General features: G+C 36.6%; 8 protein-coding genes, 2 long non-coding RNA genes, 1 other non-coding gene and 3 pseudogenes across 15 annotated transcripts; 8 read left to right on the top strand and 6 right to left on the bottom strand.

The window, feature by feature from the left end:
* The first annotated feature begins 4,426 nt into the window (after window positions 1-4,426).
* Window positions 4,427-8,301, top strand: LOC109089261 (protein TMED8-like). The gene is made up of 7 exons (XM_042774394.1): window positions 4,427-4,572; window positions 4,796-4,847; window positions 4,922-5,033; window positions 5,109-5,199; window positions 5,291-5,369; window positions 6,761-7,051; window positions 7,927-8,301. Exons 3-7 carry the CDS (start codon window positions 4,924-4,926, stop codon window positions 8,142-8,144), a joined length of 789 nt encoding a protein of 262 aa, XP_042630328.1. The 5' UTR covers window positions 4,427-4,572; window positions 4,796-4,847; window positions 4,922-4,923; the 3' UTR covers window positions 8,145-8,301.
* Window positions 8,302-16,891: 8,590 nt separating this feature from the next.
* LOC109089267 lies at window positions 16,892-17,775 on the top strand. Its single transcript, XR_002017682.2, has 3 exons — window positions 16,892-17,115; window positions 17,210-17,263; window positions 17,382-17,775. It is a non-coding gene; the product is annotated as an uncharacterized LOC109089267 (long non-coding RNA).
* Window positions 17,776-17,909: 134 nt separating this feature from the next.
* LOC109089262 (maleylacetoacetate isomerase-like) lies at window positions 17,910-20,560 on the bottom strand. Of its 2 annotated transcripts, none has more exons than XM_019103389.2 (9): window positions 20,278-20,560; window positions 19,907-19,958; window positions 19,739-19,806; window positions 19,553-19,633; window positions 19,349-19,474; window positions 19,053-19,128; window positions 18,814-18,866; window positions 18,162-18,211; window positions 17,910-18,077 (listed from the first exon to the last, which is right to left on the bottom strand). In XM_019103389.2, exons 1-9 carry the CDS (start codon window positions 20,305-20,307, stop codon window positions 17,951-17,953), a joined length of 663 nt encoding a protein of 220 aa, XP_018958934.1. In that variant the 5' UTR covers window positions 20,308-20,560; the 3' UTR covers window positions 17,910-17,950. The 2 variants fall into 2 exon arrangements, with proteins under 2 accessions (XP_018958934.1, XP_018958935.1); XM_019103390.2 differs by lacking the exon at window positions 20,278-20,560 and adding an exon at window positions 20,038-20,205.
* Window positions 20,561-21,164: 604 nt separating this feature from the next.
* On the top strand, window positions 21,165-33,057 carry LOC109089249 (methylmalonate-semialdehyde dehydrogenase [acylating], mitochondrial-like). The gene is made up of 12 exons (XM_042774393.1): window positions 21,165-21,301; window positions 21,814-21,855; window positions 22,388-22,462; window positions 23,166-23,327; window positions 24,173-24,251; window positions 24,652-24,954; window positions 25,061-25,182; window positions 26,468-26,657; window positions 28,101-28,282; window positions 28,625-28,804; window positions 31,467-31,565; window positions 32,476-33,057. Exons 1-12 carry the CDS (start codon window positions 21,263-21,265, stop codon window positions 32,578-32,580), a joined length of 1,578 nt encoding a protein of 525 aa, XP_042630327.1. The 5' UTR covers window positions 21,165-21,262; the 3' UTR covers window positions 32,581-33,057.
* Window positions 33,058-49,642: 16,585 nt separating this feature from the next.
* On the top strand, window positions 49,643-54,942 carry LOC122148236 (annotated as a pseudogene).
* A 7,943-nt stretch (window positions 54,943-62,885) lies between these two features.
* On the bottom strand, window positions 62,886-70,759 carry LOC109108223 (annotated as a pseudogene).
* Window positions 70,760-73,567: 2,808 nt separating this feature from the next.
* On the top strand, window positions 73,568-74,978 carry LOC109108505 (protein FAM161B-like). 3 transcript variants are annotated; one of them, XR_006162184.1, is made up of 3 exons: window positions 73,568-73,730; window positions 74,403-74,742; window positions 74,816-74,978. XR_006162184.1 is itself a non-coding variant. In XM_042774392.1 (3 exons), exons 1-3 carry the CDS (start codon window positions 73,624-73,626, stop codon window positions 74,649-74,651), a joined length of 246 nt encoding a protein of 81 aa, XP_042630326.1. In that variant the 5' UTR covers window positions 73,568-73,623; the 3' UTR covers window positions 74,652-74,742. The 3 variants fall into 3 exon arrangements, 2 of the variants coding, with proteins under 2 accessions (XP_042630326.1, XP_042630325.1); XM_042774392.1 differs by lacking the exon at window positions 74,816-74,978 and having other exon boundaries at window positions 74,403-74,532; window positions 74,643-74,742; XM_042774391.1 differs by lacking the exon at window positions 74,816-74,978.
* Window positions 74,979-79,325: 4,347 nt separating this feature from the next.
* LOC109089265 (neuroglobin) lies at window positions 79,326-82,576 on the top strand. Its single transcript, XM_042774389.1, has 5 exons — window positions 79,326-79,493; window positions 79,725-79,959; window positions 80,678-80,786; window positions 82,025-82,144; window positions 82,316-82,576. The coding sequence occupies exons 2-5, from the start codon at window positions 79,862-79,864 to the stop codon at window positions 82,466-82,468; spliced, it is 480 nt and encodes a 159-aa protein (XP_042630323.1). The 5' UTR covers window positions 79,326-79,493; window positions 79,725-79,861; the 3' UTR covers window positions 82,469-82,576.
* A 7,918-nt stretch (window positions 82,577-90,494) lies between these two features.
* Window positions 90,495-144,705, bottom strand: LOC109089244 (calcium permeable stress-gated cation channel 1-like). Its single transcript, XM_042774388.1, has 23 exons — window positions 144,608-144,705; window positions 118,259-118,539; window positions 116,315-116,394; window positions 113,015-113,102; window positions 112,368-112,405; window positions 110,777-110,919; window positions 109,215-109,266; window positions 108,992-109,100; window positions 108,128-108,201; window positions 107,898-107,978; window positions 107,681-107,801; window positions 107,345-107,478; window positions 106,211-106,333; window positions 105,055-105,208; window positions 104,803-104,909; window positions 102,896-102,982; window positions 101,228-101,293; window positions 100,970-101,132; window positions 99,947-100,052; window positions 99,090-99,257; window positions 96,627-96,742; window positions 95,563-95,637; window positions 90,495-95,339 (listed from the first exon to the last, which is right to left on the bottom strand). Exons 2-23 carry the CDS (start codon window positions 118,490-118,492, stop codon window positions 95,115-95,117), a joined length of 2,544 nt encoding a protein of 847 aa, XP_042630322.1. The 5' UTR covers window positions 118,493-118,539; window positions 144,608-144,705; the 3' UTR covers window positions 90,495-95,114.
* LOC122148201 lies at window positions 134,241-135,786 on the top strand. Its single transcript, XR_006162183.1, has 3 exons — window positions 134,241-134,374; window positions 134,608-134,645; window positions 135,469-135,786. It is a non-coding gene; the product is annotated as an uncharacterized LOC122148201 (long non-coding RNA).
* A 625-nt stretch (window positions 144,706-145,330) lies between the features above and the next one.
* LOC109108118 (palmitoyltransferase ZDHHC22-like) lies at window positions 145,331-166,932 on the top strand. Of its 2 annotated transcripts, none has more exons than XM_042774386.1 (2): window positions 145,331-145,356; window positions 164,384-166,932. In XM_042774386.1, the coding sequence occupies exon 2, from the start codon at window positions 164,386-164,388 to the stop codon at window positions 165,307-165,309; it is 924 nt and encodes a 307-aa protein (XP_042630320.1). In that variant the 5' UTR covers window positions 145,331-145,356; window positions 164,384-164,385; the 3' UTR covers window positions 165,310-166,932. The 2 variants fall into 2 exon arrangements, with proteins under 2 accessions (XP_042630320.1, XP_042630321.1); XM_042774387.1 differs by lacking the exon at window positions 145,331-145,356 and having other exon boundaries at window positions 163,952-164,941; window positions 165,023-166,932.
* On the bottom strand, window positions 163,131-163,253 carry LOC122148471. The gene has a single exon (XR_006162400.1). It is a non-coding gene; the product is annotated as a U6atac minor spliceosomal RNA (small nuclear RNA).
* A 1,355-nt stretch (window positions 166,933-168,287) lies between the features above and the next one.
* Window positions 168,288-171,788, bottom strand: LOC109108117 (annotated as a pseudogene).
* A 2,172-nt stretch (window positions 171,789-173,960) lies between these two features.
* On the bottom strand, window positions 173,961-195,279 carry LOC109108119 (placenta growth factor-like). The gene is made up of 7 exons (XM_042774385.1): window positions 194,747-195,279; window positions 178,285-178,321; window positions 176,815-177,011; window positions 176,532-176,611; window positions 176,322-176,351; window positions 176,189-176,251; window positions 173,961-174,185 (listed from the first exon to the last, which is right to left on the bottom strand). Exons 1-7 carry the CDS (start codon window positions 194,858-194,860, stop codon window positions 174,164-174,166), a joined length of 543 nt encoding a protein of 180 aa, XP_042630319.1. The 5' UTR covers window positions 194,861-195,279; the 3' UTR covers window positions 173,961-174,163.
* Window positions 195,280-258,343: the final 63,064 nt, after the last annotated feature.

The following is a 258,343-nucleotide window of genomic DNA, read 5'->3' as shown; positions in this document are numbered from 1 at the left end:
CAGTTCAAAAGTCTCTTATGCTCACTGCATTTATTTGATCATACATACAGTAAAACAGTAAAATCACAGCAATCGGTTGTGATGGTGCTCAAATCCCTGTGTCAGGCTGGACATATTTGTGAGCTTGTGGATCCTTGGAGGCCGTTTACTATAGAAACGTGTGAGGGTCCACGTGACCGCTGGCACCCTCTTGTCATGCCGTCAAGAGCAGTTTCCACTCTAATGCTTTACATATCATAAAGAGTCTGGTGCCATTCAGATTAAAACCAGGCAGTTACAGTGTACAACTTATATCCCATAACAGATAAATCGGGATTTTCATAAGGCCTAATCTCTTTTCTTTCATTGACCCATAGGGAAATATTCAAACATGGGTGTTAAGATTAAGATGAACGTACTTAAAGGGATAGTTCACCCAAAAATGAAAATTAGTAGGAATAGTAGGAAAATAAATATTATGGAAGTCAATGGGAACCACCAACTGTTTGATTACCAGCAATCTTCAAAATGTCTTCTTTTATGTTCAATATAAGAAAGCGACTCATACAGGTTTCGAACGACATGTGGGTGAGTAAATGATGACAGAATTTTCATTTTTGGGTGAACTATCTCTTTAAGATTATTAGCCTTAGTTTTGCATTCCCACTTTTATTTATTATGGAATTAGGAAAATGACCTGTGCTTTGTGATCTGTGATCTAATTATTATTATTTTTCACTACCATTCAAAAATTTGGGGTCAGTAATAAAAAAAAAAAAAGAAATTAATACTTTTATTCTTCAAGGATGCACTAAATTGATCAAAAGTGACAGTCAAGAAAAAAATTGAATTAAAATAAATGGTGTTCTTTTGAACTTTCTAATTATCAAAAAGAATGATTGAAATGAAATATTGAGCAGCATAACTGTTTTCAACATTGACAATAATAAGATATGTTTCCATAGCAGCAAATCAGCATATTAGAATGATTTCTGAATGATCATGTGACACTTAAGACTGGAGTAATGATGCTGAAAATTCAGCTTTGCATCACCAGAATAAATAAAACTTTTAAATATATTAAAATAGAAAACAGTTATTTTAAATTGCAATAATATTTCACAATATTACTGTTTTTACTGTATTTTTATTCAATAAAAATAGCATGAGACTTAGTTCCACAAAATTTAATAAATCTTATCAATCAATTTTTTTTTTTTTTTTTTTTTACTATACAAATGCATCTAAGCCATATGTTTTGTTTCCTATAATTTTTTTTATTATTTTGGCAACTTTATGACTAGCTGCTTAAACACACAATAAGCATTTTATTTCCCTTCCAAATATGTCTATATCCACCTGTCATGTGAAGTCAATATGATTTTCATACGGTGAGCTATTAGACTCCATTATGTAACTTGCACTGTTTGCTGAAGGTGGCCTCTTCCTGCTGTGCTCTACAGTCTCCTCAACATGTGCATGACAGAGAAGCTGGGCTCTGGAAAAACTGTTTGACACAAAGACAGTCACTTATCACAGTTTTGTAAATTCACCCAGTGCATCTGATCTCTATCACCCTGACAAGTGAGGTTAAAGCATTTTATCATAATTGTTCAGAATGAATTATGACTATTATTCAGCCTTGTTTTATGATAACATATAAAATATCCTCTCTCTTTTTTTACACACCCTTTTCCGTGGATCAGTTTGGTTGATGCACAAACTCAAGACTGATTTGGTGTCAGGAGATAAAGATTTGCAAGTTTGCATTTCAGTCATGTACTGCAATGTATTTTCAAACTTAGCAGAAGCATAGGACATCATTTTGTTCAGTTAGTTCAATGAGACAGCAATTAAATCATGCAACATATACGTTTTAGTGTGTACATATTTGTTTTCATTTTCAATCTATTTAACTTTAACCAGTTGTTTTGTGCAGGTTTGTACAGTGAAGTCTAAAATAGGTGTTAATTAAACTCAGGGGAAGAGTTAGCATGTCAGCTGGATCCCTTTGAGCTGCCCGAGTGCTATATTTGTGTTTTATCCTCTGCAGATTTTTTTCACACCTGGCCAAATGACTTTGAAATGTTTCCCAGTACATTTGAATGTGCCAAGCCATTTACATACACAGGATATATGCTGCTAATAAACAAAACGATATTGTAATGCCACCAATACAAAATACTTAATGTAAGAAAAATAAATGTATGATAAAGGAATATATTTTTTGCTATTTATTTTATTTTAAGAGAATTCATTTATGTGTGAATAAATACTAAAGTGACCGTAAAGGATGACAGATGAATACTATTAATGAATATTTTTTTTTATAATGTAACATACAGAAAGGTACTGTAGAACTATATGTATATATTTATTTATATAATCAAAATACAGTAAAAATAGCAATATTGTGAATATTATTAGAATTTAATCCTAGTTTAATGTGTAATTTCTTTTACTATATATTTTTAAACTAGTACTATATGTATATATTTATTTATTTAATCAAAAAATACAGTAAAAAAATATTATTTTGAATATTATTAGAATTTAATCCTAGTTTAATGTGTAATTTCTTTTACTATATATTTTAAAACTAGTATTATATGTATATATTTATTTATTTAATCAAAAAATACAGTAAAAAATAGCAATATTGTGAATATTATTAGAATTTAATCCTAATTTAATGTATAATTTCTTTTATATATATTTTAAAACTAGTACTATATGTATATATTTATTTATTTAATCAAAAAATACAGTAAAAAAAAGCAATATTTGTGAATATTATTAGAATTTAATTCCCAGTTTAATGTGTAATTTCTTTTACTATATATTTAAATACTTCGTGTAGTACTATATGTATATATTTGTTTATTTTAATCAGAAATACAGTAAAAAATAGCAATATTGTGACTATTATTAGAATTTAATCCTAGTTTAATGTGTAATTTCTTTTGCTATATATTTTAAACTAGTACTATATGTATATATTTATTTATTTAATCAAAAATACAGTAAAAATAGGCGATACTGTGAATATTAGAATTTAATCCTAGTTAATGTGTAATTTTCTTTTTACTATATATTTTTAAACTAGTACTATTTGTATATATTTATTTAATCAAAAAATACAGTAAAAATAGCAATACTGTGAATATTATTAGAATGTATTCCTAGTTTAATGTGTAATTTCTTGTACTATATATTTTAAACTAGTACTATATGTATATATTTAATTTATTTAATCAAAAATACAGTAAAAATAGCAATATTGTGAATATTATTAGAATTTAATCCTAGTGTAATGTGTAATTTCTTTTACTATATATTTTTAAACTAGTACTATATGTATATATTTATTTATTTAATCAAAAATATACAGTAAAAATAGCAATATTGTGAATATTATTAGAATTTAATCCTAGTGTAATGTGTAATTTATTTTACTATATATTTTTAAACTAGTACTATATGTATATATTTATTTATTTAATCAAAAATACAGTAAAAATAGCAATATTGTGAATATTATTAGAATTTAATCCTAGTGTAATGTGTAATTTATTTTACTATATATTTTTAAACTAGTACTATATGTATATATTTATTTATTTAAAAATACAGTAAAAATAGCAATATTGTGAATATTATTAGAATTTAATCCCAGTTTAATGTGTAATTCTTTTACTATATATTTTAAACTAGTACTATATGTATATATTTATTTATTTCATCAAAATACAGTAAAAAATAGCAATATTGTGAATATTATTAGAATTTAATCCCAGTTTAATTTGTAATTCTTTTACTATATATTTTTAAACTAGTACTATATGTATATATTTATTTATTTAATCAAAAATACAGTAAAAAAATACAGTAATATGTGGAATATTATTAGAATTTAATCCTAGTTTAATGTGTAATTTCTTTTACTATATATTTTTAAACTAGTACTATATGTATATATTTATTTATTTAATCAAAAATACAGTAAAATAGCAATATTGTGAAATTTATTACAATTTAATCCTATTTTAATGTGCAAATTCTTTTACTATTTTAATATATTTTAAAATGTAATCTATACATGTGATGCAAAACTGAAATTTCAGGATTATTAGCTCAAGTAAACACTTCCACTAATTATTATTATTATTATTATTATTATTAATGTTAAAAACAAACCCTTATATATATATATATATAAACCCATGTTAAAAACAAAAAACTAATATATATATACAGTATATATATATATATAGATATATATATATATATATATATATATAACACCACTAGCCACACACACACAACACACACCACACACATAGGCTACATATAATATATATATATTATTTTAAACGAAGTACCTTCCTTAAAACAGAACTAGCTTCTTTCCAAACTGCTTTGATTGGGCTTATTTCTCGGGACTTTTATTATGTAGTCGTATGTGTCTGGCAGCCATTCAGAAAAGACTTTACTCTTCAGAAGACGTATTTACAAGTTAGCGGACTTCCTGGGCGTCAAACGTTATCTGTCAGGCAACACTGTTGCATCTACAGCATCACACGGCCGCCGCAGGTACGCGTATGTACAGTTTATTATGAAACAATACAGTACGTGTGGGTTTAATACATATGGCGGGTTTGGTTTGAATGCAGATGTGTTTTTTGCTCTGCTGAGATTGATGGTTTTATGGTGAATCTCACTTTAGTTACTCGACGTGTCAAAACTGATTCGTACGAGCTTCACCTGTCAGTTAACATCCAACTGCCTTATTTATATTTAATATGTCTTCTTGCAGAATTTGTGTTTCAGTTTTTACCGAGGTTCATTGAAAGACACCTCCGAGTCAGGTAAGAGTTTTCAGATGCTGAACTGAATCTGATGAATGAGATGGTTTATAGATCTCGTGTGTTTGCTGCTGTAGAGATGGAGAAACTAGAGACTACATCAGAGCTTCAGTCCAGACTGTCATCCCTGTCTGTTTCTTCTTTCCCTGGTATAACGTCAAAGAACTGTGAAGCAAACCCTTTGAACAGGTTTGTGCAGGTTTATCGCAGGTTATTTTAGATTTCAAAGGCATGTAAACCTCATCCTTCTCATTTTCATTTTGAACTTCAAAGCACAGATCTTTCCCGGACAGTAATCCAACCGGACCCCCAAACTAAGATGGATGATAACAGCGAATCTGCTCAGTCTACTGAGGTACGGTGAACTCAGGCCGGTCAGAAATATGTGAATAAGTGAGCTGTAGTTCTGTGCTGTCTGTCTGTATGTGTTGTGATGTTGTTAACAGGAGCCCAGCGCGTCTCTCGGGAAGGCAGAGGCGGGCGACTCACAGGAGAGCAGTACTTCACACCCTGGGGAGAAAAAAGGTTAGTAAACCCCTTATTAGAGAGGTGAAGCTCATCACAACACACTCACAACACCCCCCCTAGAAAACAGATCTCACAAAAAAAAAAAAATATCTCTGCTATATAAAATATGGGAATCTTTCTATATATAACTTGTTTTAGCAGAATAAGCTTGTGCGTTTTCAAAAACGGCATGCAGTGTACATTATACAGGCCGAGCTCTGTAGTATGCAGTTCAAAAGTTGTTTTATATAGCAGATATTTAGGCTCTGGTTGCATAAAACATGATGAAAGCTGCTGTAAAAGTTATTGATATGCAATGCAAACTCATGACTGCTTATCAGTTTATTTCATTATTAATGTGCCAGGTCCGCATATCACCAAAAAAGCTCAAGTTATGCTAATAATTATTTTTATTTTTTTTTGGTGAAAGAGTATGTATTTATTATTATTATTATTATTATTATTATTATTATTATTATTATTATTATTATTATTAATAGCAACACCAACGTCATGGGGTTGATTCCCATGGAATGCATGAACTAATAAAATATATACCTTGAATGCAATGTATTTGGCTTTGGATATAATCATTAATGGCATTATTATTATTATTATTATTATTATTATTATTATTATTATTATTATTATTATGCATTTGGCAGAAGACACATAATCTAAAGTGACAGGAAAAAAAAAGGTCATTAAGATATATTTAATACTTCTTGAGTAACAGGCATGCAGATCTTAGAGAAAAACTTGAAGAGTGCTTTTTCCTCATTTTTCAATGGTCACCATTGGCACATAAAATGTAACAAAGGTCGCTAAAGTCAACAGATTTTACTAACAGACCTACCAATCTCTGTGTAAAAATAACATGATGCTGCCGTCTTTCTCAAGTCATTTGTACCGCCGTGTAATTTGGCTCCGAATCTCAGGTGAAAATTGTCATTTTGACCCCCCCTCTACAAAATAGTGGATTACTCTGTAAATATACATCTGTGGCATTTAATATTTTGGCTTTCATCACTATACATGTTTATCTTTCTTCCGAAAAAATATTGACATAATCAAAAAATTTGAGCTGAGGAAATTTCTGATATTGAAATTGAAGTTGTTTTGACACGGACCCTGTTGTTGTTTTTATTAAACTCCGTTGTCCTTGTAAATGTAGTGGTTTTTTGTTGTAGTTTTTTTTTGCCGCTTGAGCCCATGTGTAATTATGCAGCAACATTATGTGCATCTTGCCTGATTCTACTATACATACAGTGTATTTATAATTTATAAATTAAGTATATGTTTGTAAATATGTATTTTTATTTTATGTTAAAAAAAAATTAAAATTGAAATTATTTAATATATGAATATATTTAAGAATATCAATCTAGCAGTCACTTATCTCTTTGCAGCTCTTCCTCCGATGAAACCAGCGTCCACATGGACCTCCGCGGCTCTGAAGGAGCTGAAGACGAGGCTGCGTCAGGAGAAGGACAGCGTGGTGACGGTATATCGTGGAGACATAATGACCGTCCACGTGCCCACTGTTCCTGAGGCCAAGCGCGTGTGCTGGGAGTTCGCCACAGATGGCTATGACATTGGGTTTGGGGTTTACTTCGACTGGTCACCAGTCACTAGCCGAGCCATTACTGTCCACATTAGTGAATCCAGTGACGATGAGGATGAAGATGATGACCTGGAAGGTGAGGGAGTACTTCCTGTTGTGTTTCCTGCTTTTGTTCAGACATGCTGGTAGGAGTTCCACACAGTTGCCCTCAGTTGTAATTAACAAATTAGTTAACCGGGTGACTCTCAAGAAACCTGTCAAGATTTTGTCCCGGTCATGTTTTACCTCAAATCCAAGTAATGAAATTAAAATGTTACATTTTCATAGAAGAAAAAGCCTATTTTAAGGTGATGTTTTTGCAGTATGATATAATTATAATACCACACCAGCATCCTCTCCCCAATTTTCATTACCAAAATGAAAAAGACTCATTATTTGATAATATTATTATTATTATTATTATTATGAGAAAATTGTATATATTTATAAATTATATACACTAATTTTCAAACGTTTAGTCAGATCTTTTTTAATTTTATGATTTTTTTTTATTTTATTTTTTTTCAACAAGGATGCCTTGATCAAGTCACAGTAAAGACTTTTACATTGTTACAGAAAAAGTTCTGCATTTCAAATAGGCCTAAGTGCTGTTTTTTAACTTCATCACAATTTCAAAACTTTTTTCAACGTTTATAATATTTTGTGTGTGTGTGTTGATAGATAGATAGATAGATAGATAGATAATAAAAACACAATTTCCAGGCAATGAGAGATAGATAGATAGATAGATAGATAGATAGATAGATAGATAATAAAAACACAATTTCCAGGCAATGAGAATTTGGGAGGCATGGGGAAATGTGCTTATTTGTAACAAAAATAATATTTGTAATGGTTCAATGTCATATTAAATGTTGTGAAACTTTTTTTTTTTTTGTACAAAGCTTATAATAAGGAGATGCATATACAGAATACTTTCAGTGATATTTGGACAACTGCTTTGTCAAACAGTCCCTGCGGTTCCTGGAGATGTTGAGAAGGGCTCTAAATCAGTTGCCGACTCGAACTTGGGAGAAATCCTGCCTGTGTACCGTCAGGACAGTCATCTGGCGGTTCAGAGCGGGAGCCACGAGTTTCCAGGAGAAGGTACATACCAGCTGAAGTTTGACAACTCATACTCACTGTGGCGGAACAAGACTCTGTACTACAGAGTGTACTACAGTGCCTGAGGAATCAAGCGCATATTTAAAACAAAGCTTTCAGTGATACTGTTTTTGATCATATGTATTAAATTACTGTATAATTCTTGCTTTTGTTGATTTGTGCTTTTTGTTTTATCCAAGCCCTCTCATAGATCAAAAAATTACATATATATATATATATATATATATATATATATAGATATTCTATCTATATGCTTTTTTTTAAGTGAATGGAATCATGAGGTTCATGATACGTGCAATGTGTTTTATGTGGCTTAAGATGTTATGTGCAAGATGATATGTTTCATATAAAAGATCCATGTTTTATAAGTGTATTGTCTGACACCACAACAGAACTGTGGCATCACATATCAGGGACTACAGAGTAATCAGGGAAAGTATATGGGTGGTGAACCGGGTCAAATAGTTTTACACAATTCAGAAGCAAACGAGGAAAGCAACGAATCAATGTAGAAGCCACTGTTGATTCAGGTCATTGATATATGAGTGTTTTCTGTTTGTTTGGTTGTTGTTTTACCGCATTGAGCAGTGCACGCACACTATTTCTCACATACTGCTAATACTGGGTTTGTTTTCTCAGCCACAAAGACACTGGAAGCCACAGCTAGTAAGGATATGTTTTTATGGCAGTTGTATACTGTACTGAGATGGCCGTCACTTCAGACACCAAGGCTACTACTCATGGAAATGGTCAACTTTAAACCATTTCCTGCCACAAAAGCTAATTTGCTGCATACCTGGTTCAATATTTGCATGTCCCAGGCTCTTGTTTGGCATGATTTAGGGTTGTTTGGCATCAGTTCGGTCTGTATAGACATAATGCTGATGGCTTATTGAAGAGGTTTTATTTACATTTTTGTTCTTTGCTGATGCTTCTTTACCAAATTAACTTACAAAACTACATATAGCGAAGGTTTTATGATTTGTTTTGCTTATATCACGTGCAATATACCACACTAAGTGCTGCCAGCAGGGGTTTTAGTATAGTATTTTGTTTCCTTCAAATACTCTCCTTGATTATATGAATACCAAATCACACTGCAAATGTGCAGCGTGTGAGTTTCTTTCCGTACCTTAATTATTTGCATGTCTTGAGAGACTGTTGCATTGTGCTGCTGAGGTACACCGCTCTGCCAGTGTGTTTTTCTGCTTGTCCTCCTTCTCTGTATCTTGTTTGTATATGCATAGGATATATGTTTGTCATCCTTTTCTTGTTTTTCGTTTGTTGTTTCTTTTACACAATAAACACTGACAGTGAAATCAGTGTGCAGTTGCTGTCTGTTTCATATCCAGCTTTATGGTTCCTTCTTTCCTTTAAAATGCGGTCTGCACTTCCTTCTGAGAATAACCATAAAAAGTGCTTTCTCAGCATTAAAATCTGGTTTTCATTGGATGACCACAAGCATCATTTCCCTTAAAACTGAGGTCAATGTATTGAGTAACAGATTTAGAAGTGTCATTGTTTATTATTTTCGATAGAGGGCGCTGTTAGACTGAAAAAAGACCACATTATACATTATATAGGTACATATATAGGCTTATTTATAAGATGTTTGATAATGATTGATGCGTATGATATATTAATATTATATTCAGCTGTTTATACTATGAGAGTTTAATTAATTATAAAAGCACAAATGTAATGATCGTATGTTAGGTTGCTTTATTAACAACATGGTCATCCATTTATTATGCTCAGTCCTATAAAATAGTATACATGTTTTTTTCATCGAAATTAGTTTTAGTTTAATGTCTAATTGCTATGAATAGATGAAACGGTTATTAGCAAAAAAATTAATTCAGGATTACATTGTGTGATATTCACCTTTGAATTACAATTGCCATGGGGTTATTTTTTCTCCCTCTTCTTCTTTTTTTTATATGTATCAAAAATTTTACAAAATTTTGTATGATTTTTTTTTTTTTCTGAACTTATATTTATTTCACTATTCATGATTATTCCATTTTTATTTAAATTAATTTATTTACATACTATAATCAATCAAAATACCAATCATAAAAAAAAAAAAATCATAATATAAGATATTTTTCACATTGTTACACTATATTATAAAAATAAAATAAAATATAAAACTAACCAAAAAACATTTATGTATTTGTGTACTACAATTACAAAAAAACAAAACAAATAAAAATAAATTAAAACTATATATATATAACTTAAATAAAAATAATATGATATATTATATATAATGATATATATATAAACAAAATATTACATAATAATAAAATAAAACAACATTTAAGGATGCCCTACATGTCTTTTAAGTTGTAATTCAAAATATATTGGATTATAAAACTGTTTAATTACTCTTTTAATATATTTATATATATATATATATATATATATATATATATATATATATATATATATATATAGTATAAATTTATTTCTATTTTTCACAGAAAGGTAGTAGCCTACCTACTGAAGGCCTACTGAATATTTTTCTAAAAAAAGTTGAATCATTCCGTTATTCATTATTTATTTATTTACATATTTTAATGTATTTATTTGCTTGTTCATATTGGATGTTTCCAGGATTGTCATTGTGGGATGTTATTTGGTCGTGGCAGACTGTGACACACAGGCTGCGGTCTCGCGGGATTGGCGATACCATTTATTTTGTTTTCTGATACGACACCGATACTTTTAATGGTGATATCGATACCGATACAATGCTTCTAAACTGAACTTTTAAATTATGAAATGTATGAAATTATAAAATTACTAAGAGTACAATGGGTAATAATACCTACTTAACTTTATATTTGAAATGCATTTTAACATCCGATATGCCTTTATTGCAACTTATCAGGTTATATTTTGTTTTACACATGGTTAAAATATGTAACCTGTATTGGAAATCTACAAATACTACAGTTAAACTATGGTCAATTTAGGAAAACCATGGTTCATTGTCATAAGGGACTGCCAGTAATAGGCTGTAGCATGCATAAAATGCAGCCTTTTTATTCAGAGAGTGTATGATCTATACAGAATAGAACGAGCAATATGAACTTTTAACATTAAAATTTAAATAAATGTGCCACACAAACTAGGGTACAATTTCAATATGTTTATTTGTTAAATAACATGTGTTGGTTCAGATGAGCATTGTGCAGGAAAATCCCTCCCACACAATTATTTGCTAACATAGGTTATTCATCCAATTTTATGCATATTGTACGCATTATTTTTTGTTAAATAAAATCACTGGTAAATAAAAACACCTTCACCCATCCCTATTTTGCAGGCTGCACGCCGAGGCCGCGAGCGAGATTCTTAGAAATAAGGAATATGAAATAACAAAGGTTGTTATACGTTTTTTACTCCACACTGGTCTTTATTTGAGAATTTAATTTATGAGATGGAGTTCTTCAGATGAACTGAGGAGGGCAGCAATTTTTTGGTCACACTTTTACAGGAATGAGTATTTTTCAGGGTAAAAATTATATTGGCTACGGAAGTAGCTGAGCATTTCCGTCCTTATTGCCCAGGAAAAACATGTTGATTAATGACATTGATTTGAGGAGAATATGTGCTTTTTTATTTTGAGATGTGAAATCCTAATGTTAAAAAAGGTCAAAACAGAGCATCTAAAATGTAGTATACACTGTAAAAAATGGCCAACTGAAATTTTAACTCATGAATTATATGACGTGGGCATGTGTGTTTAGAGCATAGACCTGAAAATGACATTTCCAGCTTAAATGTATTATGCTATAAATTTTGAATGCTTTGGACCACAGACTTACGGTTGGTCTCTTTTTAAAGAAGATACTTGGCAGATTATTGTAGAAGTGAAAAGTTATAAAGATTATATAACAAAAAAGTTATGGAAGTTTATGAAAATATAAAATGTAGTCATTTAAATATTTGATATAAAATATATATTTTACAAAACATGTTTTACTCTACAACTGCTAGAAAATCAAAACCAAAATTCTGAACAAGTTATGTTCCAAACATATCAAAAGATGAGCTAAAAATGAGATTTCACTTAGATTTAGTACCAATATATTACAAAAAATTACCACAAAACCAACTAGAAACCCCATAAATAACCCCTCAAAAACCATACTCCATTTAAATATGGTTTAAGTGATCTGAAACATGTTTTTCCATATGTTTCTCAATATTTATGAAGTAGACATCATATTCAGAAGTTTTAAGGGCAGTATGGCAATATTTGATTTCAATTTAACCTCAAAAAGACATGCTACGAGAACCCTGGACTTCTATTGTTTTTTCTATATATTCAAAACACCTTTAGACCTTTTTTTCTCAAAAAAAGAAAAAAAAGAATGGATGTTATCTTTTGAACACTTTCCATGAAAATGAATAAAGATTTTTCATGGTTTCATATGTGCATCACATTAATAAATTACAATTTCTCTGCAAAAATCAGTCACTAAATATCAAAACTAGAGTCTTTAAGCTTTCAAACGATATTTAGTTTGTCAAGATTACTTTAGGTTTAGACTAAGATATTACTGTTTAAAACATGTAATGGCAAGTGGGCCCACCGGTGACAGTTAACAGGTTAACATGGCTTCAAATATTACAGTTGTAGATCTAGTCCTGGTGACCACTTCCCTGTGTGACAACCTTTTTTTGTTTCCTCTAATTTACCTCATTTAGAAATGTCAACCGTACGATGTACCAGGTTCAGATGCCGTTACCTTTATCGAAGCAGCTGATAGTGTTTGGTTTAGAGGAATGGTCGTCCTTCTCCAGTGATACTGAGATATCTGTGGAGGTTCTGCTGGGTGCAGAGGTCAAGTCACAGGTCATCGGGACTCCTTCACCTCACTCCAGGCAAGTGCACTGAATCTTATGATTACAGCACTGCCCTGCAGTAAACCAATTGGTCTAAATTCACCCAGTTAACTAAAATGATTAGTTTACAACATAAAAAAAAAAGACTCTGATATTCCCTAGATTTCATGTTAGCTTGGGAGAGCACTCTGCTTCAGGGTATGTGTCCAATGGTAAGGAGTCATCCACAAACTAGTTCTTCAGCAGGTAGATTGATTGATCTCCAGGCATTGAGAGCATTTCAGATTTTAAACTGTACTATCTCTGTTGTGTGGTTTTTGAAGGACAAAACTCCAAGACGAGAATACTTTTTGTAAGCGAAGAAAACAAAAATAATGACTTTATTCAATAATTCCTTTGTCAACAGTCTCCTCTGTGTCTCTCCATATCACCGTATGTTGTGTATGCCCTCTGTATCATCCGTGCCACAAGGATGTGCTGTTTTATTTCAAATCAAAGCTAAATACATGTAGAAACAGCGCATCCTTCCAAAGACGAATTAAGCTTTTATGGGTTTGGAACGACATGGGAGTAAGTGATTAATGACAAAATTTTCATTTTGCGTTGGAGTATCCCTTTAAAGTTATCTCTTATTAAAACCATTGTCATAGTTGCAGAATTAGTTCTTGATATACCTGTGGAAATACTGATTTATTTATATATTAAACTATAAATTCTTTTGTATCAAAATGTTTGAACCCAAATGTAATATTTCAATGTAACAATAACATACATTTTGAAAAGAAAATGTGACATATATATATAATTTTTAATTTTTTCAAATCAAGTTCCTATTCTCAGACTGTCCATCAATGCGCTGGAGCCACGCCATGTGTTTGAGTGATCCTGAAATGGCCATTCTGATTGGTGGGGAGGCTGATGACCAGGCCAGTTGTAAAGATTCTATATGGAAACTGGAGAATGGTGCATGTCATTTTAAAATTCAGTATGAAAAGTTAAAGACTGTTATTTGCAAAATGCAAAATGCAGAAAAAAGCTAGAATTTAAGAAGTGCTGCATGAATGCAGAACTATGACTGTATGATCATATTCAAGCAAATGTACATTATATAGTTATTGTTGGATTCATTTAATTCTTCTTATTATATAGAATTATTTATGCATTAATTCAAAATTAAGATTATTTACTGTGTTATATTTCTAGAAGTTTCTTACCACAAAGTGGGGCATTTTAAAATTTCCCTTTACATATGTATGTTTCACATTTAATATATATATTCGATATTTTGATATAATTGGTATTATTATATATACAGGTGGATCTCAATAAATTAGAATGTCGTGGAAAAGTTAATTTATTTCAGTAATTCAACTCAAATTGTGAAACTCGTGTATTAAATAAATTCAATGCACACAGACTGAAGTAGTTTAAGTCTTTGGTTCTTTAAATTGTGATAATTTTGGCTCACATTTAACAAAATCCCACCAATTCACTATCTTAACAAATTAGAATACTATATAAGACCAACTTTTTTTTTTTTTTTTTTTTTTTTTTTTTAAACATTTTTAGTGAACTTCTGGAAAGTATGTTCATTTACTGTTCATGTACTCAATACTTGGTAGGGGCTCCTTTTGCTTTAATTACTGCGTCAATTCGGCGTGGCATGGAGGTGATCAGTTTGTGGCACTGCTGAGGTGGTATGGAAGCCCAGGTTTCTTTGACAGTGGCCTTCAGTTCATCTGCATTTTTTGGTCTCTTGTTTCTCATTTTCCTCTTGACAAGACCCCACAGATTCTCTCTGGGGTTCAGGTCTGGTGAGTTTGCTGGCCAGTCAAGCACACCAACACCATGGTCATTTAACCAACTTTAGGTGCTTTTGGCAGTGTGGACAGGTGCCAAATCCTGCTGGAAAATGAAATCAGCATCTTCAAAAAGCTGGTCAGCAGAAGGACAGCATGAAGTGTTCCAAATTTCTTGGTAAACGGGTTCAGTGACTTTGGTTTTCAAAAAACACAATGGACCAACACCAGCAGATTACATTGCACCCCAAATCATCACAGACCGTGGAAACTTAACACTGGACTTCAAGCAACTTGTGTTATGTGCTTTTCCACCCTTCCTCCAGACTCTAGACATTGGTTTCCAAATGAAATACAAAACTTGCTCTCATCTGAAAAGAGGACTTTGGACCACTGGGCAACAGTCCAGTTCTTCTTCTCCTTAGCCCAGGTAAGACGACTCTGACGTTGTCTGTGGTTCAGGAGTGGCTTAACAAGAGGAATACAACAACTGTAGCCGAATTTCTTGACACGTCTGTGTGTGGTGGCTCTTGATGCCTTGAACCCAGCCTCAGTTCATTCCTTGTGAAGTTCACTCAAATTCTTGAATCGATTTTGCTTGACAATCCTCATAAGGCTGCGGTTCTCTCGGTTGGTTGTGCATCTTTTTCTTCCAAACCTTTTTCTTCCACTCAACTTTCTGTTAACATGCTTGGATACAGCACTCTGTGAACAGACAGCTTCTTTGGCAATGAATGTTTGTGGCTTACCCTCCATGTGAAGGGTGTCAATGATTGTCTTCTGGACAACTGTCAGATCAGCAGTCTTCCCCATGATTGTGTAGCCCAGTGAACCAAACTGAGAGACCCATTTTGAAGGCTCAGGAAACCTTTGCAGGTGTTTTGAGTTGATTAGCTGATTGGCATGTCACCATATTGTAATTTGTTGAGATAGTGAATTGGTGGGTTTTTGTTAAATGTGAGCCAAAATAATCACAATTAAAAGAACCAAATACTTAAACTACTTCAGTCTGTGTGGATTGAATTTATTTAATACACAAGTTTCACAATTTGAGTTGAATTACTGATATAAATGAACTTTTCCACGACATTCTAATTTATTGAGATGAGCCTGTATATTTATAAAACTGATAGTTCTGGCCCTTGATTCTGATTGGTTGAGCCAAGTTCGAAGCTGTTGTAAATTACAAACATACATCTTTGTTTACTTCTGTGTGTTGCTCGGCAACCACTTTGTTGGAACCACCGTTTCTGAGGAACTACATTGTTACATTGTCATCGTTTACTCATTCTCATGTCATTCAAAACCCTTTTTTTTATTCTTCCACCTTTATATCATAAAAGTAGTCCATACAACTTTCATTGACTTGGGTACCAGATCGGTCTGATTTATCCAACTTTATCTTAATAAACCCTTTAAGCATATTTTAAAGGGGTCCTATTATGCTCTTTTACAAGGTCTTGATTTTGTTTTGGGGGTGTACTAGAACAGGCTCTCATCCTAGGTTGTTCAAAAATTTATTTTTCTCATATTTTACATTACAACACCTCTCTCCCCAGTCTGGGATGAACGACTGGAATAGTTACTGCATCAAATGAAGGCCCGCCTTCTGAAATACGAAATGCGCTGTGATTTGTTAGCTGGGCCAGTGTGTGTTGTGATTGGTTAGCTGGGCCAGTGTGTGTTGTGATTGGTTAGCTGGGCCAGTGTGTGTTGTGATTGGTTAGCTGGGCCAGTGTGTGTTGTGATTGGTTAGCTGGGCCAGTGTGTGTTGTGATTGACAGCACTCGGCGCCTGGTCGGGAAATGTCATGCCCCTTACCATAGCCGCCTGCTGTGAGCATCAGTGTAAATACTGAGTCAAAATCAAATCAATTTGAGCGTGATTTAAACCCAGATGATTGTAACCACTCTAAGCTCGTCTGCCTTGGGAAAGCTAGTTTGTCTCCGACATTGTGATAACACTCATTGCCTTCTCTAGTGCAGCTCAACCAGGTCTCGTCCCATTCGTCGATCTTTGTGATATCACAAATCCCGGAAATTATGCATTGTAGTCCAAATGAGTCGTTTGTGGTAGTTTTTGAAAAATATCTCCTTTTGAATTGGACTTTGAGCTTTGTAACTTTGCAGATCTTTTTATGCTCAAACAGCAATATTACAGACTAACTAAAGTTGAAACACTGAAAAAGCATGATAGCACCCCTTTAAGGTTTTTTTTTAGCCTGAGATTTTTTGTCCTTCTTTTGTAACCATATAATTTGTCCTTTCTGGTGATATTTATAATAGGCACTCCACCACGCTGCTGTCGAACAAGATGATCATTTTTGGTGGGAGAAAAACTGCCATCTACCTCAATGATCTTCTCATCCTGGATCTTGGTAATGATGCGGAGCGTCTGAAAGTATTCTCTGTCTGCTGTGTTGATCATATTATCACTGTCTTGTATACTAAGTCTTGTTTCTTGTGGAAAAGGCTTCATGGAATACACTGCGGTAAAATACAAGAACATGCCACCACTGCCCGTGGGTGAGACTTCAAAATATAAACTTATTTTTAAAGAAAACTTTAGAATAAGCTGACAATGAAGAATTTGTAAATACAGTTACAGTTCAATTTACTTGTATTTTTGGTCATTCTGCTGCAGGTTTCACGCTGCTGGGTCCGTGTCTGACAACAGGTTACATGCACGGTTGAACTCCCTGTTTAGGATCAGGGACTACAGGGTTTTTTCTTAGAAATGAATGTATGGTACTTACAAAAAATTGGAACTTGAAGCACTTTTAGCGTTCGTTTTTTAACAGTGCATTGTTGCAGTTTTAGCGTGAACAGCTGTTTTACAGCTACCGTTTTTATAATGATTTCCTTAAAAGCAAGCAAAGCCTTTACTCTCTCTCACATGTAGTTCAGATTTGTTATTTAGTACATTCAGAGAATGCATTTTTGTGCAATAAATGTTTTCTCTTATTTTGCATGCACATGTTTTCACAATTGTATTTTTGTCCACTTTTTGTGTTTCACTCACACATTTTCCTTGAAGTCCGTATATCACTTGTTCATAATGTCTTAAAGTTGCAAAAAGCAACTGCAGTATTTTCACCAAAGCAATAAATGTAGTACTTTGCTAAAAAGAAACTGAACTGTCTTAACTTATTAACAAAGAGTCTCACATAACTGATTATCAAAGTGTTTTATTGATTGTTTTAAGTATTCAGATTATGCCTGCAAATCATCAGGAGTATCAGGCTGACATGATGGATGACTGATTTTGAAAGCATCAATCTCAGTTAAGGTCTGGTTTAACCTTCTGATAGTAGGGAACTGGGACATATCCACCTTGAACCTTTGGTAAAGGACAGTAGAGTGTACATTATAGCATTCTGCATTGAATAAACATTAATTTCAGCTTTAAAGAGACATGTCATACCTTTCAGCGTTGTAGACTTGAGGCACAAGACAAATATCTGCCATGGATATCTAGAAGCGTAGCAATGTTTCAACGCATGTTAAAACTGAATTTAGAATTCTTAAACACTACTGTTCAAAACCTTTTAATAAATTAATATTTTATTCAGCAAGGATGCATTAAATTAAATTGATCAAAAATGACAGTAAAGGCATTTAAATGTTACAAAATATTTCTGTTTTAAAAAAAATAATTTCCTATTCATCAAAGAATCCTAAAAATGGTTTCCACAAAAATATTAAGCAGCACAACAGTTTTCAACATTGATAATAACGAGAAATGTTTCTTGAGCAGCAAATCAGCATATTAGAATGATTTCTGAAGAATCGTGTGACACTGAAGACTCTAGTAACGATGCTGAAAATTCAGCTTTGCAAAACGAATAAATTATATTTTAATATATATTAAAATGGAAAACTTAATTGAAGTCGTAATAATATTTCACAATATTAGTAATTTTACTCTATTTTTCTACTCTTTATATAGTGAGCATGAGAGACTTCTTTCATAAGCATTAAACAAAGCAATGTTTTGAACAGTAGTGTATATCATATACTGCTATTTATATTCATAATATATGATATATATTGATAAAGTACATCACGGCTATTACCTCATCGCCAACACAGTATTTCCCTGCCGTCTGCTTCAGAATAGGCTCTAAGGCCAAATAACACATACAATAAAAGTCAATTACACAATTAAAGCAATCAGCTGTGAAGTATTTATGTACAATACTTGCATGAAAACGTATTTAGACAGTTATTGCATCAAAGATAAAAATGAAACTGATGGTTTATATGACCGCGAGATGTAACTAAATTTGAAAATAACTTAATGGGAAAAACTCACCCTCGAATCCTTGGTTGATGAAATGCTGAGCCCACTGTACCTTCTCTGCTCCAATTTTCTGAAGCACATACAGGTTCTGAAATACAGCATTAACGTCATGCTTGATTGATATTCCTTAAATAAAGCACTGATGCTAAATTCTTGCTTGTAGAGGACAAGTGTTTAAGTTGCAGATGAAAACCTGATACTTATGGAAACATTATAGAGTCTAGAGACCCACCTAAAACCATTCAAACGACGTCTTTATAGTTGAACTTGTTACTTTGTGCACTTATAAACACAATGCCATGTCAAACCTGGAGGGGCTGGATCCCAGACGCGATGATGTCACAGATGATGCGGACCTGCCCCCTCTGCTTTGGGTCTGCAGGCAGGAGGCGGGGCTCTGGACGAGTTTCCTCAATGTACTGGATGATGGCCAACTGTGGTAAATAACAAAACAATGTAAACGTAAAATAATTTAATTTCTGTGGGCCACAAAGCAGAATGCATGTTCTTACCGACTGAGACAAGGTGATGCCATCAATGGTGACTGCAGGCACTTGCTGCATTGGGTTTATTGCCTTAAATTGATCTGTTAGCTTGTGAAAAAAGATCATTATTTGAGTTAACATGGAATGTTATAGACATGGCTAGATGAATATTAACAATCTAGCGCAGAGATTTCTGCATCTATATGTATATACCTGCTGCCCACCATCCTTGATGAGATTTACTGGCTTTTGCTCATATTCAATCCCTTTCAATGCAAACGCTGCAAAACACGTTTAAATTACATTAGGAAAAAAAATGAACTTTGACATGCTTGAGACAGATGATGGTAAATACAATCAACTGATGTATTCAAGACTCACCTATCCGGACTCTCCAAGAGCATGAACTTCTAAAATATCCGTAAAGAACAGGCTAGAACATGACAATATAACAGTCAAATAATGCATTACAAACAATAACTTCATTTAAGACAAGAAACAACATATTAAACCTTCGCTTGTGTCGCCATAGCATGCATATAGCAGTCCAGTTACTACAAGAAAAACCCACTACTTAGTCAACCAATGAGATGTACCACCGAAAATCCTCCTCCTGGCTGAGTTTCTCGTGACTAAGCAACTTTAATGGACTTCGGAAGACACATCGGGAAATGATTTCGTTTGTGTGTGCGTTTAGATGTGTATAATCTCTCTACTGCAGTGTGTGGGATGTGCAGGGTTTATGCATTTACCTTGATTAAACGTGCAGCTGATGCACTCATATTAGACTGTTGGTCCCCGAGAAGAATGGATTTCGTTTGAGATGGACTTATTCACTACATACGTTGCAGTAATGCTCGGTTTACTAGAGAGAACTTCTTATGAACCGACTCTCGCTGAGGATTCAGTCGAACCGATTCGCGAGCCGGTTGAGATGTGTTTGTGTCGGAATAAAAAATTGTCGGAACAATACTGTTTGTTACAATATTGGGTATTACTAATGTTAATATATTTTAAAATTACATTATTATGCATTCTATCGTAAGTAATAAAATTCTTATGTGTGTTGTCATCCAAGAAATGTTTGAATAAACAAACAAAACACGTGACACAATCTAATATAATCGAAAACAAATAAACAACCGTTTTACAACAACAACAACAACAAAAAAATCAACTAAAAGTGTTGCGTCGCATGACTCAAATGAATCCATTTTTATATAGAATCGAGCCGTTCCAACGAATCGATTCGCTAAAATGATTCACTAAGATAAGCATTGACTTTTCTTGATTTTGTATCAGAGCCGGAAAGATTTCACCGAGCTAAAGGAAAATGGCGAAAAATAAATACTAATAAAAAGCTTATCTAAAGGTTTTTCCTTTTCGTATAGCATACATTTGTCACGTCTTCTAATTAATAATTGACAGGTTTAATACCCTATCACTTCCTAAGCAACATCTCTCGCTTATGATGTGTGTGCCTGTGTCATCAAAGAAACGCCTTTCAAGAAACGCGCACTGCCATTGGTCCAACATTTGACAGGTCTAACCAATAGATTTCCTGCATTTGGGGGAGTCTTTGGCTTTAGCACACGATTGGCTGTTGGAACACGATGTCCCGCCCATTCTTAAAGTCACAGAAGGGTCGTCTGCAGGGCGCGGGTCTCGGCGCTCTCCTCTTGCGGGGGTTGGACGTACATTAGGGGGCGAATACAACATAAACCTACGAATTCCATCATGGCAGCGACATTAATTCGTTCCCTTGTAAAGAAGAGGGTAAGAAACACAAAAGCATTGCATTTTACAGTCATGCACGTAGTTACGTCATGTTGTCAAAGTATCAACTTCACGGACAAGCACCACGAGCAGATACTTTGTTGCACGAGCCACCATGAAAGCAACTCTCTATATAATACACTATAAAAATAGTATGTAAGATGTTGTAGCCTAATCACCACAACTGTAGTACCTTTGTTCTTATATCCTTTTGCAACAGTTTTTGTCAAGTTTTGTCAGTCTTCGAAAGCATTCAGCTTCATGCACGAATACATTTTTGCAACAAATGAGTCCTGTATGCAATCAGAAAAGCAGTTTCTCTTTATTTAACGATTTTTTTTTCATATGTACCTTGATCAAAGCTATATAACCCATTAATTCCCTCTCTATGCTGATTACGAACCAAGTTAAATGTAAGTGCACAGCAGTTTTGCATGAGGTTTAATCTACTGACTGACATCTATTGAAATTATCTGGCCAATTTAATATTGTACCTGTGACCTGTTCTGCAGGTTCCTCTTCAGATGGGACGCATGTGCTACTCCTCCTCTGTGGTAAGTTCATCAGGTTTTGGAGAACAAGTGTTGTGCTTATTTGTTTGAATCTGAAAGAAACATAAGTGGGTTAATATAATGTTGATCTAATATGTCAAAAAAAAAGTACTCTTAAAAGCACTTTTAAGTGATTATGAGAATCAAGCAGATAATGATCTTTGTATAAATATTGCTTGTACAGTATATCCAACATTGCACTAGACTATATGACTCAGATCTGGCAGTGACCAGATAAATCACTTTCATTCTAGACTTTTAGCTCAGTCTCACAAGAGGAATAACACTAATGTTGTCTTTGTAAAGACTTTAATACACTACACGACAGCTTTTAAAACACTTGCAGACTTTGACTCATGCAGACTGCAAATCAGGTTAAAAATCTGGAGAAAAGTTAGGTATCCTAGTCTTAAAATGCAAACTATCATCTCATCAGTCACTTGAAAAAGTTTTTTTTGTTTATAATTGTTAATGAGTTACATTTTATGTTTGCTGTTTACGTTCATGTTACACAATTTTCTCTGTCCTTTCTCAGTCCACCACCAAGTTGTTCATTGATGGAAAGTTTGTAGAATCCAAGAGTCCAGAATGGTTGGACATTCACAATCCTGTAAGTTCATTCTGTACTAACACACAGCAGTTTAAAAGATTACATTAACTGACCACACATACTGTAGGCCAAGTTAAACCGATTAGATTAATGTGGTTTAAGCACATGTGATTTGTGCTGATGAACCTGACTAGAAAACACACAACTCCTGCATTACTTTTCCTTAGTTAAACCATCACTCAGTATATACAACAGCTTCACTTATATTGTTGGTTCTTTAAAAACGATTGCTTATTGATTATTTAGTTAACAATGTGCAAATAGAGCAATTAAGAAAGCATTCAGATTTACCAGTTTCTAGAGCTTTGCTGTAATCTGCTCTGCACAGTAGATGCCGTAATAATTGCTCGTTTGTTTCTTTGCTCTATTCGCTTTCTATATTTCAGGAAGTCTGGTTAATATTGTTAATATTAGAGTAATTTAAAAGCATTATGTGTTTTCTGTACAGAAAAGGTGGACATTTTTGAAATTGCTTTGGCGTACATTTTTAGAACGAATTTTTGTGTTTTGGTTGTTATAAGTAAGTGAATTGTTTGTGCTGTGTTTTTATGTTTAGTTAATGTTAACAGCAAGTAAGCATAACCATTGTCAGCAATCAGATTTTTTTTTTTTACAAATGATCTACTGTATCAGTTCTTTGCAGATTTGCGACTACAGACCATTAGCATGTATGTAATGCATATAATGCATGTGCTGTCCCCAGGCCACCAATGAGGTCATTGGTCGGGTGCCAAAGGCCACACACGAGGAGATGTTGGCTGCTGTGGACTCGTGCTCAAGGGCGTACCACACCTGGTCCGAAACGTCCATCCTGGCCCGCCAGCAGATCTTCCTTCGCTATCAGCAGCTCATTAAAGACAATATAGTAAGTTACTGCTGCACATCCTAAACTCATTTGTTTTGTTTTTTTGGTTCATCTTCCAATCAGCACCAGACTTTATGGTTGAAATTAGCATAATTTAGGTCTCATTTTACTAGATCCTATTCTACGCACTTCTTGTGCTTGTTAAATATGGATACTAACTGTAACACAGTGGTAGATCTTCAGTTTTCACTGGGATTTCATGGCAACCCTGTATTCAGTAACTGCATTACAGTTTAATAGAATTATACAAACGGTTACTGATAGTGTTGATCAACAGTCCTTTTATTGATTTGTAATGTGAATAGTTGAATGGTAGCGCTAGGGCTTCTTAGGCTTTGTACATTTTTTTTTTTCGATCAGAAATGCATTTTTTAAATTATTGTTTTGTAAAATAATACATTTATTTATTTTTTATTATTATGATTATTATAAATATTACTGTGTAATTGTGATGATTATATTTAAATATAATAAAATAAAAATATTTTAGTTGTAATAATACTATTTCACTGTCAAATAATAAAACCAAGCATTTAAGAAAGGCAACAACAATAATAGTATTTTTAAAATACAGCTGTAAAATTACAATATATTTCTTTAAGCTTCTCAGGTTTGTAAATGCTTATAACACGTGCAACCCAAACTCAGAGCAGATGCAGTGATGGAGATCATGTCGAGCAGCATTTACTGCTAACTAAGCCACTTAGTGCAGAGCATATTTATTTTATTAAATTCCAACGATTTTGATGAATGCACTATGCCATACTGCGATTATGGTTTTATTTTGATTAATCGTTCTGCCCTACTCCCTGCTAATTATATATGTGATTTGATTTGTGTTTCAGAAAGAGCTGGCAAAGCTGATAACCCTGGAGCAGGGAAAAACCCTGGCTGATGCTGAGGGCGACGTGTTCAGAGGACTGCGTGAGTCTCTCGCTCTTGAGACCGTTCTGTAGTAATACTGAGGGACAGTTAGTACCATGTTAGTTAATTACTGAATGTACCGTAGTAGTTAATTAATACTTTATTTTTGGATTCACAATTGGTCTTTTTTTAAAGTGCCCCTATTATGGCATTTAAAATATGGCCTTTCATGCAGTGTGTAATGTAGCTGCTATGTGAATGTAAACGATCTGCAAAGTTGTTAAGCCGAAAGTTCGCGATAAATAAACACTGTAGCTTGTTCGTGTGGTTAACGTGATGTCGAGAAGACGCTGTTCTATGCTGTGAAAGTAAATTCATTTTATTTTCACTTCTGAAAGATTAGTTTATTTGGACCAGCTGGCTCCACATTATTTACTCCAGTTGTTTGTTGGTCTTGCAGAGGTGGTGGAGCACACCTGTAGTATCACATCCCTTATGCTGGGCGAGACCCTCCCCTCTATCACTAAAGACATGGACACGTACACATTCCGGATGCCCATTGGTGTATGTGCCGGTATTGCCCCCTTCAATTTCCCTGCCATGATTCCACTGTGGATGTTCCCAATGGGCATGGTGTGCGGGAACACCTATTTATTGAAGCCCTCGGAGAGAGTGCCTGGCTGCGCCATGATGCTGGCCAAACTTCTGCAGGACGCCGGAGCTCCGGATGGAACATTAAACATAATCCACGGACAGCATGATGGTATAGAAAATTATGGAAGCAGAAGGGATATAAATATTTTAACCACATAACGTTCAAGATTCTGTGTGCAGATAACAATATGATTTTTCCCCATGTGCTGTTATAGCTGTGAACTTCATCTGTGACCATCCTGCCATCAAAGCCATCAGTTTCGTAGGCTCCAACCAGGCTGGCGAGTATATCTATGAGAGAGGCTCCAAAAATGGCAAAAGAGTGCAGAGCAACATGGTTGGTTCTGAAGAAGTTGATGCATTTCACAGAAAACCGTATTGCATGTGAAATTCTGCTCAGTTGTGAGCAACAAAAAGTTCACCATAAAAATGAAATTTTTTGTTCCAAACCCATAAAATTCTGGTTAAGCTTCAAGAGGTTTCTGTCGCTTCATTGAAACTCCAGGTAACCAGAACTTATATCCAAAAAGGTCTTAAGCTTTCATTCTCTGGGTTTGGAAATTTTCATTTTTGGGTGATCTATCCCTTTATGATGTCTAAACTTCTTTAAATTAGTAGTTTTCATATTATTTACTTAATTCCATGGAACACGAAAGGTGAGTTTTGAAGAACATCCTGGCCACACTTTTCAACATAAAAGGTACTGAAAGGTACTGAACAAATCTTTTCAACAACAACAAGTTTATACTGCAAAGGTGGCACAGAAACACTTCTGAAGTGGCATTTATTATATACAAATATACTATTTAATACTACTCACAGATGTCATTAATAGCAGGCTTAAGCAAATGCACCTTTATCAGTTGAAGAGCTTTCACTGAAGCAGAAACCATCATCAGTTAATAACTGCACTGCATTAACTAAATAGGCCTAATGCACTTTCATTATATAGGAAAGGTTGGTCAAGATGTTCTTTAAAAAAATCATAGGAGGGGACTAATTAGCTAAAAGCTGTGATGCTACATTTTAAGTAGCATGACAGTAACTCTGCTGTTTTCAGCAGTGCATCTTTTCCAGTTGCACTCAACTTTTTCCCAACTATGTAGCCCCCCTACCACTGCTCAGTAGTATCTGTTTCTCAGCACAACTGCAGCGGGCCAGATGGTGGCAGCATTTGGTTACAAATGAATCTGTGTCATTCTGGTTCATTCTTAACCTCCATAATGAGGCTGCAATTTTAGACTCAAGATTTAGGAAATTGGAGATTACCCCTGTCCATTCTTTATTGCTTTGAGTGTTAGCATGACAGACTTAAAGATGATGAACAGCAGTTGAAGTTAAACTGTGGAAAAATATGCACTATCATTATTCATATGCCTTGTATTTAATACAGCGTATCCCACCTCCTTTGCTCCCACTGCAGATAAACTCCATTTTCTGAAACCCCACAGCAGCTGGATCTTATGCCAGTCTATTATAAATGTTTTCAAGATGGTAAACTGGGGTTCATCACATTTTCTTCCCCCGCTTTTAGTTTGCCTATTTTAACTCATTGTGTTAGAGTTTGTCATTTGGTGAAAACGTGGAGCGGCTTCCTTACAATCTAATTTTCTGTCCACCAGGGGGCGAAGAATCACGGTGTGGTGATGCCTGATGCTAACAAGGAGAACACACTAAACCAGTTGGTTGGTGCTGCTTTTGGAGCAGCAGGTCAGAGATGTATGGCACTTTCCACGGCTGTCCTCGTAGGAGAAGCACGAAACTGGTTGCCTGAACTGGTTGAGCGTGCAAAGGGTCTCCGTGTTAACGCAGGTACTCAAGCTTTATTATATTTATCAGTTCTGATTCTAAAGTACCCCAGTACTGCACATGTTATGTGTATCACAAATCTGATCCAGTTTGGGCTCGGAGCACTGTGTTCAACACGATAAAGGCCAAAATATGTCCACATGAGTTATCGAATATTGGTTAGGTCTGCACTTGCAAAGGTTGGCACGCTCAACTGTTTGTTAGATAGAGCAAAATACAAAAAAAAAGTTAGAGCGATAATCTTAGTTAGTCATGACGGAAGGCATGCAACAAAATTTTAAAACCAATGAGATTTTACAAAACATTGAATATGCCAATTGGCTGTGGTTCTGTTGGGTCCCATATAATATTTAGCTCTCAGTAAAAAATAAGAAGTGTTTGTTTTGGGGTTTTCTTTTTTAGTTTTTGTGCCAGTTAGGACACAGTGACACAATATTGACCGGTTCCCTTATTTGCGTTTCTGGGGCTACCAAGACTAAGATGCACTATGCTATACCAGGAAAACCTATACCATAAATATCACTTAAGACTATTTTTCCATGACATTCATTGAATAAAATCTTTTTTTTCCACAGTTCCTTTCTATGTAGAGTTTCTCCAAATTCATGCCATATCTTTTATCCCTCTTCTTTGGCCTTTTCGTAGACCACCCATGCCTTCATGACCACACCTCTCCCAGAGCAACTTTAAGCATGTTCAGCTCACCCAGAGGATAGACGCACTATTTGTCTTGGTCTTGCCACAAAGCAGAAGCACATTTTGTGGTATAAAGGGGACCAGAAATTAGTATGGGCCGATCAAATGTTTGAAAAAAATCAAATCTGCTGAAGAAAATTGTAATTGTATTCAGAGAAGCTAAACCGCAGCTGCTATTCTGAAACGCTGTAACAGCCCTCAAAGACATACTGCCACAGGGTATCTAAAATTGTGTGTTTGTGGATGCGTGTTTGTTCATATGTGTGTGTTTACATATGTCAGAACCAATCCTTTTGGTTACAACCCAGTTAAAAGGGGTAAATTAAAGGAAAGTCGTTCCCTCTATTCAGCAAAAATCAACAAAACAAATGATACAGAAAGCATTTCTCCAGATTTTAGGATGTCTAAACTTCTGGTTAACCAACTAAACTGTTGTTTGGAAGAGAAACCGCTACATTTTCTGCCAACCTTCCACCTAACTCATCTACAGTACAGTAATAATTCAGCTAATTGGTGCATCTAGGTTGTGTTCTGAATTACTAACATATTTAATAAATAGCATGTTCTTTCAGAAATTGTAACATAGCGCCACATGTGATGAAAATTAAGGATTTCAGAATGAGTTTCCATTCTGACGGTTCAGACTAAAACATGTTGTCAGATTGTAATTGCTTTGGTTTGAGTAAGTTTTTTTAAAACCTTCATAGCTTCTTAATCATGTCTTTATCTTTCTGTTATTTCTTCTGTAAGGTGACCAGCCTGGAGCTGATGTGGGACCTCTTATCTCACCTCAGGCCAAAGAGCGAGTGAACAGCCTTATTCAGAGTGGTGTGGATGAGGGTGCCAAGGTGCTGCTTGATGGCAGGAATGTGAAGGTCAAGGGTTACGAAAACGGGAACTTCGTAGGACCAACCATCGTTAGCAATGTCACGGTGAGAGCTACGATACCTACAATTCCACTTACTCAGCCTTATGTCGTTCCAAACCTGTCTGACTGACTTCTGTGAAACACAAAAGAAGATACTTTAAAGAATGCATCTCATTTTTTTAAATCCATACAGTGAAAGCCAGTGGGGTTGTTTTGGATCCAAATGACTTGAACTAAAACAGTTTTTCGTAAAATCTTATTTTGCATTCCATAAACTAAAAAAAGCCATAAGTTTGCAACATGGTAGTGAGTAAATCTCTTTAATTGCTGTAAGTTTGAACATGTCAGTATCATGCAAAGGCCATGTAATGTTCTACACTTGTTGTTTGTCCTAATTTAATTTCAGCCGGACATGAAGTGCTATAAGGAGGAGATATTTGGACCTGTGTTGGTGGTCCTGGAGGCCGACAGCTTGGATGATGCCATCAAAATAGTCAATAAGAACCCGTACGGCAACGGTACTGCCATCTTCACCACCAACGGTGCCGCGGCTCGTAAATACACCCATGAAGTTGATGTTGGACAGGTGAGGTTTTTTTTTTTTTCTTCTCACTTTCAATCTTTTTATACATGAACAGAGCTGGGTTTATAACACAAATTTCCAATGCATCAAATTTTTATACCTGGACTAACTTATGCACACAGCGTGTAAAAGTTGAAATTAGTTTAACTTGACGTAGCATCTTAAAAACGCAGCTCTCATGTGTGAGAGCAAAGGTTATACAAATCCATCTAACACATGTACATAGAAAAACAATGGAAAAGTAGTACATTGGAATGGAAAATGGCCCCTAACAGTGTTGAAACAGTATCTGTGTGACTTGAGATGGGTACATGCAAGAGTCAGACCTTTGAGAGACCTCGGTCAGTCTACGACTGTGAAAAACTCCCTCCTTATAGACGGTGTTGATGTTCACTTATGTCATATTAGGCACCTCCACATGTCATGTAGGCTCTTGACAAGACCATTGAAGGTAAAGAGTTCTAGACACACCTCTAGAGTAAATATTAGAACGTGATGTAAATGAAATGTGTAAAATTCCCTTGGCGCCACTCCCCGACCCAAAGCCAGTGTTGATGCAAGTGTTGCTTCTTTGGCGCCCATACACTACTACACTAATGATAGCACAAGCCTTCCTTTAAAATGTATGTAAAAACAATATTTTTTTCCCCATTTGGGCTTACCTTGTTTGCCACAGCTTTGAAAATGTACAGCTGTGACCAGAAAACATGAGCACTACAAATAGTTCATAGCAAATATGTGCTTTTTAATCAAAACAGCACTATGCCAAAATATTTAGCTGGTAAAGCCCGAAGTCTTAAATTAAACTCAAAAGGAATCCCTCGTAACCTGTTGATCTGGTGGTTATGCAAAAGCGGCCCCCTTTTTACCCGGTTTGTTTGCCCGTGGCGAGCAGCTCTGCGATTCACGTGCTGGAGTACACGGCACGAGTCATGTGCTGAGCTGGCCTCCGAAGCCCCGCACACAAGAACCTCCTTTGGCTGTTTTTTTTTTTTTTCCTCTGTCCGCTCCCTCACGAGTCACCTTCGGCCAGAAGGCTCAAATTTTGCAACCGCATTTAAAAAAAAAAACCTTTCAATAAACTCTGCCAGTTTCCAGCCTCACCCCACCCCAAAAAAAAAAAAATGTTTTGTTTAGTTATTCTCTGCATGCATTGCTTTTCTCGGCTGGTACACAAACAAATGATTGCGGCTTTCAGTTGTGTGTCGACTGCTTCGTCAACACATTCAATAGAATGAGCTGATTGTTTCACACTCTCCATACACCACTGAAGCCCAACAGCAGCTTGTTCTCCAAGCAAAGATGTGCAAGTTTCTTCAACTGCAGACACGTTTATATTTCAGGCTTTTATTTTTATTAGAACAAATTTAAACAGAGATGTTATTGTGTTACCGTTGTCACATACCCAAATTTTGAAACTTTAAAGTAGGCATAAAAATGAAAATTCTATATTCTAAATGCATAATAATTGATTATATTGTGAACGATTCACTTAAATGTATGTTTAATTTTTTTAACTATGTAAAAATGTTATCATTAGACTTCTCCAATCACTTCGTCCGCATTAAAACCTTGTCCTTTTCATACAATCAAGCTCGCATTCGGATCTGCCTCCATCCAATAAACAACTAATAAATAGAACAACCAATCTACTTTTTTTTTTTTATTTAATTTTTTTTTGTGTAATTTATTTCACTCACGTGTGACATTATGAAAGAAAGATCTGTTGCTTCTTCAGGTTTATCACTATTTAAAAATATGAATATCCATCAGAAAAATATGAATTTTAAATATTAAATCTTACGATCTAAAGAATATAATAATCTTGTATCATTCTGATACTTATTGTGTGAAAAACATTACTATCACTTCGGTGTGTCTTCCCCCAATGTAATTTGAAATGTGATAAAAAAAATCATATTATTGTGCGTCATTTCAGGTTAAGCTGTAACTGTCAGTTTATGCAAAAATATAATGTAATTGCATGCATGATTACAGAAAAGAGAAGAAATCTGTCGTTTTGTTTCAGAAATGTCAGTTTAGTCAGAATGCTATTAAACATTAAACATAACGTGGTGGAAGTAAGACTCTGGAGGGAATTTTCTTTATTTTCAGGAAAATGTGACAATTGTCACAAATGTGTTTTTTTGTTTGTTTGTTTGTTTGTTTTTTTAATAGAGTTTCTTTTTTAAAGTCCATAGGGCACATAGTTGAAGAAACCCGTCTCAGAAAAAAAGAAACCAAATCTTCTGGGATCATTCGCCTTGCTATTTAGTAAAGGTTAACACAAATTTTAAATTGTAGTTTTGTTAAACTTATAACAAACTCAATTCTTATTTTGGGACTTTAATTGCTACATTGACATTGAAGCGCAGAGGGCATGCTCTTCAATACACACTGGAAAGGTTGGAAAAAGTTTACATTGAGCAGGGAGACTAACGTGAAGCGGTGATGTCTCTCCCACATGGTGTCTAGTGACGTGAGGAAAGCATACAGCTTTCTGCGGCAGACAAAAATGCATTTGCGTCTGACAGGTACACGGTTGTCTTAACTGTCATCAGGGTGTGAGAGTGTCAGATATGTGAGATGCAGAGAACATGACTGCTCAAGAGGCCAAACGCAGCTGACCTCTGAGATGCCTGTTAATGCACTGCTTTTTTTATAGATTGGAGTCAATGTACCAATCCCAGTCCCACTGCCCATGTTTTCATTCACCGGTTCCAGAGCCTCCTTCAGGGGTGACACCAATTTCTATGGAAAGCAAGTAAGTATTTGCCACTGGGTAATTTTTTGCTTTGATGAATAGGTTTATATTAGACACTGAAAACACTATAGTCTTGTAACTCTTTCCCTGCCAGCATTTAAAAAAAATAAATAAAAAATAAAAGTTGCCAGCCACCATCAGCATTTGTCACAAAATCTTCATGGTCCCCAGAATAGTTTGTTGTATGAATATCTGAACATGCAATATGTCAAAAGAGCCTCTCCTTTAATGGCAAGGAAGCATTGTCTCATGAATGATGGAAAATTCTGTCAGTGACGGGGAAAGTGTTAATAATTTGGACATTGTAAATGAGGACTATAGGACTATTAAAATTGTAAACAATGAATTTTGTTAGCAGTTAGTGACCACTTTAAATGAGCAAAAACAATTTTACAAATTACTTATTTGGAAGGAATTTGTTTGAAACATTGCAGAGGGAATTCAGATTCATTGTAGATTTAGGCTTTAAATTGAACCCGTATTAAACCAGAGGTTGCTAAATGCTTTGAAAAGTAGAACACTTGGCAGGAATAAAGTTAATACATTTTAAAACTTGGTCTTTTAATTCTACCAAGGAGCAAAAAAATGTAATGCCTTCCCCAAATGAACCAGCTAGAGTTTAAAATCAGGTCACAGGCATGGTCCATTTGGTTTACCATTTGAATGTTTCGTCTCAGGAGTATGGCTGTAAAATTTGTTTCGGTATAAAATTTTCATCAGCTGTAGTTTGTCATAGAACAGTGACTGACATGTTTTGAAGCATGTGGTTTATTGCTCCCGCCAGCTTAAGTTTGCCAGCCACCTGCCATTTCTCATGTGATGTCATTGTCATTTTGAGAGGGTATTAAAAAGATGACTAATCTTGAGTCATTGTTTAGTCTGAAGTATTTTGCTATTCTTTCCATCACAGGGCATTCAGTTCTACACACAGATCAAAACGGTTACCTCGCAGTGGAAGGCAGAAGATGCTTCGCTGAAGTCCCCTGCCGTTACCATGCCAACAATGGGACGTTAAGAATTAATTAAATTTCTCCCCCAAAAACTTCAACAAAACTTTTTACTACTGTACAGATTGATCTTTTCGAACATACTGTCATATGTAGTTAAGTAATTCCAAAAATGTGATTTTTTTTTTTTTTCTTCCACTGTTCAATAAGTTGTAGCATGTGTTGCTTTAGACCACTGTATGACATGTTTGTCAAATGGTTTGCCGTTCTTACCCTGGTCTAGCCAAAGTTTGTGTTTCAGAAGATAATGACTCCACATTCAACACCTAAATTTACTTTGTGTTGACGAGCTGTATTAAGTCTGTAAAAAGGTTGAGTGCTACAACTTCTACTATCTATAGCTTGCTGGCTCTTCTGAACTGTTCAACTAGCAAAATGTCTTGTTAAATATGGATGTCTATATAAATATGCAACATTTGTGAACTGTTGCTGAATAGAAGACTGTTTTGGGCTGTTTACCTCAATAAACAAGACTATGAATTTGTTCTTCTTAATGTTATCTATTTTAGGGTACATTAACACGACAACGATGTCGTAAAAGTTTCCTTCTGCATTTTTCATGTACAGACAACACTGTCAAAACAATTTACAAAAATGACTTAATGCTGTAGTATGTCAGGCCAGTAGTTGACAATGTCACTTTGTAAAGAAACACTTTGTGAACGTGTAATATGAATGCGAATGATGTCACCGTCTTCGCAAATTTCATTTGGTAGTTTACATGGAGGCGATATCTGTGTGATTTGAATCATGACGGGTCGTGATTCTTGGGTTATAAAGATCTTATGATGTGATTCCTTAGCAATCCTGTTTGGGAGACAGCACTCTGTAGTATGCCATTAATTATGGTGAACCAGCACAGAGAAGATGTAAAGCTGAGATAAATTACTCTGGATCTTCAGCTTACAGCTTGACTGCTCTGTCTGCTAAACAAGCAACCTCAGATGGAGTAAATCTTGGAAACACTTTGTAATTTGCATGGCGTCCTCTGGCATGCTAGTGTCTAACCCTGAATGGCTGGCACCCTTGGAAAAAGCTGACAAAGCCAAGAGATGGGCTGGTTTCTTATGTGGGCAAAGAAAAATGCAGAGACAACATAAAACGGTTTTTTTTTAACTGTGGGGAGGATATACATTACCTGTTATTTCAAACTGTTGAATCCAATATCCTAATAACTAAAGCATCAGTGACATATGTTCAGTTACCAAAGTCTAGCACGACAAAAATAACATTTCTTTTGTAATTTACTCTACCCTCATTTCATTCCAAACTTCCAGACTTGACATAAGTCAATAGGGTCCATTAGTGTTTTGGACCTTACTGACTTTCTTCAAAAAAAAAAAAAAAAAGATTTGAAATGACAAGAGGGTGAATAAATAATAACAGTTTTAAATAAACTATCACTCTGTTAGTAAAACTAAAACTACGTATAGAAGGATTCCACAGGGGTGTGACATACTGTAATCTGTCAATTATGTTTCTGCAAACTCATCCCACAGGATTTACATGGATAAACCCAGAAGGTAGTTTTACCTCAACAACTTGACATTTATAAAATAATTCATGTATATGTTCTTTAAAAAAAAAAACAAGCTTCTCATTTCTGCTTCTAAATGCTTTGACCTACTGACCTGCTAAGCTTCCACTGCTACAAAGTGCTGTTTGACCATAAATGTGTTTTTCCATTCCTTTTTACAAACTGAAGGATGAGTCAAAATTCTTTTTCTTTAGTAATCAACCACCACTGAATAACCAAGATCTAGCATGATCTAATTATGTGATCCTGCTTCCTCTAGACATCTACCAATAATTTAAAAGTACAAAATGTGCGTGTGAAGATAAGTGGCATGTTCAAACTCTGCATGCAGATGTTTATTGCGCTGGGTATGTCAAAGCCCGCGCAGCCCTATTTTTAACCTCAATTCCTGGTTTTGACCAAATCCTCTACCTCTATTCAGCTAAATGCGCTGTCAAAAACCAACTTTGCTTCATGTCACCCTTACATTTACCCTTAAAAGAGAGGGTTACTTAAAGAGACCCCAGAATGAAGTGGGAACAGCAGTACATTAACTAGGATTGAAACTGAAAAAGTCTGATGCATCTCTTTTCTTTTTAAAGAGATGCATCAGACTTTTCCAGTTTCAATCCTAGTTAATGTACTGCTGTTCCCACTTCATTCTGGGGTCTCTTTAAGTAACCCTCTCTTTTAAAAAGTCTGATGCATCTCTTTAAAAAGAACATGGTTCTTCTGACGCAGAAGAGCGTACGCTTCTTTCGTTGAGCAGTTGGTTCTCATAAATGGTGATGCGGAGACGAATTGTGGAATAAAGTCATTATTTTTGTTTTCTTCACGTAAAGTGCAGTTTGGAGTGGTTGTGTGCGTGTGAGTGAGTGTGTCACAGGTATAAGTGAAGGGGGTTCACTTATATACGTGTATACTGTGTGTATGTGTGTATAGGGGGTATACTTATACAGTTTGCTGTGTAGGCCGATTGTGCCCTTTTGTCCTGCTGTCAAGCCTCGGTTCTTGTACCTTGATCCTTGGATGTCCTTGACGACCCAGGTTGCCCATTGTTGTATTTTTTTGAAGTGCGTAACTGAGTTTGTTATATGTGAACTGTTGCATTTGCAGCGACTGCTCTTCTACCTCCCTCTGTTTTGGTAATGTAATAAAACCCTTTTTTACTGAAATAAAAACTATTTTGTATATTTACGTCCCCTGCCAATTAATCGTGAGCTGATCTGTGTTGCCTAAAAAAAAAAAAAAAAATGTATTTAATAAATGTCCCTGGGCTAGACCCAGGGTGGCGTAGTCGTGCTAAATCTTTAATCCTTTACCACTTTGCCACATTTGGCCTAGTCGTCAGGGTCTCACGGTGATTGGGTGGAGAAGTGGTTATCTAGACCTTGTTTTCTTATGACTGTCGGCTTCTGTTTGTTCGTCAGTGTAATTTTGTTTTTTTAGTGTAAGCAACAGCGTCAACCTGGATTGAGGAGAGCAGTTTCCCCTTGGATTCTTTTCTGTGGTTTTCATCTGTGGTGGTAAGTGCTGGGTTAATAATGGAGGATGAATTTAGGGAACTTAGAGAAACTTGTGGTGGACAACGAAAGGCTGCGCCAAGAGCATGCCCTTGCTTTGCCCGTTCCTGTTGTGCAGCAGGTCCTGATGAGTGCCCGAGGCTGTCCCTGTTACACAGACCGTCATCCAAGTCAATGCGGGTGCTAGCCACAACATAAGAGATTTGTGTTTGTGCCTAGGGGTCCGTAAATGACCCAAGTTCAAAGGCAAGTCAGTTATTGGCCTTAACGAATGGACTGAGTAGGCACAGGCCTGTATTCGGGCTCGTCATTTGTCCATATCTCACCAGGCTTTCCTTCTAATTGACCATTTAGAGGGGGATTCTCCTTTGCTCTAATGCACCTCATGGAGAAAGTTAAAAACAGCAGTTTCCCGGGGCTGGTCTGCTAAATGCTCACACGTTTATTGCGATTGCGTGACCAGTTTGTCCGAACATGTGGCAGATAAGGCCCTCCGGAAGTGAGCTCAAACAGTTAGTCCGCCGTGAACCAAAATTCCACACTGTTAGAAGTGCGTAGTGAGGCAATAAAGGTGGAACAGGGAAGTATTGCCGCCGGGAGGTGCACATGCTCGAGGGGAGTCATCAGTGGGGAAGATATCCCGTGTGGTGCCCCCACAGGTCAGAGTTAGGTGAAATAAGGGAGAGGATATTAAAGGGAATCAACCAGCAAATCAATTGAATCAACTGGCACAAAGTTTCGCTCAGTTTCGAGTAGTGCGCATGGCACAAAAGCTTGTTTCTCCCTCCCCAGTTAATGGGCCGCTTATCTGTAGGCGGTGCCACAAACCTGGCCATTTTGCCAGGGACTGTAAGGTACAATTTGTGGGCCTTTACCCTGTGGTTTCTACTACCTTATCACTGCCTGCGGAGGGGCGGCCTCCGGTTGTGGCATAGCTCTCCTTATTGTAATCCATCGTCCCCCTGCCAATTATTCATGAGCTGACCTGTGTTGTGCCTAATAAAATATATATATATTTATTTAATAAATGTTGGTACAGTAGTCACATGACCAGTGACAACATGACAAATGTATTGTAGTAACCCCCGGGTTACATTAAGATATATAGAACATATGTTCACCATTTACCAGCAATGTACTATTACTAGGGTCTGAGTTCTGTAGTATTCTTGCATTCCTTAGTTTATATTCACACAGAAGAATTTCCAGCAATTCGCATGAAAAATTCCGGGAAGAAAACCCTGTGTGAATGCAGTCATCTAGTTTTTCCTCCTTTACATATAGCAAAATGCTCACACTCTGGTAAAAGATTTGGACTAGGAATGTTGTCAGTGGTTCTGAAAAATTGTGATGGGTAAATAATTGAAACGTAAGACGAAAAAAGATTGACTAGGACACACATGGATTATATTTAAAACTAACCTTAAGCAAGCTGTTTGTGAATAAAATTTCACCCTCTAAAAAAGATTTTCCACCAGGCTGCAGACCGCTCAGACATTTGAGATGAGGTGCTATGACTGCCAGTAAATTTTTGAAGAACTCCTTTTAACCTCCTATTGACACAAAAGTGTCTAAATTTTATGACAGTAATCTCTGAAACCTCAGAACTCTAGGTCTGATCATTTAAAAACATAATGCACACCTCTCTGATAACCTTAAAGGTGCAGTATGTAATGCTGACAGCTACTGTAGCAGTTGAAATAGGAACTGCAATCCAACGTTCCATATAGGAGGGGAGTTGTTTCTCCCGCCCGTCCTTTCAGAATCAGTCCTCACATGGGTTGCCAGATTGAGAACTCATAACAGGAACAAGCACAATTGACAATGGAAGGTGACGAGCCTTATACTGCAAGTTGTTGAGATGTATGCCCAGGCTTTTTAGCTCGGGTAGAATCTGCGAGATCTCTGACCCCAGTTTGTTTGCTGGCTTCTGTGGGGTACAATACGCTGTGTTTTCCTCCACCTGCCAAACCTGGGGCATTAAAATAATTTGGGTCAACTGGCAGTGGGCAGGATCAAACAGACCAAAAAAAAAATCATACATTCCGACATGAAGCACCATTTCTAAGTAGATATAACTGGCTGTATTGTTTTTTTGGAGAAACAACAGTGTGTGAACTTAGCATGTTTCCTAAATATCTGCAAACATTTTATTTTTTATATGCTTTTTTGTACAGTCTAAAAAAATTACATACAGGACCTTTAAACATTTGCAGTAGTAAAAGTGATGCTTGCCTTAGCAAGCAAACGATATTACATAACACTGGACGCAATGTAAGCTGGATGTCTAGGCTCTGTAAGTTCTGGGAACAAGTTTATATATATCTTTGGCTTAAAATGTAAGGGTATTCAGAATCGAAGAATTGTGTTCGGTGCAGTGTCCCACAATTATAGTCTCCAGCATTTGCATTTCCCAGCAATGGGCCAAGGGCAACAAAGGGATTACAAAAACTTCTGGTGTTGGGAAAGCAAGAGCTTCGGAAAGAGTGCCAAGCTCCAGGCCACAGAAACAGAAGGACCTGATCTTTTTTCCTCCGATGTGGAGGTGAAGGGAAAAAAGCTACCACAAGCAAACACAAATACACACGACGGTGCAAATAAATAACCTTGGGAGGGAATACCATACCTGCTGTGCCCGGCAGAAATCAGGACCACCCTGAATAAGACAGGGATATCTAGGTAGGTTTGTTGTAGCTTCATCAGGTTTATTTTTTTGGTACCAAGATGAACTTCCTGTTGTGTGGTTGAGCTTTTAAATGGACATGTTTCATTCCATTTACCTTCTTGCAACATCAGGAAGGTGTCCTGGTCAAATAAACCCCATATTAGAAAATGAGAGGAATGTGGTTTGGAGTTGAAGCTTGAACACCGAGCTCATGGAAAGAACTAATCTGTTATAGGACAACAGCGGGGGCTTTCAGGCAGTCGTCCGTTTTTATTTTGATTAATGGAACACTTAAATATTTGCTAAAGTTTATTCCAAATCTTCATTTCAGCATATGCTTGCCTCGACCAATCCTATACTTTTTATGTGATAGATTCTTTCAATCCTTTGCAACACAAACAACCCCAAGGTGCCCTTAACATTAACGTGACCAAGTAAAAGTTTCTGACTTTTGTTTGGCGGTGAAACAGAATATTCAATGAGGTAATAACATGTAGTGTGGACAAGTGCACGTTTAATGGGATCAGACTCTATGATTCCACCCAGTGGAAATTTAGCAGGGGGGAAAAATATTGTTAAAACATTTTGTGAATAAAGTAGTGTGTTCATCCTTGTTTGTTTCCAGGGGGAAAAAACATAACCTTTTGGAAACAAATGCTTGTATTAATGCTATATATAATCTATATATAGATATATATATATATATCTATATTAATATCTATATATATATATATCTATCATATATGTAGTATATAATAGATATATATATATATATGTAATGTATATATATAGATATATATATATATATATATATCTATCTATATGTATGTATATATCATATATGTAATATATAATATATATATGTGTATATATATATATATATATATATATGTCTATATATATATAGATTTATATATATATATATATATATGTATCCCTATCAGTATATAGTATATATATATCATATAGTATTATATATATCTATAGTATATATATATATATATCGTACATACATACATATATATACATACATACATACATATATATACATATATATGTCTATGTATTTATGTATATATGGCTGTATGGTATGGTATATATGCAGGTATGTATGTATATATGTATATATCTAGATATATATATATATATATATATATATATATATCTATATATTATATATAGCATTGTATTCATGAATATATTTTTTGATTATCCCTTTTCAGTATTTATAGGCATTTGCGGACATTTTATTCTCATCTTGGTCTTGTAAATCAGCATGTTATCCCACAAAAATAAAAATAAAACTGTGGATGGAAACCCAAATTCATACTTTTTTTCCTTCCTCTGGATGGAATAAAAACCATTGGTGAATTTATGCTAACTAAACAGAAATACATATTAAGAAAAGAAATAGGGTGTCATTTTTGATTTAATGTTTACTAATGTCCAGGAGCCACTGAGCCAGTAAAAGACCTCGTCAAATGCAAATCAGTCATCTTAATTACTTGGTCACCTGCGAAATGTTGTCAAAGGCCGAAACCAGATGATGCAAAAATTGGCATGGAACTCCCATAATATGCCTTTACATCCCACAACGTTACAAATCTGGGTTCATTGGGCTGGTCCTTAGCTCTGCTTAACTCTGACTCATCTAATTGGAATTAGGCTAACCTCAATGCTAGGTGTGGCGGGAAGCAGGTGAAGGACTGCCCCGTGGGACATACCTTCAATCGTCCATGGCAGGAGGCTTCCACCCAGTTCCACATAAATGGAACTAGATACTAGGTGTTTTTGCTGCCATGAGGGCTTAGCTCAAAACTAATTCATGTTTTAAACTAAACATGGATCTTAGTGGCTATGAAAAAATAAACACAATGACCATATGCTAACACAATTCAAGCGTATGGCAGTGCTTCCACACTGTGTTTGGAGAAACAGTCCGCATCAGGTGAAGGTAATGATTGGTTTAGGTGATATTACACTGTCTCCAAGAGGGAAAATATAGACATTGTCAAAATAATAATCCTTTTTTTTTAAAAACAAAGGTTATTTATTTTCATTTACTGGGCATGACAGTTGCATGTTTGGAAGTGTTTAAATTTGCCATAATAATGGAAAGAGGTAGAATAGTGGGAATGGACTGTAAAAAGTGGCTAGCTGGGCAATCTTTGCTGCTTCCTTCTGGAGAGGCAAATTTCCTATACAAAGACATGCACTTTTGCAGTTTTTTTTTTCCCTCCAAAAAACCCACTCTTTTTGTGAGCTGCACTAGAGTGTCTCTCCCAAATTTCTTATCAAGAAGGTGTTCTATCACATATTAAATGAAGGCTGAGGGTAAAGGACCAAAAAAATGTTACTACTAATGACATTTATATGGCTAGTTAAAAAGTAGTTAGTTTCAAATGTTGTTTTTTGTTCCTTGAGCCCCTCCTACATGTTGTGCATAATAGAAAATTAAAGTCTAAACTGTCACAATAAAGGTCTAAATAAAATCCTCTAACAGTTAGACTTTTACAGCAACAATATTAGTGCTCTTGTCCTGATCCAGAACCTGTTGAAAGAAAATGTTGCAGTGTAATTCTGCAAAGGCCAGCGCTGCAACCTAAGAGTTACTGGGAAAAGCAACAAGTCCTTTTCTTGTGATTCCGGTCAGAGAATACAACAGATTCTATGATTTGAGACCTTTAATGTGCTTTATATTTTATTTCACATTTCATAAATATCATTTAAAATTTCAACATATAAAAAATACCATATAAAAATTTAATTTCAGAAAACTTCATCAAGTAAATTTAGTTTCTGCTTACTGGATCATCAGTTTAATTACAAATATTGTGATATATATAATGTTTTTTCATGAGTGTCATAATTTTAAGAAATTTTCTTTGTAATTTTCTTTTGGTTGTACGCAAAATATGGATCCCAGCTAAATAAAAACTGGTAGGGTAAACACTTTTTAAATTGATACAGGCAGAATTACACATTAGAGAACAGATGCAAGGGCCTAATAGACTGTGAGCCCTAGCATACACCCGGCGCAAGGGCACGGCACAAGTGTGTGGCTCACACAGCCCACGCCGTTTCTCAGTTGTCCCCGTCCTGTGCGGCGTCTGTTTAAATAGCAAACATGCATGTGGGCACCCATTTGTGCGCCTGTTGGAGTGCTGGTCTAAAAAAAGAGGTCTGTTAAGGGCGCTAGTGTTTGGCACATTGCGATTTTGAGGAACGGAAACTAGAACTGCACCATAGACCAACCTCAAAGACCAGGTCTAAAAGCTGGTGCAATATTTTTTTTCTTTGTTATTTAAGAGATGTGCGTTAGTAATATGCGCCTATAGGGCGGGTTCACAATGCGCAGGCACTCTTGCTTATTACACACACAGGGACGCGCAGCCGCCCACACATTTTTAAACAAATGAACAATTTACATCCCGCCATGTAAAATATGCGAACCCCGGCCATGGCTGTGAGCGCAAATGGCTTTTTAACGGAGGATGGGAGATGAGATTCTGATTGTTTCTAATTTGCATTTTACACCCCAAAAAACACCATTACTCACTAAGAGAATAGGGACAACCCATTTAGACCATGCGCTTAGACTTAGATCGAAAAATAGGGGATCTATAGTTGAATAAATTCTCTGTTTTTGTGTGTCTACGTGTGTGTGTTTTGGAATGAATGCTAACACAAATTTAATCATAGACTGCCATTGTCTAAAGGTTTTTGGACCATACTGTCAAAATGACTTAGGGGAATGAATCTACGCTGCATGGTTTCACGCGCTGTGTGGTATTTCATGCCTTTTCTCTCTTCCTTTTTCTGATTTTCTAATTGCTGTCAAAAATGGCTGGGGTCACAAGGCAAACAGCTGGAAAAGCCTTGATGAAATAACAGTTTGGCTGACTGAAATTTCCACCTCACCTGTTTTTATGTTACATGGTCAGACCACTTCACTATTAAAAAAAAAAGAGCAAAGAAACAAAGGCCATACACTCAACTTTCTCTCATTTTTGTTCCGATTAGCCTACGCCCTCTCTCAAGTGTTGTTATTACCATAATGTGAAGGCCAAGGGGGTTGGCCTGGAAATGGCATCTGAGTCCCACACCACAATACATTATGCAAGGATGTTGCTCCATTGTGCACATGTGAAATTTCCATGAGTGTCTAAAAAGGGATGTTTCAAGGTTGTCCAGAATCAGTTTTTGTTTTTCTCTCTGTTGCCACATCACTGAGACCCCCATTTTTACCAGTATGAAAGTACATGGATGGTAAAGGAAAACAGCGGTGACCATGTTCAAACTTTGAAACAACAAGGCAAGTGTACTGTTCTATTAGGATTCATGAAATTAATCATTTGCAATACATTCTGATCGAAAATACAGGTTTCTAAAATGTGTACATCACATAATAAATTAAGGTTTTCAAGTTTCTTTGGATGGTTTTCTTTTTAATTCACCTGCCCATTGAACACTAATCGCGTGAGGACTAAAAGCTTACACTTTAAATTAGAACATCACACATGATGTGACATTCTGAAATTCATGGTTCATAACGTAATCCACCTACTGTGCCACGGGAAGCAGGAGCGACTGAACATTCCATGCTGGAACTTTGCGATTGGCATAAAAAATACGGTAAATTAGTAGGCTATAGATAAAGATGAAGTAAACTGAACAGGAGTCACCAGTAAACACACCTAGGGACTCCCTGTTCTAGGAATGTAAAATCTGTATTTTTATATCTAATACATACCCATCTGTTTTCATTTGGAAAACAAAAAAAAATTACATGAGAGACAATCTGCTGGTTTCATCTTGCAGTGCAACTTTTAAGGAAAGTTTATACTTTATTCTTTATATATAACATTTATAGCTCTACTATCTGGCTAGTTAAGACCAGATCAGTGGTATTATTGAAATCACAAAGCAATTAAAGATGAATATATGTTTAAAACATAGAGTGGCTGCATTAATTTAAGCATTTTTCAAGGGAACATTTTCGCTGTAACTGGACATTGCGTGTACACGCAACTCTATAAAACCTCCCTATATCCTTTCAATGCAGGTGATAGTGAGGACACCCGCAATTTTGTAATTATGGCCTGTGGTTCTACAAGAGCTTTGGTCCATTATTTTTTAGATGGAGTATGAGATTTTTTCTAAAACAAGAAAAACTTAACATAGACCAATATGACATAAAAAACAAATATATTCTGCAAGTGGGAGTTAAACAGGCATAATTTGCACTTTAATCTATAGAAAAAAATTGCACTTCCCAGCAATGACATCTTCATATGAATGGCTAAAATGCCTTAACCATCACTTACTAGACAAAAAAAAATTTCAGCTCGAATAAAAGCTAAATGTCACATTAGGTACCTTGTTGGGTTACTTCATATTTGGAATGATTTTGAATGTAGGGTTTATTCGGAGCATACAAAGAAGGTCATTTGAGCTCATGAATGTGTTGACTTTTGCACCTTGACAAGCAGTTTTAAAACATTCATATGTTGTCGTCAATTTGATTTATTTCTTTGGCATGGCCGCAATGCTTAGTCTTTAATGAATTTTATTTTGATATTCATGGCTTGTGATTAAAACGAGATCCGGCTGCCATCAACCCTATGATTTCCTATGAAAAACTGTTCCCTCCTGTGGGGACTCGTGGTATAAAAGGGGGGCACGTAAGTGGCCGGTACTCTCTGTTGTTTGCAACACCCGGGTGTAGCCGTTCAGAAACCAAAGAAAATTGTGGGGTGAGCAGTAGCCGAGGCTGTGCCATAAGGTTGTATATAAGCACAAGGGGTTCCCTTCACCAGTTCTTCTAGAGGGAAGTAATTTCACAGCAAGTGATTGACATGCGTCATTGCAGTTACCAAACCAATTTGAGCTATAGCCCAGTATTACATACTGATGTTTGGATCGGTAAGAGAGCCCCGCAACAGCTTAAACCAAATTTGTAGTTGACTTAGCAGATTCCAGGGGCCAAGCTTTTGCTGAAAAACATTGTAACACGTTGCTCAGAATAATTTCGAAAACCATCCAGCAAGCACCACCCTATCGCATTGCATGCCTTTGATACTTCAAGTTATAGTATGCTGGCCATATCCAGCCGGTCAATATTCTGTTTTGCTCGCCTTTTTGATGAAGCTGCTGCGTGTCTCCATAAAGAACTATTCACAAGTCAACAAGCAGAAAAAAGCAAAAAGAACAGCTATCACAGATTATATTTCGGGGTGTTTCTAACTGTACCATCCTTAGGGCCGGTCTTAGGCTTTAAGTTCCTATTGTTTGTTGGGCAACAACTAAATTTAATAGAGCTAATTGCTATGACAGAGACACCTGAGGGGAGATATGGGAGAGGGCGGTCGGGCGGGCACCCCGGTCGCGGCGACCGCGGCTCATATACAAATATCAGGTTCATCTACATCTGTAATTACAAGGTTCCACGAAATGCTTGTGCATGATATTCTGCGGCACATTATTTAATGTATTTGATAAGATTATTTAACAAAAGCACAGGTCACATAAGTAATCCCCCTTGTTCGTTAAATGCAGCCGATGATAGTGTAAATGGTTGTTATACAACATTCTGCTCGTTATCTGCTCCTTGTAAAGTTTAAGCATCCCAACCAACAAACCAATACATGGCTTGATGGCTGTAAAGCAAGACTGCATGAGATTGGGCATGGGATGTCCAAACAATCTACAATAATGGGGTTAGTGTTTGGAGTCGGTTTATTCGTCTGACACAAACTTTAGGTGCTTTAATATGTGGTAAACGTGATTCAGTCTGTTGCTGGTATGTAAAATTAACCGCAACATTCAGTATGCGGGACTCATTTTCTGTTGCTGTAGAAGGATGAACAGTGTTGAGGGTGAGCACATGATAACCATTTTCATTTTTGGGTGAACTATCCCCGTTAAAAAGCAATGCATGTTACATAATGAATTAATCTACATTCAGTTTCGAATATTGCATATGGTCAAACCTCACAATTTAGCTTAGTCATATTTTTGTTTTATTGCACTATAAAAGTCTTAGTTCTTGCTTTGTTTGTAGCCGTATATTTTTCATTGTAATGTAATTAAAGGATGCAATTGTGCATTGGGCTGGCAACAAATTGTTCCAAAATTCTTATGTGATTTATCGTTGATGGCAAAACATGTTATCGTCACATCATGCGCCCAAATGGTTTTGAACTGGTGTCAACTGCGTTTGGTGGTTCATCCCGGTTTTATTTTTTATCGCATCGCATCAGTTAAACACGTGTACTGTCATTCCCTGCTCGCTAATTAATGCCATAAATAACTGTTTATGGTTTATTGTGATAATTCCATGGATGTAACAGACTGCCTTGTCAGTAATTGTCTCAGTTATGTGTGAACATATTAACTCATTTAGGACACAAAAGGTACATTAACTACTGCCCTGTAACTGTCACTATATGTGCAGGTGCCATATAAGGTTGTCTAGCTTGGAAGCTAACGCAAACAATAATAAGCAGAAACCTCATGAATCATGCAGCCTCAATATAAGAGCTTTGCAGGAGAGTGAGTAATTTCATGACACTTAAGTAGCCAGTCACATATTTAAATTAGCTCTATAACTGTTTGCTATTAGCATGGTGGAAAGTGTTCGCTTAACTTGTCAGAATCAATACGAGGGCCTGCACATGCATGCTTGGCACGGAAGAAAATACCACAAATTGGGTACCGCACTTGAAAAAAAAGAAAAGAGGAAAGAAAGTGTATTTTTTAGTTCCAATTACAACGTTAGCATTGTTGCTTTGCTCAGCCGACTGTCCGGGGGACTGGAATGGCATGATGGGAGCAAAGGCACTGCCAAACCCCCACCCAGTTCCCCTCCTCCTGCTCTCTGCTCTCTGCCCTCCTCTGTCCTTCCCTCCGTTAAACCCCTCTCAGCACTAAAATCTCAGACCGGGCCCTCCACCGCCCCTTATTTCTGCTTTTCCCTCATGCCCTCAGCCGGACTTCACCGGCAGTGGCAGTGGAGAGCCATATTCTTAACTCGCTGCTGTGCGGTGAACCACTTTTCATTAGTTTGCAAGTGAAAGAGAAAAAGATATGTCATTCATAATGCAACCCCCTACCGTCAGGCCTGAATTTTTTGACGTAGCACACAACCAATTCAGCTATGCAGCCTCCTTGATATGAGACCAAGGTTCACAGAGTTAAGAAATCCCTCTGTAAACCTGCTATTCGCTCATATGAGGTTTCAACGGGGTCTGCTCCTGCTGCAGGATCTAAACCACCTATTTTTTGTTTTTTTCAAACCAAAAAAGAACCGCTGAAGAAGGTCAATAAAAGCTTTTTGAATTCGTGCTTAGGCACGACTATCCACCTACAAAATCTCATACGGTACATTTTCTCTCTGTATAATCCTTACAATAGATTTCTGGCCTAACTTAAGGTTTTTGTAAGGTGATATATTTTCCTATATTTTAGAGGAATATATTATATATTGGTCAATTATAGTCATCTAACTTGAAAAACTGTGAAGTGTTTTGATTCTAAAGTTTTGACCCTAAATGTACTGGGTACAGGATTTTTTTCCACTACTCTTGTGGGCACTGAAGGTACCACAGACATTTGAAGTTTACCAACTGCTGTGCCAGAATACCTGGCACCTGATGTGAAAACACCAAGACATATTTTTGTCTACCCTGTTTTTGAGCTCGGAAGTTTTTAATTAATAATCCATTTTATACCCTTTCCCAAACTCCTACAATAAATTATAATGTCTACATAGCTTACACCTCCTTTTTAAGTGAAAAGGAGGGAAAAGCCCTTTAGAGGTTATGAGGCAAATAATTTTTAACCAGATGTTAACACAGAAGCTCAGATCCCCAGTTTAAAAGACCATTTACGATTCTTAGTGGAGCCAGTTTTCATGATATAACTACTTTTACGAATGGAAGGTAGGTTGGTGAATGCTTGTTAGCAAAAAGAAAAAGTTTTGAAGTAACAAGACCTGGCTGTAAGTAGAGAAGTAAAGCTGTAAGTTTTAATTAAAATACACCCATAAAAATGTATTTTTAAACCAATGCATTTACTCCTACAATCCCGCTGGTTTTGAAGTCTTACTATATACTTTCTTTTGTTCTTCTGGAAGACATTTTAGCTGCCATCTAACCACTTCAGATGATGAGGAGGGTAATGAAGAGGGTATTGCCAATTTAAACGCCTTACATATAATTGATGAGGAAGAAACAGCACTCTTTAGCAGGTATTTCATGTCCAGTTTTATAAGGGGAGGGGATGGTGGAGGATGGCTTTCAGAAGGCTTGCGTATGACGAGGCTTCAGGATTGGGTGGATGCGGTTGTTTGGCCATGGCCCCCTGCCCAGCACTTATGTCCTTTTATATAGCTGGGGTACACAGATGACCGACCAGTCCCGAGTGTGTCCTCTGTGTTCAACCTCTCCTTCTGGCTCTCTCCCATCTTCCTCTTTCTTTATCTTCTTCATCTTTTCTGTAGACCTTTGCTGCATCTGTACAAACACCTCAAGAGCTTTCAACAAGACCGGGCAAAAACACAAACACTATTTCTCTCCTCTAAAATTCTTGAGTCACTTTTTTGGCAGAACCGCCGGTCAAGCCGTCAGCTGTTTGCAGTAAACCGCGTGGGAGAAGAACCTGTCTCAGCAATGTTTGCTCTTGATGGGGGTGTCCATGTGCTTTTTTGCCGGGGAATTCCTGGCAGAGGCAACATATTTCCAACCAACAGATGCCAAACCCCGAGACCGTGCATTTAATCCCATGCCAAATGGAACATCAGCTTCCCTCCAAGGTACCTTGTTGCGGGAAGCATGGCCCCGCCGTCCAGTCAACTTCAGTCGCACCTTGTATGGATCATGTTTGATGCTTGGCATCCCTGGCAAACCCCGTTCCATATTACAAGTTCATTCAAAAAGCCCAGGTTCAGCTTTCCATGCCTTTCCGCCATATTGCCTTTTTTTTTGCACACTAAATTTGCTCTGCAGTTCCCCCAGTAATTACTTGCTCCTCTTGAAGCTAGAATTTAAATATTTTCCTCTCCAGATGTGTTGCTCTGATGATCCTGACGCACAATCCATGCTTCAGTGTAGCTTACACCATGAACTCAGAATTATCTTGAAGAGTCCCGCCTTTCAGACTCTGGTGACGGCTACCCTCTCCATCTCTTCTCTCTCCCTCTCTCCCGAAATTGCTTTTTTTCACTGCATCCCTCTCAGGAGCCTGTGGGTCATAGCATCGTCTGCTTACTGTGTCTGTGTTTGCCCTTGTTCATTCGCAGTCATGGTGTGAAGGCAACGAAACAGATTGATGGAAAGGAAAGAGGATGGAAAGTTGGGAATAACGCATCTGCAGTTTCATTTAATAATTGCAAACCCTGATGCAAAATGTTTAAAGACTAGGGTTTAAGCTGATAATGCCCCCCAAAAATTCGGTTCCCACCAATACCCACAAATGGAGACATGGGCATCACTCCTGAATGAGGTAACTCTGATCCTTGAGCAACTCTTATTTGCCCTTCTGGAAAAATCTTGGTGGCACCATTTGTGGTAACATACAATAACCAAATGTTTCTGTTCATTGCACAATAACCTTAGGAGATGTAGTTAGTTGCCCACATCCATTGCTAATGTGCACCTTCTAATAGCATTTGTCTTCAATTGTCCCCTGTGACATTTCCTGTTCTTGATACGTCATGCTTGTACACCAACAGTTTGAGCTTCCAGTGCTTGACAGGGAGATGTACAATGCCTGTGCAGCCCTGTACTGTCACGCGTATGCGGATATGCCCGCACTGTTACCGCCACTACCTTTCTTTAACAACATCAGGAACATGTTTATTCTCTCATGATGTGCTAACTGCTTTGACCTTTTTCCAGTCTCATCTGTGCAGTGCATTTTTTTTTTTACATTTCCACCTGACTCCACCATCAAAAACACCCGAAATTCTGTTCTTCAGCAGTATTGGCATTTTGACATTATTGACTATGCAATTATTCTTTAGTTTGTGTACATTTTGCAGATATTCTAGTAACAACAATTTGCTTTAGTTGCAGTATTCTCCTGGTGTGTTATTTTCCTGTCCCACCAACTATGTAACCACAAGCCCACTCCCCTGAAACCCCCTGCCTCATTCATTTTCACTCTTGACAACACCTTTATTGCTTGATAGACAAAAAGAGTTGTCAAATTACCTGATTATAGATCATGTTATTTAGCTCACTTTGCGGAATTGTGGAATATTTTGCAATAAAATGTACTTTTTTTTTTTTTTCATTTTCTTAGGGTGGACAGAAAAACCATCGTCAGCTGTTGAAGGTCGCGAAAAAGACTATTCCCAAAGCGCAATGGATACAGAACCTGTGGGTTCTAGACCGCCCTGCCCGGCTTGCGCCTGCTGCCCTCAGAAAAAGCCAAAGCCCTTTTAAATGAGCGCCCTAAGTGACATCACTTCTTTCTCCTTCACAGACCAGTTTGTAGAGAGACCAAACCTCCCAAAGGGATTACAACCACGGTTGTGTACAGAGAAGAAAGAAAGGAAAGAAAGAAAGCAGGAAAAAGTTAGAGAGGAAGAGACAACCAATACTGTGCCAAAGCAGCTGTCCTGAGGCTGTCTGGAGTTGAAAGGGACCCAAAGCCTTTTTTGAATATCGTATTCAACGCACCAAAACCAGCCCACACTTGTGGTTTCCTCGCTTGCCCAGTTTCAGACAAATTTGCCCAAGATTTGATTCAGTGAACTTCCCGTCGACTTCCATATAAAAAAACCTGCTTGAAATTTTAATGTTGTAAACCAAATGGTGGCTTTTCCTTTTTTATAGTGGACATTATCAGAGGAACACATGAGTCATGAACTCCTTCGATTTCTTACATTGTAAGCTGAAATTTCATCAACACAAGAATTATACATGTATCCGTTTTCCAAGGTCAAAGCAATTTTTGATGACTCTCCTTTGCTATTGTTGCCAGAAACCAGTGTCCACCATCATGAATGTCATCCAATGAAGGTACTATAAAAAACTTCTCTGTTTAACATCTCTAAGCTGAAGCACAAATGTAAATTAAACTCATAATGTAATGCACAGACTTTGAAACATCCTTTTTACACCAGCTTTCCCTGTGTCTGTCCTGTGAAAATAGTAACCTGAGTTGTTTAATATAGCTGTCCCTGGATTAAACTTTGTCCTGGAGCCTCCTACGGCTCAATATAAATAATCCTCCACATTTTTTAATTTAAGTTGACATTTCGGTTTTATGCAAAAATCAGACATTCATGGGCTTGTCCCTGTGGTTTTATGAGTTGTGACTTAATTTCCACCATCTCAGACAAGATTAATTACCTGGGCTGCGTCCCGTGGATGGCCCCATTATAAGATGATACTACTTTCTATGGAGGGACTTGGTCCTACAATCTTAATGCCAGTACTATTGAATATAGCAACAAAAAAACCCCACTTGTTAGAGTGCAAATGTTTCAGATGTCAAATAATGTCTGCAAATAGTGATTGGTGTTTACCATGTTATTTAAGGAGTTGAGAGACCCAAATCTGCTGCATCTCAACTGCATGGATGTCTTTCTCTTACAGGGGTTCACTTGGCATGGGTTACAGTGTAAAACTTCCTCACAGGTACAGTCATTATTTGAGTTTTTAAAGTATTTGGGTTGACCATAAGAGTAGGCCATGACCATCTAATATATTTTTACATGCTTTTCATGGATTTGGAATAAGCTGATTATTAAACAAGTTTTATTATACTTTTTGCACTGCAGGTCATCGTTATAACTTAAAACAAGAAAAAACTGTTGGGATCCTGGCATTTGGGTGGGGGTGTCAAACTCAGAGTTACTTTCCTTCATAGGTTTAAAGGTATAATGATTAGACAAATTCCACAGTTGACATATACTTGACTAGAATTTTTCCTGAAGTTTTTTTTTTCCATTGACCACGTTCTCTTCTCTTTCACAGAAAAACTGTGCTGTACTGCTCCTGCCATGACTATAATTGCCAAAATCAATATGTTCCACAGCACTTTTAAGCTTATACTCACAGGTCAGATAAATTGACAATACAACATCCTTTCAAGACAAAGACCAACAATATCGTCCATCAGTGGAAAAAAATAATTTTATTTCTTTTTCCCCCCTTTGCAGTTATCTTGGAAATGTGACTAATTGCTGCATGCGCTGCACACTGGCAACTCTTGGCGCATCTTGGTGCTGATGGTAATTACTAAGTCAAAATGTTTTAAATATCTTCTAACTTATTTTATAATGGATGATTATTAATGTTTCTCACAATGTTTCGACCTTCAGTGTCTTGATTGGAAAGTTTTCAGAAGTTCTTGTTTTACCCCAAAAAATTCAGAGAAGACTGGAGTTTTCGGTGGACTCACCTACAAAAGTCAGTGGAATCCCAGATGGTGATGTGACCACAGACTCAGAATCGAAACAGAGACTTACTTTTCCACCATTCAGGTTCTGATCCTCTCAATGGATAAAATATAGTTTACTACATTTTTTGTTTTGTTTCATATACTGTTTCAGCAAAAACAATGTCTTGGACTTGTCCAGCTTCCATTTATACTTCAGCAATAAAACTGACTAAAAAATATTTGATGTTGCTTCAGGTTAAACTTCATCAGGGTCTGGCTATTTTTTGGCTCCATACCGAAATCTACAACATATAAACATTGTATTTAAAAACAGAGAGAAAAAAAAGTCAGTTTTACTCCGTTTTCACTCAATCAAATATTCACAACTCCTGTAACCACAGACATGTAAGAAAAAAAAAAATCACATGCCGTGGCATTTGCCTAGGCTTTTTCTCCCTTCAGCAATGTTGTGGTGCAGAAATCACCAGCTATGGATGGCCGGTGTTAAGCGGTCCATATGGTTTACCAAACTGGTTGACCTGACCAGCCAGTTAGCTCCAGGTCATATGAAAGTGCCATATTTGGTGCTTCCTCAGTGATGGAAACCTCTCCCTGAAGGATGTTTAGTGGCCAAACCCTTTAAACTCACCTAATTAATGTTGTAAGGAGGCCACTCTCCTGAAATGCACACTTTCTATTGAAAGAGACCACAGATATACAAGTGTTCAGGTTAGATTATTCTCTACCTCAAAAACCATAGGACCCGCCCAGAGCTCTTAATGTCCTGTTTATACATAGATTCTGGGTGTCCAACTTGAGTTTTACACACATGGTACTGGGTATATATGGGGACCAACCACTGTGCTGAGCAAAATATCCCGCCAGAGCATAAAATACAAACTTGTTGCTTCACATGTCTGTCAGACTGACCTGCTTCTTTGTCTAAACAGGAAATTTCTTTAAAGTGGACGCACAACGACTTTATTACTGATGAAATTACTGAAATAAAAAAAAAAAAAATACTTAAAAATAGATATATATAACATTTTTCATCTGCTGGCGCCTGTTATTTCCAGGTTTTGCAGGGTATACGTTGTGCTAACCCAGAGAATAATTGCAGGTGGTGAAAGGGATTGTTGCATACACGCCCTTTGAAGTCAAGGGAAGCAGCATCTTCATGTCTCCTTCTCCTGATTACTATGACAGAGAGCTGTGGAGTTTGGTCTCATTGGTAAGGACTAAATTAGGGAGGGGGCGGTGGCGGGTCAGTGCTACGGAAATGTCTACAAATGAATATCCATCATTAAATCGTTATGGACTAACCAAACTGTATGTCCTCAATCTTTGAGATGGATCCCGTGGTGTCGTACTACGGTGGAAGTCAGGGATTTTAAAAAAGAGAGCCAAAGAAGGTTAAGACTTTGGACATTCTCTCCATTCTCCCAAAGAATCAGCTCCGGGCAAAGTCCCTGCTTGCACACATTGCACTTACTTAACCCTCAATGCTTAATTGCATTTTGAGGCTCTCGACAATCACAATGGCCCTTCACAAAAATGATAGCTCTGCCACCACATAACATTGGTTGCACGTCTCCCACACAAATACTTCTTGCTTGTGTGTGTTCACCTTTTTTGTACCTCTCTGAGCCGGCTATCTTCAGCTTTTCCATGCCCTTAAAGGATTATGTTAGGAATTCTTGTACAGAATGTGATGCATATGTCAGTTAGGGCCTGAAACTGATTCATTGGAATGTGGCTCACTTGGTAGATTGTGTCCCAACAGTAAAATGTCCGCAGAGATGTTTTAATCGCTAGGGGGAATGAGTTGGCATCTTATGTAAGACTATTATTTGTACGCTGACACTGTCGCATGGTCTCGATGAAGCACAATTGGCACATTGGTTATCCCAGTGGCAGCAGCCCTGTGGATACCCCCCTCTTCCCTGACCATGAGACAACACCTAATGCCCAATATCAAACTGTGGAGGCAGGCAGGACTTAATGTCCACCCCTTGTTGGGAACACTCGGTATCCCTTGTGATTTGGAGCACAGTAAGCACTTGTGTACGAAAATTATTCATTCCCACCTTCCCTCCTCATCCCAACTTTCACAAATCACTTTGTCAGCGGAGGAAAAACAAAAACATTGGGAAGACCCCTGTTTCACAAAGACGTGCCAGGGACAGTTGTAGCAAACACAGTACCTGGTGCCTCAATGTCTTACCTAAATTTTCCCCAGACTCTGACAACACCGCAGCATGGGACAATCAACAGTCCCTGGGACTCACTGTACAGTACACTAGGCTTATCATTTCTTGTGAAACATAGGAATCTTTTAGTGTTTTAATTTGTCTTGGATTTTTATTATCCAATTCGGTACGCAAGAGTTTACAAAATATTTACATTTCTGAAGAAGACAGTGACTGGTGCTTGCCCATGCAAAACTCATCGCCATGAGCATTGCAAAACTTTACAAAGGTAGTTCTTAGTGCTTTTTTCGGGTGTTCTGGGTGTTGCTACTCTAGGTAGTTTCCACCACTTTCCTCAACAAGCAACCTAGTTTGAGGTATAACTCATGTCTGTAGCACAGACTATGTGGGATCAGAAATGCGTCAAGGTTTAATACTAAGGCTAAAGGGTTGTTCAAATCACTTTAAGTATGAGCAATAGTAACAACTTCCCTTTGCAAGCACACCTAATTATTGTTCTTTTCTTTTTCTTAAACAAGTGTGCAACAAGATGACTAAATACCGTCCAATCAGCCCCTTTTTGTGCATGGACATGACCTCTATATACACTGCCTGTTGAAAAGAGGGATTCGGGTTCAAGGACAGCACTGTTTCTGAAGGTGAGTGAGGAAAATATTAAAATATCATAATTTAAAAATGTGTAAACTGAAAATTTATAGGAAAGACACTATTTGGATGATCTAAAATTGGTCTCAAAACTGTCTACTAGCTCAGTGTTTGTACATATTTGAGCATAATGAATTAAATTGCCAAAAGCCTATGGTAAAAGTTCCTTGGCAGACGAAGAGTAACACAAATTAAGCAGCATAATGGATCAATGATCTTCTTCTTTTAACAGGCTTACTAAAAAGGTGAATAATGTGGAGACAAGCTGGGCACTAGGCGCTATCTTCGAGTCATTTCCACAATCTTCAACATTCATTAAAGCCAGCAGTCTTGCAATGGACACCAGCATGAGGGGGAGCACAGGAGTTCAAGCAGGGGCAAAACTCACTGATCAAGTAGCCCCTCGTCCTCCTCCATAACTCTTAAGTGAGTTAAGACCGCCCTGCACTGCAGCCCTGTATCACAAGCGCCTTTCCCCCTCACCAGCTTAACACTTACAGAACTGTTCACAAAGAAATCACTTATATTTTTGTAAAGATGGCCAGGCCAGCCTGCAATTTCTACTGTATGTTTAAATTTTTTCAGTTGTCGTCTCACCTGAGGACACTGTTGTCTGTCTGTCTGTCTGTCTGTCTAACTTGGCAGTTTTTCAAAGTTTTTCAGTGTTTAACTCCCCCATTTAAAGCTCTTGATTCTTGTTGTTGTGCAGGATATTGTGCAGTGGGACACATGTAAAAACATTGTGTTTATTATTGAAGCTTCTGTAGCCTTTTCTGCAGTAATCTGTTAGTGGTAGTGCTTGCACAGTAGTGTAGTGCTGTTATAGGTTAAATTATAAATTAAGTTATCCATTTAGTGTCCCTATCTAGCACTTAACACTTTAACGTAGCTGGTTCAGGTACAGTACAGCCATCTGTTTTGGAAAGTTGTTTGGGATCAGCAGCTTAACCTGAGGTTGATTGGGCAGGTAGGGATAAGGACAAATCATACATGTACAGTCACTTTACTTTGGGTACATGAGTGCTGTTATACATATTAATGAATAATTCAAGTATTTATGCTTATCTGTTTGTATATTAAGAAAGTTAGCATAGCAGAGTTGGAGAGCTGAGTTGGAAAATTTTCAGAAGCATATCACATTTGGTGAAATTCTATAGTGTTTTTTTTTTTTTTTTAGCCAAGGTCTAACCAGCCATGGCTTTTAACACTGAATGGCATGCAGTTAAATACACTTGCACTGCAGCCATTCATCAAATTATAAAAAGTATATAAATGCTTACATGGCGAAATCCTATATACTTTGATAAAATATAACTCAAATGACTAGGGGTCAGAAGTTATTAAAGTAGGACATTATGTGTTACTGTATTCTATTCAAATGGAGTTATTTTTATACCAACAAACAGAGTTTAGAGTACTCTGGACCTCACTTATATCTTTAAACTTGGGTTGGTTATTGTGGATGGCTGTAAGTCATTTTAGGGGGTCATTGTGTACAACAGTGTTGAAACGTTACTGCTTTATGTATGCAGAGATGCTCAGGTGTATTGGGCACAACTTTGTTAGATTTTGTGACAGGTGCATGATGCTGACCGACTTGGCAGTATCATGTTAAGTGCGTTTTGTGAATTATTGTACAAATATTTATTACATGAATACTTGCTAAATATGCAGTGTGCCATTGTTGCACCTCTAATCCATCTGCTTCTTTAAAGCCGCTACAGTAGGCTATAGCTTTTTATGTATGACTATGTTTGTATATACACATCAGTAATGTACTTGTTACCAGTTGTCATAATTCAATGGCATGAAATTATCAGTTATTCTTGACAGCAAATGCTATAAATATGCTTTCTAATTCAATGTTGTGTATGACGTGATATTGTACATGAAAGAAAATATAAATAAAAATCTGTTGAATTGCTTAACTAATGGGATTTTAAAGATAAATACATTTAGCCTACAAACTTCTCTTGATCCATCAAGCAGATAAACCTAACTTGAGGTATTCTTGAAAGTTAGATATTTATTTTGCTCTGAAAGAGTGTTAGAATAATGTTGACATATTTGCAATAATAGTAGAATAACTAAAACTTGATGTTCGTGTGTTTCAGAAACTAGGCCTGACCACGAAATACATAAACATAAGACAATTAATGGTGCTGCTTACCTCAGAATGAAATGAATCGCTGTTCTACTGTCAAGTCCCATCCATGATCTACACTGGGCTTTTTAAATTCGCGCCAAATATGAAAATATACTGCATGCCAATAATCGCGGGTTTGAATTCTCGCGAGATAAAAGGTAAGAGTAATTTGGTTAAACGGCGAACTGAAACGTGGACTTTATTCGTCTTTTATTAGAAGATTATGACTTAGGTCATTGGAATTCTATTCAAAAGGTAAATTCATACGAGATACATTTTGCAACACTTACAAATACTTTATGCCCAATGCAGTTCAATTGTACACCTTTGCCTTATACTGGCAGTAGCTCGGTGAAAGCAAACTTTAGGAGACATTTTTGCTTTTTAAAACTTGGGAGGGAAAAAAAGCATACCATCAGATAATACAATTCCAGCATAATTACAGGTGCTGGTCATATAATTAGATATCATCAAAAAGTTGATTTTATTTCACTAATTCCATTCAAAAAGTGAAACTTGTATATTATATTCATTCCTTACACACAGACTGATATTATTTCAAATGTTTATTTCTTTTAATTTTGATGATTATAACTGAAAACTAAGGAAAATCCCAAATTCAGTATCTCAAAATTTAGAATATTGTGGTAAAAGGTTCAATATTGAAGACACCTGGTGCCACACTCTAATCAGGTTAATTAACTCAAAACACCTGCAAATAACTGTAAATGGTCGCTCCGTATAGTTTCTGTAGGCTACACACAACTCATGGGGAAAGACTGCTGACTTGACAGTTGTCCAAAATACGACCCATTACAGCACCTTGGACAAGGAGGGGTAAGACACAAAAGGTCCATTGCAAAAGAGAGGCTGGCTGTTCACAGAGCTCTGTGTCCAAGCACATTAATAGAGAGGCGAAGGGAAGGGAAAAAGATGTGATAGAAAAAAGTGTACAAGCAATAGGGATAACCACACCCTGGAGAGGATTGTGAAACAAAAACCCATTCAAAAATGTGGGGGGAAATTCACAAAGAGTAGACTGCAGCTGGAGTCAAGAACCACTACCCACAGACGTATTCAAGACATGGGTTTCAGCTGTCGTATTCCTTGTCAAGCCACTCTTGAACAACAGACAGCGTCAGAAGTGTCTCGCTTCAAAAAGGACTGGACTGCTGCTGAGTAGTCCAATTCTCTGGTTCTTCTGATGGAAGTAAATTTTGCATTTCCTTTGGAAATCAGGGGGTCCCAGAGTGTCTGGAGGAAGAGAGGAGAGGCACACAATCCACGTTGCTTGAGGTCCAGTGTAAAGTTTCCACAGTCAGTGATGGTTTGGGGTGCCAGGGTCATTGCTGGTGTTTGTCCACTGTGTTTTCTGAGGTCCAAGGTCAACACAGCCGTATAGTCAGGAAGGTTTAGAGCACGCTTCCTGCTGCTGACCAACTTTATGGAAGATGCAGATTTCATTTTCCAACAGGACTTGGCACCTGCACACAGTGCCAAAGTACCAGTACCTGGTTTAAGGACCATGTTATCCCTGTTATTAATTGGCCAGCAAACTCGCCTGACCTTAACCCCATAGATTTTCTATGGGGTATTGTGAAGAGGAAGATGCGATATGCCAGACCCAACAATGCAGAAGAGCTGAAGGCCACTATCAGAGCAACCTGGGCTCTCATAACACCTGAGTAGTGCCACAGACTGATCGACTCCAGGCAAAAGGAGCCCCAACTAAGTATTGAGTGCTGTACATGCTCATGCTTTTCAGTTGGCCAAGATTTCTAAAAATCCTTTCTTTGTATTAGTCTTAAGTAATATTCAAATTTTCTGAGATACTGAATTTGGGATTTTCCTTAGTTGTCCAGTTTATTATCATCAAAATTAAAAGAACCAAACATTTAAAATATATCATTCGGTGTGTAATGAATGAATATAATATACAAGTTTCACTTTTTTGAATGGAATCTAGTGAAATTAAAATCAACTTTTTGATGATATTTAATTATATGACCAGACCCTGTATGTGCTTAAAGCTGTGCATCAAGCATCATTTAGTTTTTGACATCTGCTCCACAACTTTCAAGAAAATTTCTACAGAGGAATTCCGTCCCTATACAAAACTGAATAATTTATTTTATATAACATTTTCATATGGGGGATTGGAAAAGATGGCATAAAAATGTTTACCCACACAGACAGAGGAATAAAATATAATTTATTCATTTACACATACATTCCATGAACAAAATCTTCTAACATTAGAGATCCAGCAAACAATCCAGTTTGCAGCTAGTGTTTTACGGCTTGCATAGGCCATGATCTGCTCCTGTGGGTACAAGAAAAACAAAATATAACCTTCAGGTAAGCAAGGGTTTTTTTTTGAGAAATGCACATCTTCCCACTTTTGATCATAAAGGGTGACACAAGTCCTCCTTCATTACATTTGAGGGACATACACAGGCTGTAACATCTATAATAGAAACACAAATGTGGGAGATATCCCTCAAGGCTTAAAACAGTTATGGGCCCTTTGGTTGGAATCGCTTAGCTAAAGGAAATGAAGTCCCCTTCATTTCAAGAATGGCCTGTAATAAAAAGGAGTTGTGAAAACACAAGCCAACACCACCATGCACCCAGCCCTGCAACTTCCACCCACACATCTTCTCCGGTAACAGTAAGATTTAGGGCGCTAAACATAACATATTAGTAGTTTCTGACCAGTGTTACCCTTCTAATTTTTTTCCTTGCTGAGCAAAACTTTTCTCTATGGGGCGGACATTTCGGCCACCTGTGCAAAAAAACATTCTTTATACCAGACATGTACAGCGCGCACAAAAAAAAGTGTGTAACTTTTAACTTTAATGTGCTATTTGTATTTAATTTGACCCGTGACTAAAAGATGTACATTTTAGATTACTGAGAAAACTTTATATTATATATATATATATATATGTACACCAGTATAATACACTGCCATTCAAAAGTTTGGGATCAATAAGTTTATTAAATAAGTTTCTTATGCTCATCAAGGCTGTATCTATTTGATTAAAAATATTGAATATTTTTTCACAAAATAATATTGTGAAATATTATTGCAATTTAAAATAAAAGTTTTCTATTTTAATATACTTTAAAAATACAATTTATTCCTATGAAGCAAAGCAATTTTCAGCATCATTTCTCCAGTCTTCGGTGTCACATGATCCTTCACTAATCATTCTAATATGCTGACTTATAATCAATGTTGGAAAGGACAGTTGTGCTGCATAATATTTTTTTTGGGACTTGTGATATTTTTCGGGATTCTTTGATAAATAAAAAGTTAAAAAGGACAGTGTTTATTCAAAATAGAAATTTTGTGTTACAATATACACTACTAAAATGTTTGTGGTCAATATTTTTTTTCTTTTTTAAAAGAAATTAATACGTTTATTCAGCAAGAATGTGTTAAATGGATAAAAAGTGATAATATAGACATATTTTTAGAAAATATTTCTATTTTGAATAAATGCTGTTCTTTTTAACTTTTTTATTAATCTAAGAATCAAAGAAAAAAGTAAAACGTTCAAAAAAAAAATAAAAAAAAAAAAAAAGAGTAAAAATATTAAGCAGCACAACAGATTCATTACTGATAATAATCAGCATATTAGAATGATTTCTGAAGGATAATATAACACTGAAGGCTGGAGTAATGATGCTGAAAATTCAGCTTTGCTCCACGGGAATAAATTATATTTTTAAAGTATATTAAAAACAGGAAACCAATATTAGAAATTGCAATAATGTTTCACAATATTACTGTTTTTTCTTCTGTATTTTCGATAAAATATAAATACATCCTTGATGAGCAGAGACTCCATTAAAAAACAAGGTCAATTATTTATTAGGTTAATAATGTAGGCCTAACATATAATAATATCAAAACAAACTGAAGCATTTAAAAACTGATAGAATAGAAGAGAATAGAATAGAATAGAAACTGAAGCATTTAAACTGAGATCTGTAAGTTAAAATCTAAAAAAAAAAAAAAAAAACGTGAACGTCAGTTCTTCTATAGCTATCTAAACATCCCTATGATGTACAGTTTGCACACTACACCTGTGTGACTGTAAATGTCTCTGAGTTTTGTTACTGTTCTGTGCCCATCAACTCCGCTGTTTCCAGCACTTAATCAAGCCACTCTTCTTTAATACATGATGACGTTTTATTTCACATGTCATTGCGTTTGCGTCGGCTCTCGAGTTGAGCTATTTCGTAGGCTACGCAACCATTAAAATATTCGGTTTCAACAGCGACTCATTTGGCGCACATCATTCCCTTTCTATGAAACTGTAAACCGCATTCACCGGTTCTAACTCTATCGTGATATCAACTCTATAGCGGTTTACCCGAGCATTGCAATTCATTCGCTTTCGCAAATAGCTTTCCCAACTCATTTATGCGTGTGCGCGGCACATTATTTCTTCTGCGCGGCAGCGGTGGAAGAAGTGCGCGGCCGCGCGCGCGCGCAGCTTAGAGGGAACATTGTTTCTGACCATGTAAATTACAGGCATGGATAAGAGTAGAAAGGCATGTAATCAGAGGACAAGATGGGGGGATGGGGTTAGAGAGGGGAAGAAGTCAGAGGAAGAGTGAAAGGGGCAGCAAAAGTTGGAGAGGGTGAAAGAAGACTGAAGCTGGAAGGCGAAAAAGAAGAGGAACATATGAAAGAAATGAATGAGTACACGAGCGGATTGCCACAGAGCTGAAGAAAAGAACAAGAACCAAATTAATGGAATACGATGGAGGAATGAAAGATTGTTCAATAATTTCAGAGCAGAAAATGAAAATAAAAATAAAACTGACATTTTGAAGGAATTGTGGGTCAAGAGTAAGAGATGTGAGCATACTTTAAGTGGAGGCAGTGCGTTGGTAGCCTGCAGGCCGAAGGTCCTCAGTAAAACCACAGGTGCGGCGTTTAGTGGAATACAATCTCTTCATGAGGTCAACGGCTGCCATCATAGGAAGATTGTGTCGCTGACGTTCAGTCTCAAACTCCAACAAGTGCTGCATGGGCTCCTAGAGTTCAAAGGCTCAACAGTTAAACAGTAAAGCATGTGAAGTACTCTTTTTTTTTTTTTCTTCTTCTTCTTCAAAAGTTGTCCATTTGGTGCTTGTTGTCTGCTCATAATTTACACCTGCAGAAATCTCCACAGCATAAAAATTCAGGTGACTCTCCTCCCTAAATCAGCATGTTTAAAATCAAATATTTTGTAGCAATAGCCAAAAAAAACATTATACGTTACAAAATTAAATCATACATATGTGACCCTGGACCACAAAACCAGTCTTAATTTGCTGGGGTATATTTTTAGCAATAGCCAAAAAAAACACTGTATGGGTCAAAATTATAGAGTTTTTATGCCAGAAATCATATATTAAATAAAGATCATGTCCCATTAAGATATTTTGTAAATTTCCTACCATAAATATATCAAAACTTAATTTGGAATTAGCAATATGCTTTGCTAAGAACTTCCTCTGGACAACTTTAAAGGCGATTTTCTCAGTATTTATTTATTTATTTAATTTTTTTTTTTGCTTACTCAGATTCCAGATTTTCAGCCAAATATTGTCCTATCCCAACAAACCATACATCAATGAAAAGCTTATTTATTCAGCTTTCAGATGATGTGTAAATCCCAATTTAAAAAAAAAATAAAAAATGTACCCATATGGCTAGTTTTGTGATTCAGGGTCACATATATGAATTTCTAAGAAACTGATGTCAACAATTCCAATAACATGATTTCCATTTGTGGCTGCAAAAAAAATTATGAGCAGTTCTTGGCAGGAGTGAGAAGTAAAAACACTGTATACTGGTCCAGGACAACCAGTTCTTTTCACTAAAGATCACCCTCAATATAAGGAAATGGAAAAGAGCTTATAAAAAACCACAGATAGCTCCACTGGGCTCTTCTGAACCAAAAGTATGCTACTTCAGGTATGAATTACTCTATGATGTGAATATACAGCAGAAATTTCCAATCCAAACATTTCTTGTCATGTTTCTTCAACGAGAGGCAGTTCTTCACAATATAGCTTAAAGTGTCTGAGTTTCTTATTAGATAAGCTCATACATGACTTCATGTAATGCTTATTAAATGAAATATTTGATGTATATATTTGAAAACTGCCCTACAAGTACAAATCCAGTGAACACATACAGTACATTCGGCTTTAACTGCTGCTGATGCTGAAACACTTACCAAGGTCTTTTCCATTAAATGCTGCTTGGCTGAGAACTTTTGTGAGATAGGCCACATCGCCAAAGCCTAGATTGGCACCTTGGCCTGCTAAAGGATGGACTCTGTGTGCAGCATCTCTGAAATTAGAAAGATCAGAAAATATAGAGAGAGGAAACCTTGAGTCAGGAGCCATATTTAGCTTGACCGGTCAAACCTAATATTGAGATATTTCTCCTTTGTATATACATGTGATTCTCGTCTTGTGGAAAAACACTCTTAAAATTCTTAACAACTAATACTCAACACCAAAAATCATTTCATGCATTAACTTTGCAAACATACCCAATGATGGCCACTGATGGCCCACGAACTCTGTGGCGGATGTATTCTGTGGCATGGCCCATACCTAGTGGGAACATGACCCGGCTCTTTGGGCCAATACCTGCAACACTAGGTGGAAGCTGACGTGCAGAGCCGCTGTCAGGCATTAGGACAGAAAGAGCCGTCCGGAACAGAGAGCCGGCAGTCTCCACCAACTCAGAATGGTTCGTCATTACTCCACTGAAGAGAGTGAACACAGAGAAGTGAACAACAGTGGAAAAAGCACCAGAAGAATGAGGTGTGCAAGCATCTTTATTTCTTTTTAGAGTTAAGCTTAAACTTGATGGAAGATGAGTGGAGAGAAGTGAAGAGCCAGATAAAAAAACATATCACTGACTACTGCTAATGTCATTCCAAATCCACTCGATTTTCTTTCTTTTATGTAATAAGTAAAAGAATGAAATGAATGATTCTCAGTTCATTTTTTGATTTTTATTATTTTCTGTCCAACTGAAATCTCAAGTTCTCTCATCATTGACAGGCTGCAGTAAAAGGCAGAAAAAAGTGTTTTCTACTGTTCACTTTCTGGCTTAAAAATGATACAAAATCTTTAATGGAACCAGAAATCAATCTGGAACCAAAATGCAGTGCAGAGGGGAAGCTTTCCACATGATTAACTAAAATTCTTATAGAACAGTCTGTTCCGATAAACCTATCATATGACTTCAGAGCAGTGTGTTTTAACTTGACCGAATTGATAAAAAAATAAAAATAAAATAAAACATACAAATTTAGATCTATATTCTATTTTTTCTCCTGCAATAGCATTCAGGTTCTTGAATTTTCTGGAATCACAAATTAATTGAAGTTGATTAATATCAACACTAGTAGTTTCTATTAATATAAATGTTGGAAAACAACCACAAAAAAAAACAAAAATACCAGAGGTAATATCTTATACTGGGGGTCTTTGAAAATTGTGTAGTCAAAAAGGCTGAGAACCACTGCTTTAGAGGACTTGGAATAGAGCACGGCATGGACTCATTCAAATGACAATTTTTATAGTGCTTTTTGTTCCTTTTTGGATCATGACAGTCCCTGGTCACTGCTGCTTTTTAATGCATGGGAAAAAACTGCATAAACATCCTTCAGTGGAACACCACAATTTTTGAATAAATAAAAGTCATATGGGTTTAGAACGATATAAAAGCAAGTAAATAATAACATGATTTTTATTAAAGCTTTCTTTATCTTGAGATCTAGAGGTAAGCTATACCTTCTTCCTTTTGTGCACTCAAAACACTAAAAGTCTTAAAAGACAGGTATTTCAGCAGAGATGCAAAAAAGCATGCCTAATTAAAGTAAAATGCTGAGCAGGCCACAAAATTTGTGTTTGGTCTGTAGAAAAAAACATTCCGTGGAGTAATGACCAACACTGGCAAACCTTAATTAGCAAACCAGTTTTGATGGCAAGCATGACTCAGATGCAAAGGCCTATGACCAGTAAGGCCAGTAAAAAATAGCCAGCTTGGGAAAAAGGGAGTTTTCTTTGACGGAAAAACAAAAACAAGAAGAAAAAAGGGTGTGAGGGTCAGTATGAGGGCATTCAGCCAAAACGAAGAGAATACAGAGCACAGATATGACATTTCAATCAAAAACAACTTCTTTATTATGTTATTCTACAGTACATACCAAAATATGGCAAAAAATATCGTAATAGCACAGTGTTCAGTTTAGGGAGGTGGACCATAAGTGTGGCAACGGTGTCAGTGTTTACTCACAAATGCAGAGTTAATGGCATCCACAAAGCTCTCTTCATCCAGCTGTAGAAGTTCTTCAGCATGCTGATGACTGGTGGACCAGACCAGCGAGCTCTCCGTGTCTGACAACTGCACAGCAGACACACTACACCACGTCTTGGCTTGAGTACCATTACAAACACATGTATTTTCCATTTGACCACTAAGTGATATCACAACAAGCCAATGAAACAAATCAAGTACAACTGAGATCATTTACAAGTAAAAATAATCTCTTAAGGTCAGCTCACAGGAAGCATTGCAATGGGTCCGGTTGGTAGGAACCTCTGCCAGGCTACGTTATTTTCTGTGGGCTGAGAAACAATATTGCAAGGTTAATACATTCAGTGCAACCATATTTTCTCTATAATGAAACGTATGTGAGCAACTTACAGAATTCAATAAGTTGTGAAAAACACATAACAAGCAATATGATTTGAACTTGAAACTGGAGGATCATCATACCTCAGACAAATGCAGAACAGCGACGACCGCTGACTGATCGTAATTCCATTTGACTGTGGGATGCCAGCCTCTCTCCGCACCATTGAGTTCGGCCCATCAGCACCAATCTGAAAGAGCCAAACACACCTACCTTAAGAAATGGAGGTTTTGTTTATGTAGCTGTGTACTCTTCTGTTTGTAGTACCCAAAGGAAACACTGGATACATTCTACATACCAACAGCTTGTGTGGAGAGTCTTTCCATTAGCTAGAGTCACCTGAACCCAAGGGATGGACTCAGAGACATGGTAAGGACGGGGCCAAGTGTACTTCACCACTTTTGTTCGGTACTGCACTTTAAACATGATCTGGTTTAGACATGAATGAATGAATGATAATCACGCCAAAATATCATTACACATTAAAATGCAACAAAAAGAGCATTAGTCCAAATCTTGTTCAGTTCCAATTGAGAAACGGGAAAAAATCCAAACAAACAGGGTTTGGCTGTGACAAAGTCAAAAATTAAGGATCATCAAACCACCTCATAAAATACAAAGTTGTTTTCCTTTCTCTGGTTGAGGCCTGCTAGCATTAACAATTGTCTTAACGGTGTTGGCAAGTCACCCATGGCTGACTTTTTTTAATGGTGTTTATTTACAAGCAAACCATGCAATACATAAGACCAGCTGCCAATATCCTGGACACAACACAGAACATAAGTAAAGAAAGCAGAAAATCCAACTTTTCTAAGAATCACTGGTGGTCTAGGCAAATAAAAAGATCCGGAAATTACGCCTACTCTTCGAACCATTCTGTCCACAAAACTGAACACTAGTTCTTGCGCACGGATGAGAAATATTGGCAGATGCATATACTTTTTGTCTAGTACTTTGTGCTAGAAATAGCAGACTGTTAAAAAGCACCAACTCGACACAACACGTGAACACGCACGTGCTACCGCACATCTGTTAAATGCAAGATGCATTTTAAAAAAAGGCCTGTTTTTTAAAAATATGCTGTTTTACAGAGCATGGCATGGAAAAGCCAAATGCAGAGCCTTGGAAGAGTTTAGTTAATTACAACAACAAAAATGTTACAGTAAAATTCTGTCCGTGCTCAGGCACCCCAAGAGAGCGAGATGCTATGGCTGGAAAGGAAAGTGTTTTTTTTAAATGGGTCAATAGACCACTGCACGTGTCCGAACAGGGTGGCAATTCTCGTGGGGCTTTTGACTCCCACCAAAAGTAATGTGCTGGACGATCGAAATAGCAGCAGAAAAACACGGATGCATCCAAAGTGGAATCTTTTGGGGGAAAAAAAAACAGAAGAAAGAAAGTTGTTCAAAAGGAGTACGAGTACAAATAAACATTTTGCCAAGACGGGAAGGAACGGCTTGTGGTGACATCATTTGCCAAGCCATCCCTAAAACTAATTAACAGGAAGCCCACTCAGTGCTCGAGACTGCAGGACCATGCTGGGGAACACATTTGACAACATGAAAAAAATCACAGCGAAAGCAACGATTAAGGATATATCATCATGTAATGATCAAAGTTCAGTGTGCGAAGCAATGATTACAAAAACAAACACACAAATCGATCCATAAATCAACATCAAAATGTATCTGTTACCAGAAAGAGTCTGTAGCTGTTTGGTGAGGGCGGCCACAATGACGTCGTTCTCAACGATGTACGCCATCTCGTCCTGCAGATTCTCCTTATCAAATGTAATCAGGGCATCTGAACAAGCATCCCAAACCTAAAGCGGAAGAACCGAATTATTGCTGTGGCTTACAACACTATCCTTATGTGACCACTCGGGTTGCTATTTATGGATTTCCAAAAGAGCACGTGCTTCATTGAACTTGAACACATCAAAGCCGTTGGACTGAGTGAAGAGTTCTGCCAGATACTCTAACCAAACATCAGCCACCAACAGCCTTTGAGGTTGCACGGTATGACTTTGTAAATGCACTTGGGGTGAGGCAGAAATGTAAAATGCCATTCTTAGTGCCGATTTATGCTTGTATTATAGTTAAGCTAATAATAAATAACAAATATGCGAACATTACTGTCAAGCTAAGTTTGGTTTCATCAAAGTTGCAAGGCAACTTCGTTAATAAAACATGCAGATGGTTTTAAATGCAAAAAGCTCTTGGTGATTGATGCAGCTATATTTTAAAAACCTAAAATGACTTGTAACTAAGGTGACCTTCAAACAATTAAATCCATGAGTAACATGGATTCAGAAGGATTGTTCTATCCTTCTTGTTATACAGCCATGCTAAAAACCACTAATAGTAGTGGTTTTGCAATTTTTGATACATGGTTACGTGAAAGATTTAAAACGTGACCAACCTGCAATTATAAGGATTTTACACATAGGAAAAACACAGCCGTTGATAAGTTTTGGAAGTGCTATGTACTTCCAGTCACTGCCAAATTAAAACGTCCCTTGCCAAAATTACCCTTTTGGCATGAGAAAAGGTTCAGACCATTATGGAGGAAAAAATCTAGCTGATAACACTTTAGGGAACCTCCACACTTTTTTTTTCTGGTTCATGGCACTTCCCAAGCCCACTTTAGTTGCTTTCCTCCAACCACTTGAATTTAATTGGAGGGCAAGAGGGAACCTAGCTCAGTTCCTTTGCAGTTTCATCCTTGTTTGGACATAAATGCACTCACAAACAAAAAAGGAAATGTATAATGGGTGAGGTATATCACTATATAAAGTGCACACTGATGACACCCCTTAGTTTTCCCAGAAACCACAGGATTTCATTCTGGCAGTGCAAAAAACACATATTACAGGAGAAACCCCACCACAGCATAGTAAACGAAGGGCCCTTTATCTTGTTGATCTCCACACTCTCCACAGCTTTAAACTCCTTTCCCTGCATCTCACATGAATCTTGTAATTAGTAGACACAGTTGGATTTATGTCATCCTGCTAAAAAGACTCTAATAGATAAACTGTGGCCGGTAAGCAAAACCAAGCTTAACCATGAGGTTCTGCATCTCTAATGTATGTTTTGTATTCGGAGGCTGTGATTCTGTTGCATTAATTTATGGGTGGCTGCTTACAGTGTGATGATGCAAACAAATAAGCAGGAAGAAAAAAATAAGCAGGTAAGGTCATAGTAAATAACTGTGTTGGTTGCACATAATGTGTTTTGCTTTAGTGGTTACTTGCTTTTAAATGACGCGAGTTTCTTTTGGTGTGATATTTGATTACTTCATTTACATTTTCACTTGTAAAAAAGTGCCATGGTACTACTACAATGTTTTGATGGACATTCTGTGAAGCACCGGTAATACTGTGGTGCGTAAATATGATTATCATTCAGTAGAATGTGATACTTTCATTACATAACGGCACCGCCCAAGTACTCATTGTATTACAGCATACTGGTTTTACTGACCTGCATTTTATTATACGGCTTGCATCGCATATTTGCAATATGGTCCCAAGCACCAAGACCTGTAACACAACAAGACACAATTAAAAAGTTGATCCTTTATGATATCCAACCAGAACAAAAAGCAAACTAAATATAGTAACGGAAAAAATAGAGTACACAGCGCAAGACAGAAAGCTACCTACTGACCTACTTCCTGGTGAATCTTCATATACAAACATTATACTGTAAATAGTTTTAATGACAGGAGTGCAGTTTCAGAGCTTTGAATGGAACAGATGTACTTATCCTCACCACAGACCTTGTGATTGGATTGTGCCCCCACATTACCCAAAGCACTGGTTCTAAATGATGCGCAACATTGCCCATAATGCAAACATGCATTCTGTGGACACAATCAAAAGCATATGTTTCATTCAACATAACAGTGTAGCCTGGCAAACACAGGGCAGCTCACTGTCTGTGGCATCGCATCTACTACTGTCCAGCTAAAATTGATTGTTTTGTTTGTTTGTTTGTTTTTTTTGGTCAAACCCTTTTCTGTACATCTTCATTTCGGAATTTGTGACAATTTGTGTTTTTTCAGCCAATGTTTTATAGTGTATGAAAAATGAAAGTCATTAAGGACAAAAGTGAACAATTTCGATAAAAACAATATATTCTGTTACCCAGTGAATTATTACAAACTATTATTTATTATTATAGTAATGATTAATATTTTTAATTGGATTTTATTTTTATTCAGTTTTTACTTTAAGAACTTTTTTTTATTTTTTGTTTTAATTTCTGTTTAGCCTTATTTTATTTAAGTTTTAGTTATTTTAATACTTTATCTTAAACATTTATTTTATTTATTGTTTATGGTAACATTTACTAATACATTATTAAAATTAAAGGTTGTATCTATGAATGTTAACGGACTGAAATCTAACAAATGAACAGTTGTATATTTTTTATTAACTAACATTAACAAGGATGAATTAATACTGTAACAAATGTATCGCAAGTTAACGTTAGTTAAAGCCTTAAATATAGATACCTAATTTATTTTATTTCAGCTTTATTTCAAAAGCTTTCAGTTTTGTTAACAACTACAATACAAAGCTATATGGTTTAAATAGACTCTGAAAAACAGAACACCATTTATTGGACTAATTCCTATGATGTATTTAAATGGTGCTCTTTGTCCATTTTTGTAAGAAATGGATGAATGAGTTAATGATTACAATTATTTTTGGATAAACTACCCAAGGAAGATAAAATGAACCACACAGAAAGAACATTACAAAGCTACACAAGTCCGTACCACTTAGAAAGTGGTGCTGAGCTCCTGGGCTGATGGAGCTGACCCCGTGTACTGTAGGTCTCTGGGACCCTGTCCATCTCTTTTTTGTGACCAGCTTCAAGCAGAAGAATCTTCTTCCCTGCCAAATTTGGATCTAGACCTGAATGAAGTACACAGATTAAATGCAGGATGTTTTATTTTCTTTCCAATATCTTCTCCTAATCACCGCGATGTTGTTTCTTATCTCTCATATTTAGCATATTTTACCAATACATCTAAACGAAGAGCTTACTAAAGTTTGCATAGAATCTGTGCGTTGATTGCACACCGCTTATTTTAGCATCCTACCTACGGCATGAAAACGTCACATTGTTGTACAACCGCAATGCAACCCTTCACCTCCAGCTAAAACACTTTCATCAAGCAAAACAGCAACCTCTCTTTTTCCCTGAGAAACAAGGGTAAAGAAAAGTCACGGGAAGGACTTTATTACAACTGGGAAGTGTACTTATGCAGCGTGGGAGAGTGGAGATGAGGGGTAGAAAGCAGGCTGGGTGCATGTCAGGGACACTCACTCACCCAACGAGCAAATTCCATAGCGGTGCCCACCATTCCCCCTCCGGATATTATAACGTCAAAGAGCTGGTTTTCATAGGTGCTGGACTCCTCATTGCTCTCGGAAGACGCGACTCCTCTGAGCGCTCCGCTGAACGCCCTCAGTGCGACACACCGCCGTCCTGTCCCGAGCACTGCTAGCCTAGCTTTCGCGAAAGTGAACATTCTAGCGGAAAAACAGACGTGAGACAACTTGTTACGACTCACAAGGCTTCCAGTGATTATCTAAAACTCTTCGTTATATTTGTCCTGTTATTGACAATAACGGTATTCTATCTATCTTCCAGCCATGTTGTTGCTGTACGAGAAAATACGTAAGAGTTCTGGCTTGTTACCCTCCTTCCGGATTTTAAAAGCCACTAAAATCATGGAAATGAACCACGGACATTTCCAAAACATTGAATATGTCTTCACTTTACACGGGAAATGTATACATGTGGCGTTCAGCGACATTAAATGGCAGTGTAAAAGCTGTCTTTTAAATGTACTTTCACTTCCCCGCTCTTGTTCAGAAGTGTTTGAGATGGAAGCATGTTGCTTTAGCGCCATCTGCCGCCGTGGAGGACACAATCAAGTGCGTTTCGTTTATTTTAAACGTGAACATAGGCGACAGGTAACGTTAACTTATCTGTGTTTTGCTGCTGCTGTATGTTTGAATGTTGTCCTCATAGCGGCCCTTTACAAAATTACAGTTTGGTGGCTGTTTCTTTCAGCTCCTTTCTTATTTCAAAAGTAAAACAATTCATTAATCCAACAAACAAACTAAATACAGATTTTCCGCCAGATCTCTCCCACTTTAGATTTCTCTAGATCTGAAGAGGGAGACAAATGTGCATGTTAACGGAAAAGCCTGCTGTCCCTGTAATGAAGAAAAGAATAAGGCTGAACTATCTCTGAGTTGCATTTGGAGGGCTCTGAAGGCCAAACGCAGGCTGCAGCTTGAGAAGATAGAGCTCCAGCATCAGAATGGCCTGGAGAAGAGGGTCCTTGCTCACCTCGAGTACCGAATGGATACTTAACTCGCTCCCGAACTTCTGCCCCAGGCACCACTGAACTATCCCCCCAGATCCCCCCCACCCCCCAGGCATCCCACATCCGCAGGTCCTTCCACACCACCCCTTCCCTACATACGATGGACATGCACCATCCTCCACTAACAGGATGACATGCACCAGTCACTTTGTGCAGCATTGGTCTGCTCACTACCCCATTCACCATGGAACTGACGTCATTCTACCACCGTCATCAGTCAGTTTAAATAAAATAACTGCTTATTGAGCCCTTTTGTCACTTAAATCAGACTGAATAAGCTTTTTTTTTTTGCACTAAAAATCTTTTTATCTGCACTGTTTGTTCACTGGTTTGCACTCTATCTGCCATGTACCTTGCGCTGCTTTATTTAACTTTATTTTTATTTTTTATTATATGTATTTTTTACATTCCCTTATTGTATAGTTGTATCTTATATTTTATATTTGATCTAGATTTTTAGGCTCTACTGTTTGTAGAGGGGTCTGAGAGTAACGCAATCTCGATTCTCTGTATGTATATACTGTACTATACATGTGGGATTAATTGACAATAAAGCACACTTGACTTGACTTGACTTAAATCTAAAATACTGCAGCAGAGTATTAAATGTGATAACGATGTTTGCAAAGGTATTATCTGAAACTTACAGTACATCTTCCACTCTTGTCCTCAGTTCAAAAGTGATTGTGTGGAATTTTGACCTCAAATGGAGTTGAGGCACCAAGAACTACTGGATCTAATTCTCGGGGAACGGTGACAGAGAGACAGAGGAAGCCTCTCCCCCAGGATTCACAGAAAGCCGAAGAGGAGGCAGTGTCAGAAACAGTTTTGTGTTGCCATCGTCCCCCGAGAACGTCTCAAAGCCCTCTTTTATGATGACCTCATCCATGAACAAGAGTGCTTGAAGGAAGGAAGGTCGTGAGCAGAGGAGAGATTTCTTCTTGACCACCAGAAGCCCTTCAGGTTCCACAAGAGGGAGGAGAAGAAGCGAGAGAGGCTGAAGGAGGAGATGGCCTCTGCTAATAAAAGTGAAAAAAACAGAATCATTTTGTGTCAGAAAACCTATACCAAAAGCGGTCTCAGAGCCCAGGCTCTCTGAACAGCTGAAAGGTGCCATTTATTTTAATATTTAATCAAAATAATTTATAATATATTATCTTATATGCTTATGTATGTCCTAAATACCTTATGTAACATATTTAATTGAAAATCTAACATATTTAAAGGAATAGTTTACACAAAAAGTTTCATTTTGAATTTTTAATTCGAAAATGTACATTTCATTTTAATTGAATTTATTTGAAACGTTAAAAGATCATCTTTTACTCATCTTCTAAACCTGTATTTATGTGATGCTGGTTCAGAGCAGGAGCAGCAAAGGAAGATTGGCATTCATCTGCGAGCTCAGGAGACTCTGAAAGCCTCCTCAGCACCCATTCAAAGGCAGGAACCCAGTGCATATACAGACCCGCAGTGCTCAGAAGAGCAAAAGCAAGATGCTGGGGTTACTTGGACCAGAAGCTGTCCTTCAGACCTAAAACTAACACTGCCGTGCCTGACTTTGACAAGCTCTACCAGGCCTTTCAACAAAAGGCAATGGAGGCAGCAGAGAGGAGAGATGTCACTCACTGTAAACCCTTCCAACTGTGCACATTCACACTATGTCCACGCCACAGGAGTCCAGAAGACCCACAGGAATCCAGAAAACCCACAGATTGCTATTTGAATATGAATTGAATTGAGTTTAGATTCCTTTAATGTAATTCCTTTGAGTTTAATATGTAATTTTCCATGACTAGAAATTTACAGACAAGATGAATCTAAAGAGAAGCAGTTCATTTGGTGGCCTAACATCACTGTCTATGGACACTCTTCCTACTTACATAACAGATGCTGCCAGGAAAAGATCCATGGCTGTAAGGTAAGCCGCTTTGCCAATGACTAAAATCAATAAAATTTTTCAATCACTAAAATCAATAAAACCAATTAAACAGATCTTATTTTCTTTTATAATACACATTCATGGTCTTTTTTGCACAGTTGTTGACTTCCACATTGGCTGCACAGGCTATTGTTTAATATTAATGCAAATAGCTATTTAAGCATGGTTTTGGGCTAGTATTGTCGGTTCAACAAGCATCTTTCCAATGTTTAAACACAAAATAAATTCAATAAAAACTGTTAATGTACTGTATTAGACTTGTATGGCTATTTAAATAAAGCAATAAATAATAATAAAATATATTATTTAAAGCAATAAAAAATTATGTATATTACAGAAATAATATACGTTCACTTTAGTTATTTTCTTTTTTATCTTATGTATTTATCTGTTATATTTTCTCGTATCTATTTTGTAGCATGTATGCAACATACAGCATTTGGGCTTGTTATATGTTTGTTATTTTGTGAACTTGGAAAAAACATATTTTTTGAATTGTAAACGTATAATAGATGTTATGTATGCACATATAATTAATTGGATTTATTCTGATAAAATGAAGCATTGAATTACCCAATAAAATTTCCTTTTTTATTATCCAAATAAAAATAATGACATTTAAAAATGATGTATAATCTGCCTGTCATCCAGGAGATCTCTGGAGCTAAAGGACCTCAAGGAGCAGGAGAATGCAAAGTGGATGAAGCAGCACAGAATCAAGTCTCAACCTATGAGCAGGGCAGTAGCAATGAGAGCCCAGGCAATGGACCCTCATAAAGAGGTCTACCAAGAGAAACTCAAACAGCACCGATGAGCACTTTGAAAAGATGACTTTATTGTATAAACCAGCCAGGAATGTAATAACTTGATTATGAGTTCTTGTGAATGTAGGCAAGCTGATCTGGAGAGGATGAAAGATTATCAAAGAGAGCTGAAGGAAATCAAAACACGAGTGACAGCTCGCCCGCACCTGTCTGAGCAGGTGTCACAGGTACACTACTTAACATTTTCAAAATAAAGTAACTTTCATATTTTCACAATATGCATATTCCTAATGCTTTCAGAAAAATGGCAAGAATAATGTTGAATGCAGATACAGGAATACTTTGGAGCAAGCAGGTCTGGATGAAAATTTTGTGAGATCAAAGGGAGAAACATATTTGGCCATCCATGTGGACAATGACTGTGCGGAAGAGGATCATTACAGCACTGAAAGCGATATATGAATATGTGTTACTGATTATTTTACAGAGCGGAACAAATCTGTTCAATGCAAAGATTTAACAGTGTGTTACAGTATTTATCCTAGTTTTGATGAGAGGTTTGACATTACTTCCTCCTCTTGTGACCCATTAAAATAAAATCATCTTACTCAATGGAAATACAGTAGATGCGGTTTTGACATGAAAAGATCTGTTTATTATAAATCTTTATTTTTATGATTTGATGTCAGCTTTATGGTCATTTGCAAATATTATGATGTAGCAGTCATATGGACACACACTGTTCTGCTATTGTTTTTTACAGTGCAGGAAGTGGGGAAGACAGTGTCACAAATGAGGAGGAAAAAGAAGGGAATGTGGAAACCAAAGAGGAAGAGTTGTGCTGACAGAAGTGGCTGGTGGGCCAGTGTATTTCACATCCATATTCCAGACTGTGGTCAGGCAAAAAATCGCTGGCAGATCATTTCAGTTTGAAAAAATCGTGTTATGCATGATTAACATGATTGTACATTTTATATTTCTTTTCATTTTTATTTTGTAGATTTTACTGTATTTTGTATTACTGTATATTGAATCAATGTGGGTCTTGATACAGCTGAGACCTCTTGTTTATTAATGTTTTTTTACGAAAGAGAAGGGATTATGAATGTTAAAGAAACTCCATATGGGTGTCATAACATTTTTAATAAAACAGAAAACCAAAAGCAAGTTTAATTTTATGATCCTAAGAATGCTATGGGGGCTACTGACCCAACAAAGAAAGAAATAATCAAAAAACACTTGGCAACCAGAAGAGCTGCAGATTAAAAGCAGTATATTTGCTTGAGTTCTACTAACTGCACATTAAATCATCTTGTAAACCACAAAAACAGCTCATGGGTTTGGTGTCAGGCACCCTCAGGGTTTGCAAACAGTAAACTGGGGAAGTCTTGTTTTGGCACGAACACATCTTCCACCTGGAGGAGTCTGTCAAATGTGGCTTTGAACGTCTGCTATAATTATGAACTATAACTGTCACAGAAACTAGCTTTATTAATGTAACTCCATTTGAATAAATACGCAAAAACTAACATTCTAAGACAACTCTTCTTTAGCACAAGGTCCCATCTGAAATTCTCATTCCTGAAGTCAGGCTGTTTTGAGAGTCATAGCACTGGTTGAGTAAACAGCCCTCCTCTATTGGAAAATGAGCTTGTGCTAGTCAGTGCATTTGGCCACATCAAGAGCTTTTTCCTCCAACTGGCTTCTTCAGTCCTGGTGATTTTTTAAGGAATTAAAGGAATTTGTGTTTCTGTGTAACTGAATTATTTTTAAGGATTTTGAGTCATGATTTCTGCTTTTGCTGTTACATGATGATCATAAGATGGAACATAATTAGTTTAAACAAGCCGTGTAGCATGAATTTAAATTCAAAAACTAAAATTTCAATTAAAAGGAAATTATGATAGCCAGTCCTGTCCATTTTGTTGTATAAGTTGTATATTTAGTGGTTTAAGAAGTGATGACACTGAAAAATGAAAAGCGTCAACTGCACATTTGAAAATGACTGCCCAATTTCACCTCATGATACCCATTCATTTTCACTTTTGGAAATACTTTTTTTCTCATGGCTAAATGAGTTAAGGTAGGGTACAGTAGGGCTTTGTTCCTTTTCTTATATGAGTATACACTCGAATTACATCTTTCACTGGTAATGGGAGTCAGGGGGTCAAGATTTGGCAGCAGTTTTGTGTGTCATTTCAAAATGACTGTATTTACAGGTTGTGTGTATATGAACATCACCACAAAGTCATACAAATGGGGAAACTTTTGATTTCCATTGAGCATGGAGTTTCAGATTTGGGGCGTGTCAGTGGAAAAAATGGACGGGATGCTGTAGGGGGTGCTGTATTTTTTTAAGCCAACCCCGAAGTTTGCATCACACTGGATTTTTTGGATCACTGCAGAAATGTATGCTCTGTTCACAACAAAAGTTTATGATTCTTACATGTTTTGTTCATCACGATAATCTTCAAAAATGAACACAACCTTTATGAATTTTAATGCTAAATCCTATTACTAAGTAAAAAGATCAAATTAGGCTAAATAACATCATTACTACTAATTTTCCAACAACTATTTATTTGCAGGAATACATTAAAGACAACAATTTTATACTTGTTGTAAGATTAGCACCATTATTCTTGCAAAAAGTATCCTTCTCCAGTTATGACTATTCAAAAGTATAGCCATGCATTCTGATGAATTATTTATTTATTTATTTATTTATTTTTTGTGGTTTTGCAAAAATATTATACTATCATGTCATAAAGTACTGGCTTGAAAAATGCTGGAAAGAAAAGAGTTGGAAAATGACTGTTTGTTATTGTCTTCTTGAATTATTGGCAAACTATTTTCCTGTTTGACACTGTAAAGCTGCTTTGACACAACCAGTATTGTATAAAGCGCTATAGAAATAAAGGTGACTTGACTTGATACAACAGCCCTCCTGGGTACATATAATTTTATTTTGCACATAGGCATTAGCATCTAGCTAAATTCACTACCACTTTACTTCTGGGTTTATAATTTAAAAAAAAAAAAAAAAAGAAAAGAAAAAGAAAAACTGCTGTGGCAACTTCAGCCTTGCATTCTGAATATATTGACGTAATAATGCTATCATTCTCAGAAATATATTTTATTTTGTCTCTGTTAAATATGTAGATTCAATAAAGGCAAACTCAGTGTCCATCTTGTCTGTTTCATGCACACACATCAGTCAAGTCATTTAGGGAGGACAGAACGCTGCGTTTGAGTGACAGCTTCTATCTTGAGCTTTAAGTGTCAGATAACTGAAAGTTCAAGTGCTCCTGCGAGGTCGCCATGGCAACTGTGCTCTCTCCTGTCACACTATCTTCAAGTGCTTTGGGTCTTGCTGTCACAACCGAATGTCCCTTACATTGATAACATGCTAGATATAGCTCTGAATCAGGTAGGACATAAGGTGCAAATTATTCAGGGAATCCCTGCAAAAATATCATGAAGAAAATAATAAAATAAACAGAGGATTTGACTAAGATTCCTTAATAAACATTTATCAAGAACTGAGCCTGTTAATTTGGACAAAGGTGACTGATTTGAATTGACCTTAAATACACAGGTTACTACTGTATATTATGATGTAGCCGGATGCATTTCAGAATGTGCTTTGCGATCCATTTCTTCCATTCATAACATGTTCAAGTTCAAGTAATGTTAAATTGCCCTGTAAAAATTTCTAAAATAAAGTTTCTTCAATAGTTATTTGACATTACACAGTAGCTTTACACAACCATTTGAAAGTTTGATAAGATTCTTAATATTTTTTAAAAGAAGTCTCCCACCAAGTCTGTATAATTTGATCAAAAATACAGTAAAAATAGTAATATTTCAACACATACATTTCAACATATTTAAAATCTTAATGTCTGGTGAAGGAAAGCTGACTTTTCACCAGCCATTACTTCAGTCTTTCTAATATGATTATTTGAACAGTAGTTTATGTTCAGCAAAGAACATACTTATCAAGAGTCATTTGTTAAAGTATAGGGCTCTATGGAGAAGTTAATGATATTACACTCTAGATGTAGATAGATTATAGATTTGATATATTCTTCAGATGGTTTTGGTTATGTATAGTGCACTAGTACACATATGGTTTTCTAAAGAACTAGAGAAAACTTTTTCTTGGAACTTGAAATGTTCTAAATGGATTCTTTATTTAAAGAATGAAGAGATGCTTCTAGGCAGAATGCATAGGCCTACCAACCTTATATGCAGGATTTGTTTATTTGGTTATATTAATTGATGATGCCTTGCCATTATTTAAAAAGCAGAAGTGCTTTAAGTCTTTATGTTCTTTCACTCATCTACAAAACAGTATATTCAAATGAGTTCTCCTTAAATGTGTTCTATGATTTTATATGCTTACGGAGTGCCTGAAGGTGCCAGACTCTCACCTGTAGGAGGAGCTATGGCTCATAACATGTGCTATTACTAGGAGCAGCGAAGATTAGAGATATTTCCATTCTGTCCTTATTTACAGTCCATTTGAGTACAATATCACATGAGAGTATTTAGGACAGTTACAGTGTGACTGAATAAAAACACAACATACTTTGAAATATTTTTAAGTTTTTGTTTCCCCCCCCTTTTTTTTAAAGGAAGATTATCAAAAAGGTTTCCTCATCCTAGTTTGAATGCACATCAAGCAGCATCTATTAGGTTAGATGCAGCAGAGAGGGGAGATGGAGAAGATAGAGGGAGAGAGAAAGAGAGAGAAAGTGAGTGAGTGAGTGAGTGAGTGAGTGTTTGCATGTGTGTGTGAGAGGGGGGAGCAAAGAGGAAAAGAGAGAGAGAGTGAGAGAGAGAGAGCGCAAACACAAGGATAGCAGGCTTGACATATACATAATCGCAGTGAACAAACAGAAATCCTAATGCCAGAGAAAGACAGACGAAGCCAGTGAGAGAAGAAGGTCACCTCTAGAGCAGTGAAGGAACGGTACGTCAGCTTCAAACTGTTTATTGTGACCATAAAGTCAGGGCTAAGTTAGGTTTCTTATCTTCTAGATGTTGAGTGCATGAAGCATTGGTTGGAAAGCTTTGCAGTAAAACTGATTTGAATGCACTGCAACTAGATTGTAAATGAAATGTATTATAGTCCCTCATGCACGCTCCTCTGATAAGTCTTTTTTGTCCTTGGAAAATGATAAGCAATGTTGGCACTTCACAGGGGGTCATACCTGAAGACTGAACTCTGGAAGTCTGTAAATGGGAAATCAGGAGGTCCTACTTTAAACAGAAGAAGACATTTTGATGCCACACCACTGAAAGACGACCAGGGAACACACAGCATTACTGAGAGTCACAATGGAGAAACTCTCGGAAAAAGAGAAAGGTCTGATCCGGGACAGCTGGGAGAGTCTGGGGAAGAACAAGGTGCCACATGGAATTGTTCTGTTCACAAGGTAACATATCAGTCATGCATACTCTTTTGCACCAAGGGATATTGCTATTTAATTTAGCCTGCATGTTTATTTAGAAAGTTTCAAATAGATCTGTGCGGATCAGTATTTCATATACATGCACTGTGTTTTTGTGGGCCAGATGCATTTGTCAAAAATAATAATTTAATAAAAATATTTATAATAATTAAATAATGCATTTAAAATAAGTAATGTATATGTTTTGATTTTAGGCAAATAAAGTAACTGGTAATCAAAATGGAATATCCTTGCATTCCATAACTCAAAGATTGTACTCATCACGAAGGTATAGCAATTTAATAAACAAACTAAAGCGTAATTTCTTAAAAGCCATCAAAAATTCCCCGTCAGTCTCCCGCTGTCTGTTCCTCTAACCGCAGCTCAGTAAGAGGCTTGACTTGTTGCTTGGCGACAGGGAGCAGCAAGATCATTTTCATCAGAATCACCTTCTCAGAGGAAAGATGCTACCAAGTATCACATTCCTGAGTATTCCTTCGACATATATTACATAAAGGATAAAAGTGACTTTCTTTGAAAAAAAGAAAAAAAAAAGGATACTCTTCAACATCAAATGACTTATATTACCTAATTTAATCATCCTTCTCGTTAAGGAAATGCGATTGTGGCAATTGTGTTCGAAGATTCATGTCAATGTACTGCTTTGTAGTGCTGCCTCATTAAATGTAACATTTCTTATTAGGTTATTTGAGCTGGATCCAGCACTACTTACTCTCTTCAGCTACAGCACAAATTGTGGAGTTGCACCTGAATGCCTCTCCAGCCCAGAGTTTCTTGAACACGTCACCAAGGTGAGTCCAGAGGTCAAATGTTTAACAATTTGTAAAGTAAACAACTTTTGGGCAGTTTCTCAATATATGTTCTTATGCAATCTTGTGCCCTTGTGTTCTTGTTCTACATCACTGTTAACTTCCAATGTTCAAATCCAATACTCAAAAAAAAAAAAAAAAAAAAAAAAAAAAAAATATATATATATATATATATATATATATATATATATGTGTGTGTGTGTGTGTGTGTGTGTGTGTGTGTGTGTGTGTGTGTGTGTGTGTGTCTAAAAGTACCGAGGATAGAACAGAAGGTATTCAGGTAAGTTTTAAACTAACTCAAGACAAGACATTCCCTCTGCAAGCTCGCAAACGTATGCTGCTTGGGGAAGTAAACATTTGTTGTTTTTTTTTCTGTATAATTTTAATAAAGTCATTAAGACATGAATAAAGCATATTGTCATTTTACTGGCATATTTAGAATCTTAATACTGGCAAAGCATAGGGAATATTTAATATACATACTCTTTATACACGTAAGTGGTGAATTAAAAAAATTACATAAGTAAACGTTTAATAATTATTGTGCATTAAATTGTGCCACTATTTAAAATGTGTTGGAGCAGTCAGTTGAGCAACAAGATCATATCATATCTCAATTATTAAAAAGATGCATTTTGTGTCCTCGTATACATTCAAGTTCTTTCAAGGTAGCCTGGCAAGACCAGTCTTCATGAGAACAAGACAACCAGAGTTTTTTTAGAACTGAGAAACAGCCTTGGTGTGGCGTTGTTGGTAAAGTAGTTGATGGGCCGGTAACTGAAAAGTTGGTTGCTCACAAAGAGTAAGGGACATGTTTAAATGGACATTTTAATCCTAATCCCTCACCTACAGCAAAATTGCCTGAAAGCTGCACTTGCCCCCATCATATGTCGAAAGATCGACTGATATGTTTGGTTGTTGTGTGTTGCACCACAGAACCACATGGTTCATTTAGGACCAAGGTGTCTGATCCTGCTCCTGGAAGACCCCACTTCTGCAGAGTTTAGCTCTAAACGCTGACCTATAGCGAGACTTTCAAGCAGGTGTGTTAAAACAGGATGAAGCTAAACTCTGCAGGAGGTGACCATCCAGGATTGGACACCCTTGATTTAGGCAAATGAACACTACTATAATGCTTCTTTCTATTGAATAATTTTGACTCAACGTCTGAGTTTACAGCCATGTAAACCCCAACAAATAGAGGTTATATATCTGTCCAGGTGATGCTAGTGATCGATGCAGCTGTGAGCCATCTTGATGACCTACATACATTGGAGGACTTCTTGTTGAACCTGGGCAGGAAGCACCAGGCAGTTGGGGTGAAGACTCAGTCCTTCACTGTGAGTACACTTTGCCTGCATGGTTTAGTTAAGATGACTGAAATTATATATAGCAGCCATAACACTCAAACATCAAAGATGACGATGAGATTGACAATGATTTTTGGGGAGAGTCACAGTGATTTTTCAGACCATTGGTTGATTGATTGGGTTCTTTCACATGTTCTTTAGTTGGTTGGAGAGTCCCTGCTTTATATGCTTCAGTCCAGCCTGGGTCCAGCTTACACGACACCACTGCGCCAGGCTTGGCTCAATATGTACAGCATCGTGGTATCAGCCATGACCAGAGGCTGGGCCAAGAATGGCGAACATAAGTCCAACTGAGAAGGAGGTAGATGTGAGATTCACACTGGAGGTCACAAACTAACTTCTCAAAAATCCTTTCGAAAAGTAAGGGGCTGGGATATGGGACCACCATTGGGAAAATCAGTGCAGCTGATGTATTGTATTCTGACTCACTGAATGGTCCTAGCTTTGGTAGCTTGGTTTAACTGTAGACTGAGATTGTAGATGAGGTTGAGGTGGAGCTTATTGCAGGACATAGACAGTTTATGGTTGAAGCTTCAAAAGCAAAATTTGCTTTGTACATACAGTAATGACTAAGTACATATAGTAATGACTAAATGTATTTCCTCAAACTATCTTAAATGACTGTCTTGATGTGTTGATGTTTCGTGTGAGCGTAAAACAGAGGTTTGACTATGCACATGTGAGCTTGGTCAACTCGAAAAAAAGTTTTATTCTGATGCCTCTTGGAATCAGTTTAGATAAAGGCCTTTAAAGCCACTACAATTTGAACCCTAAATGACACAGAATTAATTCTATACTCTCGCCTGTGCTGTGTTATTTTAAGTTTACTGTAAGTTTAGTGATGTTCAGTAAGTTATCTGAGCATGAACATGATGATAGTGTCCAAATGATAGTGTCAAAGACAATAAGCAATCAATAGCCATGATTTTTTTTTTTTTTGATGCCATCCAAATGTTCATGTGAAATATTTCGTTTGCCACATTCTTCAACCATTAACAGTATTTCTGGCGATGAAAGTAAATGACGAGAACTGTTACATCCGAAATAGCTTTTTGGAATTTTTAGACTGTTAATTTATGAACCTGTGCCATGTCATAAGTTTACATTTCCATTGTATGGGATTACACTCAACGCACACTACTCCAAGGTTTACTTACGAAAGACATGTGTAGAGTTACTTCACATAAAGTGACTGTTATATCATAGTGACTAGATGATTTGTTCACCTATTTACAATTGTAGATGTTTATGCTAAATGACCCGGTCCAGTGGGTGTTAGCTATGAATAAGAATTTTATTTCACAGTTTTCGTTAGCAATTTTTGTGAATAATATTTTTTAAAAATAGTAAATTGCATTAGTTGGCTTATTACAACCTTGTAAGTTAAGAAAATACACACTCTTATCTAAGATAAGAATATTTGTTGCCATAATTATGAGCTATAGAAAAACGTTAAAAGCGATGATAACCTTTTTGCTGCTATTCAATAGCTTTGTAGAAATGTTCTTGATATTTCTACATTTAAATGGTTCAGGCCAAGTCTTTTAAAGTGCGTAGAGCTGTCACAGATATTGAAACTGCTGGTATGTTACATTTTACATGTTAGTTTATATGACAATACCTACTTTAGGTATATCCTTTTTTGGTATATTTAGGTGTATGTGGATTGATTATTTCATTTTATGTATTGCTCAATGGTGCACTATGAAACCTTTTTTTTTTTTTTTTGCGTAAAAATGTATAGTTTTTTTTTCTCTATTTAAGACTGTTCTCTTTTTCTGAATACATATGTGCTATCTAATAGCTTTCCAATAACATTAAGATGTCTGTCTTTATGGAATGATTAGCTTATTAGTATTGAAAACCCTTTTTACGAAGGTGCAATGGTTACAACATTTTCAAGTGAAAGTGTTCCTTTATGATGAGCTATGTTTATTGACCATTGAAGTGTCGTGTGTGTAGTGTTTGCGTCTGTGCTTTTTCTCTTGATATTCTGTGGACTGAATTGTCTCAATGTCTACCTCACTGAAGCAGCTGATATTAAACAGCGATGTTATGACCTGGCTCCTCAGTAACCAAAAAGTTATATTTCAATTACACTGTACATCCTATATCCTCTGCCAGTCACCAATCAAACTCGAATCAGGATCAGTCAAGGCTCTATGTAAACATATGTTTGAAGCTTATTTGTAATAAATGACAGAAATAAAGAATATATTGCTCTCTTGATCTCTTCTGGAAATTAGTGAATCGAGTTTGATGGTTTGAACTATGTGATTGAAAAAAGTTCACAGCATAATAACGTTAAACAAAAAGCATTTTTCAGAAAATGCATAAATTAAATTTCCTTCTTTTTTTTCATTTGCAGAGTTAAATCTAAATCAGTTCATGTAACAAAGTTCAGTTATATCCCATTAATTATATCAGCTCTATGTCATGAGGACACTGTTTCTTAAAGATGATCCTTATATAACACTGGCACACTGGCTTGAAGAAAAAAGAAATGGCATTTGTCTTATGTTATTGCTCACAATGTCCCAGTTCTAATAATCAGAAGGTTATGAAGAAATACTGTTCACGCCTTTGCACTCTCTGATGTGACATTGTCAGAGTGGATGAGATGGAGCAAAACTCCAGAAGCCAGAGCTGCTCACTGGGTTTGTGGATTCAATTACACTGCATTATTGTAAATGTCTTGCAGGCTGACTGTCAAGCCTAGGCACATTCTGCCTCACTTAAAAGAAGCAAAAATATGCCTCTACAAATATTAGTGCCTATCCACCACTGCTATATAACACCATTTGAGTATTTTTTATTTTATCTATTTTTTAATTTATGAGGTTCCTATTTCAAATTTATATGATTCCAAATTTACAATTATGAATATGTCTAAGAATACCAAAGAATAGAAGCCACAAACACTTGTACTACTGATCTGATCTGCCCTAAAAGCTAAATAAAGTGTAAAATTGAGAGACAGTGAGAGAGTGGGGAGAGAGACAGAGATATAATAATAAAAACAATACAGACTAGAGATCATTTTTTTAGAAAGTCTGCAATGTGTTGGAAGCAGGGCATTGGAAATCACCATGGCAACCAAGACAAGCACAGTGAGAGAGTGTGTGGAGTGTTTGTATTTTGAGACTCAGACAGTAGAGGAGAGTTGTTGAGGACAGGAGTGTGCTGGACTCTGAATTTGGGATCTTTTTAAGTGCTGACTTGCATTGAGCTCACATATACTTGTCACAGTGTTCCGGTTTACTCAAAATAAATAAAACATTCTTTGCTTAATAGTAACAAATCTACAGTATCTTCACAATATCTGGCTAATTTAAATGCATATTTGGTTACACTTTAGTTTACGGACCATTTCTCACTATTAACTAATTAACTACAACTTTTTCCTAAAAAAAAAAATCCTAATTTGCTGCTTATAAACAGTTAGTAAAGTAGTTGTATTAAGGGATCTAATATATGTTCATGCAGAGTAAGGTATTAATATGTGCTTTATGAGTACTAATAAACAGCCAAAATGCTAGTAATATGCATGCTAAAAATCAACTAGTTAATAGTGAGAATTGTTTTCTGTTTTTCACAAATGCGATTTTGGATGCACTGCTGTCTCCAACATTTTTGTGCTATGTGTGTCATGTAAGAAATATGTAATATCCACTATATGTACATACCTGAATATGTAAATACTCTCTAGAAAAAATGAATTTTCTTTCACAACTCATTTATTCCCACTCTGTGGATCACCAGTTGGTTGTAAAAACTTGATGGGACTTTTTAATCCTTGAGTGAATTAGCCATTTGTCACTGTGTGGTAACCAAGATCAAAGTTTGAACTGAAAACTGAACATTCCAACTTTCAAAAGCTAACTGTAACAGTTGTGGATTACTGTAGGATCAGTAGCTGTGTCGTTCGTTCCACACCTTCCACGAGGAGTTGGTGGTACCTTACTGTACATGTCAGTCTCTGGTGTTGATGTTTCCCTCTTCTAATGAGAGTCCTTCTGTGACACAGCCTCTGCCAAAGTCTTCACACCGCTCCTCGACATCTCCACTCGTTTTCCCTCAGGATCCCACTAATGACAGGAAATACAAGACTGCACACAGTAAGCGGTCACATGGTTATCAAATACTCTCTGCACATTTAAAGTTGTCATAGTGTGTTTGCCAAGAAAACTGCAGCAGACTGTAACAGTAATTCCCAGAAAGAGTTCACACCACACATTTATGCCAAAAACTTAAAAGCCAATGTGTTTTGACATATCTGGGACAAGTTGAAAATTACATTACTTTTAAAGTTATTAAGGGCGACAAATCATGGGCGTTTCTTACTCTTTTTAAATAAAAATGCTTGATGTAGACATACTTTGTGATGAAATACTCACAAAGCAAGGCTTTCTTCCTAGTCCATTTTGTACCGTTTATGGAAATTGAGCTGTTAAAAAGGGTAATTAACATGACATCAATATTTACTTCAAACACATTTCGTATTCAGCAACTTGGCTCACACGATTAAAGGGATAGTTCATGTAAAATGAAAATTTTGGTTTGGTTATCAACATTCTTCAAAATATCTTCTTTTGTGTTCAATGGAAGACAAAACTTGATACAGGTTTGTAACAACATAAGGGTGAGTAAATTATGACAAAATTGTCAATTTTGGGTGAATTACCCCTTTGAAAGATTAAAATTAGCCAATTATAAAATTATTTACAGTACATGCAGAAGTCTTAAAGGTACACTAGCAAAAAAAAGAAAAAAAAACGTTTACTTAACAGATTAGTTAATCTAAAAATGAAAAATCTGTCATCATTTGTGCACCCTCATGTCATTCCAAACCTGTATGACTTTCTTTCTTTTGTGGAACGAAATATAAAATATTTTGTGTGTGGGTTTTTTTTGTTGTTGTTGTTGTTGTTTTTTTGCCCATACAATAGCAAAACTGTTTTCTTTCAAATGAATTCATCAAAATATAAGTGACATGAGGGGTGTGTAATAATGACTAATGTAAAACTGGTAGCAAAAATGTTGAGTATAGTGCATAATAGTGCAACAAGAAAGATGAACTTGATCAAGATTCCTGTGCTCATAAAAAGCAAACATTCTAACATAACAGCTTGGTTTATAACAAATCAAGCTGTTCAGATGCACATGCACAGCAGGGGAGACAAACACAGGTAACAGTCAAATCGGGAAAAAAGCAGCAGTTCTATTCCAAGCATATGGCACAGAGGAGGAGAAAGCAGCGTGTTCTGTTCCCAGGGGTATTCCACCTTCTGAAGACTGCCTGCTCAGGAAGGTTGCTTAGGAGACAGAAGGAAAATGTCAAGCAGATTTCTTTCTTTTTTTTCCTCTCCTGTGTTGACACTTGCAACTGTGGCAAGGTGTATGAAAAAATTGCATTCTCCCCCGTTCCCATGAGCGGAGCACATCACTGATGAAACATATCTGCGCTTGGTCTTATTTTGCTATCATTTATACAACAGTGATGCTTTTTTTAACATCATATATAGTAAATGGAGGCATTTTGTTACTAGACATGTTTACACTGCCTATACATTGATGAGCTTTGTCACCTATACATTGTGTCATTGCAACTTGACTAAAGGTCACATGACCTCCACTATACAGTATGTAATTCCATTGGTATTCGCCACTTATTCGGATAAAATTAAGAGCTGTTCACACCGGCAAAGATTTGCAGGGAAAAAGTAACAGAAAGACCTTAATTTCAACAGGAGTTGAATGACTACAGCTGATAATGAAAATATAATGAAAATGATAATGAAAGTTTAGCAGAGATTAACAACAAAAATTAGCATGTGAAACCTTAAAGGGATACTCCACCCCAAAATGAAAATGTTGTCATTAATCACTTATCCCCATGTTGTTCCAAACCCGTAAAAACCTACGTTCGTCTTCTGAACACAATTTAAGATATTTTGGATGAAAAATGGGAGGCTTGAGACTGTCCCATAGACTGCCAAGTAAAATACACTGTCAAGGTCTAGAAAAGCATCGTCAGAATAGTCCATCTGTGCAGTCTGAGCAGTACGCAGATGGGGTACGCTCTTCTGTGTCAGCCGCGCTGCTCTGATGTGCTGTTTTCTTTCAAACCAAAGCGTAAATATACATAGAAAACATATCCTTGTGGTGCGGCTGCCACAGAATAGCGTACGCCACCTTTGTACTGCTCAGATTCTCCACAATGGTGCTACAGTGATGTGGGGAGAGACAGAGGAGAGGAATTGTTGAATAAAGTTGTTATTTTTGTTTTTTCTTTGTGTACAAAAAGTATTCTCGTCACTTCATAATGTTACAGTTGAATCACTGATGACAGATGGACTATTCTGACGATGCTTTTCATACTTTCCTGGACCTTGACAGTGTAATTTACTTGGCCGTCTATGGGACAGTCACAAGCCTCCCGGGTTTCATCCAAAATATCTTAAATTGTGTTCCGAAGACGAACAAAGCTTTTATGGGTTTGGAACGACATGGGGGTAAGTGATTAATGACAAAATTTTCATTTTGGGGTGGAGTATCCCTTTAATGCCACCTCAGTGTTCCATTAAATGGAACATTTCATATACTTTTTGCTACTTCAGGTACTGTTTTGTGGCACATTTGCAGTGTAAAATACAATATTTAGTATTCATATGTGACATCTGAACCATAGTTCAAAACAATGACTCTTACTTTCATTTAAACTGAAAATTCCCCATCTCTCTATAGCAATACACACTCACACAATAAATAATTAGGTTGACTGTGCAGGGCCAGGCCAAACTGCAGTAATTAGTATGCAGACTCACTGCTCTTCACAGCCTGTCATTAGCGAGGTGAGCTGAGGCATATACTCAGCCACATTTGATTCCTCCAACATATTAATCACCGCAACCACCAGGGATCTATCTATCTATGATCTATCTATCTATCTATCTATCTATCTATCTATCTATCTATCTATCTATCTATCTATCTATCTATCTATCTATTTCTGTCTAACCATTTGGAAAGCCATTTTTATCTGAATGTGTGCATGGACACATGGTTGGGTCAGTGTCCTCGCATAAGCGCATCTCAGCACATACTGGGAGTGGCACAAACAAACAGCCTAGTATAGAATCATAGAATGTTTCTGTCTCCCGGTTTTTACTTCTGGAAAAATGTTTAGAGATTTAGATGTATCCACATTTTGGCCTTCTGTCAGATATTCCTGCCAGTTCTGCAAAAGAAAGGAAAATAATAGCTGAGACAAAAACCGCTGAATACCCTAAATAAACCAAAGACTGCTTGTGGATGGACATTCACAGTGATTCAAAGGGCAAATCAATTAAATATCAAAATAGCTTCTATTTTTATGGGTTTATTTCATATTTCCACAAACATCTGATGGTGGGACACATGCAATTCCATTTATCTGCACTATTTAATCTATGGAACTTTCCATACAGAAGTGGAAACTTCCATAACTGTGATCCTGGAATATACTGTAACTTATTCCTTTCTAGTAACCTACTGTTGTGGTCTTTATAACGAGTATAAGGAACTGTTAAAAGGCAGTGTAGAAGCTCAGTGAAACAGAACATCAGAGTACAGATTTTATTCAGCTCTATTATGATAAAGCGCGCATGTTCTACTTTTTGGAACCATTTCACATGTGCAGCTTCAGTTGTTTTGCTGCTGTGGTGTCTCATAACACACACACACACACACACACACACACACACACACACACACACACACACACACACACACACACACCACATGGTAATGACATCTAGTGTGCAGGAAAAACATAATTGGCAGTTTTCAAGTGTTGACCAGTCAAGTGACCACTGGCTGTCTTCTGGCACCACAAGAGATTTAATTAAGTGGCAACATTTCATTTTCTGAGACTGAATCTGAAGAACACTTACAGGAAAATGTTTCCTGTAATTATTTTATTTTCTTCTGAATAAAATTGTCTGTGCTTGCCCATGCCAAAGTTACCAGCAACATTGCCAGGGCTAGTGGCTCCTAAGGTCTTCTGAATGGTTTCTACTTGGTTACTGGCCCAAAGACAAAACATCCAACCCCATGTCTCTATATCTCTACATAAGGATTGGTCTTATCACTATTTCAGTCTTTTTACTTGAAAATTTCAAGTTTAATTCAATGCATTACTTGCTGTTTTTTGTATTTCACTTAAATTTACTAGCAGTTTCTGAGTAAAAATTGTTTCTACACCAAATGTGTAGCACAAACAATGCAGGACAATTTGTTCAAATATAAAACGACGAAATAAAGACACTACTTGACAGTGTAAAGTTTTTGTAAATTTAGTTTTATACCCTTAAGAGCTGTGCTGATGCAATGTAACAAGGTGCAGCAATTTACTGTGTCATAAGCGCCCCGTCACATGACATGGCACCTCAAGCCACATTCCATAAACCAACACTAAATAACGAAAACACAGTTGTATACACCAACAGCGAATACAAACAGAACAAAAGTAATTATCAAAAAGCATCGCACAAGAGCATTTTATCAGGTAGGTATTGAAGACATTGACGTAAGTGTGTTTGCATACGCTTGTGTGTATCTCATAGATAATGTGATACCAATGATTATTAGTGTGAATTAGATGGGATTGGGGTGCATTTGTATTGAGTTGCTGTTGAACAGTATGGCAAGAAATATACCTTTCCACAAGTACGCAGACACAGATATTTGGTCAATGCATTTGCTTTGTTGAATATGTTTAGCATGCTAGCAATTAACATGCCAACTGTTTACTTGCTCCGCCATGACAGTAGTTGACCTGAAAGAATAAAAATGACTGTAGAAGACGAAATGCAATGCAACAGATTCAGCGGCATTATAAAAAGTGGTCTGACACATTTCAGCTAGAATCATTTATGTACTTGCACAGAGTATGTTGCGGGGCTAAGTCAGTTTAAAACTTGTTAGGAATCTCTCACCTGTTTGATTCATTGGTGGAATGCGGTTTAGAATTTAGCCTCTTTGTTTTATCTTGCTCTGTAGTCCATGCAGCATATTGCAGGTCATGCTGGATTGTCAGACACAACATTTTTTTCTGTTTACTTCTTAAGATCTGTTTCTTCAAGGCACAGCAAGAAAGCACGGTACAAATCACAACTCATTTACATTCAGTTTGGCAAGAAAACCCTCCGCCCACCCCTTCCCTTCCAGTCCTAGAATCACTAGCAGCAAAGACCAAGAATACAAAAGTTACTAAGAAAATTAAAGTGTTACAGAAGCCAGAGCAAAACTCGATGGATCTAAAGAGAGCTGCAGGCTGGTTTGAGCATGTGACTGAGTTAAACAACATGCAGTTGGAGACTCTGGAATTGAAAACTTGTGAGTAGCATTTTCGGTTTGTGTCATAACACTTCATTTATATCACTTTACAAACATATTTAATGGATTTGATGATTCTTAAAGGAATGTTCTGATTTCAATACAAGCTCCATCGGCAGTTATAACTTCAACTCATCCCTCAAAAAAATGTGTATACAGTAATGCACTTACAGTACAATAAAACTCTATGGACTGGAATAAATGTTAAAAACATGTTTCAATTCTAAAACCACAAAATCTAAATATATGTTATCATGAAACTATTGTGATAAAACCGCTAAATCAAATTTAGATCTGAATTTTTCAACTGTCGGATCATATAAACCTAAAATTACTTACAGTTCAAATAACACACTTTTATATTAATATACAGGGCTTTAGACTGTGACTAAAATGTGCAACAATAAGGTAAAATCAAGTTGTGATAGTCTTTGCGCTCGTTAGAATGTAAGCTAATTTGGGTGGGTTCCTGCCCAGTTGGGGGGTTTTGAATTTTATTGTGCGGTTAAATTTGGGCTGGTTGGGGGGGTCAGTTTTCCGGTTTTCAAACATCTAAATTGTATAAGCTAATTGGTTAACAAACAAAATCCAAGTGTTCATGTACTGCATCCAATCAGTCATCATTAAATTACTAAACATTACTAAAAAGTCGGCTGATGCTTATGTTGCCTGCCGCAATTTTAGCCAATCACTAGGGATCAGCAGACAGACGTGATGATTCACGAGTGGTGAGTTTTTAGTGCGATAAGGCAGGGGTTTTCAAACCTGTCCTGCAGGCCCTGCAGCACTGCACATTTTGTATGTCCCCATTAGACACACCCAGTTCAGGTCTTGCAGTCTCTACTAATGAGCTGATGAGTAGAATCAGGTGTGTTGGGAGACATACAAAATGTGCAGGGGGGGGGCTACAGGACAGGTTTTAAAACGCCTGTGAAAAAAGGATCAGATTTTGAATGTACAGCTGTATATTTAAGTGATCACAATGCCAGAGTGGCATAAATACTGTACAAGTTACATGGTAAAGAGTGGGAGAGTGACTCTCAAAACGTGAATTACACCTGTAGAGGGAGATGACGCGAAGGCTCTAATATCATTGTAACTCTGAAATCAGAGCACAGGTGAATAATTTACTCAAAATCAAATCTGAATATGGGACTATATGTTCCTGTCCTGCATCAGGACATCTTATAAACTGTCCAGAGTGGTATCCTTGAAAGCTGCTGGACTTGATTAGTTTTGACTATGCAGAGTTGTGTATTATGTTCTACAGTATGTACTTCATGAAAGACTTTCTCTATTTCTGTGTGAAGTTAAAGTGCAACACGAAGGTAAGCGCATTATTGTTGTTGTTTATTTTTTATTGTTGGATTATCATACAGTATGCATCAATGAATAACGCAGTTTTGATTGAGATGGTGTGTGCATGATTGAGTGTGAAATACCAGCTAATTAAAATACCTTCTAGTTGCTTATTCCAGTCACTTATATTGGGCACTTTTTGCATTTAAATTGGCGTATTCTGACTGTTGACATTGAAAATGATAGGTGTGTTTTTTCGACGGTATCGGTCAATTTGTTGCTGTTGTGACAGTATCTGCCTGCGTATTTTAGTCATATTTGGTAATTCTCTTTATGTATATGCCCTGATTTGTTCTGTTTACCTGGGAAACTGATCTATTTTTACATTATTTTTGTCACCATTATTTTGCTTTAAGGAGTTAAAAATGGTCCTTATCAACCTTGATTGACATGGCAATAACATTCTATAGCATTATTTTGACAGTTACATTTTTTTTTTTTTTTTTGAGTGGGTTTTTGGTGAGTTTTTGGGTTAGAAATCGTCCTTCCAATCTGGCAACACTGGCGCTAATGGTTCATGCATGTGAAGAGCAGGATGTCTGTTTCTTAACAAAATGACTCTTGCGAATCGGTTCTTTAAGTCAAAAAGATTCACGTAACCGCTCTTGAATTAGCTGTTTCTGTTTGAATCAGACTTGGTCGGGAAATTAAGTCGCTATTAAGTTCACAACTGACTCCCTCACTGAACCACAAGTCAGTAATACCACTTGGAAGTTCATGGAAGTTATGAACTCCATGACTGAGGTGAATCTGAACAACCATCAGCAGTTACTGTCACACTTTTTTTTTAAGGTCCATTCTCACTATTAACAAACAATCGACTGCGACTTTTGCCTCAATAAACTGCTAATTTGCTGCTTATTAATAATAGTAAGGTAGTTGTTAAGTTTACGTACTGGATAGGATTAGGGATGTAGAATATGGTCATGCAGAATATGTGCTTTATAAATACTAAAAAACAGCCAAAATGTTAATAATAGGCATGCTTATAAGAAACTAGTTAATAGTGAAAATTGCTCCCTACTAATGTGTTATCACAATTACATAATCTGTTGGCCAAAAAAGGCAAAAAGACTAGTCTATTATTTTGCCTGGAGCTTTAATATGAGTGTTTTTTTTTTTAGAGCTTAAACCCTCTGGAATGCTCCATAGACCATACTCTAAGTGCATTAATGTAGAAACTAAGGGAGTCAAATATACGCTGCCAATAAAGCGTAAGTCTTTTTGAACATTCCTTTAACAGCTCTTTTAGTTTGTTGTCTTTTTTTCCTGCAAACTGATTATTTTCGCACTTTTTTTTTCAGTTCATTAAGTGGAGTCTGCTAAATTTGACTGTATATTAGTCAGTAAAAAGCTTCACTTTCGAATGTTCTCTCACATCTCTTCCACAGACCAACCAACTGATTGAACTTCACAGGAAAGAAAAAGCAAACAAATTATGGAATGAGTGCCTCGTTGACTTTGAAATCTACTGTAGTGCCAATTGACTGCAGTATGCACAACACAACTGCTATTGTCACTGCGAAACAAACAATAATTGGGAGCGACTGACTCTGGCGCACACTGCAATAAAGGTTGAGGGTGTTAATAACAGTAATAATAATCTAATAATAGGAAACACATGAAAACAACGCCCTCTCACCATAATGTTGCACAATTACGTACAATTGCTAAAATACAAATACTGAATAAAAATAAGCACAAACTGCATCAACAGCAAAAGGAGTAATAATAAGCAAATAAGATTTGGATGTCTCAACTCTTTGGAGCTATACAATATGACTACGCATATAAAATACATCGAAAAATCTGTCAAAATACAATGTCCCAAGCTTCAGGCAAACAAACTGCCAGACACACATTAACGTCATTAAAGAGAAAAGAAAAATACAGAAGAAAGTAGAAAGCGTAGTCTGAGCAAGAGAAGTGGCTGGTCTCGTTCTTCGACAGATCTTTGCTTTTATCCACTTCAGATACTTCTTTGAAAGCTCATCAAAGTCCTCAGAACTAAAACCGTCATGTCAGTGAATTCCCAACAAGCTTTTTGAAGCAGTTTGCTTGGATGGCTGCAATTTGTTGTCTTTTACTCGTAAATGGAGGTTGTAGAGGAATAATTTTGCAGCATAGTGCCTCTTTATCAGCCACTATCTAAGATGAGGCATGGGGCTTTAGCGTTAGGGAGTAGGAACGTGGGGCAGATTGGTCACTGGAGACCTACAGGACTGTCCATGAAAGGGCTTGGACAGCTGGGATTTGGGTCATCCTTGAGTTCAGTCTCCAAAGTTTCCTCCAGATCCTTCTCCTCCACCCCTTCGGCGTCACGCACTGAACTCTGGCTGTTCCCCATGGTGCCGTAGCTCTGGTGGGCCGGAGAAGGCATGGGAGTCAGGCTCAGCTCTGGCTCCAGCAACACGGAGGCTATAAAAAGCTGAGGAGGGATAGAACGAGAGGTAAATAGATGGACAGCAAGAGTGTCATTATCTTAAGAGCTTCTTTTTTTGTTTATGTAACATGTGACATGTGAAGTGTCTTTGACAATGTGAGTGGAAGCCTTAGAGGAGATGAGAGGAGAGAGACAAACTAATTTCATAAGGGGGACTTGAAAAGAGGGTGTGATGAATGAAATGAGATGTGACTGGATGAACAGGTACATTAGCTGTGGTTGTGGTGGAAACGGTGCTTCTTTCTGCATCAGTGAAGCCTCCTTCTGTCGTCTGATCGGACATCTGCAACAAAACAAAATAGCAATCAGTTTTTACTGCCTGAAGATATTATTTTCCTGAATAAATTATCTTTGAGAACGTATTTTCAAAGCCCATCTAAAATAATTTAATCTCAGTGTTTTCAAGGCTGCACTGTTGACAAATGGATCTAGTTTTTGAAGTAACAGTCATAAACTTTCCTGTTTTCCAAACACAACTAAGTGTAAGTATTTATGGATGAAACATAGATGGGCCAAACTGCAAATACAAAGTGACAATGCATTCAAGGTATATATTTTTCTCATTTTTAGATAATGCACTCCCTGGGAATACAACTCTGGGTGACCCTGGGTGATACATCTTTAAGAATGGGTCGTTGAATTATTCACTCAACCAATTCATTTAAAAATGCAGATTCATTTAGTAACAAAACACCACTGTGTTTGTTTGGAGGAGCAGAACGGTTATGCTGTGGCTTTGTTTGGAACAATTTTCGTTAGAAAAATAAAGCAAAAACAATATCCTCAATATTAGGTCTAAAATGTAAATCACATAACATTAACTTTATATTTGTTTAATCACTGTATAAAATCAATATAAAATAGTTGGTAAAAAGGCAGGTGCTTGTGTGATATTGCTTAGCTATATCATTTGATACAAAAAAAAAAAAAAATATATATATATACATAAATATATATACATATATACCCTATATATATAAACCAAAAAAAGAAACAAGAACTCATACGGGGCGTTTTTGCCCCCATATCCTTTGATTTTGGTTGCATTTTGATTGCAAGTCCTAGTTAGTTTCTGAAAATGAAAACATGTTGAACTATCATAAAAATCATGTCACAATTCAACAAATCATAACTATAGTTTTGCTTAATACAAAAATATAATTGCTTATTTTTCTGAGTTTGGTTTGAACCTGTTCACTCATTAACTTACAGTTTTACCACCATATGGACCATGCTTCTACAAATCATCAAGATTGAGCTTTTATCACTGACCTGGTAGCTTGTTGATCTGTCAGGTCGTAGTTTTTTCAGACAGAAGCCAAAGCAGGAGAAGGCAATACAGCACAATAGAGTTATGAATGTGAACAGAGTGATGGGCTGCACTGGACCTGCACAAGAGATAAACCATGAGGTTTAGCTTTTATATGTGACAGAGCTGGAGACCTGATCTTTACGGTCTTGGTCTTAAGATTTCTTAAGACCACATAAACATGGCCTTAGTCTGGGTCTCATTACTAGTATTGGTTTGGGTCTGGTTCTGGAAATTTCGTTTTTTTTTTTTAAATATACTTACGCAAGACCACAGTCTTGATTGCAATTTTCATGATTTTCATTTCTCCCATTAGCTACTGTCAAAGTGGCTTAGTATTTGAAATTTATGCTACAATAATTTCCACATTTTTTCCATTCCAGTTTATTAAAATGGATAGACAGAATCTGAGTATTGGGGTTTAGATATGGTCTGGATCTAGGCCTTGAGTGGTCTAGTCTTGTTCTGAGTTGGGGTCTTAAGGGGTGAACACATGTTTTATAGTAAAACATGAATACATGAATACATCCTAATGCATTAAAGCATTAAAGCATTTGTTTTTCACCCATAGGTTACACAGTCATTCTAGTAATGTTTTTAATTTTGCACCTTTTTTTTCTGGAAGAGCCAGGACATTTTTTAATATAACTCCGATTGGATTTGTCTGAAAGAATAAAGTCATACTGTATAAACAGGATGGCTTGAGGGTGAGTAAATTATGGGGTAATTTTCATTTTGGGGTGAACTATCCCTTTAACAGTGTATGCGTTTGAAAAAAAAAGACATGAATGTGAATAAATAATCAAAGAATTAATTTTTCGTGGGGAAAATATCCCATTAAGGGCTTTAGACAATTACTATCAATATCAGTTTAATTAGGCCTACATATTTATATACACTGCCAGAGTAGTGTGGGACATTTTATTGGTGGATGGATGTGATTTATTTGACTTTTTTTGGACTATTGAAAAATAACACCCTGTCACTGCCATTATAAAGCTTGGAAGAGCCAGGACAATTTTTAATATAACTCCGATTGGATTTGTCTGAAAGAATAAAGTCATATACACCTAGGATGGCTTGAGGGTGAGTAAATTATGGGGTAATTTTCATTTTGGGGTGAACTATCCCTTTAACAGTGTATGCGTTTGGAAAGACATGAATGTGAATAAATAATCAAAGAATTATCCTTTTCGTGGGGAAACTATCCCATTAAGGGCTTTAGACAATTACTATCAATATCAGTTTAATTAGGCCTACATATTTATATACACTGCCAGTCAAATGTTTTTATTTTATTTATTTTTTTGTATAGAGGATGCATTTAACTGATCAAGTGTGACAGTCATGGATATACGTATATACTGTATATATATTAGTTTTTTTTTGTTTGTTCATTTTTTTTTTTTAAACGTGGTTTGGTTATATTTTTAACAATGACAAACATTTAGTGCAAGTACAGTATAACCTGATACTTTCATCATTTTATAGAGAACAACAAATTTGACTAACTGAAAATATGCACAGGGTCCAGGCATACTCAAGACTGAACTGATACTTACAGGCCTGAGACTGGAGAAACAGATTGTTAGTGTTTTTAAGCTACGTGTCCACCAAAGTGTTTTTTTTTTTTTTTTTTTTTTGCTGAATCTAGCGTATTTTTTCAGTTGTTTTCAATGGGAGTGTAGTTTTTTTCTTTGTTTTAAATGCCAGGAGCAAATTGAGGCACTGACTGTTTTTTTCTTGGCGCCGAGAGCTGAAGAATATTCAACTTTGGGTAAAACGCAGTACACATCACGGTCACATTTTAGTCAGCTAACCAATCACAGTGAAGGAGGGGCGGGGCAAATACCGGTCTGACCAACCGTTGCACCCTGCATTTACTACGACTAAGTTAATATTGTTTGTATCCGAGTATTCGTGTCTTCACAAGCTTCACCTTTACAGTCACTTTCCCATTGAGAATGGGCAACAAATTTCTATTTGGATACTTTAGATCGGTCATGGGCCCTGTGTCTTACCTGGTTGCCCACTGACGGCAACATTGCTCAGCAACATTGCTCAAAAAGTTGCCATCTGTATCATCACCTTAAAGGTATAGTTCACCCAAAAATAAAAATTACCCCATGATTTACTCACCCTCAAGCCATCCTAGGTGTATATGATGTTGTTCTTTGAGACGAATCCAATCGGAGTTATATTTAAAAATGTGCTGGCTCTTCCAAGCTTCATAATGGCAGTCAATGGGTGTTATTTTTCAATAGTCCAAAAGAAGTCCAATAAAGCACATCTATCCACCATAAAAAGTGTCCCACATGGCTCCTATATATATATATAGCCATGACTGTCACACTTGACAGTCCCAAATTTGAGGGGGCATGTGCCCCATAAATTTGATTAGGCATGATGTTTCTGTCTAAACCTACCCAGTCTGAGCACAGAGAAGAACAGCAGCCAGAACATGCAGAGAATGGGCGCCACCACCACTTGACTGATGGCGGCCGAATGGATCCGCTGGCTGAGCTTTGTGGGTAAATAGGCATAGTAGATATTATAGCGATCCACCATATGCTTCAGCACAAGGTACAGCAATCCTGAAAAATGAACAAATGAACAGAAGTTATCAAATAATCTTTGATCTTTCTAAATTACACTGTAATTTTTAAAAGTGCTTTTCAGATGGCCCAGCAGCAATGCTTTGCGGGTAATGCATTGTGTTCCTGTCCTTGTATGCATCTGCTCAGGTATAATATTTATATATTTACCTGTTTATGTGAGTGCAAGTTGCCAAATGAATTCAGAACTAAGTGAAATATCATAATGATGGATGTCAGCCTATAGTAAATAAACAGTCATGGTGTGTATTGGTGACAGAACAGGCGTGGAGTGGGCGTCTGGATCTCGGCTAGACGGGTCGGAGCGTCTGGAAGACTACAGCGGGTTCACACCCAGTGGCCATGTCACACCGTGATACTGAGATGCTGTTGGAGATACGGCTCAGACACCCACACACTGACTGAGGATGGGAACGAGGTATTAGAACACGCACAGAGGTAGAAATCAAGACTGACGGGAAGAAAGAAAGAGAGCTGTGGGTAAAAAGGAACCGAGAAAATGAGAGGAAAAGAAAAAAAATGACACAAACGGCGCAGTGGAGACGATAGACAAATGGATTTGAGTGCAAACTGGGGGGAAAAGAGGAATTAGGGAGCGGAAAAAGAAGTACTAAAAGAAAAGCCTATTTGTTGTAAAATAAAAAAAAACTTAAACTACACAGACTCACCAAAAGGTACAATGATGGGGCAGGTGATGCTGTAGGTCATACTGACTGAAAATATGCACATGGTCCAGGCATACTCAAGACCAAACTGAAACTCATAGGCCTGACTCTGAAGATGAGAATGGAGAAACAGGTTGTTAGTGTTTTTTATTGCCATTTCTTGACAATCACTATGAAGAGTGATTGTATGGAAAAGAGCAGTGGGAAGATTCTTCAAACAGCCTCCTTTAGTATTCCACAGAAAAAAAATAACACTGTATGCATCTGGAATGACATGAATGTGAATAAATAATCAAAGAATTATCCTTTTCTTGGGGAAACTATCCCATTAGGGACTTTGGATAATTACGATCAATATAAGTTTAATTATATATTCATATACCTTTATTCATCAAGGATGCATTTCTTCTTTAGTTTAACAGTGTATGCATTTGTAGCTACATGAATGTGAATAAAGAATGTTAATAAAGTGCTATTAATACAGAATAATGATTTTTTTAACAGGGGTGGGGGGATGTTCTAGACAATTACTATATACATTATTACTATACTTATAAGTATAATTTTTACATATACATACAGTAATGTTTACATTTTATTTATATATGTTTAATACTTTTATTAAGCAAGTTTGCATTTGATTGATCAAAAGTGACAGTCAAGACTTTTAAATGGTACAAAACAAAATCTATTCCAAATAAATGCTGTTGTTTTTAATTTTTTATATATCATGGTTTCCAAAACAATATTAAGTACCACAACTGTTTTCCACCTTTATAATAAGAAATGTTTCTTTAGAAGCAAATTAGCATTTTAAAATGATTTCTGAAGGACACTGAAGACTTGCGTACTGTAATAGCTGTTGAAAATTCAGCTTTGCAATCACAGGGACAAATAACAAGAGTTATATTTAAATTGTAGTAATTAATTGTTTTTGCTTTATTTGATAAGATAAAATGTATAAAATAAATGAAGCCTTTAGCCATAAGAGACTTCAATCACTACTCACTACATGGACTCACTCACTCTTTTAACGTGGATGCGCTCAGCTTTAGATTTGGCAAAGCAAAGGCGAACAGAGTACACCAGTAGAGCAGGAATACGCAAAAGCTCCATGACCGTTCCGATCAGACTGGACGTGATCACGTAGTTCACAAAAAAAGCTCCGTTATCAGGCAAAAACACACATCTGAGGGAAAACAAAGTGGTTTTAGGTCTCAACGAATTATGCAACTAAGAAAAATCAACCAACATCTGTAGATTTCAGCAGCAGTAAGAACTTACTGAAACTTTACATCTGTTTCATCCAGGAAGTGGATGTCAAAGAGCCACCTGAAGAATAAATCCAAGCTGGGGAGCAGACAAAAAGATATATGTGACCCTGGACCACAAAAACAGTCTTAAAGGGATACTCCACACCAAAATGAAAATTTTGTCATTAATCACTTACCCCCATGTCGTTCCAAACCCGTAAAAGCTCCATTCGTCTTCAGAACACAATTTAATATATTTTGGATGAAAACCGGGAGGCCTGTGATTGTCCCATAGACTGCCAAGTAAATAACAGTGTCAAGGTCCATAAAAGGTATGAAAGTCGTCGTCAGAAAACTCCATCTGCCATCAGACGTGCAATCTGGGTTATATGAAGCCACGGGAACACTTTTTGTAAGCGAAGAAAACAAAAATAACGACTTTATTCAATAATTCCTTTGTCAGCAGTCTCCTCTGAAATTTTTATGCTTTGATTTTTGCATCTTGTGGCGAGGATGGGATATACAGAAGGCAGTCTATGGGACAGTCTCAAGCCTCCCAGTTTTCATCTAGGTGGACAAAGCAATTTCATCCAAAATATTTTAAATTGTGTTCTGAAGACGAACTGAGCTTTTACAGGTTTGGAACGACATGGGGGTAAGTGATTAATGACAAAATTTTCATTTTGGGGTGGAGTATTCCTTTAAGTCGCTGGGGAATATTTTTAGCAATAGCCAAAAATTATTGATTTTTCTTTTATGCCAAAAATCATTAGGATATTAAGTAAAGATCATGTTCCATGAAGATATTTTGTACATTTTCTACTGTAAATATATAAAAAATTAATTTTTGATTAGTAATATGCATTGCTAAGGACTTCATTTGGGCAACTTCAAAGATGATTTTCTCAATATTTCGATTATTTTTGCACCCTCAGATTCCAGATTTTTAAATAGTTGCATCTCGGCCAAATATTGTCATATCCTAACAAACCATACATCAGTGGAAAGCTTATTTATTCAGCTTTCGGATGATATATAAATCTCAAATTGACACTTAAGACTGGTTTTGTGGTCCAAGGTCACATATAATGTATAATACTGTACATTATATATACAGTGGCTACCAAAAGTATAGATGATGCCAGTTCTCCTCAAATTCACGCAGGTGTCCTAGCAGTGTAATTAACTATGAAAATGATCCACTAATATATGCCAGCCACAAAGTGTTTAGATACATACTGGTAGCCTTTATCTACTGTTTTATGTTGTGTGCGTTAAAACATATGCTTGCTATAATTGAAACATGATAATATGAAGTTCATAAAAACTGAATTTTTTTGTGGAGATCAAAATCAAATCAGTTTTTTGAGTTAATGTCTGGTTTTATATTTTTGTGGAGATCAAAATCAAACATTTTTAGGTGATCTATCTGTCTGGGGACTGAAAAAAAAGAAAAGAAAAGAGCCTCATTAAAAGACTGAAATTCTTTACAAAAAAAAAAAAAATGTTGGCATAAGTAGGACATACTTGTTTATCATTGACCCACATACATATATAGTACTGTATATAAAGGAACATTTTATTCTGAGACAAAATGACATGTTTCACTAGCTAATAAAATGTCCATTTTATTTAAGTGCTTTTATTGACATGTTATTATAACATATAATTAGAGTATTTCAGATTATGGGATGTTTACCTGGATAGACCCAATGATGGCAGAATGATTACCATGAAGACAAGCAGCAGAAAGCATTTATGCATAGTGACCTGATTCTCACCGGACCTGAAAGAGACACATATTACAAGAAAATTCAAATGATTACAACTGAACCAAACAACTAACTAGAATAAATATATAAATTTAGAATAATAAATAAATGCATTTTCATCTTGATTTACCATTCCTTTCTTTTCCATTTTCACACCAGTCCCTCTACTAGACAGACTGTTTGTGGTTAAAATCAACATAAAACTGCGTTGGCAACCAAATTAAGTGATGTATTTCATAGTAAAATAAAGGAAATGTCTTTAGTTGATTTTATGTTTACTTGTATGTGTATATTAATCATCAATGTTTTCACTGTAAAGACAACAGATACTCAAGTGCTGCAGGTTCTGCAGTTGCACAATATACATGAGGGTTTGATCCACATGAAATATAATGTGACTCTGTGAAAGACGCTGCCAGTGTGCATATGATTATTCCCTTGTTGTGATCACTATGACAACAAGCCTGGAGAGGCAAGCAGAGAGCGCAAGAGAGAGGGACACCATGTAAACGTGTTGTACATAGGTGGGTGGGAGACTGGGTTGGGGGTTGTTCTGCAGTTATGCAATATGTTTGTGCGCAGATATGAACATGTTTATGCAATAGATTTCAGCTGCACTGCAAATACAACTACCGACAGCACAAACTTACACTGGTCACCAGGACACTATACTTCTGCTAAACATCATATGTGTATAGGACTGTGTATGTGTATGATTGTATAAGTTTGTATAGGTTGATTAAGAGATCATTCACCCAAAAATGAAAATTCTATATAGGCTTGCTTACAATCATGCAGTTCCAAACCTGTGTGATTAATTTTGATACTTAAATGTCTTAGTGTTATTTTTCATACAATGGAAGTCAATGTGAACCAAAACAATCTTCTTTTTTCTTCAGAAAGAAATGCATATAGGCTTGGAATGACATGAGAGTGAGTAAATAATGACAGAATTTTCATTTAATGAAATGTATGTGTGTATGTGTATTCCTTTAATAAATGTGCATGTGTCAGGAATGTTGGGACAGTATTAGGAATTTAGGCCTAAGCTGCTTCATGAATTTATTATTTGTGTGTGTGCAATGTTCATAGTTATAAATCAAGCAACACCTTCCCCAAATTCACATTATCACAATGCAATAAAATCACATTCTAACTAGTTTAATGTAAATGATAATATATTAGTTAACATAAAAGGTTTTTATGCATTATGGTAGTATTTGTACAATGTTAAAACTATACTAAAGAGAAATTATGAAATATTAAACTATTCTGAACTTTCTAAAAACCCTAAAAATAAAGAATCCTGAAAAATGTAGCACAGTTCCCACAAAAATTTTAAGTAGCAGAAGTGTTTGCTGATAATAATAGGATAAAAATATAAGAAATGTTTCTTGAGCACCAAATCATCATGATTTCTGAAGGATCATGTGACTATGAAGACTGAAGTAATAGCTGCTGAAAATTCAGCTTTGCCATGACAGGAATAAATTACATTTTAAAATATATTAAGAATAATATTTTAAGAATATTTTACAATATATGTATTTTTACTGTATTTTTGATCAAATAAATGCAGCATTTGTGAGCATAAGAGACTTCCTTAAAAAAAAAAAAATTCTTACCAAACCCAAGTTTTCACATTGTAGTATATAATCCAGGTGCATTATGGTTATCAAAATCATGTTTTAACATACATCAAAAATATTTTGTGCTAATAACACAACTATTTAATTTTAATAATTATATTTTCAATTTTAATCAGTGCAAATCAGTCAATAGAATAGAATAGAAATGAAGAGTTTGAAGCCAGATGGTGGAAACAGCATCATACCTGGTCCAGTGGTGCTCAAAGAAAGATGAATAGTACACAATGAAGGGCAGGAGAATGGAAAAGGCCCACAGGAGCAGGGTGGGGAAGAACTGGGTAATTACTGGATTCTAGACAGTAGAATACAGTAAAAGATCAAATTCAAAACATTCAACTTCTGCAAACAACACAAAAAAGCACTTTCAGTTTTATTTTACATTCTAATGTGGCGTACTACAGCAGGACTGTTGTAAAACTGCTTTGATGGTCACTGACCCTTAAGCTTTCAACTGGCCGGGTGACGTTGAACTTGTCCATAGTGTTTACGATGATAGCAGGGGTTGTGAGAAAGAAGAGCAAGAAGAAAAGCACAATGTTGAGCAGGACGCAGCGGAGCCACCAGCGAGAACCGCACACTGACAGATTTTCCCTGGACGAACATAGGCACCAATCAACACAACAAGGTCTCAACTACAGTTACAGGACAGACAGTGTGCACTCTCCCAGAATAAGTGGGATGTTCAGCAACTATTACATAAATAACCCAACTTAAGCTGGTCTCCAAAACTGACCAAACTGATGTTCAGTTGGATTAGCTAGTCGGCCATCTGGTCTTCCAGGTCAATATATATAGAATATATATATATATATATATATATATATATATATATATATATTTTTTTTTTTTTTTTTTTTTTTTTTTTTTTTTTTCTCTATCTCATACTGTTTACCACAAAAGAAAAATATCATTCTTTTAAATAAAACCAATGCACATGAAAAGTGTAACAACATGAATTAGGAATAAAAAATTACCTTTCAAAAGTCACTGAGGAATTTTCCAAAACTGCAAAACCATTTACTTTATAAATGCAGGGGTACAAAACATAGAACTCTCGGGCTACACTGAACTGGAAAACATTCACACTTCAATAAATTGTTTTAATTAGAAGCAAACATGCTACAACATTAGAGCTTATATCCATAAAATGAAAGTCTTGAATTCAGACACACACACACACACACACACACACACTTGTCCAGTCAAACAGAAAGACAGGCTGACACTGCCCCCCCACCCCCCACACACACACACCCACACACACTCACACTCACTCAATATATGATTCTCAACACATATTATGTAAGAGATATAATGGCTTTCACAGTGGCTGTCTAGGCACACACTCAGATTGAGACTTAATTAATCCAATTTCATTTCTCAAATCCAAGTGTAATGGTCTGGAACAAAGCATGTCATGAAAAATATATATGACTTCAGCTTGCACATCACTGAATACTTAAAAAAAACGTTAAATAAAACATCATATAAAACATAGTAAATCCAGATCATTGAAAAGAAATAACCTCACTGCGGTTATTTCTATACTTTTTTCTGTTTCAAGATGTAGATGTGGCTATCGTTTCGACTCACCAGATGATGTCATTAGGGGCCGGGGCGTAAGAAACACCCCACTGATGGGAGCGCACCACTGTGGTGATGCTGGACTGCTGGGGTCTGTGGCGGCAGCGAGCTCGGCTGTAGTCTTTCACAATACTACAGAAACATAAGCACAGAGTTTCAAAGCGGTGCATGTATTTCAGCAATAAAGCATGCAAGAAGGTTGCGAATATACTGTATAGTCTGAATATAGTCTACACAGCAGACTACTGAATTACTAGAATGTGGTTTTTAACATACTATATTGACCAATCAAAAGTCAGGACCAGAATGAACTGTTGTATAAACTTATATATAAAACAGTTTATTACGTTATGATATAAAGGCTGTTATTGGATGCAAAGGTTTGGTAAAAAGGAGTTTAAAATATAACATTTCCTTGAATTAAAGCTTTGGTTTATCATATTTGATGTGCTCCATGTACAGTATGTGCACTGATCAGTGTTTATATATACTTGGATTAAACCACTCATTTCATATGGATTTATTTTATGATATTTTCATGAACTTTTTGAAGTTTGAAATTTTTGGTGGACTGGACATTCAATGAAGGGACAGAAATCCCAATTTTTTTGACATTTTAAAGAAATCATATGGGTTTGGAACACCATGAGGGTGAGTTAATGATGACATCATTTTATTTTTTGGTGAACTTTCCCTTTAAAGATAAGCTTTGCCTTATTTTTTCCTCCTAATTAGCTCAGGATCTTTCTACTGGATATTTTTATTTTTTTAAATTAAATCAGAAAAAAAATTATATGTATATGTACATATATATATAAACACAAATGAATGGTATCCGTGCAATCCATAGGCTACTATAATAATAATAATAATAATAATAATAATAACATACTATAATAATAATAATAATAATAATAATAATAACAATTATGATATATGTTGGATTACTGAATTTATAAACCGTGGTTTCCCAAATTAATGTTCATGAGTTGATGAAAAGCTGATGAAAACAACAACAACAACAACAACAACAAAAAACAGGCAATTAAATATTCTTTTCTATGCTTACATAATCTCTTGACAGATGATGCTGATTTTCAAAAATGTAACCTCAGTAATCAGCCATTTATCCATAAGACTTACACTGCAGTCATTCTCTCATCTCTGAAGGTAACAAAGGCAATGCCCAGCCTCTTCATAGAGATACGGTTCTTCTCTGCATTAAACTCATCTGTCAGCTTCTCCTCCAGTTCACTGTAATACTGCTCTGCATCCACCTGACAAAAAGACAATGACATAAAACATGAGAGATGCGTATCACATCTCCTTGCAGAGCACTTAATGACTGTCAGTTAGTGTGTAGTGGTCTCCAGTGGCCAACATGAGGAGGTGCAGTACCAGCCACACTATAGGTATACAATTTGTGCACACAAATATATCCATTCTGACAACTATCGTGAGTGTGTGCAGGACATTTACCTGTTCAAAGCCACATATATCACAGCAGAAGATCTGTGCACAGGGGTGAGTCTTTATCATGATCCTGCCTTCCTTCTGAGCTTTGGTTGTGAAGTACAGCCTTCCTTTCATTGCTTTTCGCCTGACATATAGTTTTAATATGGTTTAATTATTTAATTATGCATTATTTGTGAGATTCAGCTCTATGATATGCAGGAGACATGCAAACGAAAATGACCTTTCTGAGTCCAGCTTCATTAGTTTTTGTACATCAAAGCAGATCCGGATGTCTGTGACGGTGCAGCTAGGGTAGGCTTCACTGTTTGGAGATAGAAGAGACACTGGCTTTTAAATAAGTGAAAAATGAATGCCCTTGGTTGTGTTGACATTTAATATCTGATATGCTGAAGTATGGAGATCAAGCAATAGTTGTAATCTGTGGATAACAGATCTGTGCTCTTTACTCACTGCAGGTGTTTGGTGATCAGGCCGGGATCAGAGATTTCTCTGGGAACTGAAGTTATCATTAGAGTTCTGGCCACCTGCAGTAATAAATCAAAGGTTTTATTTTTTTATTTTTTTATTTTTTCTCTGAGTGGTGACACTACACATTTAAAAAAAAAAAAAAAAAGGGTTCTTTCTTTGCATATACGGTTCCATGAAGAACCTTTAAAATCCATGGAAATGCTTAAGTGCACAAAAGGTTATTTACTGTTGAAAAAGGTTTTAAAAAGTACTTCACACTAAAAAAAAAAAAGTGTTTTAATGCAACAACACACACACACACACACACACACACACATATAAAAAACATTTGTTTTACATAAAAATAAAATATACATATCAAAATATACATCATATTGTAGCTGTACATTTAATTTTAATTGTGAATAAAATAAAATAAAATAAAATAAAATAAAATAAAATAAAATAAAATAAAATATGATTTTCATTATTGTATTACCTTATAGAGAATCTAATGAGAATCACTAACAATAATGAGAATTGCAAACAAACAAACAAACATGAAACATCTGAATGCATTAATGAAATAAGAAATATGCTTAACTGTAATGAAAGCACATCACAATCCCCCCAAAATTGAATGGCTTTATATAGTTCTATAAAAATATTGTTTTATTTTATTGTTGTATTATTATTCTTTTAAATTCTAAATTATATGTAAACATTAAAAAAAGCATGTTTTAGACCTGAACATTTTTTCATGAGATGCACTTACTCTGCTTGCCAGCACTGTTGAAAAGCAGTGCCATTTATGGACCAGAAATGAGGTGTGGTAACACATGAACATGAATACAGCTGTTCACCAACCTTCTCATCTTCTCTGTATTCCAGCCGTGAGGAATGATGGGCCATGCACAGTACTGTGATCACAAAATACAGCAGAGCAAAGATGCTGTGCAGCCACAGAAATGCATTCCTAATGCACAAGAAAAAAAGAGTTATTAAAATCATGCCAACAACTTCATAAATATGTACATACTCAACAAGGTTATGCTTTTCAGGTATACATTCATCATAACAACAAACTTACTGTGCAGGGACATTAACCACTGTTGTTCGGCCGAAATTCTGTGGGCTATCTCCTGAAAAGAATAGAAATAAACAACTTGTGTAACATTTCATGCACTTCTCACATACCAGTGTCAAAAATAAAACTCTGAAAGTAATTTGAGGCCTGTGTGGTACAGTGCAAACTGAATGTGGAATAAAAAAATAAAAAAAAAACTATCTACACCCTAATCATTATGCTTTGGGTTTGGTTGCTATAACAAATTTGTGAATGTGCCAATTTATTTCACAAATACAGTGTCAAAATGCATAGAGACGACAGTAAGCGACCAAACAAACACCAAACATAATACAACCAGCCGGCCCCGAAACTGCGCCACAAACTGGTTTACCACACATCCACATTTAACGCTTTTAGAAAGCCACAGTAAACTTCTGCCACCAAGGTCGTATAAAAGTCATAAAAGTCAGCTTATTGTAGGTCTGAAAACAACAAGAGGTAAAGCCGGTGGCTTTTCACAATGCTCTTCTTGTGGCGTGGACAGTCAAGGCCTTTCCCATATTTAACTTGGCCCTTCTAACCCTTCATCGTGCAACCCAACCATCTTCAAACACTGTAGGGTGGTCTGAATTATGCTTTTACACACGTCCACTAATGGAGGGTTAAGACTTAGCCCTTCTACATCTTCAAGAGTTTTCCCAGGCTTTTCCTAGAGTCATTCATTGACAGGCCCACACGGAATCTGCATCCGCAAAACCTGGGTCAGACTTGTTGTATTTGTCTCTTATGTTTACTAAAAATACAATAAAAAACATACTGATATAATGAAGTATTATTATAATTTAAAATAACTAATATTTTGATTTTGATACACTAACCAGTAAGCCAAGGTTGACACAAAAGATTTTGGTGATAAAAAAAAACATCTTTTATCTTTAAGAAAATATATTTTTGCACAAAACTGTATTTAAAATAACAATTTAGATAACAGATGTACCACACTATATTAATAAAAACAATAAAAATAATGTGACAAAGATGTTGAATATACTGTATGAACTGATTATATGTGATATTACTGTTTGAAAAAGAGACATTATATTACTATATACTATATACAGTATATACTGTGCAATATGAACTACACTAGTACTCCAATCCAAACATAGTCAATATTTTAGAAGAACCACAGATCAATTTCTGACACTTAGGAAATCAACCAATGATGTCTTATATAAAGGCTTTAAGAAAGTATTTAATTTATTTTCCTTTTAGAATGTGCTTTAGATAAATTTCAGAGTATGCCATCCATGCATTTAAGCATTTCAAGAGAGTCATTTCTAAGAGTGAAACTCTAATACTCTAACAATCTGTCAAAACTAATTCATGAGATTATTCTAAAAGGTTTTTTTTAGGTGCAAGCACACTGATGAATTAAGATGTAATGTTGATGTAATGTTGTTTTAAAATTTACTGCCTTTTCCTGGATACCAAACGTGTTGTGTCTGTTGTCATGAATCCTTTATGGCTGAGCATTACCAGAGCAAACAGTAACCAAGCAGTTATGGATCTGGTGGCGGTACCTAGGAGGTTTCCAGAGAGGTTGACAGGCAAGATGATGGAGAGCGACAGCAAACACACCACCATCATGAGCAGGATAATGTGACGCTGGAAAGACAGGTATGTGATCGCATCAATGCCACATTTACTGCGGATCTCTTCATCCCTATGGGAAGAATAAGGACAAAAAAAAGTCTTTATTAAGTAAACATTTATTAGACACATTTATCCAAACCAATTTATATTGCATGAGTACACAGGTCAACAACTTAATGCACATTTTCTTTAAAATTGTATCCATTTGTTTATACAAAAAATACAAACAACATGCAATTCAAACATGCAAATCATTTTAAAAATCATTTTTAACCTAATATTGTCCAATGTCCTAATATTGTAGTGAAGAAAAAAGCTGAGCAATTAAGAAAGAAAGAAAAAGAAAAAGAAAAAGAAAAAGAAAAAGAAAAAGAAAAAGAAAAAGAAAACACTATTTTGGATTTTGACATCTTCTGTTATTGTGGTTCAAAAAAACCAACATCAAAACAAAAAAAAACAAAACAAAACAAAACAAAACAAAACAAAACAAAACAAAACAAAACAAAACAAAACAAAACTCTCATAACAAGCTCAATATATCTTTTAAAATATCAGATAATTTGTCCTTTTTACAAAGGTTTATAAAAAGAATATATGTTCGCTCACATGGTAAATGTGTTAATATTTTTATTACTTGATGGTTACTGTATATTACATGACATTTTAGAGTCATTAAATTGAAGCTTTTCCTGAAAATAAGACTATTATTCTAATATCTGCAGTCAGTATGCTGTTCTTTTTAACTGTTTATTAATCAAAAAATCCTGAAAAAATGTATCACTTTTGAATGGTAGTGTATATTTAGTTTTTTCAAAACCACATGAAACCAACATGAGAAAGAACACGTGGCACATGGTTAGATTGTAATATCCTGATAGATATGTATATATATATATATATATATATATTATATATATATATATATATATATATATATATATATATATATATATATATATATATATATATTTACATATTAATGACCCATGTAGATTCTCTAAGAATCAAACCTATGACTTTTGTTTTGCTAGATCTGTCTATTTGCACTAAAACAGCAAACACAGTCTCTGTGAGAGTTTTCAATGTGTTTCCAATGAATTATTGGCTTCGGTCAACATTATGTGTGGCAGCTTTTTTAAAAGACCACACAGATACATGAGGGCGTTGGGGTCTATTATGATTACAAGGAGACCTCATACACACAAAAACACAAACACACACACACCCCTCCGGCCTCGCCTCACACAGAGCGAGGAAACTCTCAGTTTTCCTTTTTTTAGGGAACCAGCTAAATGTGGCACCAACATGCAAGTCATCCAATTAACATCTCTGCAACCGTGGAGACAGACTAGAGGCTGGTTTACAGTTCTGAAAGGCTTTAGAGCGTGCCCAGACAATAGATGTGTGGGTTAAGCGCCCGGTCTATCTTCACCCTTTGTTTTCCTTTCTTAATGAGATATAACATGAACAAACAGGACACTGGTTGATGACATCACCATGCACTTCTTGCACACTTACTTCATGTGGTACAGGGATGTGAGCCAGGAACAGAAGCCCTATAAAGAGAGGGAGGGAAGACAACGGTGTCATAAAAAGGTCTGGCATATAAAAAAGAGCGCGTCTGGCTAGCTTAGCATCTGTGAGAGTCATTTGTCCTTTAAGTGAACACGGATAGCGTAACAAGTGAAAAAAAACCATGCAAATGCATGCGATATCTTTAACGTGACTGTGATGTCTTGAACCGTCATTGCACATAAAACAAAAGGAGACAGAGTGAGGTCAGAATATAAATGAACAGATAGTGTGCATATAAGAAAATAGAGTCTAAGTGCACAGGCTCTTTTATATGAAATCATCTCTGGGGCAACTTCTCCGTAACAGCGTCTGACAAATCCACGTTGACAGATTGAACTTTATTTTTGCCTCTGTATGTCTTTAGGTTTCAGCAGTAGCAAATTCACATCACTGTGAAGATGATAGTGACATTAAAACACAATCTATTAGTTGTACTCATGCTTTTATTCCTTTCTAAGAGAAGGCCCAGTGGGTTTTCTCACTGCCAAATGTGGTAAATTCAAGCGGAGATCCTGTTTCTGCATGATCAAACCTTTCTTAAAAGTGTTTGATGCTTTTATTTCTTTGTCTCTTTTACAAAAGTTTCTCACCATGTCCTTGGTCTCCGAGTCTGATGGGCTGGATTCTGATGGGGTTTTCTCTTTCTCACTTTGTTCTCCATAGAATAGTGATGTCAAGCTACAGAACAAAGACAAACAATAAAATTGACAGGTTAAAAAAAAAAAAAAAAAATCTAAACCTGAAATAAAAATCTCATGTAGGATTATACATAGACTAGGGCTAGTTATCTAGATGGCTTTTGAATTTAGATTAAGATCTCAAACAATATGTTATTTTGTGTGTGTGTGTGTGTGTGTGTGTGTGTGTGTGTGTGTGTGTGTGTGTGTGTGTGCCCATATATGAATATAAACATTTAATAATAAAAATAACCTTAAATTTCTTCACAAAATGTAAAATGCAACATTCAAAACAGCCCAGAGATGAAGAGAAACATTTAATAATATTAATAACCTTTAATGGCTTTTCAGCAAATAAATAAATAAAAAGTAAAAAAATTAAACACAAAATGTAAAATGCAACATTCAAAACATTTAATTAATTCTATAATACATGATAACTTGCCACAACCTGACCTTTACCTTCATCCTTAACATATCATTTAAAAATCTACCTTCATTATAAAATAAGCATGAATGCATCTCATTGTGGTTTTATACTTGTTAATATAGGTAACACTTTAGATTAGGGAACACTAATCAGTATTAAATGCTTATTAGCATGCATTTTACTAGCATATTGGCTGTTTCTTAGTACTTATAAACAGTGGCGAAGCTACGTGTGGGCAATAATTATAAATGTATAGTTATAAATGTATAGTTTGTATAGTAATAATTATAAATGTATAGTTTCACTATAACTTCATATATGTGCTTTAAAATATATTTAACATGAGTTTTCATGGTCAATTACAGGCAGTTTATTAATTTTCCCTCTTCCTATAGGTGCATACCATACGTTTGTCAAAATAATAATTGGTCAGTTTCTGTTTGATTTATAGATTAGAAACTTCTGAGCCAAACGTGTTTAAAGCATCATATTACCATTGGTACAGTGTTTGATCCGCTAAATAAATGCGTTCTTTGTGGAAAGAAAAAAAATAAACATGCTAAATACTCTTCTCCACAACGAACTGCATATTTGCAGCTGCGCTCATTTCTACGATATCTACTCTCGTTTGAACACGAACTGAGACACTTGATTATGAGATCATCTGCGAAGCCCCATCGTCTAAGGAAATGCTTTACATACAGTAAACTTTAGTTAACGTTTGGCAATGCCTTAACTAACATTAACAATGAGAACTACATTTGGTACAGTATTAATTAATCTTTGTTGACATTAGTTAATAAAATGTAAACTTTTAGTTACCTCAGGTATGGTTAACAGATAAAACTTTTAATTTCAATAATGTATTAGTAAATGTTGAAATTAAAATTAATTTATTCAATGCTTTAGTGGTATTGTGTATTGAATCGTTGTGCTGTATTTCTTGTTAGCAATTTGATATGCAGTTTTTATATACTACACTTTGCCCACCCAGTTTTATGTAGCCCCACCCACTTAAACACTTCTGGCCTCGCCCCTGCTTATAAAGCACATATTAATGCTTTATTCTGCATGACCATAATCTAGATCCCTTAACCCTACCCTATCTAAACATAACTACTACAACTACTAACTTACTTACTATCTATAAGCAGCAAATTAGGAGTTTATTGAGGGAAAACACTTATATATAAATTCATTAATCTGAAGTGTTACCCAGATAACCATATATAAAATAACCATTTAAGCAATTAATTTTTGATTAAAAAATACACTGAGAAAACTAGCCCTAGTCCCATTACCTGGATGATGCCTGGTTCTATTACAAATGTCCCTCTCCAGGTTCCATCAGTGCTAGGCCCAAAAGCACTAATTCAATGCCAGACCCAAAACTAGCCTCAAGATCAGAAAATTGCAAATATTTCCACCCAGGTCTATTACAGGAAATGAAAAGAAGCGGGTAAAATTCTAGTGTGTATAGATGTAAAAATGTTATTACTGTGAGTGTAGACTGATGCAAATATACACACTGAGAAACAGCTGCACATTTACATAAACAAAGACTTTAATGCTACATGCTGACGCAGAATAAAACAGCGCTGCTGCAACAGAAGTCTTAAAACTTATGATCCAAATTCCACCCACTGCTTCCCACAGGGAGTACATTTATTTATTTATTTAATAGAACAGGCTTCTTTAAAATGTGAGCAAAATTTCAATGAAATGGCACTGACAATGAAATGCTGAAATAAATAAATGACACAATTACTACATATAAACAGTGGAGATCAAAATTAGAGAACAACCTATAATTTCCTAAATTTCAAGGTCACTGCTTAGTTCTATTTGAAATTATCCTAACAGGAGTATAAGGGAAGTTTTTAAGCATATTTCATAAATTCATTGTCTTCAGAAGCACGGTATAAAAAAAACTTATATAAGATATTTGAAAAAGAACTGATAAAAATTTCAGCCACTGCACGAGAAGCTGGTCATTCCAAATCTGTAATTTCTAGAATATTGCAGTTTTACAGTGACACTAACTCATTCAAGTCCCCCAAAAAGACTGCTCGTCCATGTAAGACAAATGCACGAGGTGACAGGATAACGCAGAGCTTCTCAGTTCAACACTGCAGCTGGAATTGCTTACGGTATGATCTGTCTCTGCATGTTTAAGGGAAGTCGGACTGAAATCGCACTCTGCAGTGACCAAACCTCTCATCAGCAGAAATAAGAAAGGCTAGGCTCACCTTTGCTGAAGAGCATGCTGTGTGGAGAGAGGAGAACTGGACCTTTTTTTTTACTCATTTTTTTTAAATGCTTTGGTTATTTTGTCAAACGTGTTAGTAGAACAGTGGTATACCCACAGCTACTATTCCTTCAAATTTTGAGCGATAAAGATTAATAATATTTCATAAAAAAATCTAATATTTATAGATCTCTAATTCTGATCTCCACTATAGGAAGGAGTAATTGTTGACAGAATGTTGAATCATTAGAAAATAATGCACCCACGGTGGTAATAAATATTGTTTATTTATATAAATAATATGTATATATTACATTATATTATATAGAATAATTTATATTTTATATATCGGACCAAATAATCAGACAAATAATATAAAATCATGATCCAACTATGCCTTATGTAAACCAGCAGGTGGCACCAGGATCTCACATTGACCTGCTAAGCATTCAGTTCACTCAACCACCACACACAGTTGTTCAATTATTTACATCTTAATGCATTCTTCAGTCAGTTAACAGTTCTGAGATGATACCTGTCATTTTCCATAAGCAGAGCCAGGCGGCCGTAGTCCCACGCTGCCTTCCTCAAACAGGAGAAGATTAGAAGCAGGAACTAGAATACAGATACACCAAACCACAGTTATATCAGCAGACACATCATGCTCAAGAGTTTTTAGAGCGGCCTTAATAAAAAAAACATATACTAATTTATATGGAAACTGTTAGTAGATGATATGCACAGTGAAAAATAACTTGATATAATGCTCATAAAGAGATTGCAGATCCAGAATATACCCAGAATCCATTAGGTCACTTTAAATGTGTGTTAAAGCTATTGATAAAAAAAGAGTAAGAACTAGCCTATTTGTGTAAGCAAGCACTTACACTCACTAGACCCCTGACCAGCAGTAATAATTAGCCATTTCTTTGGCCGGAGAGAGGCGGGGTGAATGGTTGTCTTGGAAACTAACAGGTGGTGAGGTCTGCATGCACACTTGTGTTCATAATGACTCCGGAAGGACAAGACAACTTAAAAAACTGACTGCTGGGAAGCTACAGGCTCTACTGAGCTCCCTAGGATGCTGGTCAGCAACTTGTTCTAAACTTAACGGTTGAAGCGTGTACTTTCTGCCCCAGAAGCGTCACCAAAAATGACTGCAAAAAACAATTCTGCTGTTTATAATTGAATTTAAAACGAGTCTGGCATTTTCAATACATCAGTTGATCCGGCTCACAAAACCAGAAAATTCACAAACTGAACTGATTTGGTTGTTAAGTTTGCCTCAAATATGCAATACTATACAAATGTTTGGGGTCAGTAAGAAATGAATACTTGTGTTAAGCAAGGATGTATTAAATTGACCAAAAGTGACAGCAAAGACTTTTACATTGATACAATTCTTATGTTATTTTTTTTTGTTACAATTGCAATGTTAATATTATGTAACAATTCAATTTAAAAAAAAATAAAAAATACTGTTCTTTTGAATGTTCTGTTCATCAAAGAATAATAATAAAAAAAACTTTTTGTTTTTAACATTGATAATAATAAGAAATGTTTATTGAGCATAAAATCACCATATCAGAATGATTTATGAAGGATCATGTCACATTAAAGACTGTGTCTGCAGAAAATTGAGATTTAAAATAAATATTTTTACAGTATCTCACATTGTATTATATTCTTAAAATATTAAATTATTACAATAAATTATGATAATATTAAAATATGTAACTGTTTTACTACAATTTGAATCAAATAAATGTGGCCTTGGTGAGCATAGTAAAGATGTCTTTCAAAAACATTAAATAAAAACAGACCCCAAACCCTTTGAACAATAGTGTAGTTTAGATTCTACAGAAAGCAATACATGGCACTGAGTTAAATTAATTTATTAAATTAATTTAAGTCTGTTAACTTTTCACTTTTAGAGATCAGATGGGTGCCATGGGAAAGAGTCTGAGTCATATTTTATTCCAAAATCAAATAACTAGACAATAACTTGACATTAGCTGACTTTTTACATTGTAACACTACTTTCATGACAACTAGCAAACTCCTCTCTCAAATTCTCATGAATGAAAATAATCCAATATTTAGTATTAAAAATAATATTAATATAATGTATATTTAATAATTTAAAATATTAGTAGTAGTAGTAGCAGCATTAATAATAATTATTATTATTAAAATACAGTGAACTACAGTATACTCAATATGAGGGGTAGGACTTTCAAGCTAAATTTTATGATTTATTTTCTTCTTTTTTTTTTTTCATTTTTGGGTGGGTGAAGCAAACATGTTATTGACAGGTGTTGTGAGATTCATTAGGTTCACATTCTTATAACGGTTAGAAGTAATAACCCTTAATCATAATACTATAAGAAAACATGTTATATGCACTAGACATTAAATGCATGTCACGCAGTTGCAGCTAAACAATGCTGCAGAATATTTGAAATATGTTATACTGTACCAGCCACAGAACGACGTTGATGGCGAGGACGGTGGGGACTCCTCCAAAGGGCAGGCCTTGCAGGACGCTGCTGCGGGAGTGAGAGCGATAACATCTCTCCGCTGTGCTGTTCTCCTCCATCAGTGAGCCCAGGAAACTCCTGACGTCCAGCTCCTCCACAGAACTGCCACTGCCTGCAGGCCAGGACTCAAACGCCGGCTGAGCCGTACCCAACAGGTCAGAGCGCACCGCCATGCCAGTGGCACGAGTCTCAGGAAGCCCTTTAAACTGTCAAAGCATCACTGAGGAGAGACGACAAGAAACAACAAACTAAATCAGGTGAAAAGTTCAAAAAGATAATAACACTGAATGTACTATATTGTCAAATGATGATGTCAACTATTCATTTATTTGGAAAAAAAAATACAAAATGAATCAATCTGGAAACATAAAAACAGCCTCTCAGTAGACTTAATGAACTTCTCAGTTCAAGAGAAATATTTTAGTTCATTTTGATGTCGTTTATTGTCAACTAACAACTTTCAGTTGCCTTGACAACTCACGTAAATTATTAAATATATTAATAAAATCTATTATTAGTAATATATTAAAGCTAAACAGAAATGTTTAAAAATTCAAACTAAAAATGTAATAAAAATTTACTAAAATTTTAATTAAAAGTGAAAAAAAAAAAAAAAAAAATAAATCAAAAAATAATTAATAAATAATATTGTAGTACATAAATAGTACTAAAATAACCATGTTTATAATAAGATCTCTGACATTTGATGGCAGACATTTGGTATCTTGGGGGCAGTTATGGCCTAATGGTTAGAGAGTCTAACTTGTAACCCAAAGGTCATGTGTTCAAGTCTCAGTACTGGCAGGGATTGTAGGTGGGGCGGGGGGAGTGAATGACCAACGCTCTCTTCCCCCTTCAATACCATGACACCGAACCCCCAACTGCTCCCTGGGCGCTGCAGCACTACTCCGGGTGTGTGTGTTTGTTCACTACTCACTGCTGTGTGTGTGCATCTGGATGGACTAAATTCAGAGTATGGGACACCATCCTTGGCTACATCACGTCACTTTCACTTTTAAATCAGGGCAGAGTTTGAGACATTGTTCAGATCTCTTCTGAAACTTGTGAGATAACTAGGGTCTTTTTTTCTCAGGAGAAATATCTCAGAAACAGAAGAGTTAAACAAAAGTCTCAGTTTGATCACCATTTAATCTCATGCTGTCTAGGAGAAGCAGTAGATAGATTTCATTTCATTTATTTTTTTTTACCCTCAAGAAGATTCATTTTCATCAATTACTCCCATAGGTTAAAAGTGTGTGTAAAGCAGTGGAAATCTTAGCCTTCTCCAGGCCATGTAATAGACCATATGAACATATCGATAGGGAATGCAGATTGCTGTTCCAGAAAAAACGTAACTGCCAATCTACGATCACTGTCCTATCCTAAAATCAAAACATAATTAATAGTGAGAAAGGAACTGACAAAGAATGCATTACATTGAATGTGATTGCATCAGAAATGCAAAAAAAGATATTAAGCAGCACAACTGTTGTCAACATTGATAATAATAAATTGAATACTTACAATAATAAATTGAATACTAATTGAAACTAATCAATTGAATTTACAAAACTTAAACAATTTAATAATTTATTACAAATGTAACAATAACAGTGCCCTATGAACTGTGTCTTAATTAATACATTTTTTTCTGGATTCTGAGTTTCATAATTTAATGCAAATTTATTATTAAAAAAAGTTCATTTTTAAAATGTAATCAGATGAAATTTAGCAAACAAATTGCTACGCAACAGAGGTTTACTGTTTAAATTAAAACATGGATGAAAAAACTGTACTGCAAACTGTATTGTTGTTGAGAATACATTCTACTGAACAATAGTAATATATTTCTGTCACACTTTCTTAAAGTTATTATTTTTTCTTCTTTTTTTTTTTGGAGGGTTGTAGTGAAGATCTTTGTTGTGAGATGAAGTTCATGTGGAGAGTCTTCATATAGTGAAATGATATGCTAAAAAAAAGAGTATGTGTGATGAAGACAAAACTGCACCACATAGAGACACACAGATCATTCAGACTTCATATTTAAACATCTTCTTGCACTTTAACATTTACAGACTTTAGTCCAGATTACAGTTTGAGTGTACAAGCCTGCCTTTGATTTATTTATCCAAACTTTTGTGACATTCTGAATTATAGGCCCTGTTCAATTTTTATGACTGGATTGTGATTTTGTCCACATATTTCTGAGGTACCCAGGTTTGAGCAGTTAAAGCACTGTGCATTAAGTTTGCAAACAAATCGGTGCTGACAGTTCGAACAAACATTTTTAAACCTTTAAACAAACACTGGGGCAGCTCAAAGCACCACTTTCATTAAGTTTAACAGATGTGTTTCGTTTATCTTTATGAATATTGCCCTCAATTACATTAACAGGAACACACAAACCAGCTCACTGGTTTGTTGATATTACAGATAATGCTGTGCCTTAAACTGCTGGTTGCCATGGTAATAACAAACCATCTCCCAACTCACACTTTTAGACTCAGCCACTTTACATCAGTCAGTTAATCCCCATAAAATCACTTTAAGATGCTACATCATCCTCAAGTCATGCCGGAACACGTTGACGGTAATAAATCTTATCTTTGAAATATTCTCAGATTAAACATACAGTTTAACTACAACTAGTGTGTGTGTTCCTATTACCTATATCTAAACTGTTAACAGAAAGAGAGAGAGAGAAAGTAGAAGGTAACGTTAGTTATGATGCTTCCATTTCTTGTTGTGTGTAATGTCAATCAGATGGCCATCTAAAATAAAACCAAAACACACAATGAAAAACAATCAAACAAATCACACACAACAAAACCTTATTATGTTGGCTTGAGATGATCTAGTACACTCTCAGAAGAAAAGGTACAAAAGCTGTCACTGGGACGGTACATTTTCAAAACGTACACCTTTGTATGTACACCTACCTAAAGTCAGTTTACACATTAGTTCCTAAAAGGTACAAAAGTGTATCTTTTGAAAAGTTACTTTCATCGAGGGTGTCAAAACTTTCAAACATCAGCTCTTACAAATTATTTAACCAAGAACAACTGTTCACGACCTTCAAATCTACATCTATCAAGCTAGCTATCTATTTATCACTAGCAAAGCCTAGCAACTAGCCTAGGGAATGCTAACAACATGTTAAGTCATGCTAACAACATGCTAAGAAACATGGAATGTGTTAAAACATGTTAGTGATATACTAATTCATGCTAGCAACATGTTAGCTATGTGATGCTAAAAACATGCTAGCTGTTTCAAACATTGGCTTTCTCAAGCCAACATAAAAGTTTGTCCTAGCACATTTATGGCACGGCTCAGTACGGTACAGCTCGGCTTGGCACAGTTTGCGTTTCCACTGCAGTTTAGTACTGCTTTAGAGTGGGCGGGATTATTAACATGTCGCCGCCTCTACTGCCACGACTCCTAAAAAAAAACTTTTTCATTCCGCATCGCCCCATCAAGCTCTCGCTGGATCCACTCCTCTGCTATCAATGAGAGGAACGTCTGTACTTCCGCAACAGACAACAAAACTTTTTGGTTGTTAAAAAGGGTGTGCTTATTCAACACAGCCTTCGCTGGCTGTGCTGATTTAAATCTAGCGGCTCTTTTGTGTTTGTGTCGCAAGTTTAGTGATGCAGGTAGTGACGATTCTCTCTGGCCAATCCGTGATCAGCAGAGTTTACACGTCACGTTTTGGAAACGGTACGGTTCACTTATAACCTCAACTGAGGTGGTCCTAAAAAAATACCAGGTACCAGGTACCAGGTACTGTACCCAGTGGAAAAAAAACCAAAAGTGAACCGTACCGTGCCATACCATGCAGTGGAAAAGCGCCATTACTCTCTAGTTCTGTTATGACACTGTAGAAATAAATTAATGAAAGAAATCCCATCATAATAACAAGATCATATAAATTAAATTAATCAATTCTGTCCCACAAAGAACAAGTTATTTTTTAATTGTGTGCTTAAAGAGTTAATATTTCATCTGCACGATTAAAAATTAGAGCTGTCAATCAATTAGAAATGTTCATTGAATTAATTATATGACAGTCTAGGGGTCACCAAACTCGGAGCACTGGTGTCCTGCAGTGTTTAGCTTCAACCCTAATCAAAGACACCTAAAACCAGCTAATCAGGGTCTTACAAGGTATACTTGAAACTTCCAGGCAGGTGTGTTGAGGCAAGTTGGAGCTAACCTCTGCAAGACACTGGCCTACTGTTTTTTGTGTCACAGAATGCTGTTTTAAGAGATTTTTAGGCGAGAATGTAGTTGTTTAGACTTCAAATATGCGGTTTGTTAATAAAGATAACGTCTATTTGAAAATTTGCCTCTATGTTTTCGGAGACATGAGCTCCAGGGCGTCAGTGGCTGTTCAGCGCTCATGAACCCACCGAGAGCAGCCTCACCTCGCCCAGATCTTCTGGAATTTGCCGCTGGCTCTGATGTCTCTATAGTGGTTAAACATAAGATATAATTAATTTTGGGTAAATCTAACGGGCAGTCTTTGGTCTCATTAATCTATATAATTTGTTCCAGAGCAAATAGTTTTGTCTTTCGCCTTGGTACTTTTGACTGAACTTTAATGATGACTGTTGTTGTTGTTTATTAAATATTATTATTCAATAATTAGTTGGTGACAAGAGACTGTTTTTATGTGTGAGTCAGCAGTAAAGAATTCTATATTGAAAGAGACTGAAACAGAGTTGTAAACAAGGAAGTTACTTTTCCTTTAAAAAAAAAAAAACTTGTAAGACGCAGCCAACAAATGCAGCGCTGTCGTCGGAAATCACCCTTAACAGATGAAAGGATAGTACCACAAAGATATCGCTTTCCTCAGCGGACATTCAAACTAATGTTTTATTGTGAATATGAGATTGAGCTGAAGAATGAATGCTGTATCAGATGCAGGTAATCACATCTCTCTCTCATAATACTCCACTCTTTTAGTTTTTAGTACAGTAATAGCCTACAATAAGCTTTTAATGAAGCAACTCAATGTTCCTTTGTTACTAGTTCTAAAGTTACATTTTTGAATTAGTAACGGAGGCTTGAGCTCAGCTGTTAAACTGGCAACTTGAGATTTGAATCCATGGCGGAAAAAAGCATTCTGCACAAAAGAGGGGTTTTAAAGACACTGTTGTTGTTTCATATGTATTTACACACTCGTGCTGTCGAACTGTTGTATAAATGCAATATCACACTTGTAGTAGTGCAATATGGCTGCCGAATGACAGTCGTGCTGATATACAGCCATATCGCACTGCTACTCGTGTGATATTGCTCATATATAATACAACATTGGACTAATATATTAAATCTATTAAAATTTGAATATTTTTATATTTAATTTACAGTTACAGATTAGCTCTTGAAATACAGTGATATTAGTACTCAAGTATGCAAACAAGTTTACATGATAAAACTTGGTATCTAAATCGGGTCTTACAGCAAGCAACCAGTATGTAAGATCTTGTTGAAAGAAAATAATGCAACATCCCACATAATTCACTTCTTTATTGTTGTCAGCTCAAAACAAATAACCAATAGCACCCAAGGTCACTGCACTGTCGCTGACAAAGATGTTGCTTTACAGTCTGACTCTCATCCTCTGGCCATGGGGTAGGAGAAAGAAAAAAACAAAAAACTAACAGCCTATGCGGCACACATTCTGTCACGGGTTAAGAAATTATTATTATGACAAGTAAGCAATTTCTTCCTCTAAACGTGCAGACACAGATGTTTTACTGTACAGACCTAATGCTGTACATAAACAGCATGATGTCCTAAAAAACATTATAACATAATGTATGTCATATTATGTCATAGTCCTCAAAATGAAGTATCTCTGATAGGTGTTTGTTTTGTAGTTTACTTGAAAAGACGATGGCTGAATCCGAAAACTGAAAAATGCTGCCTTCGGAGGACGCATTCCAAGGTAGGAACGCATCAAGGCATATCTGAATTCAATGTTAGCTTCAGATGCCTTCATCTGGCTGGTTTCTGAAGGCAGCATAGATGTATCCTTCGCTGCCTTTGATATCCCACAATCCTGTGCATTCCATTCTGTGACAAAGTTGGCGTCTGAAAGTTGTGGTCGATGGTCAGTTTGTGTGTAAATGTATGTTTTTGATCAACGTTTTCCACTTTTGATGTCATTTCTAGCGAGAAATTAATATTGCAGTAATGAAATATCCACTTAGTTATCACCAAAGCTCTCTATATTTTGCTGTAGATCATTAAACCATTACTCTGCCTCAGAAGCCTGTCCAAAATCAGTTTCATGAGGTGCCTTCGTGCAAAAACGCTGCCTGCAAGTCATTGCCTGATACAGCAGTGAGGAAGCAAGTCACCTGCCTAAGTTTTTGGATGCAGCCGATGAGTAAAAGAAGAAACACATTAGCATCTTCAGTCCCCATGACTGGGGGGGTGAGCAGCTGGAGATGCAAAGAGCTAAAGCCACCTGAGCGCCTGATAAAACGCTGAAAAAATGACACAAAGACACCTCTCATGTGGCAGAGAATCATTGGGTGTAAACCTAACGAGAGCTTTCTGCCAAGTGTCCAGTACAAACAGACTCTTCAGTGCTGCTCAAGCTCAGTGCAGTGATAAGGAAATTCATGATGTTCTTCACACTAAATAACTCAACATATGCTGATGTTTGAATACAGCAAAATAAAAATCTCAATCATAAATTAATATCAATGTATCGCTTTCTGAAAACATTTGTGACAAAAAGTATTTTCTGGCATTCCATGTAAAAAATAGATACAGTAAAAGTGACGTGACATACAGCCACGTATGGTGACCAAGTATGATTCATACTGGAGTCTAATTTTATACTGTATACTAATAAAAAAAGATAAAAATAATTATATATTCAAAATATTATATATATATATATATATATATATATATATATATATATATATAATATATATATATATATATATAATATATAAATCAGCTTGTATGAATGATTTATGAAGACTGGAGTAATGATGCTGATGAAAATTCAGCTTTGCATCATAGGAATAAATAATATTCAGAATCAGTATCAGAATGAGCTTTATTGCCAAGTCTGTTTACACATACAACGAATTTGTTTTCGTGACAGAAGCTTCCGCAGTGCAACAGAATGTCAGTGACAGAACAAAAAACAGATAATAAAAGAATAAAAAATATAGAACAAGTAAGTATGGAATAACAATATACAAACTGACAATTGTATGTGCAGGTATATTACAATAGACAGTTTTGTATTTACAGGTATATTATGTGCAAATTTGAAGTGTAGACTAAGTATGTGTGTTAGATAAATAAGTGTATGAGTGTATAAATAGTGTTGTGTGTTCCACAGTTATTGTCAAGTGTTAATGAGATGGATTGCCTGAGGGAAGAAACTCTTCCTGTGTCTGGCCGTTCTGGTGCTCAGAGCTCTGTAGAGTCGACCAGACGGCAACAGTTCAAAGAGGAAGTGTGCTGGATGTGAGGGGTCCAGAGTGATTTTGCTAGCCCTTTTGCTCACTCTGGATGAGTACAGTTCTTGAAGAGAAGGGAGGGTTGTACCAATGATTTGCTCAGCTGTCCGGACTACCCTCTGTAGTCTTCTGAGGTCAGATTTGGTAGCTGAGTTGAACCAGACAGTTATAGAAGTGCAGAGGATGGATTCAATGACTGCTGAGTAGAACTGTTTCAGCAGCTCCTGTGGCAGGTTAAACTTCCTCAGCTGGAGAAGGAAGTACAACCTCTGCTGGGCCTTTTTCACAATGGAGTCAATGTGAATGTCCCACTTTAGGTCCTGAGAGATTGTGGTGCCCAGGAACCTGAATGACTCCACTAAAGTCACAGTGCTGTCCATGATGGTGAGTGGGGGGAGAGCAGGGGGGTTTCTCCTGAATTCCACGATCATCTCCACTGTTTTGAGCGTTTTGAGCTCCAGGTTGTTGAGACTGCACCAGACAGCCAGCTCCTTAACCTCCTGTCTGTTAGCAGACTCGTCACCGTCCTGAATGAGGCCGATGAGTGGGGTGTCATCTGCAAACTTCAGGAGTTTGACAGAGGGGTCTTTATATGTGCAGTCATTAGTGTACAGGGAGAAGAGCAATGGGGAGAGAACGCAGCCATGAGGAGCTACAGTGCTGACCATATGGGTGCTGGATGTGTATTTTCCCAGCCTCACTAGCTGCTGCCTGTCTGTCAGGAAGCTGTTGATCCACTGACAGTCTGCATAATGCAGTCCCATGTTGACTGCATCGTCCACAGACCTGTTTGCTCTGTAGGCAAACTGAAGAGGATCCAGCAAGGGTCCAGTAATGTCCTTCAGGTGGGCCAGCACCAGTTTTTCAAATGACTTCATGACCACAGATGTTAGAACCCCTTAGCCGTCAAAGATCGCAGACGGCCCCAGATTATTATTGTTTCACTTTCACAGCACGTTAAACATCACTCTTTTACTTGATCTGGAGAAACTGTGCATCAGATGAAAGTTTAAAGACTCTAGCTTCGATATTTGACCACTGTTTTGATAAAACATTGTTGCAGTGAGAGTTATTTATTAATTTATGTCAGGAGTGCAAAATAATAAATCCGTATTATGCCAAATTTTGAATAGAAATTCACCACTCATTCATATTCAGTCACGTCAGCAGTGGTTTATTTGTGTTCACATAGACTCACTGAACAGCGTCAAAAAGGGTTTATAGACCAAAGATGCATATCTACGGAGATATATTGATATATTTACTGATGTTTACTTCATATTTCTTCAGACAGAATCATAATTTCCATTCATTTTCCACAGATTTACGTGATCTGATGATAAATAGCCTCTCCCAGCGCTGTATGTGTGTGTGCCGAGCTTCGTGCACGCGCTGTGTCTCACACAGACTCTGATTCGTCCTTCGCCTTGTCAATCTTAGAGTCCCATAACAAGACAACGTCACATCGTGTCACATGCTTCATGTACACTTCCGCATTGATATCTGACCACAACAACACAGATACACCTCTGTACCCACGACATATCCAAACAATAAACACGCGATTACGATAGTAAAGCTTGGTATGCGATTTTCTTGAGATTTGGGGCATTTTTATAGAAAATATTGAAAATGTACATCTGAAATGCTAACTTGTGCAGCGATGTAAAAGGCTATAAATAGCATATTTTTACAACAGTAAACGACCAAATTCCACTTGTGCTCGCAAAAGGAAGTTATTACAAACACTCGATCGGGGTTTAAAGTGAGTTTTGAGTAAAAGTGTACTAATAATTTCATAAATAGTCTGATATAGCTTGATGCTAACGTTAGCTCTAATGCTGCTAGATAAACGGTGCGGTTCTTCTTCATAATGCATTTTTTCATAATAATTCACGTAAGGTCGTAAGAAAATGTTTTGTTGTATTTTTATAGTAAGGCTTTTAATAAAAGTGGGGCAAATGAATACTGGAACTGAAGATTTGTGTCTTTGTAGACCTTAAAATACCACAACAAAGGCTAATAATGGCGGAATATAAACAAAAAAAAGAATAATGATAAAAGAATAATGCGGATAATGTGTCATACCTGGCGGAGGTGTGAAAGGATCGTTTCGTGAGAACAATAGAATCATGAATGGAGGATCGTTCAGAGCCAAATAAACATGAGAAAGCATAAATGAGAGCTTTAAAAAAAAATTTAAAAAAAATGACAGGGGTCATAAATCAATCCGATTAGCCTTCTATAAAAACACACGACATGGCCTTAGAAAATATTTCATAAAATTCACAGTTTTACAGATTATATTATGAAATTTCAAATGAAGCATTGGTAGGCTTGTGGCTTTAGCTACACTATGTTTCTAAAACACATATCCTACATCAACAATTTTTTAAATACATTTAAAAAATATGTTTTTCATATTTCTAATTTTTGTTTTTATGTTTGAGTTTATATATCTTTATTACCATAACAGTCTGAGTAATTCTGATTCCTGAACAGTAAACTTTGAAGTGTCAGCTTTGTGAACATATGTTGATTATGTATCTAATCAGAAAGAATCATGAGCAGAAACCTTTTTATTTTTGGGTATGTCATTTCTGTCTCTATTAAAAAAAAGTGAGTTAAATGCAAAGGGGTTAAAGCCACAGGCCTATAGTCATTTAGTCCTGTAATTTTGGATTTCTTTGGGATGGGAATGATGGTGGAGCGTTTGAAGCATGAAGGGACTACGCACAGCTCCAGTGAACTGTTGAAGATCTGTGTGAAGATGGGGGCCAGCTGGACAGCACAGGATTTCAGACTGACTGGTGTAACACAATCTGGGTCTAGTGCTTTTATCCTTTTCTGCTTCCGGAAGACCTGGCGCACCTCATCTTCGTTGATCTGAATTGCAGGTGTGGGGGAGAGGGGGGTTGCATGAGGTGTGAATGGTGTGAATGGTTATGTGGAGAGGTGTTTTTTCAAACCTGCAGTAAAACTCTTTCAGATCGTCTGCCAGTTGTTGATTCTCCACAGTGCTGGGGGATGGTGTCTTGTAGTTGGTGATCTCCTTCAGACTTTTCCACACCGATGCTGAGTCCCTGGAAGTGAACTGAGTCCTTATTTTTTTCAGAATAATACCTCTTTGCCACTCTGATCTCCTTTTCCAGTGTGTATTTGGTCTGTTTATACAAGACATTGTCCCCCTTCCTGTAAGCATCTTCTTTGGCCTGACGGAACAGTCTGAGTTTTGTAGTGAAGTTAGATGAGTCCTGGTAGGAATACAGATATCCTCACAGAAACTGATATATGATGTTACAGTCTCTGTGAGCTCGTTCAGATCGGTGGCAGCAGCTTCTGTCTGTAGGTCGGTATAAGAAGAACTAAACAGTGATCAGAGAGTCCTAAAGCTGCCCGTGGAACAGAGTGATATACATTTTTTATTGTGGTGTAACAGTGATCCAATATATTACTGTCTCTTGTGATGTGCTGTCTGTGTTTTGGCAGTTCATGGGAGAGATTTGCTTAATTAAAGTCCCCAAGGATGATTAAAACAGAGTCCGGGTGTTGTTGTTCTGTGTCTGTGATCTGATCAGCAAGTTTCTGTAAAGCTGAGCTCACGTGCGCTTGCGGAGGAATGTAGACTAATGAGAATGAACGAGCAAAACTCCCACGGTGAATAGAACGGCTTGCAGTTAATGAAGAGTGTTTCTAGATCTGAGCAGCACATCTTCTTTAATACTGTTACATCTGTACATCATCTTTCGTTGATGTAAAAGCATGTCCCGCCCCCGTGTGATTTCCCTGTTGATTCTGTGTTGTGGTCCACTCTGAACAGCTGAAAGCCCGGCAGATGGAGCGCACTGTCTGGAATGGCGTTGTTTAGCCAAGTTTCATCCGTTTTGTTGGGTAGAGAGCGGAGGTTCGCCAGATGGATGCTAGGGAACGGCTTTCGAAATCCACGCTTCCTGAGTTTCATGAGGGCGCGGGCTCTCTTCCCCCGTCTGCGCGTCCTGAAGCGCGTGATCAGCGGAGCAGCACTGCCGACTACAATGTCCAGCAAAACATCAGAATAGTCAAAGACCAGTAATATATCAGGCGGTGTGTAGTGCCGAATGTCCAGCAATTCGGCTCTGGTGAAACTGATTGAAGGAATATAACTAAAGACAGGGCAAACTAACAAAAACAACTGCAGAGCACGCTACGGAGGCTGCCATCAGCATCGGCGCCATTATAGAAGTATATATAGAGTATATACTATATATATATATATATATTATATATATATATATATATATATATATATATATATATATTATATATATATATATATATATATATATATATATTATATTATATAGAGTATTTTATAGAAGTATATTAAAATAGAAAACTATTATTCTACATTTCAATAATATTTCACAATATTAAATATACTGGCATTACATTTTTTTTTAGATTGAGTTTGAATTTAATAAAAAAATTATTTTGCTCATATACACAAATTTCTGTCAATTACTAAACTGACAACTAATGAACAACTAAAAATATGTTTATCACAACACCATGCAGCCAGGATCATATGATGCTATTTTCTTCTGTGGTGAACATTTGGACCACATTATTGTAAAGTGGTATTTTAAGAACTTTGTTGAGAGTTTTCCAGAAAGGATGTACAGAAATCTGCATACACCAGTGCCATGATGACATGTGATCCACTACAAGATATTAGATTATCTTGTTTTTTGGGGGGATATATGAAGCCTTTGGGCCTGGAATTCAGTATTTGATTGCCCTGATTCTGAACTACATGAATCAACCACAGTATTTGTCCACACAGTAAAACCATTTGTCAGCTCAAATCCCATTACTTGCTTAAGCAAGCACATGATCTTGGATTATGTATGAAAAAAGGAGAAAGACCTGAGACAGCAAAAGGCAAGACATAAATTACATTGTGAGCTCTAATCGACTCATTAAATGAAACTTGTCAAATCACAAGGATAAAGATAAAAGTGTTATGCCTCCATGAAAATAACAATTACCTTTGATAAAAGAATATCAGAGTCTGATGTCTCTAGTGGGGAGATCAGTGATTCATGCTTCGACATGCTTTTATTCTCACAGTACTTCGTCTTTGTGTTGTACTTGCATCTTTTACTCTGAATGTAGGTTACATTTTGTTTCCTCCAAATCAGATCCTGAGTGCTCCTGAATACAAATGAGTCACAGCGTCACATTCTTATTGCATACACTCAGTGTGTTTTGGAAGTAATCTTGCTTCCCAAACAGAGAGGTGCAGGCTACTGCTGTAACTGCTGTTTATCTATATAGCTTATTCAAAATTGTATATAAGTGTATATATACTGTTTTTCGATATTTTTTATAAAATGTTTGGACCACATGGCTTTGGTTCTGGGGACAAAAATGTTTCAGATATTTATAAGAAATTACATATATATATATATATATATATATATATATATATATATATATATATATGTTTAAAAATAAAATAAAAACGTTATATTATGAAATATTATTACAATTTTAAATCTTGGTATTTAAATAAATGCTGTTCTTTTCCAATTTTATTTATCAAACAATCCTGAAAAAAGTATCTCAGATTCCAAAAGAAAACAAAACAAAAAAAAAAAAAACAATGATAATAAATCAGCACATTAGAATTCAAAGGATTCAAAGCGTTTATTGTCATATACCCAATGAGGGAACAAGTTTCCCTGAGCAATGAAATTCTTATTTTGCTGTCCACAATGAATGCCAAGACTATAAAAAACACAAAAACATACACAAACTATACACACATACATACATACACACATACAATTTAAAAAACAAAAAAACAAAAAATATTATATATTAAAATGAACATAAACTATGAAAATAGAAATATAGCCTATGTATATATGCGAGGATAGAGTAGGAATATAGAATGTGAAAAAAAGTAGAAATACAGAATATGTATATGATATCTGATATCTATATATGCAAATGTACAGTATTAACTTATGTGCAAAAAACAATAGTGCAGTGACGTGCAAATTGAGTGCAACTACATGATAACAATAGCTGCTGTAACAGTTACAGATGTGCAAATTGAGATGAGGCTACATGAGTTATATTAATAAATATACAATGGTAGTAATAACAGCAATAATATTACAAATGCTCAAATGAGATGAAACAATTTGAGCCGATTGTTCTCTGAGATAGATAAGTATACTAGCTAGCTACCTGTTTAGGAGTCTAATAGCTGGGGGAAGATTAAGGGAGTTCCTTAATCTGGAAGTTCTGCAATTTACACTCCTATACCTCTGTCCTGAGGGTAGGAGTGTGAATAGTCTGTGTTGGGGGTGGGTGGGGTCTTTAATGATGGATGCAGCTCTTCTGTGGACTCTGCAGACGTTTGCGGTCCCTCACTGTAGTGCTGCCGCGCAGTGATGCAGCTGGTCAAGACGCTCTCAATTACACAGCTGTAGAAGTTTTTTAGGATCTTAGGTGACATGCCAAACTTCCTCAGCCTCCTCAGGAAGTACAGCTGCTGTTGTGCTTTCTTAACCAGCTGGGTGGTGTTGAGTGTCCAGGTGAGGTCCTCGATGATGTGGACCCCCAGGTATTTGAAGCTGCTCACCTTCTCCACTTCAAGCTCTCGGATAAACAGTGGCTGGTGAGTTCTCCTCTTTTTCCTCAAGTCCACTATTATCTCCTTTGTCTTGTCCGTGTTGAGAGTAAGATTGTTCTCCTCACACCATGTCACAAGACTGGACACCTCCCTCCTGTAGGCCGCTTCATCCCCGCCAGTGATCCATCCTATCACTGCGGAGTCATCGGCAAACTTTAGTATGATGTTGTCCTTGTGGGAGGCAACACAGTCATGTGTGAACAGTGTGTAGAGGATGGGACTGAGAACACACCCTTGTGGGGTGCCAATGTTTTTAATGACAGTGTCTGAGGTCCTATTTCCAATCCTAACAGACTGCGATCTGCCAGTCAGGAAGTCTAGGAGCCAGTCACAAAGTGTGGGGTGTAGTCCAAGCACAATCAGTTTTTGGGTGAGTTTGTGAGGGATGACCGTATTGAAGGCGGAGCTATAATCAATAAAAGAGCAACCTTAAATAAATGTCCTTGTTTTCTAGGTGAGAAAGGGAAATATGGAGGGCAGCAGCAATGGTGTCTGAGGTGGACCTGTTGGGCTGATATGTGTACTGCAGTGGGTCCAATATGTCCAGAATACTGCTCTGAATTTGATTAAGCACCACTCTCTCAAAACACTTCATAATGATCGGAGTGAGTGCTACTGGCCTGTAGTCGTTCAGGCAGGTCGGGGGGCTCTTCTTGGGAATGGGGACAATGTTCGTGGTCTTGAAGCAGGTGGGGACGATGCTCTGACTGAGGGAGAGGTTGAAGATGGAAGTGAGTACATCAGCCAGCACCGTAGCACAGGCTCTGAGGGCCCGTCTGGGGATGTTGTCTGGCCCTGCTGCTTTGAGGGGGTTGATCTTCCTCAGTGCTTTGTGTACCCGCAGCTGATGAGACAGTAAGAGGGGGGAAGGGGGTTGAGTGGTCTGAGTGTGTGTGTGCCTCCTTTCTGTGGCAATGCTGGAGGTCTCGAAGTGGGCGTAGAACGTGTTGAGGTCATCCGGTAGGCTGTCTGAGGAGCTGATAGTAGTTCTCATGGTGGTCCTGTAGTCTGTGATGTGCTGCATGCCTTGCCACATCCACCCATTAGAATGATTTCTAAAGGATCATGTGACACTGAAGACTGGAGTAATAGCTCAGCTTTGCATTGAATAAATGCAGCCTTGATGAGCATAAGAAACTTCTTTGAAAATTACTGATCCCAAACATTTAAACAGCATAAATATATATATATATATATATATATATATATATATATATATATATATATATATATATATATATATATATAATTAATTTGAGTTTAAAGTGGCAAGATGAAAAACACTATTTTTTTGCTTCAAACTTTCACATAGTATCTTTAGATTATAATAACATTAAAAATTCAAATCCAGATTTTGATTTTCAAAGATTTATTATAAAAACTGAGTGCAATGGCTTGTGCTCTATACTACAATGAGCTCTTTAACATTAGGCCTACTATAAGGTTACAGTTAACAACAGAGCCCAAATTTTAATTCAATTACTATTTATTTTTAAATATAACAAACAACACTCAACTTAAAAAATAATGCATGTGTGACCCCCCTACACTGAATTTGGGTCACACATGCAAACTTGTCAGGCCTGTATTCCTGTCTTGTGTTGTGTTTTTCTCTCCCATGTGCTTCATGTTCATTTTATGCCCATGTTTGGTTTCCCTCCTGTTCCTGTCCTGATTGATTGTTCATTTGATCCCAGGTGTGTTTCCCTAATTACCCCACATATTTAAGTTCGAGTCTGTGCAGTCTGTCTTTGTCTGGAATTGTACATCTATGCCTTGTCCTACGTGTGAGGTCCTGCCTGTTTTGTGTGTGCTCCAGTATTTGGAAGAATAAAGACTATTGGATGTTATTCCTTCTCATCTTCACCACAGTAGGTGAATCATGACACATGTATATTGCACAAAATGCAGTTTTTAAATGATCTTTAATTAACTAAATTATAAAAATTCTATTTGTTGTTGAAATATATTAATTTACATAGTGCCTCTCATAACTCATTTCATAACAGATATAAACATTAAATAATTATGACATCACTAACAGGTAAAGTAAAATATAGCCTAATAGTCTAATATTTTGCGAAATGCTCTACTTCATTTATAGCACACTAACGAGCTGTGGACAATGGTAACATGCCTGAGGTAAATTAAATGCTACATTACATTTTATTTATAAGCTCTCTTTCCACAGTTGAAACGCTGATTGAGCGATTACATGAAGCATGAGATGTTCATTCATGTTTATTTCATGTTAGTAGTAAAGAGGAAGGAAAACTAGGATGCCTGGGTGTATTCAAACTACTGTTTACAATGCGTGGAATGGTGCGCTGTGATTGGTTGAGTGAAAGTAGCGCATTCTGCAGAGAAGGGATACTGTGGTTAAGGCTAGAAGGGATACAGCTGCGGCTACTGGGCATCAATATAGCATAATATCTATAACACTGTACAACAATAATTACAATTTTTTTTTTATTGTAAGGGGTACGTTTAGGGTTGGGGTAGGTGTAGACCTTAATAAACACAATCTGATAGGTAGAAAATTAATTTCATTGTTCGTTTCTGGTTGGAGCTTTATCCTTCTAGCCACAACCGGCGTTTGTCGCGGTTTGGAAGATAGGGAGAAAACATGACAGAATAACACAGTAGATATTGCATTTTGCATAAAATTAAAAATGTACTTTTTAATACCAACCAGATACAACACTGATTTTGGCGGGAACTAAATTTATTTATTTTTTTTAATGGTGTTATTGCGTTTTGGAATTAAACTCTTCATATATACAGGGCCTTAACTATGTTTTCTTTCAATAACCTATTTTAAAAATAAGAATGTATTTATGAATTTCATTTATCTGTATTTTTGAACACATTTTTAGATTAAAAAGATTTCAACACTGAATTACTGAAAATCCCTGCTAGGCCGGAAATATTCCATTACTTTCCCATTTTTGCTCTCATACTTCAGACGGGAATCCCTTGGCTCGATGTGCTGTGACTGAACGGATAGATTAGCCATAGAATATCCAGGGAGCATCCTGCCAAGATGAAAGAAGCCCTCCTCTAGACACCCCACCATCCACAACCCACATTTCATCTCTCGGCCTGTAATCATGAGCACACAGTCCTGGAGCAGACTTGGTGACATAATGAATCTGCCACATGACAAAGCCTTGCTGGAATTAAATATTTTACTAATTTAAATTACTAATTTAATCAAATCAACCTTATAAAAGCTGCTGTCATGCAATGTGGAATAAATGTGGCAGACAGGAACCTAAACAAACCTGCTGCTGTCTGTCATTAATGTTTATTTATACACTGAAGACTAACCAGTGTTATTTTAATGTTAAATAGATTATTCTGTTTCTGTGGTATTTCTGAATACTACCTAAATATACCTAAATATTACTGTTAAACTTTAAAAACTTAAAGCACAGTTCATTTTAGTTGTATCTTGTTATTGTATTTGTTTGTGCCATTGCTTGTCATTTATTTATACTTATTTTATTACTGACTGTTTACTTGTCTTTTTTAGTTAAAATAAATTCAATTCAAAGTTTAAAAGCAAAGTTTTTCAAGTATCTTCCTCATAATATAAATATGAATCAACAACATTATAAATTGTAAAACACGAACAAAAAAAAAAACCAAACCCCCATAAGAGCCACCTAAAGGGGGAACTCCCTGATTTAACAGCAACCCTAAGTCCCCCCTCAAATTAAAAAATCCCCCCATAAGAGCCACCTAAAGAGGGAATTCCCCCCAATTTTCCAAAACAAAATTCAGGCCCTGTGTACAATATTTAAAAGCCTGATAAATGACAGTTGTGATATGTCACGTGAAAATAAGTGTAATATGGTTCATTTAAAATATGCACATCTTTTTTTTCCATGTGTAATGGACTTTCTACTTTCCTGAAACTGTCTAGCAAAACTCTTAAGGTGAATCCAACATTTCTTGTACTCGCAACTCTATATCGAAATACATTGGCCTATGTTCCCTATGCTATTTGCGGTGCTCTTCAGGCATTTGCGCTCATCTAAATTTGGAATCTCAGTAAACTCCACTTTGGATGACACTATTATAATGCACCCTAAAACTTATGGTTGGCCTTTTTTTAAAATACCCCTAGGGGCTTTCAGCAGTAATACCAGGACCATTTCTAGGCATAGATGAACTAGGCTTCTTGTCTAAAAAAGTTTGGTCTGTTAAGTCCAGTTTCATTACTTGTGTTTATGTTGCCTTCACATGCTATCGGAAATTTCCTATTTCCCATTCCTAAAGTTATAATTACGAGTTTGTCGTGTTCAAATGCTTTGTTGTTCGAATGAACAGGAATCAAGGAGGACGTCTCATTCATGAGTTCATTCTTGCCTATTAATTGTAGAAATCCTATAATTAAAGTGAAATTGTATAGGAAATGCTTTGTAAATATACAGTGACTAAATGCATTCACTAGGTCATTTCACTCGGTGGCCATCTTTGAAACACCACTCGGGCATGCAAGTGCAGCTCCTATCTCTTTGAATGGGGGAACATCAAATTCTCCAAAACTGTTCACCAAACTTATGATTCAATTTCATATTTAAAATCACCAATGAAACAACAACTGTCTCATAAATGTTTATTTTGCTCAAAAAAGCTTATTATTCAAATTAACCATGTTTTGCTACACTAACATAGTTTAACAATGATATTTGTACAACTTTGGTTTAACAAATGGTTATATATGTGCCAAAAAACATGGTTACTACACTATTACTGTAATAAAACCATGGTTAATTTTTGTAAGGGTTGTTGGGGTCCCCTTGAAACATTTCTGTAGTGGTCTGTGCTACTTGCAATGCTTTTCTGTATTTGATTGTGTTGCGAGTATTTCCAGTGCATTTCTGTATTTTGAATATTTGCAGCACGTGTTGGCAAACTGATGAAGATGCTTTCTTAATTTTCTGGTGCTTTTCTTTTTGTATGTGTTTTCTTTAGGCCTGGGACACACTAGACGATTTCCCAATCTTAACCAATTTTAAAACCATAGGAGACCACAGACATGAAGACAGTTTCAACCAATTTTTAGCCTTATAATCCTCTGAATGCGCACACTAGATGATTCAACCAGTCTGCGAGACCACAAACTTGTTGACTGTAGGAACGATTTTACAGTGACACGAGATCTCACGAACATGTGTGAGATCAAACTTGACTAGAGAAGAAAAACACATGGAGGACATTTGTCATTGTCAACTGGATCTCCTGCCGCACATTATGTTGTACGGTGAAAAATAAAATAGAAAAAAAGAAAGTCGAAAGTTCTACTTTTTTTGATAATTATTGATATTCTCCAGAGAATATTTCTGCACTGATTTGGTTCCGATATAAAACCTAGGACTAGTTCACAAAAGTAGGTTTTTCAAAAAATCAAAAAAAAAAAAAAAAAAATTCACCAGGGTGACGATCGAATCTGATCATAACCGTTTTGTCAATTGTGAGCCAAGGATTCCAATGACATAAGACACTTGAACCAGCCACTAACAGTTTAGAAGTTATGAGCGATTTCTTAATTTTGATTGCTGTAGTGTCCCCGTTAGCCCAATTGGGATGAACCTTGGTGATGTTGTAGATGGTGTGAGGTCTACCATCCCTCCATGTTTCAAGTCTCTATGACTTACAGTTTGATCTGTCTGATCAGTTTATTTCTGTGGATATTGCTGATCCTTGGCCATTCTAACAACTAAAATATGGTTTCACTGCTTGTAATGGCTGCTACTGTATTGTTTATATAAAAGTTTATTCTCATCACAAAGGACTTGAAAGATCATAAGGAAGATTTAAAGACTATTTCCCTTTCTCACAGTGGATTTTAAGAAAAATCTTCAAATAAACTAGTAGCAGGAGAACCGCTTATGTCTGCGTGTGGTTGGAGGGACATACAGTGCTCTACGTTTGAACCCCTAATCAACAGTACAACAGTTATGTTTCTCTCCTCCACCATGTTTCAAATTTATGCTCACCCAGATCAGAAACTCAGGGCATCGAAATTATCTCTGAATTTGTATATATGAGAGAGAGTCTGTTCATGTCCAATTTCAATTTATGATAATTCTGATAGCACATGAAGGCAGAAGTCCTCGGTTGCCTTGGTTACTGATTTCTTAATTGATTACTCCCACCTATTCCTTGCTTTATAAAAGCCTCTGAATAACAGCATAAAAAATATAGATTTTTTTTTTCTTTCTCCAATGTCAGAAAGATGGTGATCAGAAATAAATCTTTAGTGCAGGATATATTGAAATTATATATTATTTAAATTAATGACACGTTTAAAAAAATAATGATATGTAAGAATTTTACTTAGGGTGCCAAAATGGCCCTGAGTAACTGATGCTTGCCTAAGCAAACTATGCTACTTATGGTTTCCCATCATCCCATGCTGTTATCTTTTTGAGTGATGCACATTTATATAGATTGTCTTATTCCATAAACTGTGCAGGGGTAATATTTCAGGATGTTCTTTATGTTCTATTAAGACCTATTATGCAAAATTACTAAATGTAAATGTATTCTTGACAGAAAGGATGTGAGTCATAAATGCAGTAATGTGACATCTAATCAGCGATCTGGCTTAATACTTTCTTTCACACACACACACACACACACACACACACACACACACACACACACGCATGCACACAAGCTGCATCAGCCAAGCAAATATTAAAAGTAAAGGATGGCATTGTTATGATGATGCAATTCTTTCTTCTATCCCATCTTAAATTTAAACAACTATGTAAGCCATTCATAGGTTGATTCCCCTGAAAATTGTAAACATTAGCTCTGTGCCAGTCAAAAATTTTCTTTAAGAATCTCTGCATGCCTATTTTATTTATTTCATGTTTTTGATTAACAATAGAAATATGGGGAGTGTTCTAGAAACCAGTGTGAAAATTATTCATTGGAATCACAGGGAATTGTTTCCTACTGATACTATAAACTAAAACTTCTACTGGAGAGCTGGTGGAAGCAAACCTATGGAAGTCAATTTTCACTGAATAAAAAATTAAAAAAGGTAATTGCGACATCTCACAATTATGACCTTTTTCTCAGAATTGCATGACATAAACTCGCAATTCTGACTTTTTTTTCTCAGAATTGTTAGGAATAAACTCACAATTGTTAAAAAAAGACTGCCTGTTTTCTTACAATTGCGAGGCTATCTTGGAAGCACCTTTTGGGCAGCTATCTCTTTGAATGATGAAACATCTAATTCTCCAAAGCTGTTCAACAAGCTTACGATTATATTTTGAAATCACTAATGAAATCTGACAACAGTTGTCTCATGAATGTTGTTTCTTATGCTCAAATAGCATTAAAAATGTTAGTTTTCAGGCTAGATCACCCAATGTCCATGTGCAGTCCTAAGCGTGCATCTCAGAACACTTTCTAGAGCAACTTTCTGCAGTGATGCGATGACTTTAGCAATTAGCGATTGGCTCTTTCATTCAGAAGGCAGGACTATTCCGCCATATTGCGTGCTGCACTTTCTGCCATTCATTCGTAATAGGAGTGCACCATCTTTGTATATCTAAAGTCTTTGACCAAATTCTGTAGGACATTGGCCTTCCAGAAGCAGGATGGGATACCACTGACACAAGCTTCAAACAAATCAGCCCGTGTTTTTTTTTCACCTATAAATCCAGGCAAATTGAACATTTGGTACCAGGAAGTAAAATATCTGCTTGGTTTCCATAATGGTTTCATCAATGGTTTTCAGAACCATAGACTTTTTTCAGATTTATTTTTATGACGCTGGTCATTCATTTATCTCAGTCAGATATCCTAACCTCTGTCTGATACCAAGGACACCACTATTTCTTACTCACAACACGCACACACACACTGTTGCACTGTGTGAAGGCCTCAGGTGCCAGCTACAATCTTACTGTGTATGTGTGTGGGAGTATGAACAAGACAATATTACACCAAAGATAATATTAGAAACAAACCCGTATGTGGTCCTTACACAACAAATCTTGCAGATAATGACAAAGTACTGACAAACAACAAGGCCAGAAACTGTCTATGTGCCAGCTGTTGGCTGTCATGATGCAAAAGGGAATCTATGGAAGATGAACAGCTCCATCTATCCATATATCCAAACACTACCTATGCAAACTTTCTATAGCTCACGCTCCAGCTTCTGTTGCTCTTGGTGTACTGCAGCGGGATATATCAACTTTCAACCTCAGCCAAGTGCACCATCAAATATTCATGCCTGTGCTGCGTAGAGATGGCAAATACACATTTTACTGAGGATTATTTGTTGTGTGTTCTCACTTCTCAGGAATCTATTACAAGCTTTTGATCACTGAACCACTGGAGAGAAAGGAGCCGTTTTGGAAAATGACTAAGCAGCATGTCTCCAAACTCTGAGAAAGCACATTATGAATTAAAATAGGGTTGTTTAAAGTCTCTCATGATGTAGTCACACCTGCAGGATAAATGAATGGTAGTGGCACGATTCCAAACAGCTTTTTTTTTCAATGAGGTATTCGTTTGTGAACGTCTACTCACATGTGCTTCTTCCCTCACATTGTAAATATGCTTATGATTCATATTTGTACCTGATGTGGAATGAAGTCCAGAATTGGAGATGGTAGTTCAGTGCTGTTTAGACCATTAGTAAGATGCTTAATCATGGCAGTAAATGCATTTACTAATTTAAAACACATTATAGATTTTACTGAGCTATTTTACAGTTAGTCGATGTATGATGGTTTATAAATTGCTATTACAGTTTTTTCTAAAGCTTATAAGCAGCAAATAGCGATCAAACTGTCCATTCTAAACTATAATAATGCATTCTAGTCTAATTATACTATCTTGACAACCATCATAAACATATTACTGTTTATATGTTATTTAAGCTTTATGGAGATAGCAGAAATGCATATTTTTGGGTTGTTTTGCCTACCAATATTAAAAATGTCAGAAAAAGTAAAAGAATGGTGCATTTCCGCCACCAAATTTGTGATAGGTTTTTTTTGCACTTGGAAAATTATATTATGTACTTTTTTTTTGTTTGTTTGTGTTTTGGTGACACCATTGGTGCTTTATTTCATGTTTTGCCATTACAGAATTCTTTTCTAAATTATCATAACAGTATTATAACATATTACAGATATATTAAGAGTCATATGGGTTTGGAAAGACATGAATGTGAATAAAAAACACATTTGTTTACAAAAAATAAAGCTTTTTAATATGCTTTTTTTACTGTTTTATAGCAGTTACATTGTATTGAAACAATAAAAAAGTGTTAAAAACATAACTTGACGAGACTTTAATGGACTTGGTTTAAATAAATAGTATGTTAATATTAACATTAAAAATATGTATTTGTTGATAAAGTAGAAACCATACAAGCATCAAATGTATCTGGAACATGAAAATACAGCACAGGAAGGAGACTTTGAGAGCTTCACCACATGCTACTGTGTATAAGAGTATTCTAAGTTTTCACCTCTCTGATGCAACTGGCAAAGCAAAAACCAATTCCAGCAAAGATGTCACTAATATTTCTACTTTAATAAGATATGTAAGTACTAGGAGCCACAAGAGACATCAGCCAAGAGCGGGTGTTCATTCTGATGATTTATTCATGATCCAATTATGAGCTTCAACCAACATTCTGTCACAAGAGCAGTGACATTTCAACTTGCTTTATACAGTCAGTTTGGTAATCATGCATCACTGAATATCATTCAAAGATGCTCCATTTATATGTAAAGCAGATGGAAAATCTGGCAGGTGACTAGAAAACTGGTGCCATAACTGTGTCTTATCCTTTATAGTCAGATGGACACTGACCTTTGATGAAGATCTCTCACTCGTTGGGAGAACCATTAATTTACAGATTACTTCTTTCCGAAAGAGCAACGAGTCTTGCAAATGCCACAAAGGCTTAAAATCTTATTTAAGCTTGTCTGAGAACAAAAAATGCATAAGTGGTGATGAGGTTGTTTTCTGTTTTAAAGGTAATCAATACTAGCATAGTTGTTTGCCAATGTGTGTTGTGTTTTGTATTCTGGTGTGAAGGTTTGTTTACACCTTTTTTTCTTATCTTTTTTATTGCTTCATTTTTTAAATTTGGAATGGGATAGGTGTCCTGTTGCTGTCGTGGCACAAAAACTGATCTGATAAAAAAGAAAAGATCTGAGTTGCGCTGAAGACTGATTTTATTGCTGTGTCACACCTGGCTAGCAAATAGAATAAAGGTGCAAAACCATGTTAGCTGACTGGCTTAACCAGCAACAGCCTGCTGGTTCATCAGCACTTCGGTCAAACAGCTTTTTCATCTTAGGTTTGCTGGTAACAAGCATGGTTCTGGTTTGTCCTTTTAGATTAGCAGATATTGTATCCACGGATGCAGGTGGGTGGTACAAGGCAAAGGAGACCTTGTTGTATTGAAGTTCACTAAGAAAAGCCTGTGTTAGCATACATTAGTCCACTCTGAACAGAGCACAAACTTCACTCTTCACCACAGTAAACCCTAAAATTCTGCAGTAGCAAACTCTAAAAATTCACAAAAAAAACAAACAAACAAAAATGAATCCTTTCTAAAAGGCAGCATAACAGAACATTAAGCAGTCACACATTTCCCCCTGCTCATATTGCTCAAAAACACATAAAATAACATTCAGCTGTCTACTTTTTATTCATCCCCTTTAGGCTCACACAAAGCATGCTGGGTACTGAAAACCTCTTGATAACACAATGTTACAATATGTTATTATTCATCCATGAATTCTTTATGGTTGCAGGGATGTAGTTGAAATGAACAAAATGTCAATTTAAAAACAATCAAATAAATAAATACATACATGCATACATAAATGTATGTAGAAAATGAAGACTATTTTTAGAAACATTAAAAGATGTGGTGCATTTTAACATCATTTTCAGAACAATTAACACATATCCTCCCCCAAATTTTCATTCTCGTTTGGATGGTTTATTACATTTGGACATTTTATTTATGTATTTTTAATTAATTCCTTTTAATCAGTTGTTATTTTAATGCAGTGTTTTTGTTACTGTATCACTTTTTTATTTATAGTGGTAAAAAATTAAAGGAGGCACACAACAGTACTACCCTATGTTTAAATCTAATACATTTCTGCGGGGTGAATCCCGAAACTTCCTAGTCATTTCAATGGCAAAAAAGAGTCCCAATTGACCTGAATTTACCTACATAAACCACTTTTAATTATATTAAAATTAAAATAATTCATTATTATATATAATAATTGTTATATAATATCATATAATACAATATAAAAATATATATTACAATAATTTAAAATATTACACTTTTTTTATTATTATTTTGCATAATAATTATTTGGATTTTGTGTTGATATGACCGGAGTTTAATCCTCTACCTGTTAAAGTAATGTTTGATTCTCGAAGAGATGATTAGAGACTACGTTTCTAATTGTGAAAGTTATTATGATTATCTGCTTGAGCATCATCACAGCTTCTTGGCAACAGCCTGGAGAAACCTATCCGCCCACATCCTCAGATTTGTAACGCGCAGCTTTGACTTGTTCCCCATTCAATACATTATCCTGACATTAAACTCCCTGCTGTCGGCATGTGAGGACTTAATACAGCCATTATCAGCAGCAGCAGAGCAACCATAACTTTAAAAAGATAATATTAGGATGTCACAATGAATGCACAACGTGCGCACTCCCATGGCACAATAAAACAGCGGGGCTCCTGGAGATGTTGTATATGAGACGGTAAACAAACAAGCCAAAGCAAACCATTCTCATGCCATCAAAACGCCCCATAGTATTTACAAAACCTCGAGCAGTTTCGATTATTAAAGTATCACCCCTCCTCTATGTTTAGCACCCAAGGATAGGTCTCTGCTGCAATAGCGTTTATAAACCCAATTTCTACAACTGTCAAAACGCCCACTTTTAAAAGCAGTTGAAGTTCTTAATAACATCACTGAGCTGTTTGTTGAATCGTTTTCTTGTACGATATAATTGAGAATAGTTAATTAGAAGCGAGGTAAATATAACAATAATGCGTCTTACCTTTCAAACACCTCCTGTGGTTTATGTCCGGTTAGATGCTTCTGTCTGTCTGCATCAGCACCAGCGCACTCGGGGAGCGCCCATCCGCTTAGGGACCGTGTGGAAAGTGACAAGCCACCAGCAAACACGAAAACGCGAAAAAGTTTTGATTGTATGTTTTCTGATTATTACAGATACCAGCTTGTTGGCTTGACTCACGTCATGGAATGCTAACTTTGTCTTAAAGCATGATTGTTATATTCCTAAAACGCTGCGCAAAATAAATAAATAATAAAAATTAAATGAACGTATCTGATCAAATAAGCGTTGATTTGCACAGCCATCTGCTGGTGAAAGTTGTAAGTGCGTGTAATCCTGCCGTATTAACGAGTCAACGTGCATATTGTGTGGAAAACAGTATGATTCAGCGGCACACGTGTACAGTATGTGATATACAATCACATAGCCATACACATAATAAATTAACACACAAACATATCCATATAAAAAGATTAGATATATAGGCTTGTCCTGTTTTTCTTATTTCTAGTGGAGCTGGATGATGTATCCACCACCAACAGGCGGTGCTAAACTACTGGACACACATCGCGAGCAGATGCGCTCAGTATTACGAAAATTAATACTGATGTTTTGCTTTCTCTGAACGAATTATTTGTGGTTTACCTCCTAGCACCGTGCCACCGTCAGCGAGGGATGCGCTTCTGTGCGGATACGCGGCTCTCTCTGGTGTTAACGTTAGCTGGCGTCAGGTAAATAACCCCAGCTATGTCCTCATCCTGTTCAACAATAGCCTCTGTTTCAAACAGACATATGCTTCAGGCTTTATAGTTCCTTGATCTATTCATCACAAACCCTGTCTGCTGTTAGTCTGGATTAGAATTCAAGTTTTGATATGTATTAGACATTTTATTGGGTATATTTACTGAAATGCATCCATACGGTTCATCACATCTTTTCTCACTCCATTGTCTGATGCATTTTAGCGTCATTATTATTAATAAAAGCATGCCATTCATATTGATATCCTAAAGGATGCCAATTCTGTTCTGTGTAACAATTGGTGGGAAGTTCTGTATAAAAATGTCATAGCTATCTGAGAGATAGGGTTGTGTTTGTTTCCTGATTGATGTATACATACACACCAAACACACACACACCACACACACACACACACACACATATATATATGATATATATATACAGTACAGACCAAAAGTTTGGAAACATTACTATTTTTATTGTTTTTGAAGAAGTTTCTTCTGCTCATCAAGCCTGCATTTATTTGATTCAAAATACAGAAAAAAAAACAGTATATTGTTGAAATAATTTTTACAACTTACAATAATCGTTTTCTATTTGAACATACTTTAAAAAACTATTTATTCCTGTGATGCAAAGCTGAATTTTCAGCATCATTACTCCAGCCTTCAGTGTCACATGTAACATCCAAGTCTATCACATATCATTTAGAAATCATTCTAATATTCTGATTTACCCTTATGAGTGTTGGAAACAGTTTCTGCTGTCTATATATTTTGATGAATAAAAGGTTAAAAAGAACTGCATTTATTCCAAAAAAATCTAATAATATATATTCTAATAATATATTTTCCTTTACTATCACTTTTTTCAATTAACCATCCTTGCTGAATAAAAGTAGTGGATTTTTATTTAAAAAAAAAAAAGAGAAAAGCAAAATTACTGACCCCATATTACGAGACCAGTAAGTGTATATTTGTTGATTAAGCTAAATATTTTATATTTTAAAAACATAGCGTTGAGTGTGAACTTTTTTTTTTTTTTTTTTTTTTTACTTTTTTATTCATCAAAGTATCCTAAAAAAGTATCACATGTTCTGAAAAAATATTAAGCAGCAAACTGTTTTCCACCTTTTGATAATGAATCATAATATGAAATGATTTTCTAAGGATCATGTGATAATGATCCCTAAAAAGTCAGCTTTGCATCACAGAAATAATGATAATTTAAAGTATAATACATTTAACAAACAATTATTTTAAATTGTTATAATTATCACAATATTAAAACATTTTTTCTGTATTTTGGATCAAATAAATGCAGGCTTGATGAGCAGAAGAAACTCTTCTTTCAAAAAAATAAAAAATAGTAATGTTTTCCAACTTTTGGTCTGTACCCGTATATATATATATATATATATAGAATATATATATATATATATATACTATGATATGATATATATATATATATCAGTGGTGTTCTGAAATAAGGGGCAAAGTTTTACATTAACAATGTATAAATATTCTGTTTTATTAAGGCCAGGTATGAATCTCATCAAGTTTTGCAAGCATTTTACATTTATTCCAAAAGAATTTTTAATATTACTATTTTAATTATTCGGTTCATTGGTCATCACTTTTGTAAATATTGGTCACAGACACAGAGATTTACCTAAATTTTTACCAAGCTGATTACTAACTAAAAACTCCCACAGATCATGGCCATTTCATAGCCACTTTCAGGCCAGTGGTTATATCTATGGAGACAGATAAGTCTCAAATATAATTCACGCAAAAAACACGATTCACACATGCGTAACAATTTCACATGCATGAAACCTATTCACGTACACACAAAAAAAAATTCACGTGCGTGAAAAAAAAATATATTCCACAAAAAAAGCAATTCACATGCGCAAAATAATTATATATTCATAAATACATTTCACAAATGGCAAAACACATTTCGTAGATATAAACTGTGCACAAAACCTTTGAATGTTTCAAAATAGAGTGTCTGAATGTACAATCGTCATTTACTAACGAATCCACTCGGATTTGTGTGTGTGGCGTGTTTTTGAGAAGTCCTGGCAGAGCTCTCTTCCCACGTGGGTCTGGCGTACTCTTTAGCCAATCAGATGCGAGCTTAACATTCAACAATCATAAGCCACCGAGAGTGCATTCAGAAGCTCGCAGCAATCGGGGAGAACGTCAAGAGAGAAGCCCATAAAGCCCTGGCGTTACATTTTAAAAATACTATACAAAATAATTAATCAAATACGTACTCCTGCTCACTCCGCCAAAGACTACCCCGCTCAAGCTCGCCGTCTCTTGTCAAGATTAACGATGGCAGTTTTGCACCACGCTACCTAGAAGATTTACATCTGTCAGACGGTTGCTGACGTCATCAAGCTTAGTTTGAGTCTGCGCGTCAAAACGGAAGTTCTAAAAATCACAAAAATGGGCTTCACTTGTCTCAATTTGAGTTCCAATTGGGTCGCTGTGTCCATTTTCTTTTAATGTCTATGGGATTACTGATGTCAAGGCTTAATTTCTTCCGTTCTAATTAATCCATATTACGGCAAAAGGTGCGCAGAATCGTGCTCCTTGAATGCACTCTCAGTGCTTATGAATATGATTGGTTGAATGGTAAGCTCGCATCTGATTGGCTAAGAGTACGACAGACCCACGTGGGAATGAGAGCTCTGCCAGAAAGTCTCAAAACACACACATCACAAATCCGATTGGATTGTAGTAAATGACGATTCTTGTCATTCAGACACTCTCCGTACATTTTAAACATTCAAAGGTTTTTTGTGCACAGTTGTATATCTACGAATTGTGTTTTGCATTGGTGAAATGTTAAAAAAAATTTTTTTATGATATATATTTTTATTTTGCGCATGTGATTGCTTTTTGTGATATATATTTTTTTTCACGCACGTGAAATTTTTTTGTGTGTACGTGCAATCTAGGTTTCATGCATGTGAGTGTCCTACGCATGTGTGAATCGTGTTTTTTGCGTGAATTATATTTGAGACTTATCTGTCTCCATAATATCTAAGTATTTTAATTGTTTACTTACATTTTTAAATGATTCTTCCCGTTATATTGTTAATTCTGACTGATCAAAAAATGAGAAACAAACAACACACACAAAACCTGAGTCAAAAAAAACACAGCCAACCATAAACAGTCATATTCAATCATATTGCGATGAAGGCATTGTCGCCTCTCACGTGTCCCCCCCCCCCCATTAATCTCAGTTACCCCCCACCAAACTCACCCATGCTTTAGGGGGTATGTTGAAACCTAAAACTCAATGGGCTCAGGGGAGGCAAGAGAGACGCGGACTCCTGCTGTAACGTTAACCTGCTGGTGTCACGTTGCACATTTTCTTTAGAAAAACGAGTGTTCCCTTCAGTGCTGTGATGACGTCATCGCTAAATGGGAACAACCTCCGAGTGTGACGAATGTCTAAAGCCCGTATACCATCAATTTATTGGGCAATAGCGCTTAGCACCACCCTAAAAAAAAAAAAAAAAACATACGTCACGTATGCTCATATATGCGTGCTACTTGCCATTTCATCAGATTTACTTCCTTCAGGATCTAATCTTCTAGTTGCCCCGTCAGAAAAGAGATTCTTGTGTTCTAAGCCATCTATTTATATAGATCAGTTTACTCCTCTAAGGCAGACAAAATGAGTTTTTTCCGGTATGTATGGAATGCATGGTTACACAGACTCAGGGAGAAACAGGTAAGAAGACCGCTTTGCGGCCTTGATCTATTGTTGTATCCATGATATCTGTGTTTTAAAATAAGTTAGCTGCACTCAAGGCTCGCTCTCTTTCTGAGGAAGGAGAGATGTTTGTTCAACCCCCGCTGTTCAAGTTCTGCGGTTGCCGAGTCCCCTCACTTGACACTTGGGGTGACGATGATGAGCCCGAGTTTGTAGAGAGTGAGAGAACAGGAATTAATCCCTTTCTCTCTCGCTGTCTTTTTCCGGACCGCATGCGTTCATCAGAAGAGCGCCTCGTGAATCAGGTGGTTAGTCAAATCTGATTCCCCCCCGGAATCTCATAATCGATTTCTTCGGATGCGGATTGGATAATGCATACTCTACTTCAGCCTCGGCTCTCTCAAGGGCCTGGCAGGTGCACACAAGCTGTACAGGTGCTGGTCACTATAAGTAGAATATCATGAAACGTTGATTTATTTCATTAAGTGCCTTCAAAAAGTGAAACTTTGGCTCGTATACATCAGTCATAATACACACAACCTGGATATATTTCAAATGTTTTATTTCTTTTAATTTTTTATATTTAACGACAGCTAAGGAAATTCCCCCGCCACCCCCCCGCCCCAAAAAAAAACTTTTTCCCCGCATTATCTCAGAAATTAAATTATAAAAATAAGAAAAAAAAAAGAACCAAATACTAAGAATGATTTTTAGAAATCTTGGCAACTAAAAGTCATCAAAATGAAAGAGTTGAGCATGTACAGCACTCAATACTTAGTTGGGGCTCCTTTTGCCTGAATTACTGCAGCAGTGCGGCATGGCATGGAGTCGATCAGTCTGTGGCACTGCTCAGGTGTTATGAGAGCCCAGGTTGCTCTGATAGTGACCTTCAGCTCGTCTGCATTGTTGGGGTCTGGCATATCGCATCTTCCTCTTCCCAATACCCCATAGATTTTCTATGGGGTTAAGGTCAGGCTAGCCAATGAGGGATGCTGGACACCATTAAGCTTTGGCACTGTGTGCAGGTGCCAAGTCCTGTTGGAAAATGAAATCTGCATCTCCATAAAGTTGGTCAGCAGCAGGAAGCATGAAGTGGTCTAAAAATTTCCTGATATACGGCTGTGTTGACCTTGGACCTCAGAAAACACAGTGGACCAACACCAGCAGATGACATGGCACCCTAAAACCATCACTGACTGTGGAAACTTTACACTGGACCTCAAGAAACGTGGACTGTGTGCCTCTCCTCTCTTCCTCCAGACTCTGGGACCCTGATATCCAAAGGAAATGCAAAATGTACTTTCATCAGAGCACATAACTTTGGACCACTCAGCAGCAGTCCAGTCCTTTTTGAAGCGAGACGCTTCTGACGCTGTCTGTTGTTCAAGAGTGGCTTGACACACAAGGAATCCGACAGCTGAAACCCATGTCTTGCATGTGTCTTTGTGTGTAGTGGTTCTTGAAGCACTGACTCCAGCTGCAGTCCACTCTTTGTGAATCTCCCCCACATTTTTTTGAATGGGTTTTTGTTTCACAATCCTCTCCAGGGTGCGGTAATCCCCTATTGCTTGTATACATTTTTTTCTATCACATCTTTTCCTTCCCTTCGCCTCTCTGTTAATGTGCTTGGACACAGAGCTCTGTGAACAGCCAGCCTCTTTTGCAATGACCTTTTGTGTCTTGCCCTCCTTGTGCAAGGTGTCAATGGTCGTCTTTTGGACAACTGTCAAGTCAGCAGTCTTCCCCACTGTATGTGTAGCCTACAGACTAGACTGAGAGACCATTTAAAGGCTTTGCAGGTGTTTTGAGTTAATTAAAATCATGTTAGAGTGTGGCACCAGTGTCTTCCATATTGAACCTTTTCACAATATTCTAATTTTCTGAGATACTGAATTTGGATTTTTGCCTGTATATGTCAGTTATAAACATCAAATTAAAAGAAACCTAAACCCCCCTTGAATACATTTGAAATATCATAGTCTGTGGTGTAATGAATAAATATAATATACAAGTCTTCTACACGCTTTTTGGTGAATGCTTTCTAGTGAATGTAGTAGAAATAAAATCAACTTTTTGAGTGATATTTCTATATTATATGACCAGCACCTTTTTCAGATGATAAGCTTATGGAGTTAGAGGAAGCGAGCTTACTTGACAGATAAAATACTCCTGTTGGTTCATACTCTCTCCCTGGATCAAGTGTTTTCTCAAGTTTATTAAACAGCATAAGAGGCACTGATTTTAGGAAGTTAAGTCATTGCACTATGTTTTGTACTTTTGGCGCGTTATGCAACTACCAAGACAATTTTAAATAAGTGGAAGAGCTCATGTTTTTCAGAAGTATTTCGTTATAGCAAGCTATCAACAGTGAGCAGCTCGCTTTTTTCCCCTCTCCCCTCTGCCGTTATGCTACCAACTCTTGTGTCGTGTACTGTATTTAGGCTCTGAATACATCCTGAGGAGTCCTGCAGCAGGTGTATGTTGTACACTATGATTTTTGCGCTCCGTGCTACCATAATTAGTTGCCTTACTACTTCCTTCAGCTCCGCTGCTTAGCGCGTTCGAGCTGAAACAATTGAAGAGGTCTCTCCACGTTGTTTCAGAGTATCACTTGTAGCTCTGCACCTGCACTCGGACTCGCAGACACGTTTCATTGATGATTTGGTGCTTTCGCTTCCAACACTCTGTTTGTGTACTGTCTTTTACGTCAGACTCTGAGGAGTCCTGCATCAGATATTTTGTTGTTTACCATGGTCTCTTGTGGCCGCTTCATGCTACCGAGCATTGGTCTGCCAGAGTGATATACTATGTTATATTCAGCTCTGCTGCTACCTTGCATGTCTGAAACATTAAGTGTGCAAGCTGTTTTAACATTAACGGCTATAATGAACCAATCACAAGCCCAACCATAACCAGTCATATTCATCATATTGCGATGAAGGCATTTGTCCTCCTCTCACGTGCCCCCCCCCCCCAGTCATCTCAGTACCTACCCCCCACCGAGACTCACCCATGGCTTTTAGGGGGTATTTTGAAACTAAAACCTCATTGGCTCATGAGGAGTCAAAGAGAGACGCGGACTCCTGCTGTAAACTTTACCTGCTGTTGTCACTAGCTCACATCTAGAGTAAATTCCTATGGCAAGCTGTTTGTTCCAAAAAATCGAATGACATAGTTAACGGCTGGAGTGTAGATACAAGGTTTTCCCTGTCTTCTACCTCTGTCACTACAATTAATTAATGCATGTACATGTGGATTTGGTGCTTATATTCGTCCATCGTCTTGTTCATGTGACTGTTTTTTAACTGGGCTGCTGGCGCACAGCTGACATTTTGCAGTGGCGCTTAGTGCTTTTGGTGCTGTCCATGCTTACCAACAACAGTCTGGCCGCTAATACTATCCTGTATTCTCTCGAGCTCCCCTGCTGTTTTTGCGCTTGGACAAGATAGTTGACTCGCGTAGCTATGAGCGGGCTCTGTGGCACTTTTGGCAAACCCACATTTGTCGTGCCCAACCTGTTTTTTTGAGCACTTTCAGGCTAGCAACATCTATTTGCTATAACTAGTCCTAATCATATATTCTTCTTATCCAACTGAGTTCTGCAACGCGATATGAGCGTCCTGGCAGTATATTCTCTGTGGAATGAGTTTCAACCTGTAAATAACGTATCTTCGTCTTCTGGCAAGCTATTCAATGCCTCACGTCATGCGTCCAGCCCTACCTTGCATGTCGCAGCTGGTCTCGTATGCGGGCGCTTTTCTGTTGCTGACCAACTACTGCCGCGTCCACATGACTGAGCTGCATTATGTGACTATGGCAACTACATTATTTCGAGTGCACTGTTTAGAGATGTCTGGTGAGGCGTGCGCCTCCCAGTGCTACGCGAACGCATTTGTTTGCATGACTAATTACGCTGTTGCTTTTCCAGCTTCCGTTGTTGCACTCTGAGCGGAACTGTATATTTGGTCACCATACCAGGTTTGCTTTGCCTCTCTAGCACCTGTTCACCTCCACCATGGTGTGCGTGGTTCAAGACTGATTTTTGAAATTCTTCCTCGGCACCTTTAGCGTGGAGCTGGAGAAGAATATCCCTAAAGCCATTGGTTGCAGGGTCTAATGTGAACCTCCACAAGTCTTCCCACTTCTGTGTTTGGTGCTGGCAATGCCTGATTTTAGGATGCATTGTGACGAATGTCGTGGCACGATAGATCTCGCGAGAGTCCAATGTGTCTCGTGAGATCGGACTGGTCATTGCAGAGAACCTGATGATATCCTTGCAGAAACATTTTGGCCAGTGTTTTTCATTATAGCTTACCAATTTCATCATTTAAAGTAAGTCGGATCCTCAATGTTCAAACACCCATCACAATCTTATTCTGAATGACAAAGATTACGTTATGTCCTCTGATGACTTTCACATCGCGAGTGTCAGTGGGTGTGCTGAGAAGCGTGTTCGGTCTGATTCGCTGCCCATAAGTTAATGCATCATTCACGCGCTGCTGCTGAATTGTCAGAAAGAGCAACAGTCTTTTTTTCACCACAGACTTTTATTTCTGTGTTTACAGACAGTTTAAGCAACAAGTACGTAGGATAAAAAGTTTACAGTTGTGTAATAACACATTATTCGCCTAACACTATTGATCAACAAACGTAAAGTATCCTTAATGCGTGTATGTAATTGTAACGCTATATCCTCATTCCACCAGGTGGTGTACAAACTGCCCGTTTAAAAAAAGGATTTTGTCATTGAATGCGTTTTCATTCAGGAGGATGCCAGTAGTGAAAACAAGTCTTTATGAATTGGGACATGACATACCTGTACACCAAGGTCACAGTCGACCTCCCGTTTTTTTTTCCCCTTTATTCACCGGGAGTTCTCCGATATTCACCAAACCATCTCCGCCGCCCACCCCGAGCGTCACTACGTTTTGGTTATTTTCTCTTCTCGGCCCGGGAAACTGCCCGTAGATTTGTCTGGCCCTACCTCGTTACTATGAACTGATCCCCTCAATACATTTATTGCCAAGGTTGTCCAGTTTGGCCAGACCTTGTATGAAACGAATCCTACTCACACCAATAGATACATCAATACTTATTTTGAACCCATTTGTGACCTCAACCTGGCAAACAACCTACAGCTCTTGTTGCGCAGTTGATATCTGCGCAGGTAGACGGGTGGAATTTGAATCCAGCGTCACTAAAAATTGGCATTAGAAATCTCAGGGTTGATGCTCGTATCGGGAAAAAAAAACAACATATATCTGCCAATATAACAACAGCTGGTTCGGAGAACTTTTATTCCTTATCACGAAGCAGCATCGACAATTCCCCACGTGGGGGGGGGGGGGAAAGTCATGCAAAGTAAAGCAACTGAATTTTCAGTATCGTTGGCACGTGGAGGAAAAATCGAACGTCCTGCAGCACAATAAACTTCCCCAAGGCACAATCGCGCTGTGGAGGCACAAATGGGCACACCCGCGATTTTCAAACTTTATCCATTCCTGCCAGGTTACAATTAAATTCTGGAATTACTAAACACTAGGAAACACCTATCAGGTTTAAATACATAAGTCCTTTACCTCATCGTATTTACATGAAGGTGTGTTCCCTAGCGGTATGGTTTATAACATGAAGGTGGTTCCATGTTACTTCAAGTCATGAAATGTCTTGTTACAATTTTCCACATGCACCACAGTTGTATCCTTTATGTTAGATATATAAAATTTGGTTATATAAAGATAAAGAACAAAGAAACATAAAGTCCTCATTATCACAATAAATTCTTATAAAGAATAGGGCTGGGCGATCTGAGGGGGCGGCTAAAAAAAAATCCCAGATTTTTTTAAACAAACCTCCGATTTACGTTTAAATCAGATTTTTTTCCCCCCCTACTTAAAATTCATATATCAGAGGAACAAAGAAAGTGTTCAAAACAAAGTTTTTAACTTTTATTTTGTTTTTTGAGTTTACCTTCTGGGATTTGAATCGTGGATCTCCCCCTTCAGTTAAATTCCAATCAGAAACAACAAGCCAAAAAGACAAGATGTCAGGTCCTGCCATGTAAACCTGAAAAACGTGACATGAACAGTAAAATGTAACATACATTTTAAGCATACTGTGATACAGTTCCTGTAAGACTGTCCAAAGGGTCTTTAACTATTTTTTTGTTTATTTTTGTTTTTATGGAGCCGCACTGAGGGGCCAGAGTCAATCAGAAGAGCCACTTTTACCGCAAGGTATCAAAAGCTAAATCTAGTCACAATATCATGTCATTTTATCAATCTGTCCATCCCTGATAGGCAAATGCCAATGCATACAAAAGAGGCTATCATTCTTTATCATTTACCAGTTCAATTTTGTAACTGAGACAAGATGATTAAAAAACAAAAAAACAAGCAGTATACCTTAATGCTGGAAAGATTTATACTAGCCCATCATGCGTCTAACAGCCATGGGCACCATTCTGTGTTAAGAGCTGTTAAGATTTAAAACTGCCAAGTCCGCAGTGAGTCAGTGTCATATGGACAGTAGGACAGAGCAAGTGTAAATATAATAAGAATTTCTAGTCCTATATTCTCCATCTTGTTTGTAAATAGAGCATACCGTGTCTAACTGTGTCCTACACCGTTAGATAACAAGAATACAACGGCAGCTATTTTCATGAAAAAAATCAAATACCCTTCTTCAGTTTTTGAATTTTAGGTAGCTTGGTTTGTACTAAGGTTAGATTAATATATTAATACATTTTAATTTAGCATAATACAATTACTAAAATTAAGAAGAATGTCAAGAAGTTCGTTTTGGGAAACATTGCCATTTATCTGCATGCAAAATTTTAGACAATTTATCCCAGATTTTCGGTATCAAATAGTAAACATTAGGCCTGCTAGAGAACTTTTAATGTCGGAGCGTGATCCTGAGCGGGAATTGGGTTATGGCGAGGGGAGCTGAGAAAAATTTAAATGGGGCGCTTGCTTGTGTGCGGCGTGTAGGACGAAACTGAGGTGTGCGCCACGCCCATAAACAGCGGGAAACACGATCAGCGTGACTCCTTCTCACCGTACTCTGTTTTCGCGCCACAGATGCTTCTGCTTGGCAGCATGTCTCTTCGCGCGGGAGGGGGTGGTGATTGTGGGAAGAAAACCGATTTTTCCTGCAGGGGACGCACAAATCGATGTGTAAAATACACATTTCTAGTTTAATCGATAAAATCGATTTATCGCCCAGGGCCCCTATAAATAATTATGTATTATGTATTTACATTGTATTGTACCCTTTCCTCAGACCCGCCCCAAACCCAACCCCCATCTGTCCGAGTCCCCGCCCCCCCCCACACGCCCCGCCCCCGCCCCGCCCCACCGGATTCCTCCCGGTTATCTGTATCCAAATGTTGACAGGTCATGGACTCAAGCCCCCTTATGTTTTTCATTTTATTTATTGATCCTTTATTACGCGGTGACTAATAAATTACATATTTTTCAGTAATGAACCTTTTCTTCAGAATTGTCGAGAAAATCGTGATCTCCAATTTATATAGATATATATATATATCGAAATATATATATAATAAAATACTATAAACATGGATTGTCATTTAATCCATCGATCGTCCAGCTCTAGTTGGCACCAGGTTGTGTATTTGCTACATATAATGAAATTTGTAAAATATGAAGTTTAATTTTCAGTAAGTTACAAGGTGTGATTTGCAGAATTGCACCGACAAAATGGTTTTGCATTTGTGTGTTTTTTTCAGCTTTGCAATAAAAGCCTATTTATTTTTCCCTATATTTTTCATCATTGACGATTTCTTCAAAAATGTCTAAAAATCTCATCTCGTCTTCGTTCCTCGTGAACCCAGTCTCCGTCCTCGGCTCGGGTATTAGTGGCTCCTCTCACACCCGAAGGACTACTGATTTTAGTATCCTGTTCCTGTTTCAGAGGTTTTTTCCGCACAACTCGGGTGGTCTCGGGGCCATCATGAGGGACGGATCAGTCTGGGGGTCATATGGTTACACCATCATCCACTTCTTTGGGTTGACTGGGATTTGCGTCACCTAACCTTGATTTATGGAGTGATGCCCATGTCAAGATGCCTGACGGGCCGAATTCATCCTGTCTCTATCTGAACCAGGAGAATTGTTTTTGGTGACCCATCCGATCTAACAGGATGCATACTTTCCGCATCCAGATCGTCAAGACTCCTAAATCAGAAAAGAATTCTCCTCAAGATTTGCTTATAGGAATAAAAGCTTGCTAATAACTGTAGTCTTCCAGGAAACTGGCCTCATGAACGGCAAGGTGGAATTGGTGCGTCTCTGGTCCCTGTTGTCTAGAATTGTTAATTAACTTGACAACAATTGGCTTGATTGCGTGTAGACGTCAATTACACAGAACTGCTTGGCACAAGCAGCGTTCTTTGCACTCAAAACGGTTTCTTACCCAAGTTGTAGTGGTTTGTCCACATTATGTCCCAGGACTGACAACACGGCTTTGGTCTCATACATTGGTCAGAGAGGATTAACGCTCTTTTGCCCATTTGTCAGTGTGGTGAGACGTTATCTCTTCTTTGGACACAGACCAGGTTCCTGTCGATCAGAGCAGGTTCTGTCCCTGGTCACCTTAACTTAGGAGTGCGTCTAGACTCTTGAGGCGGAGTTGGAGGCTGGAGAATGGAATGCACCCTCATTGGGTGAGGTCTCATATGGCAGAGGGTTCGGCCTCGCGGAAGTGGATTTGTTTGCTAGAGGCATGCTTATTGCCTCTCTGGTTTCCTTGTCTCACTACCTCCGTCACCTCTGGGTGTGACATCTAGCCCAAGAATGGCCCAGGACCAGTCTTATGCCTTCCCGTCGACCTATTTGCTTCCAAACGATTCTGTTCAGAGTAAGGTTTGTCAGAGTGAACTCTGTTTTGTGGTGCCATTTTGGCGCACTCGTACGTGGTTCTCAAATAGGCCAGTCCTGTTAGCCGACCCCCTTGGGAGGTTGCTCTCAGACACGACCTGCTGACTCTGGCTCTGGGCAATTATTTGGACATCCCCTCAGGATTTTTGTTGGAACTAATAGTGTGTGAATCCTGAGCAGAAGTTATAATTGTGTTTCCGGTGTCTTGGACAGAGATTACGCGACCTATTGCTTAATTCTGTTCTCACCCTCCACGAGACAACTGTATGCCCTTAAGTGGGACAATCTGAACCCAGTCCTTACCTACACTGTAGGGACTCGCATCCTGTGGACTTTTGCAACACACATTTGTCGTGCAACATGGTTTTTGGCACTTCAGGCTAGCAACACTATTTGCATAACTAGGCCTAATCATTATTCTTCTTATCCCAACTGAGTTGCACTGAGCTGAGCTTCTTGTGAACGAGTTCACCTGTAAGAGTATCTCTTATGGCAAGCTATTAATGCTCACCATGGACAGCCTACTTCATGTGATTGATGCGGCGCTTTTGCTACCAACACTCGCTCCACATGACTAGCTGCATTATGTGACTATGGCATACATTATTGTGCACTAGAGATGTTGTGGGCTTCATGCTACCAAGCAGTGGTTTGCATGACTAATTGTTCTTTTCAGCTCCGTTGTTGCATTGAGCTGGAACTGTATATGTGGGTAACCTACAAGTTTGTTTGCCTCTCTATCAGCTGTTCCCACCACATGTTGCGTTTCAGACTGATTTTGACACAATTCTCCCGCACCTTAGCTTGGAGATGGAGAGGATAGCCCTAAAGCCATTGGTGCAGGGTCTATGTGGACATCCAAGTCCCCACTCTGTGGTTGGTGCTGGCATGCCTGATTTTTAGGGATGTGACGACATGTCGTGGCACGAGATCTCGCGAGATCCAATGTGTCTCGTGAGATCGGACTGGTCTTGCGAGAACCTGATGATATCCTTGCAAAACATTTTGCAGTGTTTACATTAGAGCTTAACAATTAATCATTTAAAGATCGCGATCTCAATTCAAACACCCACACAATCTTATTCTTGAATGACAAAGATTCAGTTATGTCTATTATGACTTTCACATCGCGAGTGTCAGTGGAGTGTGAGAAGCGTGTTCTGTCGCTGCCCATGTTAATGCATCATTCACGCTGCTGCTGATTCAGAAAGAGCAACAGTCTTTTCAACCACACATTATTATTTCTGTGTTACAGACATTTAAGCAACAAGTACTGGGATAAAAGTTTACAGTTTGGGTATAAACACTTATTCTCTACACTAGTGATCAAAACGAAAGTATCTTAATGCGTGTATGTATTGTAACGCTTATCCTCTTCCACCAGGTGGTGACAACTGCCCGTTTAAAAAAAGTATTTGTCATTGAATCGTTCATTCAGGAGATTCCAGTAGTGAAACAAGTCTTTATGAATTGGGACAATGACCATACCTGTCAACACTCCCGTTTTTCCCGGGAGTCTCCCGTATTTCACACCCATCTCCCGCCCACCTCCCGTTTTGTTATTTCTCCCGGGAAACTCCCGTAATTTGTATGGCCCTACCTCGTTATATGAATAATCACATCAATACATTATTCCAAGGTTGTCCAGTTGCCAGACCTTGTATGAAACGAATCCTACTCACACAATAGATACATCATACTATTTTGAACCCATTTGTGACCTCAACCTGGCAACCTACAGCTCTGTTGCGCAGTTGATATCTGGGCAGGTAGACGGGGGAATTTGAATCAAGCGTCACTAAAAATGGCATTAGAAATCTCAGGTGATGCTACGGCGAAAAAAAACTAAATATAGCTGCAAATATAACAACAGCTGGTCGGAGAAATTTAATTTCTTATCACGAAGCAGCATCGACAATTCCCACGCTTTTTGCAAAGTATGCAAAGTAATGCACTGATTTCAGTATCGGACACGTTGGGAAAAATGACGTAATGCAGCACAATAAATCCCAAAGGCACAATCGCGCTGTGGAGGCACAAAGGGGCACACCCGCGATTTCAAACTTTATCAAAGTCTGCCAGTTACAATTATAATTCTGGATGTAAGAAACACTAGGAAACGCCTTCATGTTAAATACATGAAGTACTTTACCTCATGTATTTAACATGAAGGTGTTTCCTAGCGTTTATAACATGAAGGTGTTTCCATGTACTTCAAGTACATGAAATTTCTTGTTACATTTTCCACATGCACCACATTGTTTCCTTTTATGTAATATAAAATTTGTTATAATAAAGATAAAGAAAAAAGAAACGGCTGGGCGATATGGCCTAAAAAAAAAATCCCAGATTTTGGTATTATGTATTTACATGTGTATTTAACGTGCCTCTGAACCGCCCCAAACCCAACCCCCATCTGTCGAGTCCCCCCCCCCCCCCAACCGCCCCGCCCCCCCGGAGTCTCCCGGATTTCGGTATCCAAATGTTGACAGGTATGACTTAAGCCCCCTTATTTTTATTTTTTTTTAATTAATATACATATTTTTCAGTAATGAACATTTTCTTCAGAATTGTGAGAAAATCGTGATCTCCAATTTATATATATATATATATATATATATATAAATATATAAACATGATTGTCAATTTATCCAGAATCGTGCAGCTCTAGTTTACATGTTGTTTATTGCTACATATAATTTAATTAAAATAGAAGTTTAATTTCATAAAGTACAAGTTGATTTCAAAATGCACCTACATTTTTTGCATTTTGTGTTTTACAATTTAACAAAATACTATTCATCACTATACTCATAAATATTGACGATTTCTTTAAAAATGTCTAAAAATCTCATCTCGTCTCGTTCTCGTGAACCCAGTCTCGTCTCGTCTCGTGGTATTAGTGTCTCGTCACACCCCTACTGATTTTAGTATCCATTCCTGTTTCAGAGGTTTTTCCCACAACTCGGGTGTCTCGGGGCCTCATGAGGGAGGATCAGGCTGTCGTATGGTTACACCATCCAGCTTCTTTGGGTTGACTGGATTTGCGTCACCTAACCTTGAGTTTGGAGTATGAAATGTCAAGATGCTGACGCAGAAGTTCATCCTGTCTCTATCTGAACCGGAGATTGGTTTGTGACCATCGATCTAAGGATGCATACTTCTGCATCCAGATCGTCAAGAGAATCAGGAAGTTCCTCAGATTTGCTTTTGGAATAAAGCTTGCTAATACTGTATTCTTCCAGGGAAACTGGCCTCGAACGCAAGGTGAATTGGTGCGTCTCTGGCCCTGTTGTCTGAATTTTGAGTTAACTTGACAATTGGCTGATATTAGCTCAATTACACAAACTGCTTGGAGCAGCGTTCTGGCACTCAAACGGTTCTTACCCAATTGAGTGGTTGTCACATTAGCTCAAGGACTGACAACATGGCTGTGGTCTCATACATGGATGGTCAGAGAGGATTACGCTCTCGCCCCCTTTGCAGGTTGGTAAGACGTGGACACAGACCAGGTTCCTGTCGATCAGAGCAGTTCATGTCCCGGGTCACCTGAACTTAGGAGTGGTCTAACTCTTGAGGCTGAGTTTGGAGGCTGGAGAATGGAGATTGCACCATCAGGTGGTGAGTCTCATATGGCAGCGCTTCGGCCGAGTGAAAGTGAATTTGTTTGCTTAGAGTATGCGCATTGCATGCTCTGGTCTCCTTGTCTCCTCCGTCGCCTCGGGGTGTGGACGCTCTAGTCCAAGAATGGCCCAGGACCAGTATTATGCCTTAACCATCAACCTGTTTGCTCCCAAACCATTCTGTTCAGAGTAAGGTTGGTCAGAGTGAATGTCTGTTGTTGGTGGTGCCGTTTTGGCCCACTCTACGTGGTTCTCAGAATTGGTCAGTCTGTTAGTGGCCCCTTTGGGAGGTTCCCCTCAGACATGACCTGCTGACTTGAGCTCGGGGCATGATTTGGACAGATTCCTTTTTGTGACTTATTTTTAGGTTGGAAGGCCTGGCAGGCCATCCATTTAATCCATTTAAGTCTCTCAGATAATGTTGAAATCTTATGCAGTTTTTTGGTAATCCTATCCTCTATTAGAGGAATGAGGATCTGCAGGCTCTGTCAGCTCCTCTTGTATGGACTTTTCCCAAATGTTGGTTAAGTCTTACTGTTTCCTAGGCCTAGTTAATCCTAAGGCTGCTTCAATTCCGTTTCAGCAAGTGGTTGGAGGCTTTCTCCCCTGCTATTCGGGGTCAGATATTGAATATATCTTTAGCCTATGAGGCGTGTGGTGTGACTTCGCCTCTAAAGGTGCGTGATCATTTTACGAGAGCAATGGCTTCTTCTCAGGCTCTCTCTGTGGCAGGTTAGTCCTCTCCTAGCACTTTCATCAAGTTCTACTTGTCTTGATGTGAGGATAGCTCTTGGCTCCTGGGTCTCCTCCGCTTGAGCAGACTCTTTCCTCGGTCTTCAAGCTATCTAGGTATGTCAGGCGTGATGGTATAACGTTCCCATAGCGATGATGTCATCGCAGTATTGAAGTGAATCTATAAAAAGGAAAATCTCGGTTACATATGTAACCTTGGTTCCCTAAATAGGGAACGAGATGCTGCGATGCTGGCCGTTCCGTACCTTTGATATTGCTTTCTTCATCATAGTGTAAAATCTGATGAAAATCACAGCACACATATATGAGCATACGTGACGTATGCTTGTGGCGGTGCTAAGCGCTACTGGCCAATAAATTGGCATGATGGTATAAGGGCTTCAGAGGTGTTCCCATAGCGATGACGTCATCGCAGCATCTTGTTCCCTATTCAGGGAACCAAGGTTAAGTGATAAGTGACGTGACATACAGCCAAGTATGGTGACCCATACTCGAAATTCATGCTCTGCATTTAAACCATCCAAAGTGCACACACACTGCAGTGAACACAGTGGGCAGCCATTTATGCTGCGGAGCAGTTGGGGGTTTGGTGCTTTGCTCAAGGGCACCTCAGTCGTGGTATTGAAGGTGGAGAGAGCACTGTACATTCACTCCCCCCATGACAATTCCTGCCAGTCCGAGGCTCAAACTCGCAACCTTTGAATTTCAATTCCGACTCTCTAACCATAAGGCCACGACTTCCCCACAAAACTTGGTTAGAGATGCCATGAAGTAGGTGACAATCCCTTAACCATGTGTTGAAGGTCACTAGGACCTCTTCCATCCTTGTCAAGGAGAGTGCTAACCTTCTCTCCTTTCATACAACTCAGGTTACATATGTAACTGAGATGATTTATCCATTTTTTTTTTTTTACATTTTGTAATATTGTCATTGTTTTATTTTTGTACTACAATTTTTTTTTCTCATCCAATATTTTGAGGAGACACTGCCTTAATAATGTTAAAAAAGTTTAAATGCTCTATATAAAATTTTTACACTACAAAAAAACAGTTTAAAGGTGCTGTATGTAAGTTTTTGACTCTACTAAAGCATAAACATACCATAATATGTTTGCAGATATTTAAGAAAAATGCCTAGTTAACATTCGTATTTATCTGAAAAACAATGCTACAGTTTCTCTTTTGAAAATGTTCGTTCCGGGCCGGAATGTCGGTCTCTGTTTTGGTTTGTGAAACCCACCCACTGCAAGTTTACCCAATTGTATTTTGGCACCCTGGGTTGCCATTTGGCGGAAAACACAGCGTATTTAATATCATTCATCGTGAAGTGCGCTATTTTCTGTTGGTGTCATCAATCAGAGACGTTTAAGATACATTAATGTATTCCTGGATATAAAAGTGTAAACACTCTGGCTTTCAACATTGCTTATTTTTTTTGTTTAGTCCCACTTAGCAACATGGGCTCAACCAGTGGTGTGAGTTGGGGGCGGGGCTATCTGTTTTGCCGACCATTGAAAGGCGAGGGAGTATTTAGGAAACATGTTTGGAACACAGATTTTTTCTGAAATTTCGTTTGGCTCTCTACTGGAGCACAAATTTCACACCTCTCCTTATTTACCTATGAAAGTTCAAAAACAATTATTATTTCCAAATTATTATTTTTCTCTGAAGACATGCAATTATGTGAGCACAATTCCAGTTCATTTCATTTGAACTTGCTTAATACTTGTTGGGACAGATATGATTCTTTATTGACAGACAGTGAAAACTATCCATGTATTTTTATTATTTTTTTTATTAAAAAATATATATATGTATTTAAAGCATTATAAAGTATAAGTTAAGTTTACAGTATGCCAGTAACTTTCTTTCATTATTTTTGATTCAAGTAGTTTTATTTTTCATAGGGATAAACTGCTTTTAAAGTTTATGATTTTATACTCTTCATTTAAATACATTTTCTGAATTAAGAATTTTTTTTAATTAATCTAACACAGGCATGTTGTTCAGGATGGTAAAACTCAGACTACTCAATACGATTGCACCTGTATACTTCTACACTGCAACCGTGGTCACATTCACCCTCCACTTCCTCCTCTTCATGCCCACTGTTTTCCAAAGTCCAGATGAGGCGCTAAATCCCACCATGCTGGTCCACATTGGCGTCTTTCTATTCCTCATTGGGAACGCGCTGGGTAATTACACAATGACTATATGGTACCCATCTGAGAGTGCCAACGAGACAGTTATTCCAGTCTGTTCACCTGACTGCCCGGACCGAATTGACGCCCACTACCTCCTGAATGGACGCCACTTCTGCAAAGTGTGTAAGAAAGTGATTCTAAAACGGGACCACCACTGCTTTTTCACAGGAAACTGTATTGGGAATAAGAACATGCGCTACTTTATTATGTTCAGCATCTATACGTCCTGCTGTTGTCTGTATTCGTTGGTAATTGGGGTGGCGTATCTTACGACGGAATACTCCATTTCCTTTGAGAACCCACTGACGTTCCTCACTCTTCTGCCGCTCTCGACAGGTTACTTCTTCCTTGGTAAGTTTAATTCAGTCTTTCTTGAGGCTTTCCTGCTTCAAATATCCTGGATAAGTACATTCTTTCTTTTTCTCCCCTCAGGTTCGATTTCCGGTCTCCAGTTCTTTCTGGTTATAATGCTGTACGTCTGGCTGGGTATTGGACTAGTGAGCGCTGGTTTCTGCTGTCAACAGCTTCTACTAGTAGCCCGAGGGCAAACCTGGTGTGAGCTACAAAAAGGGCAGTTGTCAGAGGGTCGGGGGACCTGGCGTGCCAACCTGACTGATGTTTTTGGTTCCCGGTGGGCTCTGGGCCTTTTCCTACCAGTTCAGACTGTGGAGACCAAACCTGGGAACTGGCAGGTCTACCATGATCACAAACATGACTGAAAAGCCAAGAACTTGCCATATCAGTGTGTTTATCATAAGTTGGCCTGTGTGGAACAGTTATTAAATATGATCAGTTCACTCGAGTTGTGTTAGCCCACACAACTGATCTACATTTTTAGTGGATTTCTGTCATCGCTGCACAAATTAGGAGAGTGTTATGTCACAAAGGTGTGGTAAAGCCAATATCTATGTCTGTCATCACTGTGCTGAAACTCAATTTCAGCCCTAGTTCAGGGCAGCAGTGATTAGCAGCGGTAACATCAGAGAAGGAGGCCAGGATTAAAGGATGGATGGGTATTTACAAAACAATGCACACTAGTTAATCAGAACACTATTACACAAGTGGCCTGCTAAAATGTGGGTAACATTTAGGTTAGTTAGAAATTTTGGCCACATGCCACAAGAAATTTAAATGTAACATTGAAATGTACTGAACTGCGATTTAAAAAAATAAAAAAAATCAACATACTGTAGGTAATGCATAAATGATACATGAAATAAATACTTTTGGCTCAGTTTCTTTTAGTACTTTTAATTAGCAAGAATGCATTAAAATTGATTAAAAGTGACAGTAAAGACATTTAGAATGCAACAAAAGATTTAAATAACTGCTGTTCATTTAAACTTTATATTCATCATCCTAATGGTTTACACAAATATTAAGCATCACAGCTATTTTCAACATTGATAATTTAAGTTATCATTTGATAAGTTATTTTAAATTGTACTATTTTCCTAATATTATTGTTTTTACAGTATTTTTGATTTTTAGTTAGCATAGGAGACTTTGAATGGTAATGTATGTCTTCACATACTTTGCATTTCTATTTAAACATTACAGTTATATGAACTTTTTGATACTACTTCCATTCAAGATTCAAATTTCTGAAATTTCAGTTCATCCTGTTTCAGTTCATTTCAACATATTTCTGTTACTAGACCAGGATTTAATTTTCAATTCATTTCTGAATAGCACACATGTACTTGATACCATCATCATTCTTCTAAAAATGTCTGTTGTTTCATATCTTTAATTATCTTTGTCTTTGGCAGTAAATGTGTGCTTATGTTTCTGTGCACTCTGTCCAACATGGTCAAAATAGTAATAATGGAGGGTCGCACTATTCTGTAATTGAAACCCACTTATAAAACAGCAATCCACTATTAAGTTTCATGTCAGCGTTTCAATTATTATAAGTGCACACTCACGATTGCTCCGCTCTCAGTCCTGTTTGACGTTTGGAAACATGGCCCCTCAACATCCTTTGGCTGCAGCTGAATTGAGCATCTTATCTTATCAAAACATCTTAACTCTTCATGTCCATCTTGACTGGATCAGTTGACTATGCTTTGTTTAGTTGTTTAGAAGCTGCAGTTTCCATTTGCATTGCCAATTACACTATCACAGCTAAAATTTATATTTTCATGTCATTTTTCTACCACCTATTTAGTTATTATACTGTTGTGAATTAATACATTTCTGTATTAATAAGTTTCTGTATTTGATACTTAAAAAATATGGCATGCAATGATAATGAACATGCATTTTCTGTTGAGGAATATAGTATTTTCTCTCCATATCACTGTGTGCTGTGTATGCTCTTCTGTGTCATCCGTGCCACAAGGATGCACTGTTTTTTACGTGTATTTAGCTTTGATTTGAAATAAAACAGCGCATCCTTGTGGCGTGGATGACACAAAAGAGCACACACAGCACACGGTGATATGGAGAGACACAAAGGAGACTGTTGACAAAGGAATTATTGAATAAAATCATTATTTTTGTTTTCTTCACTAACAAAAAGTGTTCCCGTCGCTTCATTTAACCCAGATTGCAGATGGAGTATTCTGACAACGACTTTCATACCTTTTATGGACCTTGACACTGTTATTTACTTGGCAGTCATTGGGACAGTGTCAAGCCTCCCGGTTTTCATCCAAAAAATCTTAAATTGTGTTCCGAAATCGAAAAAAGCTTTTACGGGTTAAAATTACATGGGGGTAAGTGATTAATGACAAAATTTTCATTTTGGGGAGGAGTATCCCTTTAACACATTAAACCATGATTTATGGAACAAATTGTTCAAACTTTAACTAATACCCAGGGCATAGTTTTAAAATATCTGACATTTTATATTTAAAAAGCCTTTATTTTTGAAGGCACATAAAAAGTCAAATGACACCTACAGAATACAAAACAGCACTTGAGTACAATGCTAATACTAAACAAGCCTATTGCATAGATTTCTACAGCAAAAATATGTCGTTCTGATAAATCAACACGATGTGTACAGCAAAGTACACTTGCACAGTGTACATGCTATGACATAGTGATTTTACTCCACTAAACCTGACCTCTGTCATTAGTACCTGCTTTCCCAAACACAATAAACAGTCTGTTTGCGTGCAGTATAAACAGATTGCTATGGAAAAAAATTCAACCAGTACATTTGTCAATTTGATCATTCACATCCAAATCTTTGTTAAGAATGTAAACTCAATAATATGACACAAGGCATTACATAACGACCACATTTGAAATGCTACTTCAAAAACACTCTGACCAGCACAAATGGTTATAAGTACTCTTACTCTTAACCTCCATTGGTCTTTCTCATAGATAACTTTTATTTGGAGACGCATTTCAGAACACATTATACACATACAAATAATGTTTATTACAAACATATTTTTTTACAAAGTTTCACAAAGATGATCCTGAATTTCACATTTTCAACTGAATTAAAAAAATAATTGGGAATTGTGTACTTAAGTATAAGTACTCAAATCTTTGTCAAAGGCATTTGTGACCCTGCCTGTGAAAACCCAGCTGAAGTCATTTTTTTTGTGTGTGATTTACTGTTTTCTACATAAAATCATCCTTCATAAAGATGTAGAACATTCTGTGAAATATAACCTTTATATCTTTAACATTGACTGAGTAAGGCCATGTCAAAGATTGAAATCAGTGAAATAAATGGTTGAAATCAAACTTTGATGCTTGTTATCTCATAATTAGATTTGGAGACTTTAGCCTTGATTTCACAGACAGGGTCACATTTATTAGATACAGAGATTAGAAATGAACTGTTTTCCATTTTGATTCATTCTGAGCAGAAACTATTTTTACGTTCCAGTGTTCCAAGGCCTCCTTTCCAAATAGTTACCAATTAGATTGAGAAAAGAATGGTTAATAGCATTCTTTTTTTAAATAGAGACTACACTGCTAATAAATTCTGAATCACTGAATCAGTTAATTCTGAAAAAGATGCAGTTTTAACCTAAACATTGTCTTTATATACTTTGGACAAAAACACAAGAATAAGAATGATGTTGGATAGATAACACTTGGAGTGATAACTAGACCTCTGGACTCTACTGAAGACTTAAATCTTTGATGTTTTCAACTGATATTATGACAAATTTACTAAACAATTGATTAGAAATGTGCCAAACTTGAAAAGGTCTGAGCAAAGGTGGCGAAAACCGCAGAATACAACAGCTGAAATATTAAGATCTGAACCTGCTACTACACCATACAACCCACGTCTGTCATATCCTACTCTGCACCCCTTACAGAATCCGCCAGTGTGTCCGCTGGTGTCTCTTCACTGTTTCTGGATTTCTGGAGGATAAGTTGCAATCTCGTCCAGACTTTGGGATCTCCACTACATATGGCCTCCAAGAAGAGGTCAGTCTGAGCCTGCAGACTCTGAAGTTGGGCCTGGGATCGTTTATTTTGTCGAATAAGTTCCTTTGTGCGCAGTGTGATGCCCAGCAGGCCTGACCGATTCAAAATGTTATACGTGTTGCAGAAGCGTTCGCGTTTGCTGGAGCTTGGAGAAAGGGCCTCTGGGATACTCTCCATATCACTGCTCTGGGTGACTGAAGCTTTGGGACTCTTTTGAGGGAACCAAGCGAGGAAGGAGTCAGTGCAAAGTGAGAATGGTGACGTGGTGGTGTGGGGCTCCTGAAGGTCAGAAAGCCTGGATGAGGAATTTTCCAAACCCATGTCTTCAACAGTGTGACCAGTTTCTCCCAGTGATGCAATGTTGGGGTCTACACCATAATCTTTAAATGTCTCAGACACATCCTGCTTCAAAGAGGAACCGTGGAAAGGATTATCATCGTAACGGCGTTGTTGATGTCTTCCACCATGACTGTGGTTTGACCTCTTATTGATAGCACTGGGACTCTCGTCAACTGTAGACCCTTGTGCAAGATGTGGGGTAGTTTTCTGAAAGGCGTTTTGCATGGGAACATGCTTTCTGGAATGTTTCTTCTTGTCAGAACTTTGGCCAGTACGGTCACCAGCTGGCATGACTGGCTGTAGGAAAAGCAACCGGTTCACATCTAGTGAAGTGTTTAAGCTCCAAGGTTTTAGTGCAGGGCCACAGAGTTAGGCTGAAACAAGAATTATCAATGAACAATTTTGAAAAACAGACACAGTTTGTTAATAGTGTATGACTAGATTCTTCCTTTTCTTCATTGCGGATACCCTTATGTCATTGACCCAGCTGCAATATTTATAAAACAATATTTATGGTAATCGCCTCATTCATTTATGTAGCATGTTTTCACTTAATAGCTCTGATAAGAAGCCGCAGCAGGCAAGTAAGCACATTTATATCACATCTTGTGTGTATGGAAAATGACTGTACACACAAGAGGCAATAAGAGCCTAAGCAAAGCCTGTCTACTTTTGCATACCATGGAAACATTTAATTATCCACACCAATAAATTAATTAGGTTCAGTAAAGAAACCGTGTAGTGAAATATCTCCCCTTTTATCAATATCTCAGCTTTAACCAAACCCATTTCTGAAATGGTAGGTAAACTTGCTTTAAATGGGCAACTCAGATGCCTTTTGATATTAAAAAAAATTGTTTTTGATGTAATGTACAATATTAGAAGAAATTCACATTTTCTTGCCTACTTCAGTTAGTTCAATTACTTTGAGTAATTTAAAGTGCATAAAAACACGCTGATCAGTTTAAATTATGTAAAACATATCATTTAGAAAATATAGCTTTAACAACGAAAAAAAAATGCTGGGCAGCAAGCATTGAAAAGTAGTCAATCCAAGAATCACAAGTCAAACGGCAGTAATGAGCAGTAAATACCAACATATTTAGAAAATATAGCTTTGAGACCAAAACAATACCGTAACTGCAACAAACAGATATGTGCTTTCCTATGACTCAACATACAGAGACAAGGGCACTTACAGAATTGTATTAATGTGTCATACCTCCTTGAGGACAAGGTTGTTCATTACGATCATTGGAGAGACGCCTGGATGTGAGCCAGGAATGAAAGGAACCCGAGGAGCTGTTGGCATGCTTTGTGCTGCAGTACTGGTTGGTCCCATGTCTTCAAAGTCATTCTGGTCCAAAGCACTAAAATATCCTGAGCTGGCATCTACAGTGAGAAGATGTTGTAAGGGTAAATCCCAGTAATTATGTGCAGTTATACACCTATAACAACGCAATTATACACAATATTGTATAAATATAATACGTAATAGGGGATTAGTTACAATTATACTAAAGTATTTGAAAAACAACAAGGGCTGTGAAATCTACTTTCTCATGTAAGCTGAGAAATTAATAATACAAAACCGAACACAAAGCTAGAAAATCTACAAACAACAAACCTGAATCTCTGTCGAGCTCACTGGAGGCTTTCCGTTTGTTGCCCATGTTGGATCTTCTCTGGTGGTCCGATTTGTTTGATTTCAGTCCATCTGTAGAGCCCTGATCCAGGCAATGACTAAGACAAAGACATAGACATTAAAAAAAAAAAAAAGAAAAGTCAAAACCCTGAAAGATGATACTAGTCAAGTGTGACATGAGCACATTTAGGACCCAAGCCAATGATATGCAGCTCCTGGCACTTAAACTCACTCAAAGACCAAATACAGGATTTATATAGGTTTTATAAACAAACAAACAAACAAAAACTTTATCATAAATTACCAAATATTACTAAACAAAGTTTCTCACGGTAAATAAACAGCCCATGAACGAATCAGAGACTGAGAGAGAGCTTTGAAAACAAGTAAACAAGTCCACGAATATAAGCTATGACCTTAGTGCACACCCATACAGAATAATAATAAAAAATAAAAAAAAATCTCAACATCTTAAAATACATTTTGACAACCAGAGCAGCACCTTGTTTTAGATCTTGTATTGAGTAGTTTATACAGGAGTTACTGCAGCACCTGACACACGATGCCAAACACGAGACTCTGCCAAAAACACACACTACAGCACAAAACGCTCGTTTTTCAATACTCACCGAGAACAATTCTCCTGAAACTCCCTGTCTTGGTAAGGCTTGTATGTAAAACGACGCTAAACGAGTGAAAACCAAGCTTATATTTCTGTTGTTGTGGAAACTGGATTGCCGGGAGAGCAACGTGAGTTTACAAACAGCTCCGCCTCCGCGACTGGGTTAAATGGCTGTTGCCAGGGGAACCGACGAATCGTCACCTGCTTAACAATGCAAGACACGCCTTATATTTCCATATGGCCTTCTGATTGGTGCAGAGTTGAACCCTTGCGACTGTAAACGTGACTCTGAAGTGTGCTGTGAAATCTGCACTGCAGCGTCAAGGGTGATCTAGCACGCGCTGCAGCGTCATCTCCTCCATCCCATGATTTTCAATACATACAAATGTAATGCAAAGAATGAAAACCACGTAACAAACAAAAACTGTTGTGGTTTTCCACGCAATTCAAACGTCAATGACACACAAAAAGTTTGCGTAGCACAATTCAAATAAATAAATATTGGTAAAGGCGACTTATTATTATTATTATTATGTCCACAGATGCATAAAATGTAAAACTGTCAATTTATTAAGAAATATTAGGTGCTCCTTCTTTTTGGATGGTGATCATGTGTCCAGGTGGCCCTGAATTCACCTCTAGGCTACATATCTTAACTGATCCTTAAGATCTTTTCGTTCTAAGTCAATGGAAATATTAAATACAAATGTATTTCCACATGGTCATGCCCTAAAGTACATGGCTTTTGGCCAGTTGCAGCAACCACAGAATTGCCATCCCAATTCCCAATAGGCCCAGAAAAGTCTCTTCACTAACTCCAACCTCGGGAAGAGTCATGCTCCAAAAATGACATTAATTCTATTATTCATTGCCAAAATATTGCATTAAAACAGAAATCAGATACATCAAATCAATTGGAATGTGAATATTGAATAGCTACATGAAAATATTAAAATCCAAGAAACACAAACATCATTCTAAAAATCTTTTATCGGGTTTCATTAAATTTCTTGACTATGTGAAGAACATAGCACTCGACTAGGTCCAGTTCCCCTTCAAATAAACACTTATGCTTTAATTGACTGTATGTAACCGAAATCAAATGGGACATATTATTAAACTGACTTTTAAACATTTTAAACCTTATTTTAAATCAGATTTATGTTCACTGTAATATTTAATATTCATGTTAATTGTATGACATCATGCAATTAATAAAGTGAAACTTTAGTAAGTTAATATATACTTTGTATATATCTAAATGACATAAACCATATATAACAACACCTCATTCCATTCTTTGATCAAAATCACACACACACACACACACACACACACACACACACACACACACACACACACACACACACACTGGCCAAATGTTTTACAAAATATTTTTTTAATAATAATCAGAAAAAACAAACAATAGTCACTCTGTTATGAAAAGGTACTCTTAAAGCTGTATAATATTAATACATATTAACAATATTTTGAAAAACATACATTTTATACATTGGGAATTAAATAGTCCTTTGGTGAACACTATTGTATTTATATTTAGGGCCAGCAGCATAGATAATAATGCTTCTTTGGTTTAATTCCGGCACTTTATAGACCTGAGTCCAAAGTGTGAAAAATTCAGTCATTTTCATTGAGAAAAAACAACATTACAAAGCACTAACATTCACTCATATCGTGATGAACGTCTGTCTCGGTTCCTGTTGACTGGCCCTTTCAGAGCAAAGTCTTTGTCCTTACACAGTGCACACATCAAATCTTTTAGTTTTGCCAAAGTTAAAATATTATAGTGATATGTATATTATAATGGGATGACTTTCAGATCAGTAATCTTCGAAGAACACATTGTGAAAATAATTATTTTATTATTACCACTAGAGGTCAGTATGTCAATTTAATGCTCAAGTCGAGGGCTAAAGCCACAGAGAAGCTTTAGAACATAAACAGAAAATACTATGTATGAAAAGATTGTCTAACATGGTTTTCACATAATTAAAGTGTAATATAGTTTTAGCATAGCAGTAACATAATCTAAAGAGATGACATTTGGCATTTTGTTCTGTGCTTCCTTCTGGATTTATGAACAAATACACAATGGCATTGTTAATATATTGATTAATGGAATGCACCAGTTTTTCTTCAGTGGATTTTAATAAATAAATGGGAAGACTTGGAAAAGCTGGCAGTGAAACCTACTATTACTATATTACTTTCACTACAACTAATATACAACAATAAAATAACAATCTTATTATATTATAATATTATAAGTCCATAGGGTTTCATTCAGTCCCAGATTTTAGGTTTGGTCTTCGGTTGTTTTTTTCTTCTGTAGAGAGCTGCACAACAGGAGTTTCCTGTATAGATGACTGGAAGGCCCCCATGTGCTGACAGAAGCCCCATCACCATAACAACTCTGCATCTGGGATGGTGGGGTGCAGAGCCGTGGCAGTATCCATAAGTTAATGATGATGACGGTGAGGGTCGCACAGAAGGGGGCGGATGCGCATGATTGGCTGGCATCACGGCAAGACAGCATTTACCTACGGGGAGGCTGACACCTGTAAGAGAGCACACATTACTGTAAGTGTGCCACTTATGCTCAGAGGACAATGCACTCTTTGTCCTTCTATCCTTAAAGTACATACAAAGACCTGCTCTTATCACTGAAATGTGGAGACTTCATTACTGCTTTGTTTTAGAACCTAGTGGGATGAGGTTCTTCATGAGGCATTATCTTGAATAACCGGTTTTAAGTGCAACAGTTAATATTATAACTGAATCAACTTGACTACATTAGTGGTTCTTCATCAAGATGACTTGATATAATTTAAAATAAAGACAAAACCAACATTAAAATAAGCTAAAACAAAAATCAAGATATTTCTCTCTTCACCCACTCATAGTTTCTTAGTTTACCCCCTCAACAGCTGTTTTTTTTAGTACAGAATCCAAACTGATCAGACTTGTAACATCACTAGTCATTCTTTTAAAAACTGATATAATGCTTACAATGATTACAATCAACATATTTTCATTCAATATAATAATTGTTTCCTAACATAAGATTATTGTAATATATATTGGTTTGATTTAATCTCCAAAACACAACAGTATGATCTTATTTCAATTTAATATTTTTAGAAAAGAGCAAACCATGCAAGATACGTGTTTCAAATCACCTTTGTTGTTGTTGTATAATTACAGTAATACAGGCAATAATTGTCATGTTAGAAAATACACTTGCATTACCTAACTTGCATAACTCACATAAAATCCATAATGTTTGTAAAAGTATTTATCCGGGTGATGAAGGTATGACACGGCCATAAGGTTTTGTGCTAGAACGAAGTTTACTGTCAATGCAGTAAATGTCCTCACTGTGCCATATGACTGAATCTATACTGTAGCTGAACTTTTCAGATGAAGGGTGAGTTATAGTAATGTGCAGACTCTACAATGGTAATGCCTCTATACACACTATCACATGGCATAATGTAATGTAAAATGCTGTATTTGATGCCATCTGTCTCCCTTCTTCTGATACATCTCTGATCAGTTTCTCTTCCTTGTATCCTGCTGTATGTTCACAAACTGCAAAACACACAGTTTTACAAACAAGGACATCCTCACAGGGAGGTTTTCAGAAATTTTGATGGGTTTTGCTCATTACTGGGTACCAATTTGTCCCCAAAATATGGTTAAGTAGGTACACACACACACACACACACACACACACACACACACACACACACACACACACACACACAGGTATTCCTATCATAGTTCATCATTCCATAGAAGTAATAGGTTTTATACTGTACAAACTGTATATTCAATCCCCCTATAACCCTACTCCTAAACCTACCCTTACAAAAATTATGTTTTTTTCTCATAGGCCCACAAGGACAAGGATTTTAGATATTGCCATCTTTCTGGTGACATTTTGTCCCCTTAACATAGGGTTTACCTGAACCACACACACTTAGCCTAGTGGTTATCGTCTAAGATAAATCATTTATATTGTAAAAATAATTTATTAAATTTGGTTATCCCTGAATTGCAAACAAGTTCTTTAGACACTATATCTATTGAATCTATATCTATAGATGTCTATAGATGCACCAAATGATTCACTGATTAACCATTAAGAAGAGTTAGACTAAATAATAGACAAATGTATTAAACTAAATGAGAAGACATGCAAATGAAAAGTTTGATTGTAAGAGCTTTATGAAAGGCAGTTACTGTGAATGAAACATTTATGAAACTTCAAAAAGGGTGAGAACCACTGGTTTTGATCAATGAATAATTTTCAAGAGTAAGGCCAAGTAGAAATTCATTTTCACTGAAAAAATCAATCAATCAAAATGGTGATGCTGATAAGAAATATATTTAGATTTCTTACTGTACAGAAAGGTACAGCTAAAAATGATTTCAGTCCAATAAAAAATATTATGTTGCCTAATTTCAGAGTGTACTCTGTATTTTGTGATTATATTATCTATTATTGCATTGCTAGCTTAGCAACATGCTAATGTAAAACCACCAACATTTAACTTACTTGTCACAATCTTTCACTCTCTTTTTCTCCTTCCTTTTTCTCCCTCTGTTTCTGGGTTTCCACCTACAGCAAAACGAAAAATTGTAATTCCAATTTGTGAGTAAGTGTTATAATAAGTGTTATAAGTTGTTACCTGTCTTGTTTTGTTGTAGATTTTCTTGGTCTTGCCATCACAATGTTAGAGAAATCATGGAGTGACAGAGACAAGCGGAGGGATTATTACAAACACATTTCATACTTGATAAATTCAGCACACAAAACAAATTGTATCTACTGTATGACAACAATACAAACCTGTATCACAATGGAAAATGTGGTTACATAAAATTGATCTTTTCCTTACCTACATTCACAGGCTTTGTGCTCCACAAAGGTCATCTCCACATATTCCTGGCCCTGCTCTGCTGGCTTGATCTTTAACAACTGAAAAAGTCTTAATATTAATATCAATCCCAACCATGTGCCTGACACAGACAAAACAAAGTCTCCTTTATAGATATCACTTTTGAAAAAGAAACGTCCAATATATGGAAGTATGAGCTAGCATTCATAATTATCGGTACCATCTCTTGTGCTACTTTTGAAACACTAAATATTGTCAGCCTTGTCAAAGGAAAAATCCTTACTTGCATGGTGGTGTTAGAAGTGAGCGTAGGGTGACACTCCAGATTCTCATCTCCACAGCAACCAGCGCAGCGGACCAGTGGCACGCAGGTGGGGCTGAAAATGTGCTCCACCTCCCCAGGGTACTCCTGAACCACTTCCACTAGCTTCTCTATAGTGCGGCAGAAGCTTTTCCCCCAAACCTCTTGAAACAGCATCACTGCAACACAACACAGAAATACAAGACGATGACCTTTACAAGTGTGCATGAATATACAAGAAGAAATTACTGAGTATTTGGAAGCAATGACTGAGCAAACTATAACTGATTAGAAATTTTGAGATGTATGAAAATGTGATTAGTATACTGTATATATATTTGTCACATGATCCATTTAGCACACATTTAGCATGTTAATATATATGCCAATATTAATGAGTTTGGTCTTGGTGGAACAGATCTTCTACGCTGCTGCTGCGGCAAAGCAAGTACTGAGACTTGCTACTGCCAATACATCCACAGACATGCTGCAGTGAGCATGTAGGACATAACATATATGGACATAACATATATGAAATAACCCCCATAAATAACATACATTAAGTTATCCCAGTATACAGGTGGAGCTGGGGAAGGTGGAGGGTTTCTGAAGCGCGGTGCCACTGCTACAGCAAACACTAGCCGAGTATTTGAATGTTGAGCTGCAAGCTCATTGGCTGCTAATGTTAAAGAAAGCATCAGCTTTGCCATGTGAATAATGATTGAGTTAAATCTCAAGCTCTGGTTCATCCAACTACAGTTTCATCTCAAAATACATTTGTGTCCTTAGTTCTCAAGACTAATGTGTGTATATATATATATATATGACCCATATTTACATACGGAGAAATGTACATATAATACAGATTTTATTTACATTGACAGTTTGAGCAACAAAATCTCTGGGAAAAGGCAACAAGAAAAATCTCTGCAGTGCGTGTGAGCATATCCTGTTTTTCATTTATCAGGATTTCTCAAAAGAGAATGTCCTATGGGATCTTGGAGAGAATGGTTCTTTATTACCAATTTTGACTTTTTACTGCCATATTACTCTTGTTATTCGTGTTATTTAGTGAGTTAGTATAAGTTTCTCACTTACATATGGGGACTATAAAATATTTCTCTGACAGAACATTTGTTTAAAAAATATCCAAAAGGGCTCTGCTTAATAAATAACACATGGCAAGTAAAGGGACTTTTAAAAGGTTTTAATATAATGTACAGTGTTGTTTTTTGTTTTTTTTGTTTTTTACAGTTCCTGCTGTAAACTATCCATTTCTCACATGTATCTGATCCTCATAACGAAGAGAAAAATGTAAAACAGAGAAAAAAAGATGAGAAAAACTAACTCAACCTACTGATGTTTGAGTAGTAGTTGTCATAAGATTTGAAAACATGTACAGTATATGAGACTGTATTTGATATGTTTTATGTCATGAGGTGATTCTCTTACCTTTAGTAGTGCTGTTTATGTTTACTAAGGAAGAACTCTGCAAAAAAAAGAGTGTAAAAAGAGACAGATTATTATATAATCTCTATAAAAGTATTTAAAAAAAAAAGTATATTAATTAACATAAATAATAATAATAATAAATAATAGAAAGTCTAAAGAAAAGTATTTATTTTAATAAATAAGAAAAAGATGAAGAAGCAGCATCAAAAAGGGTGGTGTTACATGAGTACATTTGACATCTTTCCCTTTAAGAACACATGGAGTTAAATTAGGATTTATTTTAATTTAGATTAAAATTAGTGATATTTGTGGTAAAAATAATAATAATAATAATAATAATAATAATAATAATAATAATAATAATAATAATAATAAATTAAAAAAAACCTTTCTGGTGTAGAAACACAGACTTTGCATATATCATTCTGATGTCTGGAGAACATGACATTTTTCATCAAATTGCCCCCAAACAGTTTAATCTGCAGGTGAGACAACCTAATAAACCCATAAAGCAGTGCTTCCCAACCTTTTTTGTCTTCCCACATTACCATCAAACAGTCCCACCTTTTCAGTTTGATCGGCATCAAAAGGGATCAAGTATCCCTTGGTTCAGAATCACTGACTTAAATGAAAGGGCCTTTAAACAACAGCACTGGCTTGTGGCAAGAAACAATAATGCATGTTTCCTTCTCTGTGTTATTACAGAACATTTACTCTGTGAAAATCTCTCTTTCACATGTGTCAGGGCAAGAAGCTGAACTGTATCATATTCCCATTTGTGTGTCTAAATTTGCTTCCTATAGATTAAGATTGATCTATTTTCCCATTGTCCACCTCTCTCTATGGTTATTTTCAATTGAGCCTATGATAAACAGCATGTTTTGTTTTTTCTATCAACCAGAAAAATGTAGGAATCATTGTGGTTTTAAGTCAGCACCTTAAGTCAGAAACTGCATTCAATACTTTGGATGGGAGATAGATACATCCACCAATAATACAGAACTTCGTAGTCAATAATGATATATATATATATATATATCTATATATAGCTATATAAATCAGACAAACCAGAATCATGATTAAGCAATAAAAAAGGATCTGAGCCCTTCTCCATTTTTTGTTTTGTTTGTGTGTTTGTTTGTTTTTTTTTTAACCAATAAGAATTTAAAGTCAAAAATTCTAAAATTTCGGCCACCACAACAAGACTAGTTTGTGAAAGTGAGGGAAATGCTGCAGGGTCAATGTGGTCATTGGGTTTCAATTTTCATTCTGAAAAGAGGGAATCTACTGAGACATTTTCAGTAAAGAGAAAGCACTTCCATTAACCCCATGCTATAAAACACAATTGGCAATGCATAACTTTTAACTTCTTGTTCCCTGTTGAAAAAACTTAAACAACGTTAAGGGGCCATTCAAACAGAATAGATTTCTTTGATATTAAAATCGAAAAAATGCAGGGTGGGATGAAAACACACACAAGGTCCAAAGACACATTTTATGACAAATCTTGAATATACAATGTTTACTGCTGAGCTTGTGACATTGCATTCTAGGATTGTCTGCATAGGCTGCATACAGTCTTAAATATGCTTATAAGGCATAATTACTTTCCTGCTGACTTTGTATTATTCTTATGTTGCCGTAAATGCTGTCTAGGTAGGCAGCAAGTGTTCAGTGACAGTCAAGGATAAAGGTAGGCCTATTCACTCTAGGTTTCTACACTGCAGGACTTTTAGACATGAGAAGTCAGGCAGTTGGCATCTCCATGCTCCTTTGGTCTTGAACAGAAGAGCAAGGTTCTCAAAAGCTTGGCACATCAACTCAGCTATGTGAGGGACCTCACGTAGCGCCTCTTTGTCCCTGTGTGTGTTACCAGATGGACTGTGTGAAAGTAAAGTACTCCTGAAGGTTCAATACGGGTCATAAATAGCTGTGAATAGGAATGTTGAGAGAACCTCCCTAATGTTACCACCAGAAACTTCTGTAAACAATATCAAAGCTTAAAGGTGCTGTGTGTAATTTTAACAGCATTAGCAAATGCTTTTGGTGTTTTTATGTCTGGCCACTCAAACTAATAAAATCAGAGAGAGAGGAAAATTAAAATCAATATCAATCAATTTTTATTTTTTTTATAGTTAGATCACAAATAAATCACAAAGCTAATAAACACTACAAATTGTAAAAATGTATGCCTACTTAAAGTCCTATCATGTACAGCTATTCCAATTACTATATACTGTTCTAATGTATTATATTTATTGTCATTTGTGTGTGGTCATTTTTCGCTGCTCATTTTAACTTGTCACCATTATTGTGGTAAGTGTTGACATCCATCTGTGTCTAATATTTTAATGGCTCCTCAGTCGATTCATATTATTTTGATGAGACCATGATGTCAGTGCCTTAGGCCAATGCTTAAATTGCCAACAGGACAGACTGCCCTGGAAAAACATTGTGTGGGAACATAAAGTTGAGAAATTAACTGACTATGAACAAGTTGAAACAACAACATAAGATGAGTACATGCTAGTTTTACAGAATCAAAGTTATTCAAGTGATTAAAACCACCATCTATCTATCTATCTATAAAGAAGTACTCTTAAATATATTAAAAATGTACTTGGAATTCACATAGTATATTTATAGTATAATTGTACTCCTAGCATGCTTATTTGAATTGCATTAAAACTGTATTGAATTGCATTTTAATATATTTTTTAAAAAGTATATTAGAAGTATGTTGGTAATAAATATATGCTTAGTTACACTTTTAAGAAATATGTTAAAACACATGTATATCTTTTGTGATATTTTAGTGTATTTACAGAAAACATGCTTATTTTAATCTTACTTAAGGTATATTTTAAGGTAAATATCAAGCATTTCAATATCGTATCATTTTAAGTGTATCATAAATCTGTGACATATGATATATTTACTTGTTTATGTTCCTAAATTCAAACAAGCTCAACCTATCAGGTGATGCACGAAAACAAACCTCATTGGCTTTTGTGGAAGATCAGGCTGTTGGGGCTCTGAGTGTCATGCTAACTTTGGATTCTGTTGTAGAGATGTTGGGCCTCTTCCAACCTTATGTTCAGTGTAACACAGAGTATTGTATGGTGATGATGACAAAAAAGAGAATAAAAACTGACGCTCATGTCAAGGCAAGCTTGATGAGGATTTAGTCCAAGCTTTGAAAGGTAAATCTGTCTGTCTGTCCATCTATCCATTTATTCATTTATCCATTCAGGACTTTGAGTGTCTACTGAACTTTAGGATCTCCTACAACCAGAAACATCAGGTTTGATAACCGCCAATCATCCAGCCCCGAGGATGCAAGCCAGGAAGTTTTTAATAAAATAGGAAAGCAAACAAAATGGTAACCAAACATTTCTGCAGACTTTTGGCTCCTCTTAAAAATGGGGATTATGATAGAAACTGAATGCATTACACATGCAAATGGGAAAATATGAGAGGCTGTTTGAGAAAGTGTGCTGGCTCCAGTGATGGAGGATTTTAGTGGTTGTGATGTGCTCCGTTACTGACATTACAAACCGACACTGCAGAAATGAGTCTTCTTTTCCTGTTTTCATGAATAATTTCACTCCGGAATGGTTAAAGAAGTCAAAACAAATAGTTAAAGGTGCTGTATGTAAGATTGACACCGAGTGGTTGAACTAGGTATTGCAGTCCAAATTCAAAATATTGGAGAGGGTTTTTTTCACCTGGCCCCTCCTCCTCAGACTTGATGCACACGCAGGTTGCCAGATTGACGACACAAACGGGAACAAGCGCACTTGACGATTAATGAAATGAAATATGCTGTGTTTTTCGCCAACTGGCAACCCGGGGTGCTGAAATACAGTTGGGTAAACTGGCAGTGACTGGGTTTCACAAACCAAAACAGAGACTGACATTCCGGCCCGGGACACACATTTTCGAAGAAGAATTACTGACTGTAACATTGTTTTTCAGACACACGAGTATGTTAACTTAGCATTTTTCTTAAATATCTGCAAACACATTATGGTATTTTTATGCTTTAGTACAGCCAAAATCTTACATACAACACCTTTAAACCTTTTTTTATGTTAAAATGCAGAGACAACTACAGTATAAGCAATCAGTTCGATGCATAACTCACAAAATCTTTTTCACTCCCAACGGTAATGCTAAGGTCAGCACATCTATGAGAAAGACCTGTCTCTTAAATAATAATCCACAGTGACCTGAAGTCATGCAGAAAGAGTATCCTTCCATCCTGTCTTTTCCAATTGATCCAGCAGTGTGGGAGAGGGCTGGCCTGCTTCAACAGGAAGAGTCTGAGTAAACTGAAAAAGAGACTTCAAGCAGACATCAAGTCTATGGGAACATTTACTTCAACATCACAAATTTGAACAAAAAATCTATAAATCTAATGCCAGGCTGCACGCCTTTATTGGCAAAACTAAGTGAGACAGGGAGGATCACTGGAATATTTCAATGATGCGTAATAACCACAAGCTCCTTTATATTTAATAATGAGAACAGAATCCTGTGATCTTGGTTTCATGCAGGCTGTTGCTTGAGGTTACATTAATTCATTCTTCTGTGAACACAATAAAAAGGCACATTCAAAATGAATAAGCAATAAAAAAGTCATTCTCCAGAAGAATTTCGGCAATTTTCACAAATAACTAAGCCACCCAACAAAAACAGCATGTCTAATAAGGCCTCTTTACTGGCTCAGTGCAAATCTGTCAAATCACAGCCTTGCATTACTCCAACAAACATCCAACAAGCATTTTTTTTTTCTCCAACAGAAACATATCAAATTCAATTGCTATCCAGCATTCGCAATACAATTGTGTGTTACATCATACAAAATGTACAAAATTAGATTTAGAAGAAATTTTGTTCTTGAATTGAAATGTTTAATATCCTGGCTAATATATTATTATTAGGGCTGTCAAATGATTAATCAAGATTAATCACATCCAAAATAAAAGTTTTGTTTACATAATATATGTGTGTATACTGTGTATATTTATTATGTATATATAAATACACACAAATGCATGTATATATTTAAAGAAGAATATGTTATGTTTATATATTAAATATATTTATATATAATCTAAAATATAAGAATATAAATATATAAATGTAAATATATAATTACTGTGTGTATTTATATATAATACATAATAATATACCCTGTACACATACATATATTATGTAAACAAAACTTTTATTTTGGATGTGATTAATCGTGATTAATCATTTGACAGCCCTAATTATTACTGCTATTAACATGATGATAATATTGAAATTATTAAAGCAGTAATCTACCTGCTTGGTAAAATCACCGTAACACACAGAAGCCAAGCAATTTACTACCTTTGAAAACAGCAGCAACAGCAGCAATACAATAAAAGACACTGATGTTCAACAAATACAACTGTTTCCAGTTGCTAAGCCACAAAATAACTTGGCACACTAACACAGAATGTATATCATAATGAACATTTTTATAAAGTGAGATTACTATTAGTCAGATTCTAGTGAGTAAAATCCTGGAGGACACAACACAAACAATATTTGCTTGTTCAAAAACATCTCCTCATAAACTCACTTGAAATTGGCCAACCATGGATAATTGTGCTCCTTATTACAGTAAGCCCTGTTGTGGCTATGTAAATGGGAGCAAATTGCCTCCAGATGAGAGATTAAAGCCTACAGAGTTGGATGACAGTCCCCTGAGTGCCACTGAAGGAAGGACAGATCCATTTTTTCCTGATTGTGATTGCGCCTCGTCCCTTGGGCCATAACCAGGCCTGGACAGGAAAGAGCCAAGGTCCTGTCACCACAACAACTCACGCTGACTGAGACTTCTGGAAGTGTATGCGTGTTAATTAATGCATGTGCAGATGAAGGTACAGTATATGTGGTGAGGTGGCAAGCTAACAAGCCTGATATTTCCAGATAAAATATTTTTTACATGAGTTAAATTAATGCACTGTGTTAATAAATGTATTAAATCTTGGGAATGTGATACTTTCACTGATACAAAACACAATGGTCAGTGTGTTAAAAAGAATTATATGAAATGCCTAAACAACTGTGTAATGTGTAACGATTCACCTCTAAAAAGTTAACCATGTACAGTATATACAACAAAATGGAGAAAAACATGAATGAGAACAATTTGGAAATTAACACATTACATCAATCGATTTGCAAGCTATATTTTCAATACAATAAGAAGAAGTAGAGCTATTTTAGAGATTTATTTAAGATATTAAACATACTTCTATCAACTCGTATTCAATTATTTTACATTTAAAACAATAGTAATAAATAGTAATGTTACCATAAAATATTAATATTAATATGACTGACATTATTAACCATTTTTGTCCTGTTCTTAAAATAATTGATTTTAGTTATTTATTATTTTAAAACTAGTTAACCACAAATTATTAAATAACAAATAATCTGTTTATTTTTAGTCTATTATTTTATAAGATAATTTAGTATTATCATATCTTGATTAATAAATTAAACAGATAGATAGATAGATAAATTTTTGGTGAACTATCGCTTTAAGTGTGTAGCTCCAAACACATGCATTTAAAACAATGCTTCCTTGTGCCTAAGTTCGATTTGGCGGGAAACATTTGGGAGGTGTTGCTTAGTGCATGTTGACTCATGTTTTCTTTTAGTTCTACCGACACAAAAAGGTGATGCCTGCGGAGATGAGTGAACATGTTTGTTGTAGTAAGTGGAGTGCCCTTTTGAACCACTTAGAAAGTTACTTGCACACGGTGCAGATAAATTACAATGCAGAAATGCAGTATGCACTGAATGTGATATCACTAGAAACACTACTCTCTGGCTGGTATCATGAACAGGTGTGGTTAGGGTTATCTTCCTTAGTTTAAAGAAGGAACACTTCGTACTCATCACATAATCTAAAGTGAGCCTGAGCAGGATCAGTTAACAGTGTTGGTGTTTACTTTGCCAGCAAGTCCGTCAGTGGAGCAACTTCACGTTATGGAGGCAGAGGAAGGCCGAGCAGACACAGATGGTCAGCCTCAAGTATTATTTGGCTGCAAGTGTTGACAGAGAGGAAGCACCTGCGCTGAATGCTGTCCCGAGCCACAGTGCACATAACAGACACGTGTGCTGTCACTCCTGTCACTCTCTGTTGCCTCTTATCCCTTATTTGTCTTTACGGTATACTTCTCTGTGCTGTCTGAATCACATCCTCTTTTCTTGTCCTCATGATTCTTTTATTGTCTGAGACAATTCTGGAGGATTTTCTGTGATCTTGCCTTCCAAACTTTTGATATTTACTTTTTTTTTCTTTTAGACAGACATACAGTGTTTCATTTAATTCTATATAATATATGTATATATATATATATATATATATATATGTGTGTGTGTGTGTGTGTGTGTGTGTGTGTGTGTGTGTCTTTTTTTATATAATTTTATTATTATTATTATTTGAAATAACTGTTTTCTATTTGAATATATTTTAAAATGTAATTTATTCCTGTTATGGCTAAGCTAAGTTTTCAACATGATCCTTCAGAAATCTTTCTAAAATGCTGATTTTTAGCTTAAAAAATATTATTTATAGCCATTTATTTATTAAAGATTGTATTTTAATATTATAAAACTTTATGTAATATTTCATAAAAATATATATATACAATTTAATACAATAAATGATATTATATATTGCAAATATATAGATCAACTATGTAAAGTTAGTCTGTCTTGGGTTTGGAAACTTGGTTCCTGCATTTATTACTGAAATCTTTGCACTGTTTTATGATGCTGCCTTTCTCTCAGATTGCTCAAAGCTTCCATCCACACTGACTATTCAGTTATTTCTGGTTCAGGAATCTCTAGCCCATTTATGTGTCTGCCCTCTACATGGAATTTTTCTTTTTTGGATCTCTGCAACATTAAAAAATGCGCCTAGAGGGAGCATTGCCAACAACATCTTCTGGCATAAGATCAGATGACCAAAATATCCAACAAAGCTGGCATGATCCTCCCTTTTAAAAACAGAAAGAGGAAATTCACTCTACCAGGAAGCTAGAATCTGTGAAATAACACAAGAGCTTTTAATATTCCAGCCCCACTGTCCTGTCCAGAGGGACTAAGATCTAACACAAACATGTAGAACGCCAAACTATGAAGTTACATGAAGGGAGAAAGACAATGCGCATGATACAATGAGGAAGGAAATGAAAGATGGCATGTCGCATGACCCCCCAAAAAGAAAATATATTAAGACTTGGAGGAAAGACTATGGAAGTGCACACTGCAGATGACACCGGAGACAGGAAGGTAAAATTAGACAAGAAACGAAAGAAAATAGAATAGCCGCAAAATTAGCAATGAATGATTGAAGCTGCACATTCGGTAAAGCAATAAAGGAATCTGTTATGGATTGACTGTGGATGTATTTAACAGCATGACCCTGCTGTTCAGCCCATCACTCAAACTAACTACATGGCTACAAATACAGACTTATTAAAGAGTCTATAATACTTCTTAACTTTGTTCAAATTGGAAGTATGCAATAGAGACATTTTAGACAAAGCCAGGAAACAAATTAAGGTTATAAAAAGCTTGTGGGAACATTGTTTTGAAACGTTTCTAAAATGTTGAAATGTCTTGTTTTCTTATTGTGGTTATAACATAAAAAAACTAGCTTTATTTTCACCCAAAATATAATAATATAATGTTTATTTTTGAATATTTATTTTAAATGTTCTAAGAACATTTTCTCTCAGCATTATGAGAACATTCAAGTACAAATAATCTCAACAGGACGTTGATCTCAGAACACTTTCTCTCAACGTTTTAAGAACACTGATCAAGTAAAAATATCATCATGGGAATGTTCCAAGAATGTTTTCTAAGAACGTTTTGTCATAGCAATATGAAAACATATATCAAAGAACTTATAAGAACTTCCATAAACTTTACTTTAAGAATGTTTTGTCCTAACATTTATAAACTCTTAAAAACAACTTGAATGTTTCCTGTTAGCTGGGAAATTCCGGCAAAATATCAGAACGTTGCATTTAAAACAGGCAAATAAAAGAACAGCAATTTGTGCTATGGATGTGGAGTCTCTAATTTCACATTTTGAATTAATTTCAGTGTTTTATTTCTAAAGTGTTTGGGGTCGGAAAGAGTTTGTAATGTTTTTTAAAGTCTCTTCTGCGCACCAGTGTAAAATGTATTTAAGTAAAAACAGTAATATTGTAAAATATTATAAAAATCACTGTTCTTTATGTTAATATATTTTAAAATGTAATTTATTCCTGTGATGGCAAAGCTGAATTTTCAGCATCATTACTTCAGTCTTCAGTGTCGCAATTCTTTGAAAATCATTCTAATATGCTGATTTGTTGCTCAAGTAACATTTCTTATAATTGTTGAAATTATTTCTTATTATCATTGTTGACCACAAACACACACACACACACACACACACACACAATATGATCAAAACTAGGAAATAAAGTATTAGAATATGTGATTTATAATGCCTGCCACATTGCATTATATATTACACCAAACAATCAATTATTCTTTATTTAGCTGAGACTTTCCTATTCAGAGCTTTTACCGTTCCACTAGTACAACATGACTAAGCTCCTTGAACAACATGCTGATGGTGCAGTAGCTCATATATCAAATCCATTGGGTTACCAGCCTAGATTTTTACCACTTAACCATACCACTAAACCATACCACTGACATAAAAGCTCAGCCATCCATTGACTTTTTAGTTACCGGATATTTATTTTTTAGAAAAGCACCCACATAAACCACAATAAAGAAGTTCCCATTTTTACGTCGAATACAAATGATGTTAAAAAAGGTGAGGTAGCCCTTTAAACCTCAGCTGTCATTACAGACACATCATCACGGGTGACACATAAGCTTATGCTGAGGACAGCATATACAACAATGACACATGGAAGAATATCTCCCAGTGCCTGACTCAACATATTTCTGGAATGCTCCAACCGACACGAGATGGCAGGAGAAGACATTTATAAATGGTCTTCTCAACCACATGGGCAAATTTTATTTTCTCATTCTGTTTGCCTTTCTCAAGAAATGGTTAACAGTGGCAGAGCAGATGAGACAGAAGGGACGGGCGAGACAGACAGCACAAAGGAGACGTCTCTCCCTTGAGAAAAAAATAAATAAATACGCATGGAAGGGAGCTCACATTATTCAGCACAGACTCTGTCCTAGTCCATTGGGAACTGCATTTCATTCAACCCAGGGGCAAAAGGTGATCTGAATGCATAGCACTGCACCAGTTAGCACTAGGTGGCCAGTCTGGAAGGCAATCAGTGCCAAAATAGCTTCAGCTGGCACTAAATGGTGTTCTAAACCCTTGGCCTTATCCAAACGAGACAGCACCCTTGCGTGTGTGCATTGGTTAATTAAAATTCACAAACCGAAGACTAATGCTTTGTATTTTTGCACTGGAAGAGTGCAGCTGGAATACTGGAATCTTTTTAGGTCCATCGAATGATCTTCAAACTTTTCCATCAACTCAGCTTGCACATAAGTAAACCATTTAAAGGGTAATTCATGCTTGATCCACTGAATTTAATGTATGCATTAAAGACAAGTTCTTCAGGTTTGGAGGTTTTTAAGACTATAATGTAAAGCATCTGTGCATTTTGGCACTAGATTGTCTCCAAATAACAATTTAAAATTGAAAAAAAGAAAAAGAAAAAAGTGCTTTATTTAATAGCACCGTTTGACTGGCCACAAAAATGTTGTGTTCCTCAGTGCTGAAGAAGGCCATATGTGTTATTGTGCAAGCGTCTTTAAGATCAGCAAAATTCTCTTCAAAATAGGGGTGTCGTAATCAGTGTTGGGGAGTAACTTGTTATATGTAACGGCATTATGTTATTTAATTACAAATAAATGTAACTTTAATCTGTTACAGTTACTGAAAAAAAAGTGCAAATACAGTGGTGTGAAAAATTGTTGGCCCCCCTTCCTGATTTCTTATTTTTTTGCATCTTTGTCACACTTTGTTTCAGATCACCAAACAAATTTAAATATTAGTAAAAGATAACACAAGTAAACACAACATGCAGTTTTTAAATGAAGGTTTTTATTTTTAAGGGAAAACTGTGGTTTATCACACCCGAGTTCAATTTCTCTAGCCACACCGAGACCTGATTACTGCCACACCTGTTCGCAATCAAGAAATCTCTTAAATAGGACCTGCCTGACAAAGTGAAGTAGACGAAAAGATCCTCAAAAGCTAGACATCACGCCGAGATCCAAAGAAATTCAGAAACAAATGAGAAAGAAAGTAATTGAGATCTATCAGTCTGGAAAAGGTTATAAAGCCATTTCTAAAGCTTTGGGACTCCAGCGAACCACAGTGAGAGCCGAAATAGCAAAAACATGGAACAGTGGAGAACCTTCCCAGGAGTGGCCGGCCGACCAAACATTACCCCAAGAGCACAGCGACGACTCCTCCAAGAGGTCACAAAAGACCACACAACAACATCCAAAGAACTGCAAGCCCACTTGCCTCAGTGAAGGTCAGTGTTCATGACTCCACCATAAGAAAGAGACGGGGCAAAAATGTTCTGCATGGCAGAGTTCCAAGACAAAAACTCCTGCTGAGCAAAAAGAACAAAGGCTCATCTCAGTTTTGCCAGAAAACATCTTGATGATCCCCAAGACTTTTGGGAAAATACTCTGTGGACTAATGGAAAGTGTGTGTCCCATTACGTCTGGCGTAAAAGTAACACCGCATTTCAGAAGAAGAACATCATACCAACAGTAAAATATGGTGGTGGTAGTGTGATGGTCTGGGGCTGTTTTGCTGGAACCATGAATTCTGCTGTTTACCAAAAATCCTGAAGGTGAATGTCCGGCCATCTGTTCGTGACCTCAAGCTGAAGCGAACTTGAGTTCTGCAGCAGGATAATGATCCAAACACACACAGCAAGTCCACCTCTGAATGGCTGAAGAAAAACAAAATGAAGACTTTGGAGTGGCCTAGTCAAAGTCCTGACCTGAATCCTATTGAGATACTGTTGCATGACCTTAAAAAGGTGGTTCATGCTCAAACCCTCCACTGAGGTTGAATTACTACAATTCTGCATAGATGAGTAGACCAAAATTCCTCCACAGCACTGTAACCGACTCACTGCAAGTTATCGCAAACGCTTAATTGCAGTTGTTGCTGCTAAGGGTGGGCCAACCAGTTATTAGGTTTAGGGGGCAAATAATTTTTATTAATTTTTTTTTTTCACACAGGGCCATGTAGTTTTGGATTTTGTTTTTCCTTAAAAACCTTCATTTAAAAACTGCATGTTTACTTTTGTGTTATCTTTTACTAATGTTTAAATTTGTTTGATCTGAAATATTAAAGTGTGACAAACATGCAAAAAAATTACATCAGGAAGGGGGGCAACACTTTTTCACACCACAGTAAATGACAGTTTCTGAAAATGTTAATGATTACAAAGTGGATCTGAATATTTTCACACACTTTCTTTTTGGGTTTATGTATATGCTTTATTTTTTTAATATTTACTGTGTTTTCCAAGGCATTGTTAGATGCCAGTGTTTCCTGTCAGATTTGTTAGAAATTTAGAAAAGTAATCAGTTACATTACTTTAATAAATTTTTATTTTAATACATTAAATAGGGTAACTTGAAATCTGTAACCTATTGCATTTCCAAAGTGACCTTCCCAACACTGGTCTTCCCGTACTTCCCTGGAAAGAGTAGGCCTAATTTGTCTAAATGCTCATAAAACAGAAGTCAAAAAGTACCCAGATGACCTACTACTTGCTACAGATTCTGAAGTGTACATCCACTGGACACTTTACAATCCCATGAGGCCCCAGGAGATGAATGTCAGTGAAGCGATGCAACTGATGCTGGTCATATGACAATGACCACAATGACAACATGGCGAATGTAGTAAGTTCTGATTAAATTCATACTACAAACATTCATACTATGTAAAACATACTTTTTAAACTGTCACAAAGACATTTTTTTAAAAAAGAAAAAAAAACTACCTATTCAGAGAGTATTCAATTTTGGACATAGACATTGTAAATAATCCCCAGCAACATTAAGCATGTATGTCATTGGTTCCCAAACATGTTCCTGGAGTACCCCAAAACTGCACATTTGTCATGTCACCTTTGTGCTGTCCCATTTCAGATCTCTGAGCAGATCTGATCAGAGAAAGTATAACATTCAACTTCATGCGTACCTCAATAACCAATCACATCATAACCCTGATCTAACACTTATGTGACACTTCTCTCTGAAAACAGTCGAGCTTATGGAGGTGTGCCGTGGGCGGAGCTTTTGCATAGAGATCGTCTTCAAGCTGTGACATTGATATAAAACAGGAACAAAAACTTTAACATAAATTTTATTTAAACTTGACAAGATTATTTTTCCCTCACAACCAACAACACACTTCTTTTGGGGACATTGTTGATATTGTGGTCTAAAACAAAAGGACAAATTCTTCTCGAGCAAGTCCTGTGCAGCACTGCTGACGACTTCCGTCATACAAGGTCATATTTGAAAATCATAATAATAATAATAATAAATTCCAGAAACTTAAACGAACCCTGAAGGAGTGTATTTGGCACAGAAATACTCTGTCATACGTCCAACTAGTTTTTTGAAACTTTGTCCATGTTTAGCATGAGAATCCAACTCTTTAACAGTGTAAGTCAGAATGCATGAAATAGCATTAGACCTCCCCTTTAAATAAGAAGTTCTATTTCTACAAAATCACTTTATTCAGCGTAGTGACTACACAGCTTGTAGTTTGTTCAGTTACAAACTACAAACTCTTACGAACTCTCTCTCCCCCTCCCCACACTTGTATTTTGAGTGTGTTTCATTGGCCAAAAATGAGAAACCCCAAAAAAGTTTAAGATTAATTTGATTGAGACAGAATATTCAAAATTTCTACTGGAATTGCAAGATTATTGTAATTGTGAACTATTTTGGCCACAGTAACTGTGTAGTGAAAATCTGATGTTGTGACAGATTGTAAAGATGACCGCTTATGCTAATACCTGCTAGCAACCTTGGTTGCAAGCCTGAGACTGTGACATTTTTTAATTGCAGGATGACACATTATGTAATGCAACACAGCATGAAATCAAATTTGTGTAGTTAAAACTATTGCATCTTTATACTTATGTGTAATCTTATGTATACCCATACTGAAGAGTTATATGCTGTGTGTAGTATTTTAACCTCTGTCTCTAAAACTAGTTTCCCTGATAAATTTTACTTAAGTTTGAAGAAACCATCGGCGAGCTGATTATCCAACTTTGGAAATGATACAGCAACTCCCTTCCTTACACAAGTGATCATTACAAAATTGCTTCATACAGATCCTCCAGAAATAGGTAACAGGAGATTCAAAGAAGGAACCCATTATAGAAAAGCAAAAAAAAAGTCAAGGACATAAGGAAGGTGGAAAGTATTGTTAATTTATTACACCTTTTATACCTTTTGTTAAGAAGCTCTTAAAAGTGCTCTTAAAATTAATCAAGTTATCAGTCATTAAAGTTGTATGTGAACAAACACAATAATCATTATTTTTTAAAAGTATAATTTTTTAAACTTCCCTTGTCAAGGTCAAATTATCTGATATTTTAAATGACTTATTAATCTAATTTTATTCATTATGATTTCAGGACAGATGTGTATCTTGAAATTTTTTGACTTTATGCCTACAAAAAAATACAAACATTAATTTTAATAACAATATTAATACAATTACAAACAATAATAATATTAAAATCATCCTAATCATGAAACAGCTGCTTTCAATGAATAATAGATCCACAAAAAATGGTGTTATGTCATTGAACCATTAACAGAATGAATGCTACTTTGTTGAGCATTTAGATGGAAAGATTCCCATTCATATTTATAGAGGAAGTGCTCAACTGAACCTTTTCTTTCAAATAATCACTAGCATCAGTAACAGCAGGTGTTTGCCAACTTCCTGTAACTCCAGAAATAAAATAAATCTAAGTTTTGTCGCAAGCACAAGAGAGAGACAAGAGGAGACAGAAGCACACTCTGACACACCCACACCTGGTCTATGGCCAGAGATATGACAGATGGCATGTGTATTTGGTAATAGTGAATGGAGGCATAAGTCATTTGTGGGGTCCGGAAGAAGTGTGTGGTTTTTGGTTTTACTACGCCCGCTAAACCTTGTTCTGACCTGCCAGTAGCAGGATTAATATTGAATGACAAAAGAATATATTTACATTATTTTAATGTCCGTCTCTGCTCCTTCTAAGCTTCTGCAAGTAGAGAATAGTAGATTTGCAGCAAACCATTATCCCAGGAAAAAAGAAAAATAAATTGGGTGTGAGGATTTATATAGTCCGCTGAAAGAGTACATGAGTGATAAAAACTGTCAAACTTGAGATCAAGAGTCGAGACCCTTATACAAATGAGCTGTAGTGGTCTAACTAACACTGTTTTGCTACACCTGATTAACAGGTGCATAGAATGTGACATATCACAACCCATTTGTGAACACAATGAAATATCGTTGTTCAAAGCATGCTACTTTTTGTTATAGAGGAAAAGTTAAGAATATTGAGGTGGACGCTCATGCCAAAGCTCAACTTAGCCATCTCACATAACATGAAGTGCGAGCTTTTACCTTGAGCTGTGGCACAATGATCTTCTTTTTCAACATTTTGACATTTCATTGTGAATAGTTTGAATGGATATAGACAGTATGTCATTTTTGTTTATATCTTGCTCAGATCTTAGGCTGACTTTGACATACTTACATTGTCTAATTGGACTCTCATTATCTTTGACAACAGCAGAAGGCATATAAAGATCTGACTGTCTGATGATGTTGGCATTCATTCATCACTAGTGTGTAAGGAGAACAGTGTGTCACACATGCCTGTGGGACAAAGGGGGGGATGCAGTTCGTCACGTTTCGTTTCATGACTCAACACTTTCTCTTGCAGCACTTCAAAATGGGATCAGGTTATAGAGGGTGTTATAAAAACAGTCGCCTGGAGGCTTTACTGGAAGCCGTGTCAAAAGTAAACTGACTCCATTCATTCAGCCAGGTCTGACTGTCAACTGCACGTAGACACGTTCAAATCCTCCTCATTTAATTTTGTTACTTTATTTTTTATTTTTTCAGAAAGTAAGCCTATTCATTGGGTATCTCCATTCTGAACACGTAAGCTAACAGCAATACTTTAAAGAATGTTTTAAACATACAGGCTTTTACACAAAGGGTCATTACGGGACATTAACACTGGACGCGTTCTTATGTTCAAATGCAGAGCAGCTGCATTGCTTTAAAGTAAAATAATTACTTTTGACATGATTGTTTAAAAACGGCCCGTATGCTCACCTGTGCAGGTAAAAGGCTCAACTGGACCGCAACGATTTGTAACAGTGACGTCAAATAGCCCATCTCGAATACCAAGGCAAGTCTAATCGTAGAAAAATCCAAACAGTAGTCCATCCAAATAGTAATGTCAATATGGAAATTTCACCATAAATTCCACAGAACGGTTCTAGGTGGCCAGTTCGTGTCTTGCTTGTCGGTAGTAAAGTGTGCGTTGCTTTCTCAAAGCTACCAAATAAAATGAAGCAATCCGGAAAAAACGCTAAACATATCCGCAATGTTTTTTATCTTTCTGGTTTCATAAAATATCAGTGGTGACACGTCACTAAATTGTATCCAATCTATGGAAGATGTATGCGAATACCACCTGTAAAATGTTTAAAATAGGTCCTTTTGGTGTTTGCAATTATAGTTTGTAGGTTTTAATCGTCCTCACGCGCCACTGATCCAACGTCTGCTTTCTAGTGCAAGATTCGTGCTCGCGCATTTCCCAAATACAGTGGCACACTTCCATATGAGCGCCCTGACTACCTTTCAACAAGTTGATCATTTAAATCCCCTCCTCCTGAAGCCTTGCTCATATTCATACTGTCCTCCCACTGCCCTCCCCTCCATGAACTCACATCTCGCACTTTATTTCACGTTTTATTTAGGTTGAATTCAGTGATGTTAAATAATATATTTAGATTGTTTTTTACCTATTTGGTAACATCTAAATTTTATTCACAAATGATTTTAAGCACATTCTTTCAGTGTTTTAAGTAAGCTAAGTAATATACATTTATGTATATCTGTAACTATTTGTATTTTGTGCATTTTTATAAAACAATAAAATAGCATACGTTGTTTAAAATTCCATTATTATTCTTCATGTTTTCTAGTCTCTCCAGCCATAAAGCGCTTGAATGTGACAGTGTTTAAAAAGATCTGCATTTCCCATTTCAGTCTCTTCTCTTCATGCTGGTACTTCCGTGCTACAGGGTTGGGCACTTATCACTTCATAAGACAACACAAAACTTTAAAGTATGCATATTGATGTTGGTCCATTCAGCTATGGTTTCTGCGGTCAAAAGTTTCAAAACTCAAAACTAGTATTCTGAGCAAAGCTGTATGGAGTCCACAGTCAGTCAGACCAGAAAAAGCACATGCTCAGAATAGACACCCTGAGAAACAAACAAAATATTTCGCTGAGTACACTGTAGTATTATAAAGTCAACAGTGAAGCACACTCATAAGAAGACACGTGAGACTGTATTATTGCAATAAATCAGATGATGCATGGATGCATGCTGTTGTATGTTCTGTCACCATGTATGCATGCCTGTGTATTAGACCCGTGTTATGGGTTGAGCTGTAAGGATTCTTTCCTTACTCACACTATGTTTAGATACAAGTATGTGGTGTTTGCAGTATAGCGCTGGAATGCACAGGCTGGAGATTCTTCAGTTTCACTGCATTCTTCATGCCATGTTGACTGACAGGGCCTCTATGTGCTATTGTAAAGAGCACGCTTTGGTAGATGGGGTCAGCAAACAGTGTGAGTTCTGCTGCCTCAGAATACCCCCTCATTCTCTTTGGCGTCTACCAAATCGAGGAAGTCAGCAAGCTTTCAGCCTGGGAAGGCTTTGAAACGAATTATGCTATTAAATATATCTCAACATGACCATTATCATTTTTTAAAATAGGAGAAATGTGAGTAGTGCCTGTCTGTTTTAGTTTAGTTTTAGTGCTTACTAAGGTATGGAATTCCATACTAAGTATTCCATACTAAGGTGTGGAATACTTAGTAAGCTGATGGAATCTTAGAATGTTTGTAATCAAAAGAGCCTCTATGATATTCTAGCACTTATATGGCTTTGATGTATTTGCCTGTTTTATTGTCTACCAGGTGAAAATCAAAATTTAACTTAGGAAAGTAATAACTCAAAAAGCTGCACAATTTGAGGTATCATTCATGTTTGATGCTGTTATGCATTTAGAACAAATTAGTTTATATGAAGATTGTGTCATCGTTTGTTCACCTTCATGTTGTTCCAGACACTTCAAATTAAGATATTTGTAATGAAACATGAGAGGATTCTGTACCTTCATTGGAAGTCCAGGTTACCAAAACTTAAAAGATCCAAAACAAAAAAAAAGTTTGTGAAGGTGAATATATTAATTTATTTGACAATGTCTTTATAAGCTTTTTGGAACTTTTAGTAACCTGGACTTTCAAGGGACAGAAACCTCTCAGGTTTCATTAAAAAATATCCTAATTTGTACTTTGAAGATTAATAATGTTTTGGAATATGAGTGTGTGAGAGTAAGTAATGACTGAATATTCTTTTTCATTTCATTTTCTTTTTTTTTTTTTTTTTTACCTTTAAGCACAAGTAATAATAATTTAATTTGAATAATTTTGGCATAAGATGCTTTCAAAGAAGACAGAACTGGGGATTTTTTTCACAACATCTGTGCTTTTCATTAGACTCCCTGTTGAGAGTCGTTGAAAGGTAATTTGTGAAAAAGGAAAAGATGCTGAGGATTTCTGGATGATATGTGCTCATGTCTGTGCTCATCATTTACTATACTAATATGCAGGTTTTGGAACATGTAGATAATATAAATAGCATCTGAAATGTATTTATAGTATTTTTTTGTGTGTGAAGATCGGGAAAGGTACCTAGAGATTTAACTTTGGGTTCAATGTTTTCCTATGTGCTGTTAACTCCGTCTCTCCACTTGTTGTTTCTGACGTAATCATGAATAGGAGATTGGGCAGCCCTGGAAGTGGCCCGGTCTCCAGTAAAATCCCCTCTGCATTGTTGCTGAAAATGGCTTTGATATTATGCAATAGTTTTCTTATTGTATTATAGTCTTCCTATTTGCAAGACTAAGGTGACAGTGTCCCTCACGTCTTAAAGGCTGACAGGTGTTGAGCAGTTTCCTCAGACATTCCACTCTATTGTATGGGCTTGTGATTTTTGTGTTCATTTAGGAAGTCCCCCTCAACACGTGCAAAGAGTCTGACGTGCTGTTATTGTCTGACAATGATGTCTCACATGGCATTAGATTTGTTTACACCATATCTTTCAGGTGCTCGTAAGTCATTTGCTACTATTTTTGACACCTTTTGTCATTTCCTTGAAAGCTTTTTTTAAAAATAAGGCTGGTTTGGTTATAATCATCTGTCCTTTATGTATGAGACACATCCAGTATAAAGCACACATTATGTGTTTCATACATAGAGAACAGAAGGTTGTCTCATTATTAAAAAGCAAAATATTAGTAATTTTTTTGAAGGCTTAAAAAAATAATTTTTATCATTTCATTTTATTCCTACTTACTAATTATTTCATTAAATTAATACTGTACATTTATTCAGTAAGGATGCATTAATCTTTATCAAAAGTGACAGCAAAGACATTTGTAATGTTATTACAGATTTCTATTTCAAATAAATTCTGTCTTTTAGAACTTTCTATTCATCAAAGAATCCTCTCTCTATCTCTCTCTCTCACACACACACACACAAAGATAATGGATTCGATAAAAATATTGATAAAATATTGTTTCAACATTGATAATAAGAACTGTTTCATGAGCAACAAATAAGCATGATTTCTGATCACGTGACACTAAGGATGATGCAGAAATATAACAGAAATAAATAAAAAAATATATTGAAATAGAAAACATTTATTTAAAATTATAATAATATTTCACAGTATTACTGTTTTTTACTGAATTTCATCAAATTAATGAAGCCTTAGTGAGCATAACAGACTTCTTCCTGTCAAAAAAATAAAAATAAAAATCTTACCAACCCCAAATGTTTTAATGGGGGTGTCTATTTACTGCTTATGATTAATAAAGTGTTATAAAAATAGAAATAATTAATGGTTTGTGGTGCCCTAACATCACATTAAGGGAAAATGCTACTCAAATTATCTTAGACACTTATCAAAAACTCATTAGTAAAAAAAAAAAAAAAAAAATAATAACAACTCATTGTGAATAGAACATATTATATAGAACAAGTTTGCTTTTTCATGATGCTACATTTACACCAATAGATGTTATTATGAGTCAAAGTTGATGGGCGTATCAACTACTGAAGAAAAAAAACTGTATAAAATAAGTGTAGTTTATAGTATAATTTCTGTCATTATATACTAATGTCAGCTTATATGCATTTCTGTTTTCTGTGGAACTAATCTAATTTTATTATATCTATCTACAGTATCTAAGAATGTTAGTGTTGAAACATTGGACCCCATGATTATTTTTTTTGTATGAAAAACAAACCCACAATATTTTTCCACAGAATAAACACATATACAGGAACAGCATGAAGGTGAGTAAATGATGATGAAACTATCCCTATTACCCACATTTTCAAATTCAAATAGTAAATGTGAATCAACATACAGTATCTGCACAGAAACCTTTATTCAATGACTATTCCCACACACTGATGCCGCAGGACTGCAGCTAATATGAAGTAGGATGCACTGCTTAATTATATTTGTTTTGAATGATTTAGCAAATGCAAGAGACATACAAAAACATTGTGGTCTTTAAGACTTCTGCTCTTCTGGAGCAGCACTGTCTATTATTGCAGTACAATAATATTTCTTCTCTCTGCTAATAAGTTTATTCTTCCCCAGGGTGAAATCCAAGAGTTTTAAAAGGTTTGTATGCTTTATAAATACATTTACAACCACACAAATTCACACACACAGACACACACACACACACACACACACACACACACACACACAACACACACACACACCACACACACACACACACACACACACAACAGACATTTTTCGGAGGTAAAATACAACATATGCTCCAAAACAGTACATGAGGCATGCTGCCAGTTATTATATATATATATATATATATATATATATATATATATATAGATATATATATATATATATATATATATATATTATATATATATATATATATATTTTTTTTTTTTTTTTTTTTTTTTTTTTTTATCTTTAAAGTTCATAAAAAAAAATAAAACATGCATGTGCAGTTTAAATGCATGTTGAGGGTTTAAATCCAGACGTGTGAAGCTCATATTTTGACTTTGGCCCTTAGACTCCCATTATTGCATTACTGTAAATGGGAATGCATTTTAAGTAAACTGAGGGATAAGTCAAAATGATTTTTGTGTTTAACCCCAAATACCCCCTTCCGCCTTTTGTCATATTTTTACTTTGTCGTACTACAATGTTTTTATTTCCTGTGAGGGCTTTTGGTCCACTTTAAACCTTATGATATCATTTTTCTTCTGCATGACGAAACTCAAAGAAATTCAGTCTCTCCTCACAGGAAGTTGGTCTAATTATTCCACAAACACTTAGGTTAATCTTTATCAACACAATGTAAGGTTAAGGAAGGGCTTTCAGGCTGAGAGCCTCAGTGTATCCCATTACAAAAGTTTAAAGTAGGACATGCCAGAGGCAAATGCAAGGTGAAATCCATCCGCTGGAGTTGTGTTTATATGAACTGCTGCCAAGCAAAATTATTTCTTCATGTTTATTTTTGTGTAGGGAAAGACAACTACCTAAATGGTTATTACCACTGTCTCTAGTTGTAGAACAAGAACGGGAGGTGGGGATGGGGGGTGGCGATCTGTCGTGGGTCTAAGGGAAAAAATGCAACCCTAAAGGGAAAGGAGGGGTGTATAGGATGATGGGTTTAGTGCTCTGGAAAGTTAATATCTTAAAACAATACACAGCGCAACCGGACGATGAGAATTTGGCCCGCAGCAGCATTACTCCTCACCATGGCTGATCTGGCGGAGATAAGAGTCTCCAGGGCCGTTGTTGTACACTTGCTGAAAATGCACTGGATTTGATTTCCTCTGATATTGTCTGTTTGTTGTTCTACTCTTGTCTCATGATGGACTGGTCTGGTGCCATATGTTCTAGAGGGCTAGTCACAGATAGATGTACACCCTCCGGGAACCACAGTTACAGACCACCTCTATAGAACAGAACTTAGTTTTGGCATGGAACGTGGAGGGAGACTTGGTTTTGGAACTGATGTAGAAATGAGTACAGAGATTAATGTTAATACTTGTTCCTATTAGTTATATCAAGAAATGAATCCAGGGCACAACTTGACTGGGTTGACTGGGCTCATTAGCAGGCCGGAATTGGCTGGAATTCCAGAACTGAAATGCCAGAGTTGAATGTTCTACACATCTTCCGCCTCTTACATATGTGTTTATGAAATATTAACACATTTTATTGCATCTAAATCTTTTCTCCCTTCATAACTCTACAGATTATGCCTCTTAACATATGTCAGTTGGACTTCTCAGTTTCATTGCCCTGAATGTGATGTTTGATTTTCCATGACCAGTTCCCTCACATTGTGTAAACAAATAAACAGAGAAGCTCCAGGATGGCGCGAGCAGGATTGTGAGAACGGAGAGGCCTGACCTGTCTCTTACAGACATAATGGTTACGAATGTTTGGTTTTACAAACCCATCCTCTCTGTGTTTGCTGAAACTTGTATCATTTTTCCTGAGTAGGGTTGGGTATCGAAAATCGATTCCAATTCCAGAATCAGATACTTAAACCTGCAGTACATAACTTTTTTCAGTTAAAAATGATCTGAAATGACCCCCCATTTCACAATGGTAAGCTTATAATAATGTTTTCTATTTTGAGTGGTACGGGTAGGTTTTCATGGGAAATTCGAGCATGGCGCTGCGTCATTAAGTCACATCTGTAGACATGAAGAAGTTGTCCTGGCTGCTAGGCTGCTATCGCATGTGAGGATGCTGCAGGTGGCGGATCGTATATAGCCTTTTCTCACAGCAGCTAGAATAATTAAATGTATCATTTTGATGGCGGATTGTACTCCAGAAAGGATTATGTGTTTATGAAACACATGTGAATGAAATTAAATTATATTCCAGTTTCAAATGTGCATCTGATTACAGATAGCCTGGGATTACAGAAGATCTGTATTTTAAAGACAAACAGTTTGAAGGGAGCATTATTTGCTTTTTGGGTTAAATGAATTTCTTAATATGAAATTCGAATGGTATGAAAATTAGAGATTAGACTGTACAGAAACTGAAATCACATGCTGAAACACACACTATACACATAGTCACACAATGCTGATGTCGTTAACATTAAGAATTTGGGAATAAAGTTTACAATAATAATAATAATTTGCACGGTTTGATGTGATATGAGCTAACCGATCGTTACACTTAATCAGCATTGGTAGCGCGATTACTAATGCTTTTTTCCTCAGTTGGTCAGAACAAATGTGGCATACTTGTTACTTACTTGTTCAAATGACAACATCTGGTGAAAATTCTTATTTGGGTCATATATTCCAAGACCGGTGATATCCACACAAGAAGCACAGGGAAGTAATCACAGAAGTACAGGGATAAAAGTTTTATAGTTTGGATGTAAACACTGATGTGTAAGGTAGCGATTAAAATAGAATAAATCACCGTTTGAAAGTAATTTGACGTTTCAAATAAAGATTTATCGATTATGTTGTTTCGCCATTACATGTAGGTGGCGAAAAGGCTGTTAAAAATGTTTTTGTTGTTTGAATCATTCATTCAAGAGATTCATTCAAAAAACAAGTAAATCTTAAGTGAGTCACTGAGTCATTAATTCATAAATTACAAGTTATTTTTGTTTTTAAAAAATCACATGTAATTTATGAATTAAAAATAAATAAATTGTGTAGCTCTATTTTGCACACAAATCTTAATCAAGTCCAGTTTTAATGTAACCTGCTGATTTTTGTTCATGGTATTCAGTTGCAACTAAATGTTTTGCAAAAAGAGACACAGTCAATATGTTTGATATCTAAATGTTTGAATTCTTTTTTTTTTTTTTTTTTTTTACCTCAATTGGAATCGAATTGATAAGGATCGGAATCGATAAGCAGAATTGGAATTGGAATGGGAATTGATCAAATTCAAACGACAAGAAACCCTATTCCTGAATCATGCTGAAAAGCTGACATACAGAAGTCAAAAGGAGTTATTGATCCAAGACATAGGTGCAAATAAAACAAATATGTAATTAAGTAAGTGCATACTGTCCTCACCTGGTTTTGTATCTTTGTATTGTCTTTATCTCTTTTCTTTGTATCGGTCTATCTCTGTCATTCTTCTGTATCGCTACACCAAATGCTACATACAGTAGCCTTGGACAAGCAAGCTTTGAGCCAGCTGTATTATGTGAGACTCAGAAGTCGTCTCTGTTCGAGACTCATTATAAAGAACGACAGCCGTCTTATCAGAGAAACAGGACATGCCCCAGGGCATAAATCATCACACAACCACACACACCCCCAGCCTCCTTTTGAGTGTAGCACAGTAACTGTTCATACACAGAATAAAGTCTTAAAATACACATGTACAGTAGGCTAAGAAAAAATCCTTTTAATTAACAGACAAAAAGATATTTTGTAAAACACTGCAATATCTTTTGTGACATTTTATAAGGATGCATTAATGATTTTTGGCTGAAATGTTTCTTTAAGCAGTCTAATGTCCCCCTGTATTAAATGTGATACTACTGTTTATTTAAATTATGCATTTGGCCAGTGAAAATAGAACTGTTATGCTAACGCTGAGAAGACATTTGTTTTCACTTATTATTAAGGGTAATGTTTGGCAAAGTAGAGCTTTAAGAGATTTTAAGAAAGATTATGATTGCGCTTTTGGAGGGCTGGATTTTGCTAAATTACTTCCAAGGAATAGGGGGCTATTTTAGTGTATTTATCCTGCTCCCTCAAACCAACCCTACACCACCACTACAGAACATGAAAAAATGAATAATATCAGGAGAAAACAACACACCCCTATGAAAAACCTCAAAAAACTTACTAGACTAATTTTAGAGATGCTTGCTGTGACTTCGGGACTGAAGTCCTTAAACTAGGGCTAATTAATTCTGTTCCTATGTGGCCATGACCTGCAGAGTTCAGTTCCAACAACAGTTATCAGAACTAGCTAATCGTTCCTGCTGTCTTGTTGCCTCGCTGCCCTATCAGGAAATGATTTTGAAGGCAGCATTTGCGCATGAAGGCACCTCACAAAACTGATTTTGGACATGCTTCTGAGGCAGCGTAAGAGTTTAATGATTTACAGCAAAATAGAATAAGCATTGATGATAACTAAGTGAATATTTATTTACTATAATACTGATTTCTCTCTAGAAAGAATATCAAAAGCTGGTCAGAAACATACATTTACACACAAACTGACCACCAAATGCAATTTTCAGATGTCATCTTTATTTATTTTAGCTCACCCATCATAGAATCGGATGCACAGAATTGTGGCATATCAAAGGCATCAAAAGATACATCTATGCTGCCTTCAAAAATCGATCAGATGAAGGTATCTCAGGAGATAGGAAGTGATGCTGACATTGTATTCGGATGTGATGTGATGCCTTCCTACCTTGGAATGCATCCTTCGAAGGCAGCATTTTTTAGCTTTTGGACGCTGCCTAAGTCAGGGGCAACCAATCCAGCTCCTGGAGGGCCACCTTGGAGCAGAGTTTGGCTCCAGCTGTAATAAACAGGTCTATTGGATCTAAACTTGGCAGGAAAGGGGTCCTGGCTGGATTGGATAACACCGGCAACGTGTGTCATGGACATGAATGGTAACTTGAACCAAGCAACTTGTTAAGAAGGGGTGTGCTATTATTTTTTAAGTGATCAGACTATAACATTTAGCCTAGTGGACTATAAAGTGAAAAGTAAGTGAAATACTACCATGCACTTTCACTGAAGGAGAGATCCAGGCCATATCAAAAGTCAGAATATCATAGACAACTAAGAATGCACTCTGTAGTTTGGGCAGGTAAGAAACCAACCAGAACACATGCATAACAATGCCCTGGCTACCACACAGAACACCCTGGCATTTTAAAAGTGAGGCATGCATTGGTAAATTAAGCACAACTCTGACAATTTGTTTAGATTAGGTGAATACATGATTTATTATTATTCTTGAATATAGACTAAATGCAGAGACACTAGAAGCATCTTTCAGGCCTGATTAACAATCTGAGAATGTTCAACTGACTGGGCAACCTTGTTCGAGGGATCCCAGCCTAATCCTCATGGATTTGGGGGATTTTCCCATACCAGATGAGAAGCAGATGTCTCCATCTCTCCCTCCCTCCATATACTTCTCTTTATCCAGTTAACTTCCCTCACTTTGTCAGTTGTCAACTTGTGTTGACGTCAAAGCATGTCTCTTTTGGTTTCTGGCTGTCCTTTACCCTTTTTCCTTCACTCACCCCTACACATTTCCCTTCAATTGCCCCCTTCCCTGCATATAAGTGCCTCTCCCGCTATCTCAGTCTCTCAGGCCCCCTCCTGAAACACGTCCCTCAGCCTCCTCATTCCCTGGGGTACACAGAAAGAACACAAGCACCATGGGAAGGCCCAAAGTCCCCAGAAACCTCGTCACATGACTGGAGCGCCCGCCTTTCCGTGGGAGGCACGCAGTGCTGATGGCAAGGTGGAACTGTGAACTTCATGGACTGCATCCAACAGCTCCTGTACTTTCTCATGGAGCAACAAAAAACAAGGCAATTTGGTGAAATGGTCTGTTTTGGACAATTCCCAGTTGACTATACTCTGGCAGACACTAGGTAAAAAAATCTCTGTGTTTAACCCTAGTTAATATTTTTTCTGTAACTATTGTTTTTGTTGTTGTTGTTGCTGTTGGGAAGTGAACTGTGACATTCCTAAATGAGGGGTTTTGAAAATTTATGTCGGGGGACCTGATAAGTGTGTGTGGACTTTACCTTGTAATGGCCTCTTGAACCCTCTAGTGCTCCAAATATCACCACCTCTTCAATAGCCTACTTTTCAACACCACGTCCAATTCTGTGCGGACTCTTATGGACAGCTCTGTGGGTTCTTTTGTTGAGGTCTTTGGGCTAATACCCTTGGCAATGGCCTCAGTATAAACATATCTGTTTTTCTGTGGGTTTGCGCTTTCTGAGTGGTCACAGGACTGCTGGACAAGCTGTCTATAAACAAGGGTCTGGTAGAGGGAACAGGAACTCCCTTTAAGAGTACTTTAACAAAGATGGAGGGAAGTTTTCTGTTTGTGTATGTTTGTGTATAAAGGGATGAGATATCAGTCACAACTAGGAAGAATTACACTCTAAAAAATAATGTGTTAGTTCAACAACAACAACAAAATTACGCAACAATATGCATACATTTTTTTTGAGTCATGACAACTTCTAAGGAAATTATGTTCAACCAACAAACTACACTGAGTTAGAAGAACTTAATATGTAACATAAACACATATTTTTAAGTTGATTACTCAAAAAATTAAGTTGCTCCAACTAATATATTTGTATCACAATATTTCACAATATAAATAATGAATCACAATATTAAGTAAATGTAATGATTAACATCAACAAAATAATGTTTGCAGCTTAAAAGGTTTAATTAAGTTATTAAATTAGAAATTTTAACTTGCAACCATGCATTTATTTAAGTTGAGGTAACAGGTCGCCTGAATCATTTTTTAGCATGTATAGGTGTTTTGCACTACTTACTGTATATAATACTTTTTGATGAAAAGAAAAAAAATGTTCCTTGATAATAGAATCATATTTTCATGACTGGGAGGAAATGCAATACAGTAATTTTGGAATACACATAACTGAAAACCCATGGTGGTTCACCTCTAATTTGAATAATGGTAAAGTATAATTTTTTTGTAGATGCCACTTGGTTTCATTTTTTTTTTATCCATATAATGAGGTTCATACATTTTTAAATTAGGTCCCCAAATATGCTTTTGCATGTATGTCTTCATGTTTGGAAAAATAAAAGATTTATAAAAATTCCAGCTAATAAGAGAGATGTACATTAGCTTGAACAAACAAGCTTTGGATTTTGTTTGCTAATGTTCTAATCCCACAAGTTCACACAGTAGCAAAGATTCAATGATACAGGGCAAACCAGAGGATATTTCAGTTGGACCTTGAAACCACATCACTTCCTTACAATGAGCTGGGGGACTGGGATCCTAAACCAGGAGAAATTGGATGCATTCGGAAACTTCTTGGCAAAACATCTGGCTCACAGCTGCGTTAGAAAGAGCAAGAAAGCATGGAACTGTTCCATGGTATATGCAGTCAGAACAGGTTGACCTACCTTTTAGACAGCACTGCTCACTGGAAATGAACATTTTATGAAAGCTCATTCAGAAGCCAGGTACTCCTCTCTTAAACTCACAGTTTTCATAAAAGCAATATTTGATGTTCTTTAATGATGCTCTTTAATGAAGCAGGATGCATTGGCAAAGATAAAGGTTAAATGTGTAGTATTATGACATCACACTGGCTTAGGTGAAGGCACTTAAAATGCTGGCCAAAGGAAACACTCAGTGCTACACTTTTGAACCAGTATTACTGGTACTTCCTAAATGGCAAAGTTTCTCTCTTAATAGCAAGATTGTCAGATGTGGGAAGGAAAGGCCGCATACAGTGAATGGTCCGTCAGAGGGGACCGATAGAAAGAGCAGATCAGGGCACTTGCAAGTAGGGTTGCCAAGTTTCTGAAATGGAGATAAGGAATAGTGGGGGGGGGGGGGGGGGGGATCCGGTGACATGTCCCCACGGAAGAAAATGTTGAAAAATAACCCCTGAAATGATGACTTCTGGTGAATATTGTGGAAACTAATTGATACATTTAGATACATTATAGCGTATTATAATACAACTTATTAGGCCTATATATTTATAGAATAGCTAAGTAGGCCTAATCAATATACAAGACTGAACCACATAGATGTGAAATATAAAGGCTATCATGATAATTTTGCCAACAATGATCCATGGATTTGTTTAGTTTATAATGTGTTTTATTTTTAACTTAAACAAATACAACATATAACATTCAAAACTCATCGGCTTAGACTTCATTTGTAGAAAAAAAAAACACAACAGTTTTCTGTAGCCTTGTGCAAACTTATTCAATAGAATTAGACTTCTAGAATGTTCTTTCCAGTGCAAAAAATTATATTTTTAATTTAATTAGACAACATTTTAAGGAAGTGTAGTGCAAATATCTTTATATAATTATACTTCCATTATAGTTAACTTTCTTTCCAGTGCAAAACAATAATACATAAAAAAACCAGTTAATATAAAATATAAAATATTGCACTCAAATACTGCATTCAAGCAATACAACACTGTATGTATGCACATGGAAAATCTCACAGAAACAAATAAACCTCCAGACTAAGCACACTGTGCAGCTATTTTTTATCATGTGTATTTTTTTTTTATTTCTTGCAGCAGCGAGTAGTTGTTTGTCCTGTAGAGCTGCACTGTAGAACTCTGTACAAGACATCTCATAATTAAACGCGACGGCATATGGTACAATTGGCCTTGTATTCATTGTCCCTCACGCATTCCAGCCACGGGTAGTCATTTTCCCATTCAATTCTATATTTTTGTGCTCTTTTCTTTTTCGCCAGCTGCTCGGAGGTAGTAATTTTTACATTTCCCACTGTTGTCACTTGTCGTCATCGTTGCTATGATACATGACTCACAATGACTGAAACGACCAATTAAAAGGGCATTCTCTGATGATGTTCCAACTTCCAAGATGTTAAAAACACTACGCTGATCATAGGCAAACGGGGAGAAATTAGTAGGCCTATATACCGCACCATCTGTTTTTTTTTCTTATCATAGCCTGCAAATGTCTTCGTTCATAGTCTGACATATATTAGAATCTATATGTGTGTCTGTCATGGATTTGCACTGAAAAATACGGAACAAAGTGTGTTCCGTATCAGTTCAATACGGAACAAGACTTTTATGTGTCAAATACGGGACGATTCCCTATTATACAGAACGGTTGCAAGGATGAGGAAAGCTCTTTGAGACAAAGTGAACTTCAATGTCTGCCTGCACATTAATTTAAACAAAACCATAAATTACTGCCACTTTCAAGACTCCTGTAATTTTCAGTCATTCCAAGCTCTGTAAGGAAAATAAATGAGTTTATTTTTATCATAAATGTTTTCTGAGAAATTTCAGAATCTCATGTTGTAGAAAAAGTTATAAAGTGTATAACTTCCAATCTAATGAGTAGTTAAGCTTCATTTTTTTTTTTTTTTTGGTAGCAAAACAACAAAGCTTTGTGCAGCAAAAATCACCACATATCTTGACCATCAGAGGTTAAGCCAGCCATAACGTATTGAAAACAACTAATCATTTCACAATTTCAGATAAGTGGGCTAAGTCTTGTATGTTCTGAGGCAACCACATGCACAATTAAGCACCTAAACGTGTACTGCATGTAAATGTAAAGTGAAGGAGAAAAATAACGAACAGTGTGTGATACCAATCTGAGAGTGATAACAGTTTACGTCAAACACTAAACACTCATGCGCTCATGGGCATCTGTGATTTGTGGGCAAGCTGCTAAAGCGTTATCATTCACAATCTTCAATAGCACATAAAAAACAAGGCCGGCATCTGTATTGGGATATTTTAAATTAGAGTAATTAGCTACAGTAGTTAGCATTGCCACTTAGACTTGCATCATTATTGTTACTGATTATAAACCCCTTGCCAAAGTACCAACTTGGGTATGTAACTAACTCATGAATAAATTCTATTGCAAAGCCATCCTACAGTTTTCATTCACCTACTTAGCATATCACTTATCAGGGAAAAGGGAATTTTTCAGCACACAGGCACTTTGCTGTATCATGAAACTTACAGTCATATCACCCTCTATTTTATTTCCACACCTGCAACCTTAATTTATCAAGGCATTGTTCGCCTCACCTGTAAACTCCCCTGTAGTTTTAAGCTATCTCTGAAATAATAAAACAATTCATTAAGAGCATGTCACACCTGGCATGCACAGGCCTTCAACTGAACCAGAGCTTTACATCTCTGGAAGCATTTAATGTTGTTGATGTGGGTGAAAAGATGATGTATGTACTGAGGAGATGAGCTGGTCATAACACCACAACTACAAAGATGAATGTTCACAGGGAGAGGACCCTTGCAACTTGTCCCCTTCCCCCCAATATCTCATCTCATTTTCTCTGCTCCTCTTGTCATGCACATTTACGACCGTGGCTGCTTTTCCCACACTTGCAGCCTGGTGCTAGGACCTCACTGTGTCGTGACTGCCTGCATTTCCAGTGTAGAGATAACCCAATAAGTCCCAACAGGCTCACAATCCTCCTCCATGGCCCTCAAATCCAACTAAGCCATCTTAAGACATTAATAGTGACAAATGAGACTGCCGCTGAAGTGCTGGCTGCAAGCTGGTGGAACTTTGCTGTTCCTTTGCTGTTATCTTTGAGGGATAAACAGTCGGGAGCCGGAGAGTGTGCAGGCACTCAAGGAAATGCCTCCTTAACAAGAACACCGATGTTTGTACATTGTCGCTCTCCTTTTACTCTCTCCCCCACTAATCCAGCTGCTCTTGCTATCCTCCGTCTCTTAACCTCCATTACTCTTCCAGTGCTCTCATTTTATTCACTGTTCGATTCCGCATTAAATTCTTTCATGTTCTCTCGCTCATCTTTCTCCTTGCAAAGGATTAAAGTGATAAGGAGCAGCAATTACTTTCTTGCAATCATTAGCTTGATTCCCCCAGCCTAAGGCTAAATTGTGCCAGTGCCAGTGATACAGGAAATCGACTGCATGAGGATAATAAAGTAGTTGCAGAAGCACACTAGCTGTTTGCTTACTGTCTAACATGCAAATTCATGAGGAATATGAGGTCGTTTTGACCTGTTGAAAGGACAAATCAGCAGTTGTGCAATGAACAGCTGGAAAATGTCTTGAACTGTTGCCATGAGCAATTCAATTATATACAATGAGAAATGTCAAAAAAAAAATTCTCAAGGGAGTTTAGCATTGCATATGTGACATTAGGTTGAGAATGGATGAAAACATTAAATTAAAGGAGGGACACAAACCGTATCTAGAGACTTGGGGGTGAGTTCCTTTGACTTGTGACAGTAAGCAACCACCCAGCAGCCACACAAAATATCAGAGATATCACTCTAGAAAATCACAGCAACACTCAGCACACTTAGAAAATTATGGTCCACTTTACTTGGTAAAGAGAAGCAGGTGCTTTGGTTGAATTGTTACCTAATCAGAATAAAACTGAGGTAAGGTCTGAAATATAAGCATGTGAAATGAAGCTATTCTTCAAAGAAAAATGTTCACTTGTTTTGACTGCTGTAGTTTTGTTTGTATGCAAACTTGTTTTTTGGCAAACCAAAGCAGAAGTCAATCCAGACAGTTTATGGAAACTTCAAACAGCTCTTTTCATCTAACAGAGGTCAAGAACTTTAGGACCAGAAGATGTTGACACTTCTTACACTTATGAATACTTCTATTTGATCTATTTGGACCATAAAGCCATGTTTACATTGCAGTCATCAAAGTATTTCAATTAGGGTTTGTGTCTTACTTGGGCGGGTTAGTCCAGAAGAAATTTTGAAGGGGAGTCCAGAAGAACTGTACCTTAGACCATGTTCAAGTGGATGAGTTCAGACATCAACCAAACAAACCAATCTCTGACGTCAAACAGTCTCGAGTCTGTAACAAAAGCTTCAATGTGAAAGCACGCTTAAAGGGGTCATCGGATGCCCACTTGATATAAGTTGATATGATTCTTTAGGGTCTTAATGAAAAGTCTATAACATACTTTGGTTAAAATTTTTCAAGCAGTACTGTTTACTTTAGCAGCAAAACTTGCTAACTAGCACATATTAGGAAAGGCGATTTGCAAAGATTCAAAAAAAAAGCGCAAAAAAATAACCACTTAGGCAGATGTTGAAAAATAAGAATAAAATATATACAGTCAAAGGTTTGGGGGGAAAAAAAGATCAGGGATCGGCGTATTCCCTTCAAAACTAAAGTAACATTAATCCTCTGCGTCTTCAGCGGCTCAGATATTGGGAGTAAATGTCGACTTCTTTATTCATTATTACATCCAACAACAGAACACCTAAATCATTTAATTGGAGACATTCTTGTCTTCCCCTGCACGGGAGTCGACACAATGGCGGACTGATGACAGCTCACTCACTCGGGTCTAAGGTAAGACGGACTTGTCAATCAACTATCGTGGGAGGGGCTTATGCAGAACCACGTCATTCAGACAGGAATCTCAGAACAGCCTGATTTGTTTTTTTTTATTTTAAAAAGTTTTTTTTTTTTTTTTTTATCATTATAGGATGGATGTGTACACACACTTCCAACACACATTTAAAAACTTGCAACAACAAAAGTGAATTTTGCAGACTTAACCCAATCCCTACCCCTAAGATTTTTCCAAGTAAGACATGTTCTTGGATCAACATCTTTTGATGATCCTGGATCAACATTATTGTCCTAAAATATAGACTTAACCCAATCCCTACCCCTAAACCTAACCCTACCAATAATTTATTACTAAAATCAGTGGGAAATTATATCTGATTAACAAGAGTGTAGAAGCACCTAACCCTGATTTTAAGCCTAAAACGGATATTTCTTGAAAAGTTATATCTCAATTCTGATTGGCTGATTGGAATGTTGTTCCAGGATCAACAAGGATGTTGATCCAGGAACATGTTGTACTTGGTGAAATCACGCTCGCCGACCCCTTTAAAGGCATCCACCAGAACTCAAACACCTTGCTAACAAGTCCACCACAATGTGAGTGACAGCTGACTTGGTCATGTTTGTCTTTTAAGGCAGTGCTCCTCCATACAATTTTACAGCTTTACCTTTTCATTACCAGGAATAGAGGAAACAGAGGCGTGCTTGGAAATGTCAGTGCAGATGTAGCTATACACAAGTCACATTTTTCAAAACACTCATCTAAACCAGATGTTTGCTCATCATAAACAAGAAAAGGGCAGAGAAGAATTAACAATATTGGCTAATACTGGGTGAATTATTTCCACTCTTAAAATGAAAGCGCTAGACTACTCAGAACTATGGTCAAATTTGCACTGTCTTTGTTTAAACTGAATGACCCTTTGCCCTGCTGAATGCACTTCTAACACATCACTATCAGTTCATTCGTTTTAAAGGTTACCAGACATTGCAGCTTTCATTTCCTGCAAGTAAACCATGTGACCATCTTGTCCTTGGTGTGAGGGATGGATTTGTCTATAATAGTGACATATGGGCCAGTGCGCACTAAGGCCAATCAATGTTGATGAAAAGGATGCATTGTTTTGTCTTTTGTTTGTTCAAGCGCCAAAATGACAAACAAATTGAAAAATATAGAGCTTCTATGGACCACTTTTATGATAATTTATGGTGCTCATTCATATATATATATGGTGCTCATTCATATATACAGTATATATGCAAGAAGATGATTTTTTGCAGTGTGGATGTCTTTCTAAAACAAAAGCAAGAAGATGATTTTTTGCAGTGTGGATGTCTTTCCAGATGCACATTGGATGGTCTTTTTCTTTCAAGCTGCATTCCTTACACTTTTCTCACACATAAGTTTAAATTATGGCAGTAAAAGAACTGATTTACACACAGAATTTTCCCATTAAATCAGTTTTAGTTTCATCTGTAGTGTATGTCTGAACATGATCTGGAAAATATATATAATAATCAAAACTCAGGATTTAAAAAGCTGACAAATTGCCAACTCTTGAGAAACAAATCAATTTATTCCACATAACATCGTTTTGGCAACCTGCTGAGCATCCTTGGATTTAAATGCATGGGGTGCAGGCATCTGTTAAGATCAAACCATTACATTCCACATCCTTATAAAATATAATTACATTTTTTTCCCCTAAATAACTTAGTGTCCTGTATGACCATTACAGCAATTTTTTTGTCCTTAGGTTTCCATTACAGCAAAGTATTGTATATAAGTATAAAGTATTTAATTAAAAAAATGGTTTATTATTGTAACAATTAATTATGAATGGGCTTTTAATAACAGTAGACTCACTGTATGATATAAACATATAGATATGTTTAGGTCTAAAGTTTTCAACTTGATGGGCAGCGATCCAAAAATTAATTTCTGTTCTGTTCTAATAGGGTCAGATGCCAACGTAGGTAGGTTGATTGAACCGCCTCACCCTGAACTAAAAATCATGATATACTCAAAGAACATAAGACCCAGATTAAATATAGGTCCAACTGCAAAAAGGAAAAACATGGCTTGTGTCAACCACTTGATTTTTTATGGTGAATTATTGATAGCAGAGACCATAAAACTTAGAATATTGTTGGGCCTTTGCAATTTATAGTGATATTTTATTAAATTCAACCATTTTTACTGTTTTGTTGGGATGCCACTTGTCCAGAGTCCTGTACTGTACAGTCTGGGTCTTGAAGCAAAACAGTTGAGAACAACTGGTTTAGGTGAATTTACACTTAACCAACCTCATTTTTCAGTATCCGTCTGTTCGTACAGTATGACGGCGTGCAGAGAGCTTCAGTGATGTGTGTGAGCTTTCTGGTGCTCCCGTTTCCTAAAAAAACTAAAGAGAAAAACTCTGGTGAAGGACTTTCCCAACCTAACAGATAGGTTTTATGGAGCCCCAGGGTTTAGGCTTTGGCTGATGACTGTAGCAGGCAACCAGGTGGGGACGAGCTGTGAAGACAGGTAATGAAGTTAAATAACTCAACTGTCCTGTGGGCGCTCGAAGAATAGTTGAAAAAGACATCTGTGTCTACAGTGCAGTACATGCAATGAAACTTATATCATAATGCAGTGATTTGATTATGTTACAGGCAAAGCAATTTGTCAGTTGCAACAACTTACCTAAATATAAAACTTAGATAACGGTGAACTTCGGAAGAACTTACTCTTTTAATAACAGTTTGAGCTATCAAATTTGATTTTGCAGGAAATGTCAGATTTATGCCTCCTCTAGAAAGTCAAAAGTTGTGTAGTTTACCTTTTAAACCAAGAATCAGGACTGTTAGCCCCATTAAAAAATACATTATACCGTGACATATAATGGGTGGTCACTTATTTTATCTTTCTGTTGTTTAGCTAAAACTATTATTAACTGTCACTTTCATCATAGATCTATATATTAGTCAAGCCCTCTTCTGAGAAAATTATTATTATAATACTGAAGATATACTATTTGATATCTTCATTGTAAATAGAATTATTTGTAATTCGGTTAATGTTTACAACTGAATATATAGTACGTTCTTTTACCATTTATATGCATTTTCAGTAAGGATAAACATTTCTTGCTGAATTCAAACACTCCAAACTCTCCAAAAAAGCTTTCTTTTTTTTTTCTTTCTTTTTTTTTTTTTATTCTTTTTTAATACTTTCCTCTTTATTTTTTATAGCCTCTAGCATTAATCTTGGTTAAAATGTCATGGACCCCAATCGACACAACCTTCTGAGAGAAGTGAAAGATGTTGCTCTTGAAAACTATCTCTAAAAGTTTAGCGTAAAATAAATATGTCAAAGAATTAATGTCTAATCAGGAATGGATACGGAAACCCATATGCATCTGTGATGTAGTTACTGTGTACTTTAGAATGACTGTTATGCTTTGAAGCTCATTATAAAAGCAAACCAATCCCAAAGAGACAAGACAAGTGCTAGTTATGCAATACTAATTAGGAAATTCAACATTTGCTGCTTCATTTATGATCTTCAGGCTGCAATTTAATTTACATTTATTTTTTCCTGTGGGTTTGTTCTGTCTTTTGATAAATGTCCCTCCAGGCTTGGAGTGGGAAGTCTGTGTTGTTTCAGGACCACCGCTACTTCACTGCTGTTGAAACCCACTGGAGGGCAGCAAAGTAATGCTTATGGCACAAAATGACTTTGCTCAGCTTTGCTTGGGCATGTCACAAGTTCTCAGTCAACATCTTATTCTGCACCAGATGTGTTTCTAGATGATGTTTCTACAGTGAGAACACAATGTGATGGGAGGCAAAAGAGACACTTTATCCTTCTGAAACCATCTGCTGGTATCACTGTTGGATAATGTTATTTAGAAAAAAATCAAATTATTTGATCTCGCATTTCTTAAAATTTTGTTAATTTTTTTTCTACTCTCAATTTATCACTCCCACTAAAAAGCCTTGTGACTCCCATGTTCTGCACTCAAAGCAAAATTATATTATCTTATAGATTTTAAACATAACAATGTTTATTATGCTTCATCACAAGGCATTTACTTTTAAATCACTGAGGAGATCTATGCTGGTTTAGGTTCAGCAGAATGTTCTATTATATAATTATGCATGAACTCTCATTATGAAGCACAGAAACACAAGGCATCTCAACTGAATGAACTGAACTGTATTTATACTTTAAACAATTGCATAACAAAACAGGAAAATGGTTTACATTGGTCAGAAATTTGCATAAACATGGGAAAAAATTTGTTCTTGATTAATGTATAGGCAACTGCACAGTGAAAATGCACACTGCAACACACAAAAAATGACTCTGCATTTTGATTGACGCTTCTTGTGTTCTTTGCTCCTCCATCCTCCACTCTGTGACCTGGAAATCGACTGAAGTCCAATAACATGACGGATACATCAATCCTCTGAATGCACTGTAAAGACACAAGGAGAGAGAAAGCTTTCAGAGGAAAACATGATGTGAGTATATACTACAAAGTTAAGAATATATGAAATGGCAGAACCACATCATCAATCTTAAATCGTAATTCCAGTGAGGCATGACAGAAATCAATAAGCAACAGGCCATTCATTATCAATTATGACCTGATCTTTTTGTGAAGGACAAGAATAAAGGTCAGTAAGTGGCAATTTCATAACTGGTCTGGTTTTTGGGGACGGATTAATCTGCATGCATCCATTCCTCACTATTCCCAGCATGCCTGCTTTGACAAGCAGGGAGGGAAAGAGGCCGGCCAATGACAAACGAGTTAAATGATCCCCATCATGAATCAGAGAGATGCTGTGTGTTGCGCTGAGACATGCATTGCTTGAGGGAAGAAACGATCAATAAGGGAGGCAGCGAGATGGGCTTGGTGAATAGTGTGTCACTGAAGAATGGTGTGTTTAATTTCATACATGAGCATGAGCGCCATGATGAGAAAGATATGTGATTTGATTAAAAAAGAAAAAAACATGAAAAGCCATAGAAGGGTATAAGAGAAAACAATTAGTGACATGGGGAGATAAGCAAATGAGAGAGGAGGATAAAAAAACTATTGATATAATTGTTAGGGATAAAGCCAGGAGAATACAGGGTTCAATATTAGATTAACCAGTCCGTCATCAAGCTAAGAAGGCGCATTGATTAGCAAGGGAATTTATAAACCACGAAGACATTACCAGCAAGGATAGATCAGCTGGAATTTCAGGACTGGTGAAAATAAAATGCAGGAAAAAGCAATGAATACAAACCCTCTTTTGCGTCCTATGGGCTCAATGTAAGCTTTTCATTATCCTTTAGATATAAGTGTCAGCGCTGGCTGGATGTATTATACAATATGATGGGTAAAAAAATTGGACAGATGTCAGTACTGAAGGCTGAGTAGGTTGTTTTGAGAACTTATACAAGCAATTTTGTTCATATTTCCTTTGCAATGGCAGTTAATGTCCTTCTTCTGTAATTACGCTGGGGGAAAAATGGACAGCCCAGTGAACATGCATAATTTTTGCGAGCAGACGGAGATCACATCAGTGCTCTCTGTGACATGGACCAGGGAAGAAGTACACAGCGTTTTTGTTTCTGATTCAGACACAACCTGTGCATGAGCACTGTGACACATGACGGTTTCATTAACTGTGTAATGCCTGACTTGTGAAAAAATCTTGTGTGTGCATATTTAAGACTTTATAAACAGTAATCTCTAGCTTCCGTTATGTGTTGTACGCATGTTCACTAGAGAGTGTTGTTCCAGAGTATGACATGTGACATAGATATAGCGTAAGCTCTGTTGAGAATTTGCTAGTTTTGTGAGAAGTTTTGTTTACAGCAAAGGAAAACCAGTTTCCTCTTGGCTTACAGGTGCATCTCAGTGAATAAGAATGTCATGGAAAAGTTCATTTATTTCAGTAATTCAACTCAAATTGTGAAAATCGTGTATTAAATTAATTCAGTTCACACAGACTGAAGTAGTTTAAGTCTTTGGTTCTTTTAATTGTGATCACATTTAACAAAAACCCACCTATTCACTATTTCAACAAATTAGAATATGGTGACATGCCAATCAGCTAATCAACTCAAAACACCTGGAAAGGTTTTCCTGAGCCTTCAAAATGGTCTCTCAGTTTGGTTCACTAGGCTACACAATCATGGGGAAGACTGTTGATCTGACAGTCGTCCAGAAGACAATCATTGTCACCCTTCACAAGGAGGGTAAGCCACAAACAATCATTGCCAAAGAAGCTGGCTGTTCACAGAGTGCTGTATCCAAGCATGTTTACAGAAAGTTGAGTGGAAGGAAAAAGTGAAGAAAAACATGCACAACCATACGAGAACTTACGCCTTATGAGGATTGTCAAGCAAAATCGATTCAAGAATTTGAGTGAACTTCACAAGGAATGGACTGAGGCTGCGGTCAAGGCATCAAGAGCCACCACACAACTGGCTACAGTTGTCGTATTCCTCTTGTTAAGCCACTCCTGAACCACAGACAACGTCAGAGGCGTCTTACCTGGGCTAAGGAGAAGAATAACTGGACTGTTGCCCAGTGGTCCAAAGTCCTCTTTTCTGATGAGAACAAGTGTTGTATTTCATTTGGAAACCAAGTTGCTAGAGTGTGGAGGTAGAGTGGAGAAGCTCATAGTCCACGTTGCTTTAAGTCCAGTGTTAAGTTTCCACAGTCTGTGTTGATTTGGGGTGCAATGTCATCTGCTGGTGTTGGTCCATTGTGTTTTTTGAAAAACCAAAGTCACTGCACCCATTTACCAAGAAATTTTGGAGCACTTCATGCTTTCTTCTGCTGACCAGCTTTTTGAAGATGCTGATTTCATTTTCCAGCAGGATTTGGCACCTGCCCACACTGCCAAAAGCACCAAAAGTTGGTTAAATGACCATGGTGCTGGTATGCTTGACTGGCCAGCAAACTCACCAGATCTGAACCCCAGAGAGAATCTGTGGGGTATTGTCAAGAGGAAAATGAGAAACAAGAGACCAAAAAAATGCAGATGAACTGAAGGTCACTGTCAAAGAAACCTGGGCTTCCATACAATTTATTTAATACACAAGTTTCACAATTTGACTTGAATTAATGAAACAAAAAAAACTTAACACTACATTCAATGAATTTATTTAATACACAAGTTTCACAATTTGAGTTGAATTAATGAAATAAATGAACTTTTCCACGACATTCTAAACGTTTTTAGGACGATACTACTATGGATTTACTTGCTAAATGTATAAACTATCAGTCAGAAGGCATGTAGTTAGATTGTGTACAAGTTTTTCAGCAAATATTTGATCGTGTTGAAAATATAGAGGCCTTAGAAATTCAAGTATCAAATATAATACTGTGGGATTTTAAGGGTTAAAAGCCTCATGCAGCTGCCCCAACAAAATCACACTCCACTTGCACCTTTGCACACCAGGCTTTGTGAGAACAGCCTCTTTCTGTCTCCCCTCTTTTCAGTCTTTCCCTCCTGCTTGGTGGAAGAGACATGAAAAACAGAGCTGAGCAAATGACAAATGCTCTTAAAGTGAATCCATAGATGCTAATCAAAATAGGCACAGCAGTCTCAAGGTGTCATTCAAGTCCAGGCATATATGACCAAGGGCATGAAGAGAGCCCATGGGTGCAGTGTGTGCAGAATAAACAGGGAACACACTGAGTTATTATTGCTTCAGAGAGCATTATGCGAAAATAATCATAAATCAGATGACATAAATCTAACAGTAAATGTAAAGATGGATATAAACAGTTAAACAGAGTACATGCTAAGGAAGAAAACAGAATTAAGAAAAGACCAATCACTAATGAGTATTCAAATATTACAATGACTGCCATTTTGAATCCTGAACATTCTATTAATGTACCAACACAATCTCATGGTAATTCATAAGTAATGCAAGTTTGGGCTATTTTGTGGGCTAATTCATATGAATCTCATTAGTACATTTTCATACAATGTTTAGGGTTGGGGTTAACGGTGGAGCTTTATTTATGCTTACTTTTTTCAAAAAATCATACATAAAACCTACAATGTACTGTATGCATTGCACATTATATATATATATATATATATATATATATATATATATATATATATATATATATATATAAAAACGTATATTGTAGTTACGTTTTCAAATAAGTAATGCCAGTTACTCCCCCCACCACCACTTATTGATTGAAAGCTCTCCTGTCCCCATGTTGAGAGAAATCAGATTTTGTTTTCCTCAGAATTAATAAAAACAGTTAACAGCAACTCAGAATATAACTCAAAGCTGCAATAATTAAATGTTAAATACAAATATCCTTTATGTATTTAATCTCATTTTATTTACTGCTGACCTTCGATGATCCAATTCAACCATACTAATAAGCAAAATTACACAATATAAACTAACTCTTCTTCTTTTTTTATTGCTGAAGAGTGTTGAACTTTCTTCTTCTGTGTCTTGCTGTACAAACGTGAATTTACTTTTCCTTCAGCCTGAGGCTTTTGGTGTGAAAGGGCTTTTACATTTGGCAAAAATAGAACATTTATATTAAAAGCAAACAAGCAAGCCCAGCTCAGATTTAAAAAGTAACACAGAAGTAACATAACACATTACTTTCAATAAGAAGTAACTAAGTAACATAATTAGTTAATTTTTAGGAAGTAACGCAATATTGTAATGCAGTACTGTTAAAAGTAACTTTCCCCAACACTGTATGTGTGTGTGTGTGTGTGTGTGTGTGTGTGTGTGTGTGTGTGTGTGTATATATATATATATATATATATATATATATATATATATATATATATATATATATATAAGTAAATAAAACTGTACATCATAAATCCATCTTTCAACATGTGTTTTTAATTGAGCCATAATCACTATGCTGAGCCTAATAATTATTTATATTAACTGTCAAGGTGAATTTTGTGTGTGTGAAAGACAAAGAAAAAACAAACTTAAACACATTAAAATATATGCAATAGGCAATATATCAAAAATTACAGTCTAGTTTTACTTCATAATAATATGTATTGATGAATCTTGCACAATAAGATCAGGAATAAGCATTCAGAAATAAATTAGATCAAGATTTCATGTTGACTCAGCACCCAACAAAACTAAATAATAAGTATCATTCTCATTATAAAGTCTGACATTAACTTTTCAAAAACAAATATCTTAATTTGAGATTGTAAGAAATTGCAATGAAACAATCAATAACGGAGGAATGATTGTCATGTTTACAACCCATATCAAGCTAGATATTGCTATTTGTTAATTATGAGCCTTTGGGAAAATATACGAAACACATCTTCTTTGCAGTTACTCTGTTTATGATGAAAATATCTTTCTTGATGACCTCAGCCCCATTATGTGTTACTAGAAGAAGAGCATTTAATATAAATGTGATGACATTTAAGTGTATGATATGTGTTCGACTCATTATTTCTCATAATGTACATGTAATCCTCAAAGTGCTGGAGGCGGACATTACTGAGAGAAGCACTCTCACTCACATTATTTGCTTCACCATCAGAGCCCACAGTAACAACAGGCTGATAAGATGGCAAATCTCCCAGAAGAGCTGTCATGAAGTATTATTGGAAGGAGAACAGAATGAATTGCCCTGCTCCCAGCACCTGGGGTCTGTCTGGCTTTTTGGCACTGAGATAATAGGAGAATTGCCTGACGAATGTCCCTCCTGGCTATGCAGAAGGAAGTGTGTATTTGAAAGAGTGGTGTGGTCTAAATCAATGGTCTTGCATGTTCAATTAGTTAATTAGCTAACTGAGGAGGTTTTACAGTGATAGTAAGATTTACAGTGAGTGTACACGTCTCAGATGAGGTGTTCAGTTGGTCACTCAGACACTTTCCAAGAGTATTTGTGTATGATCCAATACTACAAGAATTTAACTGACAACCGTAAGTAAAGCCATGTGAATGATAATGAACATTTTCAGTACTATTATTTTCATTATCATTGCTAAATTATTTGCGAGAGAAAAATGTGTGCACACTGTTAAAATAAAATAAAAATGAATGAATGAATGAATGAATGATAATTTTCTGCCAGGATATTATCCATTAAGTTTACGGACATTGCAGTTAACCCCCAAAAACAACACTCTATATATATATATATATATATATATATATATATATATATATATATATATATACATATACATGTGTGTGTGTGTGTATATATATATATATATATATATATATATATATATATATATTAATATGAAAAATTCCTTCATTTCAATACAACACATTGTGTAAAATTGAGTCATTTTTACAGTGCACAAAGGAAAAATCATTTGAAAATCTAATTTAACTAAATTAAACTTCCATTACATTTTGGGAAAAAGTAATAAGCAGCGAACCAGTTTTTGTTAAAATATTATTTTGTTTGTTATCAATTTGTTATCTAAGAGATAATATATAGGCCTAGGCCACACCATCCCATAGATACAAGTATCACTAGTTCTACTGCTCATACTTATCGCTCATACCTTCAATGTGTAACTTGCATCTCACTGTTTATGTTTAATTGCAAATGATGTGTCTTGAAGAGTAGTGGCTATTTCTTTTATAAGTGTCATCTACTACATACTGTATGTAATTCAATTCAGTAGTTTGGCTGCTTTTATGATGAACGATTTCTACAGGCACACATGAGCAGACAAACAATCATTGCCAAAGAAGCTGGCTGTTCACAGAGTGCTGTATCCAAGCATGTTTACAGAAAGTTGAGTGGAAGGAAAAAGTGAAGAAAAACATGCACAACCATACGAGAACTTACGCCTTATGAGGATTGTCAAGCAAAATCGATTCAAGAATTTTTGAGTGAACTTCACAAGGAATGGACTGAGGCTGCGGTCAAGGCATCAAGAGCCACCACACAACTGGCTACAGTTGTCGTATTCCTCTTGTTAAGCCACTCCTGAACCACAGACAAAGTCAGAGGCGTCTTACCTGGGCTAAGGAGAAGAAGAACCTGGACTGTTGCCCAGTGGCCCAAAGTCCTCTTTTCAGATGAGAGCAAGTTTTGTATTTCATTTGGAAACCAAGTTCCTAGAGTCTGGAGGTAGAGTGGAGAAGCTCATAGTCCACGTTGCTTTAAGTCCAGTGTTAAGTTTCCACAGTCTGTGTTGATTTGGGGTGCAATGTCATCTGTTGGTGTTGGTCCATTGTGTTTTTTTGAAAACCAAAGTCACTGCACCCATTCAATTAGAAATTTTGGAGCACTTCATGCTTTCTTCTGCTGACCAGCTTTTTGAAGACGCTGATATCATTTTCCAGCAGGATTTGGCACCTGCCCACACTGCCAAAAGCACCAAAAGTTGGTTAAATGATCGTTGTGCTGATCGTGTTGAAAATATAGAGGCCTTAGAAATTCAAGTATCAAATATAATACTGTGGGATTTAAAGGGTTAAAAGCCTCATGTAGCTGCCCCAACAAAATCACACTCCACTTGCACCTTTGCACACCAGGCTTTGTGAGAACAGCCTCTTTCTGTCTCCCTCTTTTCAGTCTTTCCCTCCTGCTTGGTGGAAGAGACATGAAAACAGAGCTGAGCAAATGACAAATGCTCTTAAAGTGAATCCAGAGATGCTAATCAAAATAGGCACAGCAGTCTCAAGGTGTCATTCAAGTCTAGGCATATATGACCAAGGGCATGAAGAGAGCCCATGGGTGCAGTGTGTGCAGAATAAACAGGGAACACACTGAGTTATTATTGCTTCAGAGAGCATTATGCGAAAATAATCATAAATCAGATGACATAAATCTAACAGTAAATGTAAAGATGGATATAAACAGTTAAACAGAGTACATGCTAAGGAAGAAAACAGAATTAAAAAAAAGACCAATCACTAATGAGTATTCAAATATTACAATGACTGCCATTTTGAATCCTGAACATTCTATTAATGTACCAGCACAATCTCATGGTAATTCATAAGTAATGCAAGTTTTGGGCTATTTTGTGGCTAATTCATATGAATCTCATTAGTACATTTTCATACAATGTTTAGGGATGGGGTTAACGGTGGAGCTTTATGCTTACTTTTTTCAAAAAATCATACATAAAACCTACAATGTACTGTATGCATTGCACATTATATATATATATATATATATATATATATATATATATATATATATATATATATAAAAACGTATATTGTAGTTACGTTTTCAAATAAGTAATGCCAGTTACTCGCCCCACCACCACTTATTGATTGAAAGCTCTCCTGTCCCCATGTTGAGAGAAATCAGATTTTGTTTTCCTCAGAATTAATAAAAAACAGTTAACAGCAACTCAGAATATAACTCAAAGCTGCAATAATTAAATGTTAAATACAAATATCCTTTATGTATTTAATCTCATTTTATTTACTGCTGACCTTCGATGATCCAATTCAACCATACTAATAAGCAAAATTACACAATATAAACTAACTTTTCTTCTTTTTTATTGCTGAAGAGTGTTGAACTTTCTTCTTTTGCGTTCAACTGTACAGACGTGAATTTACTTTTCCTTCATCCTGAGGCTTTTGGTGTGAAAGGGCTTTTACATTTGCCAAAAATAGAACTTTTTATATTAAAAGCAAACAAGCAAGCCCAGCTCAGATTTAAAAAGTAAAGCAAAAGTAACGTAAAAAATTACTTTCAATAAAAAGTAACTAAGTAACATAATTAGTTAATTTTTAGGGAGTAACGCAATATTGTAACGCAGTACTGTTAAAAGTAACTTTCCCCAACACTGTATGTGTGTGTGTGTGTGTGTGTGTGTGTGTGTGTGTGTGTGTGTGTATATATTAAATAATATATATATATATATATATATATATATATATATATATATATATATAATAAAAATGAGCATGTACATCATAAATCCATCTTTCAACATGTGTTTTTAATTGAGCCATAATCACTATGCTGAGCCTAATAATTATTTATATTAACTGTCAAGGTGAATTTTGTGTGTGTGAAAGACAAAGAAAAAACAAACTTAAACACATTAAAATATATGCAATAGGCAATATATCAAAAATTACAGTCTAGTTTTACTTCATAATAATATGTATTGATGAATCTTGCACAATAAGATCAGGAATAAGCATTCAGAAATAAATTAGATCAAGATTTCATGTTGACTCAGCACCCAACAAAACTAAATAATAAGTATCATTCTCATTATAAAGTCTGACATTAACTTTTCAAAAACAAATATCTTAATTTGAGATTGTAAGAAATTGCAATGAAACAATCAATAACGGATGAATGATTGTCATGTTTACAACCCATATCAAGCTAGATATTGCTATTTGTTAATTATGAGCCTTTGGGAAAATATACGAAACACATCTTCTTTGCAGTTACTCTGTTTTATGATGAAAATATCTTTCTTGATGACCTCAGCCCCATTATGTGTTACTAGAAGAAGAGCATTTAATATAAATGTGATGACATTTAAGTGTATGATATGTGTTCGACTCATTATTTCTCATAATGTACATGTAATCCTCAAAGTGCTGGAGGTGGACATTACTGAGAGAAGCACCCAAAATCAAATAATATCATCCACCATCAGAGCCCACAGTAACAACAGGCTGATAAGATGGCAAATCTCCCAGAAGAGCTGTCATGAAGTATTATTGGAAGGAGAACAGAATGAATTGCCCTGCTCCCAGCACCTGGGGTCTGTCTGGCTTTTTGGCACTGAGATAATAGGAGAATTGCCTGACGAATGTCCCTCCTGGCTATGCAGAAGGAAGTGTGTACTTGAAAGAGTGGTGTGGTCTAAATCAATGGTCTTGCATGTTCAATTAGTTAATTAGCTAACTGAGGAGGTTTTACAGTGATAGTAAGATTTACAGTGAGTGTACACGTCTCAGATGAGGTGTTCAGTTGGTCACTCAGACACTTTCCAAGAGTATTTGTGTATGATCCAATACTACAAGAATTTAACTGACAACCGTAAGTAAAGCCATGTGAATGATAATGAACATTTTCAGTACTATTATTTTCATTATCATTGCTAAATTATTTGCGAGAGAAAAATGTGTGCACACTGTTAAAATAAAATAAAAATGAATGAATGAATGATGAATGAATGATAATTTTCTGCCAGGATATTATCCATTAAGTTTACGGACATTGCAGTTAACCCCCAAAAACAACACTCTATATATATATATATATATATATATATATATATATATATATATATATATCCATATACATGTGTGTGTGTGTGTATATATGTATATATATATATATATATATATATATATATATTAATATGAAAAATTCCTTCATTTCAATACAACACATTGTGTAAAATTGAGTCATTTTACAGTGCACAAAGGAAAAATCATTTGAAAATCTAATTTAACTAAATTAAACTTCCATTACATTTTGGGAAAAAGTAATAAGCAGCGAACCAGTTTTGTTAAAATATTATTTTGTTTGTTATCAATTTGTTATCTAAGAGATAATATATAGGCCTAGGCCACACCATCCCATAGATACAAGTATCACTAGTTCTACTGCTCATACTTATCGCTCATACCTTCAATGTGTAACTTGCATCTCACTGTTTATGTTTAATTGCAAATGATGTGTCTTGAAGAGTAGTGGCTATTTCTTTTATAAGTGTCATCTACTACATACTGTATGTAATTCAATTCAGTAGTTTGGCTGCTTTTATGATGAACGATTTCTACAGGCACACATGAGCAGACAAACAATCATTGCCAAAGAAGCTGGCTGTTCACAGAGTGCTGTATCCAAGCATGTTTACAGAAAGTTGAGTGGAAGGAAAAAGTGAAGAAAAACATGCACAACCATATGAGAACTTACGCCTTATGAGGATTGTCAAGCAAAATCGATTCAAGAATTTGAGTGAACTTCACAAGGAATGGACTGAGGCTGCGGTCAAGGCATCAAGAGCTAGACGTGTACTGGCTACAGTTGTCGTATTCCTCTTGTTAAGCCACTCCTGAACCACAGACAACGTCAGAGGCGTCTTACCTGGGCTAAGGAGAAGAAGAACTGGACTGTTGCCCAGTGGTCCAAAGTCCTCTTTTCAGATGAGAGCAAGTTTTGTATTTCATTTGGAAACCAAGTTCCTAGAGTCTGGAGGAAGAGTGGAGAAGCTCATAGTCCACGTTGCTTTAAGTCCAGTGTTAAGTTTCCACAGTCTGTGTTGATTTGGGGTGCAATGTCATCTGTTGGTGTTGGTCCATTGTGTTTTTTGAAAACCAAAGTCACTGCACCCATTTACCAAGAAATTTTGGAGCACTTCATGCTTTCTTCTGCTGACCAGCTTTTTGAAGATGCTGATTTCATTTTTCAGCAGGATTTGGCACCTGCCCACACTGCCAAAAGCACCAAAAGTTGGTTAAATGACCATGGTGCTGATCGTGTTGAAAATATAGAGGCCTTAGAAATTCAAGTATCAAATATAATACTGTGGGATTTTTAAGGGTTAAAAGCCTCATGCAGCTGCCCCAACAAAATCACACTCCACTTGCACCTTTGCACACCAGGCTTTGTGAGAACAGCCTCTTTCTGTCTCCCTCTTTTCAGTCTTTCCCTCCTGCTTGGTGGAAGAGACATGAAAACAGAGCTGAGCAAATGACAAATGCTCTTAAAGTGAATCCAGAGATGCTAATCAAAATAGGCACAGCAGTCTCAAGGTGTCATTCAAGTCCAGGCATATATGACCAAGGGCATGAAGAGAGCCCATGGGTGCAGTGTGTGCAGAATAAAACAGGGAACACACTGAGTTATTATTGCTTCAGAGAGCATTATGCGAAAATAATCATAAATCAGATGACATAAATCTAACAGTAAATGTAAAGATGGATATAAACAGTTAAACAGAGTACATGCTAAGGAAGAAAACAGAATTAAAAAAGACCAATCACTAATGAGTATTCAAATATTACAATGACTGCCATTTTGAATCCTGAACATTCTATTAATGTACCAGCACAATCTCATGGTAATTCATAAGTAATGCAAGTTTGGGCTATTTTGTGGCTAATTCATATGAATCTCATTAGTACATTTTCATACAATGTTTAGGGTTGGGGTTAACGGTGGAGCTTTATGCTTACTTTTTTCAAAAAAAATCATACATAAAACCTACAATGTACTGTATGCATTGCACATTATATATATATATATATATATATATATATATATATATATATATATATATATATATATAAAACGTATATTGTAGTTACGTTTTCAAATAAGTAATGCCAGTTACTCCCCCACCACCACTTATTGATTGAAAGCTCTCCTGTCCCCATGTTGAGAGAAATCAGATTTTGTTTTCCTCAGAATTAATAAAAACAGTTAACAGCAACTCAGAATATAACTCAAAGCTGCAATAATTAAATGTTAAATACAAATATCCTTTATGTATTTAATCTCATTTTATTTACTGCTGACCTTCGATGATCCAATTCAACCATACTAATAAGCAAAATTACACAATATAAACTAACTTTTCTTCTTTTTTATTGCTGAAGAGTGTTGAACTTTCTTCTTTTGCGTTCAACTGTACAGACGTGAATTTACTTTTCCTTCAGCCTGAGGCTTTTGGTGTGAAAGGGCTTTTACATTTGGCAAAAATAGAACATTTATTTTAAAAGCAAACAAGCAAGCCCAGCCCAGATTTAAGAAGTAACGCAAAAGTAACGTAACACATTACTTTCAATAAGAAGTAACTAAGTAACATAATTAGTTAATTTTTAGGAAGTAACGCAATATTTGTAATGCAGTACTGTTAAAAGTAACTTTCCCCAACACTGTATGTGTGTGTGTGTGTGTGTGTGTGTGTGTGTGTGTGTGTGTGTGTATATATATATATATATATATATATATATATATATATATATATATATATATATATATAATAAAAATGAGCATGTACATCATAATCCATCTTTCAACATGTGTTTTTTAATTGAGCCATAATCACTATGCTGAGCCTAATAATTATTTATATTAACTGTCAAGGTGAATTTTGTGTGTGTGAAAGACAAAGAAAAACAAACTTAAACACATTAAAATATATGCAATAGGCAATATATCAAAAATTACAGTCTAGTTTTACTTCATAATAATATGTATTGATGAATCTTGCACAATAAGATCAGGAATAAGCATTCAGAAATAAATTAGATCAAGATTTCATGTTGACTCAGCACCCAACAAAACTAAATAATAAGTATCATTCTCATTATAAAGTCTGACATTAACTTTTCAAAAACAAATATCTTAATTTGAGATTGTAAGAAATTGCAATGAAACAATCAATAACGGATGAATGATTGTCATGTTTACAACCCATATCAAGCTAGATATTGCTATTTGTTAATTATGAGCCTTTGGGAAAATATACGAAACACATCTTCTTTGCAGTTACTCTGTTTATGATGAAAAATATCTTTCTTGATGACCTCAGCCCCATTATGTGTTACTAGAAGAAGAGCATTTAATATAAATGTGATGACATTTAAGTGTATGATATGTGTTCGACTCATTATTTCTCATAATGTACATGTAATCCTCAAAGTGCTGGAGGTGGACATTACTGAGAGAAGCACTCTCACTCACATTATTTGCTTCACCATCAGAGCCCACAGTAACAACAGGCTGATAAGATGGCAAATCTCCCAGAAGAGCTGTCATGAAGTATTATTGGAAGGAGAACAGAATGAATTGCCCTGCTCCCAGCACCTGGGGTCTGTCTGGCTTTTTGGCACTGAGATAATAGGAGAATTGCCTGACGAATGTCCCTCCTGGGTATGCAGAAGGAAGTGTGTATTTGAAAGAGTGGTGTGGTCTAAATCAATGGTCTTGCATGTTCAATTAGTTAATTAGCTAACTGAGGAGGTTTTACAGTGATAGTAAGATTTACAGTGAGTGTACACGTCTCAGATGAGGTGTTCAGTTGGTCACTCAGACACTTTCCAAGAGTATTTGTGTATGATCCAATACTACAAGAATTTAACTGACAACCGTAAGTAAAGCCATGTGAATGATAATGAACATTTTCAGTACTATTATTTTCATTATCATTGCTAAATTATTTGCGAGAGAAAAATGTGTGCACACTGTTAAAATAAAATAAAAATGAATGAATGAATGAATGAATGATAATTTTCTGCCAGGATATTATCCATTAAGTTTACGGACATTGCAGTTAACCCCCAAAAACAACACTCTATATATATATATATATATATATATATATATATATATATATATATATATATACATATACATGTGTGTGTGTGTGTATATATATATATATATATATATATATATATATATATATATATATATTAATATTAAAAATTCCTTCATTTCAATACAACACATTGTGTAAAATTGAGTCATTTTTACAGTGCACAAAGGAAAAATCATTTGAAAATCTAATTTAACTAAATTAAACTTCCATTACATTTTGGGAAAAAGTAATAAGCATCGAACCAGTTTTGTTAAAATATTATTTTGTTTGTTATCAATTTGTTATCTAAGAGATAATATATAGGCCTAGGCCACACCATCCCATAGATACAAGTATCACTAGTTCTACTGCTCATACTTATCGCTCATACCTTCAATGTGTAACTTGCATCTCACTGTTTTATGTTTAATTGCAAATGATGTGTCTTGAAGAGTAGTGGCTATTTCTTTTATAAGTGTCATCTACTACATACTGTATGTAATTCAATTCAGTAGTTTGGCTGCTTTTATGATGAACGATTTCTACAGGCACACACATGAGCAGACAGCTGGCAAATCCAGAATGTTGAGGTGGGTTTGGAGTGTTGGAGAAGTAATTGTGAATGTGCCTTACCTTACAATCATTCTAAGAAAGGACCGAAATTCCAGAGCTATAAAAATACCACAGCTGTCAGTGCGCAAAACAGTCTAATGGCCTCATGAGCAGTTATCTTGAAATATGCACACAGTTTTCCATTTCTAAACATAACTTAAAGAAAGATTTTTTCCTCTGGGAAAATGGTGGATCTCAAGGTCATACAAGTTGGGGAAAGAATGTGCTTTTGAAATTGAGTCAAATTCGATTTCTCAGAGTAAAATAAAACTAATCATGCAAAACTCATAAGAACGTATATATATAGAGGCCCATTCCCAAGCTAAAATGGCTAAATGGTTATTAGAATTTATTGTAGGTAGTACTTTATTTTTTAAATACGATTAACTTAACTCACTGACATTTAATTTCTGAACTGCTGCAATACATGCAACAATCAACTAAACAAAACTGCACCAGATTCACATTCATCTGTTTCACTTTGAAGTTGTCACAAAAAATGTAAGAGGCATGTAATTATACAGAAATGTCTGTGTTGTGTGTTTTTCTCAATGAACGTGGGTTCTCTTTTTCGCTCAGAAATGTCATATTATGAAAAGTAAAAATACTGTAGGTTAATGCCTTTTCATGTTCGCTACAACACACCATTCCACAAACAACAGCACCTTCAGCGGTTAAAGTGAATTAGAGGCTTATTGTTTAACACATCATAGACAAAAAATAAATAAATAAATAAAATTAGGATGTAAAACTCATTTGAGTTTGGCAACACACATGTGTCTCATCAGATCCATTCTTTCTTTAGAGCCATAACCATCCAAGATGCCAATTTGCTGTTACTAATTTTGTCTTTTCCTGGATTGTCTTTCTCCACCTCCGTTACCTTTTCTTCCAGTGCCCCCTCATCCATCATTCCAGTAGTGGGAGAGGCAGGGGGGGTTTGGATTGACCCCAGAGATTTCTAAATATGTTACCCTGTGTGCTGTAACTCCTCATACCCTCCAACTAAAAGTGTTTACCATTTACTGCGGAGACAACAGCCAACAACAGCATCTGATCCATGGGATTAAACAGAAAACTAACTCTGATTGGGTCTCGTTACCTTCCAAAAATGCTTTTGCCAACATGTGTGAAATGAGGCACATTTTGTGGTCTTAACATGATTATAATGTATGTTGTAATATGAGGTGTAGAGAGTAATCTGCATATTCCACAGAATAGTTAACCCAAAAACTTTCATTGTGTATTATGTTCATTATGTCAAACCTGAATGACTGTATTTCCTCCATGAATGCTCTTTTCTATAGAACTGAAAGCACATAGTGACCAAAAAAAAAAAAAGACATTATTAAATGAGAATTTTAAAACCCATTATTAAAACCCATTACTTTTGTTGTGTCTCAAAATTGACTGATACATGTCAGAAATTATATAGATATTATTATTGAAATCTGTCCCTCCACTGAATGTTAATGTTGTGACATTAAAGCTTCAAAAGGTTCAAAAGTAATCCCATATGAATCAGTCAGCTTAATCCAAGTTTTTCTGATAAGGCATGATAACTTTTTTATATGATGAACAGATTTATTGGCTTTTAAAGATCATTTATTGCTCATGGTATGCTCAAAACGTGCATGTTTGATGCCATGAGAAACGATGAGGTTGAGTAATTGGAATAATTTGGAACAACGTGAGAGTGAATAATTGATGACAGAATTTTTCTTTTTGAGTGAACTGTTTCTTTAATGTTTATCCAAACATGAACTGAGCATTTGAGAGAGATGACACATGCAACACAATGCCTAAATAAAGTTGCTTGTACAAGCCATTTTCTACATTTGCAAGATTTATATTGCTCTTGGAAGAGCTGCAGACACTAAGAAGCAACATGTGCTAAAGAGCCTTTAGTTCTAAGGAAGGGAAAGAGCCATTCAGGCTTTCACTCAAATCCCCAAAAGGAATTCTTAAAAGTTTAGAATCACAGCTGTTTCGGTCAAACACTCTTTCTCTCTATCCTTGTTGTGTCCACCAGATTGCTGACCTGAACACAGCAGTAAAAGGACAACCCATCTGAACATCATGACTGCTGTTTGAGAAGTTTGCCAAATTAAAAGATCACTTCTAATGTTAATCTAAAGCTCAGAGATTCCTGTTGATCCATTGGTTTAACTTGCACAGTTACTGCTGTTGCTTGTGGACATGTACGTCTCTATAATATCAACATGAAACGAAAATTGACCATTTTTTACTTTCTAAATACACATGCTTGGACTTACTGTACACAATTCATCAAAATGACTTGCTCCCCCTCTGAAACGATGTATTTATTTATTTTTTTTTCAGATGACATCATCTAGGCTGAAACAGGTTATTGATTAATATAAAATAATGTGCTCTCTAAAACTAGATATAAGCATAATTAGGCTGTTGTCATAAAATAATCCTACAACTGAAAAAAAAAAAAAAAAAAAAACAGTAGAAAGTAAAAAAGAATCACTAGCAGCAAACCAACGGTTTGAGGGGTGTGGTTAAGCATATTCTATCCCAGCCATGACCCAAGCCTCAAACTGACGTCATCAGAGAAGGAATGCCATTCCAGAGCGGAAGCAAACTTTCAGATGTTGATTAAAGTTTACCAAGACAAACAATTTTTCAGTGGATTAACTTGCACGGATACATTGTTCACCTCGAGAGTAGCAATGGGCGCTAACAAAATTAATTTGGTCAATTTTGATTTCACATAGACTCTGCAGCAAATGGTTTATATGTGTTTATATATAGGGCTATACAGTTATCTAGAGGTTACACCCTGATATTGCAGATGATAAATGGTGCATAATTTGGTCCTGGAGGGATGGTGTCCTGCAGAGTTTAGATCCAACCCCAATTAGACACACCTGAACCAGCTAATCAAGCTCTTACTAGGCATACTAGAAACCTCCAGGCAGGTGTGTTGAGGCAGGTCGGAGCTAAACTCTGCAGGAAATCGGCCCTCCAGGACCGAGTTTGGGCACCCCTGCTCTAGAGCTACAGAAATGTTCTTTAGAATACTGGGAATACTGCAGCATTTAAACACAATAAACACTAAAGGAGCAATCTCAGATTAAAAAGAAGTAGACCGTAGAGACTTTTAAAAAAAAAGACCTACAGCTCTCAGACAGCTCTGGCTGAACAACAAAAACAACTCAAGACTAATAAACAACATGAGGGTGATTAATTAATGACAGAATTTTCATTTTTGGGTGAACTAACCCTTTAAATATGATTAATTTTGTTAAAAGGTACAATTAAAGTGTAACGTCACATCTGTGTTTGAGCTCTGTTTTGATTTGGTCTAAGTTAGCTCTTTTTCAAATGGTCTTTCCCGTTGCATTGTACGCTTATGGGGTAAACTCCTGTTTACTCTGATTCTGAAGCGTGATTTGTTCACGTTTGTGTAACTGCACAAACATATGGCGCTTCAACCAAAAGGAGTGGAACCGACTGCTATATAAGTTGGCTCAGAGCACCATTCATCAGAATTTTTCCTCCTTCAGCTTGAAGATCATCTCCTCGCTGGGCTCTGAAAAAAGAAGCCTTGAAGCAGAAGAAGCTAAAAGAGAAGGGGCTACTAGCATAGAAGAGCCCCAGCAGAGGAAGGACACCTCTAACAGCAATCTCATGTGGCCATCCACCGCTTTTCTTAGAGCAATTTCCTTAGTGACGTTGTTTCAAATGTCGCGCTGTGAGATGGGCAGGGGTGAGTGAGTGAGTGTGTTGCAGCACCCATGCCGAGGAAGCGCTCTCCGAAATGGACTGTTCTCACTGCGATAGAATGAGTCTTGCCCTGCTTCACTCGCAGATTGCCTGCTTTAATGAAGGTGGTCCTCCCTCATCTCCCTCCCCCGTTTCTCCCCACCCAGGAGCCTTGGATGAACAAAACAGTGGGGCAGTGGATGGATTTCCCAGATTTGAGTGATCTCATGCCGGCACAGGTTCCGCGTGCTTCACTCTCCCCACAGCACTTTGATTCGCTGTGTTACAGTATTCTCATGTGAGGAACAACAGCCCCCTGCAGCAAGCGGCTTGGTCTCTTTAGGCGAATCAGAAGAGGAAGCAGTTGCCGACGAGTCGATTTCCCTGACAACTTCGGATGCAGAGGAATGGGCATGTCCCGGAGAAGATCCCTTCCTCTCCATTCCTCTCAAATAATTGAGAGTGATTCACATCCTACAAGTGCCGTAGAGGAACTGGTCTTAGACCGGTTTGCTCCGGAAGAGCCTCACCTCTGTGATGGCGCTGAAAGAAAGGTTATGCAAGCTCCCCCCTCGGGAAGAGTCACTGCTCATCCCTGCCCTCCATTGGCCCTAGGATTGAAGCTCCATGCAGCGCATCCATCTAAGCCCTGCCAGGACCGCCTCGCTTTGTGGGCAGGGTTATTTATATATCCAGGCAGGCTCAGCGCTACACAAGATGGTGGGCTCCAAGTTCCAAGCCAAACTTCTCCGCTCCCTGTATGGACTCTGGATCTGACACCTGGCACACAACGCTAATCTGGCTCTGTGTGCCACTAAGGCAACAGCACAGGCAATCGGCAAGGCCATGGCCAACTTGGTGGTTAACTTAATTTAACTGAGTATCAAGGACGCTGACAGGGTTGCCCCAGTTTCCCCATGGGGGTAATTGGCCCTGCCATGGACGGATTTGGCTGAACACTTCATGGCGACACAGAAATCATCACAGGCGCTCCAGTTTGGTGGCTGCCTAAGTCGCCAGAAGGCTCCATCCTTTCAGCAGCCTGCTAAGCAAACCCATCAATGACACAGCCTCAAGCCAAGTCTGAGCCTAGGCTTTCACAGCACCTTCAGGTGGCGAAATGCTACCTGTTTCCTTAAGTGCCATGGACCCCACCCCGAGTGACACTGGTCCCTGAGCCTCAAAATCCCTCCTACTCCATATGCAGAGAGGAAGATAGAGGGTCAGCTCCCACCGAGGCTCTCAAAACACTCAAAGCAGTGTTAATTTGACAGGCATTTTTGAATTTAGTCTTAGTCTTTATCTTGAGACGAAAATTCTTTAAAGTCTTTGTCACATTTTAGTCATTTGAGTCTTTCATAGTTTTAGTCTAGTTTTAGTCGACGAAAAGTCATTGCATTTTTGTCAGCTTTTAGTCATTAGTTTTAGCCAACTACAGTTACCAACATTATTTTGGTAGCTATTTTATATGTAGTCTTCAGTAAAAATAGTCATTAATTCTTCTCTTTTAGACAAAATATATTAAGCTTATGAGAATTTAAATCAAGGATTGAATTTGGAAAATTGGAATAAATAAAAATTTTCAGAGGTGCTCCAGGACAGTTTGAAAACCACTGCTCCAGCACTATAGACATTTGGACTGCTGTGTGTGTATTTGAGCGAGCTGATATGAGAACTGAAGAAGTGGAGGCTGCGGAGAGAGAGCACTTCTATCAGCGTGATTCCGCCTATCACTAACTTTAAGTTAATTGACAACGAACTGTGATCCCGAGAAAAACGGGGTTTTCTGGTCCCTTATCCCTTCCACTTCGGGTGCTGAGGCCATGTTTCAGATCGATAGTTCGCATTTTGGTAGCCTATCCATCCACTGCGGCTGCCATACTGACAAGATATGCAAACGCCCTTACCAATAGCAATCCAATGACAGGGATGCACATTTTCAGGACAAGACAGTAGCCTATTCACCTTATTTTCCGTGGCAACAGAGGTGCGCCATTGCGTTCGTTTTGTCATCTTACTTCCGGCTGAGAAGGAACTTTAAGCTAGTGACTAGATAACAGAACGTTAATATATCAAGTATTATATGCTCAGTTAGGGGCTGCCATAACAATGGTTTAAGAGAAGAGAACAATTGCACCAACTTTGTTTCGAACACGATGTGAAGCGGTTGGAGTGTTGTGGGGCACTTTACAATTTACACCCACCACTTAAAGAAGAGGAGCACCTGAGGCAATGGCTGAAGGTGCTAAATTTGAAGCCCCACCAAAGCGCCTTACGTGTGTTCGTACCATTTTATGGACGGGAGGCCGATGACGAACACCCTTACCCCAAGAAATGGCTCGGTTACGATGTCCCGGTAAAGAAGTCACGCCGGGTGCTGAAAAGATTGTCAGAATCAGGTAAGCTAACGTTAATTTAGCTAGCTATGTGCTTGTTCGCCTAACGTTAGATTTATGAATACTGTTCTTTGAATACATTTAAGATCAGTAACAAGCAGTAAACAAAGTACAACGAATTTTGCATGATTACCATTTACCACCAAATGTTATTTATTTAATATTTACGATAGTACAATATATTATGGAACATTACAATAGCTTACATTATTCCTGTTACAGAGATTGCAGGTGATAGCAGGCCAGCTAGCTATATGTCTCTAGCTATATTTTTTAAATGCATCTCTCTCACACACTGTTCTAAGTATGGGTCCCTCATAATTAATTATCTTGATGTTTTTTAAAGTATAATTTGAAAAAAATATGTTTAAAATTTTATTTTCCACAGATGTATCGATGACCACCAGTGATGCATTGGACAACTTGAGGGTGATCACATCCACATGACCCTGAACTGTGATGCAGAAACAAATGGGAGGACCATCTGTCTCTGATCACAACTACAGTAAAAAAATCAAAACTAAACCTGAAGCCACCTACATCTGATATGGGAACACAATGCACTAGTCGGTCCCATTGTACATAACTCGCTGAAAAAAAACACCTTTGTCAGCTCTACACAGGGTTGACATTGATGCTTTTCATTCAGTTGCCGAGCCCCTTTCCCAGGTCCAGTCATACACCAACCTTCCAGCTACACATTTGGGGATCAGATCCTGATGACTCTGATGAAGCTGCGTCTTATTTATTGCAGGGTGATCTTGCTAAAAGGGTTTTGGGTTGTTTCTCAGTCCATTGTAAGCAAGGTGGTTTCATGTTGGTTTGACATCATGGGGGAGAACATGAGGGATCACATACCATGGCTTCCCAGGGAGACAATCCAGGCAACAAAGCCTCAGTTTTTTCAGAGAACATTCCCAAATACAACATGTGTGATCGACTGTTCAGAGACACCCCTTCAAAAGCCCGAACCTTGACTAAAGTGCGAGTCCTACAGCCATTACTACGGCCAGAACACCATCAAATTCTGGTCTCTATTGCACCATGGGGACTGAATTCAAAATGAGGGTTAATATCTAAAACCGGGGCCGAATGAGGAGATTTGGCAGACAGAGACATTCATTAACTGAATTCATTCCGGATCCCGGAAGGAGAATAAGGCAGACAAAGGCGCATTCCACATTCCCGGTCCCTGTTAAAAGGGGCAAGGGAAACCCCTTTCCAAAGTTCCACCTTTCACCCAAAATTATGAATTTAAAGAATTTGGCACCCCCAACCTGGCGCAAATTTCCAATGTACGTGTAATGTTGAGTGGGTCTTCCCAACGGGAAATTTGCTTTTTCACAATTAATTTAAAATATTAAATTGTTTAAAATTTTGAAATTTTTTAGCCCTTTTTTAAAAACCTTTTACACAAATTTCGAGTTACCTGCTATAAGTTTGTTTGAGTGCGTTCCAAAGTTCCCTGCCGTGGTTTTTTTAACCTTTAATAGTTAAAATGAAGTTATTTTTTTTTATAAACCTTTCCAATGTTACCAGAAGTTACCTGCTGTAAGGTTATTTTTGTAAACCTTTACAATGTTACCAAAAGGGTTACCTGCTTAAGTATTTTTATAAACCTTTCAATGTTACCAGAAGTTACCTGCCTAAGTTATTTTTTATAAACCTTTCCAATTTTTACCAGAAGTTACCTGCCGTAAGTTATTTTTATAAACCTTTACAATTTTACCAGAAGTTACCTCCCTAAGTTATTTTTATAAACCTTTCAATTTTACCAAAAGTTTCCTGCTTAATATTTTTATAAACCCTTTAAAATGTTACCAAAGTTACTGCTGTAAGTTATTTTATAAACCTTTAAAAATGTCACCAGAATGGATATGGAAATTAAATGGTGAAATTTTACCTCTACAGGATGGTCGGGTAAAATGGGTCTCTTGCTCCTGAAAAAAAACAAACACTGATCAACAAATCAGAACTGATTTATACAATTACATAAAATTATACTTTTTTAAAAAAACAAAAATCACAGTCCTGTCTCTTTTTAAACACAACTGATTAAAACAACTAATTTAAATAGTTCCAGTCTTCACCTATCCCTCCACATCCCACCCCAATACCTAATATCCTATCCTTAACCCTAATCATTCTCATCCTGCTTATTTACAAAGCTGCAAGTATCTTGGTGGAAAGCAACAGGCGCCTTCCGGGAAACTCATCTACACGTGAGGAAGCAAACTTAAAGTAAATGTTTTTAGTCTACCTACAGTCTTGGCCCTAATTGCGCATGTATGGGACATGTAGCAGAACTTGCTGTGATGGAACCCAGATGAGCACTTACAGGCCCTCAGCCCTGTACAGAACATGCCAAGCTGCACTTGCATATAGAAGCCCCGTGGACCATTTGGCTGCAGCTGAGGTGTCCCCCCCCCATCCTCACATACCTCTGACTTCTGAACAGGTCATCCAGAGACTCATCACTCTTAAGGAGGGGGCTTTGATCTCCAGCAGTTCCTCTGAGTTCAAAACTCCATCAGGGTTGCTGACAGCCAGGGCTCGCTTGCACCACACACAGTGCCTCTGGGGCTGACTGTAAACCCACAACCCTCTAGCCACTGTAAGCAGATGCCTCACTTTCAAGCCATGGTGAGTTGCTGCATTCCCATGGAACCTGGGGTAGAGGTGCCCCCTGATATAGGTCTGAGGTTTGCCTCTGATTGGAACCTTCTTTGCTGGCTTGCAGTGATTCTAACCTTACGAGAGTCAGCCACAAAGGGGAGGACTCTGCTCAAGGGTTACACGCTCCAATGCTGTAATTTGTTGGGATCAATGGCCAAAAAACTACTATAAACAACATACATCTCTGGCAGTTGTTGATGCCATCATGGTCGCATGTGTTGAGGACCCCAGGATGTTCTGGCTCCTGTCCCTGTTGCAGCACTCAGACATTTGTGCAAAGGCTTGACAAAAGGCAGTCGAAGATGCTTGAGACCCTCTCCCCAGCTCATCCTGGGTGCAAAATGAAGGAGTGGGAGGCAGAGGGGACAATTTTTGGGCGGTACTCTGGCATCTGCAGCAAAATCAGTAAGCTCGGTGGTGGGAAAAGTGAGTCATTAGGCGATTCGGGCAGAGGTTCATCGGGTCCCCACATTCCAGAGCCGCGCTCTATCTGTGCAGGCAAATCCAGTGAGCCCACTCGACACAGCATTTTCAACCTGAGACCAGAAGCATAGTTTAAGATGAGTTTGTATAAAGCGGCTGGGAAACAATGAATTGTGATTAATTGCATCAAATCAAAAGTTTTGTTTATATATGTGTGTACTGTGTATGTTTTTTATTTATATAGTAAAGACACACACACATACCAAATTCTTTTTGGAAAACTATGTCCATGTTTTTTATATTTGTACCATTTTATAAGTATATATAAATATATTTAATATAGAAACATATTTTTTCTAGAGAAATATATATACATGCATGTGTGTGTATTTATATTACAAATAACTTTACACAGTACCACACATACACATCTATTAATCTATATATATATATATTAATATATAGATATATAATACTATAATATCTACAAAAATATTATGAAACTTTCATTTTAGCAGGCAAAGTAATTCATTGTCCTACCCTAGTTTGTATACTTAGAATAAATTTCAAAACTTGCACAGTTGTCTTGTTATTCAAAATCCTTCGTTATTATTACATGTTGATGTTTTACCTACCTTATTCCTTGTATCAGGTGAGTTAGCCATGATTAGATCGTTAATGTTACACTCATATGTACACCTACCTTTAACCTACCTTTTTGCACTACATACTGTGATGCAGAAGTCACTAGAGCTAAGTTGATTTTTCTGATCATATTTTTTTTCCCAAGGATATTTATCTTAATAACTATTAAGTTTGTATGTAATCTTTTGTAAAGTGATATATAATCAGTTTTTTGGAGCAATTTACTTTAAAAAAATAATCTGCTAAGAATTTATGCAAAACTGAATCTAAGGCGTTTTCACTTTCCAAGTTCCACCTCTTCTTTGGAAATAGGTAATTATAAATGTTCACTACATTACTACACTGTACAATTAAGAGATTAAAAAAGATACTTAGTCCTGCAGATGGTCATCAGGTCAGCAGCTGTGTAGTCACAAACACGTTATATACTTAGGTTTATGTTAACAAAACAATCGCTGCAAAGGTATTATCATGATAATATATAATAATGATGTGCGTGATAGTCTTACCTTCCATAAAACGAGGCTGCGTGGCTACACTCCTTCCCAAACCAACGATGCACGAACATCCAGTAGTCTCCAAACCGACCCCTGTTTACTGACCAGCACCCACGCCGAGTGGTTTGGACTGCTTTGACTGGCTGGGGGTGCCACATTTGCTTTAAAAAGACTAAATCACCCTCGCTGTGTAAAAGTACACGACCCACTTTCCCACTATGCAAATACTGGAGGGCCCCGGTACTTTATATTTCTCATTGCTGCTCCATCAACTCCTTCAGACAGGACGAATTAATTAAAATGTCCCCGTAGGTTACCTCTGCCACTTCTTCATATCGTCTAAACCCCCGTCAACAGTGATGATGGATGGGCAATTTGAGACCATCTGATCGTCGTAAAACTTTTCAAACCCTGCTCCCAATTTAATAATTTACGGCATTAACGTTATTGTCATTACGCCACAGTTATAGCTAGCGATAAAAAAATCGTACTACTGCGAACTATACCGGATGTTTCCATATCAGTTTAGCGGAAGTCGGATGACAAAATGCGGAAAAGCGAAGTATGAAAAGTGGGCGGGGCGGAATAAGGTGAATAGGATGTATTTTGAATGTCCCGTAGTTCTCAAATAACATTATAGTCCCATATCATCTTGTTAATGAAGACATTCCGTCATAGTTTTTATCATCACATATTGGTTTTAGACGAATTTTGACAAAATTAACACTGCCTCAAAGAAGTTTGCATCCGCTCTCCATCCCCTCCACTAGCTCTATGGAAGCTCTGTTCAAATTAGACATGCACTTTAGTACATGCCTAATAAAAGTGAATAGCGGACCCACATACTCCATAATCTTCTTTCCATTACCACGAATGTCAGTTTCTCACCCCATGCAGTGATCTGCCACTTGAAAAACTTGCCATCTGGCTTTAGGCTTGGAGAGCCATCCCGGATGTGTCAAGTTGGGTTCTAAAAACCATAGAAAGAGGTTACTCACTTCAGTTTGCTTGCAGGCAACCTTGCTTCAGAGTATTATTCAAACATCGGTACAGGACAACGATGCTCATGTTCTCTGGTCCGAAGTGCAAACTCCACTACTTCCTCGTTCCCAAAAGAGACAACGGGCTCAGGCCCATCCTCGTTATCAGGCATCTGAAATGCGCATTTATGAAACGGGCCGTTCAGGATGCTGATTTTGAAAAGATCCTCACACAGATTTGCCCCGGGGACTGATTTTGAAGAAATCGGCTGAGTTGTCTTCCTGGGGACAGTTAATATTGTTCAATGTTGGCTCAAAGCCCATGTACCATCCAAGCTTGCCGCCTGGGACATTTCATCTCATGGTAACCCACCGCTGCATTGATCTGCGGCCCCTGGAAAACCCTTGGGATAACATCCAGAAGAAAAGTGGTTGGACAGATGTCTCAAACTTGGGTTTGAGGAGAGCACTGTGTGTAGCCCTAAAATCTTTTCCTGCCCGCCTTAAATGGGCACCAATCCTGGTCCACTCAGACCAACATGATCGGGGGTTAACTTTATAAATAACAAAGGCCCAGTCTCAGGCTCACGCTTCCTTTGAAGGATGGCCTCGACGCCTCCTTTTACGGGCAACAGTGCAACCCTCTGCTCACTTGAGAGCGCAGGTTCATGTGCACCTCCACGGCAGACTGAACCAAGGAGTGGATATTGCTGTACAGGGAGACACACACGTAGCACCAGGGAAAATGGAGACTCCATCCCCATACTTTTTCAAAATGATCCTGTATGTCATAGGGCGGGCAAAGGTGGACTCTTCACCTCAGGAAGAAAATTTTTACTGCCCATATTACTTCTTGAAGCAGCAAAGATGCCCCCTGCTTATTCCGATAGGTCAGGGAGGTCAACCCAGCACTCTGGCGGAATCACTCAAGGACGTTTGGTTCCTTGAGTTGATGTCAGCTGCTATCGGCCGCCCCCTGGCTGATCCCACTGAGGAGACGGACCTCCACTATAATGTTAATCTTTCTAGAGCAGAGAGCTGCTGGATAAAGGGTGCAGGTCATCGGCAGAAGAAAGCAGAGAGACAGAAACACCTTGTAATTCAAAATTTTGAGAGGCAGGAGATCTCAGAGGAATTGAGATACACATGCTCATCTTCATACTGTGCCGACTGGGACAATGTTAACTCGCAAATAGGCAACCCCCTTACAACATTATATACATAGGCGGAGGGTGAACCAAACTCCAGGGTAATGCTAAATTACTAATGTTTAGACTAAATAAATATGACACATCACAAAACCCAGGCTTTTTTAGGCAAAGACCAGGTATGGGTGGTTAGTCATAAAATACTAATACTGAAATTTGTATTTACATGATCACAATTTAACCCTAAACATGTAAGTTAGGCTTTAATTTCCACTGTATTTAGGGTAAATAAATGACATAGAGATCGCGAACAAAGAAAACATTACATTATCAAAGAATATTATGAATGACTTAAGTCTAGAGCAAGTTAAAACTCTCAAAAAACTCTAGTTATAATCATTGAAGCTGTCTACATTGTGAAATGAATAATTTCGATAAGGGCACTTTCACTAAGGTGGCCAATGTAACTCCGCCCTCGTTATTTTGACATAACATAACTAAGCCTAACGTCCCAGCAATTCATTTTGTGATTGACATTAAATGCTTTGCATTATATGTAGATAGTTAGTCTATGTACATACTGTATCTGTACATTTCCTTTTTATGGAATTTATGTGTTAAATCTGGGGTTGTGATTAAATTGAATTTAATTTTTTTTATTAGATATAATTAATTGTTTTAAAATTGAAAACACTACAAAAGATAAATAGGCGGTGTTGACTAAAGCCAATGAGCATTATCCCAACTGTGATCGGATTTGGATTCATTCCTCTTTTTTCACTGCCTTATCCCATGCATAACTCTTGTCTGAGTGGATCAATACACCCCAAAATACCACTCTCTGTTCTCTGGCACCCTGGAGGCATTATCTCAATGGCTTTTTACAATCATCCATGCTGTGTTTAATTATAGCTATACGTTGCTTTTGATGTGTGTGCAAGTAGCACACATAAAATATTCACCAAGTTTCATTTTGTAACTGACCTTTTTTTGGGGCACCTAGCCATAAAATAAACACCTTAGGCAGAAAAAAGAAGGAAAGTAGGATTTCAGGTATGGGGTTTTGTTAAAATCCACAACCAAATGAGAAATAGTAATGACGCTTGCCTTGCAAAGCCTCCAATAAAGTAAAATCTCTGGCTAAAACCATTCCCATTCTCTGTATAACAACAAAGCTTATCTTTAGCGCACATGGATTTATTCCAGCTGGAGGTGGCTGTGAAGATACTGATCATGAAGGTGACCCATCAGGTTGAAAAAACAGAGAAGGAGACTTCAGGTTACCGCTCCCCTTTCAAGGTCCCTGTACACGAAATCTTTGATAGCCATACTGTATGACAGATTTTAAAAACCCTCACAGTCAATACATTTGACGTCGGGAGAGCTCTGCAGGCATGCTATGTGTGCATGCATATGTATAGAATATTTCAGTATAATCAAGGCACAGCACTGCATTCATGAATTATTTGAATATGTATAGGTTCTAAATAAATCATGTAAAGTCTGACTGATTGAAAGGTCTGCCTGATTCATTTGCTTAAAAGATCAATACAATCCAAACAATGGCCCTGACAGTTCAAATATAGAGGCTTAACAGCCACCTGCCTCATTAACCATGTTTAGCTCTGACCGAGGAACATGCTTTTGGCCCTGGAATCAGTGAAAGTTGAATTTTAATCTCCCACATTAGCTTTTTAGTCAAGTGCAAAAGAAGGGCTATTTAGAGCTGATGGAGCTGATAATTTGAGCAGAGTCGTGATCTAATGCACAGTACCAATCCACTGATCACAGAACAGAAGGGTCAATAATGGTAATAATGGTAGATATATAATATCTAGCTATAATATATATATAATATATTATATATGTCTATATAAAGAATTGTGTGTGTGTGTGGGGGTGTGTGTGTGTGTGTGTGTGAGAGTGCGGGATTGAATGAGTTGCAGTGTTGGGGACTGATTTGACGGTTTGTTGCTGATTTATGTGATTCAAACATCAAAATGTATTAGTACAAAATCATGCAATATGGTAAAAGATTTTTAAGGTCATAAATATCTCCGCGTGAACATAAGTGTTTATTAATTGATAATCTGCACCTGTAAAAAAAATAATAATAATAATAAAAAACCTTCTGTGAAAAGGAATCAATGTTGTTGGTGTCTTCCGCCAGTAGTTTTAATTTCAACTGGAAACTGCTGGAAATGTATGTATAGGTAAGTTTGAGAGTTTTTCAAAATGTAGGTACAGGCACATTTTTCCAAAGATATTGTTGCCCAATGACAAAGGCACCCACTGTCCTGCTGAGGTGTTCTGGCTTTTAGCGTGTATGCAGTTTCTAAGTGTTGCCCTTTTAGCATCCGTCAGATAAAAAAATATATAGTTTGTTTGAAAAAAGTGAAAACATTCTAAATCTTCAATAAAACTTAATTTCCATTTTGCATATCAGCTATGTACTTATCACAAATGGGTAGTGGTTACAAATCAGAGTTTAGCTAGAAGAAGAAATGTGCGAAATATATCTTACAAGGGGTCAAACAACACCCCTCAAAGGGGACACCTTTGTACTCCTTATTTAATTCTAAAGTGTGCATACTAGTAATATGTACTCTAATGGTTACTAATATGCACCCTTTAAAGGGGTAAAGTGCAAAGGGGTTCCTTAGAGGAGATATGTCCCAGGAAAAGCTGTTGTAACCCCTTTTTGCATTTCGTTTCACCTTTTTTTTGAGTGTGGGAGGGCTTCTTTAGAACAAATTCATAAAATAAGTATGTGCAACAGTCGTGGATATGTTGCCTTAGCTAGGATTACTTAAGATCTAATAGAGTAAGGGGGGACAAAGAGGATTAATAATAAAATAAAAAAAGGACTAAAAAAAAAAGAATGCGAGAAGCAAAATAAATTGGAAATGTAAACGGAAACTCAGACTTTTGTAATTAGTCTCTCTCTCACTAATTTAGTTGGAATCAGTGTAATGTCACCCGTATCTCTTTACAATAGTCTCTCTCTCTCTTTCTGACTGATATCCTTCTTGCGGCAGAAAATAGAATATCAGGCCCCAGTCAGCATTGAATGTCTGTCTGGTCTGTTTCTGATGTGAATTTTGTTCGTCCTTCCCTCAGAGGGCAAATAAAAAAAAAAAAAAAAGTCATCCCAGGACAAAAAAGAGGAGAAGAAAGAACGAGCAAACTCTATTGCCTTAAAAAAAAAAAAAATTAAAAACCTGAACATACCTTACCCCCATACGTTCACGGGGCATTGACCGCCTAGTGATTTTTTGGAGTGAACCGTGTCTCTTCTTGGGCAGGAATCCATGCAGAGTGAAGAGGACAGTCATTTACATCTAACCCTTTTATCATGTTGAAGAGCCCCCTGCTGAAGCAGTCTGTCTGACAGCATCTTACAAAACGGGAAGAGCGACGGACAACCCTATTCTGAATACTGCCATTACTTCATACATTTTACTGCTGTTACTTTAAAACAGGTGGTTACAGCCTGTACATACTAAGTACATTTTTTGTCAAACCAGAATGTATTTCGTCTATCACCTGGGTATTTATGTAAAAAAATTAATGATTTTTGTAAAAAAAAAAAAAAAAAAAAAAAAAAAAAAATTTGACCCTTTAAAATTATATTTAAAAATTTGGATGTGTACACTGACATGTTTCAAGGCAAATGGAAAAAGGGTTTTTTTACCTAAAGGTTATGCCACATGACATTTTAGAAACCTTAAATCTTTTTTTTAAACATGGATTGAAAGGTTTGAAAACCATATTTAAACCAACTGAATACAAATTATTTTCCTTATAAAATATAAACACTGTATTAAGGTGTCCTTGTTACAGTGTATATAATCAAGTACTGAGTAATATCAATTAAAGGTGCAGTAAGCGATTTCTGAGAACGCTGTTGAAAGTGGATCAGACTAAGCACCCAAAGATGGGGTTGCATGTTGCATAGCATGTTCATGAATGTGGAGGTGGAGCTATCAAAATAGTGGTGGATCGTTGTGTAGGGGCTTGATTTTTTTTGTGATTCCGAAATCAGATTAAAGATTTAAAGGGGATCATGCCTTCTCTGTGCAGCTCCATCTCTGGAAAAGCCTCCTCCTCATATTAAATCGTAATCATTGGAATGTTTTAAATCCCTTTTTGAAAACGCATCATTACTCTATTGCTTACAACTGCCCCCAGGGGTCTGGAGTCTGAGTATTGATGTGTATTGGGTGTGTTTTTAATTTTTTTTGTTGGTAATGTTGAGAGTGTAAAGCACTTTGGTCAAAATGTGTTGTTTTAAACATGCTATAGAAATAAATGTTGATTTGATTTTGATTTGACTTCAAATATCAAGTGTTTTTCAGAAATCGCTTACTGCACCTTTAACAACATTTATTTACTATAGGGTTAAGACTGTTAAGGGTTTAGTTTAGGGTTAGTTGTTTGGGTAACACTTTATTTTAATGTGTCCTTGTTACACATGTTACATGTACTTACTATTATAATAACAATTAATTATGCATAATCACATGGCAGTAACCCTTTATCATAACCCTAAGTAATTCCTCTAAAGTACATGTAGTTAAGTAATATTACTCGGGTTACTTTAAATGCATGACACCACCGTAACAAGGACACCTTAAAACAAAATGTAAGCTGTGTAATTCTGCATAATTTACTGTTAGTTCAGTAACGTGAGGACAGTGTAAAAAATAAAGTGGTACTTAAATTACTTCGTATTCAATTGGCTCTACAAAAACAAGACGAATGGGAAAGTTCCGGGGGCTTCAGTGTCATAATTAGTTCTGGCCACCACAAACAACCATAAGAGACAAGAGATGGCAGGCAGGCTGGAAGGAGAACAAAAGGAAAAAAAAAACCCTGGGACAGAGCAGATTGGTTTAGCCACAAGTGAGGGAAGGAAGGCTTAGTTGGCGCTGTAATTGGGCCCCATATGAAACTCAGCATGTGTCCTTCTCTCACCCGAAAATCTGAGAGCAACCCCTGAGAAAAAAACTCCCCCTATCGGAGATCAATTTCACACAGAGTGCTAAGGATTTGCCAGAACCCTAGAGGAGTCACCGAAATAGACTTGGCTTTTGATATTGGACTGGGTTTAGCCTGAACCTCAGCACTTTTACTGGATGTTCCGTGCAGAAATCATTTGGGTTTTTAGCAGAGGTGCTCTAAGCTGAGACCAGCAACTCAAAACTTGCATTCAAAGGCATTTTAAAGTGCTTTGCTCTACGTAGATCAGAATGTGTGTTCTTAGTCATTATTTGGGAGAGGTCCAAACTGTGTGGCTAAATGGACTCATATAACACTTTTATGACAACCGTGCCTCTGTGATTATAGCTAAAGCATGAATTAGTCATTATTGTATCACGCGCGTTAAACAATCAAGAGTGGAGAATTATCCCTGTATGCAGATTCCGTGAAGCTAGCTGAATTAATTTTGTCGGGCCAAAATAGCCTTGTGGCCCATCTCAGAGCTTCTACACCCCTCACGCTCAAGGGCCCCATAAATATGTGATGAAAAACCAATAAATAGACACACAGCCGTAAGCCACTGAAGTATTAAAGTGTAACAATATGTGCACTAAAACAGAGAAAGCAATTCAAGAAATAGATCTTTACTTTTTTTTTCTTCTATCTATCTATCTATCTATCTATCTATCTATCTGTCTGTCTGTCTGTCTGTCTGTCTGTCTGTCTGTCTGTCTCACTGTTCGTCCGTCTATCCATCAATCTCTCTGTCCGGGCCTTGCCATTACCTCCTGTATGCACCTATCTATGTTTCTTCGTCCATCTTTGATCTATCTTCTGTCTGTCTGTCTATCAAAACTATTAACTATCTATCCATCTATCATCTATCTATTATCTATCTTCCCATCCCATACTATCTGTCTGTCTGTCTGTCTATCCCGTCTGTCTATCTATATAGGTCTGTCATCTCAGTTTTACATTGGGGTATAAACCTGGTCCAAATTTTCCAGAAAATACATAAAAACTGTTCCTATACTATGTATTCACGTCCACCTTTTCTGTTTTAAAATTTTTGATGATCCTTTAGACCAAAGGTCTTTAGGTGTGATATACCCCTAGTTGGCATGCAATAGTATGAAATTCTTAAAAGCCATGTCACTAAGCCTTTAAAGGACCTTAAAACAAATTTCAGCTAAAATTTCAGGGAGGAGCCAATAGTAAAATGATTATGGCACCACGATGCACTCGTGGTCTCCTCTTTTGTAAAAACGACGGCCTCCATGCGTCCACTCTACCGTGATACCAGGTTCAGGCGAATCGTTCTTTTTGAACCGGGTTCTCTTTTATTGATTTCGAACCGAATCGCCCTTTGTAAAACACAAAACACCGGTAAACTGTGAGGTGTGTAGAAAACAAAACAGCCTCTGTTAGATCACACAGTCACAAACACTTTACTTAAGTGTTATTTGTACCACAAAAAAATAAAACGCTGTTTTATTTTAACTGCATAGAATCCGTTGTTTGTAACGCGGTTTCACTGAAACGAAACTATCCAGAAACGAACCGATTCGCAAAAAATGAATCCGACCTGGTCCCAGGTGCTGTGCTAGCCATTCTGTTGTCTGGAGCAGCGTGACCGCGCCCTCTAGCGTCCTGATGCATGAAAGACGCCTGGGCAATTTTTTCACACAACCCTGAGCGTTAGCTCCGTCAAAGCAAACGTGGTGCTGGAAAATTTGTCTTCGGGTGGATTGTCTTCAACAGCCTTTTTCGTATGGTTATGCGCCGTTGGCGACCTAAAAAAGCTGCCGTTTTGTGTTTTTGGGCCCGTGCGGAATTAAAATGAGCAGCATTGGGAGAGAGCCATGATTCGGGATAGTGAAGCCCTGCTTCTCGCCTGGAGCGGAGCACCTACCCGGGCAAGAGCACCGCACCTAGCGGGCAATGGCGTCCTCCGTGCAAGTGTACCATCCCGCTGTGATGCGCCTCAAGTTTCCGCTCAACGAAGGGTCCATTACCATTGCGGATCGGGATTTTACTAATTACTGGTGTAATTACGGCTATAAACATGGTTACTCCCAGCCCACAGAAGTAGTGTGTTTAAAAACACACGCCAATAACAAATGCAATAGTAAATTGGTGGTCCGAGATTCAAGTCACGCCTGTCCCCGCACGCCCTGTGCTGGCCTTGAAATGGTTGAATTATTATAAAGTGAATGGGAAGGAAACCACATGGCTTGTGCGGACCAGTCCTCCTCTTCATTTTTTTCTGCAAGGGCGCTTGTTCACAAGTTACGTGCGTAGCCTACTGCTAAAAAACACTTAACACAGTAATTAACGCCGGCAACAGGAACTTTCTGTTGAACCGTTTTGTGAATGTATTAGGTATAAACAGGATCGGTGTGTGACCTGGATAGAAATAGATTAGTAAAAAAATACAAATGGAAAGAATAAGAAAATAAAGTAGAACCAAAAAAAATGGTACATCTCGATTTAAACATATGCACATGTAAACAACTAGCGAATATAATATGATGATTAGATAATCGACAGATAGACTTGCGGTGTCCACCTGATACGATAGACAGTTTGGAATCCACTACGTGAAGTAATTTTAGTGTCACAACTACGAGTAGAATGTGTTTCTCCAATGCCATTGTCGCGCCACAAATTGTTCCAGACCCAGAGCTAGCACTTTGCGAGGGAAAACACTGTGGTCTGAAATACAATGCATGGAAGATCAATACCCCTCGTCCCATACAGCACACCACTCTACCAAATTCATTGGGGATAAGTAAGTACAATGTGCATTAAATAGTTCAACCAAGATTTAAGGCAAGCAACCATTAATACGTATACGTATGACTAGCAAAGAATATGGTTTTAGACGCGCCAACATGCACAACGCTGTATGATTTAAATGGGCGATGCAGCGCATGATAGGGTGAGAGAAGGATGACGGTGTAGGAGAAATGGTGCATCGGTAATTGGGGATCTATGTAGTTTGTGTTGCCATTCCTAAATTTCAGTACCCCCAGTTTCTTGTTTTTAATTGCAAATCGAAAGAGTCTTGGCACAGGACAGATTTGAAGGTTCTGCTTAATTGTTAGCCATGCATGGATTTATTAATGTGTTTTGTTTTATTTTTAAATTTATTTTGTGGCCAATTGTAAAGTGCAACATATTATACAATAAAATGGTCAGTGGCATGAGTGATGGTGTAGAGACCCTGTGGTCTGGTGTGCTTGTTTTATTTACACTGGTCTACCGTAATGTATAATACATTAACCATCACATGTCTAAATGAATGTCCGGTTGATAGTACTGTAAAGCGGTGCATGCTTGTATGATGATGCCTCCAAAGTCCCTGAGGATGAGTATAATGGTGTTCCACCCTTTTTGTTTGTCAATTCACCCCTTTTGCCACTCAACGTATTACAAGAAATGCAGTCAATCACCCCTGATTGGGGGAGGGTGTGCCCTAAGGGTGCAGGGGGCCAGCTCATGCCAAATTAATTGCAAAAAAAAAACACAAGCGAACAAGAAACGCAATCATATTCAAATGACTTTTCCAAATGAAGCTGACAAACATTTTTGTTCTTTTTAGGAGATGCCTTAGTTGAAACAGCAATGATGTTATTGTGCTCAACCAAAAAGCGTTTTGGGAAGATTTTAGTGGTATTTACTTTTTCTTTTTATCTTGGTAGTCAGGTGTCCGCCATTGAAAATGTTTTCCGCCTCAGAGACTATGCCATGCTCACCACTGTTTGTAAGGACCTGACTCAGAGTATACGATGTAGTGAATTAAAGTATGTCACGTCATTAGACAGGGCAAGAAGAAAACCAGTGTGAAAGCAACGTATTATTTAACAGAAAACATAGTTTCTAATGTCACCAGCCGTCCCCAATGAAACTCCTGTCCCCTTGTACTCTGCCTCTTTTTTGGGGGGGGGAGGAACGCTAAAAATTGATGCTTTTTTTTTAAATTTAAACCAGTTTAAGTATTGGTTTTTCGCGGCAAAATACTCAGCTCAATAACAATCCTTGCAAATATTTAATCCCTGAGGCAAACTTGGTCGCAATTCAAGTCTATTCTTTCGTGCCAAATGACTGATGAATACAACAGCGTTTTTAAATTGGTTAAATTTGAAAGTCAAAATCAAAGAGGTGTTTGGCAACCTATTTTTTACACCTTTAATGGTAAAGGTTTAGCTAAGTGAAAACATGGTATTATAATTAGAAAACAAAGTTAGTGCGGCATTGAATTATGGAATTGTAACCATATCCATTAGAACCAGAACCGACTGTAATGTTGAACCATGAAACACTACAGGGGAGGCTTTCTGACTGGGACAATGGAGGCTGAAGGTCCGAATTTTTCACCCTCAAAGAGCATCCTCAAACAGTAAGTGGTGATGTTGGACCTTTGTATAGCAAAACAAACTACTATTAATGTTTTTTTGTATATTGTATAAAAAAACTATAGTTATATAAAGTACTCCAGATAGTTTTTTTAAAAAAAAAAACACAAAATGAAGTTTTTAAGTATAAATAAAAACATTATAACATTTTGTTTTATTTAATATATACTTATTTTTGCAGTTAGTTTTAAAACCCATCCAATCCTTTTAAGAAATAAAAAGCTAAAATAAAAAAATACCAGGCAAATTTCTTGTGTGAGCTGGACACTCATAGTGTATATTTATGTGCATATTTACATTGCCATGCCAAAAGTTTGGAAAGGCCCCAGGCAAGAGGGGTTTGGACAACATCATCATAAATCGATCTTGTTATTTTGTGATGACTCCTGCATTAATAAGGGACAACACAAAAATATGTAACCATTTTATTAAAATAAAAAATGAATTCACAACATGGAAAAATAATAGAACCACATTGATCAGTTATCTCTAAACTGTGTTCTTCTTGGTCTGTGTTGGTGACTGACAATTAAAAAAAAAATGGCCATATTCAATCAGTAAAAACTATAAAGGTGTGTGTGACCCAATAATCTAGAGAAAAGAAACCACTTACTCTATATATAATATTACCCCCACTGAAAGGGTATCCAGCCTCTCATAGTGCATGGAGCTGCTGCCTCTGTGATTTATCATCTATATTTTAACTTTTTTCTCCTCAATTTTAACTAGCCTTGTATGATAACATCACTGTTTTCTGCAGAGCTGCTTTTTTTGATGAATCCAACACATTCTATAATTGATGAACGTGTGCACAGTTTAGTGAACCAAACTGAATCAACACTTCTCTTTTTAAGCTGCTTTACTGCAGAATTGAATTCTTTTTGCATCACTGAAAAAGCTTTTTATCACTGAAAAGCTGCTTTGAGACTATATTGATATAAGTACAAATAAAGGTGACTTGACTTTCAACACCATGGCCTTTATGAGCACAAATGATGCAAAAGCTCAATGCAAGGAGCCCAAATTATACAAAAAGAGACTCTCTGGTGCTCCTTTCTACCTTCAGAGTCGCTGTAATTGTTCTGAACATTGTTACTTTGTTAAATAGTGGTTTAAACATAATAAATGCTCTGTTTTTTTGCAAGTTAACATCACCCTGGTTCCACTCAACAAAAAACCCAGTAGGATTTTTTGTTTTATTGCACAAAACCAAGATCGTAGAGACCAAAAGTTTAATTCTTACAGTTTTGGGTCATCATAATAATCATAAAAGTAAAATGTTAGGGGAGTTTTGGTTCATGCTCCAAATGTATAATAGGATGCTTGAACAGTGTTGTACTGTGAACTAATGAGTCCCCAGCAGCTTCCTAACAAACCCATGATGGTACTTCTTATCTCTACCAGCTGGATGTAATTGCATCAGATCATACTGGCTGGAATATGTGCTCCAGCTTTACACATACATCCTACAAAAAACTTAAGCTCTGAAAACGTTTTTGCAACTCTTTGCTAATTAGAAGCCATTAACCCTGTCTTGAATAAGGACCAAGGAGAAAAATCATCCAGCATAGCCTTTGCCAGAAATACAATCGTGTGTTGTGTCATCTGTTGTCTTCTGACCCTCACCTACACAGAGTCAATGTGAACCCCACAATCATCTAAACTCTGATGCAGCGCACGTAGCATGCCCCCCTCCCATCTCTGCCCAGAACACGCACGCCTCGAGAGCTTTTTTTTAGAAACAGGCCGGCTAATGGGACTCTTCTCATCTACTTGAGCCAGAGAGATGCTGTTAACTGTAGGCTCACTTGGGAGCTTAACGACTTCAGAACCGACAGCTGACGAAAGTAACGTTCCTGAACTCGTAAACCCAAAATAAAAAGTAAAGTTACACCTTCCAGGACAGCATTATTTTATTATCTTTGAGATACATTCTCATTTTTATTAACTTTTTTTTTTCAATTATATTTTCTTTTTAACTTTAATTTTAGCAATTTTCCTGTGTTTTTCCCGTCATTTTTATTGTCATTTTCCAATTAAGTCTATATATACAGTCAGTTTTTTGTAAATTTTTTATTTCAGTTATAGTATTAGTTTTATTTTAGTTATTTAAAAAGTTTTTTTTTCTTTTCATGGTTTTAGTTTTTAGCTTTAGTTATACTATAATAATCCTCTTGAAGTCAAAGTGCCAAATTCTGATTTCAAATAAGACGCATACACTGATTCTCAAAAGGTGCCAGATCCAATTTTTTCCAAACAGGAACTAAACTTCCATCTTAACAAAACAGATCTGTGTCACATCATAAATGCAGTGTGAATGTAGCCAATGTCACTTAAAAGATACGTCCCATTTCAGAGGTCATGTAATAGTGTAAATTTTCATTGACATGCAGTACCCTCCAAGTTTTTAAACGCCAACGGGCAAATAGGGTTTTTGGACTATATTAGCATAAATTCTTAACATTTCTTGATAACTTGCATTAAAAACAACATGTAAAATACCATTAATGAGCAGCACATAATGATTTACTTTTTGATGGCATAATATTGACGATATATACGTCTAATACATTACAATGGATATAATACTTTTAAACTTTCTGTGCACTCCTGTGCTGCCCCCATCTGGTCATTTGACACATATATCTTCATTCATTTATTGATTCATGGTGATCTATATTCATAATTCCCACTTACACAGATTGCTGAATCACACACACAACACATTTACGGGGTAAATATTGATTGTGTTTGGACATTTTGCTGCTACCAAGGTTTGGTTATGGTTAGAATTAGGATTGGGTGAATGACTATCTGCAAACAACAAATCATAAGGTTTGAGTTCAGAGAGGAGCTGCAACCCCTTTGCCTGGCCAAAAGGTGTCACTCCTCTCATTTTACAGTGGTTATAAAGAGTTTCTGATATACAGGAAAGCTAACTGTTAGGATTCCAATGTGTTGCAGCCCTAAAAGTAAACAACTTGGACATGGCCAAAAATCATGAGAAATAATGAGATACTAAGAAAAAAAAAAAAAAAAAAAAAATTTTACACTGTAAAAAAAAAAAAAAAAAAAAAAAAAAATGCTGTTTTTTTTAAGTACATTCAACTTAGCTGTATAAGACATTTCAACTTAAATTACATTAAACTGACCTTAAAAACATGAGTTTTAAATCTTGTTAGAGCTATATTTGAAAAAGTTGAAAATTGCTTTAGTTATTTTATGTTGAGTTGAGTAATGTAAAAACATATGTTGTCATGGCTTATCGATCATACCATTTTTTACAGAATAATTATGAGATACTGAATCATCATGAGATAAAAGGTCAAAATTCCTAATTTGGGATACTAAGTCAAAATTCAGATGTTAAGCATGATTTAAGTCAAAAATTATTACATAGGCCTAGTCAAAAATTATGGTCATAGTTATGACTTTTTACATCTCATGAGTATGACTTAACATCTTTATATCATAATTTGGACTTTTTGTCATAATTTCTGGACATTTTATCACAATTATGACTTAGTATATCTCATATCTCATACGTTTGTATCTTTTATATCATTATGACTGTCGGCATCTCATATTTTCATTTTTGATGTTTTTATGTTATAATTTAGACTTTCTATGTCCACATTTAAGATTCACAAAAGCATGATTTTCTTCTTATGCCACAGAAATGAGCCTCAGTTGTTGTTAAACAGGAAAGACCTGGTGGTGTCCAACTGGCTGTAGCCTGACCTTAGAATTTATTTTTTTAAAACCGTAACCATGACTCTAAAGTGATAGACACTAGAAATTCATATTTATGCGAATCACGCCACTCCTCCTGCTCTCCTATGTAAGTCTTTTATGGGGTTTTGACGAATTGGCTATGAAGTGGTGTAAACACTCATAGCGTGTGGGTGCACTATTCCCCTCTCGTCTCGCTCTCATCTTGTAGAATGGGCAGCTAATAGACGTGCCAAAAAGGATGCAGCAGGTCTGTGGACAATGGTGGAGGAACATGGCACTGATCTAAATGACAAAGGTGCTGAATGGGGCGAAGGTGGAACACAAGGGCAAGGCGTTGCTATGGCAGGACGCAAGAGGAGGGGGGCATTGGATGAAACAACAGGCATCTTGAATGGCAGGTGTCCATTTAATAAAAGAGGCTGAAAATAAACCCATTACTCAGTATAGCTCCATATTTGTGCTTTTTTTTAATCTTCCCGTACAGGAGAAAGTAGATTATAGTTTAGTGTCTGCAATATTTTAATAATATATCAGCAATAGAAAAGTTAAGGGTCATTAAAAAGGATGTGGTTTAATTTTCTTCTTGGCAAGTCACAAAATATATGATGTCTTGACACAAAATCCATCCATCAAGTGTGTGTGAATATGTAATATAAAACTGCGGAAATATTAATCTTCTCTTTCAATAAATTCTGTCTTTCTATGCGCTGCTGGGGTTTATATTTTTCCTCTGGGTGTGAAAGATATTGATATACTGTACGTGATTGAATGCAAAAACTCAATTGGACTGGAGAGAAAGAGTATAGATGGCACTTCCCTGTGTGTGTGTAAAGAAACAACTCCAATAAAACATTTATGTTAAATTATATTACAGTGGATCTAAAAACCATTTTGACCTTTATGATAGAAATAATAATGTTTGAATGACATTGAACTGATAACTAAGTGGCACTGTAAGTTTGTTTTGAATTATAAAATTAACTACACTGTTCAGAATGTCGGGTTTTAAAGTTATACAGTAATTCATACATTTATTTAGCATGGATGCATTAAATTGATCAAAAGCGACAGTAAAGACTTTTTAATTTTACAAATAAAATCTATTATGAATAAAGTCTGATACAAAAAAAAAGTATCATGGTTTCTACAAAAATATGTTTTTAACATAAAAAAAATGCTTTTGCGCACCAAATCAACATATTAGTTGATATGTTATTAGTGTTTGTGTGTGTGGTGTGTATATATATATATATAGTATATATATTTATATATATATATATATATATATGGCTATATATATAATATAAATATATAGAGAGGAGAAGAGAGAGAGGTGCGGTCATATAATTAAGAATATCATCAAAAAAAGTTTATTTATTTTACTAATTTCATTCAAAAAGTGAAGCTTGTATATTAATATTCATTAATTCACACAGACTGATATATTTCAAATGTTTATTTCTTTTAATTTTGATGAGATAACTGACAACTAAGGAAAATCCCAAATTTCAGATATATTGTGAAAAGGTTCAATATTGAAGACACCTGGTGCCACACTCTAATCAGCTAATTAACTCAAAAAACCTGCAAAGGCCTTTAAATGGTCGCTCCGTATAGTTCTGTAGGCTACATAAATCATGGGGAAGACTGCTGACTTGACAGTTGTCCAAAAGACGACCACTGACACCTTGCACAAGGAGGGCAAGACACAAAAAGTATCATTGCAAAAGAGGCTGGCTGTTCACAGAGCTCTGTGTCCAAGCACATTAATAGAGAGGCGAAGGGAAGGAAAAGATGTGGTAGAAAAAAAAGAGTACAAGCAATAGAGATAACCGCACCCTGGAGAGGATTGTGAAACAAAAACCATTCAAAAATGTGGGGGAGATTTCCAAAGAGTG

This window comes from Cyprinus carpio, chromosome A17 (assembly GCF_018340385.1).
Source record: "Cyprinus carpio isolate SPL01 chromosome A17, ASM1834038v1, whole genome shotgun sequence".
NCBI classification, from domain to species: domain Eukaryota; kingdom Metazoa; phylum Chordata; class Actinopteri; order Cypriniformes; family Cyprinidae; genus Cyprinus; species Cyprinus carpio.
Note: the sequence above shows the minus strand (reverse complement) of the source record. Positions and strands in the feature narration are given on the sequence as shown.

What these genes read in the sequence shown, in the direction of transcription:
- LOC109108118 (XM_042774386.1), top strand. Translation starts at nt 164,386, where the DNA reads ATGTTGTTCAGGATGGTAAAACTCAGACTACTCAATACGATTGCACCT.
- LOC109089262 (XM_019103389.2), bottom strand. Translation starts at nt 20,307, where the DNA reads ATGAGTGCATCAGCTGCACGTTTAATCAAG. An exon ending in CAGCTGCACGTTTAATCAAG is followed by an intron (nt 19,959 to 20,277) that starts GTAAATGCATAA and finishes GTCATGTTCTAG; the next exon opens with CCTGTTCTTTACGGATATTT. An exon ending in CAAGTCTACAACGCTGAAAG is followed by an intron (nt 18,078 to 18,161) that starts GTATGACATGTC and finishes CCTTTACCAAAG; the next exon opens with GTTCAAGGTGGATATGTCCC.
- LOC109089261 (XM_042774394.1), top strand. Translation starts at nt 4,924, where the DNA reads ATGGAGAAACTAGAGACTACATCAGAGCTTCAGTCCAGACTGTCATCC. An exon ending in ACACCCTGGGGAGAAAAAAG is followed by an intron (nt 5,370 to 6,760) that starts GTTAGTAAACCC and finishes ATCTCTTTGCAG; the next exon opens with CTCTTCCTCCGATGAAACCA. An exon ending in TGAAGATGATGACCTGGAAG is followed by an intron (nt 7,052 to 7,926) that starts GTGAGGGAGTAC and finishes TTTGTCAAACAG; the next exon opens with TCCCTGCGGTTCCTGGAGAT.
- LOC109089249 (XM_042774393.1), top strand. Translation starts at nt 21,263, where the DNA reads ATGGCAGCGACATTAATTCGTTCCCTTGTAAAGAAGAGG. An exon ending in GGTTGGACATTCACAATCCT is followed by an intron (nt 22,463 to 23,165) that starts GTAAGTTCATTC and finishes TGCTGTCCCCAG; the next exon opens with GCCACCAATGAGGTCATTGG. An exon ending in GGGTCTCCGTGTTAACGCAG is followed by an intron (nt 26,658 to 28,100) that starts GTACTCAAGCTT and finishes TTCTTCTGTAAG; the next exon opens with GTGACCAGCCTGGAGCTGAT.
- LOC109089265 (XM_042774389.1), top strand. Translation starts at nt 79,862, where the DNA reads ATGGAGAAACTCTCGGAAAAAGAGAAAGGTCTGATCCGGGACAGCTGG. An exon ending in GGAATTGTTCTGTTCACAAG is followed by an intron (nt 79,960 to 80,677) that starts GTAACATATCAG and finishes ATTTCTTATTAG; the next exon opens with GTTATTTGAGCTGGATCCAG. An exon ending in TTCTTGAACACGTCACCAAG is followed by an intron (nt 80,787 to 82,024) that starts GTGAGTCCAGAG and finishes ATATCTGTCCAG; the next exon opens with GTGATGCTAGTGATCGATGC.
- LOC109108119 (XM_042774385.1), bottom strand. Translation starts at nt 194,860, where the DNA reads ATGGACTACTGTTTGGATTTTTCTACGATTAGACTTGCCTTGGTATTC. An exon ending in CATAAACAGCACTACTAAAG is followed by an intron (nt 177,012 to 178,284) that starts GTAAGAGAATCA and finishes GTTGTGTTGCAG; the next exon opens with TGATGCTGTTTCAAGAGGTT. An exon ending in CTTCTAACACCACCATGCAA is followed by an intron (nt 176,612 to 176,814) that starts GTAAGGATTTTT and finishes AGACTTTTTCAG; the next exon opens with TTGTTAAAGATCAAGCCAGC.
- LOC109108505 (XM_042774391.1), top strand. Translation starts at nt 73,624, where the DNA reads ATGAATCTAAAGAGAAGCAGTTCATTTGGTGGCCTAACATCACTGTCT. An exon ending in AAAAGATCCATGGCTGTAAG is followed by an intron (nt 73,731 to 74,402) that starts GTAAGCCGCTTT and finishes CCTGTCATCCAG; the next exon opens with GAGATCTCTGGAGCTAAAGG.
- LOC109089244 (XM_042774388.1), bottom strand. Translation starts at nt 118,492, where the DNA reads ATGGCGGTGCGCTCTGACCTGTTGGGTACGGCTCAGCCGGCGTTTGAG. An exon ending in ATGAAGCTGGACTCAGAAAG is followed by an intron (nt 107,802 to 107,897) that starts GTCATTTTCGTT and finishes ACTATATGTCAG; the next exon opens with GCGAAAAGCAATGAAAGGAA. An exon ending in GATGAGAGAATGACTGCAGT is followed by an intron (nt 106,334 to 107,344) that starts GTAAGTCTTATG and finishes ATGTTTCTGTAG; the next exon opens with TATTGTGAAAGACTACAGCC.